The sequence below is a fragment of the Vipera berus genome (genome assembly GCF_964194415.1).
Source record: "Vipera berus genome assembly, chromosome: Z".
NCBI lineage: Eukaryota > Metazoa > Chordata > Lepidosauria > Squamata > Viperidae > Vipera > Vipera berus.
In genome coordinates, this window is record NC_138205.1 from 95,265,208 (window position 1) to 95,552,433 (window position 287,226).

The 287,226-nt window shown below is 39.3% G+C and overlaps 4 protein-coding genes across 8 annotated transcripts; 3 read left to right on the forward strand and 1 right to left on the reverse strand.

Moving 5' to 3' along the window:
• Positions 1 to 5,508: 5,508 nt before the first annotated feature.
• ITGB8 (integrin subunit beta 8) lies at positions 5,509 to 49,095 on the reverse strand. 2 transcript variants are annotated; one of them, XM_081345093.1, is made up of 14 exons: positions 48,256 to 49,095; positions 30,963 to 31,045; positions 29,750 to 29,921; positions 22,026 to 22,272; positions 18,558 to 18,723; positions 17,900 to 18,058; positions 15,318 to 15,413; positions 15,148 to 15,237; positions 13,667 to 13,801; positions 12,650 to 13,052; positions 11,288 to 11,513; positions 9,935 to 10,032; positions 7,838 to 8,004; positions 5,509 to 7,756 (listed from the first exon to the last, which is right to left on the reverse strand). In XM_081345093.1, the coding sequence occupies exons 1-14, from the start codon at positions 48,551 to 48,553 to the stop codon at positions 7,640 to 7,642; spliced, it is 2,457 nt and encodes an 818-aa protein (XP_081201219.1). In that variant the 5' UTR covers positions 48,554 to 49,095; the 3' UTR covers positions 5,509 to 7,639. The 2 variants fall into 2 exon arrangements, with proteins under 2 accessions (XP_081201219.1, XP_081201218.1); XM_081345092.1 differs by having other exon boundaries at positions 30,963 to 31,048; positions 48,256 to 49,093.
• On the forward strand, positions 48,297 to 123,476 carry MACC1 (MET transcriptional regulator MACC1). 4 transcript variants are annotated; one of them, XM_081345090.1, is made up of 6 exons: positions 48,297 to 48,514; positions 79,258 to 79,355; positions 109,758 to 109,865; positions 112,786 to 114,833; positions 117,885 to 118,073; positions 120,282 to 123,476. In XM_081345090.1, the coding sequence occupies exons 3-6, from the start codon at positions 109,766 to 109,768 to the stop codon at positions 120,492 to 120,494; spliced, it is 2,550 nt and encodes an 849-aa protein (XP_081201216.1). In that variant the 5' UTR covers positions 48,297 to 48,514; positions 79,258 to 79,355; positions 109,758 to 109,765; the 3' UTR covers positions 120,495 to 123,476. The 4 variants fall into 4 exon arrangements, with proteins under 4 accessions (XP_081201216.1, XP_081201217.1, XP_081201214.1 ...); XM_081345091.1 differs by lacking the exon at positions 79,258 to 79,355 and having other exon boundaries at positions 48,303 to 48,514; positions 112,786 to 112,851; positions 113,389 to 114,833; XM_081345088.1 differs by lacking the exon at positions 79,258 to 79,355 and having other exon boundaries at positions 48,303 to 48,514.
• Positions 123,477 to 230,213: 106,737 nt separating this feature from the next.
• TMEM196 (transmembrane protein 196) lies at positions 230,214 to 248,794 on the forward strand (the record flags this gene model as incomplete). The annotated part of the gene is made up of 6 exons (XM_081346349.1): positions 230,214 to 230,384; positions 239,462 to 239,518; positions 245,164 to 245,418; positions 246,317 to 246,390; positions 247,822 to 247,903; positions 248,732 to 248,794. 6 exons carry the CDS (start codon positions 230,214 to 230,216, stop codon positions 248,792 to 248,794), a joined length of 702 nt encoding a protein of 233 aa, XP_081202475.1.
• A 28,901-nt stretch (positions 248,795 to 277,695) lies between these two features.
• POLR1F (RNA polymerase I subunit F) lies at positions 277,696 to 283,008 on the forward strand. Its single transcript, XM_081343572.1, has 4 exons — positions 277,696 to 277,993; positions 279,442 to 279,583; positions 281,716 to 281,924; positions 282,329 to 283,008. Exons 1-4 carry the CDS (start codon positions 277,716 to 277,718, stop codon positions 282,666 to 282,668), a joined length of 969 nt encoding a protein of 322 aa, XP_081199698.1. The 5' UTR covers positions 277,696 to 277,715; the 3' UTR covers positions 282,669 to 283,008.
• The last annotated feature ends 4,218 nt before the right edge of the window (positions 283,009 to 287,226 follow it).

Consider the following 287,226-nt stretch of genomic DNA (forward strand, 5'->3'; position numbering starts at 1 on the left):
TGTTTTGTTAGGTCAAACACACCCAGAGGACATTGAGTGGAGCAAGCTTATTCTAGAAGTCTTTAGTCTTCTTATCTGACAACACATAGGCAACATGAAAGCAAGTTCTTGTCAAAACATTCAATGCAATAATATTCACCCTAACTGATCCCTGACGGCTGTTATGCTCACAAACAGCCACACAATATCCATAGCACTGATTTTATAGGCAGTAATCTGTAATACCACTAGATGGCACAGTTGCTCTTTAAACCACTTCGAGGTGAGTTTGCTACTTTGAAATGGATGAAACCAAGGCTTCTAATCTCTCTTAATTTTTCAAATATGACATCCCCAGTGCCATTCATAATTTAAACTAGTATAAGATCCTATATTTAGAACTGAACTGGTCAGCTTTTGGTGTGTATTATAGTTTGTCTGTTCAATAATCATACCAATAATCATACCAATTTCAGGGTGAATAAAACATAGCCAAAAAGTGAATCATATAGATAGTTATTCCAAGTTACAAATACCCTTGCTCCTTTCTTGGACTTCTCAACTCCACTGCAAACTGCTGAGGGATAATTTTGTAATTTAAAATTTAATAGTTTTTTTAATGGAAGAATCAGAGAGGTGGGTATTCTAATTAGGGAAAATTGTTAGTCAATTCATTTTCTTCTGTTCCAAGGAGTTTAGAAGCTTAGATTAGCATAGGTAGTTTATGCAAATTAAATAATCATTTGAACCACATTCTTAGAAGCACAATTGAACTTCTATTTGGCATTGCTTCATAGATAATGTTAGAGATAGAAAAACAGGATAAACTGGTTCAAATTTCAGGAGATGTATCAAAAATTATGGGCTTTCATTATATAACTGCATCAGCTTTCAGAAGAATTCCATTGCTCATCTGGGTTGTTATTCTCTGCATGCATATTTGATTCTGCAATATTCTGTAGTCCGTCTGTCCACCTAAGAAAATCAACATTAATTAATTAATTAATACTATTTTTGTCTTTGAAGGATCCTTGATTAATTCTTCTGTACCACTTTAAATTGTTAGCTAATTTGAGTTATTGAATAAATTGCAACTGACAATAGCATTCAAATAACATTCAATTATCCATAATACTTATTTTTCCTGAAACTCTGAAAGTCAAATGAAGAATATGCACTGGAGGTGCGAATATCTCTAAAAGAGGAAGTTTAGAAAATTTTTTCCCCAAAATAAGATTGTTACTAGCTAGATTATTGTGAGCCTCTTAAAGAAGTAAAAAATGCAGCTCTGCTCACAAGCCTGTTTTGTGAATGCTTTTCATTCAGGAATAAAGATCGCCAGTGCTTTGGGCACAGTAAGTTTGTTTCTTGGATAAAAATCAGATTTGGCCTTAGGTTATTATGCATTAGCACGATGCCTGCTTAGTTTACAAGGAAACACAGAATAACAAGGCAAATTAATGAATGTGCAGCTGATCTTAGAAGATATCTCAAATAATACACATGAGCAGATTGTGACCAGTCTCAACCTGAAATTCAGCATCAAACTCCTTAGAGAAATTTCAAATCCATAATCTTTTCTGGCTTCAATCTAATACACAAACAAGAGATAATTTCAACAGGATCCTGCTAGTTAGGATGATATGGAGAATATCTAAGGCTGGCCAGAGGAATGTATGTCATACTAAAGAAACCATTTGTGTCAGCTGAAATGATGCTGTCCAGATGTGGGAGATGTTCAGACAGAAACACAGCAACTGGTTTCAGTTCTGTTCTGGCAGTTGGGAGAGATCAAGGCATTAAGCAGTCAAGTGAGGCTATATGTAGAACATCTGTGGGCATGAGGAAAAATATTGTAATGCAACAATCTCCATAGAAGATACTAGCTATGGATGTTATGGGATATTTTCCTTGTTTCTATTCACAGTGTAAATAAACTGACCAGAAACACAGAGTTCTTCACAACAATATTATTTAGGTCTGGGACAGAGTGAACAAAAATAAGCCCATGTATTAATTAGGTAGGCAAGTTACCAACAGAAGGAGAGTAAAAGGGGAAAGGGGTATGAGAAACAGGGAACAAAGAAAGGAGAAAGGAAGGAGAAGATGTCTCCCCTTCCCACAGGTTGTATCAGATTTAGAGACTTCATTTACATTGAGCCAAGAATGGTGGACAAAAGTAGATTTCATGAAATTATTTACATCACGTTAGGAGCAAGTTAAATAGATCCTGTTTGGTATTATTACAAAACCATTCAAAGGACGGCTATTTTCGGGTCTTCAAAAAGGAGCAATGGCATTTTAAGGTTATTGTATTGTTTCCCTTTCATCAACGTTTTTAAACCAGTGGGTGTACACAGACAGGTATGAAAAGAGGGAAAATAAGTGATACTTGGTGAATGTTGTTGTAATAAGTCTCAGTGAAAAGACAGTTCTGTCTTTACGAGCCACAAAAATACTTTGCAAAAAAGAAAAACTGTGCAAAACCCCAGTATAATAATGAATTCAGGTTTCAGTTTCTTGTTTAAAATCTACCCCCAGAATAAAGTGGTGCATGCATGTAGTGACTAAATATGAGAGAAATTAAGCTTCACCATTAGACCATTCAAGACTTAGCTGTAAATATATAGAACAAACAGAAAATAAAACATCTAATGAAGCCTATAGAATAGCTTTTACTAAAATTAGTAGAAAATTACTATCCCTGATTGCCAAAATGAGATGCCAATTTAGTTTACTGGCTTCTATAAACTACATAGGGATCTGAGCATTTTTACTTAGTGTTATTAAGTTTGGAAATGATGATTAATATTAAAAACTTTCTCATTTCCAGGTCACTAACATCCTGGTAAAATGCAAACATCATATCCCAAGCAATGTGATGTTGTGGTTAAGGTATCAAGTGTACTCTTAACTATGGCAATTCAGCAGCAAAGTGTGATGCACAAAATAATTACTAGGTAGTATTCCAATCTCATTGTCATGGTTACCATCTTAACTGCTTTGATCATACTCTGTGGATATTATTATGAATTGCTATTGATCAGCTCCAGGGCTTTTTTTCTCATAGAACGCTCAAAACGGAGTTCCGGCACCTATTTTGGATGGAACCTTGTAGGGTAGGTAAGGCGGGTTATATGACATGTGTGAGTTCTGGCACCTTTTTCTTTTACAAAAAAAGCACTGATCAGCTCCATCACAAAGTTGTGAAGTTAAAAAATGAAAATGATCAGAGGATTAATATATGTTGATTTAATTTGCTATAGATAAGTTGGGAAATAGGTTTAATAATTAGTCACAAGCATGACTTGTCAGATGTTTAAGATAATGGATGATTTGAGACAGCCTTAAGAGAAAGAGTGGCAGAAACTGGGGATGAAGTTAAAAGACGAATCGGCCTAGAATCCCTAAGTCACCACAAATGGACAAAGTCCAACCCTCCTGGAATTCCATTAAACCTTATTTAGCACCAAGAGCAATAAATCAGCTCAATTGGAACTTCGTGTTTGCTCCTGGTCTTTCATGCCTGACAAGACTTGCATTCAAGACTCAATTTAGTTTACTGGCTTCTATAAACTACATAGGGATCTGAGCATTTTTACTTAGTGTTATTAAGTTTGGAAATGATGATTAATATTAAAAACTTTCTCATTTCCAGGTCACTAACATCCTGGTAAAATGCAAACATCATATCCCAAGCAATGTGATGTTGTGGTTAAGGTATCTAGTTGAGTAGATTCCTGTGCATAGGCAAGAGCAATAAATCAGCTCAATTGGAACTTCGTGTTTGCTCCTGGTCTTTCATGCCTGACAAGACTTGCATTCAAGACTCAGATTTTCAAGATATAATCCAGGTACAGAAGAATAAACAACTCTTCAATGAAGAAATGACTAGTTAAAAAAGGAGGAGAAATAAGGTTCCTATAATGGGATTTCTCAGAAAGGAATGGCAATTAAAAAAAAATAAAAAAGGTTGTCAAATACACCCCACACTCAGTAAAATAGACCCAGCCACCAATACATAGTTAAATGTATGTCAACAGATTAACAGTTTCAGTTCAGTTGAAAACCATATCTAATAATACTTATAAATAGTAATGTCATAATTTCATTATTCTTTGTTGTAATCAGTGGGAGAATGGGTGGGAATGAGATTGATCAAAGGATTAAACAACTCATCTTATATTAAAAAGGTAAAGGTTCCCCCGTACATGCGTGCTAGTCGTTTCCGACTCTAGGGTCCGGTGCTCATCTCCGTTTCAAAGCCGAAGAGCCAGCGTTTGTCCAAGGACGTCTCCGTGGTCATGTGGCCGGCATGACTAGACGCCAAAGGCGCACGGAACGCTGTTACCTTCCCACCGTAGTGGTCCCTATTTTTCTACTTGCATTTTTATGTGCTTTCGAACTGCTAGGTTGGCAGAAGCTGGGACGAGTAACAGGCACTCACTCTGTTACGCGGCACTGGGATTCGACCCGCCAAACTGCCGACCTTCTGATCGACAAGCTCAGCGTCCTAACCCACTGAGCCACCGCGTCCCTTCATCTTATATTAGAAAGCATATAAATACAGATACGTCTTTTGCACAAAATGCATTCCTTGGTCCCTCCTATTAAGAATTCAATGTTACCAATATCTTGCTTTATATTTCTATATATTATCAGCTGTTTTAAATTGCAGCCCCTCTAACATGTTTTCTATTAAAATATAGCCCTTAACAGAAATACCTAAAATGCTGATATAAACTACAAAGTTTAGTCCAGAAAATACGTATGTATTATCTGAAGGTAGATATATCTAAAAGATTCTCAACTGGCCTCAAAACTGTGATCTAATTTTTCTAGGTTGCTGTCAAGCAAGAAGGCTTGGAAGGGATCCTTCAAAATTATGTAACTGTACACAAGAAAGCCTTGTGCTTGCTTAAGCGCCTTAATTCGGCTTAATGTCTTTAGCTCTCGTTACAAGCAGAATTCAAGAGATGTATAACAAACCAAAGTGCAACACTGAGTTTGTCGAGGGCTAGGAATTTGAAATAGTTCAAAAATAAAAACAAACATGTTATCACATTGACTATTTCTTTAATAAGCATACCCAGATCTGCAAAACGTTTAATATGAAAAACACCCATGCATCCAGCAGGTTGTTTGGGCTAGTCAAATGTTTTTATTCATATGGAAAACAAAAAGAGATATTTCTGTTCTGATAATGCATCAAAATTCAGATATTTAGGGCATAGAGAGTGTAAAAAGCCCTGAATAAAAATATTGATGGCAGGAGACATTATTGGGAAGACTGGGAGAAGTGGATCAAGTGTTGCCCATTTTCAGTGATCCTTCTGGATTCTGTTTTTGTCCATAAAAATAAAAATGTTATGATTTTATTTCTGTCAAACTATGGTTGATATTAGAACATGTAAGATTGCAAACATGGCGCTGATATTTTATTGAATTAAAATTTTATTGTTAAATAAAAATAACAAACTTCAAACATTGATTAGAGACAATAATCGAGACTGCATAATCTAGTATTAATTTAATGTCAACTATTATAGCTCTCATAGAAAAATAGACTTTCTCACAATATACTAAAGTGACAAATCAATAAATAAATGAAAACAAGTTAGTCACAGACACTACAAAATATTTAATAAAACAGAATAGGAATTCAACTTTTTAAAATTAATAATTTGATATTATTCTCTGCATATTTCTTTCCTAGAAAGAATCTACATAGTAAAATCTAAATCCACAAAAACATGACTGATTCACCCTTTTTTGTTTAAAAAAGGAAAATAGAACAGTACACACTATACAAATGTATCAGGAAACACTACAAAATATATATTTTCAGTTAGGTCTATTTTAATTGTATCTATATAGGAAACTGTAATAAAGGCTGATCAGAAATTCTAGATATTGTACTAGACAAAATATTTTAACACTTAGTACCTTTTTATGAGTGTGCAAAATAGAGGCCTGAGGACAATATGAATAAAACCACAGACATATATCTTTTACAGTAATAGAAATTGTTCTGCAGTTGTGTAGTTTAAGCCTTAATAGAGCATATGTCCAATTTCCTAGTTATGTTAAAAATAAAAAATAAGAACAATCCATGGGATATTTGTACATTTTCGGATATTCAAATTGGCCTGGAAATTGCTATCAGTATAAGATACCAATAGAATACCAATCAAAATTCCAACAATATAGTAGGACGTGAAGTTCATATATGATCAGGTCTTAAATATTATCTTATATACTGTATGCTTACCCCAAAAGTAAGCCCTTGTACCAAATTCAGTTGGACTTGCTTTCAGTTAAACTGGGGCTTAAATATATTAATTTTTATTTTAGTTGAGTGGCTTTAATTTGGATCATACCATCAGAGTCGTGACCTAGATCATTCTGATCTGGCAAATTTGCTACCTCAGGTTTTTCTGAACAAAAGCAATAGAAATTAAACCATTACCAATTTTTTCTTTGCGTAACAAATGAAGAATTCACTGTATTTGACTATAATTTTAATTAATTTTAAAAGTTCATTATATTTTCTCCTATCTTTTACAGAAAAAATATCCAATTTTTGAAGCAAATTAAATGCAAATAAGAGTAAATACAGATTATGTAGTGATCAATTTCCTGATTCATAGTAATTGTGCTTCATTTGAAAACAGGATGTTTGCAGACTATAGTATAAAGAAAAATATACATAAAGATGATGGCTGCAGTATTGCTTGATGCGGGAAAAAAAACAGGCAAAGCTTCTATTGCATCATCAAGGCCACCATCTTTACTTCTTTGACCACACTCTGTAGATACCCTTCCTTAGAGAAGTGGATTTTGCTTTCTAATATATTCTCCTCCAACAGCTTCTGAACATTTGCAAGCAATATTGATATGGAAATATGTTCCATGACAATTACATACATATGTTTGGGACAATTGATTCCATATATTTTGAGCAACCTGGATGAAAGCATACTTTTTCACTTTCTTCCAAACTAGTGCAATTAGAAAATCCTGGGCTTGGTATCCACTATGACTGTACCCTTCTAACAGTTTTTAAAATACATTTGTTTTCTCACTACTTCCACTCTGTTCCCAGTGCTCAGAATAGGAAGATCCATGGGTAGCTGATTTATTGATTTCTGTCAGTTACAGTTTTCTAGAATGAGATTTGGGAGTTTGTGATTATAATCCTCATCCATGTTAGCTACTTCTAAAGTGAGAACAGTGCATTTTTACCACAAATGTTTTAATTAATATTCTATAACACAACTAAATAAGTTATATTATGTTAAAGTGCTACAATACCGAATGGCCTTGCAAAATGATATAAAATCCAAGTTCCAGAACATTTCCATGTAAGCCAATGTTATCTTATCACTGCCAAATGGAATACAACTGGCTGCTAATCCAAATACATCTTAGCTGCAACCAGTAATTTAATCACATTAAACAGTAGTTAATGCACATTTGTTTTTGTTTTGAACAAGCAGCTCTTTCTGAAACCTAGGCAGTGTGCAACTAGGATTCCAAGTCAGGTTTTTTTAAAATTACAGTGTTCAAAATTGAAAATCCCCACAGCATTAAACAATATATTTAAAAAAAACATTCTCAACTGAGAAAACAAAAGATATGAAGAAACAGGTTCTTGTCTTCAAGAGCTGCATTTGAATGCTTCATTTACTTGTCTCCTGCCAATGTTTATTTCTTCAGGCTTGTCACGCCGGTAAGTTACTGTTTTTGCACAAACAGTAGGCAAGAAGGTCTTATCCTTGAAGGAGAAAATATAGCGGATCAGAAGGCTGACACAACTAGCATTATAATTATGCTCAAGAAAACAATCATCAGTTACCTTTTTGGCTGTAGGCACTCTGTAACTTGCAGAAGTCTTGATTCTACTGTGGTCACAATATACAATTATCTGACGGATTATGCACACTTTAAGCAAACCAATCAAAAATGTTATTATAAATATAATGAAAAATATTCTGAAATAACTTGGATCCTCAGAAAAGCATTCTGCAATGAAACAGAAAAAAATAACAAAAAAACTGACCATCACATTTACAATATTTACACCTTACACCATCAATATTTACACCTTACACCTTACACCATCACATTTACAATATTTACACATTTACACCTTACTAAGTCAACCACTTAACTAACCAGTTTATATTGACAAAGTTTGTTCATGTTAAGAAGAACCCTTTAATAATCAATATGAATAAACTAATAATTAAAAATTTATTGTCTGAAGTACACCTTGTCTTTCTGCTGAAAGATAGTTACTACTTACTACTTAAGGTCACACAAAAATTATATAAAATCAAAAGAAACAACAAAATTACTGATTTAGTCAAAGAAAGAAAGAGTATATTTAATGCACATCTTAAGGAGCACACATAATAATAGCTTGTGATCTTTGCAGAAGGATACACACAAAATATTGCCTCTAAAAGTTGAAAGTCAAAAGAGCTGCTCCTGTAGATCTTAAAATAAGAAAATATTTCGTAAGCCAATCAGTCAAGTAAGCCTTCAATTGGAGGGCTGCATTCCATTATACCTGCACCCTCTCCTTCTGTCAATTATTTTCTACGAGTTTTTTAGAATGGAAATTCTTGAGGGTTACCCATGTCTGCTATTACTGTCCTGTTGCAAGTAACTGAGTTGTTTTTGATATGTAAGATAATGTTCAAGTCAACTTGACAGATATGATCAATGTGAGGACATCAAAGGAAATTTCTAGGGAAGAATAAGGAAATGGTCTGGCACTATTTCTTTCAATGTGTTTCTTCAAAATTCCCCATCTATATACTATGGAGATTTGATTTACCATTATGAGATTGATTAAGGTCAGTTAAGTGCATAAATTATCTTGGCAACTGTATTTGTGCTTTCAAATTATTGGTGACTCCTGGTGATTCCCTGGGTTAGAACCAGTAAGTTTATTGGCAAGATTTTTAGGAGTAGTTTGCTATTGCCTTCTTCCTAGGACCAAAAGAGAGTGGTAACTGGCCCAAAGTACCAAGTATAGTCTCATGTTTGGTGACTTTGGGCCAGTCACTCTCTTATAATCCTAGGCAACATAAAAGGCAACAACATTAAACTAAGTCTAAATGTAGTGAACACCTTAATTATTATTCTAAAAAGGCCTAGGAGTCCCAAGTGAATCCCAACATATTCAGACACTAACAAACTTGGAGTGATCATCAAGATGATATTTTGCCTAAGGAAGTATAAGTGATGCTTATACAGTGGAAAAATTCCTAGATGGAGCAAGATTAATTTTTCTTAAAGTTTAAAAATAGCTGCATGTTTTATTTCAGTGGACAGTCTTATAGGCAGGAATGACAACATATAGTTATGATCTGAGAGAACCATTTTTTTCCTGAATTATTCTGCCCAGTTTTGCCAGTAACAAAATTAACTCTCAAAGTTCTCAGACAGTTTAATAATCAGCATTTTCTCAATAGTTCAATTACATTTACTGTTATATAGGTATTGCTTTCCACATGAACAAAGATATTGGTCTTAGAACAATTAAAGCGTTATTACATATATATATTTATAAACATTCCTCTGAGTTTTCTTAATCAAATTGAAAACTGAATGTGATTCATATGTGAGGAAAAAAATTCTAAGCATTTAGCAACATGCTGGTGAAAGAAAGGGCAGAAGAAAAAGTTACACTAAAATATATAATTTGATTACAGTTGGAAATTAATCTACAGCCATTAATCTACAGACAGTATCTATTTTTAAATATGAGTTCTATTAAAAGGAATTACACATCAGGCAAATTCATATCTGAGGATGAAGAAATGTTTCATAAACAACTCTTTCCTAAAACTCATACCAAGTGAGGGTTATGAAAACTCTAATTTAGTAATTAGGTTGAAGAAGGCTGATATACAAATAATTAAGTTGGTATTTTTATACCTACCTGATTTTTCAAGATACTGTATTTTATAATTGCAAGAGATTTTGCATTGATCAAGTGTATTGTGTGAAGAGTTGAATTGTTGGCAGTATTCACAATTGCTGAAATACAAAATTAAGCAGACCATGTCTTTAATTTTATTTTTCTCTATTGGCTTCATAGCAATAAAAATATTAGTCTTGGATGCAAGTCTGCACACTGATTCATGCTTTCAGTACCAATTAGAATAATAATTGTTATTTCCTGTTTAATCAAGGAAATGGATTGAAATCAAATACGCCATCATCAGGATTTCAGCTAGCTATGAATAGAAAAGGTTTCAGATGAAATATTATAATTTATCTTGTCTTTCTTGGAAGCTCTGCTCATTGTACAACTGCTCCTTGCTTGGCAATGATCCTTGGGTGGAAAGGTGGAATCTGTACTGCAATAATATATTTTAAAGTTCACTTTATACAATAATTACCATTTCATCTCAGCTGTTTTCAATACAATCTCATTTAAATGGACTCTTTGATGAGATGTACAAAATATTTTTAGCTTGAAACAGATGCCACAAATATTATATTAAGTTATATCAAGTTATGTTATGCCATACTATATATCATATCATATCATTTATACCTCTCAGTTCTATAAGGAATCTGGGCAATTTCCTGATGAGATAGAATTTTGAACTTTCAGGTCTTTGAAAAGAAGTTTGGAATAAGATGGTCTGATCTCAGACAATATTTTTAAAGTGTTCAGACTGCAAAACAAAGTATTTATTTTGTAAAGCACTCCAAATCCTTTCCCTTAAAGGTTGTCATCTAGTGGGATTTTGGAGGCATACAACTTCTCTCTAGCTCTCCCAGCCCTGTGAAATAGCCTCAAACCTGATTTGAGGGACCTTTGCTCTTCTGGCTTTCTAGGCCATTAAGACTTAGCTCTTCACCCAAACACTGAGCCATGATGAGAATCAAGTAAGGTGGTTAATAATTTGGTTGTGGGAAGGGTTAGGATTTTTATTATTCTACTTTTACTCTTGTTTTTATTGGTTGATTTAAGCCACCTAGGATCACTATATGAGATAAGCAGCTGTTAACGTTTTTTAAGTAAATAATGAATGAAAATGGCAACTCTAGACTATTCTCCCTTTCCTCTTCCTATTTCCTCATTGCAATTCATCTACTCTCCTGAAAGCCAAAAAACTATGTCACAGACAATTGGTATGTTTTCTCTTCCTGAAACACAAGGAAAAAATTTAAAAGTGGAATCAAATTACTTTGTGTAGCAAAAGGTTTATGGAATATTTCATATATTTGGATATGGAATATTTTTTAAAAATGACAAATATTTCCAAAAAGTCAGACTTACCGCATGTCATTGCAAACTTTTTTACAAGAAGGACAGAATTCACACAAACGACCTAAACTCTTGGGGTCAGCACACTTGCATTTCCCACACACACAACTTCCTCTTCCGCTGCAGATTAGGCCATTGGAGTTCATGCAGTGTTTTTGCAAGGATAAGGCGCACTGACAGCGATCACCTTCCCAGCCCATAAAGCATTTACATTTGCCAGCTTCACATTCTCCATTGCCTACAAAAGCAGAGAGAGAAAAAAAGTAGACTTGATTAAATTATTTGCTAGAAGTCCCTTTAGATTCTTTCATATTAATAAAAAAAATTACATTTTAGGCAGAATCTTTAGAACAAATATTATCCTATTTCATTATGAAACCACCAGGGGTATTTTCAAGAGGAAAATACTTAAAATACGAAAAATGCCTTTGATTCAGCTGTGATTTTATACCTGTACAATACACTTGTGTGAATTGTAAGTAGTACTAACCCTAACCCAACACCAAAGTTCTTAGCTCCATTCATTGACTTCCAATTGCTTTCTCCAACACAAAAAAATAGGTACCGCGTTTCCCTGAAATTAAGGCCTACCCTGAAAACAAGCCCTAGCTTGATTTTGGGGGGTAGGCCTAATATAAGTCCTAGCCCAAAAATAAGCCCTAGTTTTGGGGCAAGGCACAAACCTAAAAATCAATCTAGGGTGGGGATGTGGGGGTGGAACTGCCCCAAGTGCCCTGTACCCACTTACCTTGCAGCTAGGCCTCTCCTTGCCGGCCCACTTCTTCTGCAACATCTTCTGTAGGAAGGCCTGCATTTTTTAGTCACAGGCCTTTCCATCATGGATTGAATCCATAGCTCGGTACTTGGTTGCAGTGGCCTTCCGGAAAGGCCTGACTGCAAAATGCAGGCCAAAAAGCAGCTGGAAAATGAAGCTGCTCCTTCAGTCAGAAGAAGTGGACTGGCTGAGCAGAGCTGTCGATGCCGGAGGTGAGTATAAAAGACACTCCCCAAAAATAAGACCTGGTGCCTCTTTAGGACACACACAAAAAAAGAGACCTGGTCTAATTTTCGGGAACACACTTCCAGAACTGGGGGAATTACTTCCAAAAATGGCAAACCAATTTTGCAATGTCTAGATTGGAGTGTTTTGGAGAGAAAAAACAGAATATTGTTACCATACTAGATCTATTGTTGCTTATACAATTCTGTATTTCAATAGTGCTATACCAGAATCCAACTGTGGGAAGTGGGTCTGGATGTGAGGGAGAGAGAGAATTTGCTTCTTAGCCTGGGACTTAGCATTAAGATGAATTATTATAAATTATATTAGAAGGACTAAAATATGAATAAAACATTATGAAATTCCAACCTTACCAGCACATAGGTGTCCAAGATAATATGGGCAGGAAAAGTCATCTTTTTCACAGTATTTGCCATATATTGTACCATATTTGTTTTTATAGCAAATGCATTTCCCATGTACACATTCTCCTTGTCCACTGCAAAGAAGATGGTGCTGTTGCATCTTACATTGCTCAGAAGATAATTTTTCACTGGAACCACAGACTCCGTCCTTGCAGGTGGATACATCATCATCATGAGAGGTTTCAGTGATGCAGATTTTTTTGGGTTTTGCATTGTCCTCACACTGACACACACATCTTTTGTGGATGTTAATTCTAGAGGATTCATTGAAACCAAGGGGTTTTATCATCACATGGTTTCTTCTGCCAGTTGTACCACATTCTTTCATGGCAATAGAAATATTAAAGAATACCTGAGATTAAAAATATAAAATATTCAAATTACTACATAATAAAAATGTTTTGATGGAGATTTAGGGGAGATGCATGTGAGGATTTTGTCTGGTTTGGAACCAACCATGGATTTCTGTCCTGGGAAATTGAACTACTGTAGAGATAGGAAACCAGCATTTTGGATGGATGATATTGTACTTCTATTTTTCTACTGAGAGACTCTTGGTTTTGATTCTGTTCTGATGGATTCCCAAGCTCCACTATTCTGTAAGAGAAATGCTATCTTGACACATCTGCCATTCCCACTTATAAATAAATGACTTCAAGTCAGTAAGACTTTTGGTAAAATATATGAGCATTTGCAACGACTTGACAAGAGCACAGAGGAATTCCAGAAAACAAATTTAACTTGATTTGAGCTTATTGGAAAGTCTAAGAATAAATCTTTTGATTTAAAATTAATTTAAAATGAAGCTCCAAAAAAATTAATCCCTGGTAGAAACATGGAGAAGGTAAAAACTTTAATCCTCTGAAATGCAGTTTTAAATCCACAGAAAGCCTTCTTCTATTGAAAAATATCTCAATGTCATGAACAAAATATTTCATCTCCCTTGTTAAAAAGAAATGTTCATACTTCAGTTGAGAATTTCACATTCTTGCATCCCTCTGAACCCATTTTTCTACTGCCATCAGGACAGATTGCAGTAACTTTGACATGTATATCTTTGAGGGTGTTATCAACCTGAATTTTCACTTCAGAAAGCAGCTTCTGAAACAAAATAAGATCAAAATAAAAATAATGATATTACTTTGTGCAGCAACATTTACTACCTATTAGCAAGCTTTACTCAATTCAATCAGAGTGAAATAACCTATCAGTCCAGGAATAAAGGAGAAAATTGTTTTCTGCACAGATGTTTGTTTTCACAGTTGTGTGATTCAATGCTTATGATGACCTTCCTTTTCATTCTGATGCCACAGGGCAATTTCTCATATTACTTTCTTAATTGGACATTATTTGAAAATAAGTGCTTAGGTATTAAAGAGCAACTTATCTGTCTACTATTAGCTAAAGATTATTAGTTTCTCACTTGACTGATGCCCAACCCTTTCCACCAATACCACCCAAAACACAGACACAAGAACACTTGCAGAAGTGTGTCATCTGAAAAGCAAGATGGCAGCAGCAATGTAAAAAGGCGATGAGGCATATGGTGGTCTTCCTCGCTGATTGTCCTCCATTAAGTAAAATATATAATATTAAACAATATGGGTTGTTACAAATTACTCTTCTAAATATGCTGATTGAGTCATAAAGCATGAAGTACATTTCTAAATTTTTCTAAAGCAGCACATTGACCAAATGATATATTTTTCAATTTGCTTACAATGCTATGCAATAATTGAATATATAATAACAAAAATTATCACGGTCAAATGCCTATATAGTATTGTGCAATAGTCAGCGCTAAAGAACAAAATACTAAATTATACAAATCACAGCAAAATCATAGATATGCTAAGAGTTATCCATGATAAAAATGTCACATACATATATGTACTAGCAATGTGAGTAGTACAACCTAACTGAAAATTAGCATGAGGAAACAGAAAGAAAAGTGTGTAAAAAGAAACTTGCAGAACTTTCAGACTTTTTTTTTAATAGTACTGAGGTAGCTTGTCTGCCTTCCAGATTTTTTGGAACATACCTTCCAAAATCCTGCCATAAGCCAAGATATCTGAGATTACAGGGAGTTGAGTTGAATTCCAAAATATCTGTAGGATTTTTAGTTTAATTCTCAAAATAGTCCAATAGCTGTTTCACAGTATAAAAAGATCCTCATTGATATGAAAATAGTAGAACCCTTAATATTTTTTACTCAGTTTATTGCACATATATCACAAAAAGCAATTGATTAAAGCAAAAACTGTAACCACATTAATTTATGAAGGGAATTGTATTTTTATATTTTAAAGAGATACATGTACATATTGAACATATTCCTGTACCATATGTCTAAAATCTACAGAATATTAACTTTAATAAACATTTTGAAAAATAAAGAATATATAAACACCATATTATAATGATGTATTAATGTTATTGGAACATACCTTGTAAGCTTCAACTACTAAATCCCCAAGATTTGCTGTCTCTGATTCTATCTGTTTTGCAACAGTTCCTGGTAGCAGAGGCAAAAGATCCTGTGAAAATATTAGTTTATGGTTATAATGCCATTGTATTTCTTGTCCCCATGTAATAATTGTTTTATCTTTAAGTATACCTTATACCAGTGATATTGGCTTCCTCGGACTGCAAATATTACATTAATATTGTTGTCTATGAGCTTTTCAGAAAGTTGGCCAAGTGATGGGTACTCCTACAAATCAGAAAGAGGATTCATAATGTGGCTTTTACAGATTATTATAATGACTAATCTTAATAGTTTACTTAAAGACACTAACATATGTACATATATACATGAATATAAATCATTCTTTAATAATTCCAATTCCTTTTAAAAAATAAGAAACTATGTTCACACATTTAATTTAGGACCAAAACCCTTCATACAATTTACTAGCCATATATAAATACATACTGCAATTCAATCATTTACTGAAGGCTTATTGAAATTCAACCATCGCCACAACCATTAGCAAATAATGGAAAGGCTAAAAGGTTTCCTATTAAGATAATTTTGTACAAATCATCAATTTCATATAATAGCCCACAATGAAACTTAACCTAATGGTTTTTTTCTGTTTAGTAGCATAGTTGAATTACAAAAGTATTATTTATCATCCCAAGTATAAAGGCCAAAGTTGGCAAGGCAGAAAATGGTTACAAACTAAATTTATGCTATTTGTTCAATAAATAGACCTTCCTAGTAGTTTTTCAATTTCCACATTTTTTAGGATATTTAAGTTTTGAAACACGTGGATGTTTCAAAAACAATGAAATAATAATAATAATAATAATAATAATAATAATAATAATAATAATAATAATAATAATAATAATAATAATAATAATAATAATTTAATTTCTATACTGCCATTCTCCCGAAGGAGTCAGGGCGGTGTACAGGGCAATAAATACAATAAAAATACAATGTACAAAAGTTAAGAAAGAATTAAATAATGTAGCCCAATTACAATAAAAAATTAATAAAATTAATATTAAAATACCCCACACCCATCAGACCAGGCCGGCTTGTTCAAATAAGTAAGTTTTTAGGTCATGGCGGAAGGAGCGAAGGTCAGGAGCCATCCGGAGCTCAACCAGTAAATGGTTCCAAAGGTCTGGCGCGCCCACAGAGAACGCCCTCCCCCTGGGGGTCGCCAGTCGACACTCTTTGACCGACGGCACCCTGAGGAGGCCCTCTTTGTGGGAGCGCACTGGACGAAGGGAAGTTGATGCTGGCAGCAGGTGCTCCCGTAGTTAATCCGGACCCATGCCATTTAGGGCTTTATAGGTCATTACCAGCACCTTGAATCTCACCCGGAGGGCAACCGGAAGTCAATGCAGCTCGTGGAGTAGAGGTGTTACATGGGAGTATCGGGAAACCCCCACCACCACTTGCGTGGCCGCATTTTGCACCACCTGAAGCCTCCAAGTAGTCCTCAAGGGCAGCCCCATGTAGAGAGCATTACAGTAGTCTAAACGAGAGGTCACGAGTGCATGAGTGACTGTACGCAAGGCATCCCGGTCCAGATAGGGCCGCAACTGGTGCACCAGGCGAACCTGGGCGAAGGCCCCCCTAGTCACAGCTCCTATATGATCTTCCAAGGAGAGCTGTGAATCTAGGAGGACACCCAAGTTGCGAGCCCTATCTACGGGGGGTAATATCTCACCCCCCATGATTAGAGATGGAATAATCTGAATTTCCCGAGATGAAATACTTTTAAATTAAAAATTCTGATGACCCTTTTTCTGAATGAACAGAGACTTTAACTTAGCAGCATATGTATTGTACAAAGAAACATTAGTAGGAAAGGGTTCACAAAAAAATCTTTACTGTGGCAAATTTCTTCCTTTCTGGATATAGAAACTTGATTCTAAAGACAAAACAAAGAGTACAATGCAGAACCTAATGAGAGATCAATTAATTAATTAATCAATCTAATCAACAAGCGTGCAGTCATATTTCAACTCCAAAGTAAAATAATCCTCAAAATAATAAAAACCTGAAAGAGGAGATCAAGTGGGTTTAAGATTTCCAAAACAATTGAGTATTCTGTAAGTCTGAAAAGGAACAACCTGGTAAAACCATGCAAATGCTTTAAGAAAGCTACTTTGTATTATGCAGAAGACGCATAAATAATCTCTATTTGCATCATTAAAAAAACTATTGTTGCTTTACAGCTTTAGAAATTACTTCTAGATCTCCCTGCATGCATATCCAAGCTTAACCACTTCACTTTTTATTGCAAAGGAATATATTTGAGGGGGAAAAGAGAATGTTTTCTTCAACAACTGCATAAAACCAGTTTTCAATTTTTAATGCCCCTGGTACTGAAGAGAAAGACTCTGCTCTATATTTTTCTTGCAACTTTTAATCTTTTTCTCCAATGATTAATGCATTTGAACATACGTACCCTTACTGGCAGGAACATTCATGCCAACAGTTTCAGCAATATTCTCTTCTATTAGCCATCAATCACTACCTCAACCAAAGTCTATAGAGATCAAGAGTACTCTGGCTAAGAACAAATGTATTATGTATTGTCTCTGATCCATCAAAACCATGAAATAATTTGAATGAGATAGTTTGAGCAGAGGTTCATATCTCTAAGAACATGATTCCCACAAAGGCATTTCTAATGCTTTAGAAATTATCCCAAAATATGACATACACCTTACCATACTGTTTGCTTTGATATACATGTTCTCTTTCAAATGGCATTTTCCATCATTTGGAATGACTATCCCTGCTAATTTACTGTCAAGAGCCAAATGAGATGTCTGATCAGTCATCATCAGAAGTAGACGCTTTGCTTCTTTGCGCCAACCAATATGGCTCTGCAATAAATAAATGAATGTTAAGCTTTGTAAGGGACAGTACAAGTGCTAAAAATATTTGTACTGCTTTTTTTTTAAAAATCATCTGTATATTCCAATTCACAAAAATGGCTGGCAAAATAAAATGGGCTATAATTAAACAAAAATATCAGCAGGTGCCAAGGGAGAAGGTCACATGGTTGACCAGAAGTTCCACTATGGTTATCCAGTTCTATTGAAAAGGGTTTAAATCAAGAATCTGAAATACTGCTGGTTGTATCAAATCCTTCATTGGAAGGACAATTTCTTTGTATCCAAAGTTTCACTGTAAATATATCCCCAAAAGTATTTTGATGGCTATAGAAGGCAAAAAATAAATACATTAAAGAATGTAAACCTATAGTAGAAAGTAACATGGTTTCATAAAGAATTATCATTTACACATAACATTGCAACATTACAAGATTAAATCATCCCCCAAAGAGAAAAATAAAACATCAAATTATCTGTTATTGCTTACCTGACAAACCACTGCCTGAAGCATAGCATCAAAGCCTCCTTCAGGTGTATCAATATTTCCAGAGATTTTCTGCTTATTAATTACATTTCTGAATTCTGATATTTTGTCAGTCAGTGGTAAAACATGAATAAAACCATGAGGTGGCATACAATCAAGCTCATAATCACTGTTTGGAATCAAAGAATGATACCTTGTAAATCCCACAAAGAATTTTTAAACTAGTTACATTTGGAAATATAGCACAGCAGAGATTTATAACATTATACTGATAATTTCTAGGCTTCATAAACTGAGATAGGAATTATCTTTGCCCTCCACAGCTTATTATTAATGTTTTTATTTAAGAAGTCTTCTGTTAATTCAAGTTTCTTAATATGACCTGGTTGTATCAGTATAGTTCAGGAAAAAAAATTCTTTTAACTACTTTTTGGGACATGTACATCCTAAGGATAGGTAAGAGTGTAAGTGTCAATTATATGCACATGGTAGCAAAATTTACAATATCAAAGAAGTGGACAATTTTAAAAGTATCTCTATTTTTCTTACCACTGAATTCATACAGTATAAGCCACAGAAAATTGTGACTTTTATGGAGGAGTAAGCTGGCCTCACAAATCCACTTGTAACTTTTTGCCTCAGAAGTGAATTATATAAATTGGAAATATGCTACTTATAGAGAGAAAATAATGCAAATATTTATTTTTTCTTTAAAAGTGATTAATAAACTGTTTTTAAAAACACAGCTATCTTTCTTAACATAAGTAAAAGTGAACATCACTGCCATTCTCCAATTCTCCTCTTAACCTCCTACTACACATATATCAGCAAAGAAAATCTAAAATACTTTAGAACTAAGGTGCAAATTAAGTTTGTTTCTAAAATTAGGATTACAGTTACATGATTTTCATCAATAAATATCATTTATTAATAATATGAAATGGGTACATCCAAAGTGTATAGTAGAAAAAAGTCAATAATGAAACCATAATGCCACTGACATCCTTCTGTTTTTTTATGCACAGATGCATAAACAACAGGCATTGATTGCATCATTGCAATTTCTCCCTTGACTACCTACAGAAATAGTCCTGTAAAGCTGAAACTTACAATTTTGGGATCAAGCAAAATACATTACTAGCCTTATCCATAGTACTGAAGTTGTCAGCTACCTAAAGCTTCATATTATAGTATGAAGGGAGGAGTGATCATGCAATATTCATCATTATGCAAGCACAAGCAATAGAATACAGTCAAACTAGAGTCTTGGACTTTAAAAGACCTAATTTCAATAAACTTACAGAGAGCTTGGGAAGGATTCCATTGATGAGAATTCTCAAAGGAAAAACAACTCAAGAAGCTTGGGAAATTTTGAAAAGTAAGATTATAAAAGCCCAGTCTAGCACAATACCAACGAAGAAGAAAAATAACAGCTCAAAAGAAACCAGCATGGCTGCATAAAGAACTGTCTGATAAATTGAAAGACAAAAAGGACAAGTATAAAAAGTAGAAAGAGGGGCACATAATTAAGGCAGAATATCAGCAAATAGCCTGAGCCTGCAAAGATGAAGTGAGGAAAGCTAAGGCTCAAAATGAAATAAAGCTTGCAACAAAAGTAAAAAATAACCAAAAAAAGGTTCTTTCAACATGTAAAAAACAAGAAAAAGGTTAAGGAAATGATTGGTCCATTAGTGGGAGAAAGTGGCAAGGGAAAAAACAGTCCAACCTATCAAAAGCAGAACCGTACAAAATAAATTAGAAACACGTTAAGATAGACAAGAAAATTGTAAGTGACCATCTGTCCACCCCAGATGAGTTCAAATCACCAGGACCAGATGACTTATACACCAAGGTACTGAAGGAACTGGCAGACGTAATCTCAGAACCAATGAACTGTATCTTTCAAAGATTGAAGCACCGGGGAACTACCAAAAGACTGAAAAAGAGCTGATGTAGCTCCCATCTTCAAAAATGGGGAAAAATGGATCCAGGAAACTACAAACTTATCAGCCTGACCTCAATACCTGGGAAGATTCTGGAAAAGATAATCAATCAATGAATCAGTGAATACCTAGAGGCAAGCAAAGTCATTACCAAAAGCCAACATGGGTATGTCAAAAACAGATCATGCCAGACAAATCTTATTGCATTCTTTGACAGGTGACAAAATTAGTGGACCAGAGGAATGATGTGGTTATAATTTACTTGGACTTCAGTAAGGCATTTGATAAAATAGACCACAACCTACTACTTTTTTCAGATAGAAAAATGTGGATTAGACAGCATCACCACCAGATGGATTCGTAGCTGGTTGACTGAGCATGTGGTCCTCAATGGAACTGCATCTACATGGACGGAAAGTGTGTAGTGGGGTGCCCCAGGCTCTGTGATGGGCCCAGTGCTCTTCAACAAATTCATCAATGATTTGGATGAGGGGATAGATGGGGAACTCATCAAATTTGCAGATGACACTAAGCTGGCAGGAATAGCGAACCCTCCAGAAGATAGGCTTAAGATATAGAAGGATCTTGACAGACTTAAACATTGGGAGCTATCTAATAAAATGAAATTCAGTGGTTAAAAAAGTAAGGTTGTACATTTAGGCAAGAAAAACCAAATGTACAGGTATAGTATAGGTGGTACCTTGCTCAATAGTAGTAACTGTGAGAGGGATCTCAGAGTCCTAGTGGACAATCACTTAAATATGATCCAGCAGTGTGCTGTAGCTGCCAAAAAAGCCAACACAGTGCTAGGCTGCATTAACAAAGGGATAGAATCAAGATCACGTGAAGTACTAATACCACTTTACAATGCCTTGGTAAAGCCACACTTGGAATACTGCATCCAGTTTTGGTCACCACGATGTAAAAAAGATGTTGAGACTCTAGAAACAGTACAGAGAAGAACAACAAAGATGGTTAGGGGACTGGAGGCTAAAACATATAAAGAACGGTTGCTGGAATTGGGTATTCAATGAAGAGAAGGACTAGGGGTGACATGGTAGCTGTGTTCCAATATCTCAGGGGCTGCCACAAAGAAGAGGGAGTCAAGCTATTTTCCAAAGCACCTGAAAGCAGGACAAGAAGCAACGGATGGAAACTAGTCAAGGAGAGAAGCAACCTAGAACTAAGGAGAAACTTCCTGACAGAACAATTAGCCAGTGGAACAACCAGCCTCCAGAAGTTGTGAATGGAAGTTTTTGAGAAGAGACTGGACAACCATTTGTCTGAAATGGTATAGGGTTTCCTGCCTGAGCATGGGGTTGGACTAAAAGACCTCCAATGTCTTCTCCAACTCTATTATTATTATTGTTATTGTTATTCATATTTACCGAAGCCTTGTGGCAGATAAAGCAAATGCAAATTCATTTGTTACTCTACTTTTCCAAAAGAGAATTAGACACTGAATATATAAATGTGTTCCCATGAATGTTCCCTTGAGTTATGTGTACCTATTTTTAACAATACTTACCTGCACTGATTATGGATTCTTTTGGGATGAATACTAATATAGGGTGACACTGTTTTATCTACATAGGATCCAAATCCAAGTTGCAAATCAAGGGAGATATTTTCCATCTTTTCAGATAATTCAAATCCAACAGAATTTAACCGTTCTATATGTCTGTGCATAGATGCAGATACATCAACCAAATAATAAAGATCAACAGGATACTTTTCCAGTGGGCGGACTTTCAGCATAAAACTTGCTTCAGAGCCTAAAAATGAAAAAAGAAGAACTACAATCAATACTTCTGAACGTTTGCATTATTTTAAAATCAAATCCTATGCAGAATATTTTTCCAGTTTTACTAGCTTAATTTAGTTTAGGTTTTTAGACTGTAACTAAGCATTAAATATATGGCTGTGTGTTACTTACACAGACATACAGACACATAGACACACCTCTTCTCAAGCGATTCCATTTTCTATGCTTTTCCCATTATCCATAATACTCTCAGTGTCAAAGAGGCAGTTTGAATAATTATAAAATTATATAGCATGTATCTTTAGGTATAGCAATACTTTTGATCTCAGATGTGTACAGGTAGTCCTCGACTTACAACAGTTCATTTAGTGACTATTCAAAGTTACAATGGCACTGAAAAATGTGACATGACCATTTTTCACACTTATGACTGCTGTAGTCATGTGATCAAGATTCAGACTCTGCAACTGACTTGTATTTATGACACTGCAGTATCCCAGGGTCATGTGATCATCTTTTGTGACCTTCTGACAAGCAAAGTCAATGGGGAAGCCAGATTCACTTAACAAAGGTGTTACTAACTTAACAAGTGCAGTGATTCACTTAACGAAATGTCATAAAATCAGGCAAAATTCACTTAATATCTCACTTGCAACAGAAATTTTGGGCTCAACTGTGGTCATAAGTCGAGGACTACCTGTATTTACAAAAACTTTTCAATCCTGAGTGAATGCAGTGCCTTATCAGTATCAGCCCTATTTGCTTTAGGCCTATAGGCAGAATTTAAGCAGAGGGAACGGGATTTAGATATTCAGGTAGAGAAAGCCAAACTTACCCATTTCTCTAAGTCAGGGCTTTTCAACCGGTGGTACACATACCACTGGTGGTACTTTGGCACCTGGCAGGTGGTACGCGACCGTCCTAGACAAGTGTAGCAGGGGAGGGGAATGAGCTGAAGCAGCAGCAGCACTGCACAAGTTTAAGGGAGAGTCATCTGGAGCTGCAAGGCTCGGCAGAAGCCCCAGGATTGGCACGTGCTTCTGCAGGGCTGCAGGGGCAAGACAGAGGCCCCAGGATTGGCGCTTCTGGTGCATCCAAAAGAGAATAGGAGGAGGGGAGAGAGATGAGAGGCTATAAAAGGAGCATTTTTGGAGGGATAGGCAGAGGGGGAAAAAGACACTGGGGGAAAGTGAAGGGGATGGTGAAAGATATAGAAGCGCAGCCTTGAGGAGAGAAATCAGCTGGAGGTGCAACGAAGAAAAAAGGAGGAGTGGGGAGAGAAGAGGATATAAAAGAAGGAGGTGGAAAGTAGAGGATATAAAAGAAGGAGGGGGAGAGAAGAGGATATAAAAGAAGGAGGGGTAGAGAAGAGAGGATATAAAAGGAGGGAAAAGAAGAGGGGATAAAAAAGGAGGTGGAGAGAAGAGAGGATTAAAAGAAGGAGTGGAGAGAAAATAAGATGTAAAAGTAGGAGGGGTGAGAAATTTGTTAAGTGAGTATTGACCCATTTTATGACTTTTCTTACCACATTTGTTAAGTGAATCATTGCAGTTGTTAAATTAGTAACACAGTTGTTAAGTGAATCTGACTTCCCCATTGACTTTGCTTGTCAGAAGGTTGCAAAAGGGGATCACATGACCCTGTGACAATGTGACCATCATAAATATGAATCAGTTGCCAAGCATCTGAATGTAAATCACATGACCTTGGGGGTGTTGCAATGGTCATAAGTGTGAAAAATGGTCATAAGACACTTTTTTCAGTGCCATTGTAACTTCAAAAAGTCACTAAGCGAACAAATACATAAACACAGAGAACAGTTCATAAGGAAATCAAAGCACAAAAGAAAGCAAATTTGGATCAAAAGGTTATGCCAAGACATAAGATATTTTATGATAGATTTCAGCTTGACTATTTAAAAAATAAACAAGATTTACTGGATGAAGCAAATTTTATTTTTAAACCTATGCAGTTTAAAGTATATAAATTACTCTAGCATTATGTAAAAAAAATATTTGCCTCAATTTGTAAAAGATCTACATATAATTTACAGCTAATAGTTCAGAGTTGTGAATGAATCTTTATTCATTCAAGCTTGATCAGGAAGTTGGTGTACACAAGTAGTACTCACAAAACAACAAAAGAAGCGTGTTTCTAGCTATGTCCCATTCAGGCATGCATGTAACATCTCCATGGACTTAGAAAAGGGTTGGAATTTGTGTCACAACACTGTGATGTTGCTGCTGTTACTGTAAATCACTTGTTTCCTTCTTTCCAAAATTCTGCTGATTCTATTATTCTAATATTCTAAATATTGTTATTTTTTTTAACTGTCTGGCCTACTGCATGTACCATTCTTATGGATGGAATAAAAATTATTATTTCAAAGGCAGTTGCCCACTTGGATAATCCATAACAGATAGAACTATTGTTTTTAAGAGTCACTCAACAAAGAGATAGTGGAATATAAATATAAATAATATAAATAAATATAAATTATTTATTATAAATAAATAATAAACAAACAATTTCCTGTCTCTTACACTAGCACTGATGAAATTATCTAGTTTGGGTAACAAAAGGTCTGTAAGAAAACAAGCAAGCTCAGAGAGTACCAAGGACCCCTCTTACACAATTTCCCAGCAAAGGGGGTGGCGGGGGGGGGGGAAGTGACTAAACTATAGTCTAGCATTAATAAGGATAATTCTCAATGAAATTTAATATCTGCTCTCCTCCTTTGCTGTGGTCTTGCGTTCAGAAATAGTAACTTCTATCTTAGGTTATCAGCATCAGCTATGTATGTCACTTTGCTTTGGCCAAAAAATAAGATGGGAATAAATACTGTATGTGTCTTTCTGCTGGTAGTTGTGTTATCTGGATGTTGAGCAAACTATAAAATTTTACATTGTTTTAAAAAATGGATGTTTTGTATTCTAAAGATATCATTAAGATGAATGCCATTTTACATCAGGGCTGGTATTTTTTTCCGTAATTGGAGAAAAAGTACAAACCTGCACTTCTATGATAATTAAAAAAATGTAAAACATACTGTATATCCTCACTTATTGTTCCTGCTCCTTTGATAGGAAGTAATAAAAACCATATGTGATTTCAAAATGACCTTTTTCTCCTTAGCACTTCCCCTCTGAATTTATGCAAACTCATTTCATGTAGCAGAATTAGTAATAATCTACTTCATAACACTACTTCTATGAAATATTACTTCTGCCACAACTGTAATTTCCTGTGTTTTGCTAATGATAATAAGAAAATTATGTGGGTTTATATAAACAGACAAACTGTGGCTTTAGGCAACTCCTGCCATCTTTAACAGGGCTACTGCAAGGCCAGGGACATTGAGATAAACTCATCTATTTTATGCCAATGTCCTTGAAAGAGGATAAAATGTGAAATATGTTAGAAATGTTAAAAGCTGATTTTCAACAAGCTGGAGATTTTTTTCCCCTGAAATGTCAGCTGGCTCAGAATCTTATATTCTTTACAATCTTACATAGACATATATTACAAGGGGATAGAATAGAATAGGATAATGAAAAGATTGGCCAAGTCGCCCTGAGAAAGAATCTAGACTTCTAAGATCCTTCTTATTGGTTGAAATCAACTTAAACCTTCTTGTAAGTCATCTACAGGTGGATTGGAGCTATAGCATTAGCTTTGCCATAGTCAACATACATTTTCATATGACTATGTGCATTTCTGCCTTAGAACAGCTTAGGTGCATGATGGTCTATGTGCATGCACAGAAATCTGGTAAAACTGAGTTTATCCAATCCATCATAGTTAATCTAGTTTAGGTTCCTCTTTGCAGATATTCATGTTCTATGTGTACTTATAGTTCCCCAAGGTGGAAATAAAACAAAGATGCTATGAATGGAACCAGCAGCAAAGCTCCCTAGCCCTTTAACAGCATTATTGGCTTTTATTGAACATACCTTTTCCTACTACAAATGTGAATAGGTAGTCCTCTACTTACGGCCACAATTGATCTCAAAGTTTCTGTTGCTAGGCAAGGCAGTTGTTAAGTGAGTTGTGCCTCATTTTAAGCCACAATTGTTAAGCTAATCACTGCAGTTGTTAAGTAAATCATATAGTTGTTAAGTGAATCTGCCTTTCCCCATTGACTTTGCTTGCTTGATTACAAATGGTGATCATATGACGGTGGGACAGTACAACTGTCATAAATATGTGCCAGTTGCCAAGTGCTTGAATTCTGATCATGTGACTATGGTGACGCTGCAACAGTTGCAAGTGTGAAACCTGGTCATAAACCTGAACAGTCATTAAATGAATAGTTATAAATCAAGGACTACTATAATCTTTTCCCAATAGGAAACAATTCGGTAGTTTTCACTGATAGTACTGTAGATGTTTAAGTCTGTGGAAACTTCACATGCTAATTGAGCACATTGATGCATTTTTAAATTTCCATGCCCTGGAGAATGTGCACAGCTGATTGTTTGTCTACTCTAGGATACTGTGTGTGATTTTGTGTGAAGTAGTAGAGGACTGTAAAAGAATGCACCATTAATAGAAGTACCTGCAAAGTGTCAAATGAGCCACATTTGCTTCAGGATCCATTCTGGATAGGTCACCAGGACAAGAGATTTTTGAATTTCTCTCTAGCTAGTTCCCTGGAGATGGGCTGCAGTACTAGTCCAAAACCTCAGAAGACAAAAATATCTGGTCCTGGTGACTGACACAGATCCTGAAACACTTTCCTGGTACACGAATATTCATCTACATTTGTTTCTTCTATGCTTTCTCCATGACTGCAAAAAAAGTATTGGTACTTTCCTTAATTCTACATATGTTGAAATAGCCAGAAAATCTACACTGGTTGCAACATTCAAACAATGTATTTGTTATGATAATGCCAGGTGGCTGTAATAACTGAGCTACCCAAATGCTGGAATGAGAACTGTCTTTAGTGTTGAGGAATGACAGCTGTCACTAAAATCAGTACATATATGGAAAAGGAGCTTTGCATACATCCATTGAAATGCACAATGCTAATTTATGTATTTATTAGATTTATACTGTGGTCAATTCCACATGACTCTACACTAATCTTGCAAGGTGATGCCCACTGAAATACTATAGTTATGAAAACACATTTTTTTTCAAGGAGCTAATAAATTAAATATATTATACTTTCTTTGATCATAGTGACTGAGAAAACTAGAAATTAGCCCTTCAATGCAGCTGGAATCAACTTAAAAAATATTATTGTAAGCAAGTTAATTTACCAAGAAGAATCAGCAGTCCTGGTACAATGCACTAGACCAATAATGAATTGTGTTGATGTTGAAAACAATAATATTTGGGTAGGGAAACTGTAGGCAGATGAATAACAGTCTGAAGTTCCCCTTCACTTACAAAGGATTAGGGACGAGATATATGTTTGGCAAGATAATTCTGCTATAGTTAAATGGTAGCTCAAAGAAAATCTTTTATATGCATCTTGTTCATACATCTATATTTTTTGGAGCTAGGTTTCCGGACAAACCAGAATTTTAAAGCTCAAATTACATTTTTACAAATGAAGTTAACCAGAGCTCCCAAACTTCTAGATAACTTCCACAAACTGAATTAGCTTTTCAGAATGCAGTTTTTGTTTTCCTTAATTGTAATCATCAAATTAAATTCCTAAGTTTCCAGACCAAGAGCATTCTGAATAGACAATTATTTCTATTTTTGTCTATATTAACATACCTTAGCACCTATTTTGCATTAAACAAGCTTATATCTACATATTCTTAATCTGAATGAGAGCAGGATATTTGCAGCAAACAAGTCTGCATCCTATTCTGAAATTATATTGCCTCCAAGGTGCTTCAAATATTCTCATATGCATCAATAGCTGCAACATGGACTAGAACATGTAATCTTATTGGTTGACCCCTTGTGATTCTCATTCAACTTTCTAATTCCCACAGCCTCATCCAAGTGGTTGATCACTGATTGCCTTTTCTGACAATCCTTCCTAATTCACATACAGTGCAGATATTACTCAAGAGTCTCAAACTAATGAACATCCCATCAAGTGGTCTTTCAGAAGGTATACATAAAGCATCTAGATGCTTAAGAGAAAACAACAATCTATTTAAAAAGTTTAAATCATATCTAAATATGTATATATGACAGGAAACTTTGCTATGCCATAGCTATTGGATTTGTAAGCTGTTCCCAATGCATTGTAAACTCAGCCTATTTTGCTTTTATTTTTTCCCCACCACCTGCAGAATGCAGATCCTTTTTGGAGTTTGCTGTCAAGTGAGTATGAAACAAAATTGGAAATTGGGAGCGTGGTGAGCAGTCAGTGATCCCACTGAATAAGCAAGGCATAGAAGAAATGCATTGGAATGTAGATTCCAACCAATGAGAAGGGATGAAAGTGTGTGTGGGGGGGAGGGGACTGGTTTTCCAAGTTTGCAGAGCAGCTGGAATATTTTGCTCCTGGCAATACATCAAGGCTAGTTTGCAGCCAGCACTGAATGAATGACAGGCATTGTGCAGCAAAAGTGAAGTATAATGCTTACTGGTAGATCTCAATGAAGGAGAATATTTGTAGCTCAGAGTTGAAATAGAGGTTCTTAGTGCTCTCTGAGCTTGCTTGTTTTCTTGCAGATGTTTCATTACCCTAACTAGGTAACATCATCAGTGCTAGTAAGGAGTGCTGTTTGCTGTCAGTTTATATTCTGGTGTCTTGTCTGTCTAGGTGGGTGGGGGCAGTCTTAGAGATTCTTTGCTTGGGCTGTTTACTAATGGCTCTGTGGCAGTAATGCTTACTTGATTGTTGGTCTGAAGTTGACCTTGGAGTTAATCTATGCTGATCTGAGTAGATTTGGTAGATCTCTACTGTTTGTTTATATGTGTGTCTTTCTGTGTGTATGTGCATGCATGCGCTCATAGGCATTCACGCATGGGAAGAGAAGATGCTTATTGGAGTCAGAGTCAAGTTTCACACCTGGAAGAATATTCCTGTCTTCAATTTAAGAAAATAAAATCTACCTAAGAAATATAGGCAATGTAAACAGTGTCATTTACAAAATTTGAATGCAGAGATGAGTAACTAAATATAGAGTGATTCAGTTTAATTATCCAATTTTGATGAATGGTTAGTAGTAATTAAGACAATGGATAATAGCAGCAGCCAGGCTCATTAGCTATTTAAGAAGATGGCAAGAACATTAAAAATTGTTGGAACCAATTATTGTAAGTAATTTTAGTCCAAGTACACAACTAACTGAATTAGTGTATCTAAAAGATTATGCAGTTGTAGTTTTTGAATAATTTAGAATCCTTTCATTTGTTTTCTAAAAACCAAGCGAATCTTCAGAATCTATTTTTGATTATGTAAAAACATATTAGATTTTTTATCCAAGGTGCTTTATCTTCAGTCTCCTAGATTGTGCCAAAGACAAAATGTAGTTTTTAAATTAAAACAGTAATTCTGATATCCAAACCTGGACGCAGCTGCACTGAAGCTTCTCCTGGGATAACCTGAATATTAGCCTCATTGCTGGGCATTGTTACATCAATGTTAGGACTTTCTATGAAATCTGGCTTGCAGCCTCTTTGGATTAAATGTAAAACTATGTCACATCTTTCTTTCAGTTTTGCTTCAGCCATGAAATCCTGTTGGAATGTCGGGGGGCGGGAAACAAAATACATAACAAAATTATAAGAAGTTGGGAGAACTTTCATTTTCAGAAAATATAACATCATATAAGCAAAACGTTATTATTCCAAACCAACAATAAAGCCAACATAACCAAACCATATATAATACTACTGTTTTTGAAGACAGGTGAGATAGTGTTGCACATTGCAACAAAATTGACGAGGGTGGGAATAAAGCACATATTTTATTAAAAAATCAGCATCAATAGTAGTAAAGGTAAAATACATAACCTTAAGACAAAGTACAAATGCTGGTATTCATCTTTAATGTCTGTAATAATAGATGAAAAGGATAAAACATAAAAAGGATAATTTGGAGCTACTTGAGTCTGGCAAATTGGAACCCATTCATGTGCCCATAAGAAAGAAGATGAACTTTATAGAATTCTTCATTAAGCAGATAAAAATTATTTCTCTCTTTTCTTTTGGACAAAGCACTAAAACATTATTATTTCAGACTATTTTTAATTAAGAGAGCATAAAGAAGGTTATTTCTACATGTTATTCTGCCAAAGACTTGGTTATTTATTGGAATATTGAGGCAACTAAAACCTTGGATAAGAATTCATCTTAGTGGCCTCTACCTATCCACTAATTCAAGATAGCTCCTTACTTTAATGAAGAACTTTATTAGATGAAGTAGCAGAGAAGATATTTTTATTTACTTATTGAATTTGCTTGCTTACTCCATCACTGTAATGGAGTGATGCTGTTAAAAAAAAGAGAATATGGGAAAGAGGTTAGTTTGAGCCTACCATAGCTTTTGTGTGTATGTGCTTTAAAGTCAGTGTTCAAGTGAGTTTTGTGTATTTTGGTATATGTGTATGTGCCTTCAAATCAGTGTTGACTTCTGGTCACTGGAATTTGCTAAATGTGAGAAATCCCAGGAATTTCCCAAGCATCATCCTATCAAAATTGAAGTGTTGCAAAATCCTACTGTATAGGTGAAGGAAAGGTAAACAAATAATAGCTGACTAATGCAAAGAAACTGTTTACCTCTTGTACACACCAACCACATTCAGGACCCACTGCAAGACAGGCAGTACATGTTGCTGCATTTGATACGACACATCTGTTGTCTGCTACAAAAAGAAATAAACTATTAAACTAATTGCAAACATTTGGAGGACCAAGGCATAATTTATAAAATGTTAATCCTTGTACTTATGACGTCTTTTATTTTAGAAATAGCCAGCTCTACTGGAAAGCATGAAGATATTATCAGCATTTTGATTTTAATCAAAATAGGAAGTGATACAATCATAACAGACGGCAACATTCATGATGAGTTGGTGGTCGAAGGTATTAGAAACTTCAAATTTGGAGTAAGGTTGTCATCCTCTCTTTTTGAAAAGCAACCAAGCAAGTAAAGCATCAGAACAATTTTGGTGACTGAGAAGTAATATCTTTGAGTTATTTTGGGAGTTTGTGCTTGCTTCTTTATCCTCAAGCCAGGGATAAACAATGTTTAGCACTAGAGAAGCTATTAAATTACAGTTACCAGCATTCATTCTTCTTAAGGATGATAAGCATTTTTGATCAACAGCTAGAATGTCATATGTCACTTACTCTGATTCAGCCAGTAGCTACATGCAATTTGATTCCTGCTTGGTTCATTTATGGCAATTCTGCTACAATTATACCTTTCCCAACATACTTGTTGAACTGGCAAGCTGAAGAAGGCATCGAGTACATATTTCATAAAAATCCAACCGCTTCCTAACATTACTATTATATCTACTATCTACCATTTTTTGTAAATTTAATCATAACTATAATTTGCCATAATTGGAGCATTTATGTCTCAGATTAAAAAGCTGCTCTAATTTGGCTACGTTACTGTGACTACTACCGTTTATTTCCAAACCATATCCCTTGTATATTTGATATGTTGTTAGAAGTTTGTACTGTACTAAAGGACAGCATGCCATCAACTATTTTCATCCCTTTGTCAGAGGATTCTGGAAGACAGCCATTGAAATATAATCTGTTTTGTGTTCAGTCACTTTGCAGAGTTTCAGTATAGCAACCATATCCATAGAAAATGAAAATTAAAAGGTGCATTTATTTCAAATTCTATAACTGCAATGGTAACATTTTGTTATTAAATGATAGGTCTCTTTTTTCAGCATGGGCCAAACATGAAATGAAAGAAGCCAAAATATCAATGATTCTTTTCATTAAAGAGTGAGTGCCTTACATTAAAAACAATTCTGAAATTAGGGCAGGCCAAAACACCCTTCCAAAATATATTTTGGAAATATGTACTCAATACAAACAACTCAATTACAAATAACCACAGAATCTCATGGTTTAAATGTTTCTAAGTCTTCAATTTCAGTCTGTTTATTCAAATTCATATTTGAAAGATAATCATGTTACATAATATTTACTTATTATTTCAATTTATATGCTGCATTGTTTCTAGCATGATTAAAAACTTAAAAAATAATATTACTTAGTTTTGTCTCTATCACCAACTTTATGTAGTTCACCAAAAGTTAGATCACTGAAATATATAGTGTCTTAAAACATATTATAGGGAAATATATATCAATAAGATGAATTATTCTCAAACAATTAGTCCATTTAATTTAGTATGAACACTATTTGTGTTCTCTAAATTGTTGCCCTCCCAAAGTGTTGGCCAATACTTTCTAATATCTTCTTCCAGCAAGCCCATAGTTGGGAAGGCAGGTCTTTCCAGTAACAGGCATTAGCTGTCTAAAATCCCAGAAAGGACATTATCCCAGCCCTGTTTAAGAAGCCATATTATAGATAATATTATAGGCTCAGGCGCCTCCTCTCTGACTCAATGAGGATATAAGGGGAATGGAAGATAAAATATAAAAATACTTGGAAGATTCTATCATTACAACCTATATCATTAAAGGATACTGTAGCCAGGGCTTTTTTTCTCATAGAAAGCTCAGAGTTCCGGCACCTTTTTTTTGCAAAAAAAAAGCTGCCTCTATTGGCTTTGGAAAGCCTATTGCAGTCTTGGCTCTTTTTTATGACTCATGGACTTCAACTCCCAGAAATCCTGAGCTAGCCACACTGAGGGGAAAGAGAGAGTTTTCCAAGCTGAGCCATGCTGGCTCAGGAATTCTGGGAAGTCCTTGAGTCATAAAAGAGCCAAGTTTGCCTACCCTGCACTAGACGACATTAAAATTATTTACAAGGTTACTTCTTTAGGAACTAAACTTTTAGAATCTAAAAAAGCTAATTCAAAAAAGCCAACAGAAAAGAACTTCACATTTTTCATCTTCTTCTGTCTTTTGGAAGGTAAAATTAGATAACAAAATAATCTATTTCCTATGTTAACATCTCTTCAATGAAATCAATAAATCAATAAGGAAAGAAATGAGAAACATTTTTCTCAATGTAATATGTCTAATTTAGCTGATGCTAGAAAAAAATAGTATCTTTTGTAAATACTCTTGAAAACTATTTTGAATCTATAAACATCTATTACAACTAAACTACTTTAAAACAATTCTTAAGAATGAAATATTCTTAATTTGGACTTTACTTTTACTGTTTGGACTGTTGTGTGTTTTGAAAAATAGATTATTTAGAATCTAGTTATGTTGCACTTCAGTCTTTAAATAATTAACCTAGTATATACATAACAATATATGATGTTTTCCCTGGTGAGCTTAACATCAATAACAACATTTATTAAAAAGGCTAAAATAATTTCTGGTGGTATTATCTGTACATTAAAATTTTGTTTATTCACAATCTTTCACTTTTCACATTCTGGGAAAGCAGTAGTCATGTATCCTAGCAAAAAATGTTACATATGCGCATAAGCATGGTCAGTAGCATATGCCTTTTTAAAAATACCAAACATGCAAAGAAATAAAAATAAGTCCAAAATATCTGTATTACATCCAGAAATGCCAACTTTGCAACCAATATTTCTCATCCATAACTATGGCACCCTAAGGGTACCTGCATACATGCAAATGCTTCTCTGGGATCAGTAACGCAGCAGGGATTGCTTTTTCCTTTCAATAACATACCTAAAACCAGTTTATTGCATTTGGCAATTGTACTAAAAAAATCTCATTGTTAACCAATATAATTCATTTAATTTGAAATCAAGTGAAAAATTGATTTAAATTGTTTTATTAAAACAATTTAATGGCAATTCTTTTATAAGAAGTTGCCTCAAGCAAAATGAGTTTGACATGCCTGCTCTAGATAGCTGAATGCTCCAAAATAAATTCTAGACGTCCTGTACATGCAGCCTACCAAGCACCCTTGGACAGAGCACAGACTTTTAAAAAAAATAATAATAAAATCACCACCACTGCCCTGAAAGTCATGTTGCCTAGTGCCTCCATAGCTTACCATGACCACGAGCTCCAACACTGTAGATTTATTTATTTATTTATTTATTTTAATCCCATTTATATCCCGCCCTTCTCCGAAGACTCAGGGCGGCTTACAATTTAAGCACAAATCAAATGTGCTTAGCAATAGCCTTCATTCTATGTATATGCCTGCTTATTAGGGCTTTCGCCCCCCCCCCAGCGGCATTATGCTCCTCTAGTCACCAAATCATTGATTAGCCCACCAGCATTCTTTTGCAGACCACAAAGATTTTTAATTTATCAGTGTGGGCCTTTCCCTTCTACAAGTTGCACAGATCTCTTCTAAATTTTCCTCTTGCCTTTCCGAGTTAACTCGTTGGTCTGTCATTGAGCAAGAATTGACTTTGTAGGGAAGCATATTATCATTTGATGTATATTTAACATATGTTCTACCTTTATTTACCAATTATATACTGCTCAAAAAATAAAAGGAACACAAGATAAGACATCCTACTATTAAATACAGTACATTGTGTTGTTTAAGTGTTCCCTTTATTTTTTTGAGCAGTATATAATATTTGTATGCAATCCACATGGCGAGGTTTGGAGCAACTTACAATAGAAAAAAATATATTTTTAAAATCAGAAGATTAAAACATAAAAGCAGGGCTTTTTTCTCATAGAACACTCAGAATGGTGTTCCGGCACCTTTTTTTGCACACACACACACACACACACACAAAAGCTTTTGAACAAGCTATGCTACTCCCTCTAAAACCAATAGGAATTGCTGCTGAGCACGCCAAAAGACCTGGCCGGCAAACGTTGCACCGGCAAGTTGTCTGCAGCGAAGGTGAGTTGGCAGGAACTTTGCATCCCTCCCTGCTGCCCAACTAGTAAAGGTAAAGGTAAAGGTTCCCCCGCACGTGCGTGCTAGTCGTTTCCAACTCTAGGGGCCGGTGCTCATCTCCGTTTCAAAGCCGAAGAGCCAGCGCTCATCCGAGGATGTCTCCGTGGTCATGTGGCCGGCATGACTAGACGCCAAAGGCGCACGGAACGCTGTTACCTTCCCACCGTAGTGGTCCCTATTTTTCTACTTGCATTTTTACGTGCTTTCGAACTGCTAGGTTGGCAGAAGCTGGGACGAGTAGCAGGCGCTCACTCTGCTACGCGGCACTCGGGATTCGACCCGCTAAACTGCCGACCTTCTGATCGACAAGCTCAGCGTCCTAACCCACTGAGCCACCGCGTCCCTGCTGCCCAACTACACCATCTCAACTAGGTAAGTAAGAGAGGACAAGGAGTGGGAGGTGGATTCTGTGGAGTTCATGTGCACTCCTTCCTTGTGCTCACCCGTGACAGCTAGGCTGGTGGCCTATCCGGTGCTGGACCTGTGCCACCATCGCCTCACCCTGCACACCTAAGTGGCCACCCTGCATTGTCTGGCCCGCACCACCTCTGCCACACGCCCCGCGCAGCCCCGCCATATAGAGCAGGCCCTGCTGCTCCCACAGCACCAGCCACGCCAGTTCCGGCCCAGGGGGAAAGCCCGCCACCAACACCCCTCGCACCCATGACTGCAGCAGTGCCACTCCCCCGCCACCCCGCCTCCTGCGCCCACAAAAAGAGAGTTCCGGCACCTTTTTTTCCCCAGAAAAAAAGCCCTGACTGTAGCTATAGTCGTACTGTGGGATTGGTTTTTTTGATATAGTCTGCTTCATACAGCTGGCAATGGAGTACTGTTTTGTTATTGCCCTTTGCTGATTTTTTTTGCCTTCTGAATCTATGTAAGTTTTGACTATAGGGAAAAAAAATCTAATAAAGATTTTGTCCAACCATATTTTGTTATTAGTTTCTCAGAGTTTAATAACAAATCAACGACTGCATATGTATAGAAGACAGTAAGAGAGATGGCCTGTAACAAGACTTTATGAACTATTTGTTTTAAAATCACATATTAATTAATGTTGCAAGGAGACAAACATGAGTTAGGGTTACATAACTTTAAAAATACCATTCAAAATCTGTTTGGTTAACAATACGGTCCAATAATTTCTTATAGAAATAACATTTATAGACATATATTCATTCAGAAAATATTTTTCTGCCACTCTACTTCTAAAGAATTAGAATTAAAGCATAACTAAATTAGTTATGCTTTTTTGTTTCTTTTCTAAACCTCACAATAAAGCTGGAAATATTTTTATCACTTGGCTCAGTATAGAATTTTCTTACTATTTTATTAGCAGAATCCAGACAAAACTGGTAGAACCAAATATCTATCTTGTCAAAAATCCAGGGGCAACTTGTACTGGCTTTAGTTAAATAACAAATATGTATCAATAGGGATTTTAAAGCAAAAGAAGCCACATTTTATATTAAACAGTAATATATAAGGTATGTATTAAACCCTCAGGCATAACTAGTTGTGCAATGTCAAACTGTATATCAACATGCATTCTAGTAGAATTACATTTCACTCTCCTAAATAAGACCTAATAGACCAGACATTGCAAGAATAAATACTGTGAGAATAAGGATGGAGAATGTATTCTTTGGGCAAGATGAAATTCAGTGGTAAATCTGATTTAGATTATGGAAGCTGCAGAATGTTCAAATCAAATTCTTTAATCTGAAAATTAATTACATGGACTCTGACATTATAATTAGCCCTCTTAAAATCAGTCAGTTATCTAAGACCAGTACATAGTTATTCAACCAGCAGTAAGACCTTTGATTCTCAAATCCTAGAGCAGGAGCAGTGATGGAGAAACAAGGAGCTAGATCTGTCCAAAAAGCAGACAGTTCTGGAATTAAATGTATGCCTATCTCAATACCTTACAGGTTGCTATTATCTCAGGAAATCTTAAAGATACTAAAATAACTGACATGTGATTTGCATTATATTTAAATCTTTTCATTTGTGCTAATGTGTTTAGATTGATCAAATGTAATGGAGAGATTCATTCACATTAATTTTACTCCTGAAAATTTTTCTCATTGCAAGCAAAAGATGATTCTTTTCAATATCTGCATATATTTGGAATTACTGTCTCATTATTTTCCGGCGTATAAGACGACTGGGCGTATAAGACAACCCCCTACTTTTCCTGTTAAATTATAGGGTTTGGGCTATACTCGCCGTATAAGACTACCCCTCTTCCAACGCACACCAAATAAAAATTAAAAAACATCAGATTTGATTTTAATATGGTAATTTTAATTCAAATGCTTATGACATGCAGGTACGTAGTAGGAAAACTGTCACTTATAAACATAAGGCTGTTTGTCATCAAACATGTAAACATAAAACAGTGCAAGTGGATTAAACTTTTCCTAATTCACTCTAAAGCTGAAAGGAAGGATAAGACAATAAACCCATGGGAGCTGCCATGCTGTTTGTTTTCTAAGCTGTCAACCAAACTGGAACTGATGATGATAGGAGGAAGATAACAAACAATAGAGAGAGAGCAAGTGCCGGGCAAGTTCCTGGCGAGTCAGCAACGCCCATCATAACTCCAAGCTATTTTTACAGGATTTGCTGGCGTAACAGTTTCCCTTTAAAAGTCTTCAAAATCCTCCTGTTCCATCATCTGATATCATAAGTACATCAATGACATCTTGTGATACATTTGTAAGGCAGTCATCGTATGGATCTAATTCCGTATCAGATGGTGTGGTCTCAGCTTCGGCTTCCTCTTCATCTTGCCACAAGTAGTCGTCCTCCATACCATCTAATGAATTTGATATGCCACACTTCTTGAAAGACTTGATTACTGTTTCTGCATCAATATCATTCCAGGCTTTTATGACAAACTTGCACAAAACATCCAACTGTGGAGCACGCATGTTTCCTCCTTTTGTGAATGACTTTTTGCCGCTAACCATCCACTCATTCCACGGTTCTCGAATGCGATCTTTAAATGGCTTATTTAGGCACACATCCAGTGGCTGTACCAACAATGTCAATCCTGCAGGAATAACTGCCACATCTGTGTTTATTCTTGCCAGCCTTTGCTTGGTGCTGGGAGTTAAATGAGCCCTGAACATATCCCACACCAGTAGACTATGTTTTTGAATAAGTCCACCTGGTTGCCTGCTCCATACATTATCAAGCCATAGCTTTACCCCTTCTTCATCCATCCAGCCTTTTTCATTCACATGTACAAAACAACCAACAGGGAACTTGAGTTTCGGCATTGTTTTTCTTTTAAAAATAATCATTGGTCTCAGTCTGGCGCCATCAGCTGTGCATGCTAGTACCACTGTAAAACTGGACTTCTCATGTCCTGTTGTTTTAATTAAAATTGTTTTTTTCACCTTTTGGATCGACAGTTTTATTTCCAACCATATCAAAACTCATTGGAGTTTCATCCATATTTCCGATACTACTTAACGCACAGCCATGTTTATTGCGCTGTTGTATTACATATCGATGGAAACTATTTACTTTGGCATCAAGATCTGCAGGTAATTTTTGTGCAATTTTCATCTTTTGCCTCAGTACCAGATTATTACCTTTCCAAGAATCTAGTACACCAGGATACAGTGGCCTTAAATCTGTTGCTGTGATCTGGGTTAGATTTGGCCCACTGAAGTGCAAACAAACGTATTTTATTTCGTGTCACTACATAACTGCTTTGGCGATGCTCATTCACCATGTCTGTTACATGTTTTTCGAGTTCTGGCCAATGTGGGGTGCCTCTTCTTAATGCACACTTACCCCTTGGCATACTCTTTAATGCTTTTTCATTTGCTTTCCAGTCCCGAACCATCTTTTCTGTTACTCCATATTGTCTTGCAGCAGCACAGTTATTATGTTCTATGGCAAAGTTTACAACTTTAAGTTTGAAACTGGCTTCATATTTCTTCCTTCTTGCTGGTGAAGCCATGATGGGGTCTTGACTGTTAGCCATGTGTATACTGTACTGTATGTATTGGTGCTGTACTGTATGACCCGTTACAGATACTGGTGCTGTGCTGTACTGTATTCACCACCACATGTATCTGCTCACCAGATAGACTGCCTTCCCTCAGAATTGCCAATCCCAATATACAACAACCAGCCAATCACGGCAAGCGATGTATTTCCTGTGCACACTGCATACAAAGTCTGCTTGGATTGGGTGGGTCAGCTATCCCTCCCTGCCTGCCCAGCCGTCCCTGTCTCCAAGACGATCTGAGTGGTAGTACGCAATGTGAGTGTCACAGTGAATCCCCAACGAAAACCACAAACAGTCATAGGTACGAGTGACAATGTTTATTTCCACACAGCCAAACAGGAATAACTAAACTGGAACAAAGTCAGCGTTGGCAGCATCCTGCTCCAATGCTCTTTTATCGTCTGCCCATTCAAAAACCCCACCCCACCGACACAAGCCAACATCCGCCCGTAGGCCAATAAATACCCCACCCAGTTCTCCCATGCGCGCCTGCCCCAAGCCCTGCGAAGTGTCGTCCATCGTCAAGCAAGCCTGCCAGGTAACACCCAGCCCGCCCCTTAGCATTCTATCCTCTGTACTCCCGCCCATATCATACGCACCCCCACCACCCGTGCCACCCGACCCTCACTCCGAAACCACCCCCCCAGGCCTAGCCAGCTTCTGCCCCGAAACCCCAGGTTGGACTAGCAGAGACCCTCCCCTAACATCCCTGGCTCGGGGCCGGTATCCGTTGGCCCCTCCAACACTCGTCGCGGCGTCCGTCCCATTACCACCATCCGCCGAGCCTTGCATCCATGCGTAGAGGTCCTGGCACTTCCGGCACCAGCCACGGTGGTCTGCTGTCCCTGTGCGGCTTGGCCTGCTGGTTTGCATTGAGCCTGGCCTGCTGGTCGCATCGAAGAACCAGCAAGCCGTGCCGGAAGGCCTGCAGAAAGGCTCAACTGCGCAGACGCAGCCGTCAGCTGTTGTGTGGCTGCAGAAGTCCTCCACACTGCGGAAATCCTCTCAGGACTGTCCGGATATACAGCCACATTGTGAGACGGCGAGGTGAGAGCCAGGGAACGGGCTGGGGTATCCTCATATGTGCAGGGCATCCTTTCGAAGTGTCGACCTTGTGGGGCTCGACAGTGAGTACACATGAGAGCAGGGAGAGGGGGGCGGCTGGCCAGGATGCAGCGCACGGTGGCTCAGCTAGAGGGCGCCTGTCCCTAAAGTTTCAGCACGCCGTATACCAGCTTATAAAACGACCTCCGGCGTATAAGACGACCCTCGACTTTTGAGAATATTTTCATGGGTTAAAAAGTTGTCTTATATGCCAGAAAATACGGTAAATATGCTTCACACACAAAAATAATTCAAAAGATATTATTTTCACTCAAATGCACATCTCGTTTTCTCCTGATAGAAGGAATGTTGCCATTCAGTTTTCACCTTTCAGCAAAATCCTATATTAAAATGAATCTGATATGTATACTTTTCAAACATGGAAATATTAATTATTATTCATCTTTTAAACATTCTTGAAAATGTTTAGTCCATTTTGTTTTCTTTCAGGATTATAATAAGATTTTCTCATGCACCTTAAATCTTTCTCTTGCAATACACAATAGTTTAAAAAATTATAAACTGAAAACATTCATGTAACACTTCTCTATTCATTCACCTATAGTAATACAGTTCTTGGACATTAATTTTTTCTGTCTTGCTTGAGTGGCAACAATAAGTTCAAAAGTAGCAATGAATTTGGAGTTTGGGTTTCCTAGCAGGTCTAGAATAAGTTCTTTCTTCTGATTATAGCAAAAGAAAGCTGCCAAGTTTTTTGATACTAGCCTTCCTTATTCAATCAAACTAGACTCTGAGCTAATATGCACTTGAATTCATCAAATGTTGATATGATATCCTCATATACATAAATCTAACACTATTGTAGGCGGTATTATAGTCTTCAAAACATCAACAAGAATATCACAAAGATTTCCTTGTTGGCAATGCCCACAAAGAGACCTTTGAGGGACTCACTGGCAAAGCCATCTGTAAGTGCTGCTGAGAACTAGGAAGAAATCACATTCCACTTAACTGTTGGTGCCCTTTTACCAGGGCTTTTTTTGTCATAGAACACTCAGAATGGAGTTCTGGCACCTTTTTTGGATGGAACCTTGTAGGGTAGGCAAGGTGGGTTGTATGACATGTGTGAGTTCCAGCACCTTTTTCTTTTACAAAAAAAGCACTGCCTTTTACATTATACGTGTAATGACCTCCAAACCTTACCCTACTACTTTCAGAAACTTTCTGAAACTCTCCACAATTTCCTTTAAGGAAAAGTTCTGCTGAGTGTGCCCAAATTAACACATTCTCATATTTATCTGTAACAGTTTGGCTGTTTATTTTAAAGATAAAAAGTATTTGAGTAAAAGTGCTTGATGTAAAAAGAGAGCCAGTTTGGTCTAATGGTTAAGGCACCAGACTAAAATGTGGGAGACTGTGAGTTCAAGACCTATCTTAGCCATGAAAGTCAGTTGGATGACTTTGAGCCAGTCACACTTTCTCAGCTCAACTCACCTTATAGGATTGTTGTTGTGATGAAAGGAGGAGGAGGAAGGTGTGTTGGATATGATCACCACCTTTTTAATGAAAATAATAAAGGCAGGATACAAATACATAAAGTAAATAAAATGTTTCTCTGTGTTGTAATCTTAGCTACCATCCTGCAAAGTGTGAACATTCACTTTTGGTTTATACTAATGAACTTTCTAATCAAGTTAAGAAGATGAAACCTTAGATTTAGACAGAATAAATTAGTTTAACTTGACTAAGCTGAATATTTTGTTTCAGAGCTGAAATTACTTAAATCTTATGTCTAAGTAAACCAGCTTCAAAAATGCAGTTAATGGTCCTGGGACATTGGCTTAACCATTGTCAGAATTGTGTCTTAATGTTCAAATTTAGACAAACTACATTTACCTGAAACTAACAGACAAATGCCTCTTACTTCTCTTTTGCACAGATTCTGGAGGAAAAGGGTGAATAGCTCATTCTCTGACTACTAAACTGTGCCTTAAATTATATCCAAACATAAGCAAAAAGTGTGTATTCAAATAAGTGATCTGTTAATAAAGTCTAATGGTTCAATATTCATCATCCTACCCCTATGGCATAACAGCATGTAGGAATGGTCTTGGAAGACAAGAGAAAGAGTCACAGATGGAATAACCAGCCTGTAAAATCTGTCTCAGCCCACAGAAGTAGGAATGGCAGAGGAAATATTTCAAAATGGACTTTCCTCATTTTCCAGAGTAAAAAGAGAGGAGAAATATTTTCAGTCTAGAAGGTTCTGTTAATTTAATCTTAGGATAATGATAAAACTAGTACTCCTCATTGTGCTTCTCCTCTAGACTACTTCTCAGGGATGACACTCCAATGCATTTTTATGCATAACCCAGGTTAAAAAAAATATATATTGGCATTAACTCTTCTACTCAAAAAACATTCTCCTCCCCTCCCCATGTTTTATGGCCAAATTTATTTCTATTTAGAAACTAAAGCCTCAGAGCCCTTTAGATTTTTCTCATTTCACATAAAATTCTCCAGGTGGCTCAAAACTTCAATTGCATAATCTACAGGCACATTAAATATACTCCGAAAAAAAGCAGTTCAGTTGAAGTAGGTACAAGAAGTCCTTGACTTACAACCGCAATTGAGCCCAAAATTTCTGTTGCTAAGCAGGACAAATGTTAAGTGAATTTTGCTCCATTTTACAGCCTTTCTTACTACAGTTGTTAAATAAATCACTATAGTTAAGTTAGAAACACAGTTTTTAAGTGAATCTGACTTTCCCGTTGACTTTGCTTGTCAGAAGGTTGCAAAAGGTGATCACATGATCCCAGGATATCACAAATGTCACAAATACATGCCAGTTGCCAAGCATCTGAATTCTGATCACGTGACTGTGAGGATACTGCAACAGTTGTAAATGTGTCATTGTAACATCAAATGGTCACTAGGTTAAATCTTTCAAAGATCACGAAAACGCTACAATCCACTCTATCCTTGGAAAGATTTAAAAGATATCCTGAGAATGGCTGTGCAGCAGACAGTTAAGTTCTGTCCTTTTCCCAAAGAATAGGTGAAATGCCAAAAAATTCCTCATTATCAGTGATCAAACCTGAAAACAGATTTACATGCAAGGCATCCTCTATTTCCCTAAATTCCACACTTCCATCTACAGTACTTATTATTTTGCATGTAATCTTGTGGAAATTTTTATTCTTGTAACATTTTTTTCTTCTAATTCAACCAAAAGAGCAAATGGAAATAATAACAGATAAAAGGGTAGGCTTCCCTTCCACCATATCATCCTTCAGGTTTTTTTTTAGCTCTTCTATGTAATCTGCATAAGTTTGAAATCTCCTGAATTCTCCTATTTCTCTTATAACTGGACAATTTTTGCTTGCTGTACATTTTTTTTCTTACATTACACCTTTCTAGAAAGATTCTAGTAAGATTTGAATCATTGTACCTGTTAAAGAAGACCATTCCCAAATTCTAAGTTAATGTTGCTAACATCAGACAATTATCTTTGTTCTTGCTATTACAATATATTCCTTTGACAACCTTCAAATTACTGGAAAAAAATTAAGGCACGTTGTTGTGAAAAATGATTCTGGCACTACTCCAGCACCAGATATTTGTTTCATTTGGCTAAAGAAAGTTACCATTTGGTGAAAGTCACAGAACAAGAGATTCTTTGTCACTGGGCTATAAAGCTATTCTAGCTTATCAGCATTCTAAACTTTTTCCTAAGAATTGCCAGATTTGAAGCCTACTTTCACATCATGTTTCTTTTCATAAATTAAGTACTCTGTTTGGTTTATGTGGACAAGAGTAAGTAAAAGAACTGGCTGAAATGATAGTCATAAATTGCTATTGATATTGGTACACTTCAAAACTAGTTCTTCCGAAAAAGTGATTTAGAGACCCAGGCAACCTGCTACTATGAAGGAGAGGCAAGTTTTTCAATGTTAACAAATGCATGCTCCTGTCTAAGAATGGCTTTTGTTGTTGTACAGAAGCAATATAGCAAGGCCACAATGCCAAATTACAACATGGTAAAACTTACCTTTACATAATATCACTTATGCAGCACTTTGATGGAAATGGGGTCTCCACTAGACTATTGCTAGTATATCTGCATAGCATGAATCCACATTGTGCATTGCTAACGATAGCAATGCACAATAACTTTATACCTTTAGTAGTTAAGGACTTAGTACAGAAAGATACTAGCTGAGAGTACTAAGTATGGTCAAAAGCATCTTGAGTGCTTGCAAGATGTCCTAATTACATGTTATGCAAATTACATTTTGAATAGAAGAAACATAATGAGCTATTATTAATTATCAACATTTTTCCATAATAAAAGCCTTCAAGATTAACAAGTGTATTTCAAAATAAAAATTTGGATTTTAAAAATATAGATATGGTTCCAGCTGATTTAAAATTTATGGCATACCACTGAAATGGCAGAATCTACTACAAAAGCTGCATTTAAACATCACAACAAAAGATGTGTCTTCTTATGGATATGATGAGTATGCTGCAGGCTTTTACAAAGTCTCCTCTGTCTTTCTTCTTCCTTTACAAGTAGGTATTAAATGCCATTAATTACCCATTCAGAACAGTTTCCCATTCTTTTTGAATGGGATGAATAAAGATACCAAAATCAAATCTAGTTTTTATAATTAAATCTGGCTTAAAACCAGTTTGATTTTACATTTCCTTTGGATTGAATCTAAATTAAAAAAGCAGCATTATATAAAAATGGGGAGACACAGAATAACATTTTGGGCAAATGTTTCTATAAATCTTTGTTCCCTCATAATAATAAGTTAGTATATTGTGACAGTTTGAAAAACAGTGAATCTTGGGTTTTCACATTCCTCTTCTGTGGCATAATAGTATGGAAGGCAGGTTCAATGTTGCTTCCATATTTGACTAAACACAATTAAATATTGTATCTGAACCTAGCCAAACTGCAAATTGTCTTAAATTGGAATAGTAAAAGGAGGCTAGTTTTAGTTTTCGAAGATAGCTCAAGCCATTAAGTAAATCACAGTTTATAGATTAGGCACAATATGTAATTCTGATTAATTGAAATCAGAAGCAAACATTTCCAAATTCCCTCCCATAGCTACACTGGAAGAAGAAAAGGGAGGGGCACAATAGATGCCAGGGACTTCTTCCATAAACCTTTGTTTATTTTTATGTCCAATATGAGCTATTAACTTGTCAAATATGTAACAACATACTTGTTTCAGCATGAATATTTTAATTGACTCCAGGCAGATACTTGGTGTATAAACTGAATACAGAGAAAAACATTTACTGTCCCCCAACAAATACTGTTATGTTTTAAAACAAGGAATGGGACATAATATTCACTACCTCAATAATAATATATTTTCAAAATAGATTAATCTGGTGTTTTAAGATTTGCACACGTGATGAATAAATTAATCTGGAATCCACAGGTCACAACAATGTAATCTGTATTCTTATCCCATTCTTAAATAGCTTCACATCTGTCGTGGTTAAAGGTACCCTCTCCATGATATTTAGGCATGGAATAATATACTGTACATGTTTACCAGAAAGGATGATGTTTCTGCATTTAAGACAACTCCCATCTTTCCCTTTAAAAAAGTTTAGACAAGAAAAAGTCATGTTCCCAGAAAATTTTATGTCACAGATAAATTATTTGGGAAATCAGGTACTTCAGGTAAATAGATATTATAGCATTTAATTCAAATATCAGACTAAGCAATGGCAATTAATCTTTGGATTTCAGCTACTGCTGAGTTCTTCTTGATCAAATCAGAAGCTAAGAGGTAAATAAAAGCACATTTTTAATTGTGTCTAATTTTGTGTATTTTTTTTTTCAAATTAAGTGCTGTATGCCACGTCACTTTCATAGTAGATGGGTCAGTACACAAATATGATAAATAAATAAAATAAAATAAGGTACATTTCTAATATCCAGTCGCATTCTAAAACATGATTCCCCAGTGTAAGCATCCCAGATGTGTTGAGACTCCAACTTCTAACTGGAAATTCTGATTGGTAATCCCAACACACCTGGAGAACATCAGGTTAGAAAAGATTTATGACACAGTAAGGCAATCAGCAAATAGGCCTTACAGATCTAATTGGACAACTCTAAATATGTAAGGAACCTTTTGGTTTCTCCCATGTAAGTGTTCTCCTGCCAAATCCAAATATTTATTTCTTTATCTGAAGAGAGAGATTTAAGCTTCCAGTATTGTGCCAGTTCATAGAATAGAAATTATTAAGAAAGGTATCAACCTAAAACAATCTTAAGGATTTCACAAGGTAAGATTTTAAATATGGTTCCTCTTTTTCTGAAAATCACTAACAGTCCAATAGATTCTCTAAAAATATACAATAGAATATTTTAGAGAAGAATTTGGAATTATCATAGTGCTGATAAAAATTGCAAATGTAACCTGGTTGCATGGGTGTCCTTGTACTGATCAACACATCACATAATATAGTTAATGGTACATGATGACTGAAGGCTAGTGAATATATATATATATAAACAGGAGAAAGAAGTGAAAGATTTTCTCCCCATAGGTTATTTTCTTGAATAATCTCAATTGTTTATTTTCTTGAATAATCTCAATTGTTTTTAAAAATTTCTACCCGTTATTTTATTGCAATTCTTTGTTTACTATTATTTTATGTAATATTTGGGGGGGATTGAAAAAATTGCTCAGATTTTGTCTAGATAATGAACTAATATATCCATGGGGAAAATCTAACATTCATGTCCTGTTTATAATTGATTTGTTAAATTCTACTCAGTGCAGCATGCAAATACCCATATACTCTTCATGAACCAATAACATTCCTCAATCTGGTATAGTTTTTTAAAGCAGAGAAGTTGAAAAGATCATATTTTCTTATTCAATGATCATAAGTTCCTGGAGTCCATGGACCAGGGAAGGCCTGCCAATAATCTCTTGTAATTTGATGACACCTATTCAATGGAAGGGGGAAGAGATATTATAACCAATGGAACTGAGGAGCAATAGTATGCAAAAAGTAAAGTCTAGAACTATTAAATTATCCAAAGTTAAGTACAGACATGAACTTACTTTCAAATAGTAGTAATTAGTGATAACATATCACCTAATTAATTAATTCCTATAGTTTTTCATATCATGCATATGGAAAACATGAACGTGAACAGCAAATAGTTAAACTCATCAGACTGTTTATTTTCCAGAAGTCTAAATTTCAGTTGTTTGTATCTGCAAGCAGGACTAAGAAAGGCTGGCTTTCAGTACTGAACTAACTGAACCAATGTTTCTGACCATGTGTAAGGTTGTGCCTTAAATCCTGATAACAGATTTTATATACATGTGAAATATGCCTTGAACTTAGAACACCAGAGTTGGAAGGGACCTTGGCATTTTCTAGTCCAACCCACTGCTCAAGCAGGAGATCCTATTCAACCTATTCAACCCATCTGGCAAAAAAATTTGAAACTACTGCCAATGTCCCAAAGTCAGGATAAGCAACTACTAGGACCCCAAATTCAAAACACTCAGCATTATTTAGAATTACTTTCCAAACAATGTACTCAAAGGTTGAGTCTCTTCTAAATTCAACTTACTTTAGATCAGTCACTCCTGCCTTCTTCATTATATTTAGAAGTGTATAAAAGAGACAATGTTTGCATCAATTCATATAACTGTAAGGTTACATTAGAGCTACACTTAAAGCAAACTCAAAATCAGGATTTTCGGGTTCAATTTAACTCTAAAGCTCGATCTAATGCGTGTTTGGACCAAGTTCCACTATGTTATAACGAGGCAGATGCGGATACAACAGCAAGCATCCAGTCAGGTGCATCTCAAGGATTACGTGTGGACAGACAGGTAGAAGAGAGGGAAGAAGGGGGAGGAAACATTATGCGATTCAGGATGGGAAGGACAAACTTACGGCGCTGCCCCGAACCTGGCACAATCACCGCGAGCATACGACTTATTCCCAGGACCGGGCCGGGATGCCGCTGGCATTTGTGCAGCGAGACGAGCCCGACCGTTAGGAAAGCCAGGAGTGAAATCCACATAATGCAGTTTTGTTCCCCTCGGAGGTCGAACATGGTCTCGGCGCAGAAGCTCGTCGCGGAGTCGCCAACCCTGTAGAGACCACGGCGGAGGCGGCAGGAGGATGAACTATTACCCCCACCGAGACGCAGGTAGGAAGCAATGGAGCTGGAACGGCAGCCCAGCCGCATGTTAGGGCGAGCAGGGCCATCCCTTGGCCGAAATCGCAGGACGAGGGCTGCAGAAGCGGCGCCCTGCTTTTCCAGAGAAACTCTCCATCCGCCTCGGCGCCCCGCTTAACTTTCTTGGATGCCGCTGCCGCCGCCTGTTGACAAAAGCCTTTTGTCCGCCTCTCCTCCGAGGTCCGCTGTTCTGGCAGCCAAAATCAAGTTTCTAGCAGAGGAATTAGAAAAAAGAAAGGAAGGTGAAGAACGAAAGCGTATCTGTGCCAAGATCGCTCTTCTCTGATCCCCGGCGGGTTGGAGAAATTGTCGAAGAATGGCGCGGGTGCTTCGGCATCGAAAGGCTGGTTTGATGCCGGTGGAGCTCCCGGCCGGCTGCTCTCTTCCCTTCCCTTCTCTTTCAGCAGGTTAGAGCAAAACTGAAGAGACGTGAAGGAGGGACGACGGAGAGTGGGTGGAGAGCGGGGCGTAGACGTGTCTTCAGACGCTCTTTGTTTCGTAGCAGCGGCTCAGGCTCTCGCCCCTGCCTCTATTGTTCCATTATGGGCTGCAAAGCCGCGAGCTGCTCTCTCCGCCCTCCGCTCTGTTGGTGCTTGACAATCAACCCACGCTCTGCTCTTTGAAAACAGCCTAAAGCTCAGATTAGACTTCTCCGTCATTGCCCGTCAGCGAATGTACGCGTCTCTCGTTCGGAGACGTTTACATAGCTGCTTCGTATAACGTCTGTGAATGTTAACTTTCTGGCTAGGGGGCGCTCAAACAGCATAGGACAAGAACTTGGATTAACCAATCAGCACTCAAGACGCTCACCTCAGCACAATGCACAGTTGGATTTGGGAGGTGTTTGTGTTGGCCATTTGCAGTGTACAACTTCTTTGCAGTGTAGGCATTGCTTCAAATCTATGTTGCGAAGAGGTTGATGAGCCAATGCAAAGACCTTCCAAATCCCAACTACATTGTGCAGAAGTGTGCATCCTGCACAGATTGGTTCACCCAACTTCCTCCTCTCTGTTATACTGTTTGAGCATCCCCAGCCTAGCCAGAGTGTTAACATTCGCAGACATATAACTGAAACAGCTGTGCAACCATCTCCAAATGACAGACAGATACATTTCCTGATGTGCTGTGACAGATAAATCTAATCCAGGCTTAATTCAAGTTAAGGCCACCTGTGTCCAGCATGTTGATTTCATCTAGAACAGGGGTAGGCAACCTCAGCTCTTTTATGGCTCATGGACTTCAACTCCCAGAATTCCTGAGTCAGCTCAGGAATTCTGGGAGTTGAAGTCCATGAGTCATAAAAGAGCCGAGGTTGCCTACCCCTGATCTAGAAGATCAACTCTTTACCAGAAGAGTAAAACAAAAAGTTGCAGTAGCTGAACAATGGGTCCCTCCCTCCTGCATTCTGAATAGTAATGCAGTGGGCAAAAATGTAGAAAGCCCAGTTTATGAAACCACACCTATTGAACTTATCCCTGTTTGATGGCTTCCCCAAGACAACTCTGCCACCAAAATGGATTCCAACCAGTTCACAAGGAAAAAGAAATCAAGCTTAACCTAACATGAAAAGCTTTTTCTATAAAAGAGGTATAGTTGAACAGTATATAGTTATTTCTTGATTGTGTAATTTCAAGCAAAATCTTGAAAGGGGTTGTGAAGCTGGAAATGGGATAGTATGAAGGATTATGTTTGTTTATTCTGCTTGTCAGTTCTGATCTCTGGTGTTAAAGTTGATAAAATATAATTAGTAGTAGGAAGCCAACATGGCAGGATATCCATTCTCCATGATTTTATGAGTGGGAGGCATGAAAATTACACTGTTAGTAATTTATTTATTTGAAGTGATTGCTTCATGTTGCCTTAGGGTAAATCAGGCCTGTATAATTCTTACATCAGCCAGAAAGTAGGTTTTGCTGCATTTATAAACAATGCTGTGAAATAATTCCCATTGAGTATAGTGGAATTCACTTCTACTATCTTAACCTGGATTAAACTCAGTATGTTTTGGACTAATTATATTGTACAAGTTAGTCAGCTTTAAAATTGTAACTAAATCTAGCTTCAACTCATTCCTAGATTGCAACTTCACAAGCCAGTTTTTAACCATGGTTTCAAGTCAGAAGCCTGATTCAGGAATTTCTTTAAGCTATAAATAATGATCAGCAAACTACAGTGACATGGTTTACATTATGTTAAATGAAATGAAATATTTTACACCTTAACACAATGTATAAATGCAGACAGAATATTTTCTTCAAGTTCTTATAGAACATCTTGTTGTTGTTAGTTGCAAAGTCGTGTCCGACCCATTGCGACCCTATGGACAATGTATACAACATCTACATCCCAGTATTTACTCTGGTTCAATGATTGACTCATTCCTAATAATTCTACGCCAGAAATAGGTCAGGTGTCACACTGGATATGTTGCGAGCTAACCAAAAGGCTTTGCGGGACCCTGGCCGGTGAGAAGGGAGCAGAAAGCTCAGATAGCTGCTGCCGGTTTGGGCATGGCGGGTGTAGACCGGGGGAAGGGAAGAAAAGGAGAAGGAGAAAGGGAGTGGGGATGGTTGTTCTTGCTGTTGGGGAGAGACCAGGTGAAGTCGAAGAGAATTGGAGTTTTAGGTGATTCCTCTCCTTTGGAGTAGTGAGAAGGAGAAGAAGAGAGAGAAAGAGAGAATGGGGTATTATTGCTTTCTTTTGCAAGGAGATATCCCGAGCAAGGGGAAGAGTGAGAGTGAAAGTGAGGACGTTGCCTGGAGCGCTGAACCAGGTTTTAACTAGAAAGGAAAGGGGGGGGGATTTGGCATAGAGAGAGACCTGGGACGACAGGTCCACACAGAAGAGAAGAAGAGGCAAGCCACTACCGCTTCGGAGACCACCAGCCATCCAAACTGTTAAATAGCGGGTTCTTTGGCGCAGGAATGAAGACGCATAACTGAGTACAGGGTAACTCATAGTTTATTTCATGCAGAAATAATATATAGTCTAGCCCCTAGGCAGCAGCCAATAGGTTTGAATCAACCATTGCCGCCTGGAGATAGCCAATTGCAGCACAGGAGACTTGTAGTCTGGGTTGCTGGAGAGCCGTTAGCTGCTCTAGCAACCCACATGGTATTCCTCAAGAGCCCAGTACATAACACCCTCCCCTCTTAGAACAGACCATAATAACACCAATTAGTCTCAACAATTATCAAGACTCATTATCCAAACACACTAAATTAAAAGAGATAATAATAATAAAAAATAAAAAAAACAATATAGGTTACAATGTTATTAAACAACGACTGAATGAATAGTCTTCAAAGATGGCACTTTTAAACAGTTACATCACAGCACTAGTTTCCGTAGTATAGTGGCAAACAGGAATTACAACAATATATAGCTCTTTATTTTACAATGTAATCTGCAAGATATGAAGGAGGCTTGTGTGCCCAGAGGAACGTCTCAGAGTTCTCATCACTTTGTGGTCTACCAGCTTACCCAGTGGGCTGGGTAGACTTGTGTCCCTTTGCGCTCCTGAGTCAAGGGGATTCGATGCATTCTGGCTGGCCTCTCCAGGTTGGCCCACCCCAGAGTCAGATTGTTCAGCAAATTAGGCACAGCGGTTGCTGAAGTTCGATTTGCTTGCTCCTTCAGGGGATCCATGTTGCATTCCAGGGCTCCCCAGTTCTCCCTCCGGTTCCACCTCAGTTAAGAAGGAAAAGTTCTGATAGTCCATGTGAGGACTGGCTTGGCCGCAAGTTTGAGGACCTTGGGAGGAACTTATGATGCAGTCCTCACTTAGTGGCCGTTCTGGAAACCGTTTCCTGAGCTGATCAATGTGTCATCTGACAACTCGCCCTCCCTCTAATCCCACTTCATAAGATAGGGTTCCAGATAATTTGACCAGGAACCCACAGATTCCCATGACCATGGTTCCTGGCCCAAACCCAATCGCCCATGTGCAGCCCCCTTGGGGGTTTTGGTCGAGAGGCTTCTGCTGCCACTCTATCTGGATGCAACCTGTCCAGTTTAGTGATCAAACGCCTCCCCCAATGTAGTTCTGCAGGACTTTTGCCTGTAGCAATGCAAGGCATAGAATGATGGCAGAGTAAAAAATCTGCCAATCTGTGATGCCAGTCACCTGTGACAATGTGCTTGAGTGATTCCTTTGTTGTCCTCACCATGCATTCAGCTTGACCATTAGAAGATGGATGAAAAGGCGCAGACATTGCATGTCTGATGAGATTAGTTCTAAGGAAGGCCTGAAATTCAGCAGCAGTGAATTTGGTCCCATTGTCTGAAACTAAGACATCTGGCAACCCATGTGTGGCAAAGAGTTTTCTCAGCACCTGGATGGTCCTAGCAGTAGTCATGTTAGGAACTGGAATTACTTCCAGCTATTTGGAGTGGCTATTCACTACTATAAGGAAGAGCTGTCCCTGAAAGGGCCCAGCATAGTCTATGTGAACCCTAGACCAGGAAGTGTGCGTTTCCTCCCACCTGTGAACTGGGGCCTGTAGCATTTCAGGCCTAGATTGCTGGCATGTATAACAACCATGGACTTGAGCCTCAATGTCCTTATCAATGCCAGGCCACCAGAGGTAGCTTCTAGCTAAAGCTTTCATTCTGACAATGCCTGGATGGCCTTCATGTAATGATTGTAAAACCCTGTCTCTTAGGGAAGTGGGAATTATGACTCTGTTTCCCCATAAAATGCACCCTTTATGGGCAGATAACTCATGCCTCCTGACAAAATAGCTCTGAAATTCTGAGCCCGGACTTTTATCCAACCAGCCTGTGTATATCCATGACAACACTCTAGTGAGTATTTTATCTGTGGCAGTTTCAGCAGCAATGTCCCCTGATGGAGGGGAAATTCAGGTATGTCCTATATGGACAATATTCTAGCAGCTGGAGCCAGATCTGGATCCATTAGTGGCAGTGGTAGTCTGCTGAGGCCATCAGCATGGCCCATGTCCTTGCCCGGTTTGTGAATTAATTTAAAATTTAAATTAATTTAAAATTGTATGCAGATAGGAAAATAGACCATCTCAGCATTCCTTTGTTTATCTGTTGTGAAAAGTCCCAACAGAGGTTTGTGGTCAGTGTAGACCATGAAATCCCTGCCATATAAATAGTCATGGATTTTTTTTAAATCCAGCAACGATGGCTAGGGCCTCTTTGTCAATCTGAGCATAGTTGCACTCAGCAGAGGACAATGTCCTTGAGTAAAATGCTATAGGAACCTGTTTTCCATTTTTTTCTATGTGACTTAAAACTTCCCCTACCCCAGAGGGAGATGCATCACATGCAAGACATACAGGTTTAGACTCTTTGTAGTGAGTTACAGTGGACTTTTCTGACAATAGTGCTTTTAAGTCCTGGAAACTTTTTTCATGTAAGTTAGTCCATTTCCATGGAGCTTTCTTATCTAGAAGACCTGTGGAGGGGCTCTGCTATTGCGGCCTTATGAGGTAGAAATGTGTGATAGAAATTTAGGAGACCCAAAAATGCTTATAGGTCTCCTTTTGATTTGGGCCCAGGAGCCATTTTAATGGCCTTCACTTTAGAATCAGCGGGGTGAATGCCGTTAGCATCAATTTGGAAACCCAGGAATTCTATTGAAGAAACCCCAATACTACACTTGTTCTTTTTTAATTTGAGGCCTGCTTCGCGAAGCCTCTGCAAGACAGCCCTGAACCTACTGTCCAACACTTCTGGGGATTCCCCTGCAATAAGAACATCATCAAAATAAGGGCAGACGCCCTGAATACCCTTGAGAGTACACTCCATGATCCCTGAAAAATGCCCGGTGCAACACTGACTCCAAGCTGTAAGCGTTTAACTTTGAAAGCCTCCCTGTGAGTCATGATCGTTTGAGCCGTGGCTGTGGCCGTGTCAACCTGCAATTGCTTATAGGCCTGTGCTAAATCAAGTTTAGCAAAAATAGTACCCCCTTGCAAGGAGGCTAAAATATGGTTGACCACTGGGACCTGGTAAGCGTGTTGCTTGAGGGCTTTATTTAAAGTGCATTTATAGTCAGCACAAATGTGAATTTCCCTGTTGGGTTTAAGTGGAGTGACTATAGGAGTTTCCCACTCCCCACCATCAACAGGCTGTAACACGCCCTGTTCTACAAGCTTATCAATTTTATGTTTTAAGGCAAAGGGGACCCTACGAGGCTTAACCCTGATTTGAACTACATTGGGATCTAGCTTAAATGAGATAGGCGGGCCTGTTTATGTTCCTAGGGTTGAATCAAAAACATCCACATATTCCTCGCATACTGGTGCGAGGTCTATAGTTTGTGTCTGGTTTATGCCAGTAATCTGAATACCTAAGGTATCAAACCAATCGAGTCCAATGAGACTCGTTCTCTGGCCCCCTACTACTATTATATCCAAGTGCCCCAAAAACCCTTTAAACTTTACCAACAAAGTGGCTTCTCCCTTAACTTTAACGTGAGCATTTTGAAAGTCCATTAGGATTATACCTGAGGGTCTTAGTTTGGCCCAATTGTTACTGCACCAACACACGAAGTTAAAAGTATCTTGAGCAATAATTTAGGCTGCAGAGCCAGAGTTCAATTCTATCTTACATGGAATTCCTTGTAGCTCTACCATGAGCTTAAGTTTGGATTTGAGGGGGGTGTCAAGCCCCGGTGCAGCATATGCTTTTATGGCTTCTGAAAAACCCCACACTAACTGGACCCTGGGCCCCAGTACCTCTCCTAGTCAGTTCTTCCAACTGGTGTTTGGGTGGCCGGTCTCTGTGGCGGTCTCTGCAAACTACTGCGATGTGGCCTGTCCTTCCACAAGGTCTGCACATGGCTGATCGAAATCTCCAATTGGCGCAAAAATGGTTGCTGCCGCACCCCTTACATCTCTGTAAGAGAACTGCCTTGTAACTGTCCTCTCGCTGCTGGCTGTTGCAGTGTTGTGCGTTGGGTTGCTTTTGGAGTTGGTTGATTTCAGGTTCTTCCTCAGAAGATTCTTCGGTGCATTTGGCATCCTCAAGGTGGACCGTTTCTTCAAACTTTGTTGATTTGGCTGGCTGTACTGTTTGAACTGTGCCCCCGGCTTCGTCGGCCATCACTTCGTCTTGTGCTTCAGAAAATGTTAAGTTTGGCCTAGCAAAGAGTCTCTGCTGAAGCGTTCTGTCCCATAGGCTGCAGATGAGCCGGTCTCGTAGTCGCTCTTCTAAATTTGAAAATTTGCATAGGCATGCGGCCTGCCTTAGGCCCGCTATGAATTCCGAAGGTGATTCACCGGGTAGCTTCACTCTTTGGTCAAACCTGAACTGCCAAGCCATTTCAGACATCTTGGGCTGGAAATGCCTGGTTAGCTTCTTTTTGAGATCTGAGTAGGAGACTGCTTCAATTGGTGTCGGCGCAAAAAGGTTCTCGGCCAAATCAAAGGTTACTGGGCCATACACGCAGAGTAGCATTGCAGCCTTCAGTCCTTCTTCCACGATCTGATTAGCCCTGAGGTAGTTTTCTACTTGTGATAAATATGATGGCCATTCCTCTGGCTGTTTCACATCAAATTCTCAGAGTTTTCCGACCTTCGGCATTCTTTCTTGCTGGTTCCTGCGTTCTTCCGAATCCTACTTCTAGGCTCAGGGAATGAGCCGACTTTGAGAGAGGAGGGGGGAAATGCCTTTTCCCTCTGGTGTGCACTGCCTTTCCCTCGTAGACTTCAACTCTTTATTAAGTGAAGCAAGATCCCACCTTCGTTGCCACTGTTAAATAGAGGGTTCTTTGGTGCAGGAATGAAGACGTGTAACTGAGTACAGGGTAACTCATAGTTTATTTCGTGCAGAAACTGTACTGGGGAAATGGTTGCAACTAGCCGCAATATATAGTCTAGCCCCTAGGCGGCAGCCAATATGTTTGAATCAACCATTGCCGCCTGGAGATAGCCAATTGCAGCACAGGAGACTTGTAGTCTGGGTTGCTGGAGAGCCATTAGCTGCTTCAGCAACCCACGTGGTATTCCTCAAGAGCCCAGTACATAACACAAACATTGATCACTACCAGCTGTGTATGTTATAAACATTGTGGGGCAGAGTGAGCTGCAGAGTGTTGATTATCTCCGCTCGTGGTTTCTGCTGCTGCTTGGAGCTGGGAAGTTCTTTTCACACTGCTACCGACTATTGACTATTATTGCTACGACTGCCTGAGGCTGTTAAATACTGTTATGCACTGACCGCCATGTTTAGGGGTCGGTCACCTTTGTTCCTGCAACCCTCCCCCCCCCCCCGATGATGAGAACTTGCCATCTCTTCACTCTGCATGAGCTCCTGCTGAAACTGGACATTCTGTCAACACCTTGAGAGCACAGCTTTTGAGCGGGACTAAAGGGGGAGGGTTAGGAGGGCCTGTGCTTTGAGACAGAGAGGGACTGGCCCATAGCTTCCAAGCTGACTTTCACACCTAAAGCAAGACTAGCATTCAGGGTCTTCCAGTTATCTAGCCTGGTGCCTTAACTCTAGACTAAACAGGCCCCTGAATATGTTTTTAATATCCAAATATGTACTTATATCTACAATCACAGCCTCTTTGGATCACACAGTAAGCAAAGATTCTAAAGCTAGTATCTTCTGAAACTTCCTCTCCCCCCTTTGAGAAAAAATATCCAAGAAATACCAGTCCCATCAATGCAGGTAGTCCTCGACTTACAGCCACATTTGACCCCAAAATATCTGTTGCTAAGTGAGATAGTTGTTAAATGAATTTTGCCTCATTTTTATGACCTTTCTTGCCACAGTTGTTAAGTGAATCACCACAGTTGTTAAGTTAGTAACATGGTTGTTAAATGAATCTGGCTTTCCCATTGACTTTGCTTGTCAGAAGGTCACAAAAGGTGATCATATGAACCTGGGACGTTGCAGGCATCATAAATATGAGTCAGTTGCCAAGCAATTTTGATAACATGACCATGGGGAGGCTGCAACAGTTGTAAGTGTGAAAGATGGTCATAAATCACTTTTTCAGTGCTGTTGTAACTCCAAAAGGTCACTAAATGAACTGTTGTAAGTCGAGAACTATCTGTATGCATCATCACATAAAGTTTACCCTCTCACTGTTGCCTTCATCCCCCCCAGGAGCAAATAGCATTTGGGTGCAAACCCCGAGCTGCTCAAAATTTTTCTGCCTCTCGTTTATATCAAAATGAATTCTCAGCTATACTGACTTCCTCCAGACCACAAGAGATCTCTGCTTGAATGAGAGTTATAATTGTGGAGTGCCTTCAAGACTATATCCCATTCAAATGTATCACACAGCTTAATATGTAACAGGATACTGAAAACAATTAGCATTGTTATTCAGGTTATTAAGGCCCATAATTAGCAAGTCCTGATTTATATCTGGAAGCCACTATAATCTAGATCATATTACTTGTCTGGCTCATTACTGTTTACTTTGATTGCAGTTATTTTCTCCCAACCTCTTATACAGTATATAGCTGATTAGTGCATACAGCTTAACTGGGATTATCCACGTGGGTTTAGCATAGAGCTGTAATAGTTCTTCTCATACTTCCAATAATAGACATTATTGCTAGATACTCCCAAAGTGAAAGAAAAGAGAATAGAAAATAAAGGGCCATGTATTTTTCTTCTCACTCTTAGAAGTGAGTAATAAATAAAATTATTTCTGTCTTTTCCCATACTAATTCTTCTAACAATTATTAACTATGGATGTCTTCATTCATATCCCTCTGTGAAGCTGAACATAATGCTTTTTCTTCCATTTCCTGTAAATCATTTTAAATAATAATTCAGTAAGTCTTTATAGGCTAATTTGGATTAAGGATACAAGCAAAGAAAAATGCATGGATGGTTTTCCACATTACACATTTAATATTCTGACAGTGCTTGATGAGCAAACATCAATGAACAAAGGTTTCTTTTAATAGATGAATGAATGGAAAGTACCTTCTTTCAAATCAAGGAAACTCCCTCCCTTTCCCCCAGGTATTTACTCCAATAAAATGTTGGCTGAACTCACATACATGTAACAATAAGGCAGATTTTGTAAAACTGGGTTACTGAATAGGTCATAATAGGCTGGTCCACTTATAAGGGTAAATTAAAAACAAACCAATTACAGCTTGTGACTTAGCCACTGATCTCCGAGTTTACATACTATACTGCATTTTGGATCTAGGACAGTTTTTTGGCATTTTGGAATATTTTCTCTCTAGACATACATAGTATCCAATCCATGTTATCTAAATTATACCTATTTGAACATTCTTGTCATGCAACAAACTATGCCAAATGAGGCTTATTACAAACCAAAATTAAGTACCATGGCTTATCATGTTAATAAAAAATAAGAGAATTACAGAGTTGGAAGAGATCTTGGAGGTCTTCTAGTCCAATCCCCTGCTCAAACAGAAGACTCTATACCAGAGGTCCCCAATCTTTTGGGCACCAGAACCAGTTCTGTGAAGAAAGGTTTTTCCATGGACCAGAGAGTGTGTGGTTTTGTCTGCTGCCTGTATCCCACGGATGGAGCTTTACCGTATTTTCCGGCGTATAAGACGACTGGGCGTATAAGACGACCCCCTACATTTCCTGTTAAATTATAGGGTTTGGGCTATACTCGCCGTATAAGACTACCCCTCTTCCAACGCACACCAAATAAAAATTAAAAAACATCAGATTTGATTTTAATATGGTAATTTTAATTCAAATGCTTATGACATGCAGGTACTTAGTAGGAAAACTGTCACTTATAAACATAAGGCTGTTTGTCATCAAACATGTAAACATAAAACAGTGCAAGTGGATTAAACTTAATAATAATAATAATAATAATAATAATAATAATAATAATAATAATAATAATAATAATAAGAAGAAGAAGAAGAAGAAGAAGAAGAAGAAGAAGAAGAAGAAGAAGAAGAAGAAGAAAAAGAAGAAGAAAAAGAAGAAGAAGAAGTTGGAAGGAACCTTGGAGGTCATCTAGTCCAACCCCCTGCTAAGGCAGGAAACCCTATACCATTTCAGACAAATGACTGTCCAGTCTCTTCTTAAAAACTTCCAGTGTTGGAGCATTCACCACTTCTGGAGGCAGGTTGTTCCACTGGTTAATTGTTCTAACTGTCAGGAAGTTTCTCCTTAGTTCTAGGTTGCTTCTCTCCTTGATTAGTTTCCATCCATTACTTCTTGTCCTGCTTTCAGGTGCTTTGGAGAATAGCTTGACTCCCTCTTCTTTGTGGCAGCCCCTGATTCCAGCAACCATTCCCTATTTTCCTAATTCACTTTTTCACTTTTCCTAATTCACTCTAAAGCTTTCCCTGCGCAAAGCCTTAAGTAACACAAGCTGCCTGCAATTAGTGCAGGTTCGCATCCCACCAGGCTCAAGGTTGACTCAGCTTTCCATCCTTCCAAGGTAGGTAAAATGAGGACCCAGATTGTTGGGGGCAATAAGCTGACTTTGTAATAATGCTGCTGGGGGGGGGGTGAAAGCCCTAATAAACAGGCATATACACAGAATGAAGGCTATTGCTAAGCACATTGATTTGTGCTTTAAATTGTAAGCCACCCTGAGTCTTCGGAGAAGGGCAGGATATAAATGGGATTTTTTTAAAAAAAAGACCAAATGGGAGATCTGCTCCAGGTTTTCCAGCCAACCCGCCCAGTTCCTGAGTCAAATGTGTCCTTAGAGCTAAGCTGCTGCTCTGCTACGCATTCCCCACCTGCCTTTCAAATTGCTCTTGCATTCCCCACCTGCCTACAGCTGCTCTTCAACTTTAGAAGGAAAGAAGCCCAGACCCCAGCCTGTAAAAAATCACACACTGCAGCTTCTACTCCAATTGGTCCCGCTTTCCCTGCGCAGACTAAATGGAAGATCCGCTCCAGGTTTTCCAGCCAGCCCTGTCCCTAAAGTTTCAGCACCCGGTGTATAAGACGACCCCTGACTTTTGAGAAGATTTTCATGGGTTAAAAAGTAGTCTTATACTTGTTTGTGAGGACCAGTTGCTGGCATGCTGGTTGGGGACCCCTGCTCTATACCATTTCAGACAAATGGTTGTCCAGTTTCTTCTTAAAAATTTTCAGTGATGGATCACCCACAACGTCTGGAGGCAAGCTGTTCCTTTCATTAATTTGTTCTCACGGTTAGGAAATTTCTCCTTAGTTCTAGATTGGTTCTCTCCTTGATTATCTTAATTAGATTAGAATGCATTGATTCATAATTCAAAATAACTCTTCAAGTAACTACACTGTACAAGAAGCAGAAACTATAAAAACCCAATACCTTTAACAAAGATCTATACTCCTAAAATGAATATAGATCATTTCAGTTGTTTAATTTAACAGAAATGCTTTTTGAAAAATTGCAATCTATATTTAGAATTAAGTGTCTGGTGAACTATTTTATTGGAAAGTTGAGAAAATAACAATATATAACTCACAGTATATAATGTTTGTTCTCACTTGTACAGAGTGTGTACTCATAACAATATCAACTCATACAATTGCCAACTTTCTTTCCTTAAAAATATACTTAATTATGTTTTAATCTTAGTGAAGTTTCAGAGAAAGTTTTTTATGTAGTAACTAATTTGAATTTGATTAATCTCAGTAAGAAATTACCAGGTTTCAGTCCTAAACACAGAAATATGCTCTACCAATCTTTGAATTTAATTGAAATGTAAAAACACTGCAGAATATTGGTTATCTATTTTATTACTGCTGTCGACTTTAGAATGAGCATTGCTGCAGCCATTTTTTCCTTTTCATTCCTAGGTGTCACATAGCACGGAGGGAGGGGGGTTTGCCAGGTGTTGTACTAGACCAGGGGTCAGCAACCTGAAACAGTGAAAGAGCCAGTCGGAACCGGTTCCCTCACAAAAGGAAAAACTGGGAGCCGCAAAAAAATGTGTGCACATGCGCATACATGCGCGCATGCGCAGAACAGGGTTGACTGAAGAGTGGAGCCAAGGCGAGATATGCACCTACCCTGCATATTTGAATTGATTGGTCGAACTTTTTTAGTCCCAATTTTTTTTTTTTTTTTGGAATGGCTGAGGACTGGGAGCCGCAGGAGATGGCTGAAAGAGCCGCATGCGGCTCCGGAGCCGCGGGTTGCAGACCTGTGTACTAGACAAAACAGACTTTCTCTCTTCAACTTTCTCTCATGGGAACCAAGGTCATAGGCTGCTCCCGAGACTGCAGGCTGGGCATTTCATGAAAAGCCCGCCAACAAGCTGAATGGGGAAACGTAGTTGCTTGCATAGCGTTAGGGGTGGGATTTCTTAATTTTGTATTGGGGAATTGTTATGCATCTCTTCAGACTCGGTTTCACTTTTCAAGTGCCAATACTCTGTATCAATAAACATGTTCTTTGAGGAATTGCAAGCCTCAGAGTTCTATTTTATTTGTCTCTGTAGATCAGAACCATGACAACTGCAGTACAAAATAAATAATGCAACAAATGTTCTGAACTTAAAACATTTTGGAATCAAATCAACTCAATCTTCATTTGGTCATAGACCAGCAAATAAAACAACTAATTAAGATAAAATAAAAAATTATAGTTATATTAAAATATCTTAAAGGAGTTAAAGTTAATACTATGTTGTACTGTGCAAATTATAGAACAGTAAGTATTTGGCTGTGGTCAAGAGAATAAAATCAGATTGAAAATAACATCTTGTGGTACAACAAATTGGAACAACCAGGAAATTTAGTAAAGAGTGGAAATAATAATTCTTGGTGAGCTTCTGCACAGGGAGGACAACACAGAATAGCATATTTATTGATGCAACTATTTGTCCACCACATATACTCAATCTCTGTACAGAGGGGATTTTTTGGTATCTTTCCTTGGTAACAGTTGTTGGAAAATATTTCAGAAAGTTGTGTTAATTTAAGTGCTTGTGTTAATTTAAATTCTTCTGATTATCTATATCATTGTAAGTCTCCCTGCTTTTTTCTGAAATAAGAATGTGTTGAGATATTCAAAATACTATCACTGTTGAAATTATATTTTAACCATCTTGTTTAACTAAACCGAATGAAAGAAATTAATCAATTTAAGCACTTCAAAATTCAACCACAGAAAATCTTCCCTGTGAGCATTTATTTATTTAATTGGATTTATATACCGCCCCTCTCCGAAGGGACTCGGGGCGGTGTACAGGGCAATTAAAACACTATAAACAACACATAATGTATAAAAATTAAAATGAAATTAAATCAAATAGCCCTAAACAATAAACACATTCTAAAATTTAAAATTTTTTAAAATTTAAGATCTAAAATCCCAGTCCCTCAGTCCAGGCCGGCAAGTTCAAATAGCCAAGTCTTCAGGTCGCGGCGAAACGAGCGAAGGTCGGGAGCCATCCGGAGCTCACCCGGAAGCTGATTCCAGAGGGCAGGCACGCCCACAGAGAATGCTCTCCCCCTGGGGGCCACCAGTCAACATTCCCTGACCAACGGCACCCTGAGGAGGCCCTCTCTGTGGGAGTTCACAGGACGATGGGAAGTTAACGCCGGCAAAAGGTGCTCCCGTAAATAACCTGGACCCATGCCATTTAGGGCTTTATAGGTCATTACCAGCACCTTGAATCTCACCCGGAAGACAACTGGCAGCCAATGCAGCTCGCGGAGCAGAGGTGTTACATGGGAGTATTGGGAGACCCCCATCACAACTCGCGCGGCCGCATTCTGCACCAGTTGGAGCCTCCGAGTGGTATTCAAGGGCAGCCCCATGTAGAGAGCATTGCAGTAGTCTATCCGAGAGGTCACGAGCACATGAGTGACTGTGCGTAGGGCATCCCGGTCCAAATAGGGCCGCAACTGGCGCACCAGGCGAACCTAGGCAAAAGCCCCCTTGGTCACAGCTCCTATATGGTCTTCAAAATTGAGCTGTGAATCAAGGAGGACACCCAAGTTGCGAGCCCTATCTATGGGGGGTAACACCTCACCCCCTATAGATAAAGATGGAATAGAATGGACAACCCAAGATGCCGGTATGCACAGCCACTCGGTCTTGTCGGGATTTAGACGAAGCCTGTTCCTCCCCATCCAGACCCTCACCGCCTCCAGCCAATGGGACATCACAGAGAGGGCATCACTGAGTTGATCTGGGGTGGAAATAAAAAGCTGGGTATCATCACCATACTGATGATACCCCACCCCCAAACCACGAATGATCTCACCCAGTGGCTTCATATAGATGTTGAACAGGAGAGGCGAGAGGACCAACCCCTAAGGAACTCCACAAATGAGAGGCCTCGAGGCCGACCTCTGTCCCCCTGCCAACACCGACTGCGAACGACCCCTGAGACGCCGCAGTAAGATACCATGGTCGATGGTATCAAAAGCCGCTGAGAGGTCTAATAGGACTAGGACAGAGGAGCAACCCCTGTCCCAAGCCCGCCAGAGATCATTTACCAGTGCGACCAATGCCGTCTCCGTGCTGTACCCAGGCCTAAAGCCTGATTTCCCTGTGCCGCACATATTATAGATTGAAATTACCTCTCATGAATGTAAGGTGTACTTTATCATTATTCACTGTCAGCAGAATTATGTATACAGGGAATCCTTGACTTATAACAGTTCATTTAGTGACAGTTGAAAGTTACAACAGCAGTGAAAAATGTGACTTATAATCGTTTTTCACAATTACGTCCTTTGCAGCACCCCTATGATCATGTGATCAAAATTCAGATGCTTGGCAACTGATTCATATTTATGACCATTGCAGTGTCCTGGGGTCATGTGATCACCTTTTGCAAGCTTCTGACAAGCAAAGTCAATGGGGAAGCCAGATTCACTTAACAACCAGGTTATTAACTTAACAACTGCACTGATTCACTTAACAACTGTGGCAAGAAAGGTCATAAAAATGGGGCAAAATTCATTTAACAACTGTCTTACTTAGCAACTGGGTTACTAACTTATTAACTGCAGTGATTCATTTAACTGTGACAAGAAAGATCATAAAATGGGGCAAAACTCACTTAACAAATGTCTCATTTAACAACAGAAATATGGGGGTCAATTGTGGTCGTATGTCAAAGACTATCCGTATTTACTTAACTTGAGTAAATCTCATTATGTTTCAGTGGGGCTTATAGCCTAGCAATCCTTGTTTGGAGGTGCAGCTTTATATAATAATAATAATAATAATAATAATAATAATAATAATAATAATAATAATAATAATAATAATAATAATAATAATAATAATAATAATAATAATAATAATAATCTGTGCTCTTAATTTGAGAGATAATAATAATAATAATAATAATAATAATAATAATAATAATAAGAAGAAGAAGAAGAAGAAGAAGAAGAAGAAGAAGAAGAAGAAGAAGAAGAAGAAGAAGAAGAAGAAGAAGTTGGAAGGAACCTTGGAGGTCATCTAGTCCAACCCCCTGCTAAGGCAGGAAACCCTATACCATTTCAGACAAATGACTGTCCAGTCTCTTCTTAAAAACTTCCAGTGTTGGAGCATTCACAGCTTCTGGAGGCAGGTTGTTCCACTGGCTAATTGTTCTAACTGTCAGGAAGTTTCTCCTTAGTTCTAGGTTGCTTCTCTCCTTGACTAGTTTCTATCCGTTGCTTCTTGTCCTGCTTTCAGGTGCTTTGGAAAATAGCTTGACTCCCTCTTCTTTGTGGCAGCCCCTTAGATATTGGAACACTGCTATCATGTCACCCCTCACCGTTTTCTTCGTAGAACTACACATACCCAATTCCAGCAACCGTTCCCTCTATGTTTTAGCCTCCAGTCCCCCAATCATCTTTGTTGCCCTTCTCTGTACCCTTTCTAGAGTCTCAACATCTTTTTTACATCGTGGTGACCAAAACTGGATACAGTATTCCAAGTGTGGCCTTACCAAGGCATTGTAAAGTGGTATTACTACTTCACGTGATCTTGATTCTGTCCCTCTGTTAATGCAGCCTAGCACTGTGTTGGCTTTTTTGGCAGCTGCAGCACATTGCTGGCTCATATTGAAGTGATTGTCTACTAGGACTCTGAGACCCCTCTCACAGTTACTACTGTTGAGCAAGGTACCACCTATACTATACCTGTGCATTTGATTTTTCCTGCCTAAATGTAGAAACTTACTTTTTTCACAATTGAATGTCATTTTGTTAGATAGCGCCCAGTGTTCAAGTCTGTCCAGATCTTCCTGTATTTTAAGCCTATCTTCTGTCGTCTGCAAATTTGATGAGTTCCCCATATATCCCCTCATCCAAATCATTAATGAAGATATTGAAGAGCACTGGGCCCAGAACAGAGCCCTGGGGCATCCCACTACACACTTCCTTCCATGTAGATGCAGTTCCATTGAGGACCACACGCTGAGTACGGCCTGTCAGCCAGCTACGAATCCATCTGGTGGTGATGCTATCTAACTCACAATTTTCTATCTTATCAAGTAGTAGGTTGTGATCTACTTTATCAAATGCCTTACTAAAGTCCAAGTAAATTATATCTACAGCATGCCTATGGTCCACTAATTTTGTCACTTGGTCAAAGAATGTAATAAGTTTTGTCTGTCACGATGTGTTTTTGACAAACCCATGTTGACTTTTAGTGATGACTTTGTTTGCATCAAGGTGTTCGCTGATTTGTTGTTTGATTGTCTTTTCCAGAATCTTCCCAGGTATTGAGGTCAGGCTGATAGGGCTGTAGTTTCCTGGATCTATTTTTTCCCCTTTTTTGAAGATGGGAACTACATCAGCTCTCTTCTAGTCCTCTGGTAGTTCCCCAGTGCTCCAGGATCTTTCAAAAATATAGTTTAGTGGTTCTGAGATCACGTCTGCCAGTTTCCTGAGAACTTTGGGGTGTAATCCATCTGGTCCTGGTGATTTGAACTCGTCTAGGCTGGACAGGTGCTCACTTACCATTTTCTTGCCTATCTTAACTTGCGTTTCTATTCTGTTTTTTATGGCACTGGTTTTGGTAGGTTGGACTGTTTTTTCCCTTTGTGTAAAGACAGATGCAAAAAACGAGTTAAATAGTTCTGTATCATAGTTGATTGTTTTATTTTATTTATTTCTATGGCTGAAGAATGAACACAGTCTCCATATTTCTCTTAAGGAAAACAGTGAGTATAAAGAATTTGTTTCTCTTAAAACATGTTCACAGTTTGAATTAATATGGCATTAGAATTTTATGTTTTTAATGCCAAAATTAAGAGAAGAGTGAATTAACTAGTATGTGAAGGCTAGTAATACTCTTGATTTACAAGCATTAAATAAAATAATAAAATAAGCACCCCAAGTCAATGTTGTACTGTCCTGATCTTTCAGATTTAGCCACCTGCAAAGTGATGCAGAGAAAATTTTTATTCACAACTATGTATTCTTCTCTTTGCAATATCATTGTCACAAGGAGATTACTACCTGCTATCTGATTTCTACATTGCTCTGGTCATTTAATCGGTATTTAATAGGCCTTCCTCCTCCTCCTCTGCTTCTTCTCCCCCCTCCATATTATTAAAACTGCATATTACTGAAGCATGTAAAACAGTTCCCACACTGCTATAACAACAAATGAATGAGACCATAAAATTTGTTGTCTTTAAAATCATTAGGAAAAGTCTTAGGATCCAAAGTAGACAAATTGCTTAAAATCAATGTGAGCTTTAATGAAGTTATATACCTTTTCATTTTGCTAAAGTGACTGCAAAGATGATAGAGACACAATTTTCATGCTCTGTCCAAACTTCATATGCCTTTGCTTCCTCCCCATCTCTCTGTAAAATCAAGGACCCTAAGAAATACTTCAAAGTGAATTATTTTTTAACTAGAACTTCCAGGTTTTTTAATCCACTCATTCGCTTTAATCAGAAGCCAATCATAACAATGGCTTAGTTAATGCAACTTCTCTTATCCTCAGATCTAATGATTTCAATGTTTTTCAGCGTTAATAGGAACATTCTAAAGGAAAGAATCTAGATACAGCAAAGTAGTTCAAATAACATCAAATTTAGCATCATATTACTACCCAAAGTAGTGTTCCAATAAAAAGAATACAGTATTATATATTGCACAATATTCTTCCCACATATGTTTAATATCATTGGTCCATGTCTGTGAATAAATCTCTTTTTTTAATTACACGGGATATTCTTATTGGGACAGTAAAAACACTGTGCTTTCATTTTTGACTACTTCAGCACTTTCTTGGTTGAATGTCAACAACAAGCTTCTGTAAATCACGTATTCAGAGTTTGCATGCAAGTTGGTGTCTGCAGCATGATAGGCTACAAAATAGCATGAAGGACAAATAACAGACCACTACCATATTGTAAAGGTCTTTGACCAATATGATCTGATAGTTGAATTAAGTAACTATGCCACATGGTTAAACTTGCATGTTGCATATTTATATACTTTTTTCCAATTTACTAATGTATGCTAAAATATATTTCTAAGTTTAACATATGATTTTAATCGTATCCAGATTTCTTTTCTGCTGCTTCTTTCAAACTTGTTCTTTATGTCCATACTCCTGATCCCTTTTCCTATCTGCTTTTTCTATTTTCATTCATTGAACAATGATAATTTAACAATATTCTAAACCTGGCATATAGAACAGTTTCTGCTTCTGTCCTCCATAAATAAACTCCCACTCCAATTTAAAAAAGACTTACTTCATTCTACCAACATGAAATTTGCATTTTAATGTTACTAGAAAAAAATAAAGCAGAAAGAGAAGAGATAAAAAACTTTTAAAATATGGCTGGGGTGGAAAGGAAGAAAGAACATAGAAATATAAAGCAATGGAAAATTTAGGGAGCTAAGAATAAACCAATGGGAATGAATGAAAATAGACAAAGGCGTTTTCTTACTGTTAATTATCACCATCCATAATACAGCATCTATTGCTGCTCAAGGAATGCAAAACTTAGAATCTTAAACAGGAAAATAACAGAGGAAGGGAGGGAGAATGGGTAAACAGTGAAAAAAATATGCAGTTTTGGTTACATGTGCATAAATGAAATTACAAACCCAGTAATTAGAAAACTGCAGTAAAAACTGTGAAAATACAATTTTGATGAAAGTTTTGGAATAGTGAGAGTGGTATAATTAAAAGAAGCACCATCACCTAGATCCTAATTTTGACTCTGCAGTGGTAAAACATTTTATTCCAATGATCAGATGTATAACTGGTATCTCCAGCAAGCTCTTCTGTGATATACAATATACTGCATATAATATAATATGAGCACTTGATATAATGTCCCCTGCTTTACATCTTTAGAGATTTCAATACAATATTAACATGAAAATCTATCCATCATTGACATATGGAATAAACCCAAGATTATATCCTTGATTATTCTTATGGACAAATTTGAGTTTTATATGGGATTTATCATTCATCCTTTTTAGGTTGGAAGAAGCAATGCTTGTTCCAAGTATGTCTACAGGGAGTTCCCTCCAGACATAAAGATTACATTTTTCCTGGGATAACAGGAAGACCATGTTTTTTATGTGGGTGGAAAATGTGGACTGTCCTTTATCCTTTTGGGAACTGACATCTGGCTAAGTTAATCTATTTCCACCATTCCTTCCTAAAAATGAACAAAATGTTCTGTTGTTTGGTGGAAGAGAGATAAGAAATCCTTTGCAGATTTTCCTAAATCAACAGGCCATTGATATGTACTATTTCTCAGTACTAAGATAATGATTATGATAATAATAAATATATATTTATGATGAATTTCTTACACAAATATTCTTGAATACTGAAAGATTGTTGAATGGTCAGGGACACAAATAACATGCAAGGAATGTGCTCTGAGATATCTCATGAATAAGTATGATAGAATTTCTTAGGAAATTGCCCCAAAGAACTCAGTTCATTTGGTAATTCTAAACAGCTTGCATGCAGGGAGGAAAAAGGTGTTTTATACCTTCACTTGTTTGAAAATCAAAGGCCTCAGGCATATGTATAAGAGCAAAATCCCTCTCCTCCTGCTTTCCATTTGTGAGAAGTACTTAGATACTCAAAAGCCAAAATTTATAGCAACCCATGAAACCTTTAGGTGGCAGGCAAGGGCTGCTGTTAACTTCTACAGGTATAATTATTTTTGTGTTCTTATGGTTTTAAAGTCAGCATTCAAAATATCCAGTTGCTAACTTGTAAAAGCTATTTCCATCTAAGTACTTTGACTTTTGCAGCATGCATTAAGTTGTGATAGAACTTTTGACATTTTCTCTGTGCTTTTATCAAAATAAGATTACTGAAGATTACATGATAGTTAAGAATGAACGTATTGTATATTCTGCCAAAGCAGTCTTTTTTTTCTTTACTTTACTGCCATGTGTTCTCTTGCCAGTTAGTTGTAGCATGCTATCTACAGCAGTTCTAACAATTAGTTGTCTTTTTTTTAGTTTTAATTTTTTCCCCATACTGTTATCAAAGCATTTCTAATACAGTGATTTTGAAAATACTTATGAATTTTGTTTTTCCCCGTACCACAAAAAAGCGTGCCACCCCAATTGTAAGTCATGTCCCTCCAAATATAACAACCTTTTATTCCTAAACATTATTCATTCTTTCACCCATGTTAATACAGATGCTTGATAATACAAAGCCCACTCAAGTAGACCAAAGCCCCCATTTTCCTTAGCGTCTTGCAACGTTTTCATCTTTATTCTAGCTTTCTTTCCTTGCCATACAAACTTCAAAATTAATGAATTCAACTCTTGGAAGAATTTTCCCCCAAGTTTTATCAGAATTGTTTGAAATAAGAATAAATCTTAGGCAATACATTCATTTTAACTGTAGCAATTCTTCCTAGTAATGACAATTGTAAATTCTTCCAGTTTTCCAAGTCAAGCTTTATTTGTTTCAATAGCCTTATATAATTGTCTTCTTTTATTGTTGAGCGTTTGGCTGATAAATATATACCCAAATATTTAACCATTTTCACTATCTGTACCTCTGTTGCTTCTGACAATCGGCTTTTTTGCTTATCTGTAAGATTCTTAACTATTATCTTAGTTTTTTCTTTATTTATTTTTAGTCCCGCTAATTCTCCATATTGTTCTATCTTCCCCCACAATTTTGGGATCCTCTCCAAGGGTTCTTCCAAATAAATACTAAATCATCAGCAGATGCTTCTAGCTTATACTGTATGTTTCACCCTTTATCCCCAACCCTCTAATTTATGTATCTTGTCTTATATTTTGATTTAAAACTTCCAAAGTGAAAATGAATAACAGAGGGGATAAAGGGCATTCTTGCCTTGTGCATTTCCTTATTTCAAAGCTCTCAGTACAATCTCCATTCAAAATCACTTTGGCTGTTTGTTTGTTATATATTGTTTTTACCATGTAAATAAAATTCTGTCCAAAGTCCATTATTTGTAATTGATGAATCATAAATTGCCATGAAAGATTATCAAATGCCTTTTGAGCGTCTAAGAATATTAATGCCATTTGTTTCCCTGGATGTAGCTCATAGTATTCTAATACATCTATTACCACTCTTAAGTTATTTTTAATTTGTCTCTTTGGAAAAAGCCATTTTGATCTGGGTGTATAAATTCAACTAAATATTTTTTCAATCTCTCTGCCATTATTGAAGTAAAATTTTATAATCCACACTGAGCAATGAGATCGGTCTATAGTTCTTAATCTGGGTCGAATTTTTATTTTATTTTTTTTTATTTTAATTCCATTTATATCCCGCCCTTCTCCGAAGACTCAGGGCGGCTTACAAGCTTAGCAATAGCCTTCATTCTATGTATATGCCTGCTTATTAGGGCTTTCATACACCCCCCAAGCGGCATTATTACAAAGTCAGCTTAATTACCCCCAACAATCTGGGTCCTCATTTTACCTACCTCAGAAGGATGGAAGGCTGAGTCAACCTTGAGCCTGGTGGGATGCGAACCTGCACTGATTGCAGGCAGCTGGTGTTACTTAAGGAGGCATTAGCCCACTGCTCCACCAAGGCTCGATACCAATCTTCTTTTGGTATTAAAGTAATATTTGCTTCAATCCACATCATTGGCATTTTAGCTTCTAATAAAAGTCCATTACAAATGTCTTTCAACGGTTCACTTAATATCTCTTGTAAGTTCTTATATAACTCTGCCGGAAGTCCATCTGGACCTGGTGTTTTCCCATTTTTTTTTTGTCTCTTTATGGCCTCTGTTATTTCCATCATTGTAACCCCTTCGTTTAACATATTTTTAAATGTCTCTGAAATCTTTGGAAGATTACTTTCTTCCAGATATTTTACAGTTTTCTCTCTTGAAGTCTCCTCCTTATCATACAGTTCCTTATAGAATTCCTTAATACATCTTCTTTATTTCCTCATTTTTATATTGTAAATAACCTTTCCCATCGAGTAAATTATGTATCATTTTTCTTTCTTTCTGTTTTTTTAAGTTTATAAGCTAACCATCTTCCCGGCTTGTTGGCATTTTAGAGAAAAAATTTGTTTCGCTCTTTTTATCTGCTCTGCCACTTTTTCTAAGTCTAACAAATTTAATTTATGTTTTATTATGTCCATTTCTCTTTTTAAAGTCTGTTTTTGTGGATTCCTTTGCAATTATAATTCTAACTTTCCAAATTCTTCTTTTAATAATAAATATTGCTGTTTTCTCTGTTTATTTTTCCTTGCCATATACGTTATAGCTATACCTCTAAAGTACGCTTTAGCTGTATCCCATACATTTTGTGCTGTTGTATCTTCTTTTTTATTTTCTTTGAAGAAGAATTCCATTTATTTTTTTGTTAACTCTATAAATTATAAACGTCCATCTTGGCCTTTTTTGTATTCCTTTCCAGGTCATTTTCAAAGGATTATGATCTGCCCATATGCCTGTTTCTATTTCAATGTCCTGAACATTCATTCTCACGTCAGCTGTCATCCAAATCATATTAATCCTTGACCAAGATTTTTAGCTATTTGAATAAAAAGTATATTGCAATTTTTGTGGATTAACTTCCCTCCAAACATCTTGAATTCCAATTTCCTCCGCCATATAAAAAAATGTCTTAGGTAATCTTCCTCTTCCACTTTTCCCAGTTTTGTTACTTTTATAGTCAATTTTTCCATCTATTATTGCATTGAAATCTCCTAGTAGGCAAATATTTTGATACTCCATTTCTATTATTTTTCTATGTAAGTTTTTGTAAATTTTTTCTTGATTATTATTCGGTGCATAAATTGCCACTAATAATATTTGCTTTTGATGCAGATAAATTTCTACCATTAAAATTCTTCCTTCTTCATCTGAATATACCATTTTAGAATCTATTGTCTCTTTAATGTATATAGCGATTACTCTTTTTTTGTTGCATAATAAAATTTCCCAATTTTTGAATATTCCAATAATTTGTGATGTTGTTCTTTTATATGCATTTCTTGCAAACAGATTATATCCAAATTCAATTTCCGTAATTTCCTAAAAATCTTATTTCTTTTAATTGGGGAATTCAGTCCATTTATGTTTACTGAGAAGATTCCATTTTCTTTCTCCATTTCCATTTATTTATATTTCAGTCTAGTAGATCTAGTAGTCCTTTGTTCTCTGGCAAGTCCTTCATCCTCGCCCTTTTGGTCGTCTTCCTCTCTCTGTTCTTCTGTTTGTACAGTTGCTCCTTGGGTCCTCTCTTCTGTTTGTTTCTGCTCGTTACTCTTCCCTTGGCTTAGTTTCACTCCTTCATCTAAGATTAACCTGTTCTTCACTTCAAAATCTTTCCAAATTGAGTCCAGTCTATATCTTGTATTGTTCCAGTTTATTAAGATGCCTTCCGGAATCAGCCATCTGAAATTTATACCGTTGGAAATCAGCTTCGTGGTCAAAAAGTGATACTGTCTTCATGTATCTCTAACTGTCTTGGGTATCTGCTTTAAAACCACAATTTCCTTATTTTTATATTGTACTGGTTCATCTCTAACTTTCCATAGTGCTTCATCTCTTGTTGTCTTCTTTGTAAACCGTACATGTACTTCTCTTGGCAGTTTATTTCTTCTTGCATAGCTTGAATTGATGTGAAATATGTCATCTACCTCTAGCTGAATTTCTCCTCGATCTGCCTTCAGAGCCTCCTCCAAGATGTCAATAATCACCTCCACTATGTTTTCTTCTCTATCCTCAGGGATATTTTGATATCTTAAATAATGTTCCGCTTTTTCCATCTCTAAAGTCTTGATTACATTCTCTAATTTTTCATTTTCTTGTAGTAACATTTCTATCTTTTTATCATTCTCATCTGCTTTTTCTTCAATTTTGTTTATTTGCTGTTGATTTTTTATTATCATTTGATTCTGAGCTTCAAATTTTCCCTTTATATCCAAAATTTCTTCATTTAGTTTCTCCAATTTATTTTGTGTCCTCCTGTGATTTTTCTGCATTTCCAGGTGGTTTTTCCCAATGTGTCTTGATTTTTTAACATAAGCTCTATTTTTAATCCTTTTTTTTTTGCCAAGGAGCACAGATCAGCAGATATAGTTTCCAAATCTCTTGAGAAGCATTGTAGTTTAGTAATAAGTATTTAATGCTGTCAATCAAAGAAATTTTTGCAATGCTTATTTTTAATCAGTATTTCATTATTAATACTCAATAGTTTGACTTGGCCCAGCGCCTGCAGCACCAAGCAGCACTTAATGAACCACTAAAATAGTGCCTTGTTGGTTGTTTGGAAAAGAAATTGTTGTCAAGAGAGGAAGATATTGTAATTTCTTCCTTTTCTTTAAATCTCTTCCTTTTGCAATCTGTCTCTTTGGACATTTTGCTCTTGGTAAGATCTTGTAGTTATCTATATTCTGAAATAGTAGAGAGTGAACTTTCAAGAAACCTGCCAAAATGTAAAAAGACAAATACATTTGTCATCATGTGAGTAGTTTAATTAGGTAGTTAACATATCTCCATTAAATATATAGTTTCTTCAGGGGCAGTGTTACCTTGAACAAAAGCTGATTGCAATAATGATTGGGAAGAACACTGTGATAACAGATTCATCTTTTCTTGAGGACACAATTACACTTAAAAAGTTGACACTCACAGTTAATTCATTACAAGAAAAGTATATGCACACTCATAGGTAGCAGGACTCTTTAAGAAGGAGAGGACCTTTTTTACATCAGAACTTCTATCACTATAAGAAATTATGAAAAGGGGTATTTGGTTTGTGCTTAAATTGTAAGCCGCCCTGAGTCTTCGGAGAAGGGCGGGATATAAATGGGATTAAAATAAATAAATAAATAAATCTGTATATGCATATGCATATTATGTTAATGTTGCTGTTAAACTAACGAGCCGTTAGTATAGTTTTTCTATTGCCTAAAATTGAAAAATATGTTTCCACTAAATACCCGTGTTCCCCCGAAAATAAGATCCTGTCTTACTATCTTTGGGGCTCTGAAGTAAGCACTAGGTTTTACTTTCAGGGAGGGCTTACATTTTGCCAGGACTGGTACCAGTAGGCCACAAGCGTAGGGTGGGGTGGGGCGGGGCCTATGCATGGGGTGGAGAAGCAATGGGGTGGAGAGTGCATGGTGGTGGACCAGGTATGGTACTGGTGTGGACATGGGGGCGGCAGCGGAAAGGGTGCTGAGCCTGGCATGGAGCGAGTCGGCCCAGATCCAGAGTGCTGCCCCACTGCCTGCCTGCCAGGGCCCTTCACCAGCAGCCACTGGTGAAACCACACCACTCATGCCTCTGCCTTTGGGCTGCTGTGCACCAGCCTGCATGCCTGCTTGGTGCTGCAAGTGCTAGGCTAAGGGCAGACACTGCAGCTCTCATTCTGGCTAGGCACTTTTGGCCTCTACCGGCTGCTCTCGCTGAATTGCCTTCTGCCCGGTGAAAAGTTCAATCAGACTTTCTAACTTCTTGAGATGTCACAAAAAATTAGACAGTCTGACTGAAATTTTTTTTGTCCCACAAACACTCAGTGAAGGTTCAGAGGCAAATGGAGAAACACAATGCAGCTGAAAGGCAGGTTAGTAAAAAAAATGCTTGGAGGAGGTGAGGGCATCTGGGCAGGGGAGCATAGCAACCTTACCCTGTGCAGCTTTGGCAGGTGTCTAGCAGGCAAAGGGAAGCAACTGCACTCCTCCACCAGCCTTGTCTCCTCACCTCATGGTGGCAGCAGCAGCTGGCCAGGTGAAAGGCAATCCAGTGGGAGCAGCCAGTACATGCCAAAAGCGCCCAGCTGGCATGAAAGCTGCAGTACCCACCCTTAGCCTGACACCTGCAGCACTGAGTAGGCATGCAGGCTGGTGCTCAGCAGCCCAAAGGCGGAGGCGTGCGTGCTGTGGTTCCACTGGTGGCTGCTGGCGAAGGGCCCTGGCAGGCTGGTGGTGAGGGGGAACTCTGGATCTAGGCCAACTTGCCCCACACCAGGCAGGAGGAACCCAGCAGGGCAGCCCACAGCAGTGTGGCCAGGAAGGCAAAGAGCCCCACAAGGCAGAAGCAGCATGGGCAGCTACTTGGCTGCCACACAGCACCTGCCACCACCGAGAAATGCCCTACAAGCAGTAGAGCCAGCAGGCATGGCGGGCAGAGGCTTGGGCTCACCAAAGGTTTGGTTTGTTGTGGCCGCAGGCAAGCAGATGGTGGGATGGAGAGGGCAGGGCCGGCGGTAATCTGTTCCACCAGCGGCAACTGGCGAAGGGCCCTGGCAGGCCAGCAGTGTGGGGGGTGCTCCAGCTCTCACATGGAAGATTTGGGCCAACTCACCCCGCCCCGTGCTAGGGCTTACTTTTGGGGTAAGGCTTATATTAGCCCCATCCTCCCGAAAATTTATTTTATTTATTTTTATTTTATTATATTTATATACCGCCCTTTCCTGAAGGACTCAGGGCGTTTTACAGGGTGATTAAAACAAAAAATACAAAAGTTAAAAATAATTTAAAAAAATTATATCCGTCCCTGAACAAATAAAACCCCAGTTAAAAATTAAAATTAAAATTCTCAGCCTGGGCCAGAGAGCTCGAAGAGCCAGGTCTTCAGGTCCCAGCGGAATGAACGGAGGTAGGGGCAGTCCTAAGCTCCACTGGCAGCTGGTTCCAAAGGGCAGGCACACCCACTGAGAAGGCCCTATCCCTGGGTGTCGTCCGCCGGCAATCTCTTACCGGTGGCACCCTGAGAAGACCTTCCCTGTGGGAGCGCACTGGACCAAGGGAGCTTGATGCCGGCAGCAGGTGTTCCCTCAGATATCCCGGACCCAAGCCATTTAGGGCTTTATAGGTCATCACCAGCACCTTGAATCTCACCCGGAGGGCAACCGGGAGCCAATGCAGCTCACGGAGTAGAGGTGTTACATGGGAGTATCGGGAAACCCCCATCACAACTCGTGCGGCTGCATTTTGCACCAGCTGAAGCCTCCGAGTGGTCCTCAAGGGCAGCCCCATGTAGAGAGCGTTGCAGTAGTCTATCCGAGAGGTCACGAGCACGTGAGTGACTATGCGTAGGGCATCTCGGTCCAGATAGGGTCGCAACTGGCACACCAGGCGAACCTGGGCAAAAGCCCCCCTGGTCACGGCTCCTATATGGTCTTCAAAATTGAGTCGTGAATCCAGGAGGATGCCCAAGTTGTGAGCCCTATCAACGGGGGGTAACACCTCACCCCCCATCGTTAGAGGTGGAATAGTCTGGTTAGCCCGAGATGCCGATATGCACAGCCGATATGCCGATATGCACAGTCTTGGCAGGATTGAGACGAAGCCTGTTTCTCCCCATCCAGACCTGGACCGCCTCCAGGCAACGGGATATCACGGCGAGGGCATCGCTGGGTTGGTTTGGGGTGGAAAGAAAAAGTTGGGTATCATCAGCGTACTGATGATACCCCACCCCGAAACCACGAATGATCTCACCCAGCGGCTTCATATAGATGTTGAACAGGAGGGGCGAGAGAACCGACCCCTGAGGAACTCCACAAACGAGAGGCCTCGGGGCGGATCTCTGCCCTCCCATCAACACCGACTGCGAACAGCCCAGGAGATAGGAGAAGAACCACCGTAAAACGGTGCCTCCCACTCCCAACCCCCTGAGACGCCGCAGTAGGATACCATGGTCGATGGTATCAAAAGCCACTGAGAGATCTAATAGGACCAGGACAGAGGAACAACCCCTGTCCCGAGCCCACCAGAGATCATTCAACAGCGCAACCAATGCCGTCTCCGTGCTGTATCCGGGCCTGAAACCCGATTGGTACGGGTCCAGATAATCAGTTTCTTCCAGGAAGAGAGGAAGCTGATGCGCCACCACACTCTCAACAACCTTCACCAAAAAGCGAAGGTTGGAGACTGGACGATAGTTATTTAAAACAGCCAGGTCCAGGACAGGCTTTTTGAGGAGGGGTACATTATTCATTGATTATTGAATAGTGCTTGCCTTCCAAGCTTTAGAAGCAAGCAAAGTATGGTAGCTGTCCTAATCTATCTCTAAAAAAAATCACGTGCAAATTGGTGGAAATGATAATTAGTAAGGATATTCATGTCTTGTTTGAGAGGTTTAAAGAAACCTTTGATTGCTTGCTTGTAGGAACAGCACTCTGGAAGAACTAGGTCTTTTGTCTGATATAACAGTCTTGTTCTAACTATGTTCCTTTATTGATAAATTACTGTTCGCTATATTTTAAGATTTCTTTTTTAACTCTCTTTTTGAAGCATGTACTCATCTAGTTTGCCCTCATTTAATCATTATTCCTATCCTTTCTTATTGTGAACTTTGTTATAACTTATTTCATGATGCCAATTTCATTTGGAAATCATTGTTTACTCTTACCTCATGTTCAGTGTGTTAGTATCAAATACATTATGAAAGCATTTTATGTTAACATTGTAATTAACTACCTATCATATAAAGATTTGTGCTTTCAATAGACTTTGGAGACAAAACAACATTTCACCAAAATGTTTGCCTGGAATTTATCAATATAATCTCCAATATACATATTATCTGCTTTTCCTTTCCTTTTTTGGTTCTGTATTCTACTGTCAAACTACAGCTGCAAAATTCATTGTTATGTAATGCAGACTGTTATTTTCCCCCCTTCTTTTCAAAGAAAGTATGTGGCAATAGAAATGTGAAAATATCTACCTTGCAAGAGAAGTATTAGCCAACATTTATTCAGGGCACTTCAGCCTATTTAAAGATTTTAGAGAATGCAGAGGTAAGGGGAAGTCAGGCATTTAAAAAAAACTGCAGGTTGTGATAGCCCATCTGTGCAATTCATTTTTCACATGTCAAAAGTTGGACTTGAAAACTTGGCATAGAAAATGAAAACTTCATTACCTCCAAATGAAACAGATGCTGACCCAGGCTTGGATTTTGAAGCAATAATGCATTAATACTGGAAAAAATCTAATACTCAGCACTTCAATGGAGCGTAATTGGATTTACAAATAAGAAATGTATTTACTTTGCATACAGATAATTTTTTCCTTCACAATACAGGAAATAAGACTTTGTTGAAACAAACTCTGATAATTCCACAGATTTCTTGGAATTGTTTCAATGAACACTGAAATCTCTTTCTCTTTTTTTCTTCTAAAAATATCTTATATCAGTCGCCTATATTCTGGTCTACCTCTACTTGAATATTCCCTGCTAGAAGACTCTGTTGTAGCAGAGAAGCACAAATGCTAATTAGGCCATTCCCAGTTAACAAACTCTATAGGAGTCTTTTGATTATTGAAGATTTTATCAATAAAAAAATTGGGAGACACGAGCATTGAGCTTCAACATTATGTTTATTTCTGAATACCTTTCCAGGTCCCAAAGACATTCTTAAAACAATAAGGATGATGGCCTAGGATTTTACTTTGAAATGCACTCAACCATCCATAATAGGAAAGAAAAACTGAATTAAGGTATGTGCGAGAGAATGGCATTTGTTGTGTGGATTTTTTTGATCATCAAAAGTTTCTTGCTGTGATAAGGATTTGTTGTTGAATTTGGTGAGCAGAAATATCCAATGGCTTGGAGCCTGCCTTTACCATTTCCAGTTTTCTGGTTATTGTTGTCTCTTAGCCTCACCACTCTATCTTCTGTAAAATAGCAGGTTTCAGGTGGTTTCACAATATGGTTTTGTATTTTGAAATCATACGAGATCTTTTAAGCTGTTGACCAATTTTTTTTTTCATTTTACCCATACCAGTTTGCCTTCAGAAAAACGTGACCAGGAGGAGTCGATCACGGAAGCCATTTTGTGAGAGCAGCTGCAACATGGGACCATTCACCAAAAACTTTGAAGAGCCTGTTTTTTTTTAATTTGCTACAAAGCAGTGTGCAAAATAAATGACCTGATAGGAGAAATAAGTGTGGGGAAATAACATTTTGGCCTAAACAATTGGAAGAATTGCCTCCTGTTGGGAACTCTTCAGCTTTTCTACAGCAAATGCCACTATATTTAGATACTTAAAGATGTAAACAAGCAAATGAGTCTTTCAGTTTGACAAGGAAATACAATTAGATTTTATTGTTGCTGCTTCTTTTGGGAAAGCTGTTTCTAAAACTTCAACAACATTAGCATTAAACATAAACATCAAGGAGAAGTCAAAGATTTGCCTCCAACATTAAAATAAAATAAAATAATAAAATAAAATAAAACAATAAAATAAAATAAAATAAAAAAATAAAATAAAATAAAATAAAATAAAATAAAATAAAATAAAATAAAATAAAACAGAGAGAAATAAAGCTCGTAAGTTCAACATTTTAGTCTTCTTCTTCTTTTGTTTTGCTTTTTAACAAAAAGTCCCATCCCATTTTGCCATGGGAGCAAATGGGTTGCTATGGAGACTGAGAAGTGCAGTGGCAAAATACAGACAGCTAAATCTCTTTAGATGCAAAGAAATGAGTACACGGCCTATATCAACCACATATCCTGTACAGAAATAGACCGAAAATGCATTCTTTTAGATAACTGTGGTCTCAATGTTAAAAGAGAATAGTATAGTTTATGGGAATAAACTTTAAGATGGAGAATTTTTATCTTTAAATCCCACTGATGATAGTGCAACTCTTATTTATGGAACCAAACTAATTTCTGGAATTAATTTATTTCCTGTAGATGTGAACATTTAGAAAAGTACTATTGCACTACACAATCGGTTATACCAAGCTGTAGCTATAGAAGTTAATTCACCAGTAATAATCTGAAATGGGAAGAAAAAAACTGACAAGCAACATAAATGAAAGGCATGAAAAAATAGAAATATGATGTCTGAATAATTCTGAAGAGCTATATTAAGTTTTTCCTCAAATGAAAGAGCTTCATTAATGCAAGGAAGAAAGTGCAAGTTTGGGAGATTAGTTTTACCAGGAAAAAGGATTTTGTAGCATAGACAATCTTTCAAATCTGGCATTCTCCACAAATGCTTAGACTACAATTCCCAGAACTTCCAACCAGCAGACTCATGTCTGTTTTAAAGGGGAAATGTAGCCCAACATATTTAGAGGTTTGCATTGAGACATTAAGGGGGTGGCAGGCACTGTCATATATTCAAAGGCCAGATAACTTTTTTTTCCAATTTTCAATTTTTTTCTTTGATAAAGTGATAATAAAAAAATCTTAGAATTTGAAAATAATAAATAAAATACCTGTAAATACCAATAAACTCTGGGAAAACACCTTGGAGTAGGTTAATTACATACTAGAAACAGAAAAAACATTTAATGTTCAACAGCCAGTTTTGCATAAATAAAATATGTTATGAAAAACAAAAGTATAGTATAATGATGAATCATTTCTAGAAACACAATTATATATTTATGTAAAATCAGCAAAAAGAAGTTTTATGTTGTAATTGTGAAAGTTCATACATGGCTGAAATCTATTTTTTTAAAGATTTTATTGAATTTTATAGGGTTAGGGATAAAATAGGATTGGGTTAAGGATTAAGGTTTACGGTGGGGTTAGGATCAGGACTGGGATTAGGACAGGGTTTGGATCAACATTGGGGTTATCACCCAATAACATTTTCATTCTTTAGCAAACAGGCTATTGTCTGGGTACATATGTTCAATTAACAATAGTTGATATAGTACTAGATAACTGTAGTAAATGTAATAAATGATAATCAAAAACAGTATCAGTTAGTCAATACATATCATTCTTCTTACTAATATATATTCAAAATAACATATCACATTCATTTCTCACTAGTTCATTTTCCTAACCATTGGTAAAAAAATTCCTATGTTCTATAGTAAACTGAATCTTCTTTCTCTTTAATCTAACGTCAATCTATCCATTTCTGCACATTCTAAGATTTTCTTAATTAAAACCTCTTCAGTTGGTAAGTTTTCATTTTTCCAGTATTGGACAAATGCTATTCTTACTGCTGTCAGTACATGCAATATTAAATATTCATTCTCCTTCTCATAATTAGGTCCTAATATTCCTGACAAAAACAATTCTGGTTTAAATTTTATCTGTCTTTTAGTCATCTTTTCCAACCATGTATGTAGCTTAACCAAAACCTTTTTTGCTTTAGGACATGTCCACCAGATATGATAGTAAGTACCTGGCCTTTGTTTACATTTCCAGCAATTATTCAAAGTATTTTTAAACATTTTCACTAATCTTACTGGTGTCATATGCCATCTATAAAACATTTTATAGAAATTTTCTTTATATGAGACTGCTTTAGTTAATTTAATATTTCTATCCCATAGTTTTTGCCAGTCTTCCAAATCTATAAAGTATCCAGTGCTTTTTTTCTAAAAAAAAAGTGCTGGAACTCTCATCTTGGCGGGCACAGGAGGCGGGGGGTGGGGGGCGGTGCTGCTGCAGTCACAGGTGCGAAGGGTGTTGGCGGCAGGCTCCCCTCCCTGGGGCCGGAGCTGGCGCGGCTGGTGCTGTGGGAGCAGCAGAGCCCACTCTATATGGTGGGGCTGCGCAATGCAGGCAGCGGAGGCGGTTCGGGCCAGGTGATGTTTTAATCTTATGATTTTAAAAATATATTTTTCTATTGTAAGTTTTCCCAAACCTCGCCATGTGGATTGCATACAAATATTATATAATTGGTAAATAAAGGTAGAACATATGTTAAATATACATCAAATGATAATATGCTTCCCTACAAAGTCAATTCTTGCTCAATGACAGACCAAAAAGTTAACTCGGAAAGGCAAGAGGAAAATCTAGAAGACGTCTGTGCAGCTCTTCAACATCTTCATCAACGATTTGGATGAGGGGATGGGGAACTCATCAAATTTGCAGACAACACCAAGCTGGCAGGAATAGCCAATACTCCAGAAGATAGGCTTAAGATACAGGAGGATCTGGACAGACTCGAACACTGGGCACTATCTAACAAAATGAAATTCAATTGTGAAAAAAGTAAGGTTCTACATTTAGGGAAGAAAAATCAAATGCACAGGTATAGTATAGGTGGTACCTTGCTCAATAGTAGTAACTGTGAGAGAGACCTCGGAGTCCTAGTGGACAATCACTTTAATATGAGCCAGCAGTGTGCTGCAGCTGCCAAAAAAGCCAACACAGTGCTAGGCTGCATTAACAGAGGGATAGAATCAAGATCACGTGAAGTACTAATACCACTTTACAATGCCTTGGTAAGGCCACACCTGGAATACTGCATCCAGTTTTGGTCACCACGATGTAAAAAAGATGTCAAGGCTCTAGAAAAGTTACAGAGAAGAGCAACAAAGATGATTGGGGGACTGGAGGCTAAAACATAGAGGGAACGGTTGCTGGAATTGGGTATGTGTAGTTTAATGAAGAGAAGGGTGAGGGGTGACATGATAGCAGTGTTCCAATATCTCAGGGGCTACCACAAAGAAGAGGGAGTCAAGCTATTCTCCAAAGCACCTGAAAGCAAGACAAGAAGCAACGGATGGAAACTAGTCAAGGAGAGAAGCAACCTAGAACTAAGGAGAAACTTCCTGACAGTTAGAACAACTAACCAGTGGAACAACCTTCATCCAGAAGTGGTGAATGCTCCAACACTGGAAGTTTTTAAGAAGAGACTGGCCAGCCATTTGTCTGAAATGGTATAGGGTTTCCTGCCTGAGCAGGGGGTTGGACTAGATGACCTCCAAGGTCCCTTCCAATTTCTTCTTCTTCTTCTTCTTCTTCTTCTTCTTCTTCTTCTTCTTCTTCTTCTTCTTCTTCTTCTTCTTCTTCTTCTTCTTCTTCTTCTTATTATTATTATTATTATTATTATTATTATTATCATCATCATCATCATCATCATCATCATCATCATCATCATCATCATCATCATCATCATCTTGTAGAAAGGAAAGGCCCACACTGATAAATTAAAAATCTTTGTGGTCTGCAAAGGAATTCTGGTGGGCTAATCAATGATTTGGTGACTAGAGGAGCATCTACAGTGTTGGAGCTTGTGGTCATGGTAAGCCATGGAGGCAGTAGGCAACATGACTTTCAGGGCAGTGGTGGTGATTTTATTACTTTAAAAAAAAGTCTGTGCTCTGTCCAAGGGTGCTTGGTAGGCTGCATGTACAGGCCTGGTCTAGAATTTATTTTGGAGTATTCAACTATCTAGAGCAGGCATGTCAAAGTCATTTTGTTTGAGGCAACTTTTTATAAAAGAATTGCCATTAATTTGTTTTAATAAAATAATTTAAATCAATTTTTCACTTGATTTCAAATTAAATGAATGAGATTTTTTTAGTACAATTGCAAAATGCAATAAACTGGTTTTAGGTATATGTTACTGGAAGGAAAAAGCAATCCCTGTTGTTACTGATCCCAGAGAAACATTTGCATGTATGCAGGTATCCTTAGGGTGCCATAGTTATAGATGAGAAATATTGGTTGCAAAGTTGGCATTTCTGGATGTAATACAGATATTTTGGACTTATTTTTGTTTCTTTGCATGTTTGATATTTTTAAAAAGGCATATGCTACTGACTACACTTATGCAAATATGTAACATGATCACTGCTTGTCCAAAATTTTACTATACAGATAATACCCCCTTAGAAATTACTCTAAACTGAGTTCTGAAGATCCACTTTTTTATCCAGGTATCAGTTGTTTGCTTTTTTGAGCAATTGGTGTTATGTATTGTTGTAAATTACTTTGAGACAGTTATAAATGGATAACTGCTGTGTCTGTTTAAACTCCAGACTGCTTGTCTACAGAATTGTTAGTTTGTGTTTTGGGCAGGAATAACTGCTTGAATTCCATTGGCTGCCGCCTATCGGTGGTCTGTATAAATAGAAGCTAAGCGGCAGTTAGTGCTGCTTCTGTGTTAACCTAATAAACGTGTTGTTAGTTTCACATTCACTTCATCAATGCCTCAAAGATCCCAGTACTTAACAATTGGTTTGCTTCATTTTGAATTCATTAAATGTACTTTTTTTCAGACTGTGAAAGAAGCTAACTGTTGGAAACAACAATGAATAGATTTCTATTCATTAATGAATTACCTACAATTGGCTTTTACTTTAGTCAAAACAAGTGCCTACATTTCCATCTTATGTTAGTCTACGACTCTCGACCACAATGGAGCCCAAAATTTCTGTTGCTAGGTGAGACAGTTGTTAGGTTAGTTTTTCCCCATTTAAACTTTAACATTGAAGTTTACAGACACCCATATTTTCTGTTACCAATGTTAAGGCTTTTGTTTTGAAGTTTTCTTTCTTCTATCTTGAAATTTACAGAAAAACCACACAGAGAGATCTTTATTAACATTTTGATTCTCACCACCACCTAGAGCACAAAATGGGAGTGATCAGAACCCTACACCACCAGGATGAAAGTTTATCTACCAGTAAAGAGGGAAAGGAAAAAGAACTAAAACACATCAAGAAATCCCTCAGAAAGTGTGGTTATCCTAATTGGGCCATCAAATCCAAAAAACACACAGCAAGAGCACCTCCATTACAGACAAAGAAGAGAACAACAAGCGTAGCAAAAGTGTCATTCCATACATTGCAGGAATATCTGAATAGCTCGGAATATTTTCAATCAACATGTACATGTACACTTTAAACCAGATGTCCTCAACCTCCAGGCCGTGACTCAGTACTGGGCCATGGCCCTTTCAGAACTAGGCCACAGAAGCGGCAGGCGAGTGCACATGCAGCTCCATTTATTCAAGTCGCAGGTCCACATGCGCACCACTTGTGCAAATAGAGCTGTGCGTGTGTGTCTTTGCCCACCACTGCATGGAACCATCCCCTCTCCTCTTCCACCAGTCCCTAAAGCCATCCACATACTTTCAAATATTTCAATATTATGTTTACGCATTTCTAAATAGTATACATTATGTATCATAGAATGCAGTGTTTCAGTTTGGAAGCATTCATGGTAATATTTATGTTCAAACATAGGATAATGAAATTAATCACATCTCTTAATGCCATCTTTCTATAAATTCCAGAATAAGAGCCTTTGTTGAACACTTAGCACTTTCCAGATGATGTTGCACAATATTCCCAAATATCCTGGCAATTCTACTTGCATCTAATAGAAGTCCTATATTAAAAGGACATAGGATGCTGTTATCTTGCCTTTCAAGTACAGGTAGTCTTCAGTTTACAACCATTCATTTAGTGATCATTGAATGTACAACAAAAAGGTGGCTTATGACCATTTTTCACATTTACAATCATTGTAGCATTCCCATGGTCACATGATCAAAATTTGGATTCTTGGAACTGGCATGAACTGTATTTAATGCAGTTGCAGTATCACCTTTTGTGACATTCTGACAAGCAAAGTCAATGGGGAAACCAGATTCACTTAACAACCATGTTACTAAGTAAACAACTATAGTGACTCACTTAACAACTATGGCAAGAAAGGCTGTAAAATGGAGCAGAATTCACTTAACAACTGTCTTGCTTAATAATGGAAAGTCAAGGGCTACCTGTAGAATATTTGAGGTACACTATTCTCTGGATTGATGACATTCATCATCCATGTATTGCATCGTAGTTATGTATATGTAGGGGTGTGGGTCTATACATATGTTGTATATAGTATGTTTTAGGTGTGTGTCATGTATGTGTTTCACTTTGAGAGTGGGCAACTAAATTTCATTTTTGATGTGTGCTGTTGTGCCCACAGTAAAAATGACAATAAAGATTATCTTATCTTGTCATTCATGATTTTTAATGAAGAAATTTTGTCACTGTTTATTAAATTTTAAAGTTAGCTTCACAAAAAGATTATATTAATAATTAATATATCATTATATTAAACTAAATAGCATATCGTATATAATTACTAAGCCATATTAAAGATGAATGCTTACCTATAAGATAAAATTAGAATCAACTCGCATAAACTGGGGCCTATCAATAAGGAAATCAGGAATCCAGTTACATAAGGAAGTATTAAAGCCTAATAGGCCCAGTTTATTCATCAAATGCTGAGGAATGATTGTCTTGAATGCTGAACTAAAATCAACAAACAGCATTCGCTGTTCTCTTCTCCTCCAGATGCGTCATACTAAAATGAAGCACGAAGATGGTAGAGGACAGGAAGGCCTGGAGGAACGTTGTCCATAGGGTCGCGATGGGTCGGACACAACTTCGCAACTAACAACAACAACAAAATGAAGCACACAAGAAAGTGCATCATCTATAGAGTAGTTCTTCTAATAAGCAAAATGTAATGAGTCAAATGTAGGGGGAAAGTATGAAACAATATAGTCCTTTACCAATCTCTCAAAAAACATCATAATTGAAGTGAGTGTAACCTGATGATAATCATTAAGGCATATAATTATAGATCTTGGGGCAACTGGTACAATGATTGCAGTCTTAAGATAAGATGGAACTGTGGCCTGATGCAACCAAAGATTAAAGATATCTGTAAGAACAGAGGTCACTTAGTCAGTGCCATTTCTCACTTTCAACATCACACGAACCTCCTGAGACATCCAACATGTTCCATTTGCCTGCATAACAATAGCCTTAAGAACACTGATATCCTCCATACACTTTTGAATATAAGCAGACACAGTAGAAGTATACTCATTCACATCAGTATGTTGACCGTACATTGCAGCCTCATTAAACATGTTCCAATTTGTGCACCCAAAACAATCTTGTAGAACTTCCATAGTTCCTGCCAGCCACACTCTTATCTGTTTCATAATTCATAATTCATCTCTCTAATTAATAAAGGCTTATATGCTGGCATAAGCATCACAGAGATGATCTGAAAAGCCAAAATGAGGACAAAATGAGAAAGCCTTAAATGCCTTCTTGATGTTAAAGGTAAAGGTAAAGGTTCCCTGGCACATGTGTGCTAGTCGTTTCCAACTCTAGGGGCTGGTGCTCATCTCCGTTTCAAAGCCGAAGAGCCAGCGCTTGTCCGAGGACGTCTCTGTGGTCATGTGGCTGGCATGACTAGATGCCAAAGGCGCACGGAACGCTGTTATCTTCCCACCGTAGTGGTCTCTATTTTTCTACTTGCATTTTTAGGTGCTTTCGAACTGCTAGGTTGGCAGAAGCTGGGATGAGTAACAGGCGCTCACTCTGTTACGTGGCATTCGGGATTTGATCCGCCAAACTGCCAACCTTCTGTTCGACAAGCTCAGCGTCCTAACCCACTGAGCCACCACGTCCCTTTTTTTATTGAAAAGTTTTACAAAGTTTAAGAAACATATAAATTGAACCCCCCTCCCCATCACCCCTTCCCTCCCTCCCCCGACTTCCCAAAGAATACAGGGTATTATGTATAACAATCTTATACAAACATATGCTAAATATCTGTTAAAACATTAACAAACCTTCCACTCTTTAACTCCCTTATAACAAAACTATAATAACTATAATAACACATCTTTTAATTGCTAGAGATTATTCATAAGCTATTTGAAACTTTTTAGTTCCATATTTATTTTGAATATAATCAATCCATCTTCTCCATTCCAAAATAAAAGGGTCTACATTTAACAGTCAAACACTCGATATTAGGAGAGCACTGACTGGAGACCACCTTAACATTAGTACACCATCTCTCATTAATATAAATACATACACCCCACCACAGGATTTTTCACTCAGAACACAGCTCCTGTCCAGCCGAAATGTTGTAAAACCCATCACGCTGATGGCATTGTTCAGAATAGATGACTTTCACCATGTCTCTGTCAAGATTATAGCACAGCAGTCTCTCATCTCCCTGTTCATGGCTAGCTCAAGATTCAGATTGTTCATCTTAGTATCTAAGGAATGAACATTAGCAAACAAGACAGATGGGAGATGCGCACCATGTGGATTAGCTTGTATCCCTGCACAACAACCACACCTTTTTGTTTTTCTTCTTTTTTGATTACAATTCTTCCACCTTTTCCTTAAAAGGGCAATGCTTCCGCTGGCCCCCAGATCTCACTGCTGCCACCTCTAGTTCCTCTGAAATCCTCGCTCCCCCTTTCTGGACCTGCCAACAGTCACATGCAATTCCTTTGCCCCATAAGCCTCGTGACCGCTCCTGCTTCATCTCCCTTGAAAACAGCCCTGGCTGGTAAAAGAATCCATCGCCATGCTAGCAGTCAAATCTTGCTGCTGGCAAAACAATTCCAAACAGCACAAACAAGTTTTAACAGTCTCACCAATAGTTCCTAAATAGTATCTTGAAACAGTTTTGTTGTGTATGTAAATAGTTGCAAACAAGGGAATTTGCAGACTGCACCGTAGCTAGGTTTGAGCGGGAGATTCAGGTGCAATCATTGGCTGCAAATAGCAAGAAGCGGGAGAATAAACACCTCTGATTGGTTACAGTTCAAACAGTTCCACTATAAAAGGTTGCAACACTTGACAGTTGACAGTTGACAATTGTGTATTCAATAAACTCGTTCATTGCTAAAACCACTCTGAGTCCTCGTCTATCAGAACCAAACAATTAGCAACGAAGGTGGGATAGACAGAAGACCAGAGAATCGGCGAATTGTTGCGCAAAGGCGGCAAATTCGAAAACGAGTCACAGTCAACCGGCGGCCGCGGTGAAATAGAAAATTCTCCGAATGGCACAAATAGGGTCCTTGAAGGAATTCGACCCGAACTTCCCCGAGGATTGGGAAGAATACATCGGTCAAGTGGAAGGGTTCCTGCTAGTGAACGGAATCACAGATGACCGGAAAAAGGCGGCAGCATTATTGACGATTTGTGGCACACCGGTTTACAGAATCGCTGTCGGACTGTGTCAACCGCAACCAGTCTCTAGCGTGCCTTATGCCGACCTTTTAGCCAAACTAAAGGTCCACTTTACACCTAGGAGATCCGAGCTCTTTTGGCGCCGCATCTTTGAGAAAAGGAACCAGAGACCGGGTGAATCCATTCAAAAATTTGTCGCTGCCGTCAGGGAAGCCGCAGTACGTTGTAAATACGATAACTTAGAAATAAGAATTCGGGACCGAGTCGTACTGGGCTTGCGTGATGAGCAGCTACAAAACAGAATAATCGCCAAACCCACCGGCGATCTACAGGAGGTGATAGACGAACTCTTAACGTACGAGTCTACCGGGTATCGCGACCCCCCCCGCAGTAGCATGGCAGCGGCGTCCGAGATCAACCAAGAGGGCTATGTGGACTGCGGGGAGGTGGACCAGCAGTGGGAAGACGACATTGCTGAAGTCTCAAGGCGATTCGGGAAATTGGCGCCAAGACCGCCCAGAAGTGAGGGGCCTGATCCTAACCGCCGACAACAACCAGCAACTCCGCAAAGACAAGCGACCGGGGCACAACGACCATGGAGGGACACCGCAACCAGACCGAGAGACAACGACAGCCAAAACCGGTGCGGCAGCTGCGGAGGCAACCATCCCCGTGCATCTTGCCGATTCCGAAATGCAAAGTGCAGGGCGTGCGGGAAGACTGGCCACATCCAGGCCATCTGTAGGAGCCGCGCTCGTGACAACCGCCTGCACGAAGTCGATGTGTGGCCCGAAGGTAAGGTAACCCCTTACTTTAGTGGCAAAGAGACCCCTAGACCCCGGGTTAAAATTCCAAATCTAGGGGAGGTGGCGCGTGTCAATCGCAGGAGAAAAGGGAAAAACAGCAATTTTCCAGAAGGAAAATTAAAAATCGTAGTCCATCTGCAAGGGGTTCCTTGCAGAATGGAAATAGATTCAGGGGCTTCAGTGTCAATAATCTCCAGTGAAACCCTTGAGAGGATTGAACAATTAAGTGGAAGGAAAATTCCACTTAGTTCAACAAAAATTCAGTTAACAGACTTTCAAAAAAGCCCAATAAAAATAAAAGGGAAGGTTAGCCTTAGAGTAAAATTTAAGGGATTTAAGGGGGTCTTAGATTTAATAGTTACTGAAGGGCATAGGACTAGTCTAATTGGCCTTAACTGGTTCCCGGCCCTGGGCATTTGGGTCGGGGGAATAAATTCAGTAATTAAAAATAAGACCCTCGAATCAGTCTGCAATGAATTTGCAGACGTATTCGATGGGTCTCTCGGTAAATACAAAGGGCCCCCGATTAAATTTAACCTAGACCCCTCAGTGAAACCTATCAGGCTTAAGGCCCGAAGGGTGCCTTTTGCCCTGAAGGAAAAAATCGAGGCCGAGCTCGATAGGCTAGTAGGCCAAGGAGTATTAGAACCTGTTGAGGGTGGTCTGTGGGAAACGCCGATTGTCACACCCCTCAAACCCAATGGGGATGTGAGAATCTGCGCTGACTACAAAGCCACCCTGAACATTGGAATGAAAAAGCATGCTTACCCGGTCCCGACGGTGAAGCAGGTCCTCGCGACGATCCAGGACGGCGCCATGTTTGCCAAGTTAGACTTGGCGCATGCGTACTTACAATTGACTGTTTCTGAAGAGGCTGCAGAAGCACAGACGATTGTTACCCACAAGGGGGCGTTCCGGGTCCACAGACTGCAATTTGGTATTGCAGCTGCTCCAGGCATCTTCCAAGAAGTGATGGAGAGGACCCTAAAGGGCATACCTGGTGTATGCCCTTACTTTGATGATGTCCTGATAGCTGGAAAAGATGAGGAAATGTTAGTAGAGCGGCTGGAACAGGTACTGGGCAGATTTAGGAGGGCTGGATTGAAATTAAAAAAGGAAAAATGTTCCATTGGGGTTAAGTCCACTGACTTTTTGGGATTCAGGATAGACAAGAATGGAATCCATCCTACCCCTGACAAAATTAAGGCAATTAAATGGGCTCCTGAGCCAAGGAACAAGGCTGAACTACAAGCCTTCCTTGGCTTGGTAAATTTTTACCATACGTTTGTACCTCACAAGGCTGCCATTGCAGAACCCCTTCACAGACTCTTAGATAAGAAGGCTCCTTGGCAGTGGCAGAATAAACATAGAGTTAGTTTTCAAACGTTAAAAGACATTCTTTCCAGCCAATCAACTGTAACCCACTTTATAGAAAATAAACCTATTTACCTAGCGTGTGATGCTTCACCTTATGGTGTGGGGGCTGTGATCAGCCATTTAGACAACCAAGGGATACAAAGACCAATCGCATATTACTCCCGGACACTAACCAAAGCCGAGAGGAATTATGCGCAGATTGACAGGGAAGCATTGGCAATTGTGGCTGGAGTAAAGAAGTTCCATGACTACCTTTACGGTAGGAACTTTACCATACTGACTGACCACAAACCCCTGTTGGGACTGTTTACCACGGATAAACAGACTCCCCAAATCATGTCACCCCGAATGCTGAGGTGGTCCATTTTCCTCTCAGCATATTCATTTTCTCTCCAATACAGACCGGGCAAGGACATGGGACATGCTGACGCCCTGAGCAGGCTGCCCTTGGACATCACTGAGGATGACCCTGCCCCTGTGGGACAAATAATGTCCCTACAGGACATCCCTGACTGGCCTTTAACAGCTAAAGATATAGCTGTGGCAACAAACACTGACCCAATTTTAAAAAGAATAATGGCCTGGGTTCTAAGTGGGTGGCCAAATACCAATCCGGATGCCAAGTACATTCCATATTTCAGAAGAAAAGATGAACTGTCAGTTCATTTGGGTTGTTTACTGTGGGGAAACCGTGTAGTTATTCCTGAAATCCACAGGTCAGCCATTCTATTAGAATTACATGAAGGTCACCCAGGAATAGTACGCATGAAGGCGTTGGCTAGGAGCCACTTGTGGTGGCCAGGTCTGGACAACAACATTGAGGAATGCGTTGCCAATTGCCATCTGTGCCAACGCTCTAGGCCAGAACAACAACACATTCGTACGCATAAATGGGAGTTAGCTAGAAATCCTTGGTCCAGGATTCATATTGATTTCGCTGGACCGTTCCAGGGGTTAACATTTCTGGTGGTTGTTGACAGCTTCTCTAGATGGCTAGAGGTAGTACCAGTCAGTTCTACGACTTCTGGTAAAACAATACAGGTATTAAGGGGCCTCTTTGCCACTCACGGGTTACCAGACGTAATCGTGTCAGATAACGGGCCACAATTCACCTCTGTTGAATTCCAGGATTTCCTCAAGGCCAACTCGATTAAGCACAAGACATCAGCACCCTTCCACCCATCCACTAACGGCTTGGCTGAACGTAATGTGAGGACCACGAAAGACGCTTTAAAAAGGATCATCCGAGGTGACTGGCATCAAAGACTGGCCGAATTCTTGCTGACCCAACACACGACCCCATGTACTGCCACGGGCAAAAGTCCAGCTGAAATGAGGTGGGGAAGAAGACTAACCACCAAATTGGACAGATTACACCCTGACAGACTTCCACCTAGTGCTGAACTGGACATTCCTAATAGAACATTTAAAGTGGGGGATTTAATCTGGGCTAGGAACTATGCAACAGGGGACAAATGGATTCCAGGGGTGGTTACTGAAATTTTAGGTCCCCTGTCATATACTATTGAGGGGGAAGGGAATAGGATCAGCAAGAGACACATAGACCAGTTGAGGAAGAGAAATAGTGGGTGCGCACCAGAAGAAGGGGATCTAGGCATATTTGTGGGGAACAGTACATCCGGGTTCAGAGATAACAACCTGCCAGATAGTGGGGTTGCAGAATTGCATAACAACTCAGTCCCTGGTAACCATCAACAGCAATCTAGTCAGTATGATTGGGAAATACCCCTGCGGAGTAGGCCAGGAACAGATGATCTTCAAACACAAACAAATCCACAAAATCCACAAAACAGCAATAGGGTAGCATCTGAGCCAGTTAACCAAGAGCACAGGTCCAACGGAGACAATCAACCGAGCAGACAATCTGGTAAGGGTGTCCCTAGCAGCCAGGGCAATAGATACCCTTCTAGAATCCATAGGCCACCTAAATACTTGAAGGATTTTGTTCATAAATAACAACAACTGGGGGGGTAAGGGGTGTTGTGTATGTAAATAGTTGCAAACAAGGGAATTTGCAGACTGCACCGTAGCTAGGTTTGAGCGGGAGATTCAGGTGCAATCATTGGCTGCAAATAGCAAGAAGCGGGAGAATAAACACCTCTGATTGGTTACAGTTCAAACAGTTCCACTATAAAAGGTTGCAACACTTGACAGTTGACAGTTGACAATTGTGTATTCAATAAACTCGTTCATTGCTAAAACCACTCTGAGTCCTCGTCTATCAGAACCAAACAAGTTTAGTGAAGAGAGAGTTTGTAGTAGTAGTTAAGGCATCAGGCTATAAATCAGGAGACTATGAGTTTTAGTTCTTAAAGGTACAAAACCAGCTGGGGCCTTTAGGCCAGTCATTTCTCTCAGCCCAAGGAAAGGGGTAATAGCAAACCATTTCTGAAAAGCCTTGGCAAAAAGCTTTGGACAAAAAGCCTTGTCCAAGTAGTCACCAAGAATCAGGCATCATTGAACAGAATGGAAAATAAGTAAAATACCTGACATTGAAATGTTTCACTTAACATTTGTTTAATTAATACAATTAATACAATTAATTAATACAATTAATACAATTTTCCTCAAGTTTGATTTTATTGTTAGTTAAAAGTTATACCTAAAAGGTAACTCCTCAATTTTATTCTAAAGCCAATGACTATATATTTTACATAGAATCAGAAATCAAGGATAGGCAATATTCTGGTGCTGATAGCTGGAATTATAATCTTGAAAGCACATTGTATTTCCCCCCCCCCAAAAAAAAATGTTCTCTTTGGTCTGGAATTTGCACTTCTCATGGTAGCTTTAGCTATCATGGAGATATAATCAGTGCCAAACAATCAGAATTTAACAGTACACAAACAGATAAGGATGCTTTCTATTATCTTTTGAAGCCCAAGGAATTATGCTTTATTTTAGGAGCTTATGTTTATTTTATTTTTTTCAAGCCACGAGTATGCACTCCCAAACAAAACATTGGACTACAGCCATGATTTGTTCTTCTTTTCTAAAAATATTGATGGTATCCCTGCAGCTTCCCAAAGCATTGTTGCAAATAAAGAAGTAGCTACAATTTGGTGCTTCACTCTTCAGCATTGCAACTTCCCAAATAATGATCATTATTATTTAATTAAAATACACTTAATAGTATGTCAGATGACACTAAATAAGGCATTTTTCAAGTAGGTACTATTATGTTTCCTACTTCCGAACTTTATATGTTCATATGTGGTAAGTATCAGCCATTTACTAACAGTTCACTAACTCTAGTATCTTGTTATCAAGTATGGTAAAGATTCCAAGGGCACTGATAAGTACATTGTAATGCTCATTCTGCATACCAGACAAAGGTCATGTTGAGAATGACTGATTCTTTGAGCAGAATATGGTTGCCCGAGGCTTACTAGTTCTCAGTGATAAAAATCTATTTTCTGCTGCCTTTCTGCTGTTTTATGATAATACATTCATTATTAAACACTTTTTATAATATTTATTGCTTGCTGTCCTGATATTTACAGAAAGATGCTTGTTCTTTATATTAATAAAATGTGACTGCTGAAAATAAAATTCATTTTACTGTCACTCATAAATAACATTTGAGATAGCATCATGTTACAAAAATTAGAAATTCTAGTACCATCTGTTAAATAGCGGGTTCTTTGGTGCAGGAATGAAGACACGAAGCTGAGTACAAGCGAAAAGAATGCTGAAGATCAGGAAACTGAGTGATAGAGCCCAGTACATAACACCATCATTTTCAGAATAAGTAGCTTATGCTTCTTAATAAAACATATTACTTTATTTGAAAAGCTCAGCCAGATAACTACTGATTATTATGTACCAGATAACATGGCTACTTTCCCACAAAGTTTTATTTGTTGTTGTTAGTTGCAAAGTCGTGTCCGACCCATCGCGACCCCATGGACAACGTTCCTCCAGGCCTTCCTGTCCTCTACCATCTTCTGGAGTCCATTTAGGTTCACGCCTACTGCTTCAGTGACTCCATCCAGCTACCTCATTCTCTGTCATCCCTTTCTTCTATTGCCCTCAATCTCTCCCAGCATTAGGTTCTTCTCCAGTGAGTCCTTCCTTCTCATTAGATGGCCAAAGTATTTGAGTTTCAACTTCAGGATCTGGCCTTCTAAAGAGTAGTCAGGGTTGATCTCCTCTAGGACTGACTGGTTTGATCGCCTTGCAGTCCAAGGGACTTGCAAGAGTTTTCTCCAGCACCACAATTCAAAGGCCTCAATTCTTTGGCGCTCAGCCTTTTTTATGTCCAACTTTCACAGCCATACATTGCAACTGGGAAGACCATAGCCTTGACTCTATACACTTTTGTTGGCAGGGTGATGTCTCTGCTTTTTAGTGTGCTGTCTAGATTTGCCATGGCTTTCCTCCCCAGGAGCAAGCATCTTTTAATTTCATGGATGCATTCCCCATCTGCGGTGATCTTGGAGCCCAGGAAAATAAAATCTGTCACTACCTCCATTTCTTCCCCATCTATTTGCCAGGAATTGAGAGGGCCGGATGCCATGATCTTGGTTTTCTTAATGTTAAGTTTCAACCCAAGTTTTGCACTGTAACAAGAGGCTCTTTAGTTCCTCTTCACTTTCTGCCATAAGAGTGGTATTATCTCTATATCAAAGTTTTATTACAAAGTGATTTTTAAATTAGGGGATTGCCATACTCCTGTAGATTTTTACTTTCAAGTATGTCATATTGATTTCAATAATAATTTGCATCAGGTACATGTCTCAAAGATCACACTGTTTCAAATACAATTATAAAAGGAGAGTTTCCTTGCAACAACAGCTCCTACTTGTGGCCTTATTTTAGAAATAATCTTTCAAACATAATCCAGGTCAGAGGGAATTCGATGCGGTTATCACAGTAAAAAAACTTGTTGTATCAGCAGATGGCAGCACTTGACTGATCTCTTCTGAACTAAGGAGATAAGCAGGATCTTTACCATTATCTTCAGAGTTGCCAGCCACCTAGATTACTTTGATTCATATATCCACAACAACCTAAATTACTTATTCCCTTGTTAGACATCATAAATTTATGTAAACTTAGGATTTTTTGCACAATGTACATATTTTTTCCTTCATATACAACAAGCTATAATAAAAAATTATGTAGCTCTAGGTTGAAGTGGGGAGTTCTTGGTATTCGCTGAATATAGTTGTTTGCATATAGATGTTTCATTATCCAACTGGTAAAGTTGGGTGATGAAATGTATGCAAAAAAAAAAAAAAACAAGGTCAGAGAGCACCAGGCATTCCACATTTAAGAATGTTTACCATTTTTCTGAAGAGATCCTTCTGCTATCCATTTTTATCTTTATTGCTTTGAAACTTTATTGCTTTGAAAATTTAGTTACCTCACTGTTCCAGGTCATTTAACAACAAAATTTGACTCATCAGCTTCTATACTAATCCTTGGAGACTACACTTCCTGCATGCCGTTCTTGAGAGGATTGTCCATTTATTGCAATGTTCTTCCTGCTCTTTTTGCAGTTACTGATTCATAAGAATTCCTCACATCCCATGGTTGAAAAGCATGTTTGGAAGTTTTTATTACTGTGGCTTCTGTGCTCTTAAATTTAACTGTCTAGAACAGACATGTCAAACACAAGGCCCGGGGGCCGGATCCGGCCCGCGAAGTGGTTTCATGTGGCCCGCGAAGCCATCCTGGAAACAGTGAGGGAACGGCCCCCACTGCCTTGGCCCTGGCCCAGAGACCCTCCTTCTGCCAGAGACCCTCAGATCTCTCCCACTCCTGCCCAGGCCCCCATAGGCACCCTTGATGTGAATGATGTAGAGCTGGCCATGCCCACCCAGTAGGCCATACGCACTCTAGCCACGCCCACCCAGTAGGCCACACCCACCCTGGCCGTACCCACCCAGCCCCTTGAGGGCAACCACAATGCTGATGTGGCCCTCAATGAAATTGAGTTTGACAGCCCTGGTCTAGAAGCTTAAAAACTCAGAAAAATTTCTGTCCTCCTATATGAAAAGCTTTTTAAAACTTTAGTGTAATAATGTCTCATCAGGTTTACAGAACCATTCTAATTAGGCACTGGCAGTCTGGGTACGATCCAGCTTGTTTTCTAACATTCCCAATGATAATAATGCTAAGAGATTGTGAATTTGAAGGTTACAGAATTGGTTATTCATGCAGCGTTATGATTCAGAAGAAGCTTATGATTAGACAGTTCTTATGCTGATTAATCACACGCTCTTTCACATCTCTTTAAGTAACTCTTGTTCATGATATGAGCAGATTCCATTCCAAGGCCTAATAGTAATAGGTGTTATCATTCCCCCTTTTAATTATTACTTTTTGCACACTATTGTTATAAATAATTTAATGAATCTCTTGTTTAGGTAAACATATAGAAATATAAACCCTTTGATTTAAAGAAACGACATAAGGCAACTTTGCTGTGACTAAATCCCAGAAACACTTAAAATGTATAATATAGTTATACTTAATATATAACTAATATTCTTAAATACAATTTTACAATTTATCTTTGCCAAGAAAAGATAGCATAGTTTGACACAGTTTGTCAAGATGTAAATGTGGTGCCTACTATAGCATTGTGCTGGGCTAGTGATTTTAGTCATAGAGGAACTGTGTCAGAAATCAGAAATCAAAAGTTATTTGGCATTATTAATATAATTATAATTAGTCACAACCAATAGATCAACATTTGCAGAAAAATACTATGACAAAAATCTATTACTTTAATGTAGTTCAATTTAATTAGAATTCTAATCTAAACTTCCATTAAGGAGCCAGTGTAATACTTAATGTCAGAAATCATTTAAAACTAATAGAATAATAATCCCATATCAACTTCCAAGGCTGCATATTACCAACTCAGCACTTCAACAGAAAGACTATTTTAGTTGTAACTGTTATGCTAGCATATAATGAACATGTAGGTTTGAGAAATGGGAAAGCAATGGGCACAAGTGATAGGCATCATGACACCAAAGCATCATCATCATCATCATCAATTTGGAAGGGACCTTGGTGATCTTCTATCTTAGTCCAACCTCCATATACCATTTCAGACAAATGGTAGTCTGGTCTCTTCTTAAAAACTTCCAGTGTTGGAGTATTCACTACTTCTGGAGGCTGGAGACGCCAAAGGCGCACGGAACGCTGTTACCTTCCCACCGTAGTGGTCCCTATTTTTCTACTTGCGTTTTTACGTGCTTTCGAACTGCTAGGTTGGCAGAAGCTGGGACGAGTAACAGGCGCTCACTCTGTTACTCGGCACTCGGGATTCAATCCGCCAAACTGCTGACCTTCTGATCGACAAGCTCAGCGTCCTAACCCACTGAGCCACCGCGTCCCTTCTTCATTTACTAGACATACCCAATTCCAGCAACCGTTCTTTATATGTTTCAGCCTCCAGTCCCCTAATCATCTTTGTTGCTCTTCTCTGTATTTTTTCTAGAGTCTCAACATCTTTTTTACATCGTGGTGACCAAAACTGGATGCAGTATTCCAAGCGTAGCCTTACCAAAGCATCATAAAGTGGTATTAACACTTCACATGATCTTGATTCTACCCCTCTATTAACACAGCTGCAGCACACTGCTGGCTCATATTTAAGTGATTGTCCACTAGGACTCCGAGACCCTCTCATAGTTACTACTGCTGAGCAAGGTAGTACCTATACTGTACCTGTGCATTTGGTTTTTCTAATGTAGAACCTTACTTTTTTCACCATTGAATTTTGTTTTGTTAGATAGTGCCCAATGTTCAAGTCTGTCCAGCTCCTCATGTATCTTAAGCCTATCTTCTGGAGGATTGGCTATTCCTGCCAGCCTAGTGTCTGCAAATTTGATGAGTTCCCCATCTACCCCCTCATCCAAATCATTGATGAAGATGTTGAATATGCTAGTCCTTATTATGTGTCTGACTACAGCAGGGGTGTCAAACTGCCAGCCCATGGGCCGGATGCATCATGCCAAAACCGTGCTCACCCCATTGCCAGCAACGGAGAAAAAGTCACTGTTGTGACATGTCACGTGATGTTGCGAGTTTGACAGACTTGGACTACAGTTGGGGTTTTAATATGTTTTTAATTATTGTTTTAAATTTTAAATTTGGGCATTATATTTAATTGTTTTTTAACTTTTGTATTCTGTTTTCATATTTATTGCCCTGTACACCGCCCTGAGTCCTTCAGGAGAAGGGCGGTATAAAAATATAATAAATAAATAAAATAAATAAATACTGTGACTTACTGAATAATATAGGTCCAAGGAATAACCTTATAATGCTGTATATCTCGATTGTTATACAATAGGGCTTACAAAAATAAATATGTGTACAGCCTTCCAAAAACTTAATGTTGCTCTGCCTAGAAGCAAGTTGATTTAGAGCAGACATGTGAAACTTGTGACATCAGGTGACATCATGCAACGTATCGGGATGGTTTTGCCATTGCCGGCAATGGGGTGGACGTGGACCTCCAGATGACATGTCTGGCTCGCAGGCGGCAGTTTGACACCCTTGATCTAGAGCTACCTGGGGAAAATCCTGTTAAACTGCAATTTAATTTAAAATAAAGGAATGATGCAAACAGAGCAAAGTTCCTGTTCCTGCATTACTCTCCCAGCCACTTCAATAAATCAGTGAGATTGACAAGATCTTTAATTGCCTTTTAATATTATCTTCTACTGCTGTTGGTCCAATTTGCCTGCTTGCTGGCAGTTCAGTTTCTAAAGTAATTTGAAAAATAAGATCTTACCTTATTTTTCTATATTTAATACGTTTTTTGAAATCTAGATTCTGTAATAGCAGATATTAACTTCCACATTCCCTGGCTTTTTTATATACCAGAATACATACGTAGTTAAATACTTATTGAGATAAAGCCTGGCTAAACTAAACAAACTTCACAGAAAACAAAATGTAAACTGAACTATTCTCTCCCCGTCTCTCTTTCCGGTTCAAGGTGAAACTCTAGTAATCAAACCAGTTCTCCTAGTTTCATTTGAAACCTCAGGTGAAGAGAATGGGTTTATGGGTTGTGTAGTTCAAGCTGTCCGAAACGCTTGCTTCATTGGTCGCTCGAAATAGTAGTAGGACTCAGTTTTCCAGAAGGCGTTGCCGCCACTAGACGAGCTGTTGCTTCTGATTAGGAAGGTAATCGATTCCACATTTAGGAAACCTACGCGGGATTATCAAGAATCCTGAATCACCCTTAAATTTCTAAGATTATATTTCAGGATAATTAATCGCTGCAGGTTTGGGGGAAGATAAAGGTATGATTTTGTTTAAATTTCACGTTTCAAATGTTAAATGAGAAATAGCTAAGATGGATGTAAACGGAGTATTGTGTCACGGGATGAGTGCCCAAGTCTGAGTTTGGCTTTTGGGAAACAACTCACAGCTCCCGTCGTTCCTCGAGCATGTGTCCAATCATGTTATTCCACCCTAGTTTCTACTGTAAAGATTTGTGTGTTAAGCCTTGCTCTGTTTATTCGCTAAGAGTTTGTGAAGTTACCAGCATTTAACAGGAGATACTACGGTAGAGTTTATGGTTGCACTCAAATTTGAAATTCTCATCCAGGCGAGTGAAGGAGTTCTTTTTCTTTGTTTTGTAGAGCTCATCTTAAAATTATGCACGACACATTCAGGAGCTTATTTTCTCGTTCCAATTTGTGCTATATTCTTGCGGATCGTGCAGTGGATGCCCATCTAGAGCATAAAGAAAGTAATTTCTCTTGCTTGCAAGGATAAATAATAAAGTTTTAGCTTGGACGGTGGAAACGAACTGATTTCTTCGTAGTCGCATAAATCCTAGTTGCTACCTTGTCATGAAGTTCACTAGGGGGCTGAACTAGTTGGCAATTCTCGGCCAAACTCTCTTGTTATGTGAGGATCACATGGGCGGGGGCGGGGAGAACAATATCCGCCGTTCTGAGTTTTTGGGAAGCGAAAGTGAGTTATAAATATAAAAAGGACGTTTTTACTTGGTGGGCGTCTATTCCATTTGCAACTGTACTTTTGTTTCTGTAAATCAGATTTTGTATAGTTATTAAACTGTAGTAGTATTTGCTTATCCATGGCTAACAGGTTTATGACTTACTTAGTTTTTTCAAACTAAACACCACATTATAGTATCCTGATTATGAGCCCAGGGCAAATAACGCTTAAGTCATGTGGTTCTCACTTGAAAAAAATGTAATATTCAACTGTATCTTTCAGCTATACAAATAGAGCTGCATATCGTAATAAGTCATTATGGCCTATAACATTCTGTGCAGGAAGTAGGTAAAATAAATATTTTTTATCTAAACAATAATAAGCGTTTCAATTGAATGAAGATGAATTAATTGGTTAGAAAACATATTAATCAAGTAAATTAATTTATATTGCTAAATGTATTTGTATTCCTCAATGCAGGAAGCTTTAGATAATGGCCAGAGAAATAGCTGTCTAGCAAAGACAGCTAGCATTTTGGCTTCTTAAAGGTGAATGCATTTATTAATGAATAATAATGAAGTGGATGTACATAAAAAAACCAGGTAAGTTTTCCTGAAAGATTCTACAGTTTTCTATTTAAAATAATATACCATTTGATAAACAAGGTGGTGTTTATGAAAGTTCTAGAAATGTTCAAAGAAATCTCAGTTTTTAATTGCATAACTGAATATTATAAACTACCCAGAATTTTTAGGAGCGAGTAGCCCTATTAAATTGATCAATAGCAACAATATTCCTGTAATTTTTTTCTTGTCAATGCATATTCAACTTGATGGGGGAAAAAAATTCCTCTTTCCCTTTCTCCTTTCCTGCCCCTTCTTGGAGGCTCAAATGGAAAAGGGGAAACATTTCTTAATGCTTTCCTGCCTTGTGATCAAATTCCACTTTTGCCAGTAGTTTGTGGCCACTTAAAAGACTGAAAACAAACCAGGTCCAGTTTATCCCGTGCTTGCATTTAGTGGAGGCATCCACACACAACAGTATAGCAAAACTGAAAATGGGGGCTGTGATAGTTGATCAGAGCTCCTCTGTTTTTATGTGCAACAGCTTTAGCATTTAGGAACAGAGGTAAGTTAGTTGGGTTTTTTATTAATACATAATCCTTAAAAGGACTCTTCTGTAGTGACCCTCTAATTCATACTGGAAATATAGCAAAGAAAAATATTTTCTCCCACTTGGCTTTTTCCTGTTTTCCCCACTGGAAAAGGCTGTTTGCAACACACAATGAGGGGATACTTTCCTAAGAGCTCACAATTCAAGAATACCAATGTTAACTTGGATTGCCAACAAAGTCCTGACTGACAAAACAGAACATAAAATTGCTTTCTCCTTTGAGCCCAATGGATCCAGGATTGAACCTTCCTTCCTTCCTTCCTTCCTTCCTTCTTCCTTCCTACGTGCTCAGGAAGGGATGGCAGAAGGGGGAGAGATTGCCGGCGCTGCCGGTAGCCATGCTGCCGCCGACTGTAGCTATCCCACACAGGTGGGGGCCAGTCCCGATGAAAGGGACTGTGTGGCTATGAGGCTAGGTCAGCGAATGGGCCATGGAGGTGCTGGTGACAGGCCTGGCACTGATTTACAACCTGGTGGGGGCCATCAAAGCCAGAACACAGTCAATCTTAGATCCACGAGCAGCCCTGGAGCCAGTGAGGGGCCACCCCACCTGTGTTGTTCGCGGCGGGTTCCGATAAGAAGGAGGACAGCAGGCTTCGGCTCAAAACAGCTCTTTTATTTGCCTCACAGGAACGAACAAGTAGGGGACAATCTCCCCCTTATATAGGGATGCCAGCTGGAGGCTAGCCAATCCCTGCCCTCGAATACTTCCCGCCATTCTAGCTCTACCCAATCCGTGCGGACCATGTGTGCAGCTGTCAACTCAGCTGTCAACTTTAGCCGCGTGTGGAGCTGTCAACTGAAACCGTGTGTGCGGCTGTCAGCTGTCAAAAGGAGCTGACACGTGTTCCTTACTTTAAACAGTGTTGTTAATTACATATAATACATCACCGCCTCTGCCCCGCCCCCTGGCGATGCATACAGGAGGCGGAGAGCGCGGAGTGCTGGTGCCCTGGGGGAACTCTTTTCTTTTTGAGCGGTCAGCACTTGCGTCCTGTGCACATGCCCAGGGAGCAGGGGCAGCTCCTCGCTTGTCCTTTCCCACCAAAATCTTCTTTTAGATCCTCTCCTCTCTCCCCACTCCTCCTCCTTTTCAGTGCACCTCCAGCTTCTGGAAGCGCAAATCAGCTGAAGCCCGGCGCTGATCCTGGGGATTCTGCCCAGCTCCCATAGCCCTGCCGAAGCGACAATCAGCTTGTAGCCATGTGCACCAATCCTGGGGCTACTTCTGAGCCCTGAGAGCGCTGCAACTCCAGTTCTTTCTCCCTCAGGCTTCTGCAACACTGCCGCCACTTCAGTTCATTCTCCCCTGCTCCACTTGTCAGGATGGTTGTGTACCACCGGCCAGGTGCCAAAGTACCATCGGTGGTATGCGTACCACTGGTTGAAAAGCCCTGCTCTAAATCAACAGTATTCATTTCTTCCATGATCATTGTAGAGCAATAAAAGGTGTTCCAAATGTATAGAATTTTTGAATACATTTTATTTTCAATCCCAAAATTATTTGGTCAGATTTTATATTTCTAGCTATTCACTTTCTTTTATCACTTGCTTTTTAGCCTTATTCAGCCCCCCCCCCCCCCCGTAGCTTCTTCCAGTTTTATCAGTGGTATGTTGGTGATATTTACTTTCTTTTGTTGTGCCTTGTGGAATTTTGCATATCTGTGATAAAGCCTGTGGTAGGAACAAATTGAACTGTTTTAAAAATGTTTTATATTCTTGGCATTGCTTCAGGCCATAATGCTTAGATATAACACTATTTTGCTCTTTAAAAAATGTCTGAAATATAATTAGAGTTGAGGTTTTTTAAAAGAAAAAATGTTAAAGCAACTAAGTGTTTTAAATAGACAATTTATATTTAATAGCACCAGGTGACCGAAAATAGGTACTTGGAAATTTCCTGATGAAAACCATTTAAATGTTAAATTGGCCAATATCCTGTCATTGCTCTCAGGAGTTATTAAAATTCAGTACTTGAAATAGTTGTAAAAACTATGTGACAGTCACAATTTAAATACAAAAGGCATTTATAAAGCCTGTTGCTCAATTCCTTGCAAATATATGAATTAGCTAAATCATTTGGCTTTGGTATTACATCAGTGTAAAGGGGAATAGGACAAAAAGATTTTGTTTTCTGAACATTTTTGGTTGTATCTTATTGATTTTTGTTTGCTAATTACAAATGTAGCCTGTAATGTAATGTATCACATACCATTTTATAGAAATCTTCAGTTATTACACAATAATATTACCTGCTGCACCCATGAAAGAAATATGGAACTCTTACTGAAGCATATCCAATATACCAAGTACAATTGAAATATCTGTGGAGATCCAAAAGTAGGGGCTCTGCTGCTTCGAATGCAGCTCGGATATACCAGCTACTGTTTTACATAAGTGAATGGGAAAGCCTTGTAAGACCATCACATTACATTAAAAAGAAGTTGATTCCAGGATAGAAAAACATGAACTACTTTTTGGACTAATAGATATTTTTAATTTTGCTTCACATAAAATTTGTACTAATGGCAAATTTTGTGAAAGCAACGGACAAGGAAGGTGAATTTTTTTGTTATTTGAGACAAATGTTTCCAAGAATAACTAATGTTAAGATCAAGGAAGGGATTTCTGTTAATCCACAGATTAGATGGGTCTTCAATGACAAGCAGTTTGAAGATCTGTTAGTGCTGGGGTCCCCAACCCCCGGTCTGTGGACCAGTACCGGGCCACGGCATATCAGGAACCGGTCCGCACAAACAAGAAAAGCCTCATCCACAGGATGCAGGCAGCACACAAAACCATGCCCCTCCTGTCCGTGGAAAAACCTCTCTCCATGTAACCAGTCCCTGGTACCCAAAAGGTTGGGGACCTCTGTGTTAGTGGGGCCAGAGAAAATTGCCTGGAAAGCAATGGGTTTCATTGAAAGTTTTCTTGGCATCTTCAGAGCACCAATTCCATTCAACTGGTTGACAAGCTTCTTGCAGCCTACAAGTACAACATGTAACTGAAGATTCATTTACTGCATCCACACTTAGACTTCTTTCCCGAAAGTTTAGGTGCAATCCGTTTCACCAGGACATTGCCATAATGGTAAAAACAGTATTAGGACCCCTATTGCTTGGACACTGCAGTGAGATACGTTGGACACTGAGTACAAATGAAAATAGGTGGCAAATCACTTTTGGCTCTGTTGAACTCACACAGTGTTAGAAACATAATTTGATTGAATACATTATATTCATTAAAAGTGAAAGTCATATTTCTTAAGGTTCCTATATGTGTATGACATTCTGAAATCATATTTGTGATCAATTAAAAGGAATCTATCATAATCTCTAAAGGTTTTTCAGGAAGCAAACTTAAAAAAAATGTTTCCAGAGATATTCCAAGAGAATAAAGTTAAATCAATAAAATTTCTCTCCCATTCTATCCAATAGAAGAGAATTAAAATTAAGTGAATCAAAGAATGATAAATAAGAGAGTTTGGAATTCACATCAGTTTTGTGGTGTTGATAATATACACAGTAATTTCATGTATAGTTTTACTTCAAATGACTTGATTTTTCTGTGTGCTACATAATATCAATTGAAGGCATTTTATCAAGCATGTTATGCATCCTTTTGGACTTTAATCCTTTTTTAAAAAACAACCTTTGATCTGATGTGGAAATGGCTGTCTTGGAGTAGGAAGTCAACAATAGAAAGGGTTTGTGGTGGCTTCTTAGCTAAATGGCTAATAGCTCTCTTAGAATAGGTATGTCCAGCCTGGTCTTGCATCCCTGGACAGCTACTATTGCAGCACATGTAAACATTAACATTATTATGTGATTTTATATACATTAACTACATTATACCTATATTTCATAAGCAGCCCAAGACAGTTCCTCTTCATTCAGTGAGGCCCAGGCAAACCAAAAGTTTGGACTCCATGGTTTAGACATCAATAAGCCTTTTTATGAATGTTTTTTTAAGTCTACATTTATTCATTTAATCTGACATTGAAATTATTTATGTTCAGATAAATATATTATCAAACTTCCAACAAATATTTTAGAGGCATTTGCTTACTACATTTATGACATTACACATTGTATACAAACAGCATGTGTTTTATGTTGTTATATCCCTATTCTAGAAATGCTGTCTTTTTTTCTTACAGAATTTCAGAGACTTTTTAAAATGTGTGCAAAATTTGCATTATTTAACAGCTGTGTGCTGTCTTTGCTCCTTCTTTACCCTCCCTATTTTAAATCATGGCAATCAGGCTGAATATTGCTCAACTGTGCTTTTGTTTTCTCCATACAGAGAACCCACTATTCTCTATTATTGGAAATCTAATAAGTAGCTTTTTGTAGCAATTACTACTACTCTTTAATTGTGATTTAGAAATGAATAGAAGAAACTTTTTTTAGTCGGTATATTTTCAGTTCAGCAATAACGCACTGAATATTATTCTGATTCAGTTTTGTTATCCACCTATGGTTCATCATATTGAGTTTTAGAAAATAATTTATTAAATGATTTGCTTTCATTTCTTCTGGTCTCCAATCAGAAGCAGATATAAAGGTGTAGAGAATGAGGTCAAATTACAAGGGAAAGTCTTATTTTAGCAGAGCTGGGCTCCCAGTGACAGAAGTGAGCGGGTTAAAACTGAGGAAGGATACATTAGCAGATGGAAGAGGTTGTTACAGGTAGTCCTTGATTTATGATCACAATTGAGCCCCAGATTTCTGTTCTTGAGCAAGGCAATTATTAAGTGAATTTTGCCCCTTTTATGACCTTTCTTGCCACACATGTTAAGTTAATCACTGCAGCTGTTAGTAATATGTCATTAAGTGAATCTATCTTCCCCATTGACTTTGTCAGAAAGTTGCAAAAGTGATTGTGGAACATTGCAACCATCATAATTATGAGTTAGTTGCCAAGCAGTTGAATTTTGATCACAATACCATGGGGATATTGCAACGGCCCTAAGTGTGAAAACAGGTCATAATTCACTTTTTCCAGCGCCGTTGTAACTTCGGACAGTCACTGAATGAAGTTGAGGACTATCTATACAGACTTTAAAAAAAGATTTTTAGCTTTTCATAAAACTAAATTGGGAAAAAGACATTGAAAAGTTTCACAGTACCCCCCCCTTAATGATGTAATTAATAAAGAACATTGTCTATTGTCAAGATTCTGATTTTTAATCTCTAATACTGGACTTTAAAACCAGTTAAAAGTCCATGTGAATCTTGCTTCCTAAATCATACTCTTTGGTTAAAGGGGTTGAGAAATACATTAGTGGTTTGCTATTGCCATCTTCTGGGATTTTTTGGGTTTCCCTGTCTGGGAGCCATCATAAGGCCTATTTAGCTTCAAATAATATCAGGAAGATGTTGCCACCTGCTGTGGTGAAAGCACAGCAGGTATTAACTGAAGAAGTATCTGCACCTCCTCTCTTATCAATGGAAGGCAGATTTTATTTTTTTAAGATTAATAGTGCTTTAGCAGTAAAAAATATAGGCCCAATTCTTTATTGAAGGAAGAGTGTTTTTTATGAGATATGGTGAATACTTCATACTGTGGCTACATCAAACACATTTGATGATAAAGGTATAAAATCAGCCAAGTAGTCCTGGCTCTAAAACAAAGTCATTAGAAGACTTACTTGCCAATAGCATTTTTTTTATAAGATAAGCTAATACTGTAGTCAGAAAATTATATTTTGTTCATGGCCATTAAATTAATTAAAGGTAGTTTTATATTGAAGAAACAAAAATGATCTTACTAAATTTACATAGTTAATAGCACATTATTAATTTTCAAACCTTCCTAAAAATTTCAATACAGTCTATATTAATGTAATAAACTAATATTCTTTAGTATATAAGAATTTCAGATGTCACTGACTTATTTTTCACTGGGGGACAAATTTGGAATTTTGAGAGTATTTTATGGACCCTTACAAAATAATTGGCCAATCCCCAAATGCCCATAGAGCAGAAAGCAAGATTGTAGTTATCAGACATGTTATTTTCTGTGAAACCTTTTGGACTTATGGGACTTCGAGGTACTAGGTAGTCAGAGTTTGTCAAAGAATTTGTAGATATACAAATGTCATCTGGATATCGGGTTAGAGATAGGAGAAATCTATTAACTTCCATGCTTAAGGGAAGATTTGAATCCAAATTTTTTATTTTTGTCAATTAATCTAACATAACTCCATATGGAGTTTCAATTTATAGTTACACATCTGTTCTTAGCTTTGAGCAATTCTGTGAATACCCATAAAATAAATCCTATTAAATTCCATTATATAATGATGTATATCATTATAGTTTTATAATTTTCACTACTTTTCTTTGAATTTCCTCTGTAGTAACTATATAATAGTTGCACATAAAAGGCAAATTAATAGTATCCAGGTATTTTGAATTTCAACTTTTATCATCTTTTAGACAATATAGCAAACTATAGTTAAAAACTGTATTGCAACCTATCTGAAGAGATAGGTTATCTACTGCTGTTTTGTTTACTGTAAAAAGAAAAGTTGTTTTTTCATTGTTATAATTTTTTGTCTATCTTATCTACAACTAGCTTTGCTTTTTCACATCAACAGAATTTTGAACATTTAAACCAGAAGAACATATAGCCTATTAGAATAGACCATATGCAATATGTTAGTATTACATGTAGACAGAAAAGATTGCCTTAATATAGAAGGTGGTTTGTTTGAAGACCTATGTGGACACATATGCCTGAACAATTCTTTAGATACTGATTCCCATGCCACATCTTAAATGATGTTTGCAGCTTTAAGTATTTCTCCATTTGTTTACAAATTTATCTTAAATTTTCTAGGAAGAAAAATGTCTGTTTCCTGTCATTTAAAGGAATTTTCATGGAGCAAATCAGAAGGATCTTTGGTTGACTTGGATGGTGGAAGTCTCACAAGAAATGATTGGATAGGTACATAACTGACAGCTCTAGTACTTGGACAGAAAATGTAATCTGCTGTTGAATTTTAAAAAGAAAAAATATTCTGCTATCAAAGAAAATAGAAAATTATGGAACTCCTTATATGTGATTTTGTTCCACCACTGCAGCCATTGCTTTTTTTTTAATGTGGTTTTAGGGAAAAGTATTTATCATATTCCCAGAAATAATGGTTTGGTTTTCTGTATATCCTATTCTGGAGATATTCTATAGAAGTAGTAATGGTGGTAAAATTGATGTTTTATCTAGATTTTTCAGTACGAATGAGAATTTTGGAAGAATAAAAATGGCTGCCTCTTCAGCATGAATCTTTTGACTATAATGAAGAGAGGCTAATATAATTGATGTTTTTTTAAAAAAATATATATATAAACAAATAAAATTTGTTAACAGTATTTAGAGAATAAATGTACAGAGAAGGATGATCAGAATGAATAATCAGCAATTGTAATAGTTGGGGGCTTTTAGTATTAAAATGATAAAAATAAAAAGTATTATTATTTAGTATTTTAAAAAATGATAAAAACTCCTATACGTTCATCTCACTTTCTGGTGATTTCATGGGTAGATGTATGTAGATTTTGTGGCAGTAGACAAAGGGGATTGCCGTTATCTTTTGGATTTTTTTATTTCTATTATTCCTGTAAACCCTTATACTTTCAGTAATCTCGTATTCATATTAGGAGTACAGGTAGCCGTCAGTATATGACTAATGGGGTCCAGAAATTGAGGAATCCATGTGATCAGATACAGTTTCATGATTTTTATTTGCAGCAGTTATTAAGCAAACACCATGGTTATTAAGTGAATGTCATGGTCATTAAGCAAAGCAATGTATTCCTGTGGATTTTTTTTATTGCTAGAAACTAGCAAAAAATGTCGTAAATTATGTTCATGTGACAGCAGAATGCTGCAACCAACCATAAAAATTAACCAAGCATCCAAAATGTGGTCCTGTGACCATGGGAATGTGTGCAGATGTCAAAGCTTTAGAACAAGATCATAAGTATCAATGGAGATCCTCAATCATCCAGATCATGGTTGTTCCAAGGTGCTTTTTCCAAAAGGACAAGTGGACTTTCCTTTTCTTTCTTTCTTTCTTTCTTTCTTTCTTTCTTTCTTTCTTTCTTCCTTTCTTTCTTTCTTTCTTTCTTTCTTTCTTTCTTTCTTTCTTTCTTTCTTTCTTCCTTCCTTCCTTCCTTCCTTCCTTCCTTCCTTCCTTCCTTCCTTCCTCTTTCTCTCTCTCTCTGAAAACATTTTCAAAGAAAAAAAAACAAATAAATCCAGTTGCTTTTTGGGAAAAGTACTTTTGGGACAACAGGGTCATAAGTAGGTTTGAGAGGGCAAGTCTGTTATAACTCTGGTTATTAAGTAACCAGTCATAAGCTGAAGGCTACCTGTGATCTCTTATTCAATCTATTTGCCAGAGCTAGTCTTCAGGCAGCTGCTATTGAGACAGTCAAGATAAAGATATAAGATTACAAATAGGGTGATAAAAGTGGCAAGTTCAACCACTCCTCATTTTGGTTTTATAATTTCAAACTTTGGAATCATTCCATGAAGCCAGTCAGTATGTACAGTTGTGAGGAATACTGCATGCCTAATCAGCCCATTGGCAAATCTAGACAGCACACTAAAAAGCAGAGACATCACCCTGTCAACAAAAGTGCGTATAGTCAAGACTATGGTCTTCCCAGTTGCAATGTATGGCAGTGAAAGCTGGACCGTAAGAAAGGCTGAGCGCCAAAGAATTGAAGCCTTTGAACTATGGTGCTGGAGAAGACTCCTGCGAGTCCCTTGGACTGCAAGGCGATCAAACCGGTCAGTCCTAGAGGAGATCAACCCTGACTGCTCTTTAGAAGGCCAGATCCTGAAGCTAAAACTCAAATACTTTGGCCACCTAATGAGAAGGAAGGACTCACTGGTGAAGAGCCTAATGCTGGGAAAGGTTGAGGGCAATAGAAGAAGGGGACGACAGAGAATGAGGTGGCTGGATGGAGTCACTGAAGCAGTGGGCGTGAGCTTAGATGGACTCCAGAAGATGGTAGATGACAGGAAGGCCTGGAGGAACATTGTCCATAGGGTCGCAATGGGTCGGACACGACTTCGCAACTAACAACAACAACAATCAGCCCATGGCAAGTCTTGCTCTGCTAGCACTTCCATTATTTCTGTGCCAGGAGGAGGTTTATGGTATTTATAAACCTCCTGCAGAAATCCCAAGACAAAAACTAAATTCAAGTTATGCCCTGTCGTATCTCTTACAGGACATAGCAGTTTATGACAGACACATGGCTATAAAAAACAAGAGTGAAATTATGGGCTGGTATTATTAGTGTTATCTCACCATGTCTAGTATATATCCCAAGGGCTTCAACAGTGCATTTTTATACCTAGAGCTTTGCTCAGTGGAACCTAATCAGAGAAACTGTTAGGCACCAGGATAGATAACATCCATCAGTATACATAGATTGTCTCATTGACCACTGAAGAAACTTGAAGCCTAATCTTATTTGAAGAAGATAACAATTATATTCTAAAAATGTTAAACATTTATTCTGATTAAGTCAAATTGTATTCTGGGGGATCTTACTCCTAAGAAAATGTAGAACTACATTCTATACTTGCTCAATTGCTATTTCACAGTCAGTTTGGGAGTAGTAAGTTCTTTCAAAATAACTGCTGATCAATGGTAACATTACATTTAGTGTTTTTGTATTTAAAATTTAAATAGAATCTAAAGTAAATCATAATTTTCCAGATGGACACAGAAATTTCTAGTTAAAATGAGTTAGGTGGATAAATGTATATTGTTTTCTTTCACTTTATTCTAGGTTTATTTAAATAAATTGAGATGAGAATTTATATTTCTCTTTCTGATTCCCCAAAACAGACAATAAGGAAAATGAATTGCATCTTAAATCACACTGGACTGGAGAATTTAATCAAGATACCCCTGGTGGGTTTAAAACAAATCCGTTTTGGAAGGAAATGTCAGCATCTAATCCATTTTTAGATGACATAGCTCAATCATGCAACAAAGAAAAAAATAATACCCGGGTATCTATCCTGAAAGAAGATCCAGATTTATTTTTTAGAGATTCAAATGGTAGGGATTCTGCTGCTTCATCAGGAGATGAATTAAATATTGAATATCTCTTTTGTCGCAAACCTTCAAAAAGATCTGCAAAATCTAGGAGTGTTTCAGATCTTTTAGATATTATAGATGTAAGATGTGAATTTTCTAATACAGAACCAACCAATTATATCCTACCTCCAGAAAGCGAAGCATTTCAGAATCAACGCGAGGCCTATAAGACAGCTTGGTTGAATCAACGACAATTGGCCCGATCTTGTCTGGATTTGAATGTGATAAATCAGGGTCCTGGATGGGCACAGACCCAAACTATAGAAACCCATATATTCTGCAAAGTGAATTATGAAGGTGGTTCAGTGCAGCTTCCCGACTCAGATATTGCTGTTCATTTCCCTGAAGGTCATGTGGCACTTGGAGAATTCCAAGAAGTTGGCCTGCAGGCAATCCTTGATTCTCCACCATCACTTAATGATGACTTTTCAACCACCTTGACCCCTTTGATTGAACTTACCTTGAGCAACCTTAATACTACTGAAGCTATTTTACTAGAGATGAAAATTGCAGCTGAAATAAAAAAGGATCCTTTTAGTCAGGTAATGACTGAAATTGTTTGTCTGTGTAGTTGCAATAAGGAAGGGTCATTTGAAAAAATACCCAATTGTTACATTTATAAAGATACTGTACAAGTGAAACTAACAGATCTTAGTCACTCGATGTATATTGTTGTTGTAGCTCAAACAAATACAGTTAATTCTCTTGTAAGTGTTTGGGAATATATCCACAGAAAACTTTCAGTTGGGATTTATGGACCAAAACATATCCATCCGTCTTTCACTGTTGTGTTTGCTTTGTTTGATCACAACTATGTTCCTGAGAAACTAACAGTATGTGACATTAAAAGGGGAGGAAAGAGCTTGCCTCCAGTTATTTTCCAGCTATGGGGGAAAGACACATTTGTACTGGAGAAACCACAAGACCTCAGCATTTCTGTTGTCTCCTGTGACCCAGATTTTGAAGTGAAGGAAGAAGAACAAAGGAAAGAAATCAAAGAAGAAAAATTGAAAGGAGGTGGTGGAGTAATTCACCGTCATTTTCCATTTTCTATAATCTGCAATAGGAAAATACATATTTTTGTCTTCCGTGTTCAAATCAAAGTCCCAGAAAATAAACTGGCATGCCAGTTTTACATTACAACACCTGAACCACCTCCTAAGTTATTAATAGGAATAACTAACAAGCCAAACCGAATTGAAAAACGCAAAGAAATAAAATCTGCACCATTATTATTGTTGCCCACCATAAAATATCCTATCTTTCAAGACAAGGTTTTAAATATTACCCACTATGGTACAGCACTCAAAACAGTGTTACGTCAAAATAAAATTGACTATTTACTAGAATATTTTAAAGGCGATACAATAGGAATACTTGGAGAAGATAAGGTCAAAGCCATTGGACAAACAAAAATTAAGGAATGGTATGTAGGAGTACTTAGAAGAAAAATTGGCCTTGTACACTGCAAAAATATCAAAGTGATAACTGAAAACCAAACTATTGATGTTGAGGATAGTGAAATCATGACCAGTAGCGTCCTTGAACAAATTGCATTACCTTTTAAAAAAATGACTTATATCTATTCATCAATCTTATCCACAGTATCAGAGAACTTAAATGATTGGAAAGCTTTGGCTGATGCTCTTCAATTTTCAGATTTTTCCCGTTATGATTTAAATGCATTACAAATTGAAAAAGAGTCTGAAAAAGTAGCATATATTATGAAGAAACTTAAAGAAATTTGCCATACTCATAGAAGCACAAGACGATTCCTATATGAACTCTCTGTGGTAAGTACTGCTGGGATGGGCTGTCGGATGAGGAGAAGCAAATAAGACATAAGTCTTTAATGTGACTTGTTATGATATTGGCCTTCCTATTTTAGCTCATAGCTTGTGAGTTGATAGCAATGATGGTTTTAAATTTGAAAGATTGGGTAAGCAGCAGCTGGAATGCAACTTAAAATAATCTGGCTTGGTACTTCATTTTCACCATCTGTGTTTATAGGTTTGTTTGGATTATAATGAAATTGTTTAAACGAAGCTGAATGTGAAAATACTAGTATTTTTAAACTCTTGTCTTTTTAACCCCCCTTTTCTCCAACACACAATTCACATCCAGTATTAAATCAAATTGGACTTCCTGCTAATCAAGTAATGATAATGAGTATATAGTATCAGATGGTGATTGTAGCACCTTTTTGCAGTGGCTTAAAGCAGCTGCATTACACAATCAGGAAAAGATAGCTATTATAAGGACTTACAGGCAGGTACTGAATTCACACTTCAATATATTTTGAAGTCATGTTCACTGGAAGATGGTGGTGTTGGCAAGGTCAAGGAAATTTGGTTTTGCCTACATTTTTTGCTTTTATAGTTTCCATAATGTTTGGTTTTATGTATCTGTTATCAAACATCCAGAGTTGTGTTTCTTAAAATGGTGGCCATACAAGTATTGCAAATAAATCAAATAAGTCAATTACCCATTTCATTCCACCAACTACAACTTTGTTTTGCCCCTGAGACTTTCTATGCTTGTTGAATTTTATGGAATTTGATAGTTAAAAATGTCTTGGAGCATAAATGGGAGGATTTTGTCTGTTTCTCATCTGAACATAGTACATGTTATAGGATAGTTTTGCTTTCAATTATGTGAAGAAATATAAGATTAAAGTATTTAGCAATACTATCATCATCACCATCATCACTCAGCAGATACTTTCTTTCAAAAATGTATACTTTTCTGTTTTCTCCTTTATTTAAATCTATTTTAATTATAATCAGGCAAATTTCTGCATGTCTTGTGCCGTTCCCAGATTTTAATATAATTAGATTTACAGATATTAGAATTACATGTATCATTAAAAATAGGGGTTCTGTAATATCACTAATAAATATTTTGTAGCTATAAGAAAGAAAAGGGAAAAAATCAGGAAGGTAAGAAGAAGAAATGAAGAGTGCCAAGTTTTACAATAGGAATAAAAAACCCTTTTCTTGTTTCTGTGTCACAGTGCTTGTTAGCAAAGTTACAAAAGCCATATAGCTTAAAAATAACAAACATGGCTTTTCTCATTGTCAAGGGATACCTAAGGAATTCTCATTATTTCTCTACAGTTATAAGCAGTTGCTTACAGGAAAAGGATTCTGTCTCTTTTTTATAATGTTTATTCTTTAAGAATATGTCATCCTTTTAATTAGATAGATGAACAATCAAGCCAAATCATATTTGTTTTTAAAATGGCAGTATTGTAAAATAGGACTACATTTGTAATAAATATCATTGGAAATGTTTTCATTTCATAGTTGGCAAGGTTCAAGAATGGATAAGCAGAACACAGTCATGGCATATAAGCCAAGATACATGGTGTCAAACAAGATGTGACATGGAGCATAAACCATGGTATCCAATTTTGTTTGGAGGACAGGCTAGGGATTTTAGATGCAAGCAACACAATAAGTTTCCCCCATCTGTTTACCCAATCTCGAGGTCAGTAGGAACCAAACAAGATACGTAGCTGAGTCAATTTAATATAATGGTCAAGGTGTTGGACTGGGAGAGGAGAGATTCAGACTGAAGTCCACCTGTAGCCACATGACCTCACTTTATTACTTTAAACTTCTTTGGTCTTGTTTTCTGCTCAGTCTACCTTGTAGAATTATAGTTGAAGGGAAAAAAGGGACATAGGGTACACAGTTCCCTGAACATTTCTGGATAAATGTATTTTAATGAATCATAATGTGTGAGTGAGGCCTAGGTAACTAACAGTGCTATTATTTTCTGTTATGGAGTAATAATGTTGGAAATCACTTGGTTTGGGGCTTTCCCATACGTCCAGAAAGTGCATTGCCATTATGCAGAAATATTTTGGAAATAATATTCATATTTGCTGGAGATCCATGACACTTTCTCTGTCCTGCATATTTCTTATATAAAAATATTCAGTTTCTGCTAATAATAGATGATATTTTTAAGAACCTTCGAATTGTTTACTTCCTCAAGCTTTTACTTACCTTACTCAGTCAAAGGCATTAAAGTAAGACATTAAGCAGCCTTAAAAGAGAATATGGAAAAAAACTAAATATTAGGATAGCTGTCATGTAACTTTTAAGTCACAGTCTTATGGTTATAGTCCTTTCTGAGAGAGAGAGAGAGAGAGACAGGGATGGAGGGAGAGAGAGATGCCCGGTTATTTGATTTTTATGCTATTCTTTTATTTATTTATTTATTTATTTATTTATTTATTTATTTATTTATTTATTTATTTATTTATTTAAATTCCATTTATATCCCGCCCTTCTCCGAAGACTCAGGGCGGCTTACAAGCTTAGCAGTAGCCTTCATTCTATGTATATGCCTGCTTGTTAGGGCTTTCACACACACCCCAAGCAGCATTATTACAAAGTCAGCTTAATTGCCCCCAACAATCTGGGTCCTCATTTTACCTACCTCGGAAGGATGGAAGGCTGAGTCAACCTTGAGCCTGGTGGGACTCGAACCTGCACTAATTGCAGGCAGCTGGTGTTACTTAAGGAGGCATTAGCCCACTGCTCCACCATCCTTGCAGCTAAGCAAGCCATAATGCATCAGGGTAAATTTCAGTCAGAATAAGAATATTCCAACATAATGTATAACCCTAATATTTCTACTGTCTAAAATCTCAGAACAATTGTTTTCAGTCTTGAGACCACTTTTCTATTTTAAAAAAAACCCCAGATTCATAAATAGCATGGGGAAAATGACTGTAAAAAGATATTGCTTCCAATGGTTATGTTATAATTGTACTATAATTATTTGTTATTAAAAATTGTTTGGAATCATAACCATCACATTTGTGCTTGCAGGCACTTTTAAAGCTAGACTGTCAAGGCTTAGTAGCCCGTATTACTCAGGATACAGTTATTTTTACTGCAGCAGTAAAACTTGGGAAGAGCTGGAGAGAATTGGCAGAAAAATTAGCACGACTTACAAAACATCAGATTGATGCTTATGAAACTCCCCATCATGGCAAAAATGGAGAAGTTGCTCCAGAGGTAAGTCTCACAATATTTATCTTGTATTCATAGGCTACAAAAGGTACAATCTATTAAACTGAAAATTGACATTGTAAGAGAAATTTAAAAGAGGAAATCAACTTTCCATGATAAATTTGCAATTTTCCTTCATCCCTTTATTACAGTATGTACAATACAATAAGTTTTTGGTCTCACTATTAACAATACCTATAGTTAAATAAGAAAATGTTGAAAAGAGATAAAAGCTATCTAGTACTCTTGATAGAGACAAGAGAATATATTCTGTATACAGTGAATATAACCTTTTTTCAAATTATTTTTCTTCAATCTTAAACACCTATCAAATTCTCCTGAATTTTTACTTTAGAAATTACTAGGCAATCCATAACCTGTTGGGTCATTCTTTCAGAGATATTTCTCTATCTAAAGAGATAAATAGAAAGACCATAAGAGGGCAAAAAAGCAGTAGAGGTCAAAGTGACTTCCTTCTGACTTCCCCATTGACCTTATTTGTGGGAAGCTGGCAGGGAGTATCGGAAATCATGATCATGTGACTGCAGTTAACTGCGGTGGAACTGTAGCAGCCACAAATTTATGATTAAAAGTGTTGTGGAAGATTCTTGAAATTTCAGTTACACAGGACTAACGTGTTCTGGATTTTGTACATATTCTTTAAGTTAATGAATTTGAGGTACCTTGACTCAATAGTATAGCACTATGATGTACTGTGGGCTAATTGAAGGTTACAAACAGACAAGAGAGTTTTAATACTTTTTAAATATATGATTGTTCATACCCTGATTCCTTTAATTGACCTAACCTATACAAATCCTAGGTGGCTGATGAAATGGATGATTTAAGTAACATTGGTTAAATTTTGAGAATAGGACTATTTTTAGTTTTGATAACCAATTGTTTTTCTTCTTTTCCCTCCATGTAAAGTCTCATTTACTTCTTAGAATATAGTGTATTGTATTTTCTCTTAATAGTTTTCTATATTTTAGAAATTCTTAAATTTCTTCAGTTTTAGTATAAATTTAAGATGATTCTTGGCATTCAAACTTTTACTGTAATAAATCTTTTTGTAGAATCATAGAGTTAAGGTGGCATATAAATATTGTATCAATCCTTTGTTCTGTGAGGGAAATTAAAGCGTCGGTGACAGCTATACTTTGAATTGTAATATGCATAAATAAGAATGTTATTTTCAGTTCCTGGTTTGCTTGTATCCATATTAAGACTGGACTCTCATATTAAATATGTATTTGTACATGACTGAATTTTAAGCTGTCAGTTTCTGCAGTGTAATATCTGCCTAATATCTGTTATTTGAATCAATATGTAAAAGCATTATGGTTAACTTTAAGAATGCATGAAGTTATTATGTGTACAGTCTACCCACTTTCCACTGATAATAATTTCATACCTTTGGTAATTGTAGTTACCAATAAACCATTATTCTGTCAAATAGTTAGAGCTGCTGTTAGTATATTAAGTATGAAGTATTTTTATTTTGTATCTATTGTACTTTTAATGAAGTTCATCTAAAGTAATAACAATTTTTAAAGGCTGTATAAAGCATAAAAATATAAAGGATCAGCAAAATTGCAAGATAGCTTTATTATGGTGATCTGTGCTGCAGCAACTGCCAGGAATTGTGCATGATACACAATGTACAATGGGTAGCACACCCTGCATCCTGCCACATTGTGTTTTGATTTAGATTGTGTTATGTTGTTCTTGTTTTAAAGTTGCAATGAGTGCAGAATATACTTGCTGACTTTAGTCACTAGAAATAGAGATGCTGACAGGATTCTCTAACTCCCAGTTTGGGTTTCCTGTCTTATTTGTACTGGTTATTCCTATATTTCTGGGTCCAAATCAAAACACCACTTTGATGCCCAAAGCCCTTTTTAGGGTGGGGCCATTGTATTTCCAGGCCTGCCTATGTCTGAGTATATTCTCTCACATATTTAGCTTATTGTGAGTACATATTTTAAGCTATGTTCTATGTTGTAAATAACATGGTTAGATAACTGACTTGAATTTACCATAAAAGCAAGATAGTTGATTGTGTTTTATGAATTTCTGCACAGAGGTCCAGATGTGTATATGAAAGATAGCAGGCAGGCACAATTCAGTATCTAACTTCAAATGTTTGTATGCAGTTTTGTCCACTTATTACTGAACTGTTTTGCATCTAAACATGATTCTGTTAAATTTCAGATGATGTGGAAACCAGCTTATGATTTTCTCTATACCTGGAGTGCTCACTATGGAGACAGCTACAGAGATATGTTGCAAGACCTGCATTTAGCTTTGGACAAAATGAAAAATCCTGTGACCAAACAATGGCGAGAAATAACTGGAGCTCTGATCCTGGTCAATTGCATGGAGGTTCTTCGGGCCAGTGCTTTCTCCATGTTGGATGAAGAATAAAATTCATTCAATTTAGAAAGATATTCTATAACCAGTCTTCTTGGAATATTAAAGAGGAATATTAAACAGGAACATTTTCACCAAGAAACATTTAAAATCTTTGTGAAAAGTAATGTCTATAATGTATTCCTTTAACTTGTAAAACATTGAGTCATTGATTTTCAAACACCACTAATGTTACCTCATTTTTATTTAAAGCTATTTTGCTAGTATATATTTATCAAAAGGAACACAATTGCTGTAACTATGATTTGAACAGAATTCTGATAGAGTGCAGAATACTATATTCAGGGAAAGAAATGCAATACTGATGTTAAGAAGCAAATTTTCTTTCATAGAGAAAAAAGAATGTTTCCATATTGAGCCATAGAGCTCTATTGTTAATTCTATCAATTATATATAGTTAAGACTGCAGTTCCCAGAATTCCCAGTCCCCATGTTTAACAACATAGAAAAGTGTTTCTCTGCCTTGGCAAATTTAAGTTGTGTAGACTTGAACTTTCAGCCATACTAACTGGAGAATTCTGGGAGTTAAAGTCCACGCATCTTAAAGTTGTCAAGTTTAAGAAACTGGTATAAATCAGTGAGCTTGGAGACAAATTTGGGAAAGCTGTTTTATAATAATTATTGTATGTATCAATTGAATATATTCCCTTGAACGTATGGACTGGCTATTGATTTCCAGCAGAAGTTAGGCACTGAGCTATATATCTTTATAAACTGAATCATGATTCTCTTAGTGGGAGCTAAGCATGAGACACTGTAAAGATTGTCTAAATTCAAGAAAGCCTTCACTAATTCAACTATTTGTTATCTAGCTGCAGAACAACCAACTCCTGTAATTGTGTACAGGTTTTTCTTGATTTAGAGCATGGGTGTCAAACTTGATCATGTCACATGATATATTACAACGTTTTTTGCTTTAGTGGAGCCAGGATGAGTGTGGCATGCATGTGACACATCTGACCCGTGGGCTACCAGTTTGACACCCCTGGTTTAGAGCATTTAATGATACTCGTCTTTCCTATCAACCTGTGTGTGGGTTATTTTGGGAGTGTTAGTTCATTCCTAGCAAATTAGAAACATCATATCTGTGCGGTTGTCCCATCTGCTTTTCAGCTATAACATTATCAGTCTTGTGTAATATTGGTCATATTTCTAGAGAGCTGTGTTCTTGTTCATGGGCAGGATGAATTTTCTAATGAAAGCTGCTTATTGAAAGAGGAATCATAAATGCTTGCTTTTTAAATTTAAAACATAGGAATTCCAAAATTCATACTGTATACTATTTTTCATAGTTCTCATTAATTAATGAAAATATATTGTGACAAAAAAGGTTTGAATTAATTCCTATATTTCCAAACTAGCTATTGTTGCATCAAGACTTTTATATGTTATAATTTACTTGTGTATTTTGCTTTCAGTATTTTTTATTTTTGCTTGAATCTTAAATTTAATTGAAGTCAAATTTAAAAAGATGAATGCCCATTAACTTGTTAATGGCTGTTACATTAGTTACTATTTTTGTCTTTTATGTTTCAAAAATTACACAATGACAATAGTGGTTAGAGACTGAAGTTGCCTGCCACTTCAACTAATATTGTTATGTTTGTCAAACTGTTGCTACTATTGACAATGTTAAGGCTGCTTGTCCAAATACTTCTTAACAAAAAGTTTTCTTTTGGAATTCATAGAGGTCTTCATTATTGGCCTCTATTTACTTTTTTAGTGAGAAATATACAAAAATAAATGGAAAATTAATTAGAAATTTCAATGTATAAATGACAATCTTACCTCATTTAACATTTTATTAAAAAAATTAATACTGTCAGTAATGTGCTAATTATGCTTTTGTAGTTCTAGTTATTTTTAATATTATAAAAACGTGCTCGGGGAATTATTGGATATATCCATGCTGGTTTGTGAATGAGTGGATTCAACACTGAAGAAAAGGTCTTTCAGGACCTCCCATTATAGAGCACACAGGGATGTTGGCATTTCCTGGTAATATGCTATTTAGATACCAATCAGGCTTGATCCTATTTAGCTTCTTAACCTGATAAGGTCAGCCTTATAATGCTATCATATACTTTACTAGCAGACCTATATGCTAGTTTATATCAGCACAAGATTCAACCCTCTGTTTATCTTTTTGTTGACTCAGTTGACATAGTATGGTTAATAAAGTAAGTTAAAGATCTGATTATTGTATTTACATAATTAATTAAACATGGTTAGAGCTTGGTGGGCAGGGAAATTGGTGCCTTTTGTTTTGACTTGGACAAATCCCTACAGTTTTCTAGATAAAGTGTTGGAAGTGATTTGCCATTGTTTCTGGTTTTTAATCACAAACCCAGCTGTTTAGTTAAAAATGCAGTGTGTTATGAGTACCTAGAAAAAGAGTTGATTTGATAGTTAAAATACACATGTTGTGTGAACCCAATTGTTGAGAAATAGAAGGGAGAATTTGAAAAATGGTGGAATAAAATGGAACAATAGGATTTTTTCCTTGCTATCTGCATTTCAAGATTTCCAGGCATATTTGCTTAGCATAGTCTCAAATTACAAAGCATTTGAGACTTAAAATGGTTTTAATCTGTCAGAAATATCAAGTTATAATTTTAAATGGAGTGGGGGGTTTTGTATTGGATTTTTAAAAACATTTCTATGACTTCATAATATATTTACAGTATGTACTTTTAAAACTGAAATTCTAATTCTGTTATGGAAGCATATGGGTAACCTAAGCATTACTAATATTGTTATGTTAATACATGCACAAAGAGTAGCAATATTGTAGTCATTGCGAAGTTAATAAATGTACAAAGCATGACAATCATAATTTGCTAAGCATTTTGTATTTTTCAAATACCTTCATTGTAGTGTACATATTACATATAAAAGAAATGTATGAAGGTTAATGTTCTTATGTGGAAACACCTAATTTGGTGATGAAATATTATTGGGAAATAAAGCATTATACTTATCTACACTCATTAAAGAGATTCTTCCATTTGTTAATGTATTACAACTGCTAATATGAGCAGCACATCATTGTGTTAATTGCTTCTGTGAGGAATTCCAATTATAATATTTCAGATTCTGGATGAGATGAAGACTGCACTGAAGTGTACCTTAAACTGGGGAAAGAAAAGGGAACCCTCATCTCTGAAGGAATGTCTGATTAAACAAAGATTCAGTATTTGAAATGTATGCTAATATTGTTGTTAGTTATTTCTTTTTTAAATGTTTGTGCATTTTGATTGCATGGACTGCATTTTGTTGTTGTTAGCTGCGAAGTCGTGTCCGACCCATCGCGAGCTTATGGACAACGTTCCTCCAGGCCTTCCTGTCCTCTACCATCTTCTGGAGTCCATTTAAGCTCACGCCTACTGCTTCAGTGACTCCATCCAGCCACCTCATTCTCTGTCGTCCCCTTCTTCTATTGCCCTCGATCTTTCCCAGCATTAGGCTCTTCTCCAGTGAGTCCTTCCTTCTCATTAGGTGGCCAAAGTATTTGAGTTTTAGCTTCAGGATCTGGCCTTCTAAAGAGCAGTCAGGGTTGATCTCCTCTAGGACTGACCGGTTTGATCGCCTTGCAGTCCAAGGGACTCGCAGGAGTCTTCTCCAGCACCATAGTTCAAAGGCCTCAATTCTTTGGCGCTCAGCCTTTCTTATGGTCCAACTTTCACAGCCATACATTGCAACTGGGAAGACCATAGCCTTGACTATACGCACTTTTGTTGACAGGGTGATGTCTCTGCTTTTTAGTGTGCTGTCTAGATTTGCCATGGCTTTCCTCCCAAGGAGCAAGCATCTTTTAATTTCTTGGCTACAGTCCCCATCTGCAGTGATCTTGGAGCCCAGGAAAATAAAATCTGTCACTACCTCCATTTCTTCCCCATCTATTTGCCAGGAATTGAGAGGGCCAGATGCCATGATCTTGGTTTTCTTAATGTTAAGTTTCAACCCAAGTTTTGCACTCTCCTTCTTCACCCGCAACAAGAGGCTCTTTAGTTCTTCACTTTCTGCCATTAGAGTGGTATCATCTGCGTATCTTAGGTTGTTGATATTTCTTCCGGCAATCTTAATTCCAACTTTTGATTCCTCTAACCCTGCCTTTCTCATGATGTGCTCTGCATATAAGTTAAATAGGCAGGGTGACATTATACAGTCTTGCCGGACTCCTTTCCCAATTTTGAACCAATCAGTGGTTCCGTGTCCAGTTCTCACTGTTGCTTCTTGGCCCACATATAGGGTTCTCAAGAGACAAATAAGATGGTCTGGTATGCCCATCTCTTTAAGAACTTGCCACAGTTATAGACTGCATACTGATTTTCAATATATTGATAATATAAATAGCATCCTTCACCAGAGTATTTTTCTTTAGATTCTCTTCTGTTAAAATATTACTGCACACCAATGCCTGTGTTTAATGTGAGGGGCTTCCTTCAGTGTAAATATGCATCAGGTTGGACAGGCAATGATATGCTGTTTTTCAAGATATATTAATGTAGAGCAGGTTTGCAATTTTTCTGAAACTTGTGCATAGTATAGCAAGGAAATTGTTCAAACTGGGCAGGGAGAACAAGTAAGTAATTAGAAGTTCCAGTTCAAGAGATTTCATCATTCTGAGCACAAAGCTTATATTAAAAAGATATTGGGTTCAAATTGCAAACCCTAGGAGAAAAAAACATATGAACTAGGAATTTTTTTTTATCTTCGTCATCTTGTGTAATATAAAAATGGAAACAAAAAACCCCTCTCTCTCTCTGATGACTCACAGTTGTCTAGATTTAATTAATAGCAACCTGATTATGCATGATAGAGTTGGGGATTAACAGTTGAAATAAGTAACAACTCACATGGGTTGAGATATCTTAATGGCAATGCCCTTGTCATGCCCGGGGGCTGTAGGGATCTGGACGAGGGACCACAGAATTAGGCTGAATCCTGGCAAGACTGGGTACTTTGAGCCTCAGGATTTGAGTGTTGGTCACCCCTAATTGGACAGGGTTGCACTATCCCGTTAAGACCCAATTTGCAACTTAAAAGGTTTTCCTGGACTCACATCTATTGTTCAAAGTGTAGTTGACAAGTGTTTCCCTGAGAGCTTATACACAGCTCTGATTTGTGCACTTTTCCTGGATCATGATTTCCTGCACTCAGTTACTCAAGCCCTGGTTATCTCTTGCCAGGACTATTGCAATGCACTCCACATGGTGCTACCCTTGCAGTTCATTTGGATGTTTGAGCTTGTGCAAAGTGCAGCAATAAGAGTAATCTTTGGGACCCCTAGGATGGCCCATATTACACCTCTGTTTCTCAAACTTCACTGGCTATGGGTCTGCTTCTGAGTGTAGTGCAAGGTGTTGGTTATGATCTTTAAAGCCCTTAATGGCATAGCTGCAGGCTAGCTGATGAACCATCTCGTCCTGCCAGGACAAGCCCATCCTTGTGCCAACAGAAAGGGCCTACTTTGGATCCCGTCAGTCAAAGAACTCCAACTATCAGGATACAGAAGAACCTTTTCTGCTGCTGTGTCTGCCCTTTGGGGCACCTTACCCTCTAAAGTAAGATCTGCCTCTACCCTCCTATCCTGCAAGAGCCTGAAGACCTGGCTCTGTTGGTTGCCTGGCAACCAAATGGGGAAATTCCGCATTGGAGGTGGCTGGAGAATTGATGGCAGGCTCATTTTTTATGTGTGCTGTTGTGCCCACAGTAAAAAAATGACAATAAAGGTTATCTTATCCACCTTCCCTCCTTGCTCTCTGCTTTCCAGCCATCCATTTTTTTGATTATCATATTGAAGTATTCTCGTGTTCTTTTTCATTGTTTATTTAATAGTGATATTATTTTACTTCTGTTTACACTCCTTTCATTTTCTTCCTTTTTACTATTGTAAGTTGCCTAGAGTAGCTCCATGGCAAGATAGGCACCAAATAAATTTAATAAAATAAACATTAAAAAATTGACTAACCTGTGCATTAATAGGACTGGAAAATCTTAATGCCACTACTACAAATGTGCAGTAAAAATAATATGATATTTGGTTCACTTTTATGAATATGAGGCAAGGAAGCTTATAATCAAATATAATTTACATGTAATTTAGTTAGTATAATTTACCCATAAGTAAATTTGCATGATGAATATCAATTGGAAATAAGTCATTGAAATCTGTGTTAGGCTTATCCTACATAACTTTATCTATGAAGTCAATGAGAACACAACACCTAGTCTTTAGTATTTTTATCCTGCTTGATTTATAGCCCTCCTGATTTCATTCCATCCATGGCAGTCCTTTGAAATTGGGCTGAAGGTGACTGGTCCAGTGTCATCCAATGTGCTAACTGGTCAAATAGAGATTTGTACCTTGTTTTCGCTGATCCAAGACTACTTAAGATTAACAATTACAATGCAATAGCTCTATAGCCACTGAATTATTATTATTGTTACTGTTGTTGTTGTTGTTGTTATTATTATTATTATTATTATTATTATTATTATTATTATTATTATTATTATTATTATTATTATTATTATTATTATTATTATTTGAATTGCCCTTGAATGAGCTACAGTGCTACCATTAGCACCTATTGAAGGCTAAAGAAGAATGATAAAGTGCTTTTAGCATGACATAAACTATTACTGTGGGACAGGAATATCGGTTCAGGAAGGAAATATATGAGGGCAGAAGGAGAAGGGAGATTGCAGACATATTTCATGTTAACATGACGTTTTCATTTTAATCAAGATAATTTTGCTGAGCTATCATGGAATGACTACCTTTTAAAAACCAGGAGATACTAGGGGGGCTTTAATGTAGATCATCAGTTTATTTCGTGGAGAAACGATGGAACTTCTTGCAGGAGCAGTATGAACTTTACTGGCATGGATTATTTAGCCAATAACAAGACTTGAGAGAGGATAGAGATGCAAGAGGCAATTGATGGAAGATGAAAGAAATATTTACATTATAGAATGCCAGAAATGTAGCTTCCTTTCAAACTAGTTTGGAGGAAAGTAGTTGGAAAGGAAACTATATTTCTGACATTGTAACAGCTGTAAATGCTTTTTATTATATGATTTCAGTTTTTATGTGCTATTGTCTTCTAATTATAAATCAAAATTATTACATTTTAGCAAAGGTGTAACTATAGCAAATCAACATAATTATTTTTTTGGAGGGTGTCTAATATTTATGGGTTGCCATTTAGATTTATATTGCATATATTCTTATAAATCATAATTTTGTCCCTTCACAATGTCTTTAGTTTAATGAGATTGACAGAACATGCCAGGATTATGATAGAGTAGCTACCTATATCTTTCAAAAAGAACGTGGATTTCATTGCTAACTTTCCAGCTAATACAAAATGGATGTTGCAGTACATTTTTGTCCAAGACTTCCTGATTTATACTATATTCAAAAAGAATTCAGCATGTTACACCTGATATCTTGTTTTGCATCAAAATTAATGATTTCAAATTAAACTAGACTTAAATTTAGGATAGATACTGGCCAGAAAATTTTCAAAAATATTTCTTATTATCTATCAGAAAACTTTAGAGAAACAGTAAGAGAACTACCCTAAGTAGTGTTACATGAATGATATCAATTACATAAAAATCTTTCTGTCATACTTAATAAAATAATATGAAAAGAAGTAGAATACTTTTGATTTCAAAACATTTGGGGCAATACTTGTATTTTTATTTATATATAAAAAGAATTATTCCGATGATTAAGACAACTGAAAGGCTTTATGTCATAACCCAAATTTAATTACAGAAGCCAAAAGGTATTCATGTTCTCATTATGAGTATGGCTTGTTGGTTTTATTAACTTAATTAACTTAGTTTTTGGCTTCTAATAAGTCAGTAGTTGAATACAATCTCTTCATTTGGGATGATGGAGGATTGTGGATTCAAAGCACACAACTTTTTCACCAATCATTTATGTATACACACACACACACACACACACACACACACAAACACACACACACATTTCAAAAGTCTGTGCAGATGCATGAAGCTCATTACATTTTATATTAAGGTATTCATATTTTATAATGAGAGGAGCTACAGTATTAGTCAACACCTCATCATCACAAGAGAGGAATGCAGACCTGGGTTTCGATATTATTTCCTTGAGCAAGCAACATTAAAGAAGGTGGCAATTCGCCACCCATTCAAGATTTGTTACTTGAGCAATCCAAGAATAAATAAGGTGTACATTTCTAGGTAGGGTGGGGTAGGAGGAGTGTTACATGATTCAGTGCTTTTCTGGTAACTTTATTGGACAGAATCTAGAACATTTCATAGAATAATGATTGTTTCATAATATTGGTAGGAGATAGGGTTTCCTGTAGTATGCAATATGTACGTACAACAGAAATTTGGAGACTTGAAAATATTCTGTCTATGCTCCCTTTCTAAAGAGGATTAGAGGTTTATTTTTGTATTTATTCTTTACCTTTTCTTAACACATCTATTTACCAATGAATGTAAATTTGTTGTACTAATTTTATTCTATTCCCATTCTAGTATTCTCCAATTAATACTAGACTTAGAAAATCTGCTATAAATTGCCTGGGGAATTTTGGAAGTTGAAATCCACTCATCTTAAAATTCCTAAGTTTGAGACACAATGATGTAAGTAATCCATTTATTTGTTTCATAACAGTGCTAGAAACCAAAGCTTAAGAAATATAAAAGGAAATTTCAAGATGCAACCCATAACAGTTGTTCAGTAGCATAGTGCATCATCCTGATGATGCCATAAAACCCCCAATGTGTTATCCAAATATGGATCTTTTTAGCCAAATATAACTATTAATGTAGAAGATAAAAGTATCAGTAGGTTTAATATACTCAGCTTTGAAGAGATATAGCCAAATTTAGAATAGGAAAAAAATACTGAAATCAGTGAAATATAAACTTGAAATAATACCTAAATACAGTTCGTTCAACGTTTTTGGACCAACCCTCAAGTCAAAGGTGGAGAAGCATCAGCCATTGACTATAAGGTTAAGACTAATGGGACCTTGGAGAAATATTGATCCCTATAGAGAAAAAGGTTTTACTCCTATGACATTCTATTGAGATTGTCAATAATACGGAAATGAGATTTCTGGGCTGATAGAGACATGCTCATTTATATTAAATGGATGTTTTAATACAACTAAAGCCTCCATTTCCATCCATTTAATACAAATACGCAAGATGTTTATTTACCTCATTTATTTTTAGATTTTTAGTACAACTAGTATGAGAATATATTAATTTTTAAACAAAAGAAGAAAAAATTACAAATGTAGCAGTTTAGACAGCTAACTGAAATGAGTGTTGATAAAAGTAGCTATATAAATACGGCACTTTTAGAATTATTACATAGTTGAACTACTCAAATAATCACTTTAAAATGACTATTGACATTTCCCCCAAAATGCCAGAATAATCCATTAAATTTCATAAACTTTCATAAACTTAAGTTGCCCTTCATAGCACAGCACAGATATAATAAATGGATTCTATGGATTATCTTTGAAATAATAGATTAAAAAGGTTAGTTAATTCATTTTTTAAATGTATGGTGAAATTTAATCAAATGATGTAATCCCTTTGGTTAAATATAGTGAATGGAGATTGCCAATTCTATATTTCAGTTTCAGGCACTTTTATAAAACAGCTGGTTGAAAGGCTGCCATAGGGAGCATAATTTATTAGAAGACAGTCCAGTATCTAGCACCTATATGAGTCCTTCTCTCTTATAGAAGCTTCCCCAACACCCTGCTTTCAGTTGTATCTGGAGCACATAAAACACTATTACAATCAGCCATTTTTATTTTCTAAGACAGCTTATTTGGGTCATTTGACCCAATTTCTCTTGCTTTTAACAAACCTTTGTATCCATGTAAAATATGTGGTGGGGCAGAGAATTTGACATCTAGTACACACTGGTACCCACAGATATCATGATAGAAAAGCTAGGCTTGAAAAGTATGTATGAAAGTATATATGGCTAGTATGAAAAGCCATAATAAGCCCTACTCAATTTGTCTTGGCTATTCATTTATTTACTTCTTAAATTAGCTTCAGTAACTAGAGCAACTTTAGGCAGTTTACATAATGCATTCCTGGAAAACTGTGTGGGCTCTTGAGATATCACAAAGCCCAAATTGATGACTTGGAAACTCATTCAAAATGGGAGTCTATTGTTCTTTTCATAAATACTGTGTTTACATAACATGCTAACTCATAGTAGTTAACTGCACTGTGATTAACATAATTATCTGTGCTTGCACAGTAAACTGAACCATAAATTAAATGGACTCTCAAAATACTTTCTGCTAAAATGTGGTTGGCCATGTTATAATTCAGTACATGTCATATGATCTTGGCTGAACAGTCATATGGGCTCATTTGCCATACTAGTATTTGCAGTTAGTCTTTTTATGCCTTTTAAAATAAATTTTCATCCAGAATTTAACTGACTGACAAAGTTATATTTAATTTATTAAATTAAATTGACTACATTCCTAATATTGTATTTGCCTAATTTTGATACAAATTATGAGCATCTAATTATCTAGAACTGAAAAGAAAAGAAGATTCTTTAAAACTAAATAAAAGAAGAGAAGCAAACAAAATAAATCTTAAGTAATTTTGGAATGCCCAAAGAAACAAAGTTCATTCAAAGACCATGAAAGTTAAGATAGCTTCAAGTAGAAGAATATCTCCACAATGGTTTCCTTCTCACCTCAACTTACAGAGATAATTATACAGGAGACTTGCCTTGTTATATAAGAGTTCAATGAAAAGTGATGCTTCAATGTTATGTTACCAACAGATGGCAGTAATGATGTGTTGAAGTTCTGATGTTTAATAAGTTCTATTGTTTTGACATGACATGTTTCATGTTGAGATGAAATTACTGTGAGAACAGATTGTGATACTGTTGTTATAGAATAGAATAGAATAGAATAGAATAGAATAAAAACAAATAAATAAACCTTTATTGTCAAAGTACAACATGTGTACATTGAGATTAGCTGAGCCTCCCCCTGTGCTCTCTCCCCCCAACACACAGTGACAACAAACCCTCCATCCCACCACACTATGTGAACCAACTACACCACACACCGGCCTCCCAAGTCAATTCTGCATAAGATTATGTCCCATTTAAAAGCCTAACAGCCCACGGATAAAAGCTATTTTTCAGCCTGTTGGTATGGCTGGCTATATTCCTATATCTCCTACCGGATGGTAGGAGAGTAAAGAGATACCGTCCAGGGTGTGAGTCATCCCTGAGAATCTTCCTCACTCTTCCAAGGCAACGAGCCCTGGCGATGTCATCCAGTGGTGTCAGGGAACAGCCCACAATGTCTTGTGCTGTGCTCACTACCCTCTGTAATACTTTCCTATCCGCGGCTGTCAGACCAGCATACCAAACCACAATACCATACGAGAGGACGCTCTCTATGGTAGACCGGTAAAAGAGGGTCATTAGCTGTTGTTCTACCCTGTTCTTCCGCAAGATCCTAAGAAAGTGAAGCCTCTGTTGGGCCTTTCTAGCCACCTGGGTTGTGTTAACTTTCCAGGTCAGATCTTCACAGAGGTAGACTCCCAGAAATTTAAAGGAGGAAACTCTCTCTACACAGTCCTCCCCGATGTAAAGTGGGGCAGGTTCCTCCTTTTTTCTCCGGAAGTCTAACACCATCTCTTTCGTCTTGCCGATGTTTAGGTGCAAGTTGTTGTTACTACACCATATGGATAGTTTTTGTACCTCCGCCCTATATGCTGTCTCATCCCCACCTGTAATAAGACCCACTACAGTTGTATCATCTGCGAACTTGATTATCGCAGTGGATGGGTCAGATGATACACAATCATAAGTGTATAAAGAGTACAGGTAGGGGCTAAGCACACAGCCCTGTGGCGTGCCGGTGCAAAGCTGCAGGGGGGGGGACAAAGCAGACCCGACCCTCACTGTTTGTACCCGATCCCTAAGAAAGTCTTGAATCCAATCGCAGATAGCGGGGGAGAATTTCAAGTCAGTCAGCTTCTCGATGAGAATGCTCGGCAAAATGGTGTTGAAATAGAATAGAATAGAATAGAATAGAATAGAATAGAATAGAATAGAATAGAATAGAATAGAATAGAATAGAATAGAATAGAATAGAATAGAATAGAATAGAATAGAATAGAATGAATAGAGTAGAGTAGAGTAGAGTAGAGTAGAGTAGAAGAATAGAATAGAATAGAATAGAATAGAATAGAATAGAATAGAATAGAATAGAATAGAATAGAATAGAATAGAATAGAATAGAATAGAATAGAATAGAATAGAATAGAACTGGAAAGGACCTTGGAGGGCTTCTAGTCCAGCCCCCCGCTCAAGCAGAAGAACCTATACCATCTCAGACAAGTGACTGTCCAGTATCTTCTTAAAAATCTCCAGTGATGGAACAACCATGATTTTTGAAGGTTAATTGTCCTCACTGTCAGGAAATTTCTCCTTAATTCTAGGTTGCTTCTCTCTTTGATCAGTTTCCAACCATTGTTTCTTGTCCTGCTCTCTGGTGCTTTGGAGAATAATTTGACCCCCTCTTCTTTGTGGCAGCCTCTCAAATACTGGAACACTGCTATCATGTCACCCCTATTTCTTCTTTTCTTTAGACTAGCCAAACCCAAGTCCTGCAGCTGCTCTTCATATGTTTTAGTGTCCAGGCCTTGAATTATCTTAGTTGCTCTTCTCTGAACTTTTTCCAAGGTCTCAACATCTTTTTTGTAGTATGGTGACCAAAATTGGTTGCTGTATTCCACGTATGGTCTCACTAGGATTTTATAAAGCACTGCTAATACTTCATGTGATTTTGATTCTATGCCTATTTATGCAACCCAGGATTGCATTAGCTTTTTTGGCGGCAGCTGCATGTTGCTGACTCATAGTCAATTGATCATCCACTAGGACTCCAAGGTCTCTCTCACAGTTACTGTTTTTGAGCCAGGTCTCACCTAATCTTTACTTATACCTTTGATTTTTCCTGCCTAAATGTAAAACTTTTCTTTTCTCCACATTAAAACTCATTTTGTTGGATAGGGCCCATTGTTCCAAGATCTTTTTGAATCCTGAGTTTGTCTTCTGGGGTGTTGGCTATTCCTGCCAGTTTAGTGTCATCTGCAAATTTGATGAGTTCCCCTTCTATTCCCTTATCTAAGTCATTGATGAAGATATTGAAGAGTACTGGGCCTAAGATGGAGCCTTGTGGTTGAGTACGGTTTGTCAACCAACTACAAATCCATCTGGTGGTGATGTTGTCTATTCCACCTTTTTCTAACTTAACAAGCAGTAGATTGTGGTCTACTTTGTCAAATGCCTTACTGAAATCTAAATATACTATGTCCACAGTGTTTCTCTGGTCTACTAATTTGGTCACTTTATCAAAGAATGAAATAAGTTTGGTTTGGCATGAACTGTTTTTAACAAACCTGTGCTGGCTACCAGTTATTACTTAGTTTGCTTCTAGTTGTTTGCAGATCTGTTTTTTGATTATCTTTTCCAGGATCTTCCCAGGTATTGATTTTAGACTGATTGGTCTGTAGTTTCTTGGGTCTGTTTCCCCCCCCCCTTTCTTGAAGATGGGAACCACATCAGCCCTTTTCCAATTCTCAGGTATTTCCTTGGTGCTCCAGGATTTTTGAAAGATATGGTGCAATGGTTCTGAGATAATATCTGCCAGCTCCTTCAGAACTCTGGGATGTAATCTTTTGGGTCCTAGTGATTTATATTTGTCAAAGTCAGAAAACCATTTTCTTTCTTATGTTTAATTTTTGTTTCTAGTTTGTCTTTTGCTGTATTTTTTTTTTGGTATGTTGAGCTATAATTCCTTTTTGTGTGAAGACTGATGCAAAGTATGAGTTAAGTAGGTCTGCTTTCTCCCTATTGCTTTTTACTTCCTTGCCATCTTCTCTCTTTAGTGGACCTACAGTTTCCTTGACTTTTTTCTTGTTATTAATATGTTGGGGAAAACTTTTTTTTATTATCCTTGATTTCTGTTGCAAGTTTTTATTTATTCTGAGCCTTTGCTTTCCTGACTTCGTCTTTGCATGTTCTGGCTGTCTGCTGATGATCCACCTTAATTATGTGTCCCTCTTTCTATTTTTTGTACTTGTCCTTTTTGTCTTTCAGTTTGTCTGAGAGATCTTTGTGCATGCTGGTTTCTTCTTGACTTTCTTGTTTTTCTTTTTCAGTGGTATTGTGCTGGACTGGGCTTTTATGATAACATTTTTCAGAGTTTCCCATGCTTCTTGAGTTGTTTTCACCTTTAGGATTTTCATCCATGGAATCTTTCTAGGTTCTCTCTGAGTTTGTTAAAATCAGCTCTTTTAAAATTTAAGACATTGGTTGAATTATTTTCTATTGCTTGTGTTTGTATTATATTGAATTCTAGTATGACGTGGTTACTTTCACCCAAGTTTCTGGCAACTTCAACTCCTTCTATCAGTTCTTCTCTATTAGTAAGGATTAAGTCCAATATAGCTTTACTTCTAGGTCCCTCCTCTACCTTTTGGATAACAAAGATGTTGGCTAGTTTGGTTAGGAATCTGTTTGATCTCCTGCTTGCTGCAAAGTTTGTCTCCCAGCTGATATCTACGTAGTTGAAATCTCCCATTACTACTGTGGTATGCTTCCTACATACATTTGTTAACTGGTTGGCAAAGAGTCCATCTATTTCTTCTGATTGGTTGAATGGCCTGTAACCCCTATGGCAATGTCACTTTTTTTCCTTTTATATTGACCCATATAGATTCTGGATGGCTTTTATCTTGGATCATGTGCATTTCTGTAGATATGTAGTTATTCTCTGACATATAATGCAACTCCCTCTCTTCTTTTTTTAGTTCTGTTTCTTTTGAACAATTTGTATCCATCCATCAGTTCATCCATTCCAGTTGTAGGTTTAATTCCACCAGGTTTCTGTAATGCCAACTATGTCATACCCACACTCCTGTACTATTGCTTCTAGTTCCCCAAGCTTTGAGCATTAGTATATAAACATTTAAGACTTGTATGTTTGTCTGTGTGTATCGGATCTCCTGATTGTTGTTTGATTTTTTTTCTTTTTTGTCATCACTCCCTACCTCTTTGTTTGATTTGTTTTTCTTAGGATTTATGATTGGTTTTGTCTTCTACAGATTTTAATGATCAGTCACCCTTCCTCCTCAATTTTAGTTTAAAGCCCTTGTTTCTCTGTTTTTGTGAGGTGCAGCCCATCCCTTGCCAAGAGTTCGTCACATAGGAAATGCAGTCCATGGTCCAGGAAACCAAAATTTTCTTGGTGATACCAACCCTTTAGCCAGTGGTTTATTTCTAGAATTCTTTTTTCCTTCAATGGGGGTTGGCCTTTCGTTGGGAGTACAGATGAGAACACTACTTGTGCTCCTAGCTCCTTAACTTTATTGCCTAGTTGCTTATAGTCTCTCAGTATTGTGCTCAGGTTCTTTGTTGTGTCATTTGTCCCAATGTGAAGGAGCAGGAGAGGGTAGTAATCTGTGGGCCTAATTACATTGGTTAGGTTCTCAGCTACGTCTTTGATTTTGCTCCAGGGACACAACATACCTCCCTGGATTGTATGTCCAGTCTGTAGATGGCTCATCAGTAAGCTTATATATATATATATATATTGCTCAAAAAAATAAAGGGAACAGAAAATAAGACATCCTACTATTAAAACAGTACATTGTGTTGTTTAAGTGTTCCCTTTTTTTTTGAGCAGTGTATATATAATACAGTTTCCATTCCTGCCCTTTATTCCATTTTTCTAACTGTTTATAAAAGTTTTTCCATGTCTGAATCTCGTTTCCCTTTCATTTTCAATGTAAGCCTATCCATTTTTGCACAGTTCAAGATTTTCTTAATTATATCTTCTTTAGATGGTATTTCTTTGTTTTCCCAATATTGAACAAATGTAATTCTAGCTGCTGTTAATACATGTGATATTAAGTATACATATTTTTTATCATAATTTTCTGAAATTATACCTAAAAGAAATAGTTACAGTTTATAGTCTACATGTGCTCCTATCACTTTCCCTGAAATAATTGTAATGCGGTTTGCATTTCCTTCTGGAAGTGTTGGGTTTTTTCTTACTGTAGCATTGCATCAATTGATCTCTGATACACAGGCCTGGGGGTAGTAGAAGATGGAGCTGAGGGTGGTTTTTTGCTAGCTTTGGCTAAGTTAGAAAGACTCATTTTTGTTCCCTCCCTCCAAAGCTTTCTCAGTTCTAATATATATCCCTATTATCAACTTTATACAAACCCTCCAATCTTACAATCAATATTACCGTATAACCTTTAAGTTTGTCTCCAATAACTCTTGCAGTCTTTATCTGTAGCCTCTTATAATCCAATAAACTCCCACACACAGGGGGAAGCAGGCAGAATAAAACCGTCTAGTCCACTTCTGTCTTTCAATCCCAGCTTCAAACAATTGTCCAAAGGTCCAAAGTTATCACTCTGTCCAGATTTGTAATCCAAAAAATCCTGAATATAGGGTTAATAGTGCATAAGAGCTCCCCCAAATGGAGTTGTCAAGAGTCAAATTTCCACTATCTCTGAATAGTTCTTGAATGTAGGGATCTGTTATCCAATACACTTCCCCCCAAAAGGGGGAGGCAATAACAGGAAAGAATTTATAATCCACTTTTGACTTTGTCACCAACTCCACACAGTTGCCCCAAAGTCCAACAATCCTCAAGTTCTTGCTATTCCAAATTAGTAGTCCACAAGGCTCTTCCAAAAAAATAGCCAAGAATCCAATTTCCTCTGTCTCTAGGTGATTCTTGACACTGCAGCACAAGTAGTATTTGTAATAAACTGGATGGCTTTACAATAGCTTATAGTTATAATCCATTATGCTGGGGAAAAAAGCCCAAAGAGTTTTTTCCTCTCCTTTTTCCAGCTGCAATCTGCAAGGCTAAGAAGTTCAGACACATCAAAGAGTCTAGTACAGGGGTAGGCAACCTTGGCTCTTTTATGACTCATGGACTTCAACTCCCAGAATTCCTGAGTCAGCTATGCTTCTTTTATGACTCATGGACTTCTGGGAGTTGAAGTCCATGAGTCATAAAAGAGCCAAGGTTGCCTATCCCTGGTCTAGTATGTAATCTCTGTTTGGGCTTCAAGCCAAGTTCATTTCTTCCAGGCTGGATAAAGAACAAAATCTTGGTGCTGATCCCTTTTTCCACCACTAGATGTCATGAAAGGCCTATCTTCAACCAGGACTTATTTCTTGAAAGCTCTGTTTAATACTTTTTCCAAAAAAGGGAAAAAGAAAATAATACGTTTTCAAAGTCTTTTAAATTACCCAAATTTTTCAATCTTACAACTTTAAATTGTTTCCAATTTTTTTCTCTTTTCTCCAAAAATTTTTGAGCTGCCACTGTTCTTCTAGTGGGAGGGGTACCAGAAAAGGATTCCCCCACCTGGGAGCCTTGCTTTTGGGATTTTTTTTTAAATGAATGTTTTTACAATTATAGAGCAGGAAGGTTGATCTCACCCAGTTCCAGACATGATGCTTTTCTGCTTGGTCGTGCTTTTTTTTTCTGGTTGTCAGTAGCTTCCAACTGGCTGCTTGCTTGCAGCCAGTTTTTCGCCTGTTGGTTCAGAGGGCTTCCTCAAATCAAGCAGTTCAGCCGCTGACTCACCACGATCAATGAGGGTCCCCTCCTTCTTTGTTGCCTTTCCAGGATGACTTTAGGTCGTTTTTGGACCCCCAGCAAGGTGAAATCAGATGTGGGAGGTAGAGCCCTGCTTCCCTGCACCTATCTTGGTACGACGTGGAACCAGAAGTCCTCATAAGTAAGCTTTAAGTAACATGCTGTGATTGAATTTTTGACTACTAGAGGAGTCTATGCAACTGAGATTCACCACCAAATTCAGGCTGTTTATGGTGACGACTTTGCTGATTTGAGTATTGTGTATCACTGCACCAAATTTGGGTTGCTTTTTTTCATCAACAATGAAGTGGACAATCTGTGAGATGTAGTAATAAATTTTACATAACAATGTTGAAGGACAATTAAGAACAATCACCAGATTACTCAAAGGAAAATTATTGTAAGTTTTGCATTTCACAGGAATGTGTAGGTCACATTATTGATGTTCTTCAATAGTGAAAAGTTTATGCAAGATGGGTTCCTTGCATGCTGGAAGTAGAAGTGAAGTTTCAACAGTTGACATTTGCCCACAAATTTGCTATGATATAAAGATAAAGATGAGAAATTTCTTCATAGCGGTGTGATTGCCAACAAAACTTTAGTTATTATTATGATCCAGAAATGAAGCATCAATTCATGGAATATCATTACAAACATTTTATCTGCAGAAAATAAAAATAAAAAACCAGGCTTCAATTAAAAAAAAACTTGATGTTTACAGGTTGGGGTGGTATAGGTGATATTACTCATATGATTCTCCTTGACCCCTGATACTGATATCAGCTCAGATCACTATATTCAAAACTTTAAACAATGATTAAAGAGAGTTTGGAAGTGCCCGAAGGAAATTTTAATGCAATACAACAATGTTAGGCTTTACATCTCACAAGTTACAAGCTACCCTAAAGGCAATTGTAAGTTGTATTTCATTGTTTATCCATTTGCCATTCAAGGTTGGCACTAAGCTATTTCCATCTTTTCCCAAAAATTAAAGGAATACTTTTGTAGGAAATTCTTTGACTCAGATGAAGAGGTGGAAATAACCATCACCAGGGCTTTTTTTCTCATAGAACGCTCAGAACGGAGTTCCGGCACCTTTTTTGGATGGAACCTTGTAGGGTAGGCAAGGCGGGTTGTATGACATGTGTGAGTTCCGGCACCTTTTTATTTTACAAAAAAAGCACTGACCATCACTATCTGGTTGAGAATTCAAAAGGAGGACTTCTTTTCTGATAGTTTTCAGAAGCTTGTTCATCATTGCAAAAAGGACATAAAGAACGGTAATGATTATCTGGAGAAATAATACAGGGAATAAAGGAGTTTGTTTCAATAATTGTTTTCCTACTTAGTTTATTAAAATCTCCCTATTTAAACTAAAGGTATGGTGGTGAAGAAATTAATTTTGTTTAAGTCTTTGTTTACGTCTATAAATAAAGTCAGAAATTAAATGCAAGAAAGATATTTTGGGACACATACAGGATTTAATTAATGTAATCGGATTACTCTAGCTAACAATTTATGCTAAATTGAGTTATGTACTGAATGGAGTTTCAATTTTTTTCCTGGAGTCTCTATACTGAGCACATCTAATATTGAGCACATAGCAAATAGTCTAATATGAAGGACACACACACTCTTTAAAGGGAATGAATGTATATCTTTGAGATCCCCCCCCCCAAAAAAAAATAGAGGAAAGAAACTTTTAGTTACTCATTTGGAACTTTTTATTTTATTGAAAAAAAAACACAACTCACATTGCCTAAGGGTAAACCCTGCATGTGTCCACTTGCATTTATGTGTCCCAAACACATTTCAGACAATGAGTCACAACAATGCTTGGAACCATTTCACAACTAATGAACTAAGTCTCTCTTGCTGTTCTTTGTTGAAGCTAATGTTCTCAGTTTTATTACCAGCTATTAAGTTGTAATGATAATGGATTTGGTTAGATTTTATTATATATTATATATATTATTATATATTTGGTTATATTTTGATTTTAATTTTTTAAAGTTATTAAGGAGCTTTCTACCCTGAAAGTGGATATATAAAGTAGAATATGTGGGGAGCAGAAAAATAAAAGACAGTTATCTTTGTATGAATATTTATTTTTTTATTTATTTATTTTAATTCCATTTATATCCCGCCCTTCTCCAAAGACTCAGGGCGGCTTACAAGCTTAGCAGTAGCCTTCATTCTATGTATATGCCTGCTTATTAGGGCTTTCACACACACTCCCAAGCGGCATTATTACAAAGTCAGCTTAATTGCCCCCAACAATCTGGGTCCTTATTTTACCTACCTCGGAAGGATGGAAGGCTGAGTCAACCTTGAGCCTGGTGGGATGCGAACCTGCACTAACTGCAGGCAGCTGGTGTTACTTAAGGAGGCATTAGCCCACTGCTCCACAATATATCCAATCTTTCATGCAGTGGCGTAGCGTGGGTTGTCAGCACCCGGGGCGGGGCAAGGCAACCGGAAGCGGAAATAGAGGGGCGGGCGGGCGGTGACGTCACAGCACTGCTGAAAAGACGTGCCCCGCAGCGGCGTAGACTTTCCAAGAAGAGTCGCACGCATGCGGGATACTTCCGGGTCCCTCTCGAGGGCGGCTGGGCGGGGCTCCGACCTGCAAGAGCCGCTGCATTCAAGCTCGCACGTGAGCCCCGCTAAATAAAGCCACGCATGCGCACGAAGATAGGCCGGCCGGCCAGCGGGTCCGTCTTCGCTCGGCCAAACCTGCCAGGGCACCTGCGGGGCGCTTGCGGTTGGCCTGAGCCTGGGCGGAGAGTTGGCCGCTTCTATTTATTTTATTCAGTTTATGTGGCCGCCCATCTCACCTGCTGGACTCATTTCGCTTTGCAAGAAAGAGCAGCTCGAGAGCGGAGCCAAGCCAACTCTGTGCAGCCCTTGGGGCTCCCTGAGCACTGCGTTCAGCAACGAACCCACGTTTCGGACTCTTTCCCGCCCCCTTTGCGGAGCTTTGCATCTAGAACTCCTTCTCGGTCCCTGACGAGCCTTTTTCACTGATTTCTCGCCACAGGTAGTCCGCGCAGAGTCCCGCGGCGCTCTCCAAGCAGGAAGCGCAGGCGTGAGACCGCGTGCACTTGTTCACTTCGGGTTTTGGGTTTGGACCAGATATTTTCCATCGCCGGCTATCACGGAGCCGAACCGGGCGACTTTTAAGGAAGGCTCTTATTCTGGAGCAGTCCGGTGCGTTGAGAAAGAAGGGACCCCAGTTTCTTCCTTCGCGGAACTGGAATCCAAAGTCACCCTGCCACCGCCCTCCCGCACGCCCGTCCGTCCGTCCACTACCCTTTCTGGCTCGCTCTCCTAGAGCGGATGAAGGAGACACGGGAGGGGGCGGGGGCCGGGAGAGGGGGAGGGCCTCTGCAGCAGGGGGCCTCTCCTGGTTGGGCCCGCGTGCGCCGCCTGTCACTGGGCGGCGTGTATGTCGGCGGCCTGGCCCCGCCCCGCCTCTTCGCAGCCCGCGGCGCGGACAGAAATGACACAGAGCCTCGGTGGCTACCGAGCAGCTCAGTGCGAGCGCGCCCCCCCCAGATGTTGTGCCCGGTGCGGCCGGCCCCCCCTGCACCCCCCACGCTACGCCACTGCTTTCATGTACTTTCAAAGATCTCTTGGACTGTTAATATAATTAATAAAAACATAGATAGAGTATTTTTTATTTAATGGATTTATAAGGCTGCTCAAAAAGTGACATTTTATTTAATCAGTTTTAATCAACAAATAAATCTGAGCGTCAAGCAATATTGAAATTACAACAACAAATACAAAAATTAAAATATAGCTGCTGCAAAAAATGATCAGTCATCAATCATTAACACATTAGATGGTCTCTTCATACACTTGGGCCCTAAGCTTGGGCAAGAAATCAAGACAAAAAGTTAGCAGGGTTAGGGCCAACTTGATCACTGGAGGGACAATTTATTTATTATTTATGATTATAATTTTTTTACATTTATTGGTCACTAATCTCACAGGAAACCCTGTTAAACATTTTTGTTGGTTTATCAAAATATAAAATACAAAGAGAAATTTTTTTAAAAAGTCATAAAAAACTAGGATGGGAAGGGAAAAGGAAAAAAAATGGTGTAAAGAAGAAAAAGGAAAGAAAAAGGCACCAACTTCCAATTCTCTTTAAACTATCTTGTTTAGACTTGGTGTGCAATTTCAAGAACATCTGCCTGGTTCACATACTCCCATAGGAAAACATGCTTCAGAAAACACTTGTTTTAGTTTGGATATTTTACTAACTTTTAAAAAATACTCAAGTATTATATATAAAGGAGGGGAAAAAAGAAAGCCTCTTCATTTGGAACCAAAATACAAAACTAGATTAGAGCTTTCATTCAATTATGTATATCACACCAATATAAGTCTAATTGACTCCAGTTAGCTCATGAATTCAAATCTCTCCCTCAAGTTTAACCCCACTGGACTCTAAGCAGCATATAAAATTAGAGAAAACGTAAAAACAATTACATGTATTATATGAAATATACAGCCCAGATTAAAATAATAATTTAATTGGTATGAGCAGCCACCTCAACAAATGACTACAAGCAGCAAACTTTCCATAGGGTAGGCACTCTAGAGCAATAAGAGCTTATCTTCTGGGTCTTGCCAACTGGGATTCCTTAACTGACCAAGCCCTGAGCTTTCTGCCCTGCTAGACTAGATTGGAAGAGAGAGAGAGAGAGAGAGAGAGAGAGAGAGACAGACAGACAGACAGACAGACAGAAAGAGAGAGAGAAAATGAGAGAGAGAGACAGACAGACAGAAAAAGAGAGAGATTAAAAAATGAGAGAGGGAGGGAGAGAGCATAAAACTGTGAAGCACCTTGAATTGCACCCCAGAAGTTCACTGGCAACTAATGCAGTTCACAAGATAGTGTTGTTACATGCACAAAGTAACCAGTGCCATTTACTATCCATGAAGCCATATTCTGCCCCAGTTGAAGCGTCCAAATGCTCTTCAAAGGCAGCTCCATGTACAACATGTTGCTGTAATTTAGAGGGGAGACCAAAGGCAGCTCCATGTACAACATGTTGCTGTAATTTAGAGGGGTGAAGTCAGCAGAGCTTCTGTTGAGCAGGGCCAGCTGTTCACCCACCAGAAGTCAGAGACCATATAAATTTGATAAATTATTATTATCCAAACACCTGCAATTTTTTTAAAGACAAGCTGAGTCGGGACATTTTGTATATCTGGTGGTTGGTGAGGGTGAAATCATTCTAGAGAACAGGGGCAACCTCTGAAAAGACAAGCTTCCCACATTCCATTAGATGGCAGAATATGGACAAATACAAGTTCAATAGTTTCATTTGGATGGCCAAAGATATATCATTTGGTATCATCAGCATATTGATAATATTTGTCCCCATAACAACAGGTTATCTCACTCAGTGGCTTTATATAAATAATAAAAAAGAAGAGAGCAGAAAGAGCCCCACGGCACCCCACAAGAAGGAGATTGGTTGAAAGTTGCCCAGATCAGCTGGATACAAGGATGATCTTTTGAGGAGAGGATGCATCACTACCTCTTTCAGAAATGTAAGAGTTAAAGAGGTATTTATTACCGCATGGATCCACTTACATACCTCCTCCCTGGAGACCTTAACCAACCAAGAGGGGCATGAATCAAGCATATAAATGCCCATACTTACAGTTTCCAAGGGCCCTGTCTACTTCCTTGGTACTAATAGGCTCAAACGCAGATAAAATCAGAAGAATGGGCTTCTGTAATCTCCACAAGACCTGCCCAGATGAAACTAAAATAATAGGAAATCTGAGTTATTTTATCCACCAAATATCAAAACTAGCCTTATAGCACCTCTGCAAATGCTTCACTTATGTAGAAGAGCTAGATGGCTCTAAATGGGATGTTGGCCAGCACTGGAATAACATAATGAATGAAGAGAAGTAGGCCTTTTTTTACCACTCTTATTACAAGAAGCAAAACATAAAATTAAAAGTAAAAAAAAATTACATGAAACGAATGTTTCTTTGGGGAAGAAGCCTTGAAAAAGCTGTGCTTCAAAATCATAATTCACCCTCTTTTTTTGGCAAAGTAGACCACGATGATAACACCTCTTAAAACAAATTGTGAAAATGCCAGAGGAAAGGACAGTTACTGAGAAATCAATCTCCTCCTTTACTTAAAAAAATGTCCAGAGATTTCAATGCATTTTAGTATTAACAGGCATAGCTAAGGGGTTTTCTGGCTGAGCAGATAACATTTAGAGTTGCTTAAGCTTTTTTAGTTTATATTAGCAGAGACAGATTTTTCTTCTCCTTTAATTTCTTCCTATTCTGTAGGAACACAAATATCACACTGGCAGAACAAAGAATATATACTGCATTCAAAAGGTCGGCTGGGTAGAATACTGGAGTGAAAAACAACAACATTTACTTTAACTAGAATTATATTAAGCTAAACATGGATAATAAGACTATTGCCCCACTGTATATTCTTTTTCCCTTCTGTCATATTAACCTCTACAATTTGGTACCAATCACTGAGGGAATTCTAGTACTGCATTCAAATTTTTTGGAAGAAACATTGTAATGTATTGGGCCTTTTACTTGAACTATTTTCACGTGTCTTTGAATGCTGCTTGAGCTTGCTTAATCAGGGTGTCTGTGTAACGGTTGCTGGCTGCCCAGACATGCTGTCTCCAGGATGATCATTGGTTGGCTCTGGGGAGGAAATAGGTTCCTTCAAACCTATTGGCCACTGTTTAGTGGTCAACCATATAAGTAGCTGCATAGAAGCCTCTGTTCTCAGTTCTGTTCCTGTTACTACAATAAAGCAATGTTCCTGTTTGAACCCTCTCATCTCGTCTCTTGCTTCCAAGAAACCCACTACACAACACTGGCGATGAAGGTGGGATCCTGCTTCTTCAGAAGAGCTGAAAGTCACTAGGGGGTGAGGCCAGTGAAGCACCTGGCAGAGAACACATTTCCCCCCCCTCGGTCGGCCTAGCAAGCCATGCTAGTGACAAAGCACCCTGCGGACCAGTCCCAGGTCCTCCAGAGGAGCAGGACGAGGCAACGAGAGGCATAAGCCGTGAAGACTTCCCAAAGATGGCGAAAGTCGGAAAGCTTGAGGAGTTTGATGTTACTCACCCAGAGAGATGGGCATCCTACATCTCAAGGAGCGAAAACTACCTCTGTGCCAACCAAGTCACTGAAGATGGCCTGAAGGCTGCAACACTCCTTTGTGTCTGCGGGCTGGCAACCTTCGATATCATGGAGAACTGAGTTACACTGACGCAGCTGGAGTCTGTTACTTACGCGGACCTGAAGAAATGGCTCGGTGACCATTTCCAGCCCAAATTGTTGGTGATAGCAACAAGAAGTTCAAAAACCCAGAGAGATGTCAATGGAATTCATCGCAGCATAGAGACAAGCTTCACGCCTGTGCCAATTTTTGGACTTAGAAGAAAGGCTTTGAGACCAACTCATCTTTGGACTTTGGAGCAGAGAGCTACAATAGAAACTCTTTGCAAAAGAGACTCTCTCACTCCAGGAAGCCTTAAAAGAAATCATGGCAGATGAAGCCACCGTAGGAGCTGTGAAGGCCTTGCGGCCCGCCAAAATCACGCAGCATGAGGAAGCCTTCCACCATGAGGACACTGAACTTCCAGAAGACATTGACTTCGACCATGAAGTTGACAAGCTCCAATGGCACCATGACAAAGAACCAAAGGCTCCTTACAAGGCAGTTTCCTTTCATTGGTGTCCGGGCTGTGGTGGCCACCACCAACAAGCGGACTACAGGTTCTGGACAGCCATGTGTCAGGCCTGCGGGAAGACTGGCCACATCACATCAGTCTGTAGGGGTCGCCAGAAGGACCACCAATTGGACGTTCCGATCAGGAGGGGTCCTGGGGTCCCGGGGCAACTTTTGCTCCAACAGTCAGAGCATTTGCCACATGGGAGCTTGCTGCCCCCCTAAGCCAAAACTGCAACTTCAAGTTGAGCTGCAAGGTGTTCCTTGCAGGATAGAACTGGACACTGGGTCAGCTGTGTCCATCATTTCTCTCGAAACCTTCCATTTCATCTGCAACCACAGCAAGAAGCGGGCCAAGCTTAGGCCATCCTATATCATCCTGACTGAGTTCCAAAACTCCCGAGTTGTGATCAAAGGTGAGGCCACTTTGGCCATAAAGTTCAAGGAGTTTTTGGGCCCCCTGGATGTGATTGTGGTACAGGGCCAGAGAACGAGCTTAATAGGGCTTGATTGGTTGGATGCTCTGGGCATCCAAGTCACCAGAATCCACCAGACACAAGCGGCGAACTTGGGGTCAGTATGCGAGGAGTTCACAGACATTTTTGACACCAGCCTGGGAAAGTACAAGGACCCTCCAATAGCCTTTAAACTTGATCCTGCCTTAATACCTATTAGGATCAAACCCCGAAGAGTGCCATTTGCAGTTAAAAATAAGATTGATGCAGAGCTGGACAAGCTAGTTAAACAGGGGGTACTACAGCAGGTAGATGGAGGTGAATGGGAAACCCCAATTGTCATGCCACTTAAGGCCAACAGGGAGGTCAAGATTTGTGCTGATTACAAGTGCACCATAAATAGGGCACTTAAGCAGCATGCGTACCCGGTGCCAGTCGTTAGCCACATCTCGGCATCGCTGCAAGGGGGTACTGTATTTGCAAAGTTAGATTTGGCACAGGCCTATCAGCAGTTACCTGTGGACACAGTGGCTGCACAAACCATTGTTACACACAGGGGGGCTTTTAAAGTCAAACTCCTCCAATTCGGGGTTAGCGTAGCCCCTGAGATTTTTCAAAGAGTTATGGAGAATATGCTCAAGGGCATTCTGGGGGTTTGCCGCTATTTTGATGATGGGCTCATCGCCGGTGAGTCCACTGAGGTGCTTGCAAGGAGGCTCAAAGTCGTCCAACAGTTCCACGAAACAGGCCTTAAATTAAAAAGGAATAAGTGTAACATTGGGGTTTCTTCTACTGATTTCCTGGGTTTCCGTATTGATGCTGAAGGCATCCACCCTTCTGAGTCCAAGCTGAAGGCCATTCAGCTGGCACCTAGCCCCAGGTCAAAAGGAGAGCTTCCGGCATTCCTGGGTCTCCTTATTTTTTACCATGCATTCCTTCCTAACAAGGCCACAGTGGCAGAACCGTTACACTGGCTCTTAGACAAAAACACCCCATGGAAGTGGACCAAGGTTCACAAAAACAGCTTTAAGGCAGTAAAATCACTACTGTCCTCCAATTCAGTGCTCATTCACTTTAAAGAGTCATTGCCTGTATGCATTGCTTGTGACACATCTCCTTATGGGATGGGGGCTGTTTTAATCCATTTGGCAAGTGATGGGACTCAAGTCCCAATTGTCTATTACACAAGGACATTGTCCTCAGCTGAGCGCAATTACGCTCAAATTGACAAAGAGGCCTTGGCCATTGTGGCCGGGGTGAAGAAATTCCATGATTACTTGTATGGCAGAGAATTCATGGTCTTCACTGACCATAAGCCACTGCTAGGGTTATTTACTACAGATAGGCAGACGTCTCAAATACTGTCCTCTAGGATGTTAAGATGGTTCATTTTCATGTCAGCCTACAGCTACAGGCTGGTTCACAAACCCGGTAAAGACATGGACCATGCAGATGGCCTTATCAGGTTGCCATTGCCACAGGTAGAGCCACATTTGGCTCCAGCAGCTTGTAATTTGTCAATTCAGGATTTGCCTGAGATTCCCCTCCATGCTGGGGATGTGGCTGCAGAAACTGCTGCAGACAAGGTTTTGAGTAGAGTATTGTCTTGGATTCACACAGAGTGGCTTGAAAATAGTCCTGGACCTGAGTTCCAGAGCTACTTTACACATAGACAAAAGCTTTCAGCTCACAAGGGTTGTATTTTATGTGGGAGCAGGATCATTGTCCCCAGTTCATTAAGACACAGGGTATTTCAATTTTTGCATGAGGGACATCCGGGCATCATCTGGATGAAGGCATTGGCATGAAGCTACCTATGGTGGCCTGGGTTAGATAAGGCTATCGTGGCTCAAGTACATGGGTGTTACATGTGTCAACAGTCCAGGCCAGAAATGCCACACGGTCCTGTTCACAGATGGGAGGATTCACATCAACTTTCAGGGACAGCTATTTTTGATAGTGGTCAACAGCCACTCTAAATTGCTGGAAGTTATTCCAATCGCAAGTATGACTACTGCTAGGACCATCCAGGTGCTTAGAAATTTTTTTGCAACACACAGGCTGCCAGACGTCATAGTATCTGACAACAGGGACCAGTTCACACCGGCAGAGTTTCAAGCCTTCTTGAGGACTAACCTCATAAGGCATGCTACATCAGCTCCCTTTCACCCCTCGACTAATGGCCAGGCTGAACGTATGGTGCGCACTACAAAGGAGTCACTCAAGCACATAGTGACTGGAGATTGGCACCATAGGCTGGCTGATTTCTTGCTTTGCCAGAACAATATGCCTTGCACAACAACAGGCAAGAGCCCAGCAGAGCTTCGCTGGGGAAGAAGGCTCATCACAAAACTGGACAGATTGCATCCAGACTGGGTGGCAGCAGACATCTCTTGCCCAAAGCCTCCGAGGGGGTTGCAAGTGAGTGATGGGGTGTGGGCCCGGAACTATGGGCATGGGAACTTGTGGGTGCTGGGTAAAATTGTCAAAGTCTCAGGCCCTCTCTTGTATGAGGTGGCTCTGGCTGGGGGGGTGAGTCATTCACTGCCATATTGATCAGCTATGGAAGTGGTTCACAGAACGGCCACAAAGCAAGGATCTCATGATGGGTCTTCTCCTAGAGCCAGAAACCAGCAGCCAAGCAGGGCAGTTCATATGCTCTGAGGACTCACCACAACAGTAGCGACGAAGGTGCGACCCCGTGAAGCGCATTAAAAACAGGACCCGGAAAAGCTGGACAGTGTCTGCCACTGAAGGTAGAAGATGGCTGCACACTGCGGGAAAATTTGAAAACCAGGAACGAAAATGGCAAAGTTAGGCTTCATGAGGGAATTCGATACCCATCACCCTGAAGATTGAGAGAATCACGTAGGGCAAGTTGAAGGATACTTGCTAGTCAACAGCATCACAGATGACCGTAAGAAAGCAGTGGCCCTATTGTCCCTCAGCGGACCGGCGATATACCACATAGCTGTGGGACTGTGCCAACCAGATGGGGTCGCCACAATGTCATATGCTGAGCTCAATAAAAGACTGAGCCAACACTTCATGCCCAAACGGTCTGAGCTGTTTTAGAGGCGAATATTCGAGCGTCAGAATCAGAGACCGGGCGAATCCATAACCGATTTTGTGGCAGCCGTGCGAGAAGCCACATGCCACTGCAAATATGATAACCTAGACGTCCGGATTCGGGATTGAGTGGTCCTGGGGCTCCGAGACAAAGGGCTACAGAACAAGATCATTGCGAAGCCCACCGGGACTCTACAAGAAGTCCTGGATGACCTAATGACACACGAGTCAACCGACCAACGCAACTCCCCCCGCAATAGCAATGGCACGAGCAGTTCCATCCACCAAGAAAGCCTTGTGGATGGTGGGGTGGGAGAGTACAATTTCGACACGGAGATAGACGAAGTTGCACAAAGATTTGAGAGGATACCCATGAGGAATGACCACAGACAGACAAAGGAGACCAACATCAACCACAACTACCAAACCTCAGAGAGACGTGAACAACAGGTGCAAAGACATGGAGCAGAGGTGCAGCAGCTGCGGGGGAAACCATGCCAGGGCATCTTGTAGACTCCGCAATGCAAAGTGTCGGAACTGTGGAAAGCCGGGCCACATCCAAGCTATTTGCAGAAGCTGGGTCCGCGACAGCCTTCACAACTTAGAAGCATGGGCACCAGGTACAAAAAACCCCTTGCGCCACGGCACCGAGCTCCTTTGGCCTCAGGCACATACTTCTAACCGGGGAGGGGGGGTGAGACCAACAGGACAGGCCACAATTCACCAAATGTTAGTCTCTAAAATTAGAATCGATGTCCGGTTGCAAGGAATTTCTTGCAAGATGGAGATCAATTTGGGGGCTTCAGTTTCAATAATTTTGGGGAAAACATTGTCCAAAATTGAGGAAAAGAGTGGCCGCAAGATCCACCTAAAACCAACCCCGATTCAGCTAACAGATTTCCAATGGGCCCTGATCAAAATAAAAAGTAAAGCAACAGTAGAAGTCTGTTTTAAGAATTTCAAAGGCCCATTGGAACTGCTGGTAACTGAAGGGAGGAGAGCTAGTCTAATTGGGCTCAATTGGTTTGGGGCACTAGGAATCTGGCTGGGGGGAATCAATTCGATTAAAACCAAGAATCTAGAATATGTTTGCAAAAGATTTGCAGACATATTCGATGGGACACTAGGCAAGTACAAGGGGCCCCCAATCAAATTTAATTTAAACCCAGAGGTACTCCCCATTAGACTTAAGGCTAGGAGAGTTCCCTTCACTCTCAAACACAAAATTGAGAGTGAACTGGAAAAGTTAGTAGGCCAGGGAGTGTTAGAACCGGTGGACGGGGGCCCCTGGGAAACACCCATCGTCACCCTCCTCAAGCCCAACAGAGAAATTAGGATCTGCGCTGATTACAAGGCCACATTAAATAGGGCCTTGAATCCGCATGCTTACCCTGTCCCGACGGTGAAGCATGTCCGCTCTGTGATACAGAAGGGTGCCATCTTTGCTAAGCTGGATTTGGCGCAGGCGTACCAGCAATTGACTGTAAGTAAAGAAGCTGCAGAGGCACAAACAATAGTCACCCACAAGGGGGTGTTCTGAGTCAACAGATTGCAATTTGGCATAGCTGCAGCCCCAGGTATCTTTTAAAAAGTGATGGAGAGAACTTTAAAAGGTATTCCTGGGGTTTGCCCTTATTTTGATGATGTGTTAATTGCAGGGGAGAATGAGGAAACTTTGGCTAACAGGCTAGAGGCTGTGCTTCAAAGGTTCAGGGCAGCTGGCCTGAAGCTAAAAAGGGAAAAATGCTCTATTGGTGTGGCATCCACAGAGTTCTTGGGCTATAGAATTGATGCTCTGGGCATTCACTCACTGAATCAAAAATTAAAGCAATCACAATGGCCCCAGAACCAAAGAATAAGGCTGAACTCCAGGCATTCTTGGGGTTAATTTTTACCACACATTCCTGCCACATAAGGCTGCAATTGCAGAACCCTTACACAGATTACTTGATAAAAAAACACCGTGGGCTTGGAAGGATGTCCATCGTAAGAGTTTTGAGAACCTCAAACAGTTACTGTCTAGTGACTCTACAGTAACACATTTCATTGAGGACGAACCAATCTGTATAGCGTGTGATGCATCCCCGTATGGGGTGGGTGCTGTAATCGGTCATCTGGAAGCAAATGGGGAACAGAAGCCCATTGCATATTACTCCAGAACACTGTCTAGGGCAGAGAGGAATTACACTCAAATTGATAAAGAAGCACTGGCAATCATGGCTGGTGTAAAAAAATTCCACGATTATCTATATGGGAGAGAGTTTACTATTTTCACAGATCACAAACCATTGCTAGGGCTATTCACAACTGACAGACAAACACCACAAATAATGTCCCCAAGGATGTCACGTTGGTCAATATTCCTCTCTGCATACACATATAAAATGGTCTACAGACCTGGTAAGGAGATGGGTCATGCAGACCCTTTGAGCAGATTGCCATTGCTTGTAATAGAACCTGCTCCTGCTCCAGCAGGCCAAATCTTAGCATTACAAGAACTCCTTGAATGCCCACTCATGGCAAAGGACATTGCAGCAGGCACAACAAGTGATCCAGTGCTTAGCAGAGTGGCAATGTGGGTTCAATCGGGCTGGCAAGAGAAAAATCCGGGGCCACAATTTCAGGCATACTTTGTGCAGAGGAATGAAATGTCTTCACACAAAGGATGTTTGTTATGGGGCAACAGAGTGGTAGTGCCAGACAAACTCAGGAATAGGGTTTTAAGAGATCTGCATGAGGATCACCTGGGAATAGTGCACATGAAAGCCCTGGCGAGGAGTTTTGTGTGGTGGCCGGGTCTAGATAAAGCCATTGAACAAGTTGTGGGGTGCTATCAATGTCAGAAATCCAGACCGGAGCAACCACATACCCCCATGCACTGGTGGGAAACCACTCATAACCCATGGTCCCGGGTCCACATTGACTACGCTGGGCCTTTCCAAGGACAATTGTTCTTAGTGGTAGCTGACAGCTACTCTAGGTGATTAGAGTTGGTGCCTGTGAACAGTATGACGTCCGCTAAGACCATACGAGTGTTGAGGGGGCTCTTTGCCACACATGGGTTACCAGATGTAATTGTATCTGATAATGGCTCTCAATTCACATCTACTGAATTCCAGGATTTCCTCAAGGCCAACTCGATTAGACACACAATGGCTGCACCTTTCCACCCATCCAGTAATGGCTTGGCTGAGAGAAACATAAGATCTACAAAAGATGCACTGCGAAGAATTATTGCTGGCAACTGGCATCAGAGACTAGTGCAATTCTTGTTGGCTCAACACACTACACCTTGCACTGTAATGGGGAAGAGTCCAGCTGAGCTGTTCTGGGGACGGAGATTGATAACTAGATTGGACAGACTTCACCCAGACAGAGTGGCTGCTGAGACAGAACAGCCTAACACAGGCAGGACATTGTCGGTAGGGGATTTAGTGTGGGCCAGAAACTATGGACTGGGTGAGAAGTGGATGCAAGGGGTGGTGGTGGACAAAATTGGGCCTTTGTCTTATGTTGTTGAGGGGGAAGGGGACCGGCAGGTAAGAAGACATATTGACCAGCTAAGAAAGAGGGCACCGGAGAACCGCCCACAACAGCAACAACAAGAGGGCTATACACAGCAGAGGCCCAAAGGACTGCATGTAGAACCGTTGCAACATCATTCAGAACCACCACTACTGGCAGCAGCTCATCAAGCAGCTAGGCCAACACCTTCCAAAACAATGCCAACAGAGCCAATGGAGGCCAACAGTGACTCTGTACCAGAGGAGCGGCATCTGCTGGAGCTAATCATGGAACAGACACGGGAGGGGAGTCAGCCAGTTTCTGAAGAAGCTTCTCAGGGTAGTGAAGCAGTGAGTGGGAGGCATCTGGGAAGGTACCCAGCCAGGATTCATAAACCCCCAGAATACCTGAAGGACTATGTGAGGTCTTGAAGGAGTGGGAGTTAGAAGAAGTAGTTAGAAGTAGTGTTGTAGTGTTCTCGTTGGGGGGAAGGGGTGTTGTGTATGCCACTATAACACCAGGTGGCAATGGTCAGGCAGCCTGATTGGTCATCCTGTCCAGCAGGAAATACAGGGCACCAGGTTGGGTGTCACCTGGCCGGCGGGAATATGGAGCAACTGGGTTGGCTGGCTACAGGGGTTGCTGTATCTATAAGGGGCACCAGTGGTGGAGGGAGTTCAGTTCCATCTTGTATTCAATAAATTGTATTACGTACAATGCTGTCTCATCATTGCCTCCACGCGGTCGCCCACACCACAACAGAGGTTTCTATTTTTCAATTCAGATAGCCTTGTAGAAGGCTTTGTTTGGGACAGGGAAGGTCAATTTGGGTTTGATAGAATTAAGCAAAGCAAAGATTTGGATTTGATCCTGGTCATGTTCAAAAGAGGCAAAAAGGGTGCACCCTCTGTTTTTTTCCTGTATTTGTTTTCTCTACCAAACTATTACATACATATCAGAGAATGATATGAATCATCTAATAGTCTTTTTAATGCAGTTTTTCAATCACTGTATTCAACAGAACAACTAGTGGATGAAACCAGAGTAGTGGTTTCTCATGAAAAGAAAGTATTTCGCAAACAGTTAAAGCATCATAATCTGTGGCATCTAATCCTTGCTCTTGACAGATATGCAGAGTTCTAAGCTAAATGATTGATTATGTGCCATCAAGCTGTTTTCAAATTTAACAAACACACAGATAAACTTTCTCTATTATGATGTTTCTCTAACTTGGTCTTTCTTCTCATTCATTTCACCTTTCCCGACATTAGAGCTTTTTTCCAGAGAGCTGCATCTTCATATAATGTACTGTATCTAAAGTAAACCCCTTCATGGATTACTGCCTTGTCGTGGCGAAGGGGCTTGCGTAATTCAATGAAGCTATGAGCTATGCCGTGCAGGGCCACCCAAGACGGACAGGTCATAGCAGAGAGTTCTGACAAAACGTGATCCACTGGAGAAGGAAATGGCAAACCACTCCAGTATCTTTGCCATGAAAACCCTATGGACAGTACCAAAAGGCAAAACGATATGACGCTGGAAGATGAGCCCCTCAGGTCGGAAGGTGTCCAATATGCTACTGGGGAAGAGCAGAGGGCTAGTACTAGTAGCGCCAGAAAGAATGAAGCGACTGGGCCAAAGCCGAAAGGACGCTCAGCTGTGGATATGTCTGGTGGTGAAAGGAAAGTCCGATGCTGTAAAGATTTTTTCTCCATAGGAACCTGGAATGTAAGATCCATGAATCAAGGAAAACTGGACGTGGTCAAACAAGAGATGACAAGACTGAACATTGACATCTTAGGTATCAGCGAACTAAAATGGACAGGAATGGGTGAATTTAATTCAGATGACCATCAGGTATACTACTGTGGGCAAGAATCCTTCAGAAGAAATGGAGTAGCCTTCATAGTCAATAAAAGAGTAGGAAAAGCAATACTGGGATACAATCCTCAAAATGACAGAATGATCTCAGTTCGAATCCAAGGCAAACCATTCAATATCACAGTAGTCCAGGTCTATGCCCCAACCACCAGTGCTGAAGAGGATGAAATTGACCAGTTCTATGAAGCACTACAGCACCTTATAGAACTAACACCAAAAAATGATGTTCTTATCATCATGGGGGATTGGAATGCTAAAGTAGGAAGCCAAAAGATAACTGGAATAACAGGCAAGTTTGGCCTTGGAGTGCAAAATGAAGCAGGGCACAGGCTGATAGAATTCTGTCAAGAGAATACAATGGTCATAGCAAACACTCTTTTCCAACAACCCAAGAGACGGCTCTACACATGGACATCACCAGATGGTCAACACAGAAATCAGATTGACTATATGCTCTGCAGCCAAAGATGGAGAAGCTCTATACAGTCAGTAAAAACAAGACCAGGAGCTGACTGTGGCTCAGACCATGAGCTTCTCCTTGCAAAGTTTAGGCTTAAACTGAAGAAAGTAGGGAAAAGCACTAGGCCACTCAGGTATGAATTAAATCATATCCCTGTTGAATATACAGTAGAGGTGACAAATAGATTTAAGGAATTAGATCTGATAGACAGAGTGCCTGAAGAACTATGGACAGAGGTTCGCGACATTGTACAACAGGTAGCAACCAAAACCATCCCAAAGAAAAAGAAATGCAAGAAAGCAAAATGGCTGTCTGAGGAAGCTTTGCAAATAGCTGAGGAAAGGAGGGAAGCGAAAGGCAAGGGAGAAAAAGAAAGATACACCCAATTGAATGCAAAATTCCAGAGAATAGCTAGAAGAGATAAGAATGCCTTCTTAAATGAACAGTGCAAAGAAATAGAAGAAAATAATAGAATAGGGAGGACCAGAGATCTTTTCAAGAAAATTGGAGAAATGAAGGGAACGTTTAATGCAAAAATGGGCATGATAAAGGACCAAAATGGCAGGGACCTAACAGAGGCAGAAGAGATTAAGAAGAGGTGGCAAAATTACACAGAAGAACTATACAAGAATGAGCTTAACGTCCCTGATAATCACAATGAGGTGGTCACTGACCTCGAGCCAGACATCCTAGAATGTGAAGTGAAGTGGGCCTTAGAAAAGCTGAGCAACAACAAAGCTAGTGGAAGTGACAGTATTCCAGCTGAGCTATTCAAAATCTTAAAAGACAATGCAGTAAAAGTGCTACACTCAATTTGCCAGCAAATTTGGAAAACTCAACAATGGCCACAGGATTGGAAAAGATCAGTTTACATTCCAATTCCAAAGAAAGGCAGTGCCAAAGAATGTTCAAACTATCGCACCATTGCACTCATTTCTCATGCTAGTAAAGTCATGCTTAAAATCCTACAAGCTAGACTTCAGCAGTATGTGGATCGAGAACTACCAGAAGTGCAGGCAGGATTTCGAAGAGGCAGAGGAACTAGAGATCAAATTGCCAACATACGCTGGATCATGGAGAAAGCTAGGGAGTTCCAGAAAAACATCTACTTCTGCTTCATTGACTATGCTAAAGCCTTTGATTGTGTGGATCATAACAAACTGTGGCAAGTTCTTAAAGAGATGGGAGTACCAGACCATCTTATTTGTCTCTTGAGAAACCTATATGCGGGTCAAGAAGCAACAGTGAGAACGGGACACGGAACCACTGATTGGTTCAAAATTGGGAAAGGAGTCCGGCAAGGCTGTATACTGTCGCCCTGCCTATTTAACTTATATGCAGAGCACATCATGAGAAAGGCAGGGCTAGATGAATCAAAAGTTGGAATTAAGATTGCCGGAAGAAATATCAACAACCTAAGATACGCAGATGATACCACTCTAATAGCAGAAAGTGAAGAAGAACTAAAGAGCCTCTTGTTGCAGGTGAAGAAGGAGAGTGCAAAACTTGGGTTGAAACTTAACATTAAGAAAACCAAGATCATGGCATCTGGCCCTCTCAATTCCTGGCAAATAGATGGGGAAGAAATGGAGGTAGTGACAGATTTTATTTTCCTGGGCTCCAAGATCACTGCAGATGGGGACTGTAGCCAAGAAATTAAAAGACGCTTGCTCCTGGGGAGGAAAGCCATGGCAAATCTAGACAGCACACTAAAAAGCAGAGACATCACCCTGTCAACAAAAGTGCGTATAGTCAAGGCTATGGTCTTCCCAGTTGCAACGTATGGCAGTGAAAGTTGGACCATAAGAAAGGCTGAGCGCCAAAGAATTGAGGCCTTTGAACTGTGGTGCTGGAGAAGACTCCTGCGAGTCCCTTGGACCGCAAGGCGATCAAACCGGTCAGTCCTAGAGGAGATCAATCCTGACTGCTCTTTAGAAGGCCAGATCCTGAAGCTAAAACTCAAGTACTTTGGCCACCTAATGAGAAGGAAGGACTCACTGGAGAAGAGCCTAATGCTGGGAAAGATCGAGGGCAATAGAAGAAGGGGACGACAGAGAATGAGGTGGCTGGATGGAGTCACTGAAGCAGTAGGCGTGAGCTTAAATGGACTCCAGAAGATGGTAGAGGACAGGAAGGCCTGGAGGAATGTTGTCCATAGGGTCGCGATGGGTCGGACACGACTTCGCAGCTAACAACAACAACATCTAAAGTAAGATAATTTGACCCTGGTCATTTGGGCATCAAATGAAAACTCTTAATGATCCATTTGTTTGTTTTCTTGGGTGACCATGGTAATCTCAAAAGTCATCTCCAACAGCAACGTTCAAAGGCATCAATACTTTTTTTTCCTCCTGTTTCTTCAGTCACTTCTAGCATTAGTGCTATTCAATGGCATCTTCAACATTTTTTCACAAATAAAATTAGCTTTATTTTGTATACCATCACCAATAATTGTATAATGGCATTAACTGTATATCTATGAAGTCACAAACATTGCTTTCAAGTTGCCCCCTATTAAAATTCTGCCATCACTTTTTTCAAGGCACCTCTGACTGTATCCTCTTGCTTTATACAACTGCACCCAGATTCTGCTATAAAACTCTAGCAAATACACTCACTTCACATGGTGATATGCAAAAAGGCTATTTTGCAAACTGTTCCCTGGAATACATGGATGGATGGTGGCTATAGAACCTGTTAAATAAACATATATGTGAATATAGAAGTGACATTGGAAAGAACTAATGATCTGTGTGTTTTTAGTGAAAGAGCCAAGTATTCAGAGACAATTTAATAGTTTTGTACTTGTTTACATACTATTATTTTACCATTGAATCAAACCAAACCCCAGGAAGTGAGTTACAGTTCTTTACACTATCATTCACTTTCTTTTATAGAAAGCAGTAGAAAATATAAACTAGCTTTTTAAATAACTTTTCTGTAGTCTTCTCAATCTGACTGTTTCTTATGTCTATCTCTTTTTTTCTCACATAGCAAATTATCAGTGGAAATGTCAGTTTTCAGTGAGTGGGCCAGAAGGACCTCATTAAGTGCTCCTATATTCTCAAATTCTAATGGAAGTTTGCAAAAATGTATTCTTCAAGGTCAGGCATTCATCTGTCACTTATAGTCTGGGCTTGTTAAAATTGATTTTTTACATAAATGGAAGCATATTAGAAGTACCAACTTCATTTTCTTCCACTTCATTTCCCAGAAGTAAGTGAATAAGTCCTTGATGAGGTGGCAGTTACTAAATGTCCTGTACTGAAATTATAGCAGATTATCCTTGAGTATCAATTTATAAGACAAAGTGGAACAAATGGATTTGTACTGTAAGATTTGGGTGCATACAATGAATTGTCTTACATTAAGTGAAAACTAGAAATATGTGCATGCACACAATAGAAGTCAGTACGTTTCTGATGTAAGATGATGCATGTATAGTCGCAGGAAAGCTGAAAGTAAATCACAATCTAATCGAAAAATCACTAGATTAAGTTGAAATGTAAGGATTGGTATTTCAAACTGCCAATTGTTTCATATGCTGTCTGAAATATACTATTTTGAGTGGAGAGTAAACAAAAATGAAATCTCATGTGGAATAAACTAAGCCACTTTTAGATGTGCTTGTCAACAAACAGGAAGATGATAGCCTAGAAACCATGGTTTATTGCAAAGTCACCAACACTCCACACATTCTTAGTCTCAGCAGTAACTATCCATTGTCATACAAAAAGAGTTGCATCAGAACACAATATGGCAGAGGGAGAACCCACTGTTCAGAAGGTACCTGGGTGAACAGTTCAGGCATGAGGGATATCCACAAGCATTTATTACAGATGCCTGTGTAACACACAAGGAAGAGAAAGGAAGAAGGAAAGTATGAGACCAACTATATAGCACACGCTGCAAAACAGCAAAAACATTTCAGAAGCAGTAGAGCGCAGCTTCTGAGATCTGCAAGTTGGCATCGCATGCCACCCAGAGGCTACCATATAAGGACAAATCATGCACCGCAAATGATGCTTGGAAGTGGGAGATACTACTGGATCCACTGAATGGATTGCCAGTGTGACTATGTAGGACAGACGGAGATTGCAAGAATACAAGCGATGGATAAAATCGCTCAGATTCGGGCTGGCTTGGACTCCGACTGGGCAGTGTCTGACGAAGGGGAAATGACGGGTTTGGCCGATAATATCTGGGAAGAGTTTGATCCTGTGACTCCGGATGAAGTGGACAGGATCATGGGGAAATTAAGTGCCGCCACGTGTTTGTTGGACCCGTGTCCCTCCTGGCTGGTTTATGCGGCCCGGGAGGTTACACGAGGCTGGCTCCTGACAGTTATAAATGCTTCCTTGAGTGAGGGGTGCTTCCCTGCCGCCTTGAAGGAGGCGGTGGTAAGGCCCCTCCTCAAGAAACCTGCCTTGGATCCAGCTATTTTAAACAACTTTCGTCCTGTCTCCAACCTTCGCTTTCTTGCGAAGGTTGTCGAGAGCATGGTGGCACGGCAACTCCCTTTGGTCCTGGAGGAAACTGAGTATCTGGATCCATACCAATCGGGTTTCATGCCCGGGTACAGCACGGAGACGGCATTGGTCGCACTGGTGGATGATCTCTGGCGGGCCCGAGACAGGGATTATTCCTCTGTCCTGGTCCTTTTAGATCTTTCAGCGGCTTTTGATACCATCGACCATGGTATCTTGCTGCGACGTCTTGCGGGGTTGGGAGTGGGAGGCACCGGTTTACGGTGGTTCTCCTACCTCTCGGGCCGCTCGCAGACGGTGTTGACAGGAGGGCAGAGGTCAACCCCTAGGCCCTTTAATTGTGGGGTGCCTCAGGGGTCAGTGCTCTTGCCCCTCCTGTTCAACATCTATATGAAGCCACTGGGTGAGATCATCCGTGGTTTTGGGGTGAGGTATCATCAATATGCCGATGATACCCAGCTCTTTATCTCCACCCCGAACCAAGCCAGTGATGCCCTTGATGTGATGTCCCGTTGCCTGGAAGCGGTACGGATTTGGATGGGGAAGAACAGGCTCCAGCTCAACCCGGCCAAGACTGAGTGGCTTTACGTACTGGCATCTCGACTTGTCCAAGAGGTTCCATCTTTGGTTATGGGAGGAGAGGTGTTGCCTCCAGTTGATAGGGCGTGCAATTTAGGCGTCCTCCTGGACTCACGACTCAGTTTTGAAGATCATATTGGAGTCGTGGCCAGGGGGGCATTTGCCCAGGTTCTCCTGGTGCGCCAGTTGCGCCCCTATCTGGACCGAGATGCCCTACGTACAGTCACTCATGCACTCGTTACCTCTCGGATAGATTACTGCAATGCTCTCTACATGGGGCTGCCCTTGAAGACCACCCGGAGGCTTCAGCTGGTGCAGAATGCGGCCGCGCAGGTAGTGATGGGAGCATCCCGATACTCCCATATTACACCCCTCCTGCGTGAGCTGCATTGGCTACCAGTTGTCTTCCGGGTGAGAATTAAGGTGCTGGTACTTACCTTTAAAGCCCTACATGGCTTAGGCCCGGGATATTTGCAGGACCGTCTGCTACCGGGGACGACTTCCCATCGCCCAGTGCGCTCACACAGAGAGGGCCTCCTCAGGGTGCCGTCAGCCAGACAATGTCGGCTGGAGACCCCCAGGGGGAGGGCCTTATCTGTGGGAGCACCAGCCCTTTGGAACCAACTCCCCCTTGAGCTTCGGATGGCCCCGGACCTCTGGTCCTTTCGCCGCGACCTCAAAACTTTTTTCTTCCATCAGGCTGACCTGGATTGATGATGGGTTTTTAAATATGTTTTAATTTTTAACTGTGTAGTTAATTTATTTTGGGGCTGTTATTTAATTCTTTTTAAATTTTTGTATTGTTGTTTTTTATTGTTGTTAGCCGCCCTGAGTCCTTCGGGAGATAGGGCAGCATATAAGTCCCAAAAATAAATAAATAAAATAAACAAGTAAGCAGTCAAAGAGACCTGAACTCATTGGGAACCTCACATTGCAATGAACAAAGACATGCATTCAGTTTCACGGTTCCAAATGCTAAATATCTCATCAATATCTCAGTAGAGGGGGGGAAGCTTTGGTTGAAATAATGCATTTTGTGTATCAATTTTCTGTGTGATTTCTGAAAATGTTGGAGTCATGAAGAGACATCTTAAATTAGTGTCACTGATCTCAGGATATGCATTCTCCCCAGGTCTAAAGTAATTGCCAATGTAATGTGGCAGTTTGAAAGCCAAATGTGCTGTATCAGCTTCAGATGTAATATTCTTACTAGCATGAAGATTAATACTAAGAATCTCATCATTCATTCAATGATGGTTGCTATTCTGTAGGATAGCATTCTTCTAGATAACAATGCTAAAGCTAGAAATAGTGTAAAGAATTCAAACTTCTACTCTAAATTATACTTGAAAACATTCTTGTTCTTTCTACTGCAACAGCTGGATCTTATTTAATGTTCCAGTGATTCCCTTTCCAGTTTTCTCTTGGCCAACACAAACAAAGGTTAATTTTATTTTTCATTTTACATGACATTATTTTCAAAATACCTACTGGCAATAGTACAGCATATGTAATTTATCTCTTATATACTTCCTGCTTTGTAACTCCTCACATTCAGAGATATATCATTCAGTAGCACACAGAGATAATGAGTTTTTATGGCTTATTATATTCTAGGACGCGGTGGCTCAGTGGGCTAGGACGCTGAACTTGTCGATCGGAAGGTCGGCAGTTTGGCGGGTCGAATCCCGAGTGCCGCATAGCAGAGTGAGCGCCTGTTACACGTCCCAGCTTCTGCCCACCTAGCAGTTCGAAAGCACGTAAAAATGCAAGTAGAAAAATAGGGACCACTACGGTGGGAAGGTAACAGCGTTCCGTGTGCCTTTGGCATCTAGTCATGCCGGCCACATGACCACGGAGACGTCCTCGGACAAGCGCTGGCTCTTCGGCTTTGAAACGGAGATGAGCACCGGCCCCTAGAGTCGGACCGACTAGCATGCATGTGCGTGCGGGGGAACCTTTACCTTTTACCTTTTATATTCTAGGAAGACAAAAATGGAAGCATAGGGTGAGTAAATTCAGCTGTAAGTAGCAATTTTACAATTGCATGTGCCTATATTGCTTCCTTTTCACACACACCCAACCCTTGGCTTTGTTTCATAATAATTCTTCTATGTCAGGGGACAAAATCTCAATGTTTATTTTTATTTTACTTTTTTGTTTTCCTTGATTGAAGAAATTTTGATAGCACACTTTCAGCATAATAAGGGGTTAGTGTGGACTCACAATATTGTTAAAACCATTGATTTTTGGGTGAACAACTGAACAACATGGACACATGTATTCAGTATAATAGGGAGTAGAACAATTCTTCAAAAATAACACCGAGATTCTGACATCTCAAAGTTTCAATTTCCTTCTGAATTTTCAAGTCTTTCTTGCTGGCAAGGGGAATGTGGTCTATATTTCAGAAATTAAAAGAAAGAAATTTTATTCTGAATCTTTCATTATGATCATAATATAATTCTTGTATGTTAATTTATTCACAGGACTTTAAACCCCCCCCCAAATTTTATATAGTCTTCTTTAGTCAAAAAACCATATTTCTGCCTTTTTATCTTATTCTTGGAATGTATGGTCATTTCTTTTGCATTCCTGTGGGTTTTTGAGTTTATGTTATCAAAAGTGGCAGAAGATGCCTACTATTGCTGTTTTAGGTTGACATGCAAAACTGGTTGTTCCTATCCTCTTTTTGTCTAAAGTTTGTATCTCTGTTTTTTATATCTATTTTTTGAGTTATTCTTTTTATATCTTTAATACAGTTGTTTTTATATGTGGTTTAATCTGTTTGCTGTATGTCATCCAGAGTTGTAAGATGGCTGGGTATATAAGTTTGATTAATTAATAAATTAATTAATTTAATTTAATAAATAAAAAACCCTTCTTTTATCTCTCTAAAGTTTTCCTAGCTGCTTATTCTGAACAAGCTCAACAGCAAGAATTCTCTGTTAATGCCTCTCTTCTGGATTTAATTAGAATGAGAAACCAGAAAAGCTGCAGGGATGCTACCAAGTGAAAAAGAGGATAATCTTACATAACTCATGGACACCTTGCAGGTAAATAAGCACACCACATATCAGCCATTACAATTTCATCACCATTATTAAATGTAAATATGCAAAAAATGTAATTGATGCATATCTTATTTCCCTTCTGTTAACTATAAAAAAATGAAACCCACAAAATGGGGGAGACGGAGAAATTATGTGCCTTACTATACTAAAGCTCAGAAAGTTTTTGTCATTCTGTTGAGAGTCCAGATTCAATGTATGGTCCTTATTCTAACCACTCAGTTGTCATTTTTTTTCTTGACCCAATGTCCGAATCCATTTATATCACATTCATAAATGTATGTTTAAAACATTATTCCCCCCCAATATGGATTCTGCCATCTCGCGAGGAAGGAGGAGCATATGTGGATTCAGCCTGCCTTAGGTTATTTCAAAGACCAAGGAAACCTTTTGAACTAGGTGGATCAAAAGGGAGGGGGAGAGGAAGCTAAAAACATACTTTTTTGAACAAGCTGGCCTGGCCTGATGGGGGGATCGGGGGCTATTTATTAGGTTTTAAATATCTATTTTAGTATGTGGGCATTTATTTAATTTAGTTTTAACTTTTGTAATTTGTATTTTTATTCTTGCCCTGTTCACCGCCCTGAGTCCTGCGGGAGAAGGGCGGTATAGAAATATTATTAAATAAATAAATAAATAAATAAGAAGGCAATAACCATAAAGATTCGCAGTTCCTTTTTTTTCCCATGAAAGGGTTGACACGAAGTAGAAGGATGGGGGCTGACCAAATGGGGTTGAGGGAAGGGGGGTTGAACTGGGTACCCTTCATAAAATTTCAAGTGAAATTCAAGTGAAAAAAAAGAAAAGAAAAAAGAAGTTACTACTAAGCAACTGGCAACAAAGGACCCATGGATTTCTTTTTGTTTCATAGATATGACTGCATCTGTTATATTTTAACAGTTCAAATTCCTTATTTGGGATAGAAGAGAAACCCAAATCAAAGTTCTAACACTTGTATTTTTTTCCTAAGTTTCAGATTTAGTTACTTTCTCAATAAGCAACAAAGGATTACATCTGATTATTGTGTTTGTGCACTATGAATTTTATAGAGCCTTGGTGGAGCAGTGGGCTAATGCCTCCTTAAGTAACACCAGCTGCCTGCAATTAGTGCAGATTCGCATCCCACAAGGCTCAAGGTTGACTCAGCCTTCCATCCTTCCGAGGTAGGTAAAATGAGGACCCAGATTGTTGGGCGCAATTAAGCTGACTTTGTAATAATGCCGCTTGGGGTGTGTGTGAAAGCCCTAATAAGCAGGCATATACATAGAATGAAGGCTACTGCTAAGCTTGTAAGCCGCCCTGAGTCTTCGGAGAAGGGCGGGATATAAATGGAATTAAAATAAATAAAATAAAATAAATAAAAATAAATATGTAGAATTTATATATGTGCCCCGAGTGGTGAATACAAACAGCCAGTGTTGGTAACTAAGGGTTTGGCCTCCTTTGGAAATGTCAACTTTTCAACTCAATGGGAAAGGCATCTTCACACATTTGCTGGAAGCATTCCCAGGTGACACTCTGGGCAACTGAGATATAGAAGAGAATGTTCCAGACCGACACTTGGATTGAAATACTATAACTTAAAAAGCAGTCAGTTATGGGGGGGGGAGAAATCCCATGGTCATATGCTACTTGGCAGCTTGTCTCCAGGGTGAGGTTTAAAAATAGAGCCACTTATTTTTACATTTTTGCAGGTTTGAGAGACTTCAAGGGAAAATCAGGTGCCATAAGCTTGCAAATATTTAATGGGCCCATGGCCCAACAGGGAGTCAAAAGCAAATTTAAGGGGAAATGAATCACATTTGCTTTCATGTTGCAAGAATCATAATATTCCTTCAGCTGTTAGTGTTGCGTTGGGCTATGCATGCATTGCAAGCACCAGAGCTTTCCTTCAATAATTGTTGTGCTCATAGCAATGACTATTTCAAGGCTCCAACCTGCACCATGTGCCATGTGAGATGATCTGGCCAGGATCAAACCTGTGTTGCTTCATCTCACCTTATATCCCTAGTAAGGATGGTGCTTATATCCCTAGTAAGGATTGTGCTTATATCTCTAGTAAGGATGGTTCATTTTGGACTGCATGACTATTGCTTGGACACTGATTTCCTGCATCTGGAACCCAGCATGATCTGCACCATGATTAAGGAACCCAGATTCAAATCCCCACTCAGTACTGGAGCTCAATAAATGTCTTTGAACTGGTCACTTTGTCACAGCCAGGCTCTATCACAATGTTCTTTTTATGGGGATAAAATGAATGGAGCCAAGAGCCAAACCAATATATTTTTTAAATAGGCAAATAAACCAACAATAACATAAAATAAAGATAAATTATCTTCTATCATCTAGATTAACAGATAAAAACTTCTACTAGTCATTCAACTGATTTTTAATTCCAAGATCATCTGGTAATAATAATAGCATTTGAACTATGTTTACATTATATATATCCGTTATATATTCCAGATGGACAGTGTTTAATATTTTGTTATGTATACGTAGGGGTGTGGGCCTATACATATGTTGTATATAGCATGTTTTAGGTGTGTGTCTTGTACATGTTCCACTTTGAGAGCGGGCAACTAAATTTCATTTTTGATGTGTGCCGTTTTCCCCACAGTAAAAAATGACAATAAAGTTTATCTTATCTTATCTTACATTCTTGTGAACTATGAGCAGTTTATAGCTGCTTTTTAGCTAATTTCATTCCTAAGCACACTTGACAGTAAACTAAACTTGTGTATACCTGAACAGTTCATATGCCTGATCAGTTAATCTCATTAAGATTGCTCAGAATATTTTGGTTTCAAATAAAGTAAAGAAACATATGAGGCAAAACAAAAATTGGCTTCAATTGAGCATAAATGACCATGAGCACAAGTGACCATGGACCATAGAACTAACAAAACCAATTCTGTTGGAAACATCAGAAGTCAAATGTCAGTAGTAAACCAGTCACAGTTTTTATTCATTTAAGTTGTGATGCTCTTCTTTGGAAATATTGCTTGGAAACTGCAGTAACAATGCAATATGTGGATTGCACAGCCCATGCGAAAGCATTGCTCTTTACAATCTGTGTGGTCATCTTCTCTAATTGTTACTGGAAAGTATGACAATATTTTCCTGCTCTCCTCCTCAAAACCATTGCATGATTTCAGTGTACAATATACTCATTGAAGTCAACATAGCTCTTGCTGGAGCTTGTAAAAGAAGAAGGAAAAAAATCCCCTACTCTAATAATGAAATGTTATTTTGAACAATTCAGTAACAAATTAATGCCAGATTTGATTTAACTTTTGCCAATGAACTTTTTAGAAAGAGAACACCCGTCAAATTCCCACCAGTAAAAGGGGATACACATATTTCTTTTTTTGCCAAAGCACTTAACTGAAAAGTTTCAAAACAATCCCTTTTATATATACAATTTTCTATGGATTAATTTTTTTAAAGAAACATCTGTGGGCTAACAGCTTAAAATTAAAAGGGAAACAGCTGTGCTTTATTAGTAATTTTTCTCTCACCCATCTCTCCTCCTTTACCAAAAACTTCATATTATAAGCCAAAGTTATTCTTGGGGAAAAAGAATAGCGGTGGTGATAGGAAGACAGCTTATTCGTCTTTTCTAGAGCAATGCTATGAATTAACTTTGGCTACAGATCCATAAAATCACCAGAGCAATTAATTTCAAAAGCATAGCTATCAATCTGTTGGACTAAACAACAGAGACAAAAGTATCAGAAATCTACATACTTTCAGGAATATTTATTCCTGAACATAAATAAACACAGAAAGAAGCATTCAAAATGCTACCTTTATTGTCAACTTAGAAGTAGGAATAGAAATCCTTTCTGAATATAGGCCTCCAACAATGTTTCATGCAATGAAGAATACATAGGGCCATGTAGATTGAACTGTCTCCTCATGTACATGCAATTTTTTTAAATATAACAACGTTGGTATATTTCATTTTTATTGGCAGCCTCTTTCTATGAAAAGAAATTTGAGCAAATCCTGTGATCATGGGACATTAAAAAGAAAAAAGATCTACTAGGTTCTGTATCAGGGATCCAATTCATTATATTGTCTGTTGCATAATATGCGCATGCCTTGCTTACTACTAAGCAAATGTATTTTTAGCAATTTATATGATTGATTAGCTTATGTTCAGTGTGTTATTTTAAGGGAGCCATTGGGATCACATAAAATGGCCAAGTGTTCATTTTTAATAGAAGATAATCTGAAAGCATCCAGTTTTGAACTGCTCAGTTAGCTCAAGCATAATTTACAAAGATTCATAATAAGAACAGGATGATCATGAATAGTTTAAACCTGGGTAAGACACAACGTAGATCATTTAAATTTACCCTTCCCCGACACAAGATAATACTTTACATATAGTATTTCTATGTAAATAGTAATGATTTCTAGCTTTATAGCCCTAAATGAACACAAGCATATGCTTTTTCTTTCCCAAATGGTATTATCTTTTTGATCAGGATGAGGGTGCATAACAGATCGTGCTAATTTAGAACTAACTTTTCAGATACATGAATTTGGGTACAAATTATTCTTAAACAGTATTCAAGAAAAGTTGCAATAGCTCAAACTTACTGTATATTTTGACCAATGTTTTTCATTCAACTTCTCATTTTTTGTTGAATATTTGAGAGGGTAAAAACATAACATTTCTCCACCCTTTTGCCCTGCCCTAAGGTCTGAGCCTTCAATAGCAATAAAATGTGTCCTGCCTCAACTTTTGTCCTAATTTGTTCATTACTGTTCATATATTCATTGATTGGTAGTTAGGAAAACTTTGAAAAGAAATCAGATATATGGTTACAGAGAAAACTTAGATAAGTGATAGCATCTATCTGATCTTTGGTGAATTTGAAAAGCTCAGTAGTATTATGTGTAGACAGTAAGCAAGATAATATTGATGGAAATTTGCAAGTACCATTATGTAAGGAAGAATACTGAAACATTTCTAAGTTCAAAGCAGTGAGATAACATTTGAAAGTGGGCTCAGGAAAAGTATAAGAAGAGTGAGGAGGTACAGACAAGATTCTATTACTATAGCCAATCTCAATAAAAATATTTTTTTCTCTCCCTATAGCACGGGTGTTAAACTCAGTGCATCACGTGAAGTGTTGTGACATATCATGACTTTTTTTGCATTGCTGGAGCTGGGGTGGGCATGGCCTCCGTATGATGCAACCAGCCTGTGAGCCGGCAGTTTGACACCCCTGACATATAGCATTGATTTATCTAATATGGTTTATCTGATAGGGCTCATAATATATTAGAAATGAAACTATATGTCCTACAACTACATGTGTACTATTGCCAAGAAAACAAAGGAATTGAATTTGACTTGAGGAAGATATCATATTTTATTCTTGAGAACAAACAAGAATAACAAACAAAATTCTGTTCTAGACAGAATTCCCAAATTCTTGGGAATTTGACTAATAAAGATCACTAAAGGTAAAGGTAAAGGTTCCCCCGCACATGCGTGCTAGTCGTTTCCGACTCTAGGGCCCGGTGCTCATCTCCGTTTCAAAGCCGAAGAGCCAGCGCTTGTCCGAGGACGTCTCCGTGGTCATGTGGCCGGCATGACTAGATGCCAAAGGCGCACGGAACGCTGTTACCTTCCCACCGTAGTGGTCCCTATTTTTCTACTTGCATTTTTTATGTGCTTTCAAACTGCTAGGTTGGCAGAAGCTGGGACGAGTAACAGGCGCTCACTCTGCTTCGCGGCACTCAGGATTCGACCCGCCAAACTGCCGACCTTCTGATCGACAGGCTCGACGTCCTAGCCCGCTGAGCCACCACGTCCCTAAAGATCACTACTGTATGGATAATTTTAGAGAATTTTAAATCCACTGTGGGAAAGTTGTGCTTGAAGTCTCAGTGCCTTGTATTGCCTTGCCTTTATTATATTGTATTTTTAATGTTTGTATTGTACTGCATTTTTTAATGTATTGTTAGCCATCTAAAGTCATTAGGTTGTGATGGGTGGCCTTATAAATTCTCAAACAAATGAATGTAACTGCTACATTCCAAACCTCAGTCCATTTACTAACTGCTGGGATATTGCTACATAAGGGCAATCTGAACAAAAGTATTCAATCTATGTTTTTGCTTATTCCTCATGGACGTTTCCATTGAAATTTAAGAGAGCCTGTAAAACATCTGTGCATAGAAGGAAAAATTCCCAAGTGAATGATAATCTTGTTTCAAATCAAACTTTGCATGTAAATTAGCAATGATGGCATATCATTTATAGATAATTTATAGTAAGATCAGGTAAGGAAACACAAAGGTAAAAAAGATTTTAAGGAATTGAATATTGTCACATTCTGTGACACTCAGAATGCTGCATTTTTACTAAAATAGTTGTTTCTGGAGCTGAGTTTCTCAGTTCTGATTGCATTAGCTTCTTGATATTCTGGCTGCAATAGCTACATGGAGAGCACCTTCCTATCAAATATCCTTCTAAATGAAATGTTAGAGACTGAATATGGAACTATTTATATAAAACATGATTATTAGTATTGAAGAAGGCTGACTAATAGAAATTTATTTATTTATGTATTTATTTATGTATATATATGACAAATATGAAATGAAACATTTGAAATCCTAGAACCAGATTCCCAGTTTCCAAAGTCTTGAAGGCCCTTTTGCAATAGAAAGACAAAAATAGGAAATTAATGAAAAGCAGTCACATTAGCAGTATTTAACTGATATAATTGAAATTTTATTTTGCAGTTTTACAATTTTTTATTTTATTCAAAAACATTCAAACACAAAAAAGAAAAAATACAAAAACAAAACTAAACAAGACTACACAAAAAACGAGTGCAGAGAAAGAAAAAACAAAAATAGACATATCTAGTAGTTGAATAGTGGTAAATATATTTCAAAGATAATAATTCTTAAATTTCATTTTGCTGCTGAGGACTTAGATAGTTCCTAAAACTAATGCACTCAATATAATTATCTAAAGTGTAATAGTCAATTAGTTCAATTCTCAGTACAACAGAGGGTTTGTATTCCACAGATCTGATAATATGTATCTGATAATTCCCAATAACGATGAAACTGGTCATATACTGCCTCCTGGTGATCAGTTAAGATCAGATATTCTTAACTGCAATGTCTTCACTTTGTCCTATATAAAACCAATGTTTTTACAGAACTGAAATGTGGAGTTTCTTTGCATGATAAGTTGGGCTAAAATTCTACCCCTTAGTTAAACACTGGCCAGTATTAAGAACAGGAAAAATAGTGCTACTTAGGGATTATTCATCTTTAAGGGATCTTTAATATGGGCAGCATTTCCATGATTACTTAGAAATTCTGAACTTTGTTAATGCTATAAATTATATTGGAAGAATCTTGAATATTACTACTATGGCCAATCATATTAAATTTCAGTTTTTTGAAATTCATCCATAAAACAGAGTAGTAATAAAGGAAAGAAGATAGTAGCTGGCAGTTCTCCATTTATTGGCACATCAACATGGATTTTAGTCTTCTTCTTTACTTCCACTTTTACTCCTTCCTTCCTTCCTTCCTTCCCTTCCTTCCTTCCTTCCTTCCTTCCTTCCTTCCTTCCTTCCTTCCTTCCTTCCTTCCTTCCTTCCTTCCTTCCTTCCTTCCTTCCTTCCTTCCTCCTGAAAGAAAAAAAATGCTTTCTTAGATAAAAATTCAGCACGAGCGAGCTTTTGTTTGCTTCATCCAAAATTCAGTTGCGCTGATTAGGCATTCTGATCAAAATATCTATCAATTCATTCTGAAGGTTTGGGATAATTTCTTGCATTCTCTACCCTGCTTGAAGCCTATCTTAATAAATATATCCTTGGATATTTCTGTAAAGGTATGTCTATGCGTCTGCCATATCAAATACGACTATCTGCTGGCAGTTGAACAGGTTTATTTCCAGTTCAGCTGCTGCATATTCCAAGTTGCATTGAACACAGGTTCTATTTTATAATATTAAAGCTTTGGAGACTGGAGGATAATGTGATTTCCCACTGATACATCACTTTGTTTCCCAAGTCTTGGCCTTTTCTCAAACTCCCTCCTCCCATTGTGTTTCCCAGGTATTATGTCATAAAATCATGAATGGAATGCAAGAAGTTGGAATGCCAATTTTTGCAATTCAAGTTTTCAACTGCAATTTTTTTTTTTGCAAATGTACTTTTTCTGTTGGTCAGTTGAAGAGAAAATTGTTTGGCTTGTATGTTCTAGTCTTGTGAGGCTGGCAATAGCTTAGAAGAGTGCAGTTTACTTTCCAATTGCATTTGAGGGTTTGAGAAGAGGAACTTGTGGTTTGGAGTACTTTTAGTTTTGATTAATTTGTTGTTGTTGTTGTTGTTGTTGTTAGCTGCGAAGTCGTGTCCGACCCATCGCGACCCTATGGACAACATTCCTCCAGGCCTTCCTGTCCTCTACCATATTCTGGAGTCCATTTAAGCTCACGCCTACTGCTTCAATGACTCCATCCAGCCACCTCATTCTCCGTCGTCCCCTTCTTCTCTTGCCCTCCATCTTTCCCAGCATGAGGCTCTTCTCCAGTGAGTCCTTCCTTCTCATTAGGTGGCCAAAGTATTTGAGTTTTAGCTTCAGGATCTGGCCTTCTAAAGAGCAGTCAGGGTTGATCTCCTCTAGGACTGACCGGTTTGATCGCCTTGCAGTCCAAGGGACTCGCAGGAGTCTTCTCCAGCACCACAGTTCAAAGGCCTCAATTCTTTGGCGCTCAGCCTTTCTTATGGTCCAACTTTCACTGCCATACATTGCAACTGGGAAGACCATAGCCTTGACTATACGCACTTTTGTTGACAGGGTGATGTCTCTGCTTTTTAGTGTGCTGTCTAGATTTGCCATGGCTTTCCTCCCCAGGAGCAAGCGTCTTTTAATTTCTTGGCTACAGTCCCCATTTGCAGTGATCTTGGAGCCCAGGAAAACAAAATCTGTCACTACCTCCATTTCTTCCCCATCTATTTGCCAGGAATTGAGAGGGCCAGTTGCCATGATCTTGGTTTTCTTAATGTTAAGTTTCAACCCAAGTTTTGCACTCTCCTTCTTCACCCGCAACAAGAGGCTCTTTAGTTCTTCTTCACTTTCTGCCATTAGAGTGGTATCATCTGCGTATCTTAGGTTGTTGATATTTCTTCCGGCAATCTTAATTCCAACTTTTGATTCATCTAGCCCTGCCTTTCTCATGATGTGCTCTGCATATAAGTTAAATAGGCAGGGCGACAGTATACAGCCTTGCCGGACTCCTTTCCCAATTTTGAACCAATCAGTGGTTCCGTGTCCAGTTCTCACTGTTGCTTCTTGACCCGCATATAGGTTTCTCAAGAGACAAATAAGATGGTCTGGTACTCCCATCTCTTTAAGAACTTGCCACAGTTTGTTATGATCCACACAATCAAAGGCTTTAGCATAGTCAATGAAGCAGAAGTAGATGTTTTTCTGGAACTCTCTAGCTTTCTCCATGATCCAGCGTATGTTGGCAATTTGATCTCTAGTTCCTCTGCCTCTTCGAAATCCTGCCTGTACTTCTGGTAGTTCTCGATCCACATACTGCTGAAGTCTAGCTTGTAGGATTTTAAGCATGACTTTACTAGCATGAGAAATGAGTGCAATGGTGCGATAGTTTGAACATTCTTTGGCACTGCCTTTCTTTGGAATTGGAATGTAAACTGATCTTTTCCAATCCTGTGGCCACTGTTGAGTTTTCCAAATTTGCTGGCAAATTGAGTGTAGCACTTTTACTGCACTGTCTTTTAAGATTTTGAATAGCTCAGCTGGAATACTGTCACCTCCACTAGCTTTGTTGTTGCTCAGCTTTTCTAAGGCCCACTTCACCTCACATTCTAGGATGTCTGGCTCGAGGTCAGTGACCACATCATTGTGATTATCTGGGACGTTAAGCTCATTCTTGTATAGTTCTTCTGTGTAATTTTGCCACCTCTTCTTAATCTCTTCTGCCTCTGTTAGGTCCCTGCCATTTTGGTCCTTTATCATGCCCATTTTTGCATTAAACGTTCCCTTCATCTCTCCAATTTTCTTGAAAAGATCTCTGGTCCTCCCTATTCTATTGTTTTCTTCTATTTCTTTGCACTGTTCATTTAAGAAGGCATTCTTATCTCTTCTAGCTATTCTCTGGAATTCTGCATTCAATTGGGCATATCTATGTTTTTCTCCCTTGCCTTTCGCTTCCCTCCTTTCCTCAGCTATTTGCAAAGCTTCCTCAGACAGCCATTTTGCTTTCTTGCATTTCTTTTTCTTTGGGATGGTTTTGGTTGCTACCTGTTGTACAATGTCGCGAACCTCTGTCCATAGTTCTTCAGGCACTCTGTCTATCAGATCTAATTCCTTAAATCTATTTGTCACCTCTACTGTATATTCAACAGGGATATGATTTAATTCATACCTGACTGGCCTAGTGCTTTTCCCTACTTTCTTCAGTTTAAGCCTAAACTTTGCAAGGAGAAGCTCATGGTCTGAGCCACAGTCAGCTCCTGGTCTTGTTTTTACCGACTGTATAGAGCTTCTCCATCTTTGGCTGCAGAGCATATAGTCAATCTGATTTCTGTGTTGACCGTCTGGTGATGTCCATGTGTAGAGCCGTCTCTTGGGTTGTTGGAAAAGAGTGTTTGCTATGACCATCGTATTCTCTTGACAAAATTCTATCAGCCTGTGCCCTGCTTCATTTTGTACTCCAAGGCCAAACTTGCCTGTTATTCCGGTTATCTTTTGGCTTCCTACTTTAGCATTCCAATCCCCCATGATGATAAGAACATCATTTTTTGGTGTTAGTTCTATAAGGTGCTGTAGAGCTTCATAGAACTGGTCAATTTCATCCTCTTCAGCACTGGTGGTTGGGGCATAGACTTGGACTACTGTGATATTGAATGGTTTGCCTTGGATTCGAACTGAGATCATTCTGTCATTTTGAGGATTGTATCCCAGTATTGCTTTTCCTACTCTTTTATTGACTATGAAGGCTACTCCATTTCTTCTGAGGGATTCTTGCCCGCAGTAGTATACCTGATGGTCATCTGAATTAAATTCACCCATTCCTGTCCATTTTAGTTCGCTGATACCTAAGATGTCGATGTTCAGTCTTGTCATCTCTTGTTTGACCACGTCCAGCTTTCCTTGATTCATGGATCTTACATTCCAGGTTCTTATGGAGAAAAAATCTTTACAGCATCGGACTTTCCTTTCACCACCAGACACATCCACAGCTGAGCGTCCTTTCGGCTTTGGCCCAGTCGCTTCATTCTTTCTGGCGCTACTAGTACTAGCCCTCTGCTCTTCCCCAGTAGCATATTGGACGCCTTCCGACCTGAGGGGCTCATCTTCCAGCGTCATATCGTTTTGCCTTTTGGTACTGTCCATAGGGTTTTCATGGCAAAGATACTGGAGTGGTTTGCCATTTCCTTCTCCAGTGGATCACGTTTTGTCAGAACTCTCAGCTATGACCTGTCCGTCTTGGGTGGCCCTGCACGGCATAGCTCATAGCTTCATTGAATTACGCAAGCCCCTTCGCCACGACAAGGCAGTAATCCATGAAGGGGTTTGATTAATACTTTGAGTCTTTCAAAGAAGATGGGGGAACTGATTAGTAATTCATTATCTTTTTATATTGATTTGCAAGCATTTTTGCTGTTGCTCAAATTAGATTGGTTAAATCAAAACAGACATTTTCAACAAACGTTGACTTCAGAATATTTTAGTACAGTTTCCTAAACAGTTTAGTTTTTTTATAGTTCTGAAACTAATATTTTTTTTTTAGTGATAGAGGCTCATGAACTTAGTTGTTTGTGCTGAATTAGGAGCTATCACTCCCTCCATTCAGAAATGGTCTGATAATACAGAGAATGAAAAAGAGAGAAATAAAATAAGAGAAAGAGAGAGAAAGAGAATCAGTATATTTTCCCCAACACTAAAAAACCATTTAGCATTTAATGAAGAATTACTTTCTACTTTTGAGAAAATAGTGAACATGAAATCTGTAATATATAAAAATATGTAAATTTTCAAAATACACAAATGACAAATGCGAATTCTCAGTACATTTGCTTTCAAACCATTTTGAATATGTTTTCCTGTGGGTTTGCAAAGGAAAATTTTCTCTGGTACTATAAAAAGAAAAAAAAGTTATGACTTTTCTTAGAATTAGAACCTAACATTTGAACCCTAAAAATAACTTTGTCTTAACAAGACAGACTATATTATTTAATTCTTCTTTTGTTTTTATAATAATAACATTCCATACATCTGGTGATGCATATGATAAAGAGTAGGGACTGTGCAATTCTTTAAATTTGAGGAGGAAAAAAGTGCTTTGGAGCATACTAGGATACAAATGTGGCACCTCTTTGTACATCCTTAAATAAGCTGCACCTTTTCCAGGAATTGCACTGCTAATCTCTACAACTGATAGATTAGATCCCAGGGCAAAACAGTTACAAACAAGGTCTATTTCATCTAAGATACCTGTTATGTACTGGGCTTTTGGAATATCACCACGTTCTCCAGCAACTCAGACAGGACGTCTCCAGTCCTGCTATTGGTCAACTTTGGGCGGCAAGTATAGCTTCAATCCGATTGGTTAATACCATATGGCTTGGCTATATATTGAAGCAGGGTGACTCCAATCTCTCAGTACAGTTTCTGCTTAAATAAAGTATGTGTTTGTCTGTACTCTTCTGCGTGTTCTCGTTCCTGCTCATCAGAGCCCACGACATAATAGTGGTGACAAGGATGGGATCTTGCTTCTCTGCCTGAGGGCTGAAGTCATGAGGGGATGGCATTACTTGCTGGAGGGAAGAGGCATCTTCCCCCCCCCTCTAGCCGGCTAGTAAACTATGCTAGCGGCCGCATGCTCAGAGGAAGCATTCCCTGAGACTAGAAGCAGGATCCAACAGCAGAGCAGGAATTGAGGAAAAATGCCAAAAGTCAGCAAACTCAGAGAATTCAACATTAAACATCCAGAAGATTGGCCGTCTTACCCTCACAGGTAGAAAATTACCTACGAAGCAGTATCTTTTGCTGACCTGAAGAAGAAGCTGACTGGGCATTTCCAGCCAAAAATGTCAGAGATGGCCTGGCGGTTTAAATTTGACCAACGAGTGCAGCTTCCTGGTGAGACAGCATCCGAGTTTATCACAGGCCTAAGGGAGGCCACACGTATCTGCAAATTTTCAAATTTAGAGGAGCGCCTGAGAGACCGACTTGTCTGCAGACTGACAGACAGAACCTTGCAGCAGATATTGTTTGCCAGACCAAACCTCACATTCGCTGAAGCACAAGACGAGATCATGGCTGACGAAGCAGCCGGAGGTGCAGTACAAACTGTATAGCCCACCAAAACCCCAAAGACAGAAGTTTCCTTCCACCACAAGGTCGGCAGTTGCGGCGGAGAATTGTCGGAAGAAGAGGAACCCGAAATCAACAAGCTCCAGAGACCGTCAAGTGCGCAAAACCACGAAAATCAACAAAAAGAGAACAATTACAAGGCAGTTCTCTTACCTAGATGTAAAGGGTGTGGAGGCAACCACTCCCGCGCAAACTGCAGATTTCGTTCGGCCACGTGCAGAGCTTGCGGTGGGACCGGGCACATCGCGGTGGTATGAAGAGCTCACCAGAGAGACAGGCCACCCAAGCACCAGTTGGAGGAACCAACTAGGAAAGGTACTGGGGCCCTGGGTCCAGTCAGTGTGGGGTTCTTCAGGAGCCAGAGAAGCGTTTGTCGCACTGGGGCTTGTCATCCCCTGAAGCCTAAAATTAAGCTCTCAGTAGAGCTACAAGGAATTCCATGCAAAATGGAATTGGACTCCGGCTCGGCAGTCTCAATTATTTCACAGGACACATTCAACCTTGTTTGCAGACGCAGCAACCAGTGGGCTACATTAAGACCGTCAGACATTATTTTAACAGATTTTCAGAATGCTCGAGTTAAAGTTAAGGGTGAAGCCACTTTATTGGTGAAATTTAAAGGGTTTTTGGGGCACCTGGATGTCATAGTAGTAGAGGGCCATAGAACAAGTCTTATAGGACTTGATTGGTTTGAGGCTTTGGGCTTTCAAATAACAGGCATTAACCGGACACAGACAGCAGATCTCAAGGCTGTTTGTGAGGAATTTGCGAATGTGTTCGAGTCAAAACTAGGAACTTATACTGGGCCACCCATCTCTTTTAAGTTAAATCCTAACATTGTTACGATAAGAGTCAAACCTCGCAGATTTCCTTTCGCCTTAAAACATAAAATCGATACTGAAATCAATAAGTTAGTAGAGCAAGGGGTACTGCAGCCTGTTGATGGGGGGGAGTGGGAAACTCCTATAGTCACCCCACTAAAGCCCAACAGAGAGATTCACATTTGCGCAGATTACAAATGCACGTTAAATACTTGATCCAGATGAGAACCATGACAGCTCAGAAGTGCAACATGGAACCCCTGACCAGGCAAACAAGCTGAATTTCAGCGACCGTTGTGCCTACTCTGCAAAACAGTCAGACTCTGGGGCAGGCCCACTGGAAGAGGCCAGCCAGAGTAACTCAACTCCCCTGGACACAGGAGCTCAGGGGAACAATGGTCTACCCAGCCCAATGGGTAAGTTGGTAAACCACAAGGTGACTGGAACCCCTAGGCATTCATCCAGACCACATAAAACCCTGGCATATCTTAAAGACTATGTTGTAAAATAAAGTGATGTGTAATTGTATGACAATTTGCCACTATCTACAGAAATTGGGGGTGCATTGTAACTGCTGTGAGACATGCTCATTGAGATGTTGTTTATCTCTTGTAGTATATTGCATAGACATATCGTTCTTTAATTTCTTTGTAGTCCACTCTACAAGGCATGCCTGAGAAGGTTGCCTAAGGATTTCTATCTACCTTAGCTTTACAAAACATCACATTTATTATTGTTTAATATTATTTTAGTTTGGCCCTTGACAATTGTCAAGGGTATTATAGTCTGATCTTAGGAGAGAGAGGTGTTATGTACTGGGCTTTTGGAATATCACCACGTGCTTTGCTGGAGAACTAATGGTTCTCCAGCAACTCACACAGGATGCCTCCAGTCCTGCTATTGGTCAACTTTGGGTGGCAAGTATAGCTTCAATCCTATTGGTTAATACTGTTGTGTATTTACATGTTTATTAACGTTAACATAATTATAATAGAATACGGGGCTGAGGTAAAGCCGCGGCAGCTTTTGACAGCTGTCAAAAGCTGCCGGACAGAACCATGCAGGCGCCCGCCGTCTGACAGCTCTCGGCTGTCAGAATCACCTGGCAACAGCACGCGCTACCGATGACAGCTCTGAGCTGTCAAAACTCAGCCGGCTCAGATTGGCGAAGCAGACGGCGCGGGAAACCGGCTCAGCCCTGATTGGACAATACGTTGACAGCTGCGAGTATAAATAAGAGCGCTGCTCTTCTGTTCCTTGCCTGGTTCTTAATAAAGTTAAGTTTACTTAACTTTGCTGTCTCGCCTGCTCTCTTCACTAAAGCACTGGCGACGAGGATGGGATGCCTGCTTGCATAGCTGAAGTCACCGCCTAAGGGGAGAAGAGATTTTTCCCCTTAGCCTGAGCTAGTCACTCGCTGAAGTCACTTGGAAGCCTAGCTTCCACACAACGCAAGCAGCAGCACCCACGACAAGACAGACAGCATGACGAACCACGGCCATATTCGCGAGTTCAACACTCGCCACCCAGAATGCTGGGAATCTCATCTAGGCCAGGTAGAAGGATACCTGGTGGTGAAGAAGATTACGGACAACCGGGCGAAGGCAGCCGCCCTCCTCTGGCTCAGCGGGCCCGCCGTCTACGATGCCGCTGTGGGACTCTTCAGTCCAGAACCCATCGCAACAATCTCCTACGCTGAACTCACCGAGGGGCTGAGTAAACACTTCATGCCCACGAAGTCAGAGCTCTTCTGGAGGGTAAATTTCGCCCGACGAGTACAGCTTCCTGACGAGCCCGCCAATGACTTTATAACCCGGGTCAGACACGCCGCACGGCGATGTCGGTTCCCTGATTTAGAGGACCGAATCCGGGACCAAATTGTCATAGGGCTTAAAGATGAGCGGCTGAGGAGGAAGCTGATCGCCAAACCCGCTCTGACACTGGCTGAAGTGGCGATGGAAGTCATCGCCTATGAGGACAGCCACGGTGACAACCAATGTTCCCCTGATAGCGGGCCCAGCGGGTCCGTGCACCAGGAGGACGGCGGTTTCAGCGGTCCAGAGGATGACGACATCTCCATGGACATCGATGCCGTGCAGCGGCGATTCGAAAGGCTCAGGCTGCAACGCAACAACCGAGGGGGCCCTGTCAACAACCAAAAGAGCACCAGCTACCAGCCGAACAGGGCTAAATGTGCCAGCTGCGGCGGAAGCCACCCGAGAGCATCGTGCCGGTTCCGCAGTGCCAAGTGCCATGGATGCGGGAGAACAGGTCACCTCAAAGCCGTGTGCCATAGCCGGAGTCGAGAAAATCTACATGAATTGGAGTTGACGTCTGCAGGTATGAACCAACCCACACCCAGGGTCAGGCACAAATCCAAGCCCCTAGTGCAAAATGTGAAGGGAAAAGTGAGGGAGCACACAGTCCACAGCACCCTTAAGCCCAAAGTCAAGGTGGACGTCCTAATTCACAGAATTCCCTGTGAGATGGAAGTGGACTCTGGGTCCTCCGTCTCACTCATTTCTTGGCAAACTTACAGGGACATTTGTAACCGCAGCCGAAAACGGCCTGCCCTACGCCCCACTAAACTCCGCCTAGCGGATTTTCAAAAAACGCCCATTAAACTCCGGGGGAAGGCTTCCGTCCCAACAGAGTTTAAGCAATTTAAGGGACCCCTTACTATACTAGTGACCCAGGAAAACAGGACCAGCCTGCTAGGGCTGGACTGGTTCGAGGCGCTAGGGATAGCATTGACAGGCGTCAACGCCACTCAGCTGTCAAACTTAGAATCCGTCTGCCTTCAATTCGCGGACGTTTTTGACAGCTCACTAGGGAAATACACAGGACCCCCAGTATCATTAAAACTAAACCCGAATGTAATGCTTGTCAGAATCAAGGCGAGAAGAGTTCCCTTCGCCTTGAGAGAAAAAATAGAAAATGAACTAGATCGGTTAATTAACTTAGGGGTCTTAGAACCAGTAGAAGGGGCCGAATGGGAGACACCCATAGTGACCCCAATTAAGCCCAATGGCCAAATCAGATTATGTGCTGATTATAAGGCAACCCTAAACCGCGCATTAAACGCCCATGCCTACCCGGTCCCAGCTGTCAAAGACATCCTCGCGGCCATTAAGTCAGGCGCCATTTTCGCTAAGTTAGACTTGGTGCAGGTGTATTTACAGCTGCCTGTCACCCCTGACACCGCCTTAGCACAGACAATTGTCACGCACAAGGGAGCGTTTAAAATTAACCGCCTTCAATTCGGCATCTCTGCAGCCCCAGGGATCTTCCAAGAAATCATGGAAAAAACACTTAAAGGGATCCCTGGGGTCTGCCCATATTTCGACGACATCCTAATTGCAGGGGAATCAGAAAACGACTTAGCGGACAAATTAACAAAGGTGCTCCTTAGATTCAGGGAGGCTGGCCTTAAATTAAGAAGAGACAAATGCTCCATAGGGGTGCCCTCAACGGAGTTTCTAGGTTTTAAAATTGACGCAAAAGGAATTCACCCCACTGGATCAAAAATAAAAGCCATCAAGACAGCACCCACCCCCAAAAATAAGCAGGAACTGCAAGCCTTTCTAGGTCTAGTTAATTTTTACCATACCTTCCTGCCTCACAAAGCCTCCATCGCTGAACCCCTCCACAGGCTATTAGACAAAGGCAAACCCTGGATTTGGTCACCTCAGCACGACAAAAGTTTTAAACTTCTAAAAAACTTACTGACTAGCAACGCTACGGTGGCACTGTTCAACGAACAGCTACCTTTATGTCTGGCTTGTGATGCCTCTCCCTACGGCATTGGAGCAGTCCTAAGCCACTTAACTAAGGAGGGAACGCAAACCCCTGTAGCGTTCTATTCCAGAACGCTGTCAAAACCTGAGCACAATTACACTCAAATTGATAAAGAGGCTTTAGCTATAGTTGCTAGCGTAAAAAGGTTTCATGACTACCTATATGGTCGTCAATTTACCATTTTTACGGACCATAAGCCTCTATTAGGAATCTTTACAGTAAACAAACTGACACCCCAAATATTATCTCCCCGCATCCTTAGATGGTCTACCTTTTTGTCAGCCTATTCATTCACCTTAGAATACAGACCAGGGAAAAGCATGGACCATGCTGACGGGCTTAGCAGACTGCCCCAACCAATAATCGACCCAGACCCTGCACCAGCTGGAAAGATACTTGCTATCTCTGAACTGCCAGAATGCCCATTATCTGTCAAGGACATTTCTGCAGCCACAGCTGCAGACAAAATCCTGGGCAGAGTCTTAGGCTATGTCACATCAGGCTGGCAATCCACACCCCCAGACCCAGAATTCCAACCTTATATTTTGAAACAAAAAGAATTATCCACCCATCAAGGATGTTTATTATGGGGCAGCAGGGTTGTAATACCCAAAAAGCACAGATTAAAGGTGTTAGAAAGCCTCCACGAAGGTCACCCGGGCACCGTCAAAATGAAGGCTTTGGCCAGAAGCTACGTCTGGTGGCCAGGATTAGACAAGCAAATAGAAGCACATGTAGCTGGGTGTTATCCCTGCCAACTTGTCAGAGCAGCCCAGCCCCAAGCTCCCATACACAGATGGGTAACAACCAAGACACCCTGGTCACGCATTCACATAGACTTTGCGGGTCCATTCCAGGGACAAACATTCCTAATAGTCGTGGATAGCTATTCCAGATGGCTAGAGGTGGCCCCAGTTACAAGCACAACTTCTGCAGCCACAATACAAGTCTTAAGGGGATTGTTTGCTACACATGGGCTTCCGGATGTATTAGTCTCTGATAACGGCCCACAATTTACTTCCTACGAATTCCAGAGTTTCACAACGGCGAATTCTATTAGGCACACCACCACGGCTCCATTTCACCCATCCACGAACGGCTTGGCTGAGGTGATGGTGAAGTCGACCAAAGAGGCACTGCGGAAAATCATCACCAGCAATTGGCACCGCAGACTTGCTCAATTCCTTTTATCACAACACACCACCCCCTGCACAACTACAGGAAAGTCTCCAGCAGAACTTCGCTGGGGCAAGAGACTAACTACCAGACTGGACCGTTTACATCCTGACAGATCCCCACCAGACCCAGAACTTCCCCTCCAGTACAGAACTCTCAGCACCGGGCAAGCTGTCTGGGCCAGGGACTACGGAGGGGGCAATAAGTGGACACAGGGGGTCGTCTTAGAACAAACAGGTCCCCTATCATACGTCATTGACACGGGAAATAATTCCCACATCCGCAGACACATTGACCAACTACGGCGTCGCAGCCCACAAAATATGGGGGAAAGGGGGAACCTGGAAATGCAATCTGAACCACCGCCGCAGGCAACTGCACATCAAGACACCCCTGAACAATTGACACCACAACAAAACCCCGCACAACGGGACTTCTTCCATCAAGGAAACCCAGAAGCAAGAGAATCAAGCCCCCCACCCCCCGAGCCAGATTCCAACACATACCAAGAAAAGGAACAAACGGAAGAAACCATTCCCCGATGGTCCGAAAGAATAAAAAGACCCCCCACTTATTTAGAAGACTTCGAATGGGGCAACCCCAAAAAGAAACAATCGGGGAAACGGCAACTCAATCAGATGGAGGGGTAAGGGGTGTTGTGTATTTACATGTTTATTAACGTTAACATAATTATAATAGAATATGGGGCTGAGGTAAAGCCGCGGCAGCTTTTGACAGCTGTCAAAAGCTGCCGGACAGAACCACGCAGGCGCCCGCCGTCTGACAGCTCTCGGCTGTCAGAATCACCTGGCAACAGCACGCGCTACCGATGACAGCTCCGAGCTGTCAAAACTCAGCCGGCTCGGATTGGCGAAGCAGACGGCGCGGGAAACCGGCTCAGCCCTGATTGGACAATACGTTGACAGCTGCGAGTATAAATAAGAGCGCTGCTCTTCTGTTCCTTGCCTGGTTCTTAATAAAGTTAAGTTTACTTAACTTTGCTGTCTCGCCTGCTCTCTTCACTAAAGCAAATACCGGCACTTCCGGTGGCGACGCGACGCCGAAGACAGACGTTTTCGGGCTGCCCGCTCCGCAGCTGTGTTTTTCCATCGTAAACAGCGCCAATCAGCTGTTTAAATGGATTTGAAGCCCCCTCCTCGGGAGAAGAGGAGGGGGTGAGGCCCCAGGTAGGGGTTGAGCTCTCCGGGGCCGCTGGAGCTGAGAGCTTGGGCGGCTGAAGGATGAGCCCCCCCGAAGCCTGGGTTGCTCCGAGCTGCGCAGCGCCTCTGCTCCGGGATTTTTGGAGCAGAGCCAGGCGTTAGCAACCACCCCTGCCAAAAGGAAATACTTTTGATTATCAAGACGCAGGCAGAGCGGTACAGGAGGTCAAGGTGAAGTGGACTCTTTATTTTTACTCTCTAGCTCAATGGATTTTATAGCTTTAAAGTGAAAGTGCGTAATAAGTGAAAGTGGGGGAAGATGGCGGCTAAAACTTCTAAAGCTCTTCGGAATGCGGGGTCTTCCCTGGTGCAGGAGACCTCATTGCAAGCTTTTCTTCCTCCTGCATCTCCCCCGGTACTGACGCTTAAGGATTTACAAGATGCTCTTGGAAAGCATGCACAATTGATGTCTGATATGATGGATGAAAAGTTGAAAAAGCTGGAGGAGAAAATGGAGGAGAAAATGGAGAAATTGGAGAAGAAGATGGAAGAGAAGTTGAGAGCAATGAGGGTGGACATCTTGTCTATGGTTGAATCCGTAGCTGAATGTGTGCAACAGCTGGATGTAAAAGTGGAGGATCTCAGTCAAAAGAACTCTATATTAGAAGCAAAGGTATTAGAAAATGAAAATATAAGGGATAAAATGGACGGAGAATTGAACCTTGTTCAGTATCATCAGATGCAGTATGCTATTAGAATCAGGGGTTTAAAGGAGAATGGTAAAGAAGATTTAAAGCAGCTGATTTCTGAGGCTCTGGAAGGGGTACTGGGTCAGCCAGCATCTGAAATTGAGGGAAATATGGACAAAGTTTTTCGTGTAAATTCATGGATTGCAAGACAGAGGAAGTTACCCAGAGATGTGGTGGTCTATTTTACAAAGAGAGTAATTAGAGATGAAGTTATTCAAGCTGCTTATGATACTAAATTGGTAGTGGCTGAGCAAGAAGTTTTGGTTTTAAAAGAGATCCCTCCGAAGATCCTAAGGAGAAGGAAAGATTTTGCATTTCTAGTACAGGAACTTAAGTTCCAGTTGGATTGGTGGCGACGCATGAAGGTAAAAGACATCGTTTGGTTACTGTGGCTCAGGCACGTGATTTTTATAGTAATGTGTTAAAAGCAACCCCCTTATTTTTTTTGGAAGCTGCAAAAGGATACGGTGTGGGAAAGTTTCAAGATGTTGCAGATAGACAGACAGAGGACAATGGTGTTGGAGGGGATCAAGTCACAGTCTCATCGGTTGCTGCAGGAGGCCAGAAGATGACGCGTGCCGCCCTAAGAAGAGTGAGACGAGAGCAAGAGCAAGACCAGCAGAAAGTTATGGAATCTCCAAAGCGTGCTTACAGTGAAGATCTGGGAGGGGAGCGGTCTAAAGAAGTTTTGGGGGTCATGACAGATGTGCTCCAAATGTTTTGGGGTGTTAAGATTGCTGATTAAATTTTTAAATTAGAATGTCAATGGAGTAAAATTATTATAGAGGAGAAAGAAAGTTTTTTTTAATATTTTACACAATTTAAGATTGATGTTATTTGCTTGCTAGAAAAGTATACTAGGGTTATGGACTTAAAGTATGTGTTGAACTAAGAATGGGTACGCAAGCTCCTAATTAACAACAAGTTGTCTTAGAGACTGCCTAAACCTTCTTTTTATATTCTTTTTATTTGAACTCAAGGATGATTTGGAACGGCGAGACATTTGGCGTGATACATGCAAGAACTATTTTTGATCATAGTTTAGTTTGGTCGGAGATTATTAAGGTTAACAGAGATAGGCGCTTTTGGCGCATAACTGAGAATTTGTTTGGAAATTAGAGAAAGGTGGGAGAATGCAAATAGCAGGTGAAAGTTTTTTTTCTTTTTTTTTTGAAATTAATATGAATAAGGACTGGGATTAAGAAAATTTATTTTATTTATTTAGTTATATTTATATACCGCCCTATTCCCTGAGGACTCAGGGCGGTTTACAGGGAATTAAAAATCCAAAATACAAAAATTAAGAGCCAAATTAAAAAATATTAAATTAACCCTGTAGTCAGTTAAAAGAACCCCAAATTAAAAATTCCTCCTCAGTCTGGGCCCGAGAGCTCGAAGAGCCAGGTCTTCAGGCCCCGGCGGAATGATCGAAGGTCGGGGGCAGTTCTCAGCTCCACCGGCAGCTGGTTCCAGAGGGCAGGCGCTCCCACCGAGAAGGCCCTATCCCTGGGTGTCACCCGCCGGCAGTCTCTTACCGGCGGGACCCTGAGCAGACCCTCCCTGTGGGAGCGCACTGGGCGAAGGGCATTTGATGCCGGCAGCAGGTGTTCCCTCAGATATCCCGGACCCAGGCCATGTAGGGCTTTATAGGTGATAACCAGCACCTTGAATTTCACCCGGAGGGCAACCGGAAGCCAATGCAGCTCGCGGAGTAGAGGTGTTACATGGGAGTATCGGGAAACCCCCATTACAACTCGCGCGACCGCATTCTGCACCAGTTGAAGCCTCCGAGTGGTCTTCAAGGGCAGCCCCATGTAGAGAGCGTTACAGTAGTCCAAACGGGAGGTCACAAGCGCATGGGTAACTGTGCGTAGGGCGTCTCGGTCCAGATAGGGACGCAACTGGCGCACCAGGCGAACCTGGGCAAAAGCCCCCCTGGTCACGGCTCCTATATGGTCTTCAAAATTGAATCCAGGAGGACGCCCAAGTTGCGAGCCCTATCGACGGGGGGTAACACCTCACCCCCCATCATTAAGGATGGAATAACTTGGTTAACCCGAGATGCCGATATGCACAGCCACTCAGTCTTGGCGGGATTGAGACGAAGCCTGTTTCTCCCCATCCAGACCCGAACCGCCTCCAGGCACCGGAACATCACGGAGAGGGCATCACTGGGTTGGTTCGGGGTGGAAAGAAAAAGTTGGGTATCATCAGCGTACTGATGATACCCCACCCCAAAACCACGAATGATCTCGCCCAGCGGCTTCATATAGATGTTGAACAGGAGAGGCGAGAGAACCGACCCCTGAGGGACTCCACAAATGAGAGACCTCGGGGCGGATCTCTGCCCTCCTGTCAACACCGACTGCGAGCGGCCCTGGAGGTAGGAGGAGAACCACCGTAAAACGGTGCCTCCCACTCCCAACCCCCTGAGACGCCGCAGCAGGATACCATGGTCGATGGTATCGAAAGCCGCTGAGAGATCTAATAGGACCAGGACAGAGGAGCAACCCCTGTCCCTAGCCCTCCAGAGATCATTCACCAGCGCGACCAATGCCGTCTCCGTGCTGTGTCCGGGCCTGAAGCCCGATTGGTACGGGTCCAGATAATCAGTTTCCTCCAGGAACAGAGGGAGCTGATGCGCCACCACACTCTCAACAACCTTCGCCAGAAAGCGAAGGTTGGAGACTGGACGGTAGTTGTTTAAAACAGCCGGGTCCAAAGCAGGCTTCTTGAGAAGGGGTCTCACCACCGCCTCCTTCAAGGCGGCAGGAAAGACACCCTCCTTCAAGGAAGCAGTTATTACTGCATGGAACCAGCCTCGTGTTCCTTCCCGAGCCGCATAAGCTAGCCAGGAGGGGCACGGATCCAACAAACAGGTGGTGGTGCTCAGTCTCCCCATGATCCTGTCCACATCATCAGGGGAAACAGGGTCGAACTCAGTCCAGAGAACGTGCTCAAGACCGCCTGATTCCTCCACATTAGACTCTGCCCAGTCAGAGTCCAAGCCGGTCCGGATCCGAGCGATTTTGTCCGCCAGATGATGACTAAACTCCTCGGCTCATCCCTGCAAGGGATCCTCTCTCACCTCCTGATTAAGGAGGGAGCGAGTCACCCTAAACAGGGCGGCCGGGCGATTATCTGCGGACGCGATAAGGGCGGCAAAGTAGTTAGATTTTGAGTAAAGTTCTTTTTCTGTTTTCCTCTTTTTCTTTTTTACTTTATTTGTAATATTAATATTGTTTGTATTCATTTTATATGAGCTAGAGGGAGATAGAATTTATAGTTTATTGTTGATAACATAGGGGTGTTTACGTTTGTTTTTCGATTTTATACCCTGTATTTAGCTCTGGGAAGTCGGGGGGGGGAGGAGGGAATGGGGGAGAGGGATAGGGAGGGTTGGATAGGGGTGGGGGAGGGGGGGATTAAAGTCAAAATGTATTGTAAAACTTTTTAAATAATAATAAAAAAAAAACACTAAAGCAAATACCATATGGCCCGGCTATATATTGTGGCAGGGTGACTCCAATCTCTCAGTACAGTTTCTGCTTAAATAAAGTATGTGTTTGTCTGTACTCCTCTGCATGTTCTCATTCCTGCTCATCAGAGCCCACGACATAACAATACCTTTCGGCCTTCAAATTCAAAGCAACATTCCAAATTAGGGTTTAGAATAATTAAAGAGACATGTTTTTTTCATACCACATGCATTATATTATGGAGTTGCTGTACAACATATGGTTTAGTCTCAGTTTATATACTTCAGTATGATCTATTTGGCAGGACTATGACCTAAGATTTATGGTTTAATCTAAAGATGTGTGGAGACCACATGATTCAGTTGAGGGACTGAATCTCCTATTGGTTGCTGTAAAGCTGATTCAGTCCTATTTGAAATAGGAATGAATGGACTACAGTTCTTTTCAGGCACAGCCAGTAAGGCTATAGCTGGAAGAAATAAGTGGGCAAATCTGTTCAGGATTTTGCTGATAGTAAGCATTCTAAACAGAGTACAAGCTGTTTCTATTTCTGCTCTTAGGAGTTCTAAAATTGGAGTGTATTGTGCTTGGCTGAATGATCAGCTGGACAAATGAAAGCATGGAAATAATGTGCAGCAGGAGTGGGCATCTTAAAGGCTGCGTATAACTTCCTATTCCCTTTTGAGGGTCACATAGGATACAAATTACCTATAGCATGATATTCATTTTGAAAGTATAAATATATATCCCCATACACTCAATTTACACAAAGTCTGTCCAACCTACTTTTAATAACTATGTATTTAAATTCTGCTTAATCATCTGAGATATATCTAGATAGCTCTAAGCTCAGGATAAATTATTATCCCCAGAAACCATCAAAAGCACTGAGAAAACGCTGCTATTTATAATATGTTAGCTTCCAAAATCGTCCGTTCTGACTCAGATTGATTTATCTTACATGATAGACATATAAATCTTTATATATTCCTAAAACATATTTTATACTGTATATTCCTAAACATGTTTTCAAAAATTAATGCATTATTTTGTCACCTATAGTCAGTTTTAAAAGCTAAAGAAGGAAGATTCAATTTTTCAGTTGTAAATGTATCATTTTACTTGGAAGAATGACTGGCAGATTTTATCAATTCAAGCTCTCCTACAATCAATTTACTTGGCACCCTGTATAAATTGGAAGATGTTAGAATGAAATTATATAAATATGGATGTCCTGCTTCTTCTATTAACCTACTAGGGAGGTGCTACGGAAGGTGTCCAATAACAAACTTTGACCCACATCAACATGCTAAATATTATGGAGGAACCAAAACTTGAAAATAGCAGGACAATGTCACTCTCTCTGGGCAAAAGTGAAGTACTGTACATATGTAAAGAGTCACCCTAAGAATATAAATTGTCACAAACTGCAAAATAACAATAACATCTGTCTGAACATTTTTATCTAGCAGATACAAGTCTGCAGACTTACAGGCCTTCCAAGTCTGAAGATGTCTAGGAATGGAGACGAGAATTTAAGAGTATTAGAAGGCACAGCATAATAATTACATAAGAAATATGAATATAATGAATGTACCATAAATGTAAGCTGCTGGAGGTTTAAATAGAAATGGGCAACTTGAATAAATAATAATAGATTTGCATTTATATGCCTTCCTTCAGGGACATAGGTGTTCCCTTCTATTGTCTGGCTTTCAATATACTACACTTTTTGCCTGAAGATCTTTGATAGGGATCCAATCTTTTAATTAATCTTAGAATTACTAAAGCCCCTCAACCCCTTACAAGATTCTTGGCTGATTCCTCCATTGCCAATTACACATGTACATGCACAAGCTTCAATTGGTAAATAATTCCAATCTCCTAAAGATCAGATTGGCAGGTCTAATGTAATCTCATAATTTTAAAAAATAAATAAAATAAAATTGCTGCCTACCTTGTCATTTAACAATAATATATCATGCCTTGAAGGAAGAAATTACAGAAAAAGATAGAAAATGTTATTTATTTACGCTAAATGCTGTACTTATGGAGGTTAAATAAAAAATGTTCAGGCTAAATTGCACAATTCTCCCCCAAATAAATCAAATCCAGAATAAAAATAAATACAAAGCCCTGTCCTAGCTATTTTGCACTTATGACCGTCCCAAAGATTATAAGCAAACTGCAACATCTCAGTGCTACTCATGTCTGGTTTATAATTACCCAGAAGAAAGGCTATGAAACTCAATATAACTTTTATTTCTGAACAAATATGCAAAGCAGATCTTAATAATTGCATTACCTATGGAATCCACAATACATGCTCAGATCTATCTTTGGGACATGATTTCTTTTCTTCCTCTCTACTTTTAAGTTATTTTTCAGGCAATTACAGCTTCCTTGCATTGCCATGTGCACAGTATTTCAAAGTTGTGATATTATCAATTTTATTTGTAGGTACTGTGGTGAGAGGATGCATGCTATTTATCTAAGCAGGAAGAATCATACTGAGAAGTTTTATTGGCAGGATTAAACTAATGAAGAGTTTATGGCATGGAATAGAATGTTTCCTCTAATAATAAAAAGAATTGTGTAGACAACAGGTAAACGCTAATAAGGTCAAGCAAAAATGCATCTCCTTATTCTGCGTCATGTATGGTATTGGTGGGCAGGAAAGGATTAATTTCTTTTCATTTTATCTAAAAAAATAATCACCTCACACAGTGGAAAAATAATTATGATGCAGATCTATGTACAGTCATTTACAGAGAGTAAATTTGCTATGACAAGGAATTGGAGCATCACAGCCAGGGACATCTGTGCTCTGTATATCAGAAAAGACAAAATTGTGGTTATGATAACATGATTGATACTGCCATCTTGACTTTTTCAACATCCTTGAAGACAGCCCAGCTGCATTCCAACACTAAGCATACAAATATGTTTCCAGAATCTAAATTATACTATATTGCTTGTCCTTTACATAGTGAGCAAATTTAAAAACTATATTAATGCTTCATACATGACAAGAATTCTAGCATTGAGCTTTAAGCTTTTTTCTGATTTCTTTTTTTAAGATGGATGAATTAAACAGGCATTATAATCCTGATAAAATAGTAAAATTTTCTTGGAGTTCATAGTAAACTACATAGCCGTGTGGGTGTTTATTGTCCTGAAAGTCCTCCCTTCACCTTTTAATTAACTTTTAATGTCGAATTTTAACTATCCTTGTTTCTATTTTAATTTTTTATATTCTGTTTTTATGTTTTTAACTATTTATTCTGGGAGGAAGAGGGCTGGCATCTAGATATGATAAATAAATAAAGGTAAAGGTGTCTGACTCTAGGGGGTTGCTCACCTCCATTTCTTAGCTGAGGGAGCTAGCATTGTCTGAAGACAGTTTCTGTAGTCATGTAGCCAGTATGATTATATACTGTCATAGAAAGCTCAGAACAGAGTTCCGGCACCTTTTTTGGATGGAACCTTGTAGGGTAGGCAAGGCGGGTTGTATGACATGTGTGAGTTCCGGCACCTTTTTCATTTACAAAAAAAGCACTGAGGAGCACAGAACACCTTCACCTTACTACTGAAGTGATTTCTATTTATCTACTTGCATTTGCATGTTTTTGAACTGCTAGATGGGCAGGAGCTGGGGCAAGCAATGGGAGCTCACCCCATTGTGCAGTGCTTGGATCTCTAACTTTTATAACATTCTATGAAGTCTTTAGATGAAAGTCTGATTAAGTATGAAATGCTGTTCAGCATTGTAGCACCTATTCGGTTTTGAAAGGTTATGCTCCTTTTTTATTATTATTTAATAATCAAACTTGTATAGCTGCCCATCTCACCAAAAGCAACTTTGGGCAAGACACAATAATCAAGTACAAAAACAAAAATATAAAAACAAAATATATAAAAATATAGAAATCTACATTAAAAGTAAATAAATACTATAAAAAACATACACAAACCCATACATACAGTAAATGGCCATTTCAACAAACCCTCAGTTTCCTGGAAGCCTTGAGGGCCTTCCAAAATGACATAAGGAATGGAGCTAATCTAATTAGGGGTGAAAGAATGTTTACTTAAAGCCTACAGCAGAAAAGGCCTGTCTCTTAGGACCCACCAAATGTAGATCCCTCGCTGATGGTACCTGCATCGTCCCTTCTCTGTCAGATCTAATGAGTTGAACTGAAATAACCAGGGAGACACATTCTCTCAGAAGCCTGGTTCCAGGCCTTGAAGGACTTTACAAGTTAAAATCAGAAGCAAACTGGATACCAAAGCAGCTCACAGAATATAACATGCTATGTTCTAGAAGCATATACATCTGCCCAATCTGCTGCATTCTGTACCAGCTGAAGCTTCTGGACACTCTTCAAGAGCAGCTCCATATACAGCACATTGCAGTAGTTTTACTATAAGATTACACTTTTTATATATAAGCTACATATTAGATCAACATTTTCACTGGGCATTCTGTTCCCCCACTACTTCTTGGTCATTCACCAGGCCCCAAAAATTCCATCTTTATACATATACAGTTAAAATATATTTCCATGTGACCACAACTCTAGAGAGCCTTTGCTGCTATCTTGTTGCCAATTCAACTATATCAAATTATCCTTTGTTTACTTTGGATCAGAATTCCAATGCTGAGAACTAAGGGTAGCATCCCAGGATCAAAGTCCAGTACTGTGTGGTGGAATGTGGGAAAGATCTTGGGAAACAGGGCAGAGACACACTGGCAAGGGAGTGGTCAGATAAGAGACAACATAGACTTCAGTTGGGTGGTGGGCAGACAAGAGTTTCTAGTTTCTTGAATACTAAAAGAGATGGGAGGGAGGTAGAATTCTATTTTCAGAGTTATGTGATTGATGTCAGTTACACAGAATGATCCAGGCAGGAATTATATCCAGATGAACTAATTATGTTTTATTGTAAGGCTACCTTGATAGTCTTGCAATTCTGAAAGTACAATTCTCTTTTTCTACCATCTCCTTTACCACCCAAGAAACAAGAAAAGGGATTTTTTTGAGCCTCTGTCCACCCATTATCCAGCAAAGGGTTGTATGGTACTGTCTCTTATTTGACCATTTCCTTGGCAGCATTTCTTTGCCCAGACTTTCAAGGTATTTCCCATGTTCCATTACAAGTACCAAATAAGCCAGGTCTGAAAACTCTAGCAAAAACATAAAACCAATTAAATATTCTAACTGCCAAACATGAATCACAGTAATTTTATCTTGGAGACAAACAGCCATTTTGCTTCTTTCAACAGCATTGTCTTTGCATCTACTCTGCCCAGCCGTGCATTAACTGGGACCTGAAAAACAGCTTGACACTTTACAGCTGTCCTTTGTTGCTTGTAGATTTATTTGATGCTAAATTTGGAATGCAGCTATTTCACTCCAGACAGCATTATTGAGCTGGATAAAACTAAGAGAGATAATAGATTAGCATATCGTGCTTTCAAGTAAAGTAATGTGCCAAATCAGCCAAATCAGCTGGATTCATGCTCATCTGGACAGAACTAACTTTTTATTTAATCAGTTGAAAAATATGCTGAAATAACATTTAATAGCCCCAAGTGTTGCTTTTTCTTAATAAAATTGTAAAACCTTGCAACTATATCAGCTTAACTCTCAAGGACATGGGCAAGCTCATCTATTTCCATATTGAAATCTTTGCAAGATTCAGTGCTTTTAGCTCCTTATACACTTGCTATAAGATTTTAAATTCAGCTAGCAGAATGCAATTGCTGATTAGTGAGATAGGTTTGTGTTGTGTCACTTATCAATCAGTCCTGGATTCTGAGAAGTCTATCCTCAGAACAAGATATTGCAGGTGTGATTGCTACCACTAGTGGTATCCAAGGAAATACAATGGGTCTTTCTTCAATGGTCTTCTTACTATCTATAATTTAGAGCTTCTGGTAGGCCAGCTAGGATTGGCCATATTAAATGCTTTGAGTTTCCTTTGGATCCTCCAGTTAATTGCATAGACATTACTGTGTCATCATTGTAGTACATGGAAGGAGCCAACAAAGGTCTCTGTACTGCCTGCCTAGGCCTTGTTCTAAACTGGGGACAGGCAACTGGTGTTTTGGGTTAGAGATGTGCATGGCTTTTGAGTAGGCTGCTAGTGGCTACACTCCAAAATTTATAAGCAAGAGTAGGACAAAGGAAAAAAGGGAGTAGAAAGCAAAATAACATGTGATTTAAATTACATTTAATATATTCAGTATGATTTTGTTTCAATTTCCCTTTCTTTTAGATTGAAAATTATGATTCAGTTGCATATTTTAGAAGAGTTATGGGGCAATAGCAAGCAAGATTATTGGTGACTCACATGACTGTTGCTCAATTGGTTGTGCATCTTAGTTCTAAGAAGCCCTTCTTAAGAGTAAGAGAGTGACCCAGTCTTGGGATAACCAATAACAATTTGCAAACTCTTATAAGATATTCTCAATGAGAGGTAAACGTCAGTCATGTGCTTTGCAAATCCACTTTCCAGGCTTATAAGACTTTACTGGAAGATAGGAAGCATAGCATGAAGTCATTTTCCCAGAGTATCAGAAAAAAGGCAAGGAGAGACAGGCTTGCAAGCATGTTATTTCTGATACAGTTGTATTAGAGGAAAATATGTATTAGCCAATGGTGACAGATCACTGGATTTTTTGGGGTCCTTGAAATATACCAGCTCCGATTGCCTTTGTGCAAATAGCAGGAGAGTAATTACAAAATACAAAAAGGGACGCGATGGCTCAGTGGGTTAGGACGCTGAGCTTGTCGATCAGAAGGTCGGCAGTTTGGCGGGTCGAATCCTGAGTGCTGCGTAACAGAGTGAGCACCTGTTACTCGTCCCAGCTTCTGCCAACCTAGCAGTTCGAAAGCACGTAAAAATGCAAGTAGAAAAATAGGGACCACTATGGTGGGAAGGTAACAGCGTTCCGTGAGCCTTTGGCATCTAGTCATGCCGGCCACATGACCATGGAGACGTCCTCGGACAAGCGCTGGCTCTTTGGCTTTGAAACGGAGATGAGCACCGGCCCCTAGAGTCAGAAACGACTAGCACGCATGTGCGGGGGAACCTTTACCTTTTACCTAATTAAATACAAATGCAAGTTGTTCTCCAGATCTGTTAAGGATTACTAGGCATTGTGGATAATAGTGTCTAGTTATTTTCAAGTATCTGGAAGATGCCAGATAGGGAAAGATTTTTTTCTCTTTTTTTCTACAAGTTTTCCTAGCAGGATTGCCCATTTGATCCAATCTTTGTGCGATACTTTAGATGGTTATCATTATAAGCACAATTCTGCATTTATGAAGCAGCTATGAAAGTTATGATTGTTGACAGAGACACACACAAACCTCCAATGGTACAGTTGTCAAATTATTAGCTACAACAGAGTTCACAATCCACATGCTACCTTGGTAGATGGACGCTCAAAAGAAATGGAAAAATAATTCCTTTCCCATCAACTTTCTGAAGTCCCAATCACCACTTTCATACGGTAGTTGCTGTTTATGAGAACTAATTCCATGGCCTGATGATGAAAATGATTGCTGTTCCTATTTCAAAAAATGAATCCTTGGCTAACTGCAGGATAGTGTCCTTTTATGTTACCAAGGAATGTCTAGTAAGCTCTTTCCCAACCTCAGGTCCTCCATGTTTTGAACTTCAGCAGGGCCATACAAGCTGAAGAGGACATGAGGGGGACATGATACTCTTCTAACCACCATGTGGGTATGTACAACTTATATTCAATATTTATAAACAATCCTCCCCAAACCCCCCAAAATTCATTGGTTTTAAATATGGAAATGCTGCTTTAGCATCCCATAATATTAGAATAATGCTCCTTCGCTCCTTCCGATGCGATCTGAAGACTCACTTATTCGAACAAGCCGGCCTGGCCTGATGGGGGATGGGTTGGGATTTTACTGTTGTTCTTAATATATCTATTTATTGTTTTAGCTTGGGCATTGTGTTTAATTCTTTTTAACTTTTGTATCTTTGTATTTTTATATGTTTGCCCTGAGCCCTGAGTCCTTCGGGAGAAGGGCGGTATATAAATAAAATTATTATTATTATTATTATTATTATTATTATTATTATTATTATTATTATTATTATTATTATTATTATTATTATTATTATTATTATTATTATTATTATTATTATTATTAAATTGAAGGGCATTAGGAAAGATTTTTCTAAATGTATCTTAGTAAATTACTCAATTAAAAATAGAAGTGGGAATAACAAGCAACATTGCTTATAGAATCTAACATTTTTATTTTAAGAAGTTCATTTAAAGTCCTATTTTTTTCAAAAACATTTTTTCCATCAAGTCAAAAATAGTTACTACTGAACAATCTATGCAACTGTTGCATTTTAACAGCCTTAAGGCAATAGCAGCCATATTAATGAAACCCCTTTTATGTGGAACATGACTGGAATTAAAGAACACTTCCCACAATACTTGTCTCAAAATGAATTCCATGAACAAAAAATATTATTTGTCTTACTCTGAGTCTTATGAATGCCAGTTCAATTCTAATATTGTTTTCTTTTTAAAAAAATTAGCTAACGTACTAAATTCTTAAACCATATTTTAAAAGCATATTTTACTGTGCTTGAAAAAAAAGAAAGTATGGATAACTGATGTGGCAATACCAGGAAATAGTAAAATAGAAGACAGAATTGAAGAAGATAATAAAGTATCAAGATCTGAAAATGAAAGTTGAAAAATTAGGGAATAAACCATGCAGCCTTGGTGATCTCATACAAGAAGTTTCTATAAAAAAAATCTTAGACATCACTTAGAAAATTTATTCATTGATAAGATTCCACCTATCCATTACAAAAGGCCACATTCCTTGGATCTGCGCATATGCTATACTGATACATTATAATATTCTAAGTTCTTGGGAAGAACTCAATGCTTATCAAGGCCAATACAAACTAAAGAATGTGCACCTGTGATTACACATTGTTGTATATATAATAATACAGAGCTTCCCATTCTTGCACATTTTGAATTGATTTACAATAAAACAACTAAAAAAATATTTATGAGGAAATAAAAATAAAACAGGACCAATTTGTGGAATATGCAGAATGACTCACAGAAAAGAGGCTGATCTTCCCAACACCTAAAAGTTGTCATAGTAGATACTTCACAAATACCAAGGGGCAGAGCATTCTTGTGTGCAAGTGTCTCCACAGAGAAGACCAACCCACAAGCAGCCTCAGGTAAGCAGAACTTCAATTAGCTTCCACAAGAGGGAAAGGCTGGGGAATAGGTTAAAGTGATCGCAATGAGTTTACCTTTTCGCATAGTTGAAGAGAAGTCAGGGATGGTGTTCTAATAGTCAGAAAAGAATTTCATGTTGCAATATGTCTATGCATTCATAGAAACTAATGAGTTGAATTGATTTCTGCTATATTGCCCCAAGGAAACTGATTACTCACTGCAATGTTTGCCAAAGGCTCCCTGACTGTTCTCTAAAGGCTTATATCTGTTAGCTGCAAGCATTACATGGATTCCATCCTATTTCTGAAGACATAAAAAGAGAACTTGAACATTTTTCCTTAAATGAGGTAAAACAAGCAAATAAATATAGGTACACAACATTTGCTGAACAGAAGAAAATCGTGAAAGTGTAAAGGACATGATTAACCAGCAGTCATCAGCAATTATCTTGTAGAAACATAAGCTTAACTTGAAAGCACAATCCACAGAAGATAATAAATAATGTGTCTTGTTTATTAAAAGGGTTTTGCCCCCTCACCCCATGTTTTTTCATGAAAAAAATCTGAAATCTATGTTGATTTGGTCTCTGTCTGTATGTGCGCTACATATTGTGGCTATATAAGTACAGAATAGTTCTTCTTAATTCAATTATTTTCTATGGTGGTAGGAAAACAAGATCTGGAAGGGATCTTTTCTAAAGAAAATGAGTATATTTTCAGTGATGATAACATGATTTAATATTTCTCTAAGTAATCATTTAAATTGCAATCTTAGCTCAGGAGCAGTATATTTGGTAGATGCAATGACTTTTGTCATACAACAAAATCCTTCCAGCAGTTCCAAGAAGGCTCCACACCCATTTGCACTATTCAGGTGACCCTGAAGACACTGTTCTGAACCAGCCCTCGTCTCGCAACCCCTAATTAAGAGAAGAGTCTGGAAAGCGTCCAAGGCTAAAAGGCTTCTGCCAAGATTTAATTACGCAGTTAACAAAAACACAAGAGCTTGTCTTCTCAAGCGGAAAAGTTGCTTTCAGCAACCAGCCCCTCCCCAAACACTTCTTTTATAGAGAGCTCAGGGCGTGGTCTCCCTGTGCCTCCTCCCGAGGAGTCCCATAGTCTTTCTTTGTTTGTCCCTGCTCGTCTGCCTCCTGCGTCGGGCGTCCTTGAACAGGGCCAGCTGTGGGTCATCATCCTCCGCACTCTCGGGCTCACACAGCTGAGAAGAGGTCCCCGGCTGAGGACTCTGCAAAGCCTCCAAATCATCATCAGCCGGTTCGTTTCCCTCCTCCCCCACATCTGAGTCCTCCGATACATCGGACCCGGCTGTCGGACCCACAGGCTGGCCCTGAGTCACAACACTATCCCGCACCGCAGGGCCCTTCCCTCGGGTCTGCCGATCCGGATGCGGTCGGGATGGGAACTGTTCGTGAAAAGCAGTCACCAACGCAGGGGCATGAACGGCGGTCGCGTCTTCCCATGTGAAGTCCTCCGGCCCGTACCCTTTCCACTCGATCAGGTACTGGAAGCGACCTTTCAGCCAGCGGGAATCCCTGATGCTGGCGACCTCGTACTCGGGGGTGCTGCCTCCATCACGAGTTCCTGATGGGGGAGGTTCCGCTTGGCGAAGTGGACAGGCCGGTTGTTCGGGGACCAACAAGGACCGATGGAAGACGGGGTGCACGCGCAGGGAACGTGGCAGAGTTAAACGATAGGCGACCGGGTTGATGACGGCCTCGACTGGGAACGGTCCAAGGTAACGGTGGTCCAGCTTCCTCGCCGGCCGAGTGGATGGTAGGTTCCTGGTGGACAGCCAGACCCGATCCCCCACCGATAGTGGAGGCGTATCCCTTCTCGACCGATCGGCGAACCTCTTGTAGTCGGCCTTGGCCTTCTCCAGCTGCCGTCGCACCAACCGATGGATCGCCTGTAACTCCGCCATGAATTTGTTCGCTGCCGGCTCCGGTGAGTCCACGGGAGAAAGAGGGAAGAACCTGGGGTGATAACCCACGTTGGCCAAGAACGGTGTCATCTGCGTGGAGGTGTGTTGCGAGTTATTAAAGGCAAACTCGGCTATGGCCAAATAGTCCACCCAGTTGTCCTGCTGCAGGTTAACATAGCAGCGCAGATACTGCTCTAAGATGCCGATGACCTTCTCGGTACCCCCGTCGGTCTGAGGATGATGCGCGGACGAGAGGCAAACCTTAATGTCCAACGCCCGCATCAACTCCTGCCAGAAGCGGGCTGTAAACTGGGCCCCCCTATCGGAGACGACCCTATCGGGAAGGCCGTGCAGCCGGAACACCTGTTGGATGAACATGCGACTAGTGGCGCGAGCTGACGGTAAGCCGCGACAGGGGATGAAGTGCGCCATCTTGGTCAACATGTCCACCACCACAAACACTGTCGTGAAGCCGGAGGATGGGGGTAGATCCGTCAGAAAGTCCATGGACACAGCCCCCCAGGGTCTCTTGGGCGTTGGCAAAGGCTGCAGTAAACCAGGCGGGGCCCCTGTCGCTGACTTGGCCTGCCTGCATGGGACGCAGGAGGTGACATAAGACTGGACATCGTGTCGGACTCGGGGCCACCAGAAAGTACGGGAGACCAGGTTCAGAGTCTTGAACAGGCCAAAATGCCCCGCAGCCGGGTTATCATGACATTGGCTGAGGACGAGTCCCCTGAGTGGCCCTCCTGGAACATAGAGCCGGTCACGATAATACAGGAGTCCATCCGTGACCGACCAAGGCGAATCTGGCCCCACCTCTTCCTTCCGCTGAGCCACCCATGCCTCCTGCTGCTGCGCCTCCCGGATCCGAGCCCGTATATCCACCGGCTCCCGTACTGCAGCAAAAGACTCGACGGGGATCACTGTCCTGGGCGGAAGCTTGTCTTCCACTTGGGTGTACTCGGGCTTCCTGGACAGAGCATCCGCTCTCTGGTTGTGCCCGCTTGGTATGTACCGCACCCGAAAGTCAAACCTCGCAAAGAAGAGGGACCACCGGATCTGGCGTTGGTTCAAATTCCGAGCGGTCTGCAGGCTTTCCAGATTCTTGTGGTCCGTCCGGACCTCGATTTGATGCCGCGCCCCCTCCAGATGATGCCTCCAAGCCTCGAACGCCGCCTTGATGGCCAGCAGCTCCTTCTCCCAGATGGTATAGTTGCGCTCCGAGGGATTCAATTTCCGAGAGTGATACGCGCAAGGGAAAAGGGTACCGTTGGGCGTCGCTGCCTGGAGTAACACGGCCCCAATGGCAATGTCGGAGGCGTCCGCCTCCACGACAAACGGCCGTTGCGGGTCAGGATGCTTCAAGATGGGCTCCTTCATGAAGGCGTCCTTCAAAGCTTGGAACGCCTGTTGTTCGGGGGCGTTCCACTGGAACCGAGTCTTCTTCTGCAGGAGCCGGGTGAGGGGGGCTGTCAAGGCAGCAAAGCCAGGGATGAATGTCCGATAGTAGTTGGCAAATCCAAGAAGTCGCTGAACATCCTTCACGCGACGCGGGGGTTGCCAACTCTGCAATGACTCAACTTTACTTGGATCCATGGCGATGCCCTCAGGAGAAATGCGGTGGCCCAAGAAATCAATGGTCACCTGGTAGAACTGGCACTTCTCCAACTTGGCAAACAGCCGATGTTTCCGGAGGCGCTGCAGGACCTGACGGAGATGCTGATGATGCGCTTCACGCGACGGGGAGTAAATCAGGATGTCGTCCAGGTAAATCACAACAAACTGGTCCAACAGATCCCGAAAGATGTCATTCATAACATGCTGAAACACAGCGGGAGCGTTGGTCAGGCCAAACGGCATCACCGTGTACTCGAAATGTCCATAGCGAGTACCAAACGCTGTCTTCCACTCATCACCCGGCCGAACCCTGACGAGGTTGTAAGCTCCACGCAGGTCCAGTTTCGTGAAGATCTTAGCCTCCCGGAGTCGGTCCAAGAGCTCGGGGATGAGGGGCAGCGGGTAGCGGTTACGCACCGTGATAGCGTTGAGTTTCCGGTAGTCACAGGAAAGCCGTAACTCGCCCGACTTCTTTTTGACGAAGAGCACGGGCGCAGACACTGGCGAGGACGAGGGCCGGATGAATCCACGAGCCAAGTTCTTTGTCAGGAAGTCCCGCAATGCAGCCAACTCGGGCTCCGACATGGAGTACAAACGCCCCACTGGGAGAGGCGCATCAGGGACTAGGTCAATGGAGCAGTCGTAGGGCCTGTGCGGGGGTAATTGGTCCGCCTCTGACTCGCTGAACACGTCAGCAAAGTCGGACAGTACGGGAGGCAAGGAAACCCCTGAGGAACCCTCCACCTGGCCGGCACAGATATGGCGGGTGTGGTCCACGCACTGCAAACTTGGGAAGGTGACCAAGTTCTGAGACCAATAGATCTGTGGATCATGCGCCCGGAGCCACGCCAGTCCCAAGACCACGGGGAAGTGCAGATCCGAAGTGACGTAAAACTGAATGGCCTCCACATGGGTACTGATGGCCATACACACGGGTTGCGTGGCGGCCGTGATAGGCCCGGACAGGAGCACTCGACCATCGATGGTCTCCACAAGCATGGGCGGATCCACCGGACACTGGGGAACAGCCCATTTGGCCACAAAGGCCGAATCCATAAAGTTAGTGGTAGCCCCAGAGTCAATTAAGGCATGGACCGGAATCCCCTCTGGCTTGCCAGGAAGGATCAGTCGTGCCTCCAAAATCAAATGCCGTGGAGGTTCACAGGCACCGTCGGAACGGCGTCGCTCGGCGTGATCGTTGTGGGTCGCCCGATCTTTCACACCGTCTAGATCGGGCTCGGGCCGTTTCCCGATAGCAAAGCAGGGGACTTTCTTGGAGCAGGCTTGGTCACTGACGCCCGCTGACGCTTCTTTGGGCAAGAAGCAGCCAAATGTCCAGGGTCCCCACAGTAAAAACACAACCCCTCCGATCGTCGTCTGTCCATTTCCGTCACCGATAGACGGGACCTGGCGGCACCCAGCTCCATTGGCTCCTCCCTCTGGACTGGGGGCTCACGCACAACAGGGGCGGCAGGGGTCTGTGGGGTGGCACGGCGACTCTTACGCTGCTGCAGCCGGGCATCGATCCGCAGACAAAGATGGATCAGCCCATTCAGATCTGAGGGAATGTCCACGCGGGCCAGCTCATCCAACATCTCCTCTGACAAGCCATCCTGAAAGGTATCCACGAGCGCAGCCTCATTCCAGGCGGAATCCTGGCTAAGCAGCCGGAAATCGCTGATATAGGCCTGTAGGGGGCGCTGACCCTGCCTCAAAGCTTTCAGACGTCGGGTGGCGGTCTGCGCCTTAATCGGGTCCTCGTACATGAGGCGCATATGGTCACAAAACCCCCCAAAGTTATCCAACAAAGGGCTAGGCTGTGCCAACAGAGGCGTGCCCCAACGAGCTGCATCTCCCGACAGAAGGCTCAACACGAATCCCACCTTATCTCGGTCAGTGGGGAAATCAGCTGCTCTCACGCTGATATAAAGCTGGCATTGTCCCAGGAAGGCAGGAAACAGTTCTGGTTTACCAGCAAATTTATCCGGCATAGCTAACTGACATTTCCTCCTGGGTGGGGGGGCAGCATGTACCTGAGCCTGCAGTTGTGCCACCTGAGTGGCCAGCAAGGTGAGTTGCTGGTTGAGCTGGGCATTCTCGGCAAGAAGCTGCTCCATCGTAGTATTAAGGGGTGGGTGGCTGAAAGCAAACTGTTCTGAACCAGCCCTCGTCTCGCAACCCCTAATTAAGAGAAGAGTCTGGAAAGCGTCCAAGGCTAAAAGGCTTCTGCCAAGATTTAATTACGCAGTTAACAAAAACACAAGAGCTTGTCTTCTCAAGCGGAAAAGTTGCTTTCAGCAACCAGCCCCTCCCCAAACACTTCTTTTATAGAGAGCTCAGGGCGTGGTCTCCCTGTGCCTCCTCCCGAGGAGTCCCATAGTCTTTCTTTGTTTGTCCCTGCTCGTCTGCCTCCTGCGTCGGGCGTCCTTGAACAGGGCCAGCTGTGGGTCATCATCCTCCGCACTCTCGGGCTCACACAGCTGAGAAGAGGTCCCCGGCTGAGGACTCTGCAAAGCCTCCAAATCATCATCAGCCGGTTCGTTTCCCTCCTCCCCCACATCTGAGTCCTCCGATACATCGGACCCGGCTGTCGGACCCACAGGCTGGCCCTGAGTCACAACAGACACAGATAAATCTCCAAGTGTCCTAAAAATCTCTAAAAGAATGCAAATGACCAGTTGTCTGCAAGGAATACAAATCCTTCCATTCCCTACCATCTAATCAGAGCTGAAGAAGTTTCTTGGATGAGAAGCAAAACATCTTCAAAGAAAAACAAGAAAGTCCAGTTGCCTCTTGAAACAGCACCTTTGGGACAACCATGACCTGGATGGCTGAGAATCTCCATTGACTTTTGTCATAGCTCTTGGTTTTGATTATGCTGTTGTGAAAAAATATTATTTTTGGAGTGCTTTCATAGAGAGGAAAAAGGCAACTCTTTTTTTTCATAACCTCAGCCTTAATGCCTATGGAACTGAAGAAGCCTCTTGGATGAGAAGCGAAATGTCTTCACATAAAACAAAGAAAATCCAGATGGTTAAGGTGAGCATCTTTGAATCAAGGAGTTACCTCCTTTCCTTATGTCTTGAGCTTTCTTAGTTAATGCATTATGTGATCTGATATACAGCAGTTTCTTCTTTATCAATTTTTCCAACATTGTTTTCTATGATAGGTCCTTGGGGCTTAGAAAAAGATTGGCATAATCCTAGATCCTTTAGTTGGAGATAGACTTGTCTATTTTGTGAGAGTTACAATCCTTCCCTTATATCTTATATGCTGTAGCCTGCGGCCCTAGAGTCACATACAGGCCCCCAAAGTTGTGAGAGTAAAACCTCTCACAAGAGAGGTGAAATGGCAAAGATCTCGGCGTACTTGAAAGACCATTCGCAACAGAGATATATTGTGGACTGGAAAAAATGGATTGATTATATCCAGAATAAATATGGGATTAAAAAGTTTCATCTAGCATTTGAATAAGTATTGATGTGATATTTATATTGCTTGTAGTTATTTTATAAGAGTTAAAGTGCGATAGATTTAATAGTTTATTGTTGTTTGCATAAGGTAGATTATGATTGTTTGTATTTTTATACCCTGTATTGAGCTCTGGGAAGTCGGGGAGGGGGGAGGGGGAAGGGAGGGAGGTGTTGGGGAGGGTTGGGGAGAGGGGAGGGGTTGGGAGGGGTTTTGTTTTGTTAAAAATGTATTGTAAAACTTTTCAATAAAAAAAGAGAGTGAAACCTTTCATATTTTTGCAATTTTTGATGTATCAACCAACTGAAGTTCCAGAATATAAGCAGCCCTAGACACTCTTGTAGACTTTAAAGCCCTTGCTAACCAAAAAGGAAAACTAATCAGTAAAGTTTGGAACAAGAAATAAGTAAAATCTGAATGATAAACTCCAGGGTAGACTTAAAAGTTAAAACATATAAAAGAAACACATGCCACCTAAGAGGCAGTGGCAAGGCAAGAAAACAGAATGTCTCAGGCTGAATTGTTATGTTACCTACTGAAACTTAAAAAAGAAAAGAAAAAGCCAGTTCATGCTTTCAGTGGATTACCTGTCCTATGATAGCTGCAAAACACAAATCAATACGTATATAAGCCTTTTGCATATTGAGTAATAAAGCAACAAGACAATTCCCAGAAACATCTGATAGGAGCACAGGAAATTACGGTGATCGGTTCAAATGATATATGCACTACTAGGAAAATATGTGCATGATAGACTTGTTTTAACATGGGTTCTATTCTAGCTAACTGTGCTTGAGAGCACCTCACTCCACAAAGTTTCATATAAAAGGTCTTCTCCTATAAATAGACCTAAGGTATTGAATTTTATTCACTTCCCTAAACTGAATTTGTTTCTATCAGTATCCTTTCCTATTCTATTTTTAAAGTCATGGGCCATGCACTTCTGTAACAGGCTAATTATACTGTTTCCACTTCACTTCTAAATCTCAATGCCAGAAAGGCAAATGAATGTCTTTTCACACGTAATGTAACTACCTCTTGAGAAAGCCTAATAAAATGTTCCGAAATATTTTACTGAGATTAGAAAAAGGAGCCGCTTACTGTTTCAGTATTACATTCTGGAGATTATGTTTACACACTATTTTTTTCAGAGCACAACTAGATAGCTGTAGTTAGGTAAAACAAAACAAAATTCAGAATATGTTCTTACTCTATGTGTAGCTGTGCATGGCTCTACAGCTCTGAACTCTTCTTTCATATTGATGGTCTATTCGCCATACAAATCACAAGATGCACTCAATCGACACAATCCTGAGCAGATGTTCCTTCCTTTAAGAAGAAAAAAACCAGAGAATTAGTGCAGGTTCGCGTCCCATAGGCTCAAGGTTGACTCAGCCTTCCATCCTTCCGAGGTAGGTAAAATGAGGACCCAGATTGTTGGGGGCAATAAGCTGACTTTGTAATAATGCCGCTTGGGGTGTGTGTGTGAAAGCCCTAATAAGCAGGCATACACATAGAATGAAGGCTACTGCTAAGCTTGTAAGCCGCCCTGAGTCTTCGGAGAAGGGCGGGATATAAATGGAAATAAAATAAATAAAATAAAATAATATATTTTTCTGGATGTATGCCATAGCAACGAAGAGCCCAGACAGTGATTAAAGTAATATTACACTGTGTGGATGAAAATATTGTATGCTGTTTGGAAGTTTGTCAAATAATAAGCTTAATCCTGTTACTGAATTAGCCTATTTGTTGGGCTTGTACAACACACTAAATAATAAACTAACTCTATGATTTACATTAGTATCACAGAAACATATTTCTAGAAATTAACCAAGGTTAAAACTAAAAATGATTAATATGTTCAGCAAATGCAGATTAGTTCTGACATAATCAAACATACTCTGTGAATCCAAGGAGCATTGGCTTATAATAAGATTTACTCTCTTCAAAATGTATTGTAATATTAATTGCTTATCATTTGTAAGTTCATAATATGTTCCAGTTCAGTTTTGCTAAACATTTGCTTTGGCTGATCTAGTCATGCTTTCCATTTAAACTTTCTTTAATCACATTATTTTCTATTGTCTGCCCTTTATTTCTTTTTCATCTTTGATTTCTTTATCTCCTTAGTATTTGTCTGGGCAGAAAAATTATTTCTTAAATGTGTACTATTTTATGAAATATACATTATTTGATGTACCATCTGATTTTTTTCTGGGACTGTTGTGAAAACACCTATAATTTTGTAATAAATCACTGCAGAATATTATCATTTAGGGCAGACACAACTGGGTGGGACAAAATTAAAAGCTGCAGCCAGAAGAACTGCCAAGTTCTGCCAGTAATTCAAAGGTGCTGGCAGAACATTTCTTGATAGCATTATTCAAAGCATCCTTCAGTGTGCTGAAATAAGTGCTCTTTCCCCTTTGCCCAGTGAGATTTTAATATCATGGCACCTAACAATCTATAATGTGACAGTTATCATCTAAAAGAAACATCAGGCAATATGATAATACATTGTCATGATACATGGCAGAACACCTTGTTTGAACCAACTTAATATTTCAATGGAAGAGCAGAAAAAAAATCATTGGAATTTATTAGCTAGTAGATAGGAAGTAATTATAATATATTACAATTCACAGTAAAGGACTGAAGCTTTTTAAACTGGTATTTTTATTAACTTTATTTACGATAAAGGACCGTTTAATTTTTAACATAGTGGTAGACTATTTCATCTTCATGTTCGTAATCCAACCACAATTTACCACAAAGGAAAATTCAGCTGGCTCTCCATGATGCAGGTTCTCTATGATTTAAAAGTCTGCATGGAAAGGGAAGGGTGAATTAATATAACCCGACATACCCTTATCCCAATTTAGTTGCAATGGCAGGAGAAGAATGGAAGATTTGATTTTCATAGTTTGCCTCTGGTTAGTGACTGAAGAAAATCATTCACTCAGAAATGTTCCCTAAAACAAGGAAAATGTCCACTGGTTCACAGGAAGCTATTTCTTTTACACCTAAGGTATTGTGTGAATCTCATAATTGTGGCCCATAAATCATGGACTATGGTTGTGCTAATTGTGGTGTGTTCATCTATTCTGCATCATGGATCATCCATATGACAGTCCAGTGATTTCTCACCTGCCATTCTCTGAATCTAGCAGGAAGGACTGGAGAATTCATTACCGGCACCAGCAGATTAGTGATGGTTCCCACAAAGCATCTCACTCTGTTCCAAAGAGGTTAGAACAAGAGATGCTGTTTATGGATCAGTCACCATTTACAGAAATCTATATAGAAAACCTACCTATAATGAGAAATGGGGCAATAGATATGGTTAATTGCAGCCAACAAAGGAGTAATTTCCTTGTCAGCAAGACTGGAGTTTTCCTGAGAAAAGCAGTAGGCAGCTGAGAAAAAGTGTATTTGGAAGAGGAGCAAAGGGAAAAGGTCAGCTTGAAAAACAGCAATGTTTTTCAAATTTGGCAGCTTTAAAAGATATGGACTTCAAATCTGGCTGGAGAATTCTGAAAATTGAAGTCCATGCCTCTTAAAGTTGCTAATTTTGAAAAACACTGTTCTTAAAGGACAAAAATACCTTCTATAAAGGAGTCTGCTGAGTGAAGTAAACAAGTGTCAAATAAACTTATATAATTATATACTAAAACTAGTTCTTAAAGAGAAATTGAGATTGAAAAAATATAAAGCTGATATTCATATTCATTATCCTACAATTGGGATATACACTTTTATATTTATAGAATGGAATATGAGTTCTTGACACCCTGTGACTAATCCAGTGGGTGGACACAATAGATGCATTTGATATACATACATTGCACTCTTTTAAAAGCATAACATTTTTACATGCATTGAATATTTAAACCAGCCTAATAATAGCTGAGACCCAGTATATGCAATGATTAAGGCATCAGGCTAGAAAGCAGGAGACTGTAAGTTTTATTTCTGGCTTGGGCATGAAGCCAACTGGGTGACCTTGGGCCAATCATTTTGTCTCAGGCCTATCAAGCATCCAGTGGCAAACCACTTTGGAAACCCTGCCAAAAACCTGTCCAGGCAATCTCTAATAGTCAATACTGACTTGAAGGCACAAAAACCAAAATGCTGCTTAATTGATATTCTGCTGTTTCCCATGAAAACAGGTCTAGCACAATAGCAACTTTTTGATACTGTTGTAATGTTCATGCATACCATGGTGCAGGTTGACAGCTAAGGGAAGCTTATTTCACTAAAACATGGGTGTCAAACTCGATTGTGTCATGTGATGTATTGTGACTTATCGTGACTTTTTTGCCATTGAGGAGCAGGGGTGGGTGTGGCCTACATGTGATGTATCCAGCCTGCAGGCCACCAGTTTGACAACCCTGCACTAAAATGTAAGTATTTGAAACTAGATAGTAATAATAGTAATAGTAATAATAATAATAATAATAATAATAATAATAACAACAACAACAACAACAACAACAACAACAACAACAACAATAATAATAATAATAATAATAATAATAATAATAATAATAATAATAATAATAATAATAATAATAATAATAATAAAAAGTTGGAAGGGACCTTGGAGGTTATCTAGTCCAAGCCCCAGGCAAGAAACCCTATTGTCAACACTGTGACAATTAAGAAATTGCAGCCATTTTACCTTTTGCTTTCCTTGTGCTTATTCTGTTGTTTGGGATTCTCAGATGTAGAAGGGGGCAAGGGGAGAAATTGAAAAATGGCTAACAACTGGGAAAACCTACCTAATAATGAAAAATCCAACAAAAGGAAAGGGGCAACACCAGACAACTACAGGCCAATTACCTGCTTACCAACAACTTTCAAATTGCTAACTGGTGTGGTAACTGATGCAGTACAACAGCATCTAGTTGAAAACAATCTCTTTCCACCCGAACAGAAAGGAAACTGCCCCAATAGCAGAGGAAGAAAAGATCAACTCCTAATAGACAAAATGATCTTGGAAAACTGCAAGAAAAGGAAGACCAATCTGAATGTGGCATAGATTGACTACAAAAAGGCATTTGACTCTGTGCCACATGATAATCAAGTGCCTAGAAATAACAGAAGTCAGTAGAAACATCAGAAAATTTGTGCAAAGATTGATGGCACAATGGAAGACACAGTTGCAGGTCAATGGTGAAAGACTGGGAGAGGTTAATATCAAGAGAGGAATATTTCAAGGAGATTCATTATCTCCACTACTATTTGTTATTTATTTATTTATTTATTTATTTATTTATTAGTTTTTATAAACCGCCCTTCTCCCGAGGGACTCGGGGCGGTGTACAGAGGAAGGAAGGTATACAGATGAACAATAAAAATAATAAAAACAATAGTGAAAACAAACTGGGTCCCCAATTAACGCTATCATGCCAGGCCGGACTGCTGGAACAAGAAAGTTTTTAAGTCGCGTCGGAAGGTACGGAGGTCGGGGGCCATCCGGATTTCGGTTGGTAAGCTGTTCCAGAGGGCTGGCGCACCCACTGAGAATGCCCTCCCCCTGGGGGCCACCAGCTGACATTCCTTGAGCGGTGGCACCCTGAGGAGGCCCTCTCTGTGGGAGCGCACAGGACGGTGGGGTGCTGACATTGGCAGAAGGTGCTCCCGTAGGTAGTCCGGACCCATGCCATGTAGGGCTTTGTATGTCATTGTTAGCACCTTGAACTTCACACGGAAGGCAACCGGAAGCCAGTGCAGCGCACAGAGGAGAGGTGTGATATGGGAGTATCGGGAGGCTCCCAAGAGTGTCCGTGCCGCTGCACTTTGCACCAGTTGAAGCTTCCGAGTGGATCTCAAGGGCAGCCCCATGTAGAGAGCGTTACAATAGTCTAGGCGAGAGGTCACAAGGGCATGGGTGACTGTACGTAAGGAATCCAGGTCCAGATAAGGCCGTAGTTGGCGAACTAGTCGAACCCGGGAGAAGGCCCCCTTGGTCACAGCTCCTATGTGGTCTTCTAGGGAGAGCTGCGAGTCTAGGAGGACACCCAGGTTGTGGGCCCTATCAACAGGGGGTAGTAACTTGTCCCCGATGTTAAGCAATGGGACGTTCTGAATATCCTGGCTTGCCGGAACGTACAGCCATTCAGTCTTGTCCGGGTTCAGTTGAAGCCTGTTCCTCCCCATCCATTCCCGGACCGCTTTCAGGCAGCGGGACATCACGTCTAGGGCATCACTGATATTGTTTGGAGTTGAGATAAAAAGCTGGGTGTCATCAGCATACTGATGGTACCCTACTCCAAAACTGCGAATGATCTCACCCAGCGGTTTCATGTAGATGTTGAACAGGAGAGGCGAGAGGACCGACCCCTGAGGGACTCCGCAAGCGAGAGGCCTCGGGGTCGACCTCTGTCCCCCTGTCAGCACCGACTGCGAGCGACCCTGGAGAAAGGAGGAGAACCAACGCAGAACCGTGCCTCCCACTCCCAGTCCCCTGAGGCGTCGCAGCAAGATACCATGGTCGATGGTATCGAAAGCCGCCGAGAGGTCTAATAAGACTAGGACAGAGGAATGGCCCCTGTCCCGGGCTCTCCAGAGATCATTCATCAGAGCGACCAATGCCGTCTCCGTGCTGTAGCCCGGCCTGAAACCCGATTGGTACGGGTCTAGATAAACCGCTTCATCCAGGATCTGAGGAAGTTGGTGCGCCACCACGCTCTCAACAACCTTCGCAAGGAAGCGAAGATTGGAGACTGGACGAAAGTTATTCAAAGAGGATGGGTCCAAGGTGGGCTTCTTGAGGAGAGGTCTCACCACCGCCTCCTTCAAGGCGGTGGGGAAGTGACCCTCACTCAGAGAAGCAGAGATGACCGCTAGGAACCAGCCTCGTGTCCCCTCTCGAGCTGCATAGGCCAGCCAGGAAGGGCACGGGTCCAGTAAGCATGTGGAGGAGCTCAACCTTCTCATAATCCTGTCCACTTCCTTAGGAGTTACAGGATCAAATTCTTCCCAGATGACGTCGACAAGACTGTCCATGTCTTGTTCTTCCATCTCAGCCCAGTTGGAGTCCAGGCCAGTTCGAATCCGAGCAATTTTATCCAGCAGATATTGACCGAATTCCTCGGCTCGACCCTGCAAGGGTTCTTCCCTCACCTCTTGGTTTAATAGGGAGCGAGTCACCCTGAACATGGCAGCCGGGTGATTATCTGCGGACGCGATGAGGGTGGAGAAATAGTTGGATTTTGCCACCCTTATCGCAGCGAGATAAGACCTGGTGAGGATTCTTAGTCGCAATCGGTCGGATTCAGATCGACTGGATCTCCAACGGCTCTCTAGGCCCCGTCTCCGACGCTTCATCTCCCGGAGCTCCTCGGTGAACCATGGGGCTCGTTGGGATCTGCGCCGGGTCAGAGGCCGCAAGGGTACAACTCGGTCCAGAGCCTCCGTGGCTGCCTTTTCCCAGGCTTCCACTAAGGCATCCGCCGAGCTGTGAGCAGGGAGTGCATGCGTGTCCCTAAGCGCTGCCTGGAACTTATCAGGGTCCATTAGGCGCCTAGGGCGGTACCATTTGACTGGCACCGTGCACCCACAGTGGGGGGTGGCAAGGGGGAAGTCTAGCCGCAGGAGGTGGTGATCGGTCCATGACAGGGGTGTAACAGTTGTGGTACCCCCACCGATATCATCACGCCACCGTCCAGACAAGAACACCAAGTCTGGGGTGTGGCCTCTCTCATGAGTCGGTCCAGAAATTATTTGCGACAGGTCCATGGCCGCCATGGAAGCCATGAACTCCCGAGCCAGTTCGGACGATCCTCCCAGGGACGGTAGATTAAAGTCGCCATTTTTTTTATTGCACCATTTCCTCTGTCAACAATACTGAATAACTCAGGACATGGCTATCAAACATCAAAAACATCTGCCAGACTATCCCACCTCCTTTACATGGATGATCTGAAGCTGTATGGAAAAACATCATCTGAAATAGAATTGCTGCTGAACAATGTCCATATATATATAGCCAAGATATTGCAATGGAGTTTGGCTTGGACAAATGTGCCACGCTTACTCTCAAACAAGGAAAAATAGTGAAAACCGAAGGAATCAAGATGCCCCACAAAAATAACATTAAAAGTCTGGATAAGAAAGATTACTACAAATACCTGGGTATCCTTCAAGCTGATAACATCAAGCACATTGAAGTCAAGAAAAAGATTAGAGGTGAATACATCAAGAGAGTGAAGAAGATCTTAAAGTCTAAACTCAATGGAGGAAATACCATGAAGGCAATCAACACCTGGGCAATTCCAGTCATTAGATACACAGCTGGAATAGTGGACTGGACTCAAGCAGAACTAAAAGCAATGGATAGGAAGACCAGAAAAATAACGACAATTATTTATCTACCAAGGCAAGTAGTTGACCTGGAATGCTGCAAGTACATCAATGGCTGAAGAAGAAAAAATGGCTTTGGAAGAATATCTGAAGGACAATGATGAAGATGCACTGAAATTAGTATATCAGGAAGGCTTACTGACTACTTGAGAAACCAAACTGGCCTACAAGAAAGACCAGATGAAGAACAGAATAGAGGCATGGAAAGACAAAGCACTACATGGCCAGTACATTGAAAAAAATAGCTGGGAAAGCATATAATAACAAGACCTGGCAATGGCTAAGAGCAGGAAAGTTGAAGAAAGAGACTGAGGGACTAATTCTGGCTTTACAAGACCAAGCCTTAAGGACAAATGCATACAAAGTCAAAATTGAGAAAACAGCAACAGATAGTAAGTTTCACCTATGCAAAAAAGCTGAAGAAACAGTGGACCACCTGGTAAGCTGCTGCAAGAAGATCACACAGACTGACTACAAGCAGCAGCATGACAAAATAGCAACAATGGTGCATTGGAAGATCTGCAAGAAATATCATTTGCCTGTAAGCAAGAACTGGTGAGATCATAAAATAGAGAAAGTTATAGAAAATGATAAAGTTAAACTGCTCTGGGACTTCAGAATTCAAACAGACAAGCACCCCAGACTTAACAATTGTCGATAAGAAAGACAAAAAAGTCTGGATAGTGGACGTGGCAGTGCCTGGAGACAGCAGAATAGATGAGAAAGACCTGGAGAAGATAATAAAATACAAAGACCTACAAATAGAAATAGAAAGACTGTGGCAAAGGGAAGCAAGGGTAGTACCAATAGTAATAGGTGCTTGGGTGCAATCCCAAAACAACTGGAGCACCCCTTCAACACAATTGGCATTGACAAATTTGCCATTAGTCAATTGTAAAAGGCGGCCTTACTAGGAACTGCTTCCATCCTGCAACGATATCTATAATACCATCAAACATCCACATATGCTTATCCCAGATCCTTGGTAAGGATTTGATAGGTAGACAAAAATGCCAAATCCAGTCTGACTGTGTGATGATCAATAATAATAAAACTGGAAGGGACCTTGGAGGTTATCTAGTCCAACCCCCAGGCAGGAAACCCTATTGTCAACACTGTGACAATTAAAAAATTGCAGCCATTTTACCTTTTGCTTTCTTTGTGCTTATTCTGTTGTCTGGGATTCTCAGATGTAGAAGTGGGCAAGGGGGGAATGATTGAGCATTTTCAGTTAACCTAAATAATTGCAGCTGGGTGAGCTTCAAGGACAATTCCAGATAAACTTTTGGCGGGCTGAAAAGTTGGGAGGAGAGCCCACATTTTAGATTAATACTGGGGTGGGAATTGCAACTTGTTACATTGTACCAGGAGGGAGGGAACTTTAGTTGGGTTCAATTACGTAAGTGCTGATACTTTGTTTCCTGAATAGATTTTTTTTAAGGAAGAAATCTTTGCCTTGAAGTTCTTCTAAATGGTTTCATTTATCGGAACCATGACATTAACCCAAGACTCCCTTTTTTCTTAAATTCACAGGGTCCTGAGCTCCAGTAGCCTACCCAAAGCAGAAGGGAGGCTGACAAAGACTCAGGGAAGATCCCAAAATGTGTTACCAGCACAGTAACCACAGCTTCTACATCGGCAGATGGAGCACAGGTCATTGCACTGGTAGAAAGTGTGGTTTCAGAAACTTCAGCAGCAGGGGCGAGACCAAGGGCACAGGAGCACATCTGGTCATTGGAATGTACCCTGCCTAGTGGAGACTCGTGGTGTTCAGATGTGGCCGAGCAGAAGGATTCTTCAAAGCTGAATATCCACTGACTACCTCCCATGAGTCATGCTATACTGATCAAACAGGTGCTAAGTGTGGAGCACCATCAGATGAGTTGGTGAGTGGAAATACCTGACAGCAATCCGAAGCCAGTCAGTTGAGTGGCTAAGGGAGAAGTTTGAAGTGCTAGATGTGGAAAGCAAGGAGCAGGTCACCCGCCAGTTACTAGCCACTGAGCGGGATGACAAGGGTCTCTGAGAATGTTCCCAGCCTAGAAGAAGCCCTAGTCCCATTATCGAGGCCAGAGCCACCTCCCCACCTGAAGCCACCTGCTTTAACCTCAAGCCCAGTATGGAAGTGAAGCCCAGAGCATCACCAGTAGCATGCTAGTCCCGACCATTGACAGCAACAGCTGAGCTCTGACTGCCATTGACATTGTGATAGCTCTGAGTGATGAGAACAGTATGTTAGCCCTGAACGGAGCCACCCCTATGCAAGCCCCAACTGGCACCCACGTCACCTTAACCCAGATTGCCATTACAGGGAGAGCCCTGATCATTATCAACACCAGGGCAGCCCAGACCACAACTATCATTGATGGAGCCTGGCAGCACAGCCCTGAATACCGCCACCATTGCCACCCTAGCCCAGGGCCCATGCCAAGGTTTGATCAGGCAGGGGATGTCCAACGTGACCTGGTGCAACAGTATGGATGGATGCATGCTTTACAGGACAGGCAGCAACCCATAATAGCTCATCCTTTCAAACCCACATTTGATGGAGATCCTGCAAAGTTAACTTTTTTTCTGAACCAAGTGCATTCCTACATGAACTGAAATGTCAGTGCCTACCTGGACCCTGCTGCTGCGGTTGATGTCATAGCGGCAAACCTAGAGACGGAGGCATCGGGATGGCTGAATAGCTTGCACAACAAGCAAACGCCCGAGCTATGGGACTATAACCTGTTCATCCAAGGGCTGAGGGTCAGGTTCGAGGATTAATCCATAGCTCTACAGGCCGAGAAGGACATTCACGAAGTAAAACAGGCAAGCAGACCAGCGAAGGTTTATGTGTGTGAATTCCGAAGAATCACTGGTCATATTGAGTGGTAGCCAGTAAGATCCCTGTTGCACCATTTCAAGAACGGCCTGGACCACAATCTGTTCCAAGCCTGTGTCTACCATGGAGTACCTGACCAATTGTAAGAATGGTACCGGGTAGCAGTAAAGGTGGACATTGAGCTAACCCACTATAAGAAACTGATGACTCCATGACCGGGACTGAGGCCAGAACTGACTAGACGACCACCACCCTGACAGCCCCCAGCAACAGGAGTGGCAGAAACTCCTAAATCATCTTTGGCACCACCAATCAAATGTTTTAGATGTGGCCAGCTGGATCATCGGGCGGCGGCTTGTCCTGTCCCATTCCTGCAGCAGAGAAGTGGCTCAGCCCCACTGGAGAAAAGAAAAGTAAACCAGCCATCTGCCAGGGAGAAGTCAAATTGGATCACACAGGAACCAATTGCCCAGGTCACCTTGCCTACTCAAGAGAAGATGGAGACCCCAGCTAAATCGGCCCTGTGCTGGCTTCCTATGACAGCGATGACAAGGGAGAGAACGACCCAATGGTGAGTCGACCTATTTCACCTTTTTCCCTCACTGCCAAACTTATAATTCCTAAGACAGGAGCTCAAATGGACTTAAAAATGCTAGTAGACTCACCCTGCCGATTGCTCTTAACCTGGGCATATGGGTGAGGTTACTTTCCAACCCCATGAAATTTGAACAGGCAGATAGGTCTTTAATGGGAGGCACCTTAATCACCCACCTAATGGAACCAGTGCGGTTGGAAATAGGTGAACATAGGGAACTTATCCAATTTGTGGTGGCTCCAAAAATGACTGAAGCAGTGATTTTAGGTCTAGCTTGGTTAGACAAGTGGAAAACCTTTATCTTGTGGGAAAAGGGGATGAGTACCCTGAGATTACCCCTAGGGCCAACACACACACCCCCGTGGCTCTTTTGTCACCAGTGGAGAGACAGAGCCACCAACTGACACAATGAAAATAGCCACCATTCCCCTACCAGGAGAGCCGCTCATCCCCAGTGAATATCGAGACTTGGCAAAAGTGTTTAGTCAAAAGGAGTGTGATGTCCTGCCACCCCACAGACTGAATGATTATGCCATTGACATTTTACCAGGAGCCAAGCAACAAAACTGAAAATGTATGCCATGCCTCCCCTTGAGGTGGAGGAATTATGGCAATACAGTGATAAGAATTTGGCCAGAAGATTCATTGAGCTTGCTAAATACCAAGTAGCAGTCCCAGTACTGTTCAAAGAAAAGAAAGATGGGTCAGTGAGACTCTGTGGATTATAAAGGGCTCAACTGTGTGAGTGTGGAAAATATGTACCCCCTCCCTCTACTGAAGAATTTGTTAACCCATCTGGGAAAGGAGCATATTTTTACCAAATTAGATCTGAGAGAGGTGTATTACTGCATAAGAATAAGAAAAGGCAATGAATGGAAAACTGCTTTTAACAGCCCTTGGGTAGCTATCAGTTCAAAGTCATGCCATTCGGGTTACAATGGCTCCTGCTGTGTTCATGCAGCTAATTAACCAGGTGCTACATGATTATTTGTACAAAGGTGTTTTGGTGTATCTTGATGACATCTGAATCTATACTGAGAATATGACAGCTTGGTGTGAGAGGTATTGAAAAAACTGCTGAGTGTTAAGCTTTACATCAAACAGTCAAAGTGTGAATTTCATCAGATGCAGCTAGATTATTTGGGCTATAGAATCTCCAATGAGGGCATTGAGATGGATCCAGCCAAAGTGAAAGTTGTAATTGAATGGCAACCTCCAAAGACTTGAAAGCAGCTACAAAGCTTCCTGGGATTTGCTAATTTTTATCGTCAATTTATCCCATCACTTACTGAAGTTGCTTTACCTATGACAGACCTATTAAAAACTGTCAAGGAGGGAAGAAAGCCATGACCTAGTCAGCCACTTCAATGGACTATGGAATGCCAAACCACTTTTGAGAATTTAAAAAGACTATTTGCTGCTGAACAATCTTAAAGTACCCCACCCAGAGGAATCATTTGTTATTCAAGCTGATGCCAGGATGTGACTGTAGGAGCAGTACTTTTGCAGAAAAATCACAATGGAACCTTACAACCCTGTGCTTACACTTCAAGAAAGTTCATTGACACTGAGCGAGGATGGACCATTTGGGAGAAAGAAGCCTCTGCAATTTGGTGGGCACTGTTGACATGGCATCATTACCTAGAGGGGAGCAAGGTGCCTTTTGAAGTATGGACTGATCACAAAAACTCCTCGTAAACTGTCTCCCAAACAAGTGCATTGGGTGCAATATTTTACTCATTTTAATTTTGCCCTAAAATACATACCAGGTGGAAAGAATTTCTTGGCTGACACCTATCCAGATTGCCCCAGTATAAAAGCCAGTACGAGCAAGTCATAGATTCTATTATGTCCACACCACAGGTTATCTTTCAAATTAACCCACAGAACCCCCAATCTGCAAAAACTCGTAATTCTGACGATCCTGTGATAAAGAAGTTAAAGCAGGAATTGATTAATAATCAATGGTTTAAGGACAATCAAAGCATCCTGACCCATAGGGATGTGTTGGCTTACAAGGGAAAAATTATATCTGCCTGAATCACTCAACTCCAAGCGCTCCAGCACAGCCATGATGTAAAACAGGCTGGTCACTTTGGCTACTTGAAAATGCTGCATTTAATTCGGAGGCAATTTTGGTGACCAGGCTTAAAGAAAGATGTAGAAAACTATGTAAAAAGCTGCACAGTCTGTGCTACCATGAAAAGAATTCCAGGGAAGCCCTTTAGACTATTGCAGCCTGTTGCAGACCCTTCCCAACTGTGGGAAGAGGTCACTATGGACTTTATCATCTAGTTACCTGAAAGCAGAGGAAATATGCTAATATGTACTGTGATTGATCTTTTTTCAAAGCAGGCTCATTTCATTGCCTGTTCCTGCCTCCTGTTAGCCCAGAAACTGGTTAAGATGTTCCTTAAACACATTTACAGACTACATGGTGTGCCAAAGCGTGTAATCTCTGACAGGGGGTGCAATTTATGGCTAAATTCTGGAGAAACTTTCTGAAAATAATTGGCTCAACAAAAGACTGTCATTGGCTTTTCATCTGTCTATGAATGGGGTGGCTGGAAAAGTGAACGCGATGGTGGAGCAATATCTTAGATGCTATATGGATTACCAACAGATGAATTGGACACCTCCTCCCATTCGCTGAAGTGGCTTACAACAACATTGCCCACAGTAGCACTGGTTTCATGACTTTTAAGATCGCCACTGGAAAGGATTTTATCCCAATTCCTATATACCCCCAATATCCCCCTGCCTCTCAGACTTTAGACCAAGGGTTTTCAGCTTGGAAGGGAGTGTGGGACAATGCTAAGAAAGTGTTCTGTTCCAGCCTACAACCAGCCCTGTTTGAATGTCAGGGACAACCCCTTTTTATAGTCAACAGGCTGGAAAAACCCAGCCAAATTTATTTACAAAGAAATCAAAAGTTCAAACAAGAGTTAAACCAAAAGTTCAAACAAGAGTTAAACAGCAATAACAGACCAGGACTCTAGCAGAAGATCTTCAAACGGTTGCCTTCAGCAACCAGCAACTCCCACACCTTCCCCTTTTATCAGCAGTCCCAAGGCGTGGCTTCTCATTGCCTTCTCTTTCTCTCACTGAGTTGCCTCATTGCCTTTCTCTGTTCTGCTCTGCTGGATTGCCTCCTGCTCCTAGTGTCCCTGAATAGATCCAGCTGTGAATCATCTACATCCAATACCTCGTGCTCACATGGCTGAGTCTGATGAGGAACATGACAGGAGGGGCCAGGCTGAGAGTCCTGCAGTGCATCAGAGCCTCCCTCTGACACGAAACACTCTCCAAACCCCTTCTCCTCCTCCTCTTCAGAATCATCAGACTCAGCTGCTGGTATCACAGGCTGACGCTGAATCACAACATAAAGCATTGAAAAAAGCCTCAGAAATGTATAAAAAACAAACTGATAAGAAAAGAGCTCCCCAGAGGTCATTTCACATGGAGGGAAAGGTTTATCTGTCCACTAAGTATTTAAGACTAAAATTGCCTAACAAAAAATTAGGACCGAAATACGTAGGTCCTTTCCCCATAGTGCAAATTCTAAACCCAGTTACTATAGAATTAAAACTTCCTCAGTTTTTAGGGAAGATTCACCCTGTATTTCACTGTAGCTTGTTGAAACCTTTCAGAGAATCAACTCTAAGATCCCCTCCCAAGAAAGCTCCTGGTCCCTTTGTGGTGGCTCATTATGAAGTGAAACATTTTCTCGATGCTAAATTGTACAAGGGGAGATTGCAATACTTGGTGGAGTGGAAAGGCTACCCATTATCAAAGGCTACTTGGGTGAAATGTACTGATGTAAAAGCTGTCAGACTTATTCGTAAATTTTATTATAAACATCCAAGCAAACCGAGGGGGAATCCTTAACCTATTATTTTGTTTGATTTGCAGGATTTCTCCTTTCTATTAAGGAGGGATGGATGTCAATGCTGTGACAATTAAGAAATTGCAGCCATTTTACCTTTTGCTTTCCTTTTGCTTTTTCTGTTGTTTGGGATTCTCAGATGTAGAAGGGGGCAAGGGGGGAATACTTGAGCATTTTCAGCTAGCCTAAATAATTACAGCTGGGTGAGCTTCAAGGTCAATTCTAGATAAAGTTTTGGTGGGCTGAAAAGTTGGAAAGAGAGCCCACATTTTAAATTGGTGAATGTGATTTATGGCAATCTTTCTGGGATGGGAATTGCAACTTGTTACATTTTATCAGGGGGAGGGAACTTTAGTCTTGGCTTCAATTATGTAAGTGCCAATCTTTTGTTTCTTGAATAAAATGTTCTTTAAGGAAGAAATCTTTGCCTTGAAGTTAAATGGTTTCATCTGTTGGAACCATGACACCTATATCATTTCAGACAAATGGCTGTCCAGTCTCTTCTTAAAAACTTCCAGTGTTGGAGCACTCACAACTTCTGGAGGCAGCTTGTTCCACTGATTAATTGTTCTAACTGTCAGGAAATTACTTCTTAGTTCTAGGTTGCTTCTCTCTTTGGTTATTTTCCATCCATTGCTTCTTGTCTTGCCTTTAGGTGCTTTGAAGAATAGCTTGACTCTCTCTTCTTTGTGGCAGCCCCTGAGGTATTGGAACACTGCTATCATGTCACCCCTCATCCTTCTCTTCATTAGACTTGACATTCCCACTTCCAGCAACCGTTTCTTATATGTTTTAGCCCCCAGTCTCCTGATCATCTTTGTTGCCCTTCTCTGTACTCTTTCTAGAGTCTCAACATCTTTTTTACATCGTGGTGACCAAAACTGGATGCAGTATTCCAAGTGTGGCCTTACAAAACCATTGTAAAGTGGTATTAATTAAATGATAATGATAATGATAATGATAATGATAATGATAATGATAATAATAATAATAATAATAATAATAATAATAATAATAATAATAATAATAATAATAATAATAATAATAATAATAAGAAGAAGAAGAAGAAGAAGAAGAAGAAGAAGAAGAAGAAGAAGAAGAAGAAGAAGAAGAAGAAGAAGTTGTTGGAAGGGACCTTGGAGGTCATCTAGTCCAACCCCCTGCTCAGGCAGGAAACCCTATACCATTTCAGGCAAATGGCTGTCCAGTCTCTTCTTAAAAACTTCCAGTGTTGGAGCATTCACCACTTCTGAAGGCATGTTGTTCCACTGATTAATTGTTCTAACTGTCAGGAAATTTCTCCTTAGTTCTAGGTTGCTTCTCTCCTTGACTAGTTTCCATCCATTGCTTCTTGTCCTGCTTTCAGGTGCTTTGTAGAATAGCTTGACTCCCTCTTCTTTGTGGCAGCCCCTGAGATATTGGAACACTGCTATCATGTCACCCCTCACCCTTCTCTTCGTTAAACTACACATACCCAATTCCAGCAACCGTTCCCTATATGTTTTAGCCTCCAGTCCCCCTAATCATCTTTGTTGCTCTTCTCTGTACCCTTTCTATAGTCTCGACATCTTTTTTACATCGTGGTGACCAAAACTGGATGCAGTATTCCAGGTGTGGCCTTACCAAAGCATTGTAAAGTGATATTAGTACTTCACGTGATCTTGATTCTATCCCTCTGTTAATGCAGCCTAGCACTGTGTTGGCTTTTTTGGCAGCTGCAGCACACTGCTGGATCATATTTAAGTGATTGTCCACTAGGACTCTGATATCCCTCTCATAGTTGCTATTATTGAGCAAGGTACCACCTATACTATACCTGTACATTTGATTTTTCTTGCCTAAATGTAGAACCTTACTTTTTTCACCATTGAATTTCATTTTGTTAGATAGCGCCCAGTGTTTGAGTCTGTCAAGATCCTCCTGTATTTTAAGCCTATCTTCTGGAGTATTGGCTATTCCTGCCAGCTTGATGTCATCTGCAAATTTGATGAGTTCCCCATCTATCCCCTCATACAAATCATTGATGAAGATGTTGAAGAGCATTGGGCCCAGAACAGAGCCCTGGGGCACCCCACTACACACTTCCTTCCATGTAGATGCAGTTCCATTGAGGACCACACGCTGAGTATGGCCTGTCAGCCAGCTACGAATCCATCTGGTGGTGATGCTATCTAACCCACAATTTTCTATCTTATCAAGTAGTAGGTTGTGATCTACTTTATCAAATGCCTTACTGAAGTCCAAATAAATTATATCCACAGCATTCGTCTGGTCCACTAATTTTATCACTTGTTCAAAGACTGCAATAAGATTTGTCTGGCATGACCTGTTTTTGACAAACTCATGCTGGCTTTTGGTAATGACTTTGTTTGCCTCTAGATGTTCACTGATTCATTGTTTGATTATCTTTTCCAAGATCTTCCCAGGTATTGAGGTCCGGCTGATAGATCTGTAGTTTCCTGGATCCATTTTTTTCCTTTTTTGAAGATGGGAACTACATCATCTCTTTTTCAGTCCTCTGGTAGTTCCCCAGTGCTCCAGGATCTTTGAAAGATATAGTTCAGTGGTTCTGAGATCACATCTGCCAGTTCCTTGATGTAGTCCATCTGGTCCTGGTGATTTGAATTCATCTTGGGTGGACAGGTGCTCATTTACCATTTTCATGCCTATCTTAACTTGTGTTTCTAATCTGATTTTTATGGTACTGTTTTTGATAAATTGGACTTTTTCCCCCTTTGTGTAAATATGGATGGAGAAAATGAGTTAAGTAGTTCTGTTTTCTCCCTGTTGCTTGTCAGCTTCTTACCCCTTTCTTCCATCAATGGACCAATTATTTCTTTGACTTTTTCTTGTTTTTTACATGTTGAAAGAAGCTTGTTTTGTTATTTTTGACTTCTGTTGCAAGCCTTAGTTTATTTTGAGCCTTAGCTTTCCTCACTTCATCTTTGCAGGCTCGGGCTATTTGCTGACATTCTGCCTTTGTTATGTGCCCCTCTTTCCACTTTTTATACTTGTCTATTTTGTCTTTCAATTCATCAGAGAGTTCTTTATGCAGCTATGCTGGTTTCTTTTGAGAGCTGTTATTTTTTTCTTCATTGGTATTGTGCTAGACTGGGCTTTTATAATATCACTTTTCAAAATTTCCCAAGCTTCTTGAGTTGTTTTCCCCTTGAGGATTCTCATCCATTGAATCCTTCCCAATCTCTCTCCAAGTTATAAGTTAGTATAATGCAAAAACTACCATGTTTCTGTTTATTTCACTTTTCCTCCTATATTATTGTTGATGTTGGAAGATAAAATGATGAAGAAAAAAAACCTTGCAAATTAATTTATCCCACCCATTTTTCTGCCCAGAGACATGATGCTGTATTTTAATCTGATTCTTTATTTCTCCCTTCTAGGCATAGTAAATGCCTTGAAAAAGTATATTTGAGAATAGGCATATAGGGTAATTGTTGTCACTCCACTGCCATTGATTCATCTTACATAACTCCTTTCATGCTTTGACACTTTCCAGAGCATGTAAGGACTTGTGTAAAACTAACGCTGGTTTAAGGTGACTCTCAGAAGAGACTGCCAAGGTGCACAAAGTGGCCTGATTATTACCATGTTTTTTTTAATGGAGTAGAAGCTGATTCCCCTGAGAGTAGAACAGAGAGAAATGTTATCTCATGCAAAATGCACTGTATTGCATTTGAAAGTGGAGAGCCTTGAATACATTTTATTAGAGCTGGGTTAATTCAATGGTTCTCCTTTTTACTCAGTTTTGCTGAACTATCAGTCATTTAGAGAATGTACAACAGAGAAAGCAAATATTTGTATGCTACTGGTTTTAATAGGAAAATTTTTAAAAGTTTTTCTATCATTCATGGATGCCAAGCTTCAGGCATTTTTTATGTTCTCCTTCCTCAGCCTCTGACCTTCCAGGTATACAGCTCCTATTATCTTCAGCATGAAAGAAATGCTTAAACCAATGTGACTGTTGAATTAGGGCTGGAGAGGATAATGTTTGAAACCCTGTCGAGGCAAAAAACTTTCTGAGAGTCTTTGGCCAATCAGTATTTCTCTGTCTAAAACTACCTTATGCTTGTTGTAAGCATAAAACTAGAGAGGCATACAAAATAGTTTGTCTTGAGATCATAAAGGGAGACTGCTAAATAAATATAACAAATATTATAAATAAAGCAAAATCAAGAAGTTAACAACATCCACTGTAACTCCAAGCCGATCTAGATGAAAAAATTATGTAGTTATTTTTTCTTTTTCTAAGACTACCTCTTCTTACCCAAAAACAAAATATGGTAAAGTTGAGGATAATGTACTCCTGAATACTTCTAATGTGCTTATCCATAGAAAGAAGTGTATAAGCCTGTCATAGCTCAGGGTTAAGGAAAAATCCTAGTTCAGTCCTTGGCATTGTCAGGACTAACAGACACACACACACACACACACACACACACACACACACACACCACCATGCTTTGCTTGCTGCCAGTCTGGCATTCTCAGGGGTGGGGAAAAGAAACTGTGGGGTGGAATAAGGCAGTAAGTTAGTAGAAGAGGAATTGAAATTAAGCATTATGCCATCTCATGAGCAGGGCTTTTTGTCTCATAGAACGTTCAGAATGGAGTTCTGGCACCTTTTTTGGATGGAACCTTGTAGGATAGGCAAGGCGGGTTGTATGACATGTGTGAGTTCTGGCACCTTTTTCTTATACAAAAAAAGCACTGCTCATGAGAGACATTGGCAGTTCCAAGGTCACACTATGGAATGCAGCTCCATCCAGCCTGTGAAGACAGGGATTGTTACCCAAAATATATTTGAATCCAATTGGACATTTAGAAATAACTAAGGGGGAAGGTGGGAGAAAGGAAAAAGTGAACTATATGCTTTGGCCACAAAAATCTCAGATCCAGTCTCTGTAACTACTTAGCTTTAAAGTATAGTTTTGCTAATAATGCATTCAAGAGCCTTTCTTTTCTAACTGACCAAGTTGGAACGGTTGACAGATACCTTCGGATAATGTTGGAAATCTTCCTTTTATAAACCCTAGAGAGCTACTACAGACAATGTTTGTTCCTACTCACTAAAAGATGGCTTCCTGACATTTATTGTTAATTTACCAGTTCATAATGGGTCGATGCAGAGCAGACTCACTTAGATTTCCATTCATACATGAGCACATGATTCTTATATACCCTTTGAATTTTAAGAACCTTATTGCAATAATAATTCAACTATTGGGAATACTAGAAAGCTTTTTTCTCCTTCCAAATTACTTGTATCATATTTTCAATGTCTGTTGTTTATCTTTTGAGTGGAAAGAGCAAGAGGAACCTGTTAATATTGTACATGAAGTATAAGTAGTGTAGTATTGGAGCAGGAATACAGCCATTAGGGTGTAAGCAAACCATCTGTCAGCTTTGCTGCTGCTTAGCAATAATGTATTTAGAGATTTGGAGGGATAGAAATGGACTGAATTAATGAATGTCCTTATTTCTATGTAGGGGATGGATAGGAATTAATATGAGGAGAAAAAATACTTAGCAAAAGTATTTTTTTATTCATTTAAATGAATGAAAATCTTCATTGACTGTTTTCACTTAGCTGCAACATAAAAGGTATGTTTTTAAAGACATTAGCCTCTTAAAAGAAGAAACCAGAGCCACTTCTGTAATAAAAGAATATTTTTAACATTGTTTTGAGAATGTTCAATTTTCCTCAAAAGGATGGAATTTTCCATGCAGTGGAAAACCATAAATGAAGGAACAAGTTGGTCCTTCCTCACAAAGGATTTCTAAAATCTAAGTATAATTTTCTGTATCCCAAATGGCCAGTCTACAGCAAGGATGAGCAACATATAGTCCTAGGATGGCATGCAGAAGGCCTTTGGCTCATTCCTTGTGGTTCTTGGCTTAAGTTCAAAGTTCATATCAAGAGACATTGATTTATAGTTAACTGTTCATACCATTGAAATAATTGGATGTTTGGGAATGTCAGAAAGAAAAATATGGAAAGTTAAGAAAAGGGGGAAAAGGATATTAGAGAATTTTAAACAATCCTGTAAAGAAAATTGAAAATTAAAATCTATGGAAACTTCAACTTATATTTATTGAAATAGGAATGTTAGATCTGTTGTAAGCCTCACCCTATTAAATATTATTGTACACAACAGGTTATAGCCAGACCCTAAAAAATATGGAAAAATCTAAGTTTGCAGAATGTCTTTTTCATTTACATCCAAGTATCTATGCATTATGTTACAAAAACAATGGAATTCGATTGGACAGAACAGAAGAGAAATACTTTCAATTTTAAAAAAATCCTTTTCTAACCAATTCTTTCTCATCTCTTGCTTTGATATATAAAGACAAAATTTTAGAAGGTAGAGGGGGGGAAATGCAGCTTTTGTCTTTTTCACCTTTAGCTAGCAAGTTTACTATGAAATCTCAACAAGCTTACTACGAATCTCATAGCACTAGCCAGGTTATTCTAATTGATGAAAAGCAAGTGTAGGCTTTGTTGTTGTTGTTGTTAGTTGCGAAGTCGTGTCCGACCCATCGCGACCCTATGGACAAAGTTCCTCCAGGCCTTCCTGTCCTCTACCATCTTCTGGAGTCCATTTAAGCTCACGCCTACTGCTTCAGTGACTCCATCCAGCCACTTCATTCTCTGTCGTCCCCTTCTTCTCTTGCCCTCAACCTTTCCCAGCATTAGGCTCTTCTCCAGTGAGTCCTTCCTTCTCATTAGGTGGCCAAAGTATTTGAGTTTTAGCTTCAGGATCTGGCCTTCTAAAGTGTAGGCTAGCAATGTTCAATTGCATGTTATAAAAGTGAATATTGTTAAACCTGGCCAGCATTCTCCCTCCATGCTTATTTCTGATAATTAGCAAAAGGATTTCAAATAATGAAACCTTGCAAGCACTAATGAATTAGAAATGGTTTATAGCATTCACATTTTCATATCAAATTATTACCAAATCATTGGAGAAATGTATAGGGAAACCTGATCAGAAATAGTAGCATGTTCCTTACCATGTATTTTGGTTGTTCTTGTAATCTTGTAATTTTTGTTTTGCTTTTACTGTTCTTTATACTCAGCATACCATTGGCATTTTAAAGAAACCACTACTAGAAAATAAATATATATTATATTAATTTATTTCTATCCAAATTTCAGTGAAACTAAATAGGATCATCCATCCTAGCCCAGGTTTGCTTTCCTTTTGTAAAGTTGTTACATGCATTCTGATCATTACAACTAACCTAGAGCCATGCAAGTTATGTATATTAACTGCAGATTTAAAAAAATAAAAATATTAAGGAAAATGTCAGTTCTTAAAAATTTTGGAAACAATTCAAATTTGAAAATATTCAAATCTGAACTAACCATGTACAGTCTCAAATTCGTTTTGAATTCTTCATACATAAAAATTGGATGATGGTGAGAAATGAAAGATGGAAGCCTGGATTGGTAAAAACTACAACTTTGTTAATGTAAAGGTTAAACTATAGGAGAAATAGTTTGCACCCTTGCTTAACCCACTTTTGAGTATCGATAGGCTCCATTACCACCAAAATCAGTGCCTTTAATCTGCAGAATGGAATCAAAGTGTAATTAGATAATTAAATTAAATAGACAACAATCAATCAATGTGTTAGCTTGTTTCCTCCAAAGTTTTTCTTGGGGAATGGAATAAAAAACTGTCTTTAAGTCAATAAAAACCACAAAAATAACTCTATTTGGAAGTTTATAGTATTTTTCTGCCAAATGATATAACTCTAGGCACTGATTTAATGTCAAATGTCACTAAATTCTCTGTACCCAATCTCTCAAAACAACAATTGAAATTAAAAAGAAACAGTAAAAAAATTACTTATGCCCACTCAGAAACTTCATTCAGTAGTGGGTTGGTAATGGAGACTAAATGCATTTCCATACGAATTTTCCTATGAGTTCCTGAGCATTGTTCTGTACTCTTCAACTTTATCTGAAAAAAGAGCAAATATAGCAAACTACAGACCTATTTGTATAAAGCCTCAATTTTCATTCTGATTAAATTAAAGCTATAGCACTTCAGTCTTTCTGCATATAATATAAAATATCAGTGAGAAAATTAAGTTAAATGAACCATTCTTTATGACTCTTATCAGTGAAAACATTTTTCCATACAGAGAGCGCTATATTTTTCAAGTCTTCTTCCTACTGTGTGATATGGTATTTTCCAGTTTGTGATATATAGCATGTTTTAATTTGGTGATAGATGGCAGGTATTTGATAAGTTAGGAAACATCTGTAGCATCAACTAATGTCATTCCCCACTTTTCCCCTTTGATTTACCCTTTATTTGGATATCCCTTGCTGTTCGATGTCTCTTACTAATATATACCTATATAAATCACCAGAGAAACAAGGCAGGACAAATGCAATAATTCAAACAAGGCCTTGGGTTACTTATGAGTCAGTCTGATTTTGAAATGGAATTCTGGCTAAGAAAATATGACCCTGACAATAGCAGAACAGATCTTGTGGGAAATTCTGCAGGAATGATGGCTGTATCTAGCAACTTTCTTCATGGAAGTTAAGGAGATATATAAGGTTCTTAAAGGATCACCCATGTCCATACTAATCACATCCAGCCAAACTTAGTTTCAACAATCCTTCAGTAACCCTACCCTTCCTTTCAGAATATGCTCCGAGGCTTATGTAGCTACATTTATGGGGAAAAAATACATTAAGCAATAAAATAAAACATAAAATGATAATATTGCCCAAGGAAATGAGATATGGAAAATCACATTATCAAATCAAATTCTTGATTTCATTTGCTCATTTACATTTTAAAGACATTTTTCTATTTCAAAAATATTTTTTTCAAAAAGCTTCAAAGGATATTGAACTGATATATAACTTGCAGATTGTCAATTCAGTAATTTAGTACACTTGGCACATGCAAAAATGTGTGAATTTTAATCTTACTTAAATATTTCCACTTCTTTTATACAATGTAGATGAAGGCCACAACTGCAGCCATAACATTTTCTCTTTTCCAATTTGTTAATGTTGCTACTACCACTTGTTTCTTAATGTGGACAGTTAATAGCATGAAGAAATGTTATGTAACTCTGCAAATTACACTATTTTTAAAGAAGTCATTAAGTCTGTGCTGAGATCAAGATAAATGATGGGGGTGAGGAGAAACAATTGCTCTTGTGTGTGGAAGGGATTTTCAGTTTGAACATTCTAGATTTGACAGTAACATAAATGCACATGCTTGAACTAGGGTTGCTTCACACATTTCTTGTGCCTGTGATGGGATTGCTGTGTACATCTTTGTGGTGCCTAACTCTTCTAGGGGCTGGACTTTCTATTTCAATCTTTCCTCCCTACAGTCAACTCTTTGCGAGGTCATTCCAATGAGAACAAAGCAGGAGGTGATCAAACAAGGTTGACATCTCTCCCTATCTCTCTTTTGTGTGTGCTAAAGAGAACTGGTGCTGAATTTAATCTGCATCTGCCAGAGCTTGCTTGCTTATTATTCGTTCATTCACTCACTCACTCACTCACTCACTCATTCATTCATGTAACCTATTTATATGATTAGCCATATCATAAAAACGTGACTTTATTAGGACGTCAGCAGGGAAAAAAAAGTACACGTGCATTCAAGAGATCGAGCTTGAAAGATCCCTGTAATCACAAGGGCCTGAAGAGGACGCTCATTGCGAAAGCTCGAGAAGGAGGGATCAGTACCGCGGACAGCTCCCCACGGAGCCCTCATTAGCCTTGAATCTGCGAAGCAGCAGCACTGCTTCGTTTTCCCGTCTCCGCTCTCTTCCCGGGACGAAAAAAAAAGGTGGTGGTGCGTGGAATACGTCCAGATGCAGGCTGCTGCATACATCATCTAGACCACGCGCATCAAGCGTCCAAGTCGGTACCGCAAAGCAAAGAACCTCCTTTATTGGATCTCCAACTGAGACGAAAAGCACGCCCTGTCCTGGGGCGCGTGGCCTTGTGGACTGTGGATATCTCTGGCTGCTAAAGAACAAAGAAAAGTTTCAGCGGAGGTGGGGGGAGAGCATTCCTTGTCTCCCCACCTCAGAGAAGGCGAATGTCTGGTTTTAGTAGCTGAACTGGTAGGAATGATGACCGAGAGAGGATGTGTACCAGCAGCCAGATCATCGGGAGCCTCCTGGTGCTATCCATGCTGGAGATAGGACTGGGAGTCTCTAGCGTGGCCGTGGGGGCAGTCAGCTTCAGCCTCGTCCTTGCTGGTTCTGAGCGTTCAACTCAGCTGGGAGACTCTTCTCCGGTATGGAGCGGGGTGTGTGTACGTTAGCTATTTCACTCTCTTTAACTCTTGATGGTGAATGCTAATTTGCAGTCTGGTCTCGAATCCTCCTTGTTTTGTGCAGCTCTTCTTTCTTTCCTCTCCCTTGCTTTTTTTTTTTTTAGCTTGCATGCTTTGTGTGGTTTTGACCTGCATGATCCAAGTGTAGAAGCTGCATCTCTAATTCCTTTGGTGCATTTTAGAACAAAACCTGAACTTTATTTGAGTAAGCCAACAGAAAGCTATTGTCCCCTCTCTTCAAAGCCACAGAACACTGGGGCCCACATACTGCAGGGCCAGAAAATTGGGGATGCCAAACTCTGCTCTCTCCAAGCACACTCTATGCTGACAGAATAAGATAACCCTGTTTCAAACATCTAACAGTTTCACGTTAGTGTAAATAAACGCCTATGTGAAAAGTATACATTTTTGAAAAACTGGAAGATCTGAGAGTTTTGAAGCATTGCATTATATGCTTGTGCTGGGGCAGAACTCCTATATCTTCTACTTAAGGTTTCACTAGCAATTCAACAGGCAACTTTACATTTGGGAGAATTCATTTTTCATTCTGGCATCTTATATTGTTGATCGATTTCTTGATAAGAAAAGCAAATAAAATGCTGATGTTTACATTGTATTCAGTTTCATTGTATTCAGTTTCATGAGCTGAACCCTTACAGCTTAATCTTTGGTAACCATGGTCTTAAATTCCTTCCGTAAGGAGTAAAGTAATCTATATATTCCAATGGTTTTTATCTCAGTATAAGCAAAGAATATTAAATTTCCATAGATATTACTGATGATTTAAATTTAATTTAGTACTCAATTACTAAAATACTAAAAACCATGTGGATAAAGTAAGATTTAAATATGTTTAATTTTCTAGATAGTGCTCAGTACTGCTTAAAGTAACAGTGATGGCAATAATCATTAAACATTCTCATTGAAACTTCAGTGGAACTTTTATCTGGAAGGGGAGGGATAAGCTGATTGAAGAATTTACTTCCCAGTTCTATTTCCTGTAAATCATAACATGAAATTCACAATTGTAGTTTTAATTTGCTAGAACAAAATAAAAAGAGATATGATGGTTTCATAATCTGAACTGTTTTTTTAAAGTCAACCAAAATGGAAATAAATGCAAATTTATTTGTTAAATTTCTACTTCTTTGATAGAATGAAAAATAATGCAGCAATGTTTATGGGTGCATATATTCTCTTATTTTAAACTGAAAATTTCTGTGTAGTTTTGTTTTATTTAAATGTGCACTTTTGTATACCTCCATACAATTAGTGATGCTTATAATAATGGAAAATAGTAACATACAGATTAATTTTGTGGAGCAATAAAAGTATCTAAAGATAGTTGTGATCACTAGGACTCACATCTTCATATTTTTAGATTGTATCAAGTATTTTTGTGCAGCTATACTGGGAAGTGTTCAGGCCACATGCAAGGTGACTGTTGGGTTTGTACCAATCCCACCCTTTTTACTTTTTTAAGTTTCCCCACTTTGGGCACAAATTAATATTGTCCTATTAATACTGTTCTTTTGAATTTGTAGGTTTTAGATTTAGTCCTGCATCTATTATTCTACTGTATAGTTTAAGAAAGATATTCCACTTTTTTTCCTCTCTACATTTATTCTATGCATACACATGTGTTCAGAATTGTGTGTCTCATATATGAGCAGCATGTGTATTGTTAAACCATATTCATTTCCACTGCAAAATGGTTTTTTGTTAATGACCTGTATATATCCTTCTCTATGAATACTGTATTCTTAATAAGGGATGGCCTGTAAATTTAGCATTTTCACCAAAGCTGGTGTTCTTATGGATCTCCAGCTTTTATCTTCTAAACTGTCATTTTCAAGGAGTTTAGGAAATTGCCACTGTCTATATTGTACTAAAGTGTTCTTAGCATTGCTGCAGAGGTAAAACTCCAATAGTTGCTTGGGACAAGAAAGGATGCTGAACTTGTTTACATAATTAGATGTCCCCTAATCTCTGGCTTCCAAAAGACTGGTTAATGTAACTCATTCATATTAATGGCTAGTGAGAATCAAATCATTAGTCTGACTTTTTGTGATCCTAGTATAAAGCCAATGATTTTATAACTAGCTTCATATTACACTGTAACTTGTAATTTAGTTTTTATAATTTCACGTGTAAGGCATCCTTATATTATGATTTCATATAATATACTAAGCCATAACCCCTAATTTGTAAACAGAAATGACTAGGTTCAAACAATAGGCAATTCTGATCTTAATCCACTGTCTATAGTCTAGGAATTTAGTTCATTAATCTGATTGGTCAAAGCTTGATTCAAATAATAGGCTTGATAGCCAGTGCTAGGATTTCAACTATGATAGACTCAGGTAACAAAAGTAGGATGAAGCAAAAATCCAAAAATGAGTAACTTCTGAGGCATCAGTATTATGGCAAAGTTAATTTGCATCCACTCATTTTCTAAAAATAACATAACATGAAAATGCAAAGACCTTTGACCCACTTCAGTTTTCAAATAGCTACAGCTAGATGGAAGCCCAGTTTCACACCTAAGGGGCTAGTGGGAAGGTTACTATGGAAACCTTAACTCTGAATACCCTATTTTACATAGATGAAAATAATCCATATCTCAATTTCATGTACTGCCTTACAAACTACAACGATCCTCTGAAACTATCATATTAAATGTTTTCTTATTTATCTGCATTACATCTTCCTTACCAAGTCTTACAAATTGCTTTAGCAAACTCCATGTGATATAATCCAAAGACCCAGAAGAGAATTATAAAATACTAAATAACAATTTAATAAACGAAGACAGCCTGTAAATGTTAAAGGGCTCACTTTAGAATTGTTAACATGAAATCTAAATCCACTTCACTAAATGTGAATTAAAGAAATATTTCAGAAATGACAAAGAGAGATAAATCAAGGTGGAAAGAGAGGGTTTTTTTTAGCATGGTCCTTGTTGTTCAGTCACTAAGTCATGTCACAAACCATGGACCACAGCACACCAAGCATGGTCCTTACTTACTATTATAAAGATGATTTTTAGCAATAATAGCAACAGGATAGACAAAAGCAACCATATAGCATGAAGGTATTCCAATTCTCAGTGTTATACTGATGTTTTCAAACCCTTCATTAATTAATTTTGATATCTCAGTTCTGAAGAACTATTTTTCAAATAATTAATATTCTTAAATAGAAATTAATGAAACTGTTTAATTATGCACAAAAACTAATGGCATACAAAGTCTTAACAAATGTGGATAACTTATTAGACTACAAATATTCAAACTACTGGATAGAACAATCTCTGACAATAGGGATATAACTCGACTGTTTAGAAATCTTAATTCTAAAAGCAAAAGAACCAAGGGTTTTGTTATCAATAAATAGAATCATATTTATTTATATGTTTGTATATTGTGATAATTGAACCACATAATGTTCATAAGTATTATGTCAAAATATATTCTGTATTGTCAGATAGGAGCCATTGCCCATGAGTATAAAGGTTTCTTTACATGTGTAAAGAATCATAAAATTGAAAAGGACATTACATTTTTGGGTACAACCGCTCACTGCTGGAATCCAAACTAAAGCATCCACAATCAACCTGTGTTTGAACATATTCAATGAAGGAAATCCCAAGAAACTTTTCAGAATTGCTTTATTATAAAGAATTTATAATAAAGTTTACAACTGCCTTTCCTTTCTGTAAGTTGTCTTCACTAATTATGTCCTCTACTGTGGACTGAAACAAGGCTAGATTATTTTCTCTGTGTGGTTTCTTTTTAGATATTTGAAGACTCCTCTCTCAGTCCTCTCAAAATATACATGTTGGTTCCTTCCATTTCCTTTCATAGGAATTAGATCATTTGAACTTCTTTATTGCCTGTGTAGGAACTTTCTTCAGTTTGATATGGTCCTTGAAACACCATTTAGGAGTTTTAGCAGAGCAGAATAGAATGAAATAATGATTTCCTGTGGTTTGGAAACTCTTCTTTTGTTGACACAGCCTACACTTCCATTTGCATTTTGGCAGCCTTGACACATTGCTGACTCATACTCAATTTATATCAACTCCTCTGAGATGTTTTCTTCAAACATTATTGGAGGCCAGGTTTACCCCATTCTATACCTGTACATTTGTTTTCCTTTTCTTAAATGAAGAATTTGGTATTTGCTACTTGCATTCCATTATGTATTTCTCAGATGATTTTTAATTATATCTATTAGAGTATAAATTTTCTGCTGTCTTAAAAGATTGAACAAAACTCCATTAAAATGAATTCTGGATATTGCACTAAAAGATCAAATTCAGATAAATTTATGGAGATTATGAGTCAGAACAATCTAATATCTCAAAATATATCTAACTATATTATATATTATAGTATATGTTTACATTTATTTTGAAATTGAATTCCAAATATTCAGTTATTATAAGATATGCAGGATACTGTAAATTCTTGTGCTTCGATAAAGCATTTTGCACTGCACAAGCAATGTGATTCACCTCAGGATGTGAAGATGACATGATCTGTCTATAGGAGTTCTGACATGCAGCAGCTGTAGTAGCAAAAAGAGGTTTCTGCTCATGTGTTGCAAAGAAATAGTTGGAAATGTTGAATAAGGTGATTGGGGTTTCCAGATGAGGCCTAATAATTCACAATAGTTTTCGGGGGTGGGGAGGAAACAATGTTTTGTGGAGAAGCTTCAAGGAGAAACTTTGCATAAATCAACTAAATGAAGCATTTCTTTAGTTTTGTGGAACTCTTCTGATTATTAATATATCAAGGAGAGGGAAAGAGAGGTTTATTATCTTAGAAAACACTTAGACAACTAATTTTATAAAGCCCAACTTTAAGATGATTCTAATGGTTTATAGAAAAAAGAATTTAATCGTAAGGCAATTAAGATCAATCATTCCATTAATCAAATCTATACGAAAAGCATTATCAGTCCCTGCTCTCTCACATAAATATCAAAATATGGAACTCTCAGGTATTTGGGAATGTTATCATCTTTGCTCTTTGCTTCTAAATACCTTATTTTCTTGTTGTAGCCATACAATGTGATCCATAATTGGTCTCTTGAGTGGAATACAAATACTTCTAAATTTTTGAAACCACCAGACAAAGAGTTACTTCTCCATAGAAACAGCACAACCAATCACCAGAGTGTGTGTAATACTGAGACATTCACTGTTAAGATCACAACATACCCACCCTGAAACAAAGATTAATAAAAAATAAAGAATACTTTTGCTAAACATGCCTGAACTGCAACAGCCAACTAGAAATGAACTTATGACATAATCCTAGTTAAATATGTTTATTTTTCTTGTATTTAATTTTCCACACATAAATTCTTAGGCTCTATAGGACAATTTTCTAGTTTAATATAGATACTGTAATTACTTTGTAGGTTTGGAAGCTGTTTTATGTATGCTATTCTTTGTTTTATTTAATTAGGGCTGACCTTCAGTACAGGATGTGGGATTCCTAGCTTCTTAAGAATATTTATGGAAAAGATACTGGAATAGTGGCTGATTACAAACTGAATATGAGTCAGCAGTTTGATGTGGCTGCCAAAAACAAATGTAATTTTAGATTGCATCAACAGAACAAAGTTTTGAAAGGAAGTGAGGTTCCCATTATGCTGATGAGCTGATGCCTGAATATTGTGTTCAGTTCTGGATCCTATTCCTATCCTTTAAGAATGGTTTAGATTAAGAGAGGGGAAAGAAGATGATCAGGGAGTAGTAATGAGATTTATTAAAAGACTTGGGTTTGTTTACACCAGAGAAGACCAGAGATAGGTTATGATATAGACTTCAAATATTTGAAAGGAGAAGAACATCGAGAAACCTGGCTATTTGACTTAGCCGGCCTGGACTGAGGGGTTTTAAGGTTTTAATTTTAAATTTTAAACTGTTTTGGGGCTATTAATTTTATTTTATTTTAATTTGTACATTGCACTGTTTTAATTTGCCCTGTAAACCGCCCGGAGTCCTTCGGGAAAAGGGCGGTATATAAATCGAAACAAATAAATAAATAAACTGTTCTCTGGCAGCCCAGAGTGTAGGACATGTTATAATGTATTTAACCCACAGAAAAGTAATTTCTGATTGAATGTTGAAAAACAACAGTAACAGCAATTTAGAAAAAGAACCAAATGTTCAGAGAAACCATGGTCTTTTATTTTTCACTGAATGTACTCATATATAAATTTAACTTGCTACCTATTGGAAGTTCTTTAATTTGGATTCATGTACTGAGAAGGGGATGGCACCTAATAGCCAAATTATTTCCTCAAAGTCTATGATTCTGTAATTATATTTAGAAGAGATCTTGGATTTCCATTCTTATGTTGACTCTCACATTAAGATTCAGTATTTTTTTTCAAACTCACAATTAAATGCATATCTGTATACCTGGTTGCAACACCCTTTACTGATTAATGCATTTAGTCTGCAATCTCCATCTTAAAATTTAAATCTCCATCTTTAAACTATGCATCTCATGATTAAAACAATTGTTCTATTTTCTGTATCATTTTCTTTAAATTATTTGGTACCATGCCATTTTTTTATATTAGTACTCATTCTGATGAATGAAAAAAAAAGTCCTAGCTTTCTGAAGTAACAGCACATGGAAACTGGGATTCAAAGTGCATATGAGTAAAGGTGGGTAGAAGGGGTGACTTAACGTCATTCTGCTGAAGTTGCTCCCAGATAGACAAAAAGACTCCTTGAAGCCTACTAGGAAGAATGCTAGGAACAAAAGTTGGGAGAAACGAGAGAAATGACACAGAGTAGGAAGACATAGCACAGCCTTGAAGTTGACTTGGAAGTTATAAATGGCTAAGAATGTAGTTGTATGCTGGTTTAGCAAATTAACATCTGTATTGAGGGATAACACTAATTACTGTTAGGGTTTTGGGACTAATTCAAAGAGATAATAGTTACATAAAAGTCCAGATGCTCATTATATGTGGCACAATCTGTGGCACCAGGTAGAATCTGCCCAGCCAGGAAATTACCAGGAGTCAATACTGACTTAAAGATTCAATATATACACTCAATACATTTCAGCAATGTGTGTGTCTCTGTGTGTGTCTCTGTGTGTGTATGCATGCCTGGGTGTCACTGTATTCACCCACTATCCAAGAGATATTCGATGGAGGACAGCAGTTCTTTCTTGGTAAGAGTCTCACTTTGTAACACCTCTTCTCCCCAAAACTAGAATTTCAACTTTAGAGAGTGGGATTCTTTTACAGTATTTGATAGGGCAAATTTCATACACTACAGGTGAAATTTTAATTGTGATATCATTATCATCAACAGCCTCTAAGTTGTACTGATGGGAAAATTCATGGGGAAAAAGGTCAGGCAGACATGGACTTAGATTCTATGTCATTTCAACATTTTTGAATGTAACTAAGGAGTAATGTTTCATGGTGTTAGTAGTCAACTCCATATAATAAATGAAATGACCAATCCATGCTATATTATTGTTACAGTTTTTTCATGTTCCATAAAGATGGCACAATACTAAAGTTTATTTGAGATCACAGTATTCGAGCTCAAAATATATGGTTTTTGTCTGAATTTTTTAAAAATCAATCTGGAAGTGCTTTAAAATTTAAGCAGCTCTATTTCAAAAGAAATAGGGTTTTTAACATAAAATGAGTAGTTTTACGCTTGGAATATTTCCAGAACCTATATAAAATATTATACAACTGTTCAGATTTAAAATGTACACATCCCACTGGATTTAAATTCACCTGATAATTAATTGTGAATACATTTCTTAAATTCATCAACAAGACAAGAGCTAGGATATTTAACATTTGGAAGCAAAAGCCAAGACAATAGTATTTTTATTTAGATATTTTTCAGTGAGATATATAAATTATGTATATACATACAAACTTTCAAACATAGGAGAAAGAGAATTTGTCATGAAACATTTTTTTTCAGGGCCATATGAGAATAACAATTATCATGTTTAGTAGATCATAACAGATCATGTGATTGAGAGTAGTCTTCAAACATTTATCAATAAGCCAGAATTAATAATGCATTCCACTATACACCTTTATTTCATTGTCAAATAATTTATATTAATAAATTATAGTGTTGCTTAATGAATTGCTGTGAATGCTGTGAATTGCTGACTAGCATCCATGAATGTAGCTGAAATATGTAAAAACTAAACAGATAATTATCAAAAAGAGGCTGGGATGAATGAAATTTGCCAACACAACAAACTATATTTTGTTGGAAAGACAGGAATAAAAATAGATATTTTTAAATATATTCATGAGCTGCCAAAGAGTGGATATTTATGTTCATTTACTTAAGTATTGGCATGTGCGTATTCTCAAAAATCTGCTTTAATTTACCACATACTTTAGCATAATTATTTTGGGATATAGCTTTTTTAAAAAAAAGTTTAAACAAGATTTAAAGAGATTCCTCAGCCATGTTGTACAATTTCAGAAATCCCCTAAACTCCGTGATATTTTTTTTTGAGGAATGAATAACTATTAATCAAATTTTGTTTGGAACTTTGATTGCATCTCTTGACTTTTGATTATATCCTGCAGACACTCCTACCTTCTTGTGTTTGCTTTGCTTTGTTGCATATTCTTAATACTAGATTATTTGGCTAAGTTTTAATTGATAAGAGAAAAGAGTGCATTACATTAGTGTTTTAATAATAATCAAGAAGGGTTGCAAATTATTTTACAGAAATAAAAAACAAATTCTGGATAATATACCTACTATACATACCGTAGCATATAGTTAAGAGAGATCCTGCTCACAAGCATGCAATATTTGAACTTGAAAATAACATTAGAAATAATACCACTAAATATACAGTGGTTTGGATAAATTGAATCTCGACAGAGAGAAATTATAATCTTTATATTACTCGGTTGGAATAAGGATATTCTGTAACTATTTATGTACTTAAAATATAGCAATGCCTCAGCTCTTGTCCTAGACCATAAAAATATCAAATATGCCTTTCTTTCCCTTTCAGTTTTTGCTTTGTGGAGTATGTGGAATATTCTGTGCCAAAAAAAAGTCAGGACTTATTGTAAGTGTTTTACTAAACTTTTCATAAGTATTCGTAAGTGAAATGTAAGCTATACATATCTTGGACTCTATAATATTTCTTCATTTCTGCCATGAGACTCAAAAAGAATTCACACAGAAATTAGATATGTCATCTAATGAAATGGGTGCAGTAGTTATATATATTAGATAAAACAAAGTACTCAGTCTATACTGTTCTTGACGTTGTTTCAGCTTTGAATTGATAGCAAACCCTGGACTGAATCGTTTAGTGTTTCTCAACTGTAAGATACTCAGATATCTTATAAATTTCTCAGGGGCAAAGATGGACATTGAGGCTGTGGAATTTTCTGAGTAAGTAAAAGTGCTTACAGGTAGTCCTCTAATTACAACAGAAACTGAGCATGGATTTATAGTCTTAAATTAAATGGATCACTACATGACTGCAGCTGATTTTTTTTTTTTGCAGTGGCCATTAAAAAAATGTGGTAGTCATTAAATGAACATAGCAATCATTAAGTGAGCCTGTTTTCCCCCATGGTTTTGTGTTTTTTTTTGCTGAAAAATGGAAGTAAACTCCAGAAAGCATTAAAAAAAAAGCTTTGATTGTGGGGTGTTGCAAACAGCCATAAATATGAGCCAATTGCCAAGTGCTCAAAATACCATCAGATGACTGAGGTCACAATGGAACTTCTAAAACAGGTCATGTAGCTCTGTGGAGGCCCATCATAACTTCAAGTGGTCACTAAAGCATGCCGGCCACATGACCACGGAGACATCCTCGGACAAACGCTGGCTCTTCGGCTTTGAAACGGAGATGAGCACCGCCCCCTAGAGTCGGAAATGACTAGCATGCATGTGCGGGGGAACCTTTACCTTTACCTTTTTACCTGTATATTATATACTCATGGCAACTACATTGTAGTTGAAATTGGACATAAACAGTATATAGGAAAGAAACACAATAATTCAATATTGATGTTAATTGGGGGAGAGGTACAAAAGGGGATTTGTGCCCTCCTTTGTCCCTTATTCAGCACCCTGCCGGTTTCCACTGCTGGCTAATAAAACAGCAGATCTTTCAAAAGGGTTGTTAATGAAGGCCTAAGTAAGAGTGTTGTATACCGGGTTCTTTGCTTGAGCAAAGAGACAAGGCGAGTGAGTTCAGTCAGAAACATTCTTTATTTGCTTGCAGGAACTGAACTGGGGAACAGGGCTGCGAATGCAGCTATTTATACCCAAGCCTCTAGGTGGTATCCAATAGGTTTAAAGCAACCTATTGCTGCCCTAGAAGCAGCCAATGGCGGCGCTGGAGACGGATTGTCTGAGGAGCTGGGAGCCATTAGCCAGCTTCCCTGCTTAAGCAACCTTCCAGCAATCAAACCCACGTGATACACTTTAGTAGAACAAAGCCCAATACATTACACCCCTCCCCCCTAGAATGTACACACATTATAGCAACAAAAGAAATAATTACAGCAATTACAGAGTTTTACAAGAATACAAAATAGTGGTATGCATGAGTACACATTGTTCCATATCTCGCTAATACAGAGGCTTTCCTGACTATCAGCCATTCAGTGACAACACAACATTAAAGCACAATTATTTAAGGACAAAATCCTGTAAGTATGCAGGAGGCTTGCAAACCCTTGTAGATCACCTGGGAGATCCCGGCAGAACCCGGTCTACCAGCTTGCCCACCTGGCTGGGTAGACCAGGGTCCCTGAGTCCAAGAGAGTCTGGCTGACTTGGATTTCTCTGGCTGGCCCTTCCAGGTTGGCCCACCCCAGAGTCTATTGGTTGCACAGAGTTAGCACAGTGGGTGTATTGTTCGGGTTGACTTTCCCCATCAGGGGACCCATGTTGATCTCCTGGGCTTTGCCCCACTATGAACACCTCCCCATTGCTCTGACTGCTAGGGTCCTCAAAGCATGTGAATTGTTCGGCCTGGCTGCCAGTTTGAGGTCCATTGATTGGACCTGGGATGAAGTCCTCATTTTGTGAGCATTCTGGAAACCAGTTCCTCAGCTGATCAATATGGGGGCAAATGACTCGCTCGCCATCTAGGACCACTTCGTATGAGAGTGCCATCTGAATGGCTTTCAATTTCAACTCAGCAAGGTGGATGCCATCGGCATCGATATGGAAACCCAAGAACTCAGTTGAAGGGACTCCAATGCTACACTTGTTTTTCTTAAGTTTAAGGCCCATTTCGCACAGCTATTGAAGGACGGCTCTGAGCCTCCTTGCAAGCACCTCAGTGGACTCACCAGTGATGAGTATATCATCGAAATAGGGGCAAACCCCCGGAATGCCCTTGAGCATGTGCTCCATTGTGCCTTGAAAAATGCCAGGGGCTACACTAACCCTGAATTGCAGGCGTTTTACTTTAAATGCCCCTCTGTGGGTTACAATAGTCTGTGCCATGGCTGTGGCCTCGTCCACAGGAAGCTGTTGGTAGGCCTGAGCCAAATCTAACTTTGTGAAAATTGTACCCCCTTGCAGAGATGCCAGGATGTGGCTCACTATTGGCACTGGGTACGCATGCTGTTTGAGTGCACGATTAATTGTGCACTTGTAATCAGTGCAAATTCTGACCTCTCTGTTGGCTTTTAGTGGTGTGATGATTGGGGTTTCTCATTCACCCCCATCTACGGACTGTAGTACCTCCTGTTCTACAAGCTTATCTAATTCAGCGTCTATCTTGTGTTTAAGAGCAAATGGCACTCTATGAGGTTTAATCCTAACCGGCATTACAGTAGGATCTAGTTTAAATGGGCCCGTGTAAGTCCCTAGACCTAAGTCAAACACATCTGTGAACTCCTCGCATACTGTCACTGGACTTGTGACTTGCGTCTGGTTAATACTGGTTACCTGGATGCCTAATGCATCAACCAATCGAGCCCTATCAGGCTCGTTCACTGAACCTCTACTACAACAACGTCCAGGTGCCCAGAAAACCCCTTAAATTTGACCACCAGTGTGGCCTCGCCCTTGACTGCGACTCTGGCATTCTGCTGTGATTGCAGATGAAGTTAAATGTCTCAAGTGATATAATGGACACGGCTGAGCCCATGTCCAGCTCCATCTTGCAAGGGACCCCTTGCACCTCAACCTGAAGCCGAAACTTTGGCTTAATGGGGTGGCGAGCTCCGGTGTGGCAAATGCTTCTGCGGCTGGAGCAAAACCCTACACTAAACTGCCCCAGGGCCCCGGTACCTCTCCTGATTGGAATGTCCGATTGGTGATTTGATTGCTGGTCCCTCTGGTGCCCTCTGCAGATGGATGCGACATGGCCAGTCTTTTTGCAGGCCTGGCACGTGGCTATCCAGAACCTACAGTCCATGTGTTGGTGATGGCCACCACACCCTGGGCACCTAATGAAGGGATCTGCCTTGTAAGTAGTCCCTTGTTGCTTGTCACTGCGACATTGTTGGTCATCGAGCCTTTGGAGCTTGTCAACTTCTGTGTTGTCGTCGGAGTCTTCAGCGTGTTTGGTATCCTCATGGTGGATGGTCTCATGCTGTGCTGTTTTGGTGGGCCGCATGGCTCGTACGGCCCCGCTGGTGGCTTTGTCCGCCATGATCTCTTTCAGTGCATCTGGAAATGACAGAGTCTCTTTGGCGATGAATTTTTGTTGCAGCTCTCAATTCCGGAGGCTGCAGACGAGTCAGTCCCAGAGCCTCTCTTCTATGTCAGAGAACTGGCACAGGCATGCAGCCTACCTCAAAGCTGCGATGAATTCAGATGCTGTTTCACCCTGCTGTTGAACCCTCTGTTCGAATGCATGGTACCAAGCAATTACCAACGGCTTGGGCTGGAAATGGTTGCCGAGCCATTTCTTCAAGTCCGTGAACATTACGGACTTCAATGGCATCAGTGCAAACAAGTTCTCCATGATGTCGAACATGGCTGGGCCGCAAACACACAGGAGTGTAGCGGCCTTCAGGCCATCCTTGGTGACTTGATTGGTGCAGAGGTAGTTCTCGACCCTGGATAGGTACGAAGACCATCTTTCCGGGTGAGCTATGTCAAATTCTTCCAGCTTTCCGACCTTCCCCATCTCGGTTGGTCTTCGCAGCTGTGGCTCGTCGTCTTCTTATCCTGCTCTTCCGAATGCCCAGGGACTGATCCTCTGGGCATGAGGTTACTAGCGTGGCTGTGCTAGGCCGACCATAGAGGGGGGGGAAATTGCTTTCCTGCCAGGCGCATTCCGGCCTCTCCCTTAGTGACTCTCAGCTCTGTTGGAGAAGCAGGATCCTACCTTCGTTGCCAGTGTTGTATACTGGGTTCTTTGCTTGAGCAAAGAGACAAGACGAGTGAGTTCAGTCAGAAACATTCTTTATTTGCTTGCAGGAACCAAACTGGGGAACAGGACTGCGAATGTAGCTATTTATACCCAAGCCTCTAGGTGGTGGCCAATAGGTTTAAAGGTAAAGGTAAAAGTAAAGGTTCCCCCGCACATGCGTGCTAGTCGTTTCCGACTCTAGGGGCCGGTGCTCATCTCCGTTTCATAGCCGAAGAGCCAGCGCTTGTCCGAGGACATCTCCGTGGTCATGTGGCCGGCATGACTAGACGCCAAAGGTGCATGGAACGCTGTTACCTTCCCACTGTAAAGGTAAAGGTAAAGGTAAAGGTAAAGGTTCCCCCGCACATGTGTGCTAGTCGTTTCCGACTCTAGGGGCCGGTGCTCATCTCCGTTTCATAGCCGAAGAGCCAGCGCTTGTCCGAGGACATCTCCGTGGTCATGTGGCCGGCATGACTAGACGCCAAAGGCGCACGGAACGCTGTTACCTTCCCACCGTAGTGGTCCCTATTTTTCTACTTGCATTTTTACGTGCTTTCGAACTGCTAGGTGGGCAGAAGCTGGGACGAGTAACAGGCGCTCACTCTGCTACGCGGCACTCGGGATTCGACCCGCCAAACTGCCGACCTTCCGATCGACAAGCTGAGCGTCCTAACCCACTGAGCCACCGCGTCCCAACCTATTGCTGCCCTAGAAGCAGCCAATGGTGGCACTGGAGACGGGCTGTCTGAGGAGCTGGGAGCCCTTAGCCAGCTTCCCTGCTTAAGCAACCTTCCAGCAATCAAACCCACATGATACACTTTAGTAGAACAAAGCCCAAATATTACAAAGAGATTTTAGCAAGCATCTAATAGTAGTAGATTTATTCAGCTTCTCTGATTAATCCATATTTAATCATTACAGTTCCATATGGCCAGCCAATGCTACTAATAAAATTTAAGCAATCATTAAAGACACGAAGTGGTAGAAGAAGCCAGATTTTATATATATGCCACACTTTCACTTTTCTTATCTTCTTCCTTTTCAGGTAGCTCAGAATAGAAAATATACATACATACATACATACATACATACATACATATTTGCCATAATGAGAAGGGCATGTTTTAATCAATCCATATTTCTTAGGCCAGTGTTAAAATGGTGACACTCAATTTTAAACAAAAGAAATATAGTAAACTGAAGTAAAGTAGAGTAGACATTGAAAAGTTTACAGCTACTACTCTCATTGTTCAAATGTATTTTTATCAACATGTTTGATTTTTTTTGGGGTGTGGTGGAGTTCAAATGAATATGTAACTCAGTTGCTTTCTCCATCTTATCATCTCACAGTAATGTGTATTTTTGTTTCCTATCAGATGATACTTTTCTCTGCTTGCTGTATCTGTGGGCTAATTGGAGGAATATTAAACTTTCAGTTTCTTCGAGCTCTAACAAAGAAATCCTCAGCTCTCTATCCTTTGCACCTTACCTCCATGTCTCTTGCATGCATTGGAATTGGTGGCTGTACTCTTTCTTCATGGCTTACTTGCCGACTAGCCAGCTATGAACAAAGAAGAATGTTTTCAGAAAGAGAACATTCATTACATCATTCTCACGAAATGGCTGAAAAAGTAAGTTGGCATGCTTTTTTATTTGTTATGCTGGGTTATTTTATATTTTTTCCTAATATATACAGTCAACTATACAAGAAAATTCTCTGATCAATTTGTAAGTCACTGGTAGTATCAACTATATTACAATTTAAAAAGTCATGTTTAGATATTCTAGCTTTTCCAGTACTCATTTCAATAAAATGCATCCACTAACTACATAGCTTCCTTGTATAACTATAGTGCTTTGCACTAAATATAGAGCTCCTTGGCCTAAATAAGCTAATAGCTGCATAATTGTATATCTGTTTCACTTCCTGCATGAAAATATATTTTATACTACAGCTGGGTCTTACCAAAGATTAAGATCATGTAGGTGGACAAGCAACGCAATCTGCAGCTACATACAATGAACATATCATTGGATTGTACCACTTTAGATTGCTGATGGGAGAGCAAATGATTATGTGTCTCCTGATTAGTCTTTGGGGCAGGATTGGGTAATCTATCTTTAGTATAGCTAAGAATAAAAAGCAATTTTGTAAAAAAAAAATAAGGTGGTACCAAATTTTGCAACTGTTAAGCTCAGCAGATATTTCAGAAACTTATTTTTTCTCATGTTTTTATTAGAAAGTAGTGTCTGTATAAGAACTGAAACATTCAAATTACTAAATACCTACATTTTGCTGCTGAATCTCAGAAAAATTATCTGAAGAATGTCTGAGGCTGTGTGCAGATTGTGTACTACCCATCCTTATCTTACTCAGGAAAGATTTTATCCAAGCCTTTTTTTCTTGGCATGTTAATTTGGAAGCTGGAAAGTATTGTGTTGAACAGGAAATACAACTTTGTCTAATACTGATATGCACCAAAACATATGCAAATGATTGTGCTTTATTTATAATTTATTTTGTATTAGAGATTAAGGGGTATTGAAATAATCGAACTGCCCAGCTGCCCAGTGATACCCCCAACACCAGAGTTACCTCCAAGGTATGCTGAATTCTAGGGAATTGTGATGAATTAGAAATGTTGCTTTTGAGAGAAATGCATAAACCAATCTTACCTTGAGCTTTTTAAGAAAATTCTTAACTTAGATTCCCAGAAATCTTCATCCATATTATAGGAAAGACTTTATTAAAATCATTTAGAAAAATGCTGGAGTTGGTGGCGTGTCACTCAATATATTGAATATACAAATAGCTTGTTTATACATATGCAAACACATATATTTACTGTATACTCTCTACATATATTACTTTTCTAATCAACCCATTTGTCTTAGCTTCATACACTTTGCACACATAATTGCTATAACAATTTCATAAGCAGGAAAAATTGTTAAAGAATTGGTGTTCAGTGGTCAGTAATAATAATGATTTGGGTGTAAATACACAAATTAAATAAACTGTAGGCAAGTAATCAATGAAAAAAGCTAGGGCTTGATTGCTAGTAGATAAAAATTATAAAATTACCACTATGAAGTAGGTTATTTGCTTACATAGTTATTATACTTTTTCAATTATCCCATTTTACACTTAGACTATATAACTCTGTCCCTGCTGTTCAACTAGTCCAGGGGTCAGCAACCTGAAACAGTGAAAGAGCCACTCGGAACCGGTTCCCTCACAAAAGGAAAAACTGGGAGCCGCAAAAAATGTGTGCACATGCGCATACATGCGCCCATGCGCAGAAAAGGGTTTGACTGAAGAGTGGAGCCAAGGCGAGATATGCACCTACCCTGCATATTTGAATTGATTGGTTGAACTTTTTTAGTCCCACTTTTGTTTTTTTGGGGACTGCACATGGCAGAGGACTGGGAGCCGCAGGAGATGGCTGAAAGAGCCGCATGCGGCTCCGGAGCCACGGGTTGCAGACCTGTGAACTAGTCCAAGGTCACCCAGCTTATTTATTTATTTGCACACACACATACACATATAGAGGCAGATATATTTTAGATAGAAGGAAATCATAAAAGGGAAAAGGGAATGGTCTTGAAGATAGGAGGAAGAGCCACTGCCAAAACGCAAAGGTTACATAAAAATGGTTCAGGCCCAGACCAATAAAGTAACCTGGGAAAATGTCTCAAATACTGTAACCTCTTCCTAATTCACGCAAAGATAAAGGGAGGAAGGGGGAAGCATATTCAGACTTGAAAGTTTTGTTACTATAGTTGTTATAATAAAATAGTCCTGAACCAACCTAAAAGGCATTTGTTTCTTAGTTTGGACTGCCTTGTAAGGCTAATACTCTTCAAGTAAACAAGCACCATGTTTCCCTGTTTATATATTGACACAGTGACTTGGGTGAATCTGGAACTCTCTTTCAAAGCTCAATTTATTTTATGAGACCAACTTGCATTACCTCCATCCATTCTTTCAAAGCTAAAGAATGTGAATTTATGCATCTCACTCTGTTTCCCAGGAGACAGGTCTCTACATCACCACACCCCCGCCTCAATCAACATTACCTAGCACCTTATCTGGAAATCCCAGCTGAGTCCAAGGTATGATTATCATCACGTTTGTCAGTGAACATGTGGTTCATTTTCTTAGGTTGAGATAAAGGTGGAGATGGGATAAACATACAGGAAAAATAGTTTATGGCAACCATTTTAGATACTGCTTCTCATAGAAAAAAAGATTTCTCTACATGTGCTACTACTTAGGAATATACGTTGGTATATGAATAACAGTTGTGGACAAGTGTAATACAGCCAGAACAGGGATCACTCCAGCAAGGATTAAAGATCTAGATCTGGTTGGGATCACTTTGAAAAGAAGATGGAATATAAATATAAGCTAAAGTGAGACGTAACCCAAGATTAAAAAGAAATATAAATGCCACAGTTGATGGATGAGTTTGAAGATCATTAAGCCTATTTTACTTGAATGTCTCTTTCAGGCAAACAAGGATGCCTTCATTTTAATATTTTGTATATGTGCTAGAATGGCTAAGGTCAGTTTGTGAAAAAGATTGTGCTCTGTGCATACTTTATAATTTTCTGGCTGAAGCATGGCTGTCATTAATCTCTCATATGTTTGCTATGTCACATCATATTATAGATATGAAAGCTATAACTAGCTCAATAGTGGCCACTGTAAGCAGTCTGAGACTTTTGGATTGAATAAGGCCAAAGCTTTCCTCATGATACAACTAAACCCAATTTATCACATTGTGCATCAGTTTACTTATAGACTCATTCTTTCATGGAAAATGATCCTTGAAAGTAGTGTTTGTGTGGGCCAGATGTTAGCTACAAAGGTGCACTTTTAAATTTGTGCTAGTGTATTGCAGTATAACTGATTTTGACTACCCATTTCAATTCTCGCAGGAAATGACAGATAACATATGTAACGGAGGACCACATCTAATTTATAATGGAGGAACATACTGAAATATTTACAATGTTTAAAGAACAACTATATGTAGGATTTTCTTCAAGAGAAAATGCAGAAGCCAATAGCTTGGAGATAAGGTCCTAAAACATTATGGCTCTAACTTGCAATAATTTTACAACTTCAAAACAACAACAGCACAGTCACATTTTCTTTCAGAGATTTGCTTTGATTCCCATTAACTGAAGATACATAATTGCACATTTTGAAGATAAGTATTATCACATTTGATTTTTTTTGTCTGAGTATTTTTAATGGCTGTGATAATATATGAAACAGACTTTTCAGATTTTACTCAGATTTTTTTTAGGAATTACATTTTGATTTGAAAAAAATCCCACTGCTATAAAAATAAGGAGGTTTAAATACTGAATTGCACACCAACATGAAAAGAATTTGGACATGAAAGTGTGGTCTTTTCTATGCAGAGTATAATGAATGAATTGTGAGCATGTTGCTCTCCGCACTGCTGTCTGCGTTTTGAAAAATGGGAGGTTTTAAGGATGCTATGAGGTCAAAGAATGCTTTGCTATAAAAAAAATCATTTTTCCAATTTTTGAGGTATATTTCCTAATTTGTTCACAAAAGATGTGAAATAAAATGAAACATAGGAATGGGATTATTTTTTTAATCATCCTAACGATTTTTACAATGATCTACAAATCCAAGTGAGAAACAAGGGTGAGTTGTAATTCTCAAACAAGTTTAAGGCAAGCATTCAGAAAACTTTCAGACCCTCTTTATTTAACTACAGTTCATATATTACTGTTGCTTTACTGTATTTGTATCTCTTAGCAGATGAAAGTTTGTCACCAGTATAATGCATTAGAAATAAATATAATATAGTCTATTATTATTATATAATCATAATACTAATAGCACTATAAAGTACTATTCTCTCTCCCATAATTCACTGAGATACTCATCAATCACATAGTCATACAAAGAGCAGATTCAAAAAAAAGTATGGAACTTTTTAATGTACATATGTTCTTATAAATATATACAATTCAAATAATTTTTCTTCTTTTAAAATCTAACATCCACACATACATTGCATTAAGAAATAATATAAGAAGCAAATATGTCTTTACATAAATAACTAGATATATTTACCTTACTAACAGTGTTGACACAAATATGCAGAAGGAGGACGATATAAACCCTGAATGTCAGCTCAATGGTAAGACTGTTCAAGATGCCAACTAGAGAAATTATCAACTGTAATTATGAAGCTATGAAATGCTTGTGAAAGATGACACACCACAACATTTTGGGTGACACTTCAGCATCCACCAATACCCAACAACTACTCTTCAAAACATGCTCTATTCTCATGTGATTTTTGGTGGTTATAGAAGCACCTGAGGATGAGTTGTGGCCTCTGAATTCTCTGGAAGTCATTTTTGTGTAGCCTCTGGAGCTTCTGAAAATCAAATGAGAATGTGCATGCTTTTGCAGTTTTCAGAGACCGCATAATGTTCTAAATTAGAAAAATCCTCCATATTTCTCATAGGCAATTGCTCCAGAATCCAAACCTGGCCTCCATGCCCCAAACTGCAAAGATCCAGGATTTCTTCCATTTTTCTGCTGGTTGGGTCAGACGTCATCCAGTTTTATGGAGTTCTGTCATCTTTCCAGCTTAGTTCCTGGAGAGGCTTCCTATCCAAGCATCACTGCTGCTACATTGGGGAACTATTGTCCTATAAACAATACCTGGAATACTTGAAATTGCTTATGGAAAGAAGATGATCTGTCCTACATGCAGTTTGTGAATTGCAATGGCATGATAGCTGTTACTTTTGGGGACACACAAATCTTACTATGTATATGTTTGTAGAAACAGGATAAGGGCCAAGGACAATAAACTTAGTATAATTAAATTACTTTTTCAAACATTGCTGCCAAGATCATAGAATATAGATAAGTAGGCAAAGAACTTTGTAATTCATCTGGGTTTAGCATAGAGACTTTTGGAAATGCTAAATTAGAAGCTGCCAAAAATAATGTTCATGTGACACTCTTTCATTAAATTTAGATGTCAGTGTTTCATAAGTATATCGTTGAAATTGTATTGAGTATCTTCCCCATGCCTAGAAACATAATATTATTGTCTCCTTTATTAGAAATACTAAGCATATTTTAGTGACATGGTAAGTATAATCTAAACTGTGATGGTAAAGGGAAGCAAGAAAACCGACTAACCAAGTTCCTTGTTTTCATTTTCCCTTCAATGGTCTCTGTGCTTGTTACTGTTTTTCCAACTTGTATCAACTGAAATATGCCTTTATCATTTGTTGGTATCCTCTATAGACTTTCTCCACTTCTTATCAATAAGGCATGAAGTGAAAACAGGAATGGATCTCATGCAATTTCTTCTCCGTATTGGTCATGCTTTAATTAAAAAAAGAGTAAGCAATCTCTTTGCTGCAGAACAAGTTGCCTCTTTTTCTATATGTAGCTTTTTGTGATGCATGCCTTTTCATATGCAACCAAATAAAAACATCTTTTATACATTTTTGGAATTGACTACATTGGGCATTTACCTGAATTTTGCAATCTGAGCAATAAATTTTGAAAATAACTTATTTAAAACTCTTGATCAAATAAATTCCTTCTCTCACTTTAGAGTTTTTTTAAAAAATCAAAGTATTATGTTAAACCACAAATGTTTTGTTTACATACTTTCAGTGTCACTCCTTAAAGCTATTATAAACTTTAAGGCTAATATTAATTTAATTTAAATTAATTTAAATTAAATTAAATGATACATAATTCAGCAAACTGTAGAGATGGCACAAACGTTTCATACCTTTAATCTAACTTTTATTTAGATTCTTCTCTACTTTGACTAAGTTCTAGTCAAAATAATAAAATTACTTCAGTCCATCGAGTCCTTTGTGTAATTTTTTTTCACTCAACACAGTTCCTCAGTTTCTTTTCTCCTTTCTGCCATTGTCTGTCTGATTTTCTTTTCCAATTTCTGTTTTTTAAATTGACTGATTCCTCTGCAGCTTCACTTTACACTGTACACTCTTCCAGCTCTCCCTCCTGGAATTTGGGCAATCAGAAGGAAGTGGAATATAACTAGTTAATGTTAAATGCTGGACTTAATTGTCTTAGGTAGTATCTCTGTACAGATGCTGTTTTGTGGTAGAAATTTAAAAAATGTGTTTAAGCATAAATAGTTATATGAACATCTATAATTAGCAAATTATACTGATGAATATGCCCAGCACACTCCTAACTCAAGGTTTATCAAGAAGTAAGGGTGTTGCATCAATCATTGTTAACTTGTGGTTGAGTCAACATTGACACTGGCCTCTTAGAGTAATCATCTGAGATATTCTTGGTTCCAGAGCCCTAGACTTTGACCCTGAGGTCCAGCCATGAAGTCACCACTGTTAGAATGACCTGTACAATACCTGTCACCCTGGGATGCCTACAAAGCAATGGTGAATTTGACCTCATTTGCTGTATTTACTCAAGCAAAACCCATCAAGGATGTTAAAATAGAACAAATAACAGCACAGCTATTTCCCTTCTGGTCTGCTTGGGGCACTACTTTCTGGATAATTGGTTTCACTCTTAAGCTTTAATAACAGTTTTGAATAGGAAGATCTGATTATTTTGCATATGAGATAGAAAATCCCACATAAATCTAAATGAATAAAACTAATAGAAAGATCTTTGTAATAGCAATGCAATTTATTTTGCATATAAGTCAGAAATTCCCACAAGCACCTCCCAACCCTGAACCAAGGAGGATAAGAAAGTAAATAATTCATCTATAGCTACTCTTTCCCAAAACTTGCTGCCCAAGATGGACATTGCTTTAACTGCAGGGCCACACATGTGAGGTACCCTGGTTGGCTCATTGTGAGATGTTATTGAGAAAGATTACAACAGGATCCCGCATGATTCTTATGCTTTAATGATTACTGAATTTTAAAAAATATGTGATATTTGACAATTTTGTGAAGCACTCAAAACTGGAAGAAGCTGGATAAAAAGACTTTATATAATTTTAAAAAGGCTATAAAGTTAATTTTTCATTGTGTGGATTAGACTTAAAATGTTGATTACTATTCTAGTCACAGGTAGTCTACAAAAGGCTTAATCAAATAAGTTTCAATGTGTCAGAATGATCTTAAAAATTCTCATCCTGGTGTACATTAACATTTAGACAAGCTATAGAATATTTATGCCTGATGGAAAATGAGTTATGTATTTTCACGAGGCAAGATGGTTTAAATTTTAACAATCAGAACAGAAAGTTTCAGATTATGAGGAACAAATTGGTGTATGTGATTTATGCTTAAAATTTTACATTGCCATGTCCTGAATACATATTTATGGCATTAAGATGAATTAGCAGAAACTAGCTCAGGACATGATTTTCACAAAGCAGTTCATTAATTTATACCTATAGTATGTACCTTCAGAGGCTTCGATTTTTCTTTAAGAAGTTATTTCTGAGCTGTCAAACTATCAAGAATTGAAATGCAATTGGATGCTGACTAACACATTTTATAATATCTTGGTTGGGCAAGTTTTCAATTTTTAGATGACACATTTTAACTATTGTTTCCCTAATAGTTGTATCATCATAGGACAGATGGGACTTTAAACAGAATTTATTTTGTGATATTTCTGACTTATTGCAAAATAAATTACATGGCTATTACAAAGATTTTTAAGGAAAATTCCAGGCCTCTGGATAACTCATTTTCCATTAGAGGCTGCTTTCACCTACTTATCCCAGCTAAAGATCCATTGTTAAAAGGAGATTCTATTGTTTTCCTTTCGAGAACACAGTGTAAAGAAAAGCTTTATATCAATTTCAGATTCAGTTTGACCATTTTCACTTTTCTAGGTCCTATTCTGACAAAGAACTTCTTCCTGTTTACAAAATGGAAGAAACATATTAGAAGCTTGCAGTGGAGTTTAGATCCATAAGTGCAGTCAAATCAGAGCTTCCCTAAAGATACAGATAATAGTACCATGAAGTTAAGAAAAACGATAGATTTATTTTATCAGTGCATTTCTTTCCATTCATAAAGTTTGCCTGTATAGTCAGCATCTCTATTTACTTATTTTACTTATGCATTTTTTTCATCAAAATAACTACTAGTAATAAAGGTAAAGGTAAAGGTTCCCCCGCACATGCGTGCTAGTCGTTTCCGACTCTAGGGGCCGGTGCTCATCTCCGTTTCATAGCCGAAGAGCCAGCGTTTTTCCGAGGACGTCTCCGTGGTCATGTGGCTGGCATGACTAGACGCCAAAGGCGCACGGAACGCTGTTACCTTCCCACCATAGTGGTCCCTATTTTTCTACTTGCATTTTTACGTGCTTTCGAACTGCTAGGTGGGCAGAAGCTGGGAAGAGTAACAGGCGCTCACTCTGTTACGCGGCACTCGGGATTCGACCCGCCAAACTGCCGACCTTCTGATCGACAAGCTCAGCGTCCTAACCCACTGAGCCACCGCGTCCCTTGAACTACTAGTAAAGGTATGTGCTATGTAGTGGGTTTTGGTGATACACCACATGGGTTGCTGGCACAGCTAATGGCTCTCCAGCAACCCAGACTGTCTCCTGTCCTGCAATTGGCTAGCCCCAGGCGGCAAGAGTTGGTTCAAACCTATTGTCTGCCGCCTAGGGGCTAGACCAAAGGTCTGCAACCCGCGGCTCCGGAGCCGCATGCAGCTCTTCCAGCCGTCTCCTGCGGCTCCCAGTCCTCTGCCATGTGCAGTCCCCCCCAAAAAAAAGTGGGACTAAAAAAGTTCAACCAATCAATTCAAATATGCAGGGTAGGTGCATATCTCGCCTTGGCTCCACTCTTCAAACCCTGTTCTGCGTATGCGCACATGTACACGCATGTGCATACATTTTTTGCAGCTCCCAGTTTTTTCTTTTGTGAGGGAACCAGTTCCGAGTGGCTCTTTCACTGTTTCAGGTTGCTGACCCCTGGGCTAGACTATATATTGCGACTGGTGGCAGCCCATGTTTCAGTAAAGTTCTAGCAAGAAATAAAGTATGAGTTATCCTGTACTGTCGTCATTCCTGCACCTAAGAGCCCACTATTTAACACTGGTGACGAGGATGGGATCCTGCTTCATTGATAAGAGCTGAAATCCTCTAGGGGTAGGCAGCACATGCCGGAGGGAAGAGGCATTTCCCCCTCCTCAAGGCCGGCTAGCACACTAGCTACACTAGTGGCCTCGTGCTCAGTGGACACATTACCTGAGCCTTGAAGCAGGATCCGAAGATCGCAGGAACCAGAGTGAAGAATGCCAAAGGTCGGCAAATTAAGAGAATTTGACGTGAAACATCTGGAGGAATGGCCATCTTACCTTTCGCAAGTAGAAAACTATCTCAGAGCAAATCAGATAGCAGAAGAAGGACTGAAGGCTGCAACACTGCTTTGTGTGTGCAGCCCAGCAACTTTGATTTGGCCGAGAATCTTTTTGTGCCGACACCCATCGAAGCGGTCTCCTATGCAGATCTAAAAAAGAAGGTAACCGGGCACTTCCAGCCCAAGATGTCGAAGATGGCGTGGCGATTCAAATTCGACCAAAGAGTGCAACTACCGAGGGAGAGAGCTTTGGAGTTCATTGCGGGCCTAAGATTGGCCACACGCCTATGCAAGTTCTCAAATTTAGAAGAACGACTAAGAGACCAACTTGTCTGTGGCCTTTGGGATAGAACGCTTCAACAGAGACTATTTGCTAGACCCAATTTAACGTTTTCTGAAGCACAGGACGAAGTGATGATCGACGAAGCCACCAGGGGTGCAGTACAGAAAGTTCAGCCCACCAAACCTTCAAAAGTCGAAGAATCAGTCCATCTTGAGGTCGCCAAATGCACCGGAGAATCGTCAGAGGAAGAAGAACCCGAAATCAACTGACTCCAAAAGCAACCCAACGCGCAACACAGCAACAGCCACCAGCACGAGGACGGTTACAAGGCCACCCAAACACTAATTGGAGGAACCGACTAGGAGAGGTACTGGGGCCCAGGGTCCAGTTAGTGTGGGATTCTTCAGAAGCCATAGAAGCGTATGCCGCACCGGGGCTCGACACCCTCTCAAACCCAAACTTAAGTTCTTGGTAGAGCTACAAGGAGTTCCATGTAAGATGGAGTTGTACTCTGGCTCTGCAGTCTCAATCATTTCGCAAGACACATTCAACTTCGTGTGTAGGTGCAGTAAAAATTGGGCCAAACTAAGACCCTCAGATATCATTTTAACGGATTTTCAAAATGCTCACGTTAAAGTTAAGGGAAAAGCCACTGTATTGGTAAAATTTAAAGGGTTTTTGGGGCACCTGGATGTAATAGTAGTAGGGGGCCAGAGAACGAGTCTCATTGGACTTGATTGGTTTGATACCTTAGGTATTCAGATTACTGGCATAAACCGGACACAAACTGCAGACCTCATGTCAGTGTGCAAAGAATACATGGATGTTTTTGATTCAACCCTAGGGACATACACAGGTCCGCCTATTTCTTTTAAGTTAGATCCCAATGTTGTCCCAATCAGGGTTAAACCTCGCAGGGTCCCCTTTGCCTTAAAACATAAAATAGATTCTGAAATTGATAAGCTCGTAGAACAGGGTGTGTTACAGCCTGTTGATGGTGGGAAGTGGGAAACTCCTATTGTTACTCCACTTAAGGCCAACGGGGAAATTGGCATTTGTGCTGATTATAAATGCACGTTAAATAAGGCCGTCAAGCAGCATGCTTATCCGGTTCCAGTGGTTAACCATATTTTAGCCTCTTTGCAAGGGGGGACTATTTTCACTAAACTTGATTTAGCACAGGCCTATCAGCAATTGCCGGTTGACGAGGCCACAGCCGTGGCTCGAAAGATCGTGACTCACAGAAGGGCATTCAAAGTTAAACACTTACAGTTTGGAGTTAGTGTTGCACTGGGTATTTTCCAAGGGATTATGGAACGTACACTTAAGAGTACTCAGGGCATCTGCCCTAATTTTGATGATGTTCTTATTGCTGAGGAATCCCCAGAAGTGTTGGCCAGAAGGCTCAGGGCTGTTTTGCAGAGGCTTCGTGAAGCAAGCCTCAAATTAAAAAAGAACAAGTGTAGTATTGGGGTTTCATCAACAGAATTCTTGGGTTTCCGCATTGATGCTAATGGCATTCACCCTGCTGATTCTAAAGTGGAGGCCATTAAAATGGCTCCTAGGCCCAAATCAAAAGGAGAGCTGCAAGCATTTTTGGGTCTCCTACATTTTTATCATACATTCCTACCTCATAAGGCAGCAATAGCAGAGCCCTCCACAGTCTACTTGACAAAAAAGCTCCTTGGAAATGGACTAACGTACACGAAAAAAGTTTCCAGGATTTGAAAGCACTTCTGTCAGAAAAGTCCACTGTAACTCATTACATAAAGTCTAAACCTGTATGTCTTGCATGTGATGCATCTCCATATGGGGTGGGGGCAGTTTTAAGCCACATAGAAAAAAAATGGGAAACAGGTTCCCATAGCATTTTACTCAAGGAACTTGTCCTCTGCTGAGCGCAACTATGCCCAGATTGACAAAGAGGCCCTGGCCATAGCTGCTGGAATTAAAAAAATTCATGATTATTTATATGGCAGGGATTTCACTGTCTACACTGACCACAAACCTCTGTTGGAACTGTTCACAACAGACAAATGAACCCCCCACATACTATCTCCAAGAGTTTTGAGATGGTCTATTTTTCTGTCTGCATACAATTTTAAATTAATTCACAAACCAGGAAAGGAAATGGGCCATGCTGATGGCCTCAGCAGACTACCACTGCCACTAATGGATCCAGCTCCAGCTCCTGCTGCTAGAATACTGTCCATACAGGACATACCTGAGTTTCCCCTCCATGCAGGGGACATTGCTGCTGAAACTGCCACAGATAAAATACTTACTAGAATGTTGTCATGGGTATATACGGGCTGGTTGGAAAAAAGTCCAGGCTCAGAATTTCAAAGTTATTTTGTCAGGAGGCATGAATTGTCTACACATAAGGGGTGCATTTTATGGAGAAACAGAGTCATAATTCCCACTTCCCTAAGAGACAGGGTCTTACACTCATTACATGAAGGCCATCCAGGCATTGTCAGAATGAAAGCCTTAGCTAGAAGCTAGCTTTGGTGGCCTGGCCTTGATAAGGCCATCGAGGGTCAAGTCCATGGTTGTTATACATACCAGCAATCTAGGCCTGAAATGCCACAGGCCCCAGTTCACAGGTGGGAGGAAACACACACTCCCTGGTCTAGGATTCACATAGACTACGCTGGGCCTTTTCAGGGTCAGCTCTTCCTGATAGTAGTGGATAGCCACTCAAAATGGGTGGAAGTAATTCCAGTTCCTAACATGACTACTGCTAGGACCATCCAGGTGCTGAGAAAATTCTTTGCAACACATGGGTTGCCTGATGTCTTAGTTTCTGACAATGGGGCCCAATTTACTGGTGCTGAATTTCAGGCCTTCCTTAGAGCTAATCTCATCAGTCATGCAATGTCTGTACCATTTCATCCATCTTCTAATGGTCAAGCAGAACGCATGGTGAGGACAACGAAGGAGGCACTCAAGTGCATTGTCACTGGTGACTGGCATCACAGATTGGCAGATTTCTTACTCTGCCATCATTCTATGCCCTGCACGGCCACAGGTAAAAGTCCTGCAGAACTACATTGGGGGAGGCGTTTGATTACTAAACTGGACAGGTTGCATTCAGACAGAGTGGCAGCAGAAGCCTCATGACCAAAACCCTTGAGGGGGCTGCACATGGGCGATTGGGTTTGGGCCAAGAACTATGGTCAGGGGAATTTGTGGGTTCCTGGTCAAAACACCAAGGCATCTGGACCCCTATCTTATGTAGTGGGGTTGGAGGGAGGGCGAGTTGTCAGAAGACACATTAATCAGCTCAGGAAACGGTTTCCAGAATGGCCACTAAGCAAGGACTAAATCACAAGTCCCTCCCAAGGTCCTCAAACTTGCAGCCAAGCCAGCCCTCACTTGGACTACCAGGACTTTTTCTTCTCAGCGGAGATGGAACCAGAGAGAGAACCGGGGAGCATGGAAGTGCAACATGGACCCCCTGACAAAGTGAGCCAACCGAGCTTCAGCAACCACTGTGCCTACTCTGCTGAACAGACTGACTCTGGGGTGGGCCAACCTGGGGAGGCCAGCCAGAGCTGTTCGAATCCCCTTGACTTAGGAACACAAAGGGACACCAAGTCCACTGGGTAAGCTGGTAGACCACAAAGTGGTGGGAACTCCAAGACCTTCCTCTAGGCCACACAAGCCTCCTGCGTACCTCACAGATTACATTGTAAAATAAAGTGGTGTATATTGTTGTAAAACGTGTTGCCACTAAACTACAGAAACTATTGTTTGTGTAACTGCCTATTACTGCATTGGAAGCCTGATCATTGAGACGTTGTTTAATCTCATTGTAGTACACAGTGATTATATTATTTTTTATTTTTTTATTATTTCTCACTTTATTGTGTGTGCGTTGATTAACAAGTCTTGACAACTGTCAAGACTAGTTGTGGTTGTCATAGTTTGATCTAAGAGGGGAGGGGTGTCATGTACTGGGTTTTGGTGATACACCATGTGGGTTGCTGGAGCAGCTAATGGCTCTCCAGCAACCAAGACTGTTTCCTGTCCTGCAATTGTTCGACTAGTTCGCCAACTACGGCCTTATCTGGACCTGGATGCCTTACGTACAGTCACCCATGCCCTTGTGACCTCTCGCCTAGACTACTGTAACGCTCTCTACATGGGGCTGCCCTTGAGATCCACTCGGAAGCTTCAACTGGTGCAAAGTGCAGCGGCACGGACACTCTTGGGAGCCTCCCGATACTCCCATATCACACCTCTCCTCCGTACGCTGCACTGGCTTCCAGTTGCCTTCCGTGTGAAATTCAAGGTGCTAACAATGACATACAAAGCCCTACATGGCATGGGTCCGGACTACCTACGGGAGCACCTTCTGCCAATGTCAGCACCCCACCGTCCTGTGCGCTCCCACAGGGAGGGCCTCCTCAGGGTGCCACCGCTCAAGGAATGTCGGCTGGTGGCCCCCAGGGGGAGGGCATTCTCAGTGGGTGCGCCAGCCCTCTGGAACTGCTTGCCAACCGAAATCCGGATGGCCCCCGACCTCCGCACCTTCCGGCGCGACTTAAAAACCTTCCTGTTCCAGCAGTCCGGCCTGGCCTGATAGCTTTAATTGGGGTCCCAGTTGGTTTTTACTATTGTTTTTATTGTTCTATCTGTATTTTACCTACCTTACTCTGTACACCGCCCCGAGTCCCTCGGGAGAAGGGCGGTTTATAAAAACAAATAAATAAATAAATAAATAAATAAAATAAATTGGCTAGCCCCAGGTGGCAAGAGTTGGTTCAAACCTAATGGCTGCCGCCTAGGGGCTAGACTATATATAGCAGCTGATGGCAGCCCATGTTTCAGTACAGTTCTAGCAAGAAATAAAGTATGAGTTATCCTGTACTCAGCCTCGTGTCATCATTCCTGCACCTAAGAGCCCACTATTTAAAAGTATGGTTCACATTTAATGTGGCTTATTTGGCAAGCTTTTGAAATAAACCATTTGTGATTTACTTAACAAACCATGGCTTAATATTATACATATGTATCCATTTCTGTGGAACATTATCTCTCCAGACATAAAACTAATCCTCACTTTGATAGTCTTTCGAAAGGCCCTGAAGATATGTGGTTTTGCCAGGGGACTTGGGGATCTGAGTGATCTGGAGGCCATCAATCGGTTTATTTGATTGTGGTTGCCAGGAGGTAGGAGTTCATTTATTTTTGTAGTTGGGTTTTATTTCTGTAAGCTGTCTTGCAATATCGACGAACCAGACTTTTTTCTTTTCCACAATAGTGATTAAAGAATAATGATGATAGCAATAATGATGATGTCAAAGTGATGATAGTGGGTTAACAATAATTAAAATAATGGAAGGATGAATCACAGATGATTCCTACAGATAGGAAGCAGGAGTGATAATTGATAGTAAAACTCAACATTGTTTATTATCCATCGTGACTGTGGATAAAATGACTAATAATATGAGAATTGTTTTTCAAAGGGATAAACAAGTAACTAAAAAGGCAACCGTTTATTTTTTTATTTTTTAAAAACAAGTTTTATTGGTTTTTCAATTAAAATGTACATATTTAGAAAGCATCATGTTGACTGGGTAATCAGAAATTCAGTAACAGAGTTTTTGTACATAATTCAGGTTACATTATCAAAACGTCCTTCTCAATTTCCCTTAACATTTCATACAACCAGTTTAAACTAATAAATCTCTAGAAATAGCATGGTCAATTAAAAAAATTGTCAATTCAATTTCATTGAGATATATCTATGTCCTGTTATTAAATTTTACCTAATTTTGATTTTAATTATATTGCTCAAATTTAGCCGTTAACATCCTGAATAATATTCACAACCCAAATTTCCTTTATTCTATTAAAGCAAAAACTATAGCATCTAACATGTACACAGTGGCTGAGTGGCTATGTTCTACCTAATAAACATTGTCTGTTTCACATCCTAATACATCACATGTTACTGACAGGACCACAACCTATGTTTATCAATCTACAACTATTTATACACAACCAGATTCTGTTTTAAATTTTAGTTAATTCTTAATTCTTAAATGGAATAATCAAACGTCTTTTAACATCAAACGTGGCATCTATAAACCAAATTTCCATTATGTCAGTGCACAAATTATAATGTCTAAAATAAGCCTAATAGATACATAAACACATTCTAATTCTATCTCATAATAAACCTTTATTGTCAAAGTACATGTGTACATTGAGATTAGCTGAGCCTCCCCCCGTGCTCTCTCCCCCCAACACACAGTGACAACAAACCCTCCATCCTACCACACCATGTGAACCAACTACACCATACACTGGCCTCCCAAGTCAATTCTGCATAAATTCACAGAGATTATGTCCCATTTAAAAGCCTAACAGCCCACGGATAAAAGCTATTTTTCAACCTGTTGGTACGGCTGGCTATATTCCTATATCTCCTACCAGATGGTAGGAGAGTAAAGAGATAAACATGTTCTATTTTAGATCCTGATAGATCACTGATTACTAAAAGGGTAACCTTTAATGGTTCTCTAAGAACTCACATTTTAAATCTAACTCGGGCTTTGTTTTTTTGCCAATCAGGTTTCCAGACCAAGGCCTTTAAATTGCCAGATAGGTCTCCCTTCACTCCAATACATATTGTTTGAATCGAAGGAGGCCATCTAGCCATCAGTGATCCACAAAAACCAAACCATTTGTAATCATTATGTTGTTGCCTTGTTAGTTCTAGTCTCTGTATTTGCTCTAAAAACTTTATCTTCAGTTCAGTCTGGATTCCTCTTCCATCTGAGTTCATCTGCTTTAGGTAGAGAGTCTTATCCATTTCTGTAACTGTCTTTGTTGATTTTCCACGTCCTCTATGTTAGCATCACTATCTTGCACATAGTATACTTCTAAAGTTATAGGCTCTTTTGATGAAGTCAAAAGTTGAGTATTAAGTTTTCCCATTGTTTGTTGGTCCTTAAGGTTATTTGCCATAGTGATAGTTCCTTGTACTTTTAGAATTGTCGGTTCTTTGGATAGAGTCAATTTTTTTGTATTAGCTTTTTCAATATCTTGTACCTTGTGTTCCTCTGTCTCAGTAGTAATTTGTTCCAGTTTTGTTATATTCTGAATTCTTTAGTTGAAGTCTGTGTTACAGATTGTAAATTGGAGTTGGCACCTAAATTTTCCAGCCTGGAGATAAACATCTCAGAAACTTTATGGATTGTTTCTAATATGAGCTTATAGTCAAGTGAGGATTGTGGCTGATCAGTCTCCATTTTGAAGTAACGGTAAATAGTCCTTAGTGGAGGCTAATTATTAAACAAAAGTCAGTAAATATTCACCTCCACAAGCCTTGAGTTCACCTCCAGCTGTTTCAGGTTTTTATCTTTAGCTGATAATGTCAAGGGCAGTTCCAAAATAAACAGTTTTATTTGCCAAAAAGGCCACAAGATGTCCCCAGCATACTTGAAAACTTTTTCAGACAGAGTAAATTTATCAGTTTTGAGTACTTTTAAGTAACTTTTAAGTAACTTTTTTTTTAATCAAATGGACAGAATAGCCAGTTTCTGTAAGGATAGGAGTTTTGGGTTGCCAAAAATAGAATGGAAGTAAGTAAGGAATTAAGTAGTATTATTCTGTTCAAGGTTTTCTTTTTTCTCCTGACATGATCAAAAGCCACCCTTAAGGAGGATGGGGGAGGGGGAAATCTCCCTTCCCTCTCTCCTCGCTGGGGAAAGCAAATTCAAGGAGCTTTTGACAGGAAAAGGTAGGCAATTAGGAAAGGAAGAAAGCAATTCTCACCCAGTTTTCAAGTGCTTTCAAGTGCTTTGTTATAATTTTGGCTTCAGCTGGAAATGACTAAATGATGGGCCATGGGATTGGCCGATCCTTTCTTCTTCGGTTTGGAGAGTAGCTCCAAGCCGACAGGAGGGCTGCTGCCCTTCTACCACCGACTGGAGAGACCTCTCCCCCACTTGTCACCCCTCCAGGGTGACTTTTGACCCCTTTACAGGGGCTCCCCGATGAAGAAATCCAGGCGATGTGGGGAGCATTCCCTCACGCATCTGGTCATGCTGAAAACTGGAACCAGAAGCCTAAAAAAAGGCAACCATTTATTTATACCTTGCTCTGAGAAGCCATTTCACCAAAGTAGGCATTATGGATGAGTGACAGTACGTATGAGCTCTGTAGACCAGGGCTTTTCAACCAGTGGTATGCATACCACTGGTGGTACTTTGGCACCTGGCAGGTGACATATGTACGATGGGTTGAAAAGCACTGTTAAAAAAAGTGTAAAAAAAGTATAACAATGGATGAGGTAAAGTGGCGGCAATGCCACAGAGGCTTCTGGGAAAATCAGCTGGAACTACACGAGGTGTTGCCTGGATTTTGCTGAGAGCCCAAGATCAGTGCACACATCTCCAGCTGATCGGTGGCAGTTTTTGGGGTAGAAGGCAGCCACACACAGTCTTCAGGTGGAGGTTCAGCTGGAGCTGTGCGAGGTGTCCCCAGGACTCTGCTTCCAGCACACCAGGAAAAGAAAAGGAGGAGGGGAAGAGAGAAGAGAGGCTATAAAAGGAGCAGGTTTTGGAGTGGAAGGGAGAGAAAAAAAGACAATAGGGGAAAGAGAAGAGGATGGTAAAAGAGAGATGTAAAAGTGCAGCCTTGAGGAGAGCAGTCAGCTGGAGGTGCACCAAAGAGAAAGGGGGGGAGACGATATAAAAGAAGGGGGGGAGAAGATAGGATATAAAAGAAAGAGGGGGGAGAGAAGAGAGGATATAAAAAAAGAGGGGAGAGAAGAGAGGATATAAAAGAAGGGGGAAGAAGAGAGGATATAAAAGAAGGAGGGGGAGAGAAGAGAGGATATAAAAGGAGGGGTGAGAAATTTCTTAAATGAGTTTTGCCCATTTTATAACTTTTCTTGCCACATTTGTTAAGTGAATTGCTGCAGTTGTTAAATCTGGTTTCCTCATTGACTTTGCTTGTCAGAAGTTTGCAAAAGGGGATCATATGACCTTGGGACAATGTGACCATCATAAATATGAATCAATTGCCAAGCATCCAAATGTAAATCACATGACTGTAGGGATGCTGCAGTGGTCATAAATGTGAAAAATGGTCATAAGTCACTTTTTCCAGTGCTGTTGTAACTTTGAACAGTTACTAAGCGAACTGTTGTAAGTCAAGGACTACCTGTACTTTTTTCCTTTTTTTGGGGTCATCAAGTTTTTGACACCCTGCTAGGCGACTGATGGTACTCGAATATTGCCATATCCTAAAAGTGGTATAATCTGTGAAAAGGTTGAAAAGTCCTGTTATAGACAAACAAACAAAATGGTACCAGGTGGTAGTAGACAGTTCTTCTGGTAGGGAAGGTAACTCAACCAAGGGCTGGTCCTATGGTTTCATTCTGCCTCCTTGACCTTTTGTGTGGCTTGACTTCCATAAAACAGGATGGAACCACAATTGCTATCAAGTGATATATATGACACCGACCTATTGCGTGTATAGAATGTATATTTAGAAGATAGTCTAGTTAGTTTGCTGATAAAATGAGAAGAATGAGGAAGGATAACCATTATTTTCTTATCCAGGTGCAAAATGCTTGGTTTATGGAAAGATGGTGAAATGCTAGCAAAAAAATAACACTTCTTGACTAGCTTCTACTTATTTCAACTTCTTTTTAAAATGATTACTTATTTTATTAGGAGCATCAAATGAATAAATTTATTTGCTGGCAATGAAGAATGTGGATAGTGGTGTGGAGGTGGAGATGTGGATTGCTTCCAGCAAACTTCATTGCAATTTATTTTAAGTTTTCATTAATTCTTCTAACCAATTATTAATCTTCTATTATTAATGAATAATTACTTCAAAAAGCCATATACTATTACTCTATTGTTAATCTCAGCATGCTATGAATAACTATAGGGAAACTTGTTTTTGGAGGTTTCACATGTAGAATGTTGAACTGTATATTTTGGCAATGTATTGCAGGAAACAGGATATTATTTCAATATATTTGAATCTTTATACCCACAGGAACATACCCACATGCTTTTGTTAACTCAGAAGAAAAAAAACAAACATTTTTAAACTGAAGAAATACGAATACTTAGCATAAGAATATTTTTCACTACTTGGAGTGCCTTGGTTACTGGGTCATGCATATACATACCCCTACATCAAATCAGTCTTGACTTCTGGCCACTGTCTCGACTAGTCCCTGGAGTTTTCTTGGAGAGGTTTATTGGAAGTAGTTTGCCATTGCCTGCTTCCTAGGGCTGAGAGAGAACAACTGACCCAGACTTTGTGCCTAAGGTGAGACTAGAACTCACTGTCTCTCAGTTTCTAGCCTGATGCCTTAACCATTACATCAAAATGGCTCTCTCATGTATACGGTGTTATGAAGCAAATACAAGTTCAGACCTGCTTTAAAGAATCAAGTAGTCCTCAACTTATGACCACAATTGAGCCAACATTTCTGTTGATAAGCAAGACAATTGTTAAGTGAGTTTTGCTCCATTTTACAACCTTTTTTGCCATAGTTCACTACAGTTGTTAAGTGAATCTGGTTACCATTGACTTTGCCTGTCAGAAGGTTGGAAGAGTAATCATATTATCCTGGGAGACTGCAACTATCATAAATATGAACTAGTTGCCAAGCTGCCATTTAGATCATGTTACCAAAATGCTGCAATGATCATAAGTGTGAAAAATGGTCATAAGTAATTTTTAAAGTGCTGTTGTAATTTCAAAAGGTCACTAAACAAATGGTTATAAATCAAGTACTACTTGAAATTGCAAGAGTCCTTTCTGAATGTGCCTAGTACATTCAAATAAATCTGTTTTTTCTTTTAAATATATTTTATTGATTTTTTAACATAAACACCTTAATATTTGGTAAACAGCATGTTGTCTGGGTTTATGTTTACAAAGTAATCACTAACAGTCAGTTTCTGTATTCCAAAGTCCACATAATAGTTTTGCTTGATTTTCTCTTCTTCCAATCATATTCTCTTTGAAACCTTAAATTAATACAATTGTTATTAATTTGATAGGTAACAATTAAATATATTTTTCTAAAATTTCTACCAATAATAATCATGTCAATATCATGCTTTTTTTCTATCTGGTCACCTTGGTTGCCTCGTCATGAATCCTTTTACAATTCTTATTTAAATTTATTTTCCCTACAACGTTCAAAACATTCTTACTGGTTAAAATTTTCCCAGAGTTAATAACCTTAAAGCATTTAAATCTATTTTCATGTCTTAAAAAGTAAGTAAGAAAAAACATAGGAAAAAAAAGACAAGAGAGAGAAAAAGAAAAAAAGGGAGAGAAAAATAAGAAAATAATATACTATTTAAAATACATATCCCTCTTGAACTAGTATACTAGTTCAAATAAATCTATTGTTATTGATTCATAAGCTCATTACAAGTAATGAGCCTGCCAAAATTGATAAAAAATTATGCCTAAATACAATGTCATTTGAACGTCCATAGAGAATGCATTTCTAATCAAACGAGAAAACTTCTCATCCCTTTCATTTTGCTCATGTTGCAAATGATCTGATTTTGTCTGAAGGGGCCGGTGCTCATCTCTGTTTCAAAGCCGAAGAGCCAGCGCTTGTCCGAGGACGTCTCCGTGGTCATGTGGCCGGTATGACTAGATGTCAAAGGCGCATGGAACGCTGTTACCTTCCCACCGTAGTGGTCCCTATTTTTCTACTTGCATTTTTACGTGCTTTCGAACTGCTAGGTTGGCAGAAGCTGGGATGAGTAACAGGCGCTCACTCTGTTACGCGGTACTCGGGATTCGACCTGCCAAACTGCTGACCTTCTGATCGACAAGCTCAGTGACCTAACCCACTGAGCCACCATGTCCCTTCTGTGTGTGTGTGTGTGTGTGTGTGTGTGTGTCTGTCTGTCTGTCTATCTGTCTGTCTGTCTGTCTGTCTGTCTGTCTATCTATCTATCTATCTATCTATCTATCTATCTATCTATCTATCTATCTATCTATATGACTAGACGCCAAAGGCACACAGAACACTGTTACCTTCCCACTGTAGTGGTCCCTATTTTTCTACTTGGACAAACACTGGCTCTTCGGCTTTGAAACGGAGATGAGCACCAGCCCCTAGAGTTGGAAACGACTAGCACGCATGTGCGGGGGAACCTTTACATTTACATATATAAAGACATTTAAAATATATGTTGGAAATATTAACAACATGATGGGATAGTTTATCGTGCTTGGTAGAACATGCAAAAAAGGTAAAAATTAAAGCCATGAGCCATGGAAAATAATTTTAATATATGATTACCACAGTGAGATTATTATGTGTGCAGAGGGGAAAAGATTCAGCACTGTTCACTATGGATCAATGGTTGGTGAAGTTCACAGATATTGCTGAGATTATAAACTAACTTCTTTGATTAAGACATTATCTACATATTTTGGTGATTGGAAATATCTTCTGGACTTTTTACATAGAAATAAAAAATGAACTTGTGATTTATGGTTTTGACTATTAGACAGAATAAAATATAGAAAGAGAAGTGTTATGATACAACTTTATATAGAGTGGTTAAAATATAATTGTATTTCTAATTGATATGAATAATATCAAAAGAGCCTTGGTGGAGCAGTGGGCTAATGCCTCCTTAAGTAACACCAGCTGCCTGCAATTAGTGCAGGTTCGAGTCCCACCAGGCTCAAGGTTGACTCAGCCTTCCATCCTTCCGAGGTAGGTAAAATGAGGACCCAGATTGTTGGGGGCAATAAACTGACTTTGTAATAATGCCACTTGGGGGGGTGAGACGAAAGCCCTAATAAGCAGGCATATACATAGAATGAAGGCTATTGCTAAGCACATTGATTTATGCTTCTTAGATTGTAAGCCGCCCTGAGTCTTCAGAGAAGGGCGAGATATAAATGGGATTAAAAAAAAAGTGATATACTTTGTATCTTTTTTCTTTCCTTTCCATTTTTTATCTTTTTTCTTTTCTTGCACTTTTTACATTCTTTTTTGTTTGTTTACCTTATATTAATTTATATTAGTTTTTATCTTGGTTTTTTAAATTTTAATTTTTATTTATTTTAATTCCATTTATATCCCGCCCTTCTCCGAAGACTCAGGGCGGCTTACAAGCTTAGCAGTAGCCTTCATTCTATGTATATGCCTGCTTATTAGGGCTTTCACACACACCCCAAGCGGCATTATTACAAAGTCAGCTTATTGCCCCCAACAATCTGGGTCCTCATTTTACCTACCTCGGAAGGATGGAAGGCTGAGTCAACCTTGAGCCTGGTGGGACTCGAACCTGCACTAATTGCAGGCAGCTGGTGTTACTTAAGGAGGCATTAGCCCACTGCTAATCAGCCAGTTTCTTTTGCATATCCAGTAGAGCATTCTCTTTTAAATCATTATCTTGGCCTGTCAATTGTAATTCTACTTTTGTGAGTTTTTGCTATCTAATCAGATATAATTTGCTCCACATCTGTCATTCCTTCATTAACATCTTTTTTTCTATCAGCTATTTTTGTCATTTCTTTGGGGACAAAAGTTAAGCAAGGTTTTGTCTGATGAACAATTGGATATAAGATTTGAAGGAAAAGGGTTAGGAGAAAAAATCAGGTTATTCATGCAGTGGTCCCAATCCAGTTAATACTAGAGTATACTTATAACTACAGGTGATCCTCAACACAATATTCCTTTAGTGACCATTTGAAGTTACAATGGTACTGAAAAAAGTGAGTTATGACCAGTTTACACACTTTATTGTCCCCCACAGTCATGACCATCCCCATGATCACATGATCAAAATTGTATACTTAGCAATTGCATGTGTATTTATGACTGCTCCAGTCCTGGGGTTATGTGATCACCATCTCTAACCTTCCCAGTGACCTTCCAACAAGCAAATGGGGAGAGTCAGATTCACTTAACAACCATGATTCACTTAACAATTGCAATGATTTGCTTAACAATTGTGACAAAATGGAGAGCAACTCACTTAACAATTGTCTTGCTTAGCAGTGGAAATTTTGGGCTCAGTTGTGCTCTACTTTTAAATACAATACATGGGATGATTTCCCTGATATATGGAATAACAGAGTTGGAGTCTATCATATTATTCGGTGCAGGACCCATTAGAACAGGGGTGTCAAACTCAATTTCATTGAGGGCCACATCAGCACTGCAGTTGCCCTCAGGAGGCTGGGTGGGTATGGCCAGGGTGGGCGTGGCCTACTGGGTGGGTGTGGCTAGAGTGCATATGGCCTACTGGGTGGGCATGGCCAGCTCTACATCGTTCACATCAAAGGTGCCTATGGGGGCCTGGGCAGGAGTGGGACAGATCTGAGAGTCTCTGGCAGAAGGAGGGTCTCTGGGCTAGGGCCAAGGCAGTGGGGGCTGTTCCCTCACTGTTTACAGGATGGCTTCACAGGCCGCAGGAAACCACTTCGCGGGCCGGATCTGGCCCCCGGGCCTTTTGTTTGACATGTCTGCATTAGAACATCTCAGACAAATTACCATCCAGACTCTGAGGATCTACAGTAAAGAAAGACTCACTGCTTTAAGCAGCAGCCTGTTCCACTGGGTGACAGTACATCATTTCTCCTGATATCTAGACTGAACCACTATCTTTTAGTTTTACCTCATTCATTCTAGTCCTGCTATCTTCCACATGACAGTCCTTATCTGAAGATTATTACCATCTCTCTCCTTCATTACCCTTTCTGCAGGGTAAACATAGCTTGGTCCTTTAATCATTCCTCATATACAGTTTGATTTTCAACCCCCTCACCATCTTGGTAGTCCTCATTTACTTCACTCCTATTAATATTTTCCAGTTTAGTTTAAATGCAATAGTTTGACTTAAGATGGCTCTCTTTAATTTGCTTTTGAGTGTCATTCTTACTGAACTACACAAATATTGTCAATGTCTGATACCTAACAATCCCTGGTGCATAAATATTATGTTAAACTGAAATCCTATTGGGGTTAAATTAGATAGATAGATAGATAGATAGATAGATAGATAGATAGATAGATAGATAGATAGATAGATAACCAACCTTTATTGTCATTTTTTTTACTGTGGCACACATTAAAAATGAAATTTAGTTGCTTGCTTTCAAAGTATAAATGTACATAATACACATTTAAACATACTATACACAATATATGTATAGACCTACAGCCTTACATATAAGTAACATATAGATATTAATCACTGTCCATCTTAAATACATAACGGGAGGAGGAAGCTTGGGAGTTCACAAGGTTAATACTATATAGAAGAAAACTGTGACTGAATCTGTATGTTCTGCTTCAGATACAGCGGAGCCTCCTCCCAAAAGGTAACAAGGAAAACAGGTTGTGAAGAAGATGTGTAGTGTTCCAGACAATCTTGGCATCCAGAGTAACATAATATAAAAAAATATAGCAAAAAGACCAAGAATATATTGATTGATTCAGGCCTATGTTGTGTTAAATAAAGACTACTTTATATGTTCTTAAACCACAATGATTAGAAAAGCAGCCAACAATGTCTTCTCTCTCATAGGAGTGGAATGCTGCTCTGGATGTGGAATGCAGTAAAAAAAAAGTTAAAAGAGAATGTTATACTAGTAGAACAAAACTCCATCTGCATTTTATTTGTGATGGCTGCTATCTTGACTTTTTGATTAGACTCTACGGACACCTCAGTTGTATTATCTTAAAATCCTGGTGTTCGTGTCAGATTGATCTGTTTACACATCTCTGTAAGATAACAGAGGAATTGTGTGACTTTATTTTTATATGTTTTGTGAAGCCAGCTAGCTATTTGTACATGACTTATAGTTTTAAGGTATGCAATTCAGATGTGATTTATTCAGTAATCCACAGTTTTCTTTAACCATGGTTTAGCTTAATATGAGCATTTAGTCTGTGATCCTTCTCCTATGAACTGTTTCCACAAAGTGGCTGCAGTTTTTTTGTCTGAAGACATGAGAAATATCGACATGGATAGAATGTGTCACAAGCTGCTTTGGAACAAATTTCTCTTTATCTGAAAGTTAAACTTCCTTTATTCCATTAAACTGAATAGAAATCCCATGAGGTTCCTAACACTAGATATGTGATGGAACAATCTCATCCTGTGTCACAATAAATTTATTTTAGTTCAGAACAAAGCCCTAAATATATGATATTTGCCAAGAGAAATAAAACTAGTTGAAATGTGTTGATACATAGAAGAGAAAGAAATATTATTCATATGTTCATTTTGCAGATTATATTATGGGCATTTAGTGCATTCCACTACAATTCCCATCACACCCAATCAGCACACTTTGGCTGGAGAGGATTAGAGGTGGTACATTTCAGGAAAGAATAAAAATGGATTTTTTTCACTGAATCTTGCTGAGAACAAATTTAGATGTTTTGTTACAATAGACTGATTACAGTACTATTGCTAGATGGACTTTGCTTCAGCAGGAAAAATATCTATGATAGAGGAAGGCAGATAATAGTTTCTCAACAATGATATGGAATGATTGTTTCTGTTCCTTAAAAAATAAATCTTTAAAGGACAAAACAAAACAAAACAAAACTTTGTTGGTGCTTCTGGAATTGATCATGTGGCAATACAACTTCTAATTTAGATGGTACCCTTTCACAGAGTCTTCCAGTTAGTTCTTCAGTCCAGATGCTAGTCGGGTCAGTTTCAGCCCAGAAATGATTCATCTATATACTCCACCACAATACTTAAATCAAGACATAGCTTTGAGTACTGGCAATCCTTGTTTAGCAACTGCATTTGCAATTATGATGATGATAGAAAAGTAATTTTATAACCAATCCTTGCTGTGAAACAAACAAAAGCTGAAGTAATATCATACTCAAGTCAGTTTCTCTTGGTGACCACTTTGCTTAATAATGAAATTATCAGTCCAAATTTGTATAATCTCTTTCTTTATATTCTTCAATTAGTGCTATTTATATAAAATTATAATTTTATAGTTAAAGATTGTGAATTTATTATATACATTAGACATTCATCTAATACTATAATGAGATATTTAAGTACTGTAATTACAGAAGGCTTAATAAAATGAATATTTGAGATTTGCAAGGGTGGTCTACTTTTCATCTGTGTGGATATAGATATAGATATGCCAGGGCAAATCTCAGAAGAAGCATTAGGATGGTGAAACAACAATATAAACATAAGGTGAAGAACCACCTAGCAGACAACAACCCGAAGCAAGTGTGGCAGAGACTGCAGCACCTAACCAACCATAAGGGCAAGATGAGGAACATGGTTAATACTGATGCCTCGTTGGCAGAGGAGCTGAGGAGCTGAATGTCTTCTTTGCTCGCTACAAGATGAAAAGACCAGACCACATAGCCTCTGCTGGCTGGCCTTCTGATTCTCAGTCACTCACCCTATATGAACATCAAGTGAAAGCTGTATTGAAGGCTGTGAATCCCAGCAAAGCTGCAGGCCCAGATGGGGTGCTGGGGATAGTGGTTAAGAATTGTGCCAATCAATTAGCAAGGGTCCTGACATCTCCTTGCAAACGGCCTGTGTACCATCATGCTTGAAAGCAGCTATCATTGTCCCAGTCCCGAAGAAAACTGCAACTGAGTGCCTAAATGACTACAGACCTGTTGCATTAACGTCTGTAGTGATTAAATGCTTCAAAAGACTGGTTCTCCAAAATCTTAGGACATGCCTCCCACCAGACTTTGACAAACATCAGTTTGTCTACAGGGGGAATAGGTCGACAGACAAAACCATAGCTACTGCTCTACATTCTGTAGCAAGCCATCTGGAGAAACCTGGAAGTTATGTCAGGATGCTTTTCATTGACTAGAGCTTGGCTTTCAACACTATTCTGCCAAGCGTCCTTATTGAAAAGCTGACTGACTTGGAATTTTTCCTCCATCTGCGAGTGGATTAAAGACTTTCTAAGGGACCTGCTAGAAACAGTGAGGGTTGGGTCTGTTTCATCCACCCCCCTGAAGCTTTGCACGGGCTCGCCACAGGGCTGCGTGCTTAGCCCCTACCTGTACTCACTGTACACATACAATTGTGTATCGTCCGACCCATCCACCATGATCATTAAGTTTGCAGATACCACCATGGTAGGTCTTATTACAGGTGGAGATGAAACAGCGTACAGGGGGGAGGTACAAAAACTATCCTTATGGTGTTTAGAGAACAACTTGCACCTGAACATTGGCAAGACAAAGGAGATGGTGCTAGACTTCTGGAGGAAAAGACAGGGACCTGCCCCACTTTACATTGGGGGGGTTGTGTGGAGAGAGTTTCCTCTTTTAAATTCCTGGGAGTCTACCTCTGTGAAGATCAATACAACCCACATGGCCAGAAAGGCCCAACAGAGACTCCACGCTGGCCTGACAGCCGCAGATAGGAAGATATTACAGAGGGTGGTGAGCACAGCACAAAACATTGTGGGCTATCCCCTGACACCACTGAATGATATCGCCAGGGCTCGTTGCCTTGGAAGAGTGAGGAAAATTCTCAGGGACGATTTATACCCTGGTCGGTAACTCTTTACTCTCTTCCCATCGGGTAGGAGATACAGGAGTATAGCCAGCCGTACCAACAGGCTGAAGAACAGCTTCTATCCATGGGTTGTCAGGCTCTTGAACGGGAAATAACTTTATGTATGATTGACTTGCAAGGCCGATGTGTTGTGCAATTAGCTCACATGGTGTAACAAGATGGTGGATTTGTTGTCACTGTGAGTTGTGGTGGAGGAGGCACAAAGGGAGGCTCAGTCAGTCTCAATGTATACATGTTGTACTTTGATAACAAAGATTCATTCATTCATGTTCACTAGAATACAAAAAATATCTTCGTAACTATATTTAACACAAAAAACTCCTCGCTACTGAAGATTCATTATTTTCTTCTTTCTTGGCTTTCCATTACACATAAACATTTCTTTTATTCCAGTAAGGTGTGATAATTTGATGTTTGATTTATACCCACTTTAAAAGCTTAAAGATAGGATGAGCTCCCATTACTTGCCTCAGCTCCTACCCACCTACCAATTCTAAAGTATGCAAATGCAAATTCTGTGCTTTCCCAAAAGTAAGACCTAGCCCGAAAATAAGCCCTAGCTTGATTTGGGGAGTGGGTGGGCCTAATATAAGCCCTACCCCAAAAATAAGCTCTGGTTTTGGGACAAGGCACATACCTAAAAATCAAGCTAGGGTGGGGGAATGGAGCTGCCCCACACGGCCAACACCCACTTATCTTGTAGCCAGGCCTCTTCTTGCCGGCCCACTTCTCCGGTGTCCCCAGGCTTGCATTTTGCAATTAGAGGCCTTTTGGGAAGGCCTCTGCAGCTGAGAACTAAGCTATGGATTCAATCCATAGCTCTGGTTCTGCAAACCTCTACAACTGAGAACTGAGCTATGGATTAAATCCATAGCTCGGTTATCAGCTGCAGTGGCCTTCCAGAAAGGCCTTTGACTGTGAAATGCAGGCTGGAGCTCCATTGTCAGCTGCAGAATGAAGCTGCTCCTTCAGCCTCAGAAGTAGGCCAGCTGGGCGAGGCTGTCGGTGCCTGAGATGAGTGGAAGACACCCCCAATTCTGAAAATAAGGTGTGCTGTCTCTTCTGGAGGCAAAAAAAAAGACTGGGACTTACTTTTGGGGAAACAGGGTAGATACAACTTCAGTGTTGAATATAGTCATGTTGGCCATATGACCATGGAAGTGTCTTTGAACAATTGGCTGTCTTGGCTAAGAAATGGAGAAGAGCACCACTCCCTGTCATGACTAGACAGATAATCTTTACTTGTGCCTTTAAAACTTAAAAATTTATGCCCATTTAAAAGTTTTTAATAGGTATAAAGTTGTTAATATTTAGTGGATTTTTTATTATTGTTACAATCCAAACTCAATAATATTATGGTGATAAGAACGAAGAATGCAAAACTTCTGAATAAATTAAGATTTATTTGAAGAACAGTTACTCAATGGAGTTTTCTTCCACACATAAACTTTGTGCATTAGATAAGTATAAATACATTGAGAGTTGATGAAAGCACAAATATGAATCATTTTCAAATAGAACAATAACTTGCAGATTATGAAATATATTTATAAGTAAGCATAACATTTCAGAGGCTTTCAGTGTCCAAATGCTAATGAAAATGGTTTGCAGACTGCCCACTATACAATATTTAAAAGGTTGTTTTAGGATGTCAACTTTGCCTTACCAAATGCTATTATTATCAACACAAGTGAATAAGATGGTGACGCAATTTTCTTAAGAAATCTTTGTTCTCTAAAACCCTAGGCTACAAACCCTAATTAGAATCATTTGAAGATATTTAGCTCCAGAATTTAGTAGATATTCTCCAGAACTGCAGAATTGAGCAATTTGATATTATGGTGGAAAATGGTTTACTGATTTTTAAGAACTGAATATCCATACAAGGCTCAAGTGTGCCGCCCAGTGACATCTTCTTAAATTACAGCTGTTTATTTAATGAAGGTTTTATTTTATCTAATTATCCACAAAAGAGTAGGAAAGTTTGAATTAAAGAGATGAACCAATTCAAATATTCCACTCTTACAAAAAGGAAACAGAAGTATTTGTTTCATCCATGGTCAAATGTCGAAGAATGGAAGCTTCAAAACAATTAAGCTTGCTATGTGACCAGCCCATTTCCATTTCAATGTAAATATTGCCCCTTAAAAATTATCTGCAAAGAATATTTAATTGGGAGAGTATAAAAAAGTAATCTGTAAATGAATACTAAATTTATGCTAAAGTTTACATAAATATAATCAGAGAATTATAAATTAGAGCTTGTGCATTTGAATCTAGTCATTTGCACCTTCCAGTTCTTGAAAATCTGAATGATAGAATTGATTTAAAAAACAATTTTAGTTGAAATACTTAATGTAAATCATCATAATCATTTTAGCCATTCTCCATCCAATGCATTCTGAAGGCATCACCTGTATGTTTTCAATTAATATGGTCCTGAGTTTTTTCCCCCCCAATTGGGCCCGCAATACTTGCTGCTGTCGTCGATCCATCTTGTTTTAGGTCTCTTTTGTGGATGCTTTTTATCAACTGGGATCCATTCTATGACTGCCTTGGTCCATCTGCCATCAGTTCTTCTTGCTATGTGACCAGCCCATTTCCATTTCAATGTAAATATTGCCCCTTAAAAATTATCTGTATTTATATCCATTCTCATGTCCTTGCAAACCCTGTAACTTTAAGCCTAAAATGCTGATATGGTTTTTGTTTGAACATCTTTTTAACCCCAATATTTTGCTATAGGTACTGGTTGTTTGAGAATACTAATAGTTAAAACTCAGTATGTTTTGGGAAGCACAGGATATTCCTTTTGTTGGATATCTGAAATGGGCTTATAACAGGCTAAATGAAATGGCTGTTTTAAGTAAAGTGTGATGACATTCAAAGTATCCAGATTATTACAATGGCCAAAAGGACTCTTATGAAATGTTATACCTTTTTCATCATTTTCTGTTCCACCCCAATTCCACGAGAACTCCTGAAGGAAAAACAACTGCAAATGTAAATATTTTTATTTTATTTCAAAGTATCTGAAAAGGCAAAGGTGAATAAAACTGTCTATGTGACTGCTAAGAGTCAAAAACAACTTGATGGCACATAACCAATTGTTAACCAGCCAGAATTTAAACAATTTAAGCACTGGTAATATATATCAGTAGACCAGACCACCGGTCCCTCTAGTAAAGAATCTTGGCACAATAATTTCCATATAAAATTTTATAACTTTTCATGTAAAATTCTATTATTATATGTTGTAAATTTTAAAACCTTTAATAAAATTCCAGTGCTCATCCTGTGAGCCATCTAGATTGTTGGCTTCGTGTACCAGTGGTTACGTACGGCGGTCTTTCCCACCTTGCCGCCTTTGCCTGAGACTCATTTTCGGACTCGTAACGAGGATACCGCAATACCGCTGTTGGAGCGCCACCCTCAGGTTTAGAAACTCTGTGGGCTTCAGGAACCGGATGTCTCTATTCTCAACACAGGCACAGCGATTGTAGGTAAGCAAAGCCGCACACAAAATGGCCGCTAAACCACATCCGGAAAGGAAAGAGTCCCTTTTCCTTTTCTACTTCCAGCCATTTGATAGGTTGGTCCGGGCAAAATATTCAATTTTATGGTGAGAACGTCATCACTAAGTGACAGCAAGGAAAGAGGGGACCTTGGGACATACAGCGACGCATTCTTTTCGGGGTGCCATGGCAGAGATGGCGGCTGGATCGTCTTTTGGCGTGGCGGAGGTCGAGGCGGCTGTTGTGACCTCAACAGCGGCGGCGCCTTCTGCTCCGGTGCCCCTTCCCACCTGCGTCGAGCTGCCTTCTTTTGAGACTGCGCGAGCACTGGCGGAGAACCGCTACTCTTGCCTTGTGGTGGTGTCGCATCGGAGGCATATCGCGCTCCCGCCGCGCTTCCTGAATCGCAAACGGACCGGGATTTGCGCGCAGTTAGATGCTGAACTGCGCCGTTACTCAGATGGGTATGTGCCATTATTGCTTTAAAAATATGCCGTTTAAATACTTCAGGCTCTAAAAAACAAACTGGTGAGAAAGCGAGTAGTTCGGTCAACTTTCTAGAAGTTGTTCCATATTTTCCCCTTAGCCTTATTGTTCTCCAATTCCAACACTGAATAAAGGTTTCGAGAATCCTAGTTCAAAATATATTTAGGGAAACCTGAAATTTTCTTCACAAAAGACAGTTACAAATTACGCCCCACCCCTCTTCCCCCTGCTATTTCCATTATATTAGAAAGTTTGTAGCCTGTCTCAGACTTGCTGTCTCATCCCTTTCAAGTAAAATCAGTCTTTTAATATAGACCTGCCCATCGTGCTGTTTCTTTTCATGGTAGTATCTTATAAAGAGGGGTCTTCAAACTTGGCCCTTTTATGACTTGTGGACTTCAACTTCCTGGCTGAGGAAGTCTGGGAATTGAAGTCCACAAGTCATAATAGGGCCAAGTTTGAAGACCCCTGTTACAAAGAATACAGAAGATAATTCAGAAATACTCCCCCCCCCAAGAAAAAATTAAAGGGTTGACTTGCATAAACACCATTCACTGTATTTCTGTATCTTTTTGTTATTGTAGTTTGTGTTTGCTCACATTACATCTAAACAGTGATTGCTGTGAAACGTAGAAACCATGCCACAAATGTATTTTTAAGAAATGTAAAACCAAAATTAAAGGATTAATTGAATAAATCATTTTTGACAGTGACAATTTTGGTATCTCATTTGTAACTAGTATGAATCTCTGGGTAGAAAGAACATTCCATTGCTAAGAAGATCTTCCAATAATACCCATTAAGCCTTTATTGGATATCTTGGTTTATGACTTTAAGAAGCTTCAAAGATTAAGCTCTGGGTAGCCAACATGAGGTAAATAAGGGGGAAATGATCGTTTATTTGCAATTAAAGTTTATAAAATGGAACAAAAGAAATTTCCATCCAAGTTTATTTTGTAACTAACAGAGGAGATAATGAACACACATGTTCACACAAGTAGGGAATTATACTCTCTGCTAAATTAATCCTGTGGCTTTTATTTAAGCAGTTACCTCAATTGTGCCCTCCTTGATACCTTCCAATCTGTAATGATTTGTAATTAACATTTTGATTAAGGGATTTCTATAACAGCTTAAGAATTATGTGAGCAACCTGCAGAACAAATTTATTTTCAATCAGTACATTTTTAAGTAGTTCATAAAGAAATGGTGTTGTAGTCATCTGTTATATTGCACACTATTAGTGGGCCTCCTAACTGACATTTTTCTCAGAATCATAAAATCTGCATCTGTGTAACTTTCTATTTGAATTGCTTATAACTGCTTTGTCATGGTAAGGATTATAATTACAAGTGTTTCTTCTAGACCTTAGGTGCACTTAAGCTTATATTGTTAAATGATTTATTTTATTTATTTTATCTTGTAGTTTTCAAGGTGTTCCTGTGGCTTATGATGATATTAAAATAACTAAAGAACTGGGTGATATAATTGATGACATTGGGGCCATCCATCTGGATGTAGAAGCTACTTTTGTTGCCTTTCAGCCTAAGCCAGGGAAAAAACTTGTGGTATGTATAATTCAGTAGTTTTGTTCTTACAGTCCTTCTCATCTCAACTTACATAGTAAGTTCATTTGCTTATTTAATTATTTATTGGATTTATCCTGCCATAATGATGACATCAACAATAAATAGTAATTTACAATCAGTCAAGAAAACATTAAAGCATCCATGGTATAATTTAAAATATAAAAAATAATTTGACCAGTCCTCAGTATACCATTAGTGTTTTTACTATTCTACCCTACTCTATTCTACCTGTGTGTGTTTGTGTGTGCTGTGATTGTATGCGTGAATGAGTGAAACCTCAAGATGGTGAAAATACCCAATTCTCCTAATTTTCCCCAAAACAGCAACCATATGAGGTGGGTTGGGCTAAGAAAAAGGGACTGGCCCAAAATCACTCAGTTTTCTTTCATATCTAAGAAAGATCAAGAACTTAAGTCTACTGTAAGTGTGCGTGTGTTTGTGTGTGTGTAGAGAGAGAGTATATTAGATTTTTCTATAACATTTTTTATTTTTACTACAGTAGAATATATTTAGGCATGTTTACATTTTATAATTGGTGGTTATTAAGTTATGATGTTGATATTTACAATCTTTGATCATTTTCAAGTATGGTTCTTTAATTAATCATAGGAGTAGTGGACTGAAACCAACATTGTAATTAATTGTTTTATATGAACAATATCTTTTAAAATGTTTTTAAAAAGTATCAGATGACCCTATTCAAAACTTTTATAACATACTCTGGTTGGCAACTTTTAAAAATTAGTTCCACTATTGATCTGTTATAGAAAAGTTTCTGCAATGCCAATCTACTGAGCAAAAACAGAACTAGATTCTTACCAACTCATGATAAAAGGATATTGGACCAGCTTACTCCTAAAAAATTAAAAGCAAATTATTTATGTATATTTAGTATTCAAAATATGTAAGAATACACCCTAGTTCCATATACAGTGGTACTTGACTGCTTCAAAACTCATCAAATGTGATACTCAATGCATTTTGATGAGAAAATATTGTCCCGGTACTCGTAGTTTCTACATGCTGCAAAAAGAAGATGGGGACAGCCACAAAGAGCAGACAACAAGTTATTCATACTGGGAAGGTTGTTGCAAAATGAAGAAGGGGATGGCCAAAACAAAGGGTCATGTGATAAGTCACCTAGTATGCTTGGCACTTGCTTGGCACTTGAAAAGCTCATTGCTTTTCAGCAGAATTTCAACTTTCAGAGCTGCTGGGAAGTGCTCCATGCTGTAAGTTTTGCAAGGGCAGCACCAAAAAAGGAGCTAGAGCCCTGATTGGTTTGCATTGTATTTGAACTGCATTTGGGGTCCTCCTTGGATCTCCATTGCTTTTCAGCAGAATTTCAACTTTCAGAGCTGCTGGAAAGTGCTCCATGCTGTAAGTTTTGCAAGGGCAGCACCAAAAAAGGAGCTAGAGCCCTGATTGGTTTGCATTGTATTTGAACTGCATTTGGGGTCCTCCTTGGATCTCCATTGCTTTTCAGCAGAATTTCAACTTTCAGAGCTGCTGGGAAGTGCTCCATGCTGTACGTTTTGCAAGGGCAGCACCAAACAAGGAGCGGCCCGCGCGCCTAACGGCGTGCGAATTTATATAACTAAATATCAAAAATAGCAGCGGTACATTCAGGGCAAGTGCATCTGAGATTCGTTGTAACTCAGCATGTCTGGCTTAGTTCAGTGTAACACCTGTTTTGCAGCTGTCTTTCGCAGTACCCTTTTCAAACTTGGAAACTGTCCTATCTGTAAACAAATCACTAGTCTACAAGGACAGATTATTTATCTAGGGTCTGTAATCTGTGCTCTTCAGGCAGAAATTAGGTGTCCAGTTCAGCCCTTCTACCCTATTGAGCCTCCGTGCTATCAGCCCCCTCTACCACAAAGATCCTGCAGGAGAAGGGCAGTGTGGACAACCGTGGGATCTGGCAGGGTGAGATCTGTGAACCATGTTTTAGTACCCGTCGTAGCTCTCAGAACCAATTAACATTGAGTTCTGCGGTACCACTGTACTTGGTATGTACCTATGCTGAATATTGACAGAAACAACAGTATAGTTTTACCCCAAATGTGATGTGGTGCTAACATTTCTCTTTTTTTCCTTTCCTTCCCCAGGGTATAATTAATAAAGTGGCACCTAGCCATATTGGCTGTCTGGTTCATGAATGTTTCAATGCTTCTATACCCAAACCAGATCACATATCAACAGAAGATTGGAAAAACTATGGTTTTCAAATAGGTAATAGGCTGGTATTTAAGGTGCTGCATTTTGATTCAGACGCCGCTGGAGTTTTCTGCATCCGAGGAAAACTGTGTAAAAACAGGTAATACATATTTTTTACAGAATAGAGTGGCTTGATTTATAGACTGTAAGGCTTGAGATTGTATAGCATATCACTAAAATCTTAAGATCTCACTTATTTCTCAAACGTTTAATGGAAGAGTATGTGAGCGCTCTCAAATTTGAAAAATAAATGTGGAAAAAAATACTATCAATAATAATAATGGTTTGTGTTCCAAAATGTCTGTTTCTGCTAGCACTTCTGTCTTCCATTTAAAGGATTTGTCAGGGTAACCCAATTAAAAGATAAATGTAAAAATACTATTAACTGAAACCAGTCAAGTATGAATCAATTTGAATAAACTGTATAGTGTTTTGCTTCTATATAACTGCGGGTATTTACTAGACTTGTAAAAGTTGTTTTCTCAGTTATTTTTTTATTTTTAGTCTTGGAGAAGAGATGCTGAAGGAAAAGTGCAAGAAAAAATATGAAAAACATTGTGATGTACATAATGGCTCAGAGGAGATGGAAGTTGATATATCAAGTGTTGGGATAGAAGACAGAGAAATGCATAATGGTGATGATGAAGATGATAATGATATATATGATAAGCCCGAAAGAGAGAATGGGCAAGACGGAGCAGAGGTGGGAATGCATGCCAGTGACTCAAGTGGTTACCATAGTGATCATGGTAAATCTAAGAAAAAGAAAAGAAAACTTTTTGAGGAGGAAAATGGACTCCCTGGTTTGTCAAAATCTAAAGCTAAAAAGAAGAGAAAAGAGTGAGAAAGTGAATAATACCAGTATGCCTTACCTGTGTTTGGAACTCTTCCATCAGTAATATTTTGACATTTTTATTGCATTTTAGCATCTCTAATTGATGTCTGAAAATTCCATTGTAGATGCTGGACTTCAATAATGTCTAAAAATAATAAATAACATGAGAAAAGACATTTATGTTTTTGTCTAGCCTTTAACTAGCAATTGTTAGTGCTTTTAAAGGTTTAGGGGGAAAAAGTACAAACCCTAAATTAAGTTCTTCCTCTGAGCTATATATTTAGTTTTAAGAATCTGTTTCCAGAGTAATATTAAAAGATCTATCTGAAAAATTACTATTTGAGAACTTATTTGTAATCTGTGTTAAGATCTCAGTATCTTTCAAGGCTTCTTTTATGCCAACATGGTGAAGGAGAAATTGATCTCTTAATTAAAGAATTATATACATTAGGAGTGAGACTTGGGGTTTCTAATTTGGTGCTTTAATCTTCAGCATATCTGTGGGCATTTGGATGCCACTAGGTTCTCTCATCACCTTATGAATAAATAAGCAACTAAATTGGCACATTGGAAACAAAGTTCCAGATCCAAGTATCATCTTTATCTACAAGGATGGTTTGGGGCTCAATAGATCCATAACTTTATTTAAAAATAAAAAGAGTGGAAGGCTGTATCATGGGCCTTGTTTAAAAGTTTCCATTACTACAAGAAAATGACAAAGTTATGTTCATACAATAGGAAGGGTCCTTGAATGGTTATACTATTAAAAGGACGCAACTTTGAACCTTGTTAAATCGAGATTTTGTAGATAGTTATGTTCTTTGATAGTCATGCCATTTCAGTTGCTATTTTATGAAGATCCTCACAACTTCTCAATTTTCTAATATGGCCACCAGTTTGAAAAGAAATAATAATAGTCTTTGAAAAGTATTCTGTTATTATGAATACTTTTGAAAAGTATTCATAATAACAGAAATTTCCATCTGGTTTCTAGTGAAAGATTGAAGGAATTGAGTTTCTGGTTCTGAGGAAAGATAATTGATGGCAATAACATAATTTGTAATGGTTTGATAAATTACCAGATAGATAAAGGTATACATTTCTTAAATTCTTGAAGACAGGACTCTAATTAATGGGTTTAAAAAACAAAATATATTTAACTTAAATGTTGGGTAAATCTTTCCTGCCAAGTGTTTTGGAAGACAGTGGACATCCCTTCATTAAATGTTTAAAAAAGAGTATATAGCTATTTAGGAGTTCTTGCACCATGGACCTAAAATACTATGACACATAGGAATATTTGTACTGTGGATATTGTGCTTTTGAATCATTTTAATACAAAAATGAAAAAAGAATTCACTTCTTTTAGGTGACTTCTAGGACAGGACTTTTTAACCAGTGGTATGGGTACCACCTGTGGTACATTGGCACCTGGCAGGTAGTACACGACCATCCTAGAAAAGTGGTGGGGAAGGGGAATGAGCTGAACCAATGGCAGCACCGCACAGGCCTGAGCAAGAGATGGCTGGAGCTGCAGGGCTGTCAGGGCTCAGTGAAAGCACCAGGATCAGCGCTTCTTTAGGGCTGTCGGCTCAGAGGAAGCGCCAAGATCAGCACCAGGCTCCAGCTGGAGCTTGACGCTGATCCTGGCGCTTCTGAGCCCAGAAGAAGTGCCGATCATCTGGAATGTTGCAGCATCTCCAGGGTCTTGTGATTTACATTCAGATGCTTGGCAACTGATTCATATTTATGACGGTCACAGTGTCCCAGGGTCATGTGAAGTGACCAAAACCTGCTGCAACCACCCAGCAGTTGGGGGGAATAAAAACCAAACACCCCCCACCCCACCCCCACTGCCAATCCTCAACAGAAATGCTCAAAATAATGAAAACTTTGGACAGGAGGAAGAGCGCCGCCAAGCAGGGGTCTTGCTTGGCTGTGGCTTGGGGGGGGCACTTTTTTCAGTCCCATTGTAACTTCGAATAGTCATGAAGTGAATTGTAAGTCGAGGACTACCTGTACTTCATAAGTTTTTTTCCTTTTATTTTTTAATATTTTTTAGTCATCAAGTTTTTGACACCTTGCTAGGTGACTGGTGGTACTCGTATGTTGCCATATCCTAAAAGTGGTACAATGGGTGAAAAAGTTAAAAAGACCTGTTCTAGGAGACTGTATGCAACAAGTTTTGTCCTTTGAGATTCATCAGGTATACATAACAATAGATTCAGCTGTGCAGTCCAAACCTTTACCAGGAGTTGAATTTATAGGCCATTGCACTTTGATGGTAATTATGCAGTATATCAGAATTGTGCAAGCAGTGGTTCTGAGAATCATGGACAGCCCAGGAAACAAGTGGATGGTAAAACAGAGTCAAAAATTACTCTATTTTGAACAAAGATTTATACTGTCTCTTAGTGTTCAATATAAATAAAAATACCAAGGAAGGTATTCACTGTTTAAAGACAGGAAAATTCCCTTCCTTCCAATCTGCATGTGTCTGTGTATAAGTAAGTCAGGTTAAATCTTGCATGTTAGTGTATGATGTAATGTAACATTCATAATTGGTCAGAAAGCTTAAAAAAAGGAAGAGAGTATATACCAGTCATGCCAGCTAGGTGACTGGGCCAGTCACTTACTCTTAGACCAACTCACAACAATCCTACAACAGGATTGTTCTAGGAAAAATAGGAGGAAAGTATTTTCACTGTTTTAACTTCTTTATAAAAATAATATAGGCAGAATTAAAAAATGTTTAAAAAGTCTAAAATAGATACTTTCTATAGGATAAATATTGAATGTTCTCTTTACACAAGAAAAAAACCTCAGCTGTATCAGACCAAAAACTATTTTAGTCTGTTACTTCACATTGTCAACACAGGGTGCTCACAAGCATGAGTTAGAGGCTTGATTTGGGATTTGTGCATTACAATACTAAATATGGAATGTAGACATTTTCCTGCCAAAGGAATGCTGTTGGCCGCCATCTAAAACGGCCCAGAGTTTATATTTTTATTGTTACCATGGGTTTAAAACTTCAGAATGAGCAGAATCCAATCAGTTGGAAGTAAAGCTCTGTGAAAACACTTGAATGAACTATATATCATCTTCACCATAACTGTGAGATTATAGTCCATTGTGGAAAAAAAGAAAGTATGATTTCTCAGTTCCACGTAATATTGATGACAGAAACATTGTAACTCAACTGAGGGTTGGTGTTAATGTGAAATAAATGGCTTTTAAATTAATGAAGATGCTTTCCACAATGTAAGGGGGATTTGTGATTAAAGGGGAAAATACCTGGCAATCTCAGTGGAAAAGTATAGAATTCCAACTTTTACCTTCCTTACTATATAATTGCGGGGGGGGGGGGATGTACTTTCTTTGTTCAATGGTCTGCAGTACTGCTGACTGCACATTCCACTGAATCCCAAGTGGAAAGTCCTCCAAGACCATTTTTTCCCCTCCAGATCAGGAAGGGTGGACAGCCAGATAACCTTTTTCTTTTTTATACAATATCTTCCAAATCCATCCATCCTCACAAATAACTTGGAACACAAATCCAGAAGAGACACATACAAGGAACTATTATCTCTGTAAATTATCTGAATTTTACAGGTTGAAAACAACTCCAGAGATAATTAAGCAATACTAGAATGTTACAGACAACAAATAGGAAATAATAAAGACTTGTCAAAGTTACTAAGTATTAGTATTTAAATGCAAGTCCAAAACATGAATAAAAGGAGAAAGAAAGTTGACAAATTTGGGAAGGATCACGTTCCAAATTGAACTGCTATATGTTCCATTATTTAATTATTTAACCCATCACTTATGTACAGGTAAGATTAAATTAAATGGGATTACTTTGGTGTATGGAAGCTTTTTCTGTAAGGATTAATATACTATCCTGTTAGAGACTAGATCAGGGGTCCCCAACCTGGACCGGTACCAGGCACGGCATGCCAGCAATGGGTCTGCACAAACAAGCAAAACCCCATCCGTGGGATGCAGGCAGCACACAAAACCATGCCCTCTCCAGTCTGTGGAAAAACTTTCTCCACAGAACTGGTCCCTGGTGCCCAAAAGGTTGGGGACCCTCTGGCCTAGATGAAAACATTATTATTTTTAAAACAATTAGGTTTCTTTAATCATCAGTTTTGATTACATTAATTTATAACACTGGTCCTCAATCTTTCTGGCTCCACAGACCAGCAGCAGTGATGGGGAGATGGTTTTATATGCGCAACCTATATCCTGCACATGGACAAATAAAGCTTTCCCCCAGTCTCCCAACAGGCCACAGACTTATGAAATAATACTATGTCATAAACAATTAAATGCTCCAGTTAACCAAATTCATATATTTTAAACATCAGAACTGAATGTTCTTGCTTTGCTGGCCATAACTAAGATGTGCATGTTTCTATTTATTACAGAAAAAGCATACAGTATATTGTTCTGCTTATCTTAATCAAGAAGTAAGTCCCGATTAGTGAAATAGACATACTTAATCTCAGTAAGCATGCATAATCTTCTAGCCTTAATTTTCTTTCAGCTATAAAATATG

Bases quoted from the DNA above. Each gene is read 5' to 3' on its own strand.
- MACC1 (XM_081345088.1), top strand. From the start codon at position 48,487: ATGAACTATTACCCCCACCGAGACGCAG. The intron at 48,515-109,757 runs GTAGGAAGCAAT...TAAATTTTCTAG, and splicing joins TTACCCCCACCGAGACGCAG to GAAGAAAAATGTCTGTTTCC. The intron at 118,074-120,281 runs GTAAGTCTCACA...GTTAAATTTCAG, and splicing joins ATGGAGAAGTTGCTCCAGAG to ATGATGTGGAAACCAGCTTA.
- ITGB8 (XM_081345092.1), bottom strand. From the start codon at position 48,553: ATGCGGCTGGGCTGCCGTTCCAGCTCCATTGCTTCCTACCTGCGTCTC. The intron at 15,238-15,317 runs GTATACTTAAAG...ATATTTTCACAG, and splicing joins GCCAATATCACTGGTATAAG to GATCTTTTGCCTCTGCTACC. The intron at 11,514-12,649 runs GTAAGGTTGGAA...CTGCTTTTGTAG, and splicing joins TCTTGGACACCTATGTGCTG to GCAATGGAGAATGTGAAGCT.
- POLR1F (XM_081343572.1), top strand. From the start codon at position 277,716: ATGGCAGAGATGGCGGCTGGATCGTCTTTTGGCGTGGCGGAGGTCGAG. The intron at 277,994-279,441 runs GTATGTGCCATT...TTTATCTTGTAG, and splicing joins CTGCGCCGTTACTCAGATGG to TTTTCAAGGTGTTCCTGTGG. The intron at 281,925-282,328 runs GTAATACATATT...TTTTATTTTTAG, and splicing joins GGAAAACTGTGTAAAAACAG to TCTTGGAGAAGAGATGCTGA.